The sequence below is a fragment of the Falco rusticolus genome, chromosome 14 (assembly GCF_015220075.1).
Source record: "Falco rusticolus isolate bFalRus1 chromosome 14, bFalRus1.pri, whole genome shotgun sequence".
In the NCBI taxonomy this organism is placed as follows: Eukaryota; Metazoa; Chordata; class Aves; order Falconiformes; family Falconidae; genus Falco; species Falco rusticolus.
Genome location: NC_051200.1, coordinates 23819885 through 24097451, shown reverse-complemented (window position 1 = coordinate 24097451; position 277567 = coordinate 23819885). Strand labels below are relative to the sequence as shown.

Genomic DNA, 277567 nt, shown 5'->3' with positions numbered 1-277567 from the left:
CAGCAGCTCCTCAAAGCAGAGTGAGCCTTAAGAATCGGATTGCCTTTTAACGAAATTCGAAACAAAGCGGCGGGGTGAAGCGGCTGGAAGCGTCCTGCCAGTCTGCCGTGGGTATCGCTGCCGTGCGTGTTACCTGCCTGTCTGCCGATCGCTCCTGCCTCTTGTTGTGCCCCGGTAATTCCTCTGGGGAAGGCGTTGGGCTCTGACCGCAGCGCACCCCGACTGCCTCCTGACCCCGGCGAGACGTGATCGGTGTTTGCCTTCCTCCCCTTTCACAGGGCCTCGGCTGTTGCGTGCAGAGAAGCTGTCAGCCTTGTGAGAGAGCACGCCGCCGGCAAGCGCATCGTGGTGCTTCGGTACCGAGCTGAGGCCGCAGGCGTCCGTCTTTTGTTTGCGAAAAGGGATCGCGAGGAAAGGTGCTGGCCTCGGAGGGGGAGAGGTGGCGGGGGAACAGGTAGGAGGCAGCTCTTTCAACCGGTTTTAGGCTTAACTCCTGGGTGCCTGAGCACGGTTCTGGGCTTCGGGGGGTTGGCTTTCGGCTTTTCGCCTTCAGCGCGTCCTCCGTCACCGCTGTCGGCGCGCGCTGAGCTGCGGCTCAGGGGACTGCGGCGATACAGGCCGTGTGCGTGCCAGCCGTCCTCGAGGCTAGAGCTGTATTCTGCTTGTTACCCTGATGAAAGCGTTTCTTTTTTTCTAGGGGGCGTTCCCACAAGGCAGTGGTGTGGAGCCGAAGGGGACTGCGACGGAACGGTGACGGAGCCGTTTGGACCGAGTCTTGAAGATAGATCGCTCGGGTTTTTGTCCGAGGAAACTTCGTCTCGAGACGGTCCTATCGCTCGCTGGCAACGTGGTAGGAAACTGCTTTGTTGATCTTGACGGCGCAGTGTGTTGGGAGTATTAAGATTCCTCGAGAGATCAGAAGCGAGTAGGTTGTTTCTCTAAGGGAAAGGGGAATAGGCCTGTATCGTTAAAGGAAAGACTCAGAGTGGGTTTTGTTTCTCTCAAGTACAAAGCGCCCCATCTCAAGGGATTGCAAAGTCTGAAACGATGGTTCAAAAGCAGACTTGTGCTGTTTGCAAAGCGTCTGTTGCACTGCTCAAAGACAAAAGACGCTCACCCGAGAAAGTTTTTGGAAACCGATGTCCGATAGGCACGGGGAAAGAGCTGCAGAGGTTTACGTATCGTCTGTCGAATTCTGTTCTCTTTCGTGCCCTTCCATTTTACAATAAAAACTTTCGTGACCCCTTTTCCCGTTCAGGCACTGTTGCTAGTGTTTTTATAAGGGGGGAAAAAAAAGCGTATGCCTGGTCTCTCGAGTGATTATTATTTTTTATTTTTTTTTTCTTTTTCGCTAGACTAGTCGAATCGAGAATGTTCGCTGTAAGAACTTCATCCACCGGGATGGGAAGCCAGGCAACTTCCGAACGGGCCGTGGGCAGAGTTCCCTTCTTGATGCCATGCCTCTAATAAACTGTGCAGTCTCGTTAGCTAGACGGGCTGCAGTACCCAATTTTTTTCGCCAGGTGGCAGCACCGCCTCGCAGGCGGAGTAAGGGCAGCGCATGCGCAGACGCGGCTTGACGCCGAAGGGGCGGGGCTTCCGGCCCCGTGCGTCTGGGCCGATGACGCAATCCCGCTTTGGCGCATGCGCAGAAGGGCTTTCTGGCCAAGGAAGGTCGGCGCATGCGCAGAAGCGGCTTTGACCCTTAGGGGCGGGGCGTCTGGGCCGATGACGCAATCCCGCTTTGGCGCATGCGCAGAAGGGCTTTCTGGCCAAGGAAGGTCGGCGCATGCGCAGAAGCGGCTTTGACCCTTAGGGGCGGGGCTTCCGGCCCCCTGCGTCTGGGCCGATGACGCAATCCGGGTTTGGCGCATGCGCAGAAGCCTTTCTGGCCGACCGAGGGCGGCGCATGCGCAGAAGCGGCTTTGACCCCCTAGGGGCGGGGCTTCCGGCCTCGTGCGTAGGGGCAGATGGCGCATCCGGCCCGGGAAAGGTGGGTTCACTCCCGGCCCGCGCGGCGCGCTGGAGCGGCCGTGGAGGTGCGGAGCCTTCGCCGGGAGCCCGGAAGACTTTCGGGCCGGGACGTGCGGCGGCGCGCTCGGGCTGAAGGGCGGCCGGGGGCCGGCGGGCAGCGGCCCGGTCGGGGGGGGATGTGGCGGCCCGGCGCTCGGCCGCGGCAGGGAGCGCCTGGTGCCGGCGGCGGGCGGGCTGAGGCAGGCGGGCGGCCCGGCCCGGGACCGGCGGGGCTGCCGCCGGTTCTCGTCTCCCCGGCAGGGACGGTGGTCAGCGGGCTCCTCACGGGGCTGCCCTTTTCTGGGTGGGTGGTTTTTTGTTTGTTTGTTTTTGGTTTTTTTTGTTTTGTTTTGTTTTGTTTTTTTTTTTCTCTCGGAGCCGCGCCGCTACCTCGGCGAGGAGCGGCGGCAGGCAGGGCGGCCCCGGTGCTCGCTCGTGGCGGCGGCGCCCGGGAGAGGGGTCGGCCCGCGCCGCCCCGCCGCCCACCCGCCGCCGCCTGCGGGCTGCCCGGGCAGCCGCCGCAGCCCTGCGCGGGGCTTTGTCTTTCCCCCAGCCGCTGGCCTGAGCCGTGGCAGCCGGCTGGGGCTGCCGGCCCCCGCGGGCCGCAGAGAGGCTGCCTCGGGGCCTGCGGTAACGCTGTCGCGGGGTGTGTGTGTGTGTGGTGTGTGTGTGTGTGGCTCAGGAGCCTCTTCCCGCCCCTGCGAGCGGGCCAGAGCAAGAAAAGGCAGCCGGCAGCGGAATCCCCAGCCGTCGCCCCCGACTGCTGCTTTCTCCGCAAGCCTTTTAACTGCCGGGGAGGGCTGGGAGGCAGCGGCAGCTCAGGTGTCTGGCTGATCTTGTGTCGTGACAGTCAGCTCCGGGGCCGGAGCAGCCGAGGGGAAGAGGCCTTTTGGTTTGCTTCCCCGCGAAACGGGGGTCTTTTGTTTTCCCTTTGTCCCTAGGTTCGTCCGGAAGCGTCCGTCGACAAGTCAAGGGGAGCGGAACCGAAGGTCGCTCGAGATGTTACTTCGCCACGCGTGCCTCGTGCTTGCGAGTCGGACTGCTGACTACGGAGGGATCCCTTTTGTAGCCGCCGAGGGCCCGCGAGGCTCCGTGTGCCCGCCGCTGCCGAGTGCTGCGCTGCGGCTCGGGCAACGGCCGGGGAGGAATTGTCGGTCCCTCGTGGTAACGCAGCCGGGCCTGCTAGGCGCTTAAAGCAGCGCGTCCGGCCGGGCAGTATTGTTTTCCGAGGCTGTAAAGGAGCCCGAGGTATAAACCCGCTTTACGTTTCCGTACGGCGGTGCGCTTTGTCGGAGAGCTGGGCCCTACTGACGGAGCTGGCACAGGGTTCCCGCGGGACTCCGGCTTTGCCCGTCTCGTGGAAAGGCTCCAGAGCCTGCTTGGGAAGCCGCTTGACAAGGCACGGCTTTGCCGTGATTTTTACGCCGGAATTCTGACTGTAATGCCAATGCCACGTGTTAGCCTTTCTCCAGAAGCTATTAAAAGCAGAGTGAGTGTTAAGAATCTGATTGCCTTTTAACTAAATTCGAAACAAAGTTGCGGGGTGAAGCAACTGGAAGCGTCCTGCCAGTCTGACGTGGGTATCGCTGCCGTGCCTGTTATCTGCCTGTCTACCGATCGCTCCTGCCTCTTGTTCTGCTGTGGTAATTCCTTTGGGTAATGTGTTGGGCTCTGAATGTAGTGCATCTTGACTTCCTCCCGACCCCCTGAGATGTTATCGGTCTTTGCCTTCCTCATGTTTCACAGGGCGTGGGAAGGCCAGAGAGACTGGAAGCCTCGGCTGTTGTGTGCGGAGAAGCTGTCAGCCTACTAAGAGAGCATGTAGCCAGCAAGTGCATCATGGTGCTTCGATACCAAGCAGGATCCAGACCTCAATATTTTTGTGAAAACAGATCACAAGGAAATGTGCTGATGTTGAAGGGGGAAAGGTGGCAGGGGAAGAGGTAGAGGGCAGCTTTCAACCAATTTTAGGCTTAACTCCTGTGTTCCTGAAAATGGTTCTGGGCTTTGAGGGGTTTGCTTTTGGATTTTTGCCTTAAGCGTGTCTACCTTTCAGGGTAACGCTTTCTTGGAAGTTGGAAACAGTCCTTCTTGGACACCAAACCAGACCCCATACCTGGGAGGGCCATTTAATATGCTGTACCGTGTGTTTTATTCCCTGTTGGTCACTTGACCCTAGCCACGCACGCTCTCCCGGTTTGGCACGTTCTTACCCTGCTGGCTGAAAAATTCTGTCTTTTCACTTCCTCAGCTTGCCACAGGCCATAACAACTGTGTGTTCATAGACAGCTTTGCTTGCTTGCTGCTTTCAAATTTGAGTGTGGATGCCATGGATGTAGCAGGAGAGCAGCAGCTGGACGTAGAGCACAAGCTGTTTAAACAACGCTTGGATAAAGCTGCCAATCATGTGACTCCAGAAGCCGAGAGATACGGTAAGATGCTATTCTGCCTTTCTTGGATGGATGCTCTCGTAGTCTTTCCAACACTGTATGCCTGCTATGAGGTTCATGGGAACAAGGGATGGCTGAATTCAGAGCATTTTAAACACCACAAATTCTTGAAGAGTTCATAGGACACCAGTCTATTACACTCACAGATGCGACCAGCTCCTGTTTGTTATAGTCGGTACTTTTGTGAGGCAAGTCTTTGCCTAGTCCCTCTGAAATTGCAACAAGGACTTATGGCTGCATTTCAGGAGTAAAGCTTCTGAGTGAACAGGCTTTTCCTACTAGAAATCAAGGAGCTGTTCTCGCCAAACTTGACTTTGGTTGCATCTTTAAATCCTGGTAGGCTGACAAATGGGACAAGCTGGTTAGAGGAATGAGCCTCTCTTCAGGGAAGGCTCCACTGTCTTGACCCTTAAGCCTAAACTTGCATCTTACTACATTTATGTTGTGTGTTTTAATGCATACCTCATAAATATATTTCAGTTGATTTATCAGTTAGTTACAAGTTGGAGTAAGGGATCCTTTGCTATACATAAACCTCTCCTGCATTTTTACGTGTTATGCCTTATGACTTACTGTTGTATTTCAATACAAACCAGGAACAATTCTGGTAGTGTTGCAATCTAAGTGTCCTGACTTTTCCTTTCCGAAACGTGAGCTCCTTATTAGTTGTTCTGGGAGATAGTGTAGTTCTGTGTATTGGCATGAACTAAATTTGTTGATTTGTTGTCACTCAGATTTAACTTTTCTATTCTTGAAGCTGAAAGGCTAAACTAAGCCAAGAGCTGAACAGTGGGTAGGTGCAAGAGCTTCTGCTGTTGTCACGGGTGTGGTGATAGCATACTTACTGTTGTGTCATTTAGCAGCCTTTCTGTATTCAGAGGCTGTGGTGTTACGAATGTAATCTCTGGGCACAAACCCCGCTTTTCTGGATCTAATTTTCTGTTAACGCATGTAGGCCTCCTGCCTTACTTGTGTTGCCAGCCTCCACCGGGATTACTCGGTCTGAACTGGTTGCTCTTGCTCTTTATATTATCAATGGAGAGGAAACTTGTAGGGAGCAAACAGTCTCATCTAGAAGAGGCATTTTGACAGCGATCAAGTTGCATTGCATGCAACAAGGAATTTCTTCTGCCATCTGGAAAAAGTACGTGGCTAGTTAGATGATGGTTTTTGTTTGGATCATCTTTGTAGTACAGGAAACAACTGTCCAAATTTTGGTCCTCTGTTAACATGATGATTTTCTTTTTTCCTTTTTTTTTTATTTCTCCTTCTTGTAACTCTTAAGGAATAATGAGCACAAGCTGACCCATTGTCAGCGAACAGAGCTGAAGTAAGTTTTCTTTGGTGCCTGTGTTTAGCTCTTCTAAGAAATCCTGTAGACAGCAGGATGTTGTTTGAGGTTGCAGAGGCCAAGTTAGGTCTTAAAGTTTTTGTGTGCTCTATGGTTTTTTTTCAGCAACACAACTTCTGTGTCACTGGATTCAGAATTCAACAGTCTTAATCTCCACCTTGAAGGGATTTCTGAATGACTTCTCAGTTGGCTTATGGAGGATTTTTTTTTTAGCAAGATGGCATTGTATTCTTTGATCCATTTCTGAAACAGCCTGCACTTTTACCAAAATGCTACAAAGGTGTCCCAAGGTGTTTCTCATGTGCTGCATGTAAGATAAGGCCTTTGCGATATCTAAACTCGATGTTATTCAGCATGTGTGTCGCTCCCTCAGTACTTGCTAGTGTGAATGATGCTTGCCAAGTGGCTATTCCACTGTGCTGGTCTTGGAAAAATTATAGGTGTATTTGTAAGAAACTGCAGATGAAAACTACTAAATCCTGGTATATCTGACTTGGTTTTGTGTGAGGCTAAGTCTGGTGTTACTGCACGAATCATAAAATCATGGAATCTGTGAATCAGCAGACTGCCTACTATTGAGTGAGAAACATTACCCAATGATTGTCTTCTTGCTGCTCATCTCTGAGCCCTGTATCATATATGCACCTTCACCTTTGCATGTCTATGAGCATTTAAAGGAAAACACTGTGGAAATAAATACAGCATAATGCAGGTGATCCATCCAGGTTTCCTGCATCTTGTTAGTCCATGTCTTGCCCATGCCCATGGGTCTGGTCCTGGCGTTGTGTTCAGATCTTGTTTCACAGCCACTAGAAAGTGCTGAACTGTAAGAACAGTTTCAGTGCAGTATGCTTTGCTTCTTGTCCCCAGTGCCACTACACGCACCTGAAAGAAGTGTGATTTCTTGTCTCGTATCCAGAACCCTGGCATACAGGGCTTAGGCTGGCTGGATCAGGCTGTCAGGGCCTGCGTGGTGCTTCCAGGCCACCATGCTGTAGCCAGTGATGCCTGTCAGTGGTGGTGGGGCCAGAGACATGACACATGTCAGCTGGTTGGGCAGGCCATGCACCGTGATTTAGTCTGACCTCTTTACCTCAGCGGTTGAGCAGAGCCGTGGCAGTCCATGTCCTCTACAGCTGTCTGTGTAGATGTTTGAGGAGCCGTGTTTTGGCTTTTGAGCTTCCATTTGGCTTTCAGCTTTACAGGTCACCTGTGGCCCTGGGTGATGGACCTCTTCCTGCCGATTGCTCACGGACTGAGTTTTGTCAAATACCTTCTGTATTTTTGAAGGACCATGTAAATAAAGATCGGTTATATGGTAATAGTAAGGCTCATAGCACCTTTTTTAGTTAAAGAGAAAAGTATACAACAAAGCCATCATCTTTTGAGACCAGCCAGACTTGCAACTGAGAGATTTGCTGTTGTTTTATGATTGTGAAATGTTGTTTTCTAAGCTCTTTGTGCTGATAAAGGGGAGCTTTAATTGTGACCTAACAGTAATACAAATTGTATTGTTACTTTTATATTCATTTAGTTGACTACACCTTTAAGATGCAGCACTTAAACCAGCTTCTAGCTGATATTTTGAAGTTTTCTGAGAAAAGAATCCTGAGGGAAGAAATGCTGAAAGCATATATTAGGAAGTTTTGTTTGAGGACTTGAGGCAGTGAGGGCAAATGAGTGGCTGCCATACTGAATGATTTGTCTTCCCTCTTTCTATAGGAAATTGTACTGGTAGAGTTAAAGAAACTGGACCCAAGACTGTATTGCTACAGTTTGTGGCAGTTTCAGACAAGATTGGTGTTCTGTGGCATTTTCATGTTTATGTGGAGCTAATAAAATGTAGAACGTACTGGTATGCTTATGACTTGGAAATCACTGTTATGACTTTTAATGTGTGTTGTTCTTCTGGAGAAACAGTTTGTCAAATCCCTGCTGTCTGTTCTAGAATTAAGTGGGCTGGTTGGTTTGGTGACAAAGCTTCCACAAGCTTCGTTGCTTCCCCTCCCCCACCCCAAAGAGTATATTGCAGAGTATAAATTGTTCTCTTTGTTTTACCTTTACGGTGTTCATTGCTACAGAGTACAGCAGGAAGTTCTCAGGTACTTTCTGAGATGGAGGGTGGTGCCAAGTCATCTGTGGTGGAAGAGCAGTGTTCTCTTAAAGATCAATTCTTCCACAGCTTTCTTGCATAGTCACTGAGTGTTTTCTACTAGAAAACCACATTTATAAAACAGGCGAGGTGAATGTCTGCCAGTGGCAGTATAATGTCTGTTAGTGACAAGTACTAAAGTTTGGACAGAAAGTTTAGCTTTAACTGGTCTTGTTAAAGCAGCAACAGGGTTTGCCCTGAGTTATTTTCTTTGCTTATTTTTCTAGGCACAGAGTCAAGCCAGGGGATAAGGATTCTGTCTTCACTAGTCCAAATTTCACACCAGAATCATCCAAACAGGTATGTGTCTTTGCGTTACTGTGAAATACTACTGTGCCTTATTACTGGAATGATGCATACTTTCCAATTCATCAGAAGATATTGCAGCTTCTTGCATCTCTCTGTTACTGTAATCGTGGCCTGTTCTCTTTGATCAGCACGTTTTGTGTAAGGACTTACAGCTGCTTCTCATGTCTATGTATTTTATGTTATTATGTCCTTGCAGAAATATTTAGTTGCTTGCTTGTTCACTCTTATCCTTCTCTCCCTTTGCTTTTCTCATCTTTCCCTCTAGGAATTTGTTTTACTTTAACAAGCTCTAATTGTAAGAACTAGCTGAATAAAGCAGTGATTACAAATAAACTCAGTATCTCCTTAGGTGGTGGTAACACTTTGGAGGAGAAACAAGCATCCTGCTGTGGTTGGTAATATTTCTGGCGTAACTCTGGGATAAGCCTCTGTGCAGAGTATTCATTCTAGTTGCGTGCTCTATGGTCCACTCCCTGAATGGTTTTCTCAATGTGTTGGAAGTGTTTCTGGTAAATACTGTAGTTTCCCAAGTTTTTCACCGTATTCTCGCCAGTATGGGATGCCATTGTAGCGGGGAGAGGCAGCCAACTCATGTACAGGCAACTCTGAGCACAGCACAAGTGTGCCTTTGGGGAGGTCCCTCTGCTCTGCAGTTTCTCTGCTGAGGTTAAAGGCCAGGTGTTCAGGTGTCACATGTTCGTTTTCCCATTCTTTTACCAAGGTTATTGGGTGTCCTTCAGTTATTCTCTTTTGGACTGTCCATTTCTCTTGTGTTAAAATGGCATAAGCTTGTAGCCCCACAGGTAATTAAATTCCCTATTTCCTTTGGCACTAGTTAAGAGTAACTACATACCTTTGTGACAGTGTGAGGAAGCCCGTGGCCTCCGCAGACTGGTGTGAAGGCAGTGCTGTGTTCCCCTGCAGAGCAGCAGCAGGTCAGACCCCTTGCTGTGTGCTTCCCCGGAGCTGTGGGAGGTGGCAAGTCCATGCTGGGAAGGCTGGGGGGCAGCTCAGGACCCACAAACTGAGGGCACTCGGGCTGGGGGGTGCAGCTGGGGAGGGCAGGGGGCACTGCCCCACACCCCTGCCAGCCCTGCCCCCTATCCACTGCTAACTTCAGTCCCCCCACCGGCCCCTGCTCCAACCTGCAATGTGGTTACCTGCTGTTAATTATAACAGCCTGGTTTTATTTTTAACAACATTGATTTCTGAAAGGTTTTCTAATGGATATTTTCACAGGACCTCTGTCCCGCCCCCATCCCCACAAAAACTCCTTGGCTTTTCACTATTGGAGAAAAAGGAATTTTCAGCATCTTTTGGTGAGCGAGATGCTGGGTGGATGCATAGATAATGTTTGCTTGTTTCTTTGTTTGGTTTTTCTCTCTTCTTTTCTTCAAAGCCATCTTTCAGAATGCTCTGTCTATATAACTCTCTAAATGTGCCCATTCTGGTATAGCATCACGCTGCAGAATCCTTAAGGGGAACATGAAGGTAAAATTTTAAGCTAAGGAAAAGCCTAAGAAAATCAAAGGGTCAGGAAGAGCCAAAAAGGACACTGAAGGACTATGGAAAATCTCAGCCATTCTGCAAAACACAGCATGGGTTTTAGGCACGTCCTCTGCAAAGGAGAAATCCCTCCAGCTGATGGGATAATAGGCACTATTAATTACCAACTTTATTACAATACCAGAAGTGTTGTAAAAGCAGAAGAAACTATAGATGTCTGGCACTGTGGCCTGGTGGATTATGGAGTAAATGTAAACCTTTAAAAACAAAGCAAACAAAAAAACCCCCAAAAACGACAGAACATGTTAGTTAACCTAAAGCAAACTGTTTAGGCTTCAGTAACAGAACTGCGTAGCTTTGTGTAATGAGAGGTTATTCCATCAATCGCAGTTAAAGCTTTGGAAAAATGCTCAGAAATACGATAGCCTATTTGGTCTCAATGTTCTTTGTTCTGCAGGTTAATCCTCCGAAGGAGGGCACTTGAAGAGGAGCAGCTGGACATAGTAATACAGTAGTAATACATGTCACTCATTTTCTTTGAAGCAAGCATCCAAGTATAGGAGACGTATGAAAAAGGCAATAGGTTTAAACCAGCAGGAACTAGTTAAGTGCTTTCACTCTTCTAGGTAGTTAAGCATTGAAAGAAATGTGAGTTAAGTGTTTCTATATGAAACTTTAAAAGGGAGTACTGAGCAAAAGAACACCAGAAGCTGCTTGGAGCTGTGGCAGAACCAGGTTTGTTCACTGATTCAAACCTTTATTTTTTACTATTCTCTTACAAATATGAATGAAAGCAAAACAAAAATTGTGACATTTGTCTGAAAACCCCAGACTATTTGGGGATCTCTTTATATAAATTAGTGGGGGAAGATGAAAATCAGGAGGCAGGAGGCAGTAGTTTTCCAGGAAAATGGGTACAGAAGTGTGCAGTTTTTATCCGCTGCTCAGAGCTTCAACACGGATGACTGTACTTGTGTTTGGCTGTATTAAATGAGGTCTGTATCACTAACGAGACTTTGTATTTAATGATGTTTATGTCAAGTGGATTTTGTTTTGAAGCTTAAACCGCTGGAACTTCAGTCTGACTGCTTGATCAGAACAGCAAACTAAGAGAATTGAGATGCTGCAGACCTCTTAGAGAAAACCTATGTAGCAAATCATCTGTTCTAACTACATGCATGTAATATCTGTACTGTGATAGAAGCTTGTGTGCATTGGGAACAGAAAAAAAGCCCTTCTAAAATTCTGTTTCCATTCAGTCAGAAAATGAGTCTTTTAAATAGTTGTCTGTACTATTGTACTAGTTTGACTGTAGCTGAAAAAAGGCTGTATTTCAAGTATTCTACTTCCCTACTTATAGTGAGAGCTACTGTGGTCTACTGGATTCAGTTACTGTTACAGAGTCAGGACAATTTTGTTTCTGTGATGGAGATATAAAATTGTGCTAATTAAAGGAGGACAAAGAACAAAGAAGTAGGCAGTGGGACAGAGTAAGCAGAAAAACTCAGGTGCTGCAAGGCACTGAAGATCTTTAGTGGGTCACAGATAAGTAGATATCACTGATCTATTGGGTCTTTACTGGTTTCTGGGAAGAAAGCCAAGTTAGAGTAAGGTTAGTGAGACTAAAGGCTGAAGAGCACAACAGTAGATATTTTTAAGGAGTGGATTTAAGGCGGGGGGCTTCCCCCCCCTCCTCGCAATATATTAGGTGATTTTTAATGCTACACTTAAATAATTGAGTTAGGAAGCTTGGGGCTCTGGGAGATCATTTTACTGCAGAATCTTGCTAAGCTCAGGAAAATATGATAGAAGCTGATGTCAGTTACAGGAATATTTCAGGATTCTTGGCAAGGTATGAGTCAGTGCATTAGCTTTGTGACTAATGTTATAAGTAATGTTACAGCGTGGGTTAGGATTAAGGAACTGGGAAGAGCAGCTGTGGATGAACAGATTAGTGCGGGATGTTTCAAAGTTTGAACAATTCAGATAGGAGTAACTGCACAGAATTCAAAATTATTACTTTTATCTTGCAATAGCTGTCGTGGTACAAAGGAGGATTAGGGCAGTCATTACGTTTTGTGGTTTGAAGACAGTGCCTATGGAAAAATCATGCTGTTTGTACTTAACCAAGCACAAGTTGTGAGGTCTGCGACAGACATTATTGTCTGAATCTAGGCATGCCAATGTAGTTACCTGCAATAGGTTACCTCCTTTGCTGGCACTGTACGTGATATGTGACTTTCTTGACAGCACTGGGTTAGGGAGTGCTTCTGTAAACTCCTCAGTCACCAGTGTTGAGAGAAGTAACTTCCAGCAACCGCTGGTGGAAGATATAATGTCCTAATGGCAAAGCAGGACTCTGGAAGACAGCTATCCCCTACCTTAAATCAGAGAGAGAACTGTGTGTCTCACTGCTTTCAATTTAACTTTAGGGATCGAAACAAAATAGGGTTCCTCAGTGGTCAGGAACTGTGAAGAATATATCTGAGTTTTGGCCTCTTTGCAATCTAGCACCTGACAGAAGGGGTTGGATATAACTCTTTAAACTGAAACTTGTCTGAGTAACACTTGTTCTCACCTAAGAATCTTTTGGTTTGAATTGGTTTAACTTGACTGGGAACTAGTTCAAGCTGAAGCTCTGTGAATTGGTCAAAAACTGAAATAAATGCCCCAGTCAGAGCTTTCAATGGTTGAACTGCAGCACAGGGACATGATTTTCTTGTTACTCTTCTGGGTCTGAGTTTCATAATTGGACACCTGCAAGTGCAAATCAGGCAATTTTATGCACGCAAACTATCCGGTTCCAGTGTTAGTAGCCAGCGGTAGCAGAGGATAGGTTTGTTTCAGAAGTACCTGGTTTGGAGAGTTAGACATGGTTTCTTTGACTCCTACACAGAAATTGCAGAGCTTAGGCACACAGTAGTCTGCATTCCAGAAATGTGACTGAGAAGTTTGGCTAGGTTAAAATGTGCCTTGCTATCTCCTTTTCTTTTCTGTTTTGTAAAGCTCATTAGAGTGGATAGTTATTTCCCCATATATACCCTTATAGAAACTTTGTGGAGATATAATGGAATTGTGGCTAATAACATCCTGTAAAATTAAGAGAGCTGGGTGTTACCTCTCAGGATTTGGCTGCTGCTTAGTAGCATAAGCAAATAACAGATGTGAAAATACTCTGCAGGAAGAAAGCACGACATGAAACAAACATTTATTAAAAAGGACTGTACAGACAAATGAAATGGGTAGCACACTGTTACTCCTACTGGGCACAGGAGTAAAGTATTTAAAACACAGAAGCCAGTGAAAACGCCAGATATTGCTAGAATACCTAAATGCTAAAATGAAAACCTATGTTGGAGGAATTAGAAAACTGTAAAATAAATGAAAGCACTTTTATTTAAAGTGCTCATCTAAGTCTTAATTTCTTGAACAGTCTCCCATTTAGAGTAACACACAAATGGCTATTGTTTCTAAATTAGATTCTGTAACTTGAAGCCACTGGCAGGTTCACTTGGTCAGTGTGCTGTTTAGAAAGCTAAAGTCGAATTCAGGAGGTGCGAGTATTAAATTCTGTCTTACACTTTCTCTATAGTTAATGGGGTCCTTGGCACTAAAGTTTAAACAACTGATCTACCCCAGGTTGGGTACAAAAATTACTACAGCAAAGCCTTTAGACACAGTAGAGGGTTCACATCCTTCTAGTATGAGCTTAAGGTGGGGTGTGGGGCGAGTGATTTTTTTTTTGTTTGTTCGTTTGTTTTGTTTGACTGTTTGGTTGCAGAACAGTGGTGCTATCCTTTGAGGCAAGAAAAAGGCTGGAAACCTTCTGTAACAAAAGAATCTGGTGATGATGTTGTTGCTTGAATACCCGTTGAAAAGGGAATGACAAAGCCAGGGTTAAACCAGATTTTAGTAATACAAGTCTTGTAAACTTTGAGAAGGGTCTCTGTGGCTATTAAGATAATTTAACCCAAATAAGAATTAATTTAAGACAAGTGAAGAAGTATCCTCAAAGAATCCTGCGTACAAAGGAAGAGGCCGTTCTTGTTCCATGGAGCAAAAATGCGGTAGAGTTGTGATAAGAACTGTACTTCAAACAGCTTCCTCCTCTGACTAAAACCCAATAAGTAAGTATTTCACAATTATCCCTCTAGTCTCTTGGGAAAGATGCCTGGGGGAAAAGGGCGTGGGGCTGCTACAAGAAGAGCTCTTCAATTACACTTCCTTAATTAGCCTGTGAGGGAAAAGGGGAGAATACTGGTTCCCTATGAAAGAAGGTGCTTTGCTTGCTCACCACCACCCCCCACCCACCCCCAGGATTCCTTCAATATGTAACACAGATTTTGTCTCCTTGAAATAATTGGAATCATAGAATATCTCAAGTTGGAAGGGACCCATAAGGGCCATCAAGTCCAACTCGCTGCTCCTCACAGGACTACCTAACACTAAGCCATATGACTAAGAGCATAGTCCTGATGCTCTTTGAACTCTGACAGGCTTGGTGCTGTGACTGCTTCCCTGGGAAGCCTGTTCTAGTAACTGACCACCCTCTCATGTGAAAAACCTTTTCCTCGTGTTCAGGCTGAACTTCCCCTGACACAGCTTCATTCCATTCCCTTGTGCCCTGTTGCTGGTCACCAGAGAGAGGAGACCAGCACCTCCCCCTCCGATGTCCCCTGCCCCCAGGAAGGTACGGGCTGCGATAAGGGCACTCCTCAGCCTTCTCCAGGCTGAACAAGCCAAGTGACCTCAGCTGCTCCTCATAAGTCTGGCCCTTGAGATTATTCACCATCTTGGTCACCCTCCTCTGGACACTGTAATAGTTTGATGTCCTTGTTATGTTGAGGCATCCAAAACTGTGCTCAGTGCTTGGGGCTGTGCCAGCACAGTGTAGCATGGGACAGTGACCTCCCTTAGCTAGCTAGTGATGTGTGCGTGATGCACCATCCCAGGACATGGCTGGCCCTTTTGGCTGCCAGGGCACACTGCTGACTCGTATTCAGTTAGACTCATTCTCAGCAGCACATGCTATTCATATGGCAGAACTCTGAAAAGGATGTGAAAACAGATTTGTAAACGCTAGTGTATGATTGATACAAACACAGTATGTCATATTCACATTTTTTCTTTTTTTTTTTTTTTTTAAAAAAAAAACCTTGTTAAACACAAGGGCACAAGAGACTAGTTTAAAAAAGTAAAAATACAAAAACTGCCACACTAAAGTAGTAAACGGTGCATCCTTAAAAACACTTCAGTTTAGAGCTCTAGACATCTCCCAAGAAAGGATCTGGCAAAGTAACAGTGAAGTGAGAGCAGCTATGACTAACCCCATCTATTTCAGAACTGTAAATCGAAGTTTCTACACATCTATCCTCCTATTTGTGCTACTTCATTGCAGACTGTTCTCCATTGTCACTACTGAAATCTACGTACAGTTGTCATTGAAGTATGCTGCTCTCATGCATGCACTTTGGGGGAGTCCATATACTGTCCTTAAACTCTGTGTGCATTTTTCTTTAAACTCAATAGGAGTTGTTCTGAACAGGGCCCGCAGCATGTGCCAGCTCTGACATTTAAAAGTAGAATCCACTATCTGTGCTGGGAAGCATACATAACGATAGACTTTGCGCACTACTGCCGTTTGGAGCGTGGGGTCAGGCTATCCTTTGTTACTGCTATCTCACAGAATCTGAACCCCAGCCATTCAGCTAGCAAGATCTGCTCTTCACCTATTTTCAGGGGCGTGTGATCCATGATCTGTCTCTGCTGCTGACAGATATTTATTTGGCTATGAGACTCTAAGATGGGAGAATTACCAACTGAACTTGGTATACATTATAGGACTATATTCAATAAAATACTCTTAAACTTTTTGGCATAGTTGGGAAATTAATAGCGACATATGTGATTTAGGCAGCAAAACTGGTTAATGTGGCTTTTTACAGTCCCAAGCATTTGGCAGAGTTCTGGCTGGAGACTTGGGGCTTCCCTGCTCTTCCTGTTGAACGAGCAAAGTTCTCAGTATAACCACTCCAGCATAGTAGTAGAGGAAAACCTGGGCTAAAGAGAGAAGAATGTAAGCAGGCAGTCCATGCCTCCTGGAGTTAGCAAAAAGAATATTTAATGCTTGACGTCAATTTAGACAACCAAGGCAGTGACAAAACTGGGATTGGACATGAGTAAATTCTAAGCCCCAGCTCTGCAGTTGGGTTGCTGCCCTCTCCATTGGAGGAACTGTTGTTACGCGAGGTGAAGCAAAGGGGAGACGCTGATACAGGGAGTGGTCTAAAATAGCCTTTAGTCGGGGCTCTATTGCCACACATACAAAGCAAGAAAAAAACCTGCGTTGAAATAGAGCTTGCTTGAAAATGACCTATTAAAAGATAGAAAAACAGGATATTTTGGTTGAGGAGCAATGACTCCAAAGCCAGGTGGTTCTGGTGAAATATGTAATTTTAAGTTGACGCTGTTCCTGGCGCGTGTTACTGACCTTCCCTGTGCTTCAGTGGAGGATATGTCTGCCAAGGGAGATTTTGGCTGTAGAAACCAGGAACAGAAGCTTTGCAGAATGGCTGATGTTGCAGTCTGTGTGCATAGAGACTTGGGATATTTCATGCATGTTTCGTAAAGAAGCACAGTGAGCTGGTTGGCCGTAGGGCCTAGGAGGGCCACTAATACAGTTCATTTGAGCCTTGTACTTAAGTCAATTAGTCATCTGACTGCTGAAAATAATACCATGTTAAGATATTAAAGCATCACAAATTACATTATGTTGAGAAATTCATACACAGCCACCAACTTGATTCCCCTTCCAAATTTTAAGTCAAGTTTGAGGGAGTGATACAATCAAACTCCAGTAAATCAAAACTTGCATGTGTCCTTTAATGCACTGATGTCCTGTATAACCAATTTCTTTTTCGCTCTGAATATTTTCTGTATAAAAAGAGCTCTACTGGATACCCAAACCTAAGCGGTCTTGCTAGCTTGGAAAACAAAATTGTCCTTTAGTGAAACAATCAGACAGTCTGCTATTTCAGCACTTCAAATAGTCTCCTGTTATCAGAAGAAAACAGAATAACCTTTTAGTAACATCTGTTTCTCAAAAGAACATAAAAGCATTTGTGGTAGTCACATTTGGCCAATAGGAATAGCCTGGCATTTAGGATACTTGCATAAGAATTGTACTTTGTTTAGGAGTCCAAAATATGGAATGATTGAAATGTTAAACTGTAGCACCAGTAATACTTACTTTCCTAAAACCAAATCCTAAGGACTGGAAGGAAATTAGGACAGGAACATTGTGCTTACACTGCATTAAATAGAAAAAAATGTGTTGGTCATACTTGAGCCTGCACTTCGGTAAAGTCTGGCCACGTTTGCAGTTCTGCTGGAAGAGTACTGGAATAGGTCACGTGTTTGCTTGTCAGTCATCTGGGTTTCATTCATCCTGTTTCCTCTTGGGCTTTTTGGGATTCCGAGATCGGCTCTTTGCTTTGCAGAGTGGACATATAGGTGCATTCCGATGAATTTGTTGGTGACAGGATAAACATGCCTGAAACACAACATTGCAGCCTCGTTACAAACACTTAAGTGGTGGTGTTATATGGCCTATCAAGTATCATGTTCTAAGTCATAGTACAGAAAAAAATAACTTAAGGCTGCCTGCCTTCAGAGGCAAACCAATGCCACATTGTAATCCATCCAGGTCTCTGGAATCTACAGTAACTTTGGGCCAACCGGAAAACTAGAGTATCTCTCTGAATTGAAACTACAGTTCAGTAGACACGCAGTTAAGGCGCGTATTGATAACTTTAGCATTAAATTCTGTTTTGTGATTAATGTTCTGCTTGCTTTAAAGATGTTTACGTGCATAATAGCTCACTGAGTCAGAGAAATTACAGTGAAGGCCAGCCGCCGCGGTATCACAGAATTCAAGCCAGGAGCAGATGATTAGATGGATTCCATGTATTTAATGCAAGACACAGAACTCTGCCCCTTTTGCTCCATACTAAGCCCTCTAAGTTCCATTTGACTGAAGCGTATTATTTTCAGAAAGGCTTTTCAATGGCCTAACTCCAGATGGTAAGTGCCTGACTATGGAGCGTACCTGTCAGTTTGCCTCCTTAGTGAATCTTTCGACCTTGGGTGGGATGAATACCCCCAATGGAATTACCTAGCTCTTTTTACTGACTACAGAAGGAGCTGAGTAAAACTGTCACTTAAATGCCTGTGGTTAGGTTAAATTAACCCCTATGTTAGTCTTGACTTGAAGAGCCCAAGCAGTGCAGAAACAATCACCTTTCCTGGTAATTTGTACCATCAGTTCCCTCATAAAATATGTGCATTGCTTCTAATACGAATCCATTTGGGATTAACTCCCAGCTATTAGTTTTTCTTTTGGCCGGCATTTTTTTTTTTCTCATGTGCTTTCTCCCACATAAAACACCAGAGTAGGAACTGCCTCCCTCTCTGCTGATGGCGACTCATAAAGGAGTCAGATAATAGCGAGCCTTGTCCTTAACCCTTGATGACTGGCGCTACTACTTTAAGTCTGCTGGGGCTGCTTTTGATTTGAACTACCGCAGGAAAAATCAGAATTGGGACACATAATTTTTCCTTTTTGTAATTCTTGATCAACTTTATAAACATAATACATTCCAATGACAACAGAGAAGACCCAGCACATTCTATCTCCTGACCTTCATTGGAGGTGGCTGTTGTCTGAACGTTGCTGTCTGTCTGGTATCTTGTTTCCTAGCCACTTGCAGCTGTTGGGCAGCCGCTGCAGCTGCAGCCAGAGACTCTGGGATGGGAGGCTCCTGTGGTTCTGTCTGCCATTCCGCTTTCTGCTTTTCAAAGTAGCTAGACAAAATAAGAACAAAGCAAAAAAATATAACCATCTTCTGCAATATTCCATTAGTTTGTAAAGGCTATTTTGTGTTAAAGTATAATGATGGATACATTTTTCTATTGTGTTCCTCCACTAGCATCAAATTGCCTACACTTGGACACCACTTGGACTGGTTCGTAAGTGGAATCGGTGCTATCTTCCTCTGCATTTGTACACTTCAGCCAGATTCCAGATTGTCAGCTTCTGAGGTATCTTGGTGTACAACTAGATATACATCTAATAGGACATAAAATAGACAACATATGTGTTTAACAGCTTTAGATGCACCTCTGTCAAACAATTTTTTTTTGTTTTATTCTGTTAAAATGAGTAACTGTTGTATGCAGTAGGTTAATACATTCTTTGTAGTGTCAAGGTGCCTGGAATAGAAGACAGTATTTCTGAAGAAATGCAAAAGCTGTCTTGAAAATTGTGTGTCTGTGAAAATAATGCCAAATGTGCTGGGCATTTGTAAGTTTCTTAAAACATCACTTGCATTTTAAACCGATCTGTTAAACAAAGGACACTGTTCTTTGAATAGTAGCTAATTCTGTCACCCTCCCCCACCTAGGTTATACGTAAAAATGAAACTGATTTATTATCCAAATCTAGTCCACAGCTAGGGTAGACTTCCTTGATGACAGTCACAGGTGTATGGATAAATGCTGCCACGTGCATGTAGCAAAAAGTAAAATTCTGACTAGCAGCAGCACAAACCAACTGAAGGATACTTGTTTTGTACTGTTTCCTAACTGCTTGCTAACAAGCAAAAAACCCCATTATTTTCAGGAAAAAAAAATGTTGCTAGAAAAAACAGCATACAGTATAAAAATCTAGGGAACCAACAATCCTTGAATTTTTGCATGTCATACATAGAGTTTGCAGCTCGGGATAACCTAAATTTAACTTGCAGCAAATTCAGACTGAATGTTATCAAATAATGTGGTCCCACATCCCTTTTTTGTCAACTTCAGTTTTCATGCTTACCTCCTAAGTTCTTTTTTCCACCTACCAACAAAAGTAAAATGACAAAGTAACTCGTAGCATCAAAAGAAAGTATAAAGCCAGATAATGTTTGCTTTGGAGACTTACTCAAGGGACAGTTTCTCTTCCTCCTCGCATAGATCTGGCAGCCTCTGCAATCCCAGAGTCATCCGCAGAGCATCTACGTGTTCCTTCAGGGGTTTGTACTCCTCGTGCAGGCGACGAGTAGATTCCAAGAGCTTATTGAGGTCATTCTCAGACTGCTTGATAGTATTCTCCATCTGAAACAGGAGGATGGGCATGCTTCTAAAGAACTGTTCCTTGAATAGCTCTCTGATTGAGCAAGAGATCACATCAGAAAGAAGAGATTTTTCTTGCTCAAGTTGGAAGAGATTGGAGATAATGCAATAGTAAAGAGTTAAGATACTGGGAGGATGAAAACAGGGCAAAGAAGAAACACCTCAAAGTGACATACAAGATGCATTTTCATTTTAAAGAGGTGCATTCAACCTATATGATCTTCTGAACAACAGAAAAAGCAGGCAGACAGGCTACAGGTAAGTCAGCAAGTGAGGAGCTATGGAAAACTTTCAAGGGAGATTAAAAAAGAAATCAAAGTTAGAATAATTTGCTGTATTTCTAAGATACCTGAACACTGATGGTTAGAAGTTTTAACAAACAAGCTAAGGAAAGGTTCCTGTGTCTCTTACAAGAAAAAGGAGAGGATAAAACAGAGACTGAGGTTATGCAGCTGGGTAGGGAAAGAGATATTTCAAGTGATCAAGAAATGTAGTCTGCACATCCAGTATGTAGCTTGTACTTGCTTACAGTGTGGGAGATATTTTTCTTCTGGCACAAAGCACAGATACTTTCAGAGCCAGAAAGCACAGTACAGTCAGCACTGGAAGTGCCCTAACATTACATAAAAATTGCAGGTTCAAAAATATATTCCCCATTTAGCCCTTCTAATTTGCTGGTCTTCCTTGTCTATAAACTGGTTTTCTCTTACTTGTATTAATTCCCTTCAGGCTGGTGCTTCTTAATCTTTGGTGGTTCCATGTAGTGATGAAGGTCAGCTCTTACTAAGAACTTAACAAATACCATGTACCAAAATCTCTTTCCTTCCAAAAACCTCCAATCAAAAGTCCCGCCTAGCTGCCAAAGTTTCTCTGTTTCCAGGTGCTAAATGAGAAAAGACTTAACGGGAAGGACAGTTTTCTGTCGGACTGCCAGAGCCATGTTACTGTGCCTACTGCTGAAGCTGCAGCCACAGGGGAGCTTGGTTACCTATCCCCTTGGTGCAAATGATTACCATGCCAACATTACAAAAGACCCTGCCCGACACAGACAGGAAAAAAACAATTATCCTGAGGTAAATTTACTTTTCACTCTTTGTAGGATCCTAGGATGGTGGTGTAAAGTCCAGACCATTGAACTAGTGATAGTTCACTGATACACACAATTCCAAAACCTGTGGAATGATTCATAGAGGGCTGCGTCCTAGTCAGGCTGTCTGCAGCTGAACTGTTGCGTACCACGTTAATGTCAGCATGGATCAGTCGCAGCTCCTCCACGTGGGCCATCTTCTCTTGCAGCAGCAGGTCCATTTCCTGTTTGTATTCTTTCAGGTGCCTCTCCTCTGACTCCAGGGCTTCAAATTCTGCTTTCAGTCGTGCCTTGATTTTTTCCATCTGCAAAGTTTTATTCCTGGATCCCAGTAATAATTAAAAATGTAGAAAGACAACAGTAAGTCACTGTAACATATATTTGCATGGTGTCACTTTATATAGGAAAAGATGGAAGAAGGTAATAACTGTAATAGACAGGGAGACTAATCATGTATCTGAGAAAGGATGAGGTGCAATGGGAGAACTGAATTCCAATCCCAGCTCTTCCGCTGAGCTTTTCAGTGCTATGAGAATTCTTGTACTGAATTATGAAATTAAGAGTCCATTGTCAGACTTCAGCAGTTACTGTAGATTCAGAGAATTTGTACTGATAAGAATTGTACTTCATCAGTTAATTCAGATTAAACCCTAGTTACAAAGTAGAGAAATCCAGAAAATCTGGGAAGTTTAGCACAGGATCCTGAGAAATGTAAAATGAATTGGAAGTGATGATAGCGTCATATACACTGACCACAACTACGTGGACAGTAATCTGAACTGTTAAAATACTAACTTCAATGTCAGGTTAAAGAAAATTCCAGAGCAATGACAAACCAGAATAGTAAAAACTCAAATGACGCTAGCCATCAACGTGCTGCTTGCAAGTACCTCTGCATTCTCTTGGTTCTTTGCTAAGATCTAGTACCTGTCATGTATCTGTAGATGTTTCTGCCCATATCCTGCATTCTGATTTTTTTTTCCTATTTGTGCCAATCTCTGTAGCAAAAATGTTTAGATACTCAGTCCTTATCTCTCTCTTCAAAGCCAAAAATCAAGGAGTGTTTTCATCATCAGTTTTAAGCAGCAGAACAAACTACTGCTGTTGTGATTCAACACTTGTCCAAGATGTAGAGCAGAACAAACAAACTGTTCTTGTTCCTAAGATTTAGTTAATGATGAGGTCTTAAGTTATTTTTCCTGTACTGGAAGTTAAAATATGGTCCTACGTAACCAGTGTAGCAGCAACACTTACACGTTTCTAACAAGAGGCTACAATGTCATGTTTCAGCCGTGTAACCAAAGAGTCTCAGGACTCCTCACTTTACCTCATGTGAAGCAAACAAGCAGGTGGCATTGCTTTTTAGTCACCTAACAGCTAGCACACATAGATCCACATTGGTTTCCAAGTGCACTGCTGAATAATGCAGGGGGCTGCCTACAGGCATGATGTCAGAGGGGGCTGCGGCAGAAGAGGTTTGCATTCATGTATAAATACCCTATTCCTATCCCAGTGCAAAGGGGGCTGAGTGGGATTCAAATTCACTGTCAGACAGCAATGCTGACTGCAGAATGCAGTCTGTAGATTATAGGAAGCTGCCTATCAGATCAGCAATGAGATCCCAGAAGAGGGCTCTCACCTGATCCTAGACCTGGGTGTGTGCCTTCCCTTCCCTCTAGGCTGACTAGCTCCCGCTGACACGTCTGACATTTCTAATGGAAGCAGAAGGCACTGAGCCCCCTGGAAGGGGCTGGTCTGTCACCTGCTTCTAGGAAAGGGGGTTCCTAAACCTCCGTGTGGCTTTTGTTCCCTGTGCAAACTGCTTCCGTACCCAGTCCCCAAGGGCTCCTTCTGAAATGGCTCCCACAGCACTGAGGGATGGATAGTTTATCTCAGTGTTATTCTGTATCATACTTGTAAAAGTAGGAGAATATATATATCCTGAGCTTTAACAGAGTTACTGTTTTCTGTCACTCCAACCAAAATTCCCAAAGAAGTTTTAAAGCTAGACTGAGGACTCTTCTTTAACATGTATAGCAGGTGTCTGTATAGATTTTATTCTTGGTTTCATTTGGCTGAGACCCACCCTCTGTCACTGCCCCTCTTGGGGAGGCTCTGATGTTGTACCTCCTCTCAGTCCCCTCATTCCTGTTTCCAAATTGATCTTTGTGAGTTCAGTATCTGCTTATGCACCTAGCTTTGGTAGCCCTTGCCTCAGAGTGTGAGACATCACGGGCACAATGGACTTCCACCATTTGCCGAAGAGCATAGCAGAAAGCAGTCAGTCCCTGGCACAACTAATTACAGTTATCTGCTCTAAGTATTCTAGCTAGTAATGTGACCAGGGTTCCTCCCTCTCTCACTTCAAGAGTTTGTAAAGCTGGAAGAGATAAAATTGGTATCATAAATGACTTCTTCAATATGTATTCAAAAATGGGCTGCCTGGTAGGGATAATATGAATGAAGGAAGTTTAAAACAGAACGACTGAAAAATTGAAGGTCAGAGGGACTGCTGCTTGTTTCCTTAAAACAAAATAAGACAAAATTCTGCCTTGTGTTAGTACTTCAGAAATAATCTTAACAGTAAAAGCTCTTTCCCCTATATAAATAAGTCGTAGGAGATACAGATTACTATTGGTGATGGCAACCCATGACTGTTAAGAACAGAAATACCAGACCAAAGACAGATACAGAAAAAGCCAATGACAAGTAAGGTTACATCAGAGGTCACTGAGAGACATTTACAGGTATTGTGGAAGACACTTTTAAAACCAAATCTGATAAAAATTCATTTGGTAGGTATGATTATTATGTCTGTACTGTAGCTCACCATAAAGTTCACATTGTTTCATACAGTATGTTTATTATAGAAAATACGAATTGTATACCTGTAAGCATACATTTATTTAAAAAATTATGCAGTTATTCCAGTTCTGAAAAGTCTGTGTCTTACAATTAAAGAACAGCTGATGAAATGATAAGTCAACTAGTAACAGTTTTATGAATGAAGTGCAGAAGCAGCCTTTATGTAGATGGAATTCAGGTACATAGCGACAACATGGTAATCTTTGATGTCATTGGAGGTGTTCTGTTGATTACTGTACAATGGCATATATTAGTCTGAATGTAAGTATTGGACTTATATCAGTAAAAGAGATCCTCTCTGCCTTCCTATTTAAACGTAGCAATATCCCACTGAAAAATACCCATCTAACCATCTACTCCTGTTTTCATCATCTCATTGTTCCTATTTGCTTAAAATATATATTTAGTAATGATAGCTCTGATTACTGAAAGTGGAAGTATTTGTCCCCAGTTTCCTGTTTGCTCTCTTGTATTTATGGCATGCCTTCACCTAGACAATGGAATTAGATGGGGTTACTCACTGTTACTAGTCACTGGCTGACATGCTCTGCCAAACTGCTACAACAAATGAGTTGCAGGGCATCGTTTCAGTCCAAATGATAGGATTTCGGTATTAGGAAAGAGGAAGTGCACGCAAATCAGGACTCTTCCTGTCAGCATCAGGCAACTTGCAGTAACATTTTAAAACAGAAACCGTAAGTGTGATTTTTAGGCTGCCTAATGAATTCTGCCCTCACCTTTTCCCTTGTATTTAAGTTCTCACACTTCATTGATGACAGTAGTCACCAAGTGTCTGCCAATAGGGTATTAAGCAGTGAAACTAGTATCTGCCATCAATAAGTTCACACTCATTCTCTTCCATCTCATCCCAGTCAGAACACTGAGGTCCAGTCTTTAGGTATTTGCTTAGTTTTATGCCTGGGGTTACTTCTGTGGAACTACTTAATGCATCTAAATAAGCATGTGCAGATACGTTTGGATTGTGGGCATATATGCACACATGTACTGACAGCAGTATTCCGTTGACTACAAACTACCGGTATGTATCAATACATATGGATACAGATACAGGTTTTCAGAATCAGATTCCAGAATTCCGTCGAAAATGCGGCCCAGTGGCCTTTAATAAATGATAGAGATCAACTACAGGAAGAGGCAAGTTCTTGGATTTCGATTGTGAGGGCTTTTTGCCTCTCTGCCTGTAGAATAACACATGGAATGCAGGTTAAAATAAAGCCTTGCCAAATTTATCAAAGGTGGGTCTGTAAACATTAGAATTTCTCACGTTTATTTTGAAGGAATTTCTTCAAGAAGAATTCATGCAAGCTCCTTTTAAAAGATTTGGGGATGAAAAAATAGGTTTGTTTGACCAGATTTTGTTAAAGGAAACTCAAAATTGACATCAGTGTTGCAAGCAGAACTGACTTTTTGACTTATTTAAAATATATTCAAGCAACAGTCTTGATACTTCATTGTACACTAAAGCTAGTAACATCGCCCTTACAGTCCCTTATGCGACAAACTAATAGCAGAATGTCTTAATCACAGTTTATGCATCACCCTTGAATGTATTATCAGAAAACCGAATGTACCATAAATTTCGAAATACAGGGTACCTCTCTCTCTGAAAAGATAATTTAATGAGATATTTGAATTAAGTGGTGTAATAATTGAAGCACACAGCGTCGTGGGCCGTGTTTGGATCTAGATGCTAACGCAGCGCTGGCCCGGCAGCCGAGCAGCGCGGCGCCGCCTCCTCGCGGGCCCGGCGGGGTTTGCTGTCGCTCCGTTCGCCTCGGCGGGCCCGCGGGCGACTGCACGCTACTGCCGAGCTCGCCGGTACCCCCCGGTAAGGCCGGCCCCAGCCGCGCCTCCCCCCTGCCCCCCGCCAGCGCCGCCAGCAATGGCCTGTGTTCCCCGCGGCCCCCAGGATCGCCGCCGGCGGCGGTAACGCGTGTCGCTGCGGGAGGCGGGACCCCCGACAGACGGGCAGCGCGGGCTGAGCCCTGCACGTCCGTGCCCGGAGCCAGGCCGGGCGTGCCCCAACCCGAGGCCGATGGAAGGGCCCACTTCCCCCGCCAGTCCCGGTATGGGCATGCGGACATCCCTTGCGGCGGGTCCGGAGGGCGGCAGAAACGCCTCGTGCCGGCGTGGTGGCCGCTCGCCACCCCCCCACACACACCCCCCGCCCGCCCCATCGTTCCCCGTAACTCCCCGCCAATGGCCCCGCTCCCCGCCGCGGGGTCCCCTCGCCCGCCGCGAGCGGGAAGGCGGGCACAGCCGGCCGGGGGGTGGGCCACGCCCCCCAGCACTGAGCTGAGCCTGAGCCCCCCAGCCCGAGCCCCCCGGCATTGACCGCCGGGGTCCGGTCCCCCCGGCAGCTGAGCAGCCCTGCACCCTTCCGGGGGCTGGACCTACGCTCCCTGCCCTGCCGGCCCTGCCCGGATACCCCGGCCCGGCCCCTCTCCGTGCCGTCCAGGCGCAGGGCCGCCCCCGGCTTTCCGCGCCACCCGCCTCGCCAGCCCTTTCTCCTCCCCAGCCCGTCGCGGCCGCGAGTGGGCCACGATAACGGATCTGTGACAGGGAACATCGGGAAGAAGAACTACTAATTCAAAGGGCCTAAGGAAAAATCCACCCGCGGCTCGACTCCACTCCCCCGGATGCGTGGGGGGGCGGCGTCCTTCCCAGCCGCGCACTCCCCCCGGGTTACGGCTCGGGGCTCACGCCCGGGCAATGCGCGGCCAGCGCCGCCCTTGGCTGCGCATTCCCGCGGCGACTCCCCGCCGCAGATGCTCCTTCTTTGCTCAGGAAAACGCATTTTCAGCGCTTACCGTGCGGCCCAGCGGTGGTTTCCTTCCCCGCAGTAGCACAATAGCTACTTTCAGACGGATGCAACTCCTCCGCTTCCCCGAGGAAAAAGCTGCTTCATGGAACTGATGCGGCACAAAGCAAACGTACCTGATCTCCTTGATGCTCTCGAGTTTGCACATGATTTCTTGCTCATCTGCCATGCTTTTCGCTCCCGATTTAAACCTCTCGTGAAATGTACAAAAGGCCGGGGAAAAAAAAAGAAAAAAACATACAATAGACACAATGTAGTCACCCCCTCCCAGCGCACGGCCTCGGAGCCTGTGCGGTAGGCTCCAGTGGGAGCTGTGGGACTTGGAGTCCAGCTGCCGATGGCTGCCCAGGCAGCGAGCAGCCCAAAGACTACAACACCCACAAGGCAGAGCAGAGCTTTGCTGCCCTTCTTCCTGCAACTGTATTTTAAATCAATTTGTCACAGCTCATTATGTCAAAGGTTGTTGGGAGTGCACAAAGATCGGAAGGCCTCCTGAGGCCTGTGCAATGTTTAGCATTTCCTTAAAATTATAGAATATGCACTAAGAGACCGCTGAGTGAGTTCACGATTTTGATTTAAAACTTTTTTGACACAGGCCTGCTGTAGTCATCATTGCTACAATGCTGGTTTCTACTAGATGATACTAGATGATAGTGATGTGACTGTGTCTGGAGTCCAGAAAAGACACATTTTGTTCTTTAGGGTTTTCTTTTTTTATTTCTGCTACTCTATGTAGCACTGGTAAGTATAGAAAAGAAAGACAAAATGCAAATAAAACTGTTGGATTGAGGAAAGCAACCATTTGTCGTTCTATGGATATTCTAGCCAAGGATATCAGAGCACTTTACAGAGCCTGATGAATAGGCTCTCAACCTTTCCTCAGCCAGGTCATTATTTTCCTTCAGCTACTGTAATGTACTAAACACTGTATTTTAAGTTAGGAAGGTAACAGTTATATCTCAACACTTTAAAAGGTCTCTTTCAGGATCTGTCCTAAGGGATCCACAGGGTAAATTCATGACCTATATGCCCAAGCATTTACCCTGAAGGTTACCAGCTCTGATGGTTGTGCTGGGCTGAAAGTTCAGTGCATCAGAGTGAACGTTAACCTGAAGGTCTAGACAGTCAGTAGGAAAACCAAATTCTGCAAACATACGCCTCTGTCTGTTGCAAATGTACAATCAGTGGTACTTTAGTCTTAGTGGGTATAGCAGACCCCTCATCAGTCAGTAGTGTGAGGCTGATGACAACAGGGCAGTTATTCTGGAAGATATTAGAGGAGTGTTATATGGAAAGCACTGGAAGTACTTAACCTCTACTCTGCACTGATCAGACTTGCTGGTGTCTGGTCTGGGACTCTGGAAAGGAGGTGAAAAATAAAGATGGACAGAATTTAGAGGAGAGCAATGAAAAAGGTAAGATGGCTGAATGCAAGATAGTATTTACATGGTGTGTGGTAGATCTGCTCAAGTTACGGCTTATAGTCACAGAACTGAATGTCTTGAGCCAGTTGCATTTACAGTTGCGGACTAAAGGGCAAGTGGTCTCCCTCATGTATGAATACCTGTGCCTAGAAAACTAGCAAACTAGAGTATGAGGTAATAAGCAGATAGGGTGAGCCACTGGGGTGTTGTGCTCTGGCTCCAGCACCCTAGCAAACAGGACAGTATAGCAGCAGCGCATAATAATAGTAATAGTCTTTCTGTGTGGAAAAGGTGTTGGGAAGAGCCACCATCATAGCAAATAATCCACTAGGTCAGCTGTGAGAGGACTCTAAAAAGTAATCTATCAAATGAGCAATACGGAGAGTTTAGGACAGATTCCAGTAGAATGTCTGGCTACAGAGCACTTCACCAGGAAAGGCCGTCTGGGAGGTGAGGAACCTCCATGTTGCTTTTAAAAACTACTCAGACAAAGGTGTCTCCATACCAACCCAAGTGCTGCAGATCCTTGCCTTGAGGTAGGGGTTTTGACCTGATCGGAGTTGAGTTACCCTTGCCAATGTGGCGCATAGCCTGCCCCTACACTGACCTGCTCCTGCTTCTTTTGTGACCTCTCAAGATGGCCAGGGGGCTGGAGGAGCTGTCACACATGAGCATGGATTTAAGTGTCTGCATTAGCTTCTCAAGGCAGAGAGCCTTGAAAAATGAAAGGCTGTGTCCTGGCATAGGAGGACCGCTCGGCAGGAGTCACTGAGAGTGGAAAAGGGTAGGCAGCCAGGAGGGCTTGTCTGCAGAAGGGATGGGGCCTGAGACGAGTGGCAGCTGGGAGGAAGGCAGGCAGGCACATCTGAAAATATAGCTAATTTGGAATTTTTGTCTATCTGAGGCGTCAGGGGGGTAACACCTACTTATCTGTAAATGCTTCTACTCCTGCTCATTTATTTTAAAGAAACTGAAGCATGTTCTCACTCTGTTCATGATGAATTTATATCAAATATTGTCTGGAACTTTCCCCTTTATTCAGTGTCATGATGAAGAATCACACAACCTTCTCATGTGCACTCAGCTGAGGTAAACTAAAAGTAAAATAAAAATATCACTTACTACCTTTGGAAATGGCATGCAGAAACATCTGAAACAAATGCAGAAAACCTACTGAGAAGCCAGACACAAAAATGCAAGCAGTAAAGAAAAATGCAACATGTTCTGTGTAACGAAAGAGATTTATGCCAGTAGAAGGGAATGAGACAGGCTAACATTGCCTCTGCCTCCTCTTGAGTTCTTGTCAAGAAGGAAGGAAAAGGTTTAAATTCCTGAATTCTGATACAAGGCCAGTCTCCAAAGAACTTCTGCTAGCATGTGCCTTCTCTGCCCTGCCCTGCCCTGCCCTGCCTGTGTAATGGTGTTTAAGCAAACCTTTTGTAGCTGAGGCAGCAAATGTTGATCAGTGGATTTTTTCTTCTTGCTGCACAGATTACATTTAGTGATCAGTGTAATGTAATGCAGATCATGCCTGTCCCAGGCTGTGTGAGAAGCTGAAACTCCCCAGAGATATGGTTTGGCCCTTTTTTTCTGCTTTCACTGATCAATCGAAATGAATGATCCAGGAAAGCAGGTCAATCATAAAAACTCTTCAGTTCTCAAGGATGACATCAGAACCGGTGCACTACATACAGCTTTCTGCTCATTTTTTTTCCCTGATAATAATAGCTTTAGTCATCTTTTTAAATGCTTTTAATTCCTAGTGAAGTAAATGGGAGTTTGGAATGGATGCAGACTACAGTATCAGACCCCCATTTATTTTAAAAATTGGGTGTTTTAGTAGCAAAAATTATTAGTTTTCATCAAGCACAGGTAAGCAGGTGGGGTTTTCTCCCCCCTTTAGTTTAGCTGTGTTCTCCAGCCTGCTCTTTGCTATTCTTTTGTTCTCTGTGGCAGTCTGTTTTCTCTAAGTGCCTTTACTGGTGCTTCTATTCACTGCTGTTGTTCCTTGTGCTGCTTTGGAGCAGGGACCCCATTTTTTATATACCTGTAAAGTAATACAAATTTACATGATGTTATGAAGCCAACCAACATAAATCTCAGAAACTAATGCCATGAATTACTGAAATACTTGGTAACTGAACTCACATAGTCTGGGTAAAATAGCTGGTTCTGAGCTAAAAATTGATCTTGCAAGCTCCTCACATGCCACAGTTCCTAGCATTTCACAGGGAAGATTTGTGCAGTATAATGAACTCAAGATGCTGAGAATCACCCTTAGCATTTCTCGGCCCACGGTTGTTTGTTTGTTGTTTCTTTTTCCAGAGATTGTGAACTGAAGCTGTGGAGGGGCTTGGGTGAGAGTGCTGGAGTTAGAAGAAATAAAAAGCCAGAAAACAAGCTTCAGAGCTGAGCTGCTGTGACTGAGGTTTGTTCTGAGTCTGAGACAGGGAAGCTCCTAACAGCTGGAGTAAGCGGCCATACTTAGGGAAAGTACTATCTGCACTGATTTTTGTATGTCCTGCCTTTTACTCTCTTATTACCTTAACCATAATAAAGATAAATCCCTTGATGGATTGCTTCTGATCAGCCACTGAAGCACCTGGGCTGACTCAGGATGTGAAGCAAGCCACATTCTCTCAAGGATTAATAGCTGATAGTTTGATTACTTCTTGACACTTCATGAGTAAATTGGTATTTGCTTTTCGAGAAATGGTTTTCATGAGAGTAGAGGTGTCAGTCCTGAGACCATGCGAGTTTTAAGTAGTTGGTATCTCTGAACAGTGAGATCTTCCCTGTCATGAATTTAATCACATTAGTGTCTACAGTCTTGAGCTATGGAGCAGGATCCCTTCATAATTAGCACTATAGAAATCCAAGGACAAAACTGGTGGTTCCTGTTCCAAATAATTTACTTAAATATAAGGCAAGAAATAAGAAGAGAGAATGAAGAAAAAATAGATGAGAGCACTGGACATCATGAGGAGCAGTGGCTGAGGTTCATCTAATACCTGAGCAAGTGGCAGCAATGATCAAACATTCCCCCTCCGATAAAAGATTATTAGTGTTGATAATCTATTTGTCACAAATTATAATTAATATCAATAAAGAAAGTTAAAAACTCAGATGACTTGCACAAAGCATCTACTTTCTTTTTCTATCAATTCCACTAGACAATAAATTAGGAAATAAGCTGAAGGTTTTAAGCATTATAAAAATTACTTCAGAGTCTCTTACAAATCTTCCAAGTAACGATTTTGAGGCTTTATCTGTATCATACAAATCCAAGTTTTGCAAATGCACTCTTGCTGGCATTGCAGAAGACATATTCCTGGAACAGATAATGAATAAGCAGCAGCTGTGAATGGGGAGATGTTTTAGTCATTTTCTGCATTAAGGACTTTTTCCTATGTTGTTGTGTTCTTTAATTAAAGAGAAAAACAAGATGAAGGAAATCAGTGATCAGCATCAGCATCGTCTTCGTCACCCCACAGCTTTTGTAAAGAAATCAGAACATATAGGATCTGATCCTGATACAATTTGAGTCAATTGCGAACTCTTGCTGCCTTAAAAAAAATCACAGACTGTAGGACTGAGCCCTAAGTAAGCTGTGTGCTCAAAGGGGGCAGGCTTCTTTGATGGATGATTTAACTAGATGAACTAATTGATTTGAGGGGGTAGGAGACAAGTTGGCTACAGCGGGCCAGTGAATCTTTTTGCTAAGACACTGAGGGAGTGAGAGCAGGTGGGGTGAGGATATGAGAGAAGAAGGAAAGTCCCCTCTAAGAGGAGTGATGAGACTCAGCCAACATTAGCAAGGGTTATCCTGTTTTTCATTTCCGGTTTTACGCACTAGACTAAAAGATCGAGAACAGAAAATGAAAATGCAGAAGTTCAGATTTTTACTTTCCTCTGCTTTGAACGACATAAGGAAAAGCAGACTTCACAAAGTGTTACAAAAGCTTTGGAAGTTCTTAGACAGGAAGTGAGCCTACCCACAAGCATTAGCTATTTTTCTCTCCCTGTTCAAAAAAAGGACAGAAAATACTACATCCGCATGTTTCAAAGCACTTCAAAAGTGGTCACAAAGTTTGATAGTTACACTGTGTTATATATGGATTTAGGAATACTTTTAATGATGTAACATAGATATAGAGATGCTTTTAATGTTAAACATTAAAATAAACAATAGCTGAGGAACAATCCTTATTACCTTTCTTCCTTACCTGCAGGATGGAATCCTCCAGTCCACTCCTGCATTGCTAAAATTCAGATCACTGATGTCTAATTCTGCTATTTATACAATTTGATACGTGGGGTCCAAACAACGATCAGTTTTTCTAAGCACACAGATTAGATTCTTCAGAGAGCTAAGGAACTTAAGGACAAAACTGCCACTGAAAAAACTCCCTCGGCTGACCCTGAAAATTTCAACCTTGTCTCTAATTGATCTTTTCTAAACCAAAAATTAATACACAGATACATTTCAAAACAAGTTGCAGTATTATGAAGAATTAAATTTATGCTAAAACACTGCCCTACTCCATTGAGCACAGGACTGAATTTTGTTGCATGAAAAAAAAAAGCCACTTCCATTTAACAGCCTAACGTCAGTCCACACAGCCTTGTTTCTTACCACAAATCTGGTACGGAACAATTCCAACTGCAAGAATGATTTATCTTTCCCCACCCCGCCCCGATCCCACGTAACCACTCTGGCTAGAACAATCAATTCTACAAGACTGGATGTAATGATGGAAATTTTTCTTTCTTTTCTCAGTATATTCTAGATACAACACATTCATGAATATTCTTTTCTTTTTTTAATTTCTTTACTATTTTCTTTAAAAATAAAATTATAGTAGATACAGAAAAATGACTCAAAAGTATACTGATGTTTAATTCAGACATTTCTTCACTGTTTTTTACAGAAAACTCGACACGTGTTATAAAGAGTGCCATCTGACACATTAGTTTATATAAAAAAAATTACATAGGTAGTAACGTTGTGTATTTTGTCAACTTTCGCATTTTTGTCATCACAGTACCCAAAACATCCATCAATGGGTTAAAGCAGTCAACCTGCATCATCTCTTTCTTGCAGGTGATAAAACTCATTCAGTATTTCATAAAGTTGTCCAGCTGGCAGGGGAAACCTGGAGACACGAGAGCAGGTGGAAGTCGGTAAGGACTGACACTGGGGTACCTCTGCACCACGCAGTGCTGGGCCCTGCACCCAAGGGTGTGGAGGTGCTGGAGCGCATCCAGAGGGCTGGAAGGTATGTCCCATGGGAAACAGCTGAGCACGCTGGGTTTGTCTCGTTTGGAGAGGAGGTGGCTGAGGGATGACCTTGTTGCTCTCAGCAGCTTCCTGAGGAGGACACATGGAGTGGGAGGTGCTGAGCTCTTCTCCCTGGGATCCAGGGTCTGGACACCTGGGAATGGTTCAAAGCTGCACAGGGGGAGGCTTAGTCTGGACATGAGGAAGCATTTCCTTAGAGAGAGGGTGGTCAGACATTGGAACAGAGAGCTGGTCAATGCCGCAAGCCTGGCAGTGTTTAGGAGGCATTTGGACAATGCCCTTAATACTACACTTTGACTTTTGGTCAGCCTGAGGGGGTCAGGCAGCTGGACAGGATGGTCATTTTAGGTCCCTTCCAACTGAAACATTCAATTATAAAAAATATGCGTGCAACATGCTTTATGAAACAAATGGCATTAAAAGAAACACTAACGACCAACGGAGGAGAGCTCCAAACAAAACGTGTGAGCGGGTCGCGCCGTGGCCCCGCGCCCCGGGGCGCCCCAAGCCGTGGGACGGGCTGTACACCCCCGGGAGCTGGAATGGGAACGGGCTCGTTCTGCGCTCCGCGGGGCTTCTGGGCCTTCGGAACGGGCTCGGGCCGCGCTTGCATGGCTCTTCCCCGGGCTGTGCCGGCCCCTCACCTGCGCGGTCCGGGCGCCGGTGCGGGCTGTGGGGGGAGCTGGGGGCTGCGGCGGGCCGGCGACAGCCGCACGGCAGCCCCGAGCTCCGGGCGCGCCCAGTCTTTAGCGGTCAAGTTTAGACAGAGCTCAAAGCACTTGCAAAGCGGGTTTGTTACCCCGGCGGCGCCCCGGAAGGCGGCGCCCCAGGCTCCGGCCGCTCATCCCGTCCCGTTCCAGCCAGGGGCCCAACCGCGCCCGGACTCGGTCCCGCTCCACCCCCCTATCCGCTCCTGCACCGGCACCGCCTCCCCCCCCGCCGCCTGGCCGGCCCCACGGCGGGCACGAGCAGGCGCGGCCGCGCCGCCGCCGGGCGCAGGCCGCGCGTGCGCTGCCTCCGGGAGCGCGCGGGGCGCCGCGAGGAGCCGGGCGCCTGCAGCAGCGGGGGCCGGGCGCAGTTGCTAGGCGACGGCGCCCGGGCAGCGGTGTTGGCCCGGCTGAGGCGCAGGCAGGGATGAGGCGGCGGCAGCGGCCCCCGGGCTCCCGCCGGCGCTGAGCCCCACTCCCGCGCTCTCCCCTACCCCGTCCCGCCCTGGCTGCGCTCCTCCGCGCCCGCCCCCTCCCCTCGGCCAGGCCTGCCCTTCCCCCTCCATGCGGCGGGAGCGGCCGGCGTGGGGCCCGTGCCGCGGCCGCGCCGAGCCCCGCCGCCCCGCGCCTCTCCGCCGCCAGGCCCCGCAGGCAGCCGCGCGCGGTTTCTGCAGCGACGACAGCGGGTGAGGCTCCGGCAGGAGGAAAGGGCCCAGGGGCTGGGGTGGGTGGAGGGGCCGGGGGGCGCCAGCGCAGCGCCCGGGCGGTGACGGAGCCCCCTCCTCCCCGGCGGGGGGAGTCGGGGGAGGGGGGCTGCGCGCGGGGGGAGGCCGGCAGGGCGCCCCCTGCCGGCCTGCCGGGCGGCCTCCAGGCCTGGCAGCGGTGGAGGCGCGGCCTCCCGCCGCTCCGCGGGCCCGGCCTCTGCCGTGATCCGCCGCCGCCGCCGCCTCTCCCGTCCCCGCCGCGGCACCCGTCGCCTCTCCTGTCCCCGCCGCGGCACCCGCCGCCCTGTGTGCATGGGGGGAGGGGCGGCCGCCGGGCCCGGCGCCTCCTCCCGCCAGCGCGGCCGCTGCCCCTGGCGCGCCGCGGCCCGGCCCGCCGCAGGTGCTGCCCGGCGGTGGCGAGGGGCCTGCGCGGGGGGTTGCGGCGCGGCCCTGGCGGCTTTGGGCAGCAGCGCTTGGGGCCCCGGGGTCGCTGTAGCGGGCGGCGGAATGGGCTTGGGCGGGGGGCGCGGCAGCGGGGAGCTGGCCTGGTTGCCTTTAGTAACTGGAGTGCCGGGAGGGGCTGCGAAGGCTCCGCTGCCGGGCTGCCTGAGAGCGCCGCCGGCGCCTGAGCCCGAGGGTGGCAGGAAACTTGCGCTGGGGACAGCAGGGTGCTGAGAGAAAGAGATCACTTTGTAGGGGGTGCCTGGCGATCGCCGCTCGCATCCTTCCATTGTGCTTTGTAGTGCAAATGGGAATCAGCAGCTGGATGCTTACCCCAGTATGCGTGAGGTTTAAGATTCTTTTTCTAATCAGTTCATTTTAATGCGTTATTTTTCGTAGCAGCCTGCTTTTCTAATTGTCATTTAGTCATTTACAAATTACATTTGGCAAGGGCTGTGTATTTCCTTTGCAAGTTAGCAAGCAGAAAAATTGAATCAGAAGCTATGTTGTGTCTTATGGAGTTGATAAATGTGGATCAACATTCATTTGTGTTTATTAAGATATATGTGATGATGCTTACTTTTTTAAAAATCCTGCCATGTGTTTCAGTGATTATCATGTATTGTCATAAATGGGAAGGCAGAACAGAAAGAAAATTACAATACTGATCGTTTGTGAGCTTCTGTTATGCATGCCAGTAGTTCTGAGTGCCTGGGATCGTGCAGCATTCCCGATCCATCTGATTTCTTATGCTTGGTATGTTTGTTTATTGGAATGGACATGTCTGTCAAGCAGTCATCTTTGTATAGAGGGTATCCTTTGTTGATGATATGTATCTTTTGCTTGCCAGGCGTTATAAATGAGCTATGCGGTATGTAGAACTGGAAGGTGTATTTCACAAGTGTAGCTGATGTCACTTGTAAAATTATCTTTGCTTCTTGCTGGAAAAATTGGGTTAGTGGGAATGTCAAGGTCATCCTCAAATTTAGAGCAATTTATCTGCTGTTGGAATATGTCTTCTCTTCTTCACTGTCATGTTTTCCGTATATATCGATCCTGACATTTTCTGGACCTATGACCTCTTTGTCTCCTAAAATGATCTAATGCTTGGCACCTTGTAATAGAAGCAATCTATAAAGCTTGATGAGTCAATTTCTTTGAATGACCTCTTTAAGATGTGTTAAACAAAACAACAAAAAAAGAAAATGTAACTGCACCTAAACTCACTGGTCGGAAAGAATGGAAACAAAAGGTGTTAAAGAGGGTGAATGGATACCAATGACACTTTATATGCAGATGAACTAGTCAGAAAGTTAATTCTTACTCTCAGCTGCTGTGAATGAGGTGAGTTCTGGCTTTCTGTTCTTTGATCTTTCTGGATGCCTTTTCCAATGTGAATTATTCTATTGTAGACATTTACTGGGTGTGACTTGCCTAGCTACTTTACAATTTGCAATGGAAATGTAATTTTGTTAAATACTTATAATTCTACTATAGATCTGTGAATAATAGAAATAAAACAAATTACTTCTGTCACTTGCCCTGTGCTACTATTTATATCAAGAGTAGGAAGCACTGGAGCTTTTGGGAATAAGGAAGGCAGCATGTAAGTTCAGTTTTGGAAGCAGGGCATGGAAAGTTGAAGAAATGTAATTTATAAGCTCAGAACTAAGTTTCCAAGTGTTGTCACACTGTAAATTAATTTGATGTATTGATTGGCCCATCTCATAATGTAAAAATAATATAAATGGATGTAATGCTGCCTAGACCTTACACACATCCACGAGAACACTGTCTTCTTTTGATCATGGAATCTGCCAGACATAAAGGTCCTTGAAGAATGTGTATATGGCTGGACAAATACATATTTTTATATCTATAAACTTACATTTTTTGTAAGTTTGCTGTAAAAAGGCTGGGTTTTTTTCTTGGCATTGTAAATTAAAAGCCTGTAATAATTCTGGTATTTAAAAAATTCTTTACATCTGTTAATGTGTGGGTTTTTTATTTCCTGTGAATTGTCCCTTTTTGTTGACAAGCTATATTTGATATGATATATTCATGGTAACACAGATAATTCATCTGGAAGTAAGAATACCATGACCACCGTTACAGATCTAGGCTTTCTGATGCCATGATATGTAGTATTGCATTTGAAATATTTCAGATTTAGGAAATGTTTTGGGAAGTGCAGAGCTAAGCAGTACAGCATTTCCTAAGGTGTACTTTTATTGTTCTGAGGTGAACGATTTGTTAATGAGACTGGCCATAATGAGAAAAACTCTTCATTAGCTGGCAGTTTTGCTTCAAATATATACATTCTTTCTACATATATACAAAAAGTACTTAAGCTAAGTGTCTTTGAGTTTAAAGGTAGCTATTGTATTTAATTTTCTTACATGAATTGTTTTTGACTTTGCTTGCTAGCAAAGCGGGTTAAATCACTCTGTCAAAATAAAACCTAGGCTTTACATGGCCTGTTATGGACCTCTTCCAGAATTTCCTTAGAATCTCATGGTACAGTATAACTAAAGCCTTTTACAAATCCTAGCGTAGGCCAAAGCACTTGTTGGTTACGTAGCTGAAATAGTAGAGTTCCTTTTCCACATTCAGTCCATCTGGAAAGAGTCCCCTCATCAAATAATCTGTTCTGATTATCTGATTTAACTTCTATTTCAGTTGTCTGGAGAGGAATGCTGCAACAGGGACAGAGTATCAACTGTAGGATAAAGCCAAAAGTTTAGACTAATTATTTTTAGTAGGAAAGAAATTTAACATACATGCTCCTTTAATGAGCCCACAGACACCTCAGCTGAATCGCATAAAGTCAAAACTAAGTCTGAGGATTTAGAACTAAAACCCATGTGCAGTTGTCCCCTCTGACCCACCCTGCCGCCTTCTTTTTTTTTTTTTTTAAGATCAGACACTACTTTCAGACTCTGCCAAGTGTTTTCCCTTTTCCGATTTCTAGGTTGTCCTGATTTAAAAAATTAATAAACCCCCACCCCTAAAACAAAATAACCCAACACACCAAAAAAGATCTCCCTCTCTCAGACCTAGTCCTATATATAGATCTCCCTTTAGAAAGGGAGAGGTGAAGTTGCTGGAGCGTAGGGATTTGCTATTTTCATTTTTGAAAGCAAAGCAGTAGGTCTTTTTTCTCATCTTCTTGAAGATGACTTTCCAGCTTCTTCATCTTGGAGATGAGCAGTGTTGTCATGGTAAGAATGAGGGAATCTTAGAATAAAAGAAAAATTAGTTTGGATCAGACTTCAGGAGGTCATCTAGTCCAACACCTTGCTTAAATCAGACCTAATTAGCGATGGATTGGCTTTGTTTTTGCAAAAGCAAGGTAACAGGTGTGAAATACCAAGGTCACAAGATGCCTTTAAAGCTTTTTTTGCAGCTTTCCATAAAGGTACTGTTTCATGCCTACTGAGTGAGGTGTCTCTCTCTGCTTCTGGCATTTTTTTAGTAACTTCTAATGTGGTGGTTCTGGTTAATCAGAAGGCATATGTGCTAAGAGCTGAGTACATCCTGCCTCTTGTTGGATGGCATAGCATGTAAGGGTCCACCCGGTGCACTGAGACATTTAGAAACAGAATACCCTTTGTTTTTCAGGTTTCTGAAAATTGCTTCTGCATGAGATTTTTGGTTAAAGGAACGTTTGGTTTAGTCTGTCAAAGTAGTGTTCTAAATACTCAATTACAAAATTAGAATTAGTGTAAGTTAAGATGATAAGATGCATCACATCCTTGATGTGTCTTTGACTTAGCTGCAATCACATTTTTTTTCCTTCCCAGAGCATTAATGAGTCATGTAGATCTGCAGAGTAGGTAGTACCAAACAGCCTTCTATCAGAACGTGGATTAGGAGAATGAGTGTATTGCTTTGGGTTTAGATCTGAACACATAATCTCACTTTATAAGGAAGTGCTAATAAGTCATCTTTTAAGGGATTACACTCCTGCTCCAGTTTTATGTAATGCTGTTAGCTGAAGTGTAAATGTTGCCTTGCAGGGACAGCAGACTTTTTTGAGTAGCATTAATGCTACCTGTAGCTGCTTAAGTTATTAGAAAGAGAAAGCTGGTGGAAAGAGATACTATATTATTGTTAGAACAGCTTTTTTCCAATGTGTGTTTACTGTCTACTTTTTTTTTTTTTCTGTCTTAGGAAGTATAGTCGAGTACCTAAGGCAATAGAAATATTCCATTTCCTTCCCTTCAGAAGTCTGGCCTGTACTTTATACTTGTCTGTGCTTGGTACTACCTGCTCTTTCTAGGTCAAGAAATCTGTTAACTCCATACGCAAATCAGGTATCTTAGGAAACTGCTAAAATGCCGGTTCCTCTATTTATAATTCGAATTCTGTCCATCCTGTCCCTTTGAATTCGTACTTACGAGTGTGATAAAATAAATGAAGTTTGAGCTCAGATGTTTAAATTCTATACTACCTTTGTGTTTCTCTTCAGTTCACACTTGATTTGTTGACTCTCACAAGCAAATATAAGTCCTCTATTTATGTGACATGCCTGCAACATGCTAGACAGCTTGCTTTTATGTATAGTCTAATACTGGTATCAGTGATCATTTGAAGTAATTACTGAAATAAATTTGAAGTACGTCAAACACTGAGGTGGTACTGTGTTTTCTTAGTACAATTTATCAGTTTAACAAAGCTCCACAGTATGCTAAGAAGGAGGCAAAAATGGATACCTTCTTACCAGGTTTTCTATTCTATTGTATTGTTTCTGTTGTATATTTGAGTTAAATCCTGTAGACATCACCAAAGCAAATGACTTCCTTGCAAATTCAGACTTGGTAAAGGCTGTAGATTTGGGCCTAGGGGTTCACTGCATAGTTGCTCAGCAAAATGTGTTGTTAAATGTTTAATGTTGCAAATCTACCGTGACCTTAGTGTTCAGTAGGTTTTATTTTGGATTTTCAGAAGTGGCTGTGGTTTCTCAAACTTCTAGCTAATGGAAATGTTTTCTCTTGTTTTCATGTGTTTCTTTTCCTGGCATTGTCTGAAATAGTCTCCAGGTTAATTTCTGAATCCTTTGTGAAAGGTTAGCCGTGGAAAAGTGCCACAGGTGTTTAGTCATACTCTTTAAACTTCTCAGACAATCCTGCAGGGCAGATCACTAGTGTTTGTACGGTGCTACAGTTTGAACAGAGTTAGAAAAATTAAGTTGTGGGCACCTTCTCTGAGGTCTTGTTTCTGACACAGCAAAGTGCTACACTTTTCTGTTTAGTGTCTTGCTTGTTAGGGAGAGGTTGAGCATAATAGCACAGTAACTTGGTACCATTTCTGCTGAGCAAGGAAGTTTTCATCAGGGTCAGCCAAAAAAAGATCTGTAACTTTGTAGCCTGCTGAACTCATGGCAGATATGGGGAGTTTATTGTCTTGGGATTTTTAAAGTCTTGATCACTAGAATTGTTGGAGTATTTAGGATAATTTTGCTCATATAAAAAGACCATAAGAAGGCAGAGTTGTGCTCATGAAGCTTCACAGTCTGGGAAGTAAGTGGTGGCATTTGGATGTATTTCAGCTGAATGTCTTGTCATTGCTGAATGACGTTGTTGTTGCTCTGTGATACCTTGTTCAGTAGTCCAGCCAAACACCAGTTGGTTGCATTCAGCAACATTGAAATGGAAAGTGAGAAACTGAGGTCCTTAGGGAGGTAGTTGCATGTGTAAGATGCTTGTATAGGATGTTTTTGTCTACTATGATGGTTCTTTCTTGACTTCCTGTTGCAGGGTGTTGTTCTCCTTTGCACAGGTGCAATTTTATTTTTTTTTTAGATGCCCTATAAACTTGATCTGTGTTTAAAACCAAACATTTCTCCCCTAACTACCCCCTCAAAAAAAAACCCAACCCACCAAATCACTTTTCCAGCTGGCATGCATGACCCCAGTCAACCTCTTCATACTGTAGGGAGAGTCATGGACAAGTACGTCCCTAGCTTAGACATTTTGGTTAAGAGCCTGTTGCAGGATTGCATGAATCTAGGTTTTCATACCCATGGATACTCTCATCAGATTTGAAAATTAACTGATCTGCTTGCACAGTGGCTTACCTTACATCATTGGCGGTGACCCTGAATTTCCGTGGTTCTCGTATAGCATTAATTATTTGTTTTAAACTGAGCCAACTGTAGTAAAAGCAGGGACAGTGGGCTAGAAGTTGGTAAGGAAGAACAGCTGTGTAATGTAAGTTTTTGCAGCATTTGGGAAGGAAGATCTCTATTCCACTTCTCAAAATTGGTCTGTGAAATGTATCAAGTGATACATTGACAGATTCAGAACTTTTGTGTGTGTGTGTATATATATATATATGCATATCTGTCTATGTTTGTGTGTGTGTGTGTATGGTGGGGTTTTTTCCATCACTGTTCCGTGTAGAGAGGACGTGTAGGCACAAAAAGATACAGAAGGTCAGAAAGGTAAAGCTTAGTCGTATTTCTAAAGTCATTGCTAGTTCTATATAATCTGCATGTGGATTCCTCAAATTCAGTCCTCTCTGCACAGCTGAACCCCTTCTGCTGTTAGAACTCAACATTTGTTTAGAAAGAATATCCCCTTCAGGGCTGGGTGGTGATGATGATTGCATCTTCCTCTGCTCTTTGCCTTTGTAACAGAAGTGTGCTAAGTTACATTCCTTACTGTTCTACTCCGAAGGCCGTTAAGGGAAGGAGAGACACATGCAGAAACACAAATAGCAGATTTGCTTTTCTTTTAAAATACAACATCTGAATTGACTCGGAAAGGAGGCAGCTTTTAAATAAAAATCATTATTAACCATAGCCACCAGGCTACTTTTCAATTACACTTTCAATATTCATTTTAAGGACAAGGTGTTCCCTGCTGGTGTTACCTGCTAGTACTTTACTTTAGACTTAATGTATATCAGTGTTTTATTTCAGAGAAGTCATGAGCAGAAAAAAATTAAATGTTTTTCTTGATGTTGTTCTAAGTTTGGCTTGATATACAATTAGGCCTTTGATTTGTGTAAATGTAAAGTTTCTCTGTTCATCAAAATGACAGCGTTGAAACTTCTCATTAATGTGTTGAGACTGACGTTGCATGGTAAGTAGAAAAAATCCATTAAGCTGAATCAAAATGCTGTCATTTATATGGCTCTAATTATCAAGGGACTAAAAACTCTGATCTGCCATTCTAATGCTTCTGTTAAAAATGCTATTTGACTTAGTGCATACTCTGGGAATACTGGTTATACATGTCTCTAAATGGATAAATTAGCTGCAGATCTGTGCTCAGGCCTTTGTTGTAGACCATCTCTTCTAGTATGGAGAAACAAGTTGGTTTAATTTATTAGAATAAAAAGTACAAAAAATATTTGAACATATGTTCATTTTAAATGTCTTAAATAAGAGTATTCCTTTTAAATAAGGAAGACTCCTCACTCCTCGGTGAGCGAAGTACTGTAAGTGATGTTAATGCCAGGTATCTGCACCAAAAGCCAGCTGCTTTTGTCTTGGTTGAAGCCTGACATACTTGTTTTCCTTCACTGAGCGACTAGTATGTATCTTGGATTTTTTATGGAAGCTACGTCACACTATATATGCTATACATCTGTTAATGATGTTTATATGAGTGTTGTTTGCTAAATATAAAAGCTCTTAGAACAGTCTTAATAAAACTCTGTAAGATACAATTTTAAAAGGAATAAAAGGACAGAATTCTTTGTTCCAGATCCTGCTAGGTAAATTCAGAGTGCTTGTTCACATGATCTTGTTTACATTGCTGAGAGATGCATTTGAAACTGACTACTAATTATGAATATTGTATTTTTGCAAAAGTATCACATTTTGGGGTCACTTTAATTTCAAAATGGTCGACTTAAATAGCAAAAATTTCTACAAAGCCTATTTTATCCTGTTTTCCTACAGTCTTGCAACACTTGACACAGTAATTGAAAATTAAATATGCTAAGCTACCATATATGTTACATGTTGAAAATAATTCATTCTAAGTTTCAAACAATTAATTGGTGAAAGTGATTAATTCCTGTTGAATTACAACATATGTATTATTATGGTATGCATGTGTAAATGGTAATGTATTCCTCTTATCTCTGTTTAAAATAATGATAAATATGGAAATCTACTGGTTCAAGGTACAAAAATACACGGGCAAAACACTACAAATCACCAACCCTTTTTATTTTTATTAAGGACAAAGCGTAATTGCATGTAATGTCATGCAGCGCAACTCTTCCATTTTTTAAATCCATTCTGAAATACCCAAACATTAATTTTAGAGTATTTTCTGCTTTTCTTCAGCTGTGAATGTGTCCCAGCAGATATGTACCACCTAAGTGTATAATTGGGATGAGAAAAAGCTACCGTTTTTATTTGTGACTCATATACTTGGTCAGCTGCTTTCTCAGTAGATAAAATAGTTCAGTATCTCAGAAAATATTCACAGCAACAGGCAGTAATGTGTAATATCTCTCCTGCTCCTGAAATCAGATTCCAACAAGAAGGTTGTGTCCTCAGTGCCACGACACCACCAATGTTGAGTTGTGTCACTTTTTTCATGAGCACTGTAGAAACGTGTTTTTCAAAATTAAGGGCTAATCCAGAGTTCAGTGCCATCTGTACATCTTGAGCTGCTCTTTGTCTATGTTTCCTGACAATAATTACTGCCTAATAAATACTGTTCTGTCACATTCTTGAAGACTTGTGCAATGCATTTCGGGTTGTTTGTTTTGGGGGTTTTTTTGTTCCACAGGCCCAAATTTTAATGTCCTTAAAATGACAATTAGTCATGTCTTGGGGAAGTTTTTAAAGATCACAAAAACATGCTCCGAGAACGTGTCTTTAGAGTAACCACTAGTCTGTGCTGCAGCACACGGCGGCGTTGGGAACCTCTTGGATGCAGTGTCTCTGAACACCGAATTGTTTTTGAAAAGATTTTTCTTTGTCTCTACTCATATTGTTTCCATGGATTTAGGCTCTTTAATTTACCATAATCGGTGTGTGTGTGACCAGGAAGTTGTCAGCTTTTGTGTTAATAGGCTTTTACACTGCACTGTAAACACGAGGCCTAATTGTAGGAGGTGTATAGTACACGAGCCCTACCTGTTTGTTTATTTGTGAAGATGGTAGAATGGGTTTCATTCATTCATGCGTTGTAGAACGAGTAACCTGGGATTGTGCTAGGTTTACGCAGTTTGTGTTTCAAGTCCATGTTGTTATGATTTTGTTGCTCTTTGTGCCTGAGCTAGCTACGTGAAAATTAGTTTGGGTGTATGTCTTTGTGTATTTCAGTCAGCTTCTGATGATGTAGAAATAGCCATAGCAATCAAGGACTTGGCTATTGTTTAGGATAGCCTTCTTCCAGAAAGATGCCTCTTCGGATATGCCTGTCTTACTGAGAAAATTCTATACAGAGGAGCATGCTAATTATAGTTTGGTAAATGAAGAGTAAAGAGAGATTGTACAAACAATTCTCCCGCTGCTTAAAATAAATACTATAGGGTCATTGTTATATGTATTTGTTATCCAGGTGAGAGAGACATTTGAAAAAATACTTGGGTTGGGTTTTGTTTTGTGTTAGTATCTGCAATTACAGAAAACAAGTAAAACTGCTTTTAAAGGTGATGCAAAGTTGATGAAAGGAGTTAATAAAATCTTTTTCATTTAAAGGTTGTTCCTCATAATAGACGTGTGCATCTTATAATTGCCCCTTTGAAAGAGCATGGCTCAGAGCACACTGAGATGGTGGAAAGATAGTGTCATAACAGACCAAAAGAAATTGTTCAATCTGTTCATTCACCCTGTCTTCTGATTCTTTGGTCCTGATGAAATGAACAGGCTTTGAATAGAGTATTTCTAGCACCAGCTCTTTGATAGTCATTGTCATTTGTATAGTAATTGATAAGTAATTCCCAAGTGTTTTTCACAAATACTACAGCACTTTATTACTGAGCAGACAATGTCCTTCTGCTTAATACCAGCAAAATTAAATAAGATACTTTCAGTTTGATCCTTTATTAACAAGATACTTATAATCTTGCCTCACTCTCTCCTCTGAATCACATCATCAATTCTACTAGTCAGTCGTGACTGTCCTGTAAGAGGTGTTTAGTAAGAAAACTTGGTTGCTTAGCAGTGAACATAATGAGAATTAAAAATTTAAAGCTGCAGTGTACATATTCCTGAGTAGTTATATCTTCAAATCAGAAATTCGTAATAGCTTTCTTTTCTTTCTTTAGGCATGTGTTCGTATTAATCTGTCTTAGAATGTAACTCATACGAAAGAGACACCAACATTTCAGTGATACAGTGTTACTGTTTGAGATCTGTGAGATGAGCTTTTATTCTGTCTGAGAAAATTTGGAGGCACACTGACTCATTTCTCAATTTTGTAGATATCAGCAGAATCAGCCATTACTCAAATTATTTATTGTTTTCATGTTTGTTCTGATTTTGCTTCTAAATGTTGCATTTTTTAAAAAAAATTACTCCTGTGTGATAATGCCTTAAGCTTCTATACTAACTAAAGCACATAGTATAAGCAATAACACACACAAAAAAAGTGGAAAAGTTCTGTAAGGGTAGTTCTATAAACTGATTATTAATGCTTTTTTCCAGTAGCTGTTTTCTGTGCATGTAAGGGCAAAGTGAACATAAAGGCAATGAAGTAACAGAATTCTCAATGGATCACCTATTGCCTCCAGAAATAGAGCAATCAACTAAGATAACCCTGTCCAAAGACTTTGCTTGAAAGCTGTCATTTTATTCTACATGATGCATGAATTGCTTGTGCTAGATTAAATGTCATCCATACTTCACTCTTGTGCTAATCCGTCAAAAACTACCTTGATGAAGATATGTGTTTGCAGGCTAACTTTATAAGCAGAGTTGAGATTATCACTTTGTCTCTTCACTTTATCCTTCTCCTTCCATCCTTCTTCCTTCTGTAAAGGGTCCCAGAGACTCATCACCGTTTCCTTTCAGTCTTTATTCTATACCATGTTATTGGGGAGTTAATTCAAATGGCTTGAACTGTTTATTTGTTTCACACAGTTCTACATCTATAGATCTTCTCTCCTCTTACTGAAACTTCTGGATTGAATAGAATTTTACATTCCCCCTAAATGTTCAGCTTCTAATTTAAACTGAAAATGGCTGAAATGCTGCTTTTATTTCTCCTGGATATGTGGGCCCGAAATCTAGGAGTCCTTTTAGACTTGGCTACCTTCTTAGACACGTGCAGCCAGACTGGTTCTGAGATTTCTCACTGTTTTATGACCAGAGAGATGGCTGAGACTGAGCCTTTTGTTTCTGTGAATCCACCAAAACATTTACACAGGCTCTCACTTTATTTTGAGATCCTTTTCAAAGCTGCTTATTTGGCTGTGTATGTGTATGTTTTGTACACATGCATATTAAACGCATATCTTCTTTCCCCCTGCCCCTTTAAAACCTCTCCATAAACTCCCTTCATGTGCCCACAAAGTACTACTACCTTGCGAGGGTGTCTGGACAAACAGTGAACTGAAGCAATACGAAAATGTTTCATGTAGTCTTTCTGATATTCCAGGTTTTGCTTGTTTAGTTCATCCATAGCCTGTCATCTTAATTCTAGATCCTGTTTTCTTATGGGCAGGGACTATATAGTTAGAATAGAACAGGAGCTGATTGAGGTCCCTAGATACACAGCTGTACTACCACTGCCAGGTAATGTAAACCAGAAAGAAAAGAAATCCTTCATTTTTGCCAGTACTCTGCAAGATGACGTGTTTGAATTTCTGAGAAGTGCAGTGTGAAAAATCAAAGCGACAAACTATACTATTGCAGCTTTGAGGTTTTTTAGTCTAAACGCCAGTGAGTTAATTTCATACATATGTTGTTGCTGACTGGAAGTTCTTTAAGATGCGTAGCACTGATTGTGGTTGTTTTTACATTTATCAAAGAAATGATGAACTTTGTCACTGGAAATGAGAAACAGGAGGAAGATTAATAACGAAGAGCTGTTCTCATGTGAATGTGGAAAATGTGAACTACCAAGTGATCTTTTCTTAAAAAGAAAAAAAAAAGTTTTATAATTTTGCCCATACTTTCTTGTAGACTGTACATATACAAATTATGCATATTACGTACAGGCTATCACTTTATGGTTCAGGTATTACCTTTACTCCTTATCTTTTGTAGAAAAATTCAGCAGTGACTTGGCCAATTCAAAAAATTAATTATGTGGGACCTGATTCCATTGTTAGAAAAAAAGTTGAATATATATGGCTTCAGCTGTTTCCTTTGTAAAACATGGACGTTTTGAAGGTGTAAGTGCACCATGTGTCTGCTTTATACAGTTAGTAGTAACAAAGATAGGCTTACAACTCACAGTAACAAAAGTACATTAATTCAGATATTAAGTTCTTTGCATTGTTTTTTATTTTTGTACTTTACTGAATCCTTTTTTAAAAGAATTTGAAGACAAAATTACAATTTTTGGACAAAACATATTTAAGTTGAGATAAATGTATGTAATATTCAAGTAATATTTAGCTGACTACCATCTACATTGCACTTCTTAAGTGTATTAAGAGTTTATTACTAGATCTACCTTTTGCTGTTTGAACCTTTTCTAACCTTTTGTTTATTATGATGCTAGACTGTCATTTCATTGTCCCCTCAGTCACATTTCATTCAGCTGCATGGAAAACATTCTAACAGAAATGCTTGTAACAGATTACTTAGGCCAAGTAGCAAAAATGTGGATATTTCTATGCACGTAATAGTAAAAAATCCGTCTTGCCTGAAATGTTTGAAATAAACTGTTACAGTTGTGGTAAAAAGCTTGTCTCCACAACCACAAAGGAGCATGGGGTCACAATGGCGGGCAAGGGAACCCCAGTGACACAGTCAGAGACTTGGTGGCCCAGCACAGGCTTCTCTGGGCACTGTCATCAGAGAGCCATCAGCCCTATGCTCTGGAGGTGACACCCATCACAATGAGTCTACTAATGACAGAGGCTGTCTGGACCGTCTTAGTCTAAAGGGGGTAAGGGACACAGTTGGCGGATGCAAAGAGAGAACATTTTGTGATTGCATATGACTTGGCCAGTCTTGGGGAGGAGCCAAAGGCATTGTAGGGGCCAAGGGAGAGAATGGAGGTTTTGGGATGACTTGTGAAGGAACCACCATGGGAAAATAGAGGGATAAAGGAATGAAAGGGACGGGTTGCCTCTAAAGGGGTTGTTGATCAATATGCTTGTCTGGCCATGTTGTGAGCCTGGTCAGCACACCCTGTCCTGTCCTCACATTAAACTCCATTTCTAGCTTTTTTTGTGGGAGAAGGGCTCTCCAGGGACCTGTGTGTCTGTGGTGCAAGCGAGTGGAGTATATGCATGTTGATGCACGATTACTAGCAAATATCAAGCTGAACTAACTGGCAAGATGTTTAAGTGGCTAGGAAGCCATGTATATGTGTATATCTCTGGGGTGAGGCAGCTGGAAGGGCTGTCTACCAGAGGGACCAGCAGGTTCAGAACGACTGCAGGAGGGACTGTGAGGTCTGGGGGCTGACCGAGAGTGCTGGTTTTGGTGATGGTGTCTGTGGCAGATGTAACAGGAGACTGAGAGAGACAGAGGTGCCACCAGCATTGCTGATGGGCTCAGCCTTGGCCAGCGATGAGTCTTCTTGGAGCCAGCTGAAACTGGCTTTGTCCAACATGGGGGTGGCCCCTGGCCTCTTCTCACAGAAGCCACCTACCTGTGCAGCCCCCATGCTACCCAGATCTTGCCACATAAATCTGATCTATATGTATATATGTATCTCCCACTAACGGACTTTCATCTTTATCAGCCAGAGAAGGAACGAGATGAGGCCCTTGGTATTGCTTGTGTTTGTGCGAGCGCTGAGTGTTTGTGTCTGTACATCTGCGTGTCTGGCCACGTGTGTGTGCTGTATGTGTGCCTGTGTGTGTAACCTGGGATTACATGCTCAGCCTTACTAATGGCTCAGACTGGGGGTGTGCAACTGCTCAGGGTTTCCTGATCAGAAGCCATGGTTGGTTGTTACAGTATACGTATTTGACCAGTGATACTTAAGAATCTGTAAGCAGCATGGGAAGCAGGAAATAATGCTAGGAAACGTGAATGTGTTTTGAAAATCTTTATTAGGTTAGGCTTCAGTTGCAAAGATTAAAACAGTGAAGCAAGGATCTCATTTTAGTTGAAGAGGTAGTGAGGGGAAAGCAGAACAAGCTACTTAGAAAAAGCATAACAGAAAAATGCAGAACTTGCTCAAAAGTATATTGGGAATTTTAAGAGCAGTATAAAACAGAGGACTTAGACTTTACTTCCGATCAAGATAAAATCTTAATCTTGTCTCTGCTTAACACCATTTCACCTTTCCTGTGAGAAGGTGTAAAGAGCAGTGTCCACAACTCTTCCCTGGGTCCTTCCTGTTTGTGAAGCAGCAAGACAGAATCTGGTCAGTATCTCACTCATTGTTTACTTCCTGCCAGCATCAATCTTCTTTTAAAAGAACTTCCTAAGTTCCTACTTACAGTTATTAATTCAGCAACTTCTTTAGTTTTACTGTTCAAAGGAAACAGTTGTACAGTTGAGATAGATGGTGAATTCAAGTCACTGAGCTTAAATGCCTTGAATGTACAGAAAACTCACCTCCTCTATATGCCTACATCATAGACTGTATTTGAAGGAGAACCACGTGGTCCACTGAGAAGGGGTATCATACTGAATGCGTGCCACACTGTAGGTGGAGAGGTAATCATAGCAAGTAGAGTTAAGTAAGAGGTACTTAACTGGAAGTCAGAAATAAACTGAGACCAAGTATGGTTTGAGACATAGAATGGTACAGAGCACTCAGCTTTCCAAGGACAGGGCATCAGAGTCTTTTTCTGAATGGTGATACTGATTACGTCTGGATTGCTGGCCTTGACAAAGGTGGCTTGTTAGATCAAAATACTGACTGACGGAAAAGAGATACTGTCTATACTGTAGTGATCCTGGGCTCCAGAACAGGATTGTGAATTTATTTGAAAAAAACACAGCTGCCATTTGAGGACAAGTAGTAATCAGTTTCTGTAGCTATGCCTTTTCTCACTGTTGAGAGCTGGCTTGCTCAGGGAGAAGGGTCTGTGAACACACATAATAAATCCGTAGTGATAACCTTGGGGCTATAGGTAGTTCCAGGGGTTGCAGTAGGGTATGGATTGAACTGTTCAGGGCTCTGAAGAAATGGGGGAGGGACCTTAGCTGAAGGATGGTATTACAAGTCTGATTTCTAATCTGGAAGGTATCAAGAAGGGTGCCGTGTTAAAGTAGTGGTAGTTTCTGCTGCTGTTTTCTCTCTCAGTTTTTCATTCCGCTACGGTTGCCAGCTTAGGAGCAACACAACCCTTCTTCCTTCCTAGGTGCCCTCTCTCAATGGTCAGTGGGAAAACTTGGTACTGTGTGTAGTATTTTTGTTGTTATTTTTCTGGGTTTTTTTTTTCTATTTGGTTGGTTTGGTTTTGGGTTTTTTTGTTGTTGTTGTTTTTTGTTTTGTTTTTTGATGCTCCTGAACCCAACAATGAGGTGACCTTCATTGTTTGAGAATCCTAACCTTGTGGTTTTGGGAACAAATCCTACAATGTTTCAAGTACAATGTTCCAGTTAAGTTGCACAGGTGGAGCAACTGGCTAAGGGTGGAGAGGCCTCGGTGCAAGCTGGCTTGTTTCCTCCAAGCACTTTGTACAAAAGTGTACGGGGTTGTAGACATGGGCTCTGGAGACTGCCTGCTTCGTTTTCTGTCAACATGGCAGTTGATGCTGAAATAGTTTATCTAAACTATTTGGCAAAAGTTACCTATTCAGAAATCGGTTTTGTGTGCTGGCTATTTAAAGAAAATGGGGGGGAAACTCCTTGTTCTTCCAGAAGTTCCAATGTCTACATATTGTATCATTTCTTGTGGAAGATCTGTGATACGTCTTGGTAGAAATGACTACAGATGGTACAAACAGACCTTTTGACTTCCGGTGCTTCCCTCACAAGATTCTAGATGGATATGAAGAGATTTTTATAAAACACTGTGATTTAGTTGTTAAATAGTTTGAAACTAGAGATTTATTTCTTTTTTAGTAGATTTTTAATTCTCATCTCAAATATTTCAAAGATAACGGTGATCATTACGTCACAGACCAGGTATTTTCCCCTGCTATGCCAGCGAGGGGTGAGACAGCTAAAATTTCCCTAGTTAGTGGCTTTCAACCAAAGGCTGACATGAATGAAAAAAAAAGGCAAGAAACTCTGATGAGTCATAGAAGTGGGTGTTTCCACAGAGTAAGCTTTCATAATAGATCCACCAATCTATCACTCGCCACCAAAGAATAGTAAACCACAGCACAGGACTAGCAGGGAGTGATCCTAGATAGGCAGTACTGCTTTCTAACACTGATTGTGTCTGAGCCACTTTCTTCCTAAGCACAACAGAAGTGAGTACGCCACCAGCAGTGATATAAATTATTCTGAGAATGAAATTTGTTTATATTTTAAATTTTGAATTCAGGATTATTTAGATCTGACTATGATCAAACTATCTTATTGCTAAATAAGATCTTTCAGGGAACGACACATGAAATGTATGAAAAATTGCTTATGTGATGTTAAATAACAGAAAACTAGAGATATTTATGTGGAATTGGGACAATGCAACAAAATGGTGAAATCAGTTTATATACAGGTAAGATATATTCTTTTCCAGCTAAGAAAGAGGGGGAGAAAATTAAGAGCAAAACTTGCATAGTTGTAATTTATAAAACCCAAAACCAATAACAACAACAAACCCCTGAAAACTAACTCAAAAAACCCCCAAAAAAGGATAAAAAAATCTAAATGTGGAAGTAATAGTGGCGGTGTTACCCAGATTATTTTATTACTGTAAAAAAAATGGCCTCTTTGACTGAGTCCAGTTGATTTAATTTCCACTTGGAAAGGGACATATTTTGCTTGTAGTTTAAATTGATAATTAAGTGTTTATAAGAGAATATAAATTTGGTCCTCTAAAAATGGTTTTAAATGAATTACTTCTGGAAAATCATTTGTCGAGGAGAAGTTAACAGTAAACAGCCTCCTTTCTCTTCATCATATTTTCAGGGATATTTCCAGTTTTACGAACCTTTGGCTCATCATTTTTATGAGATTTCCAATAGGAAAGGGATTAGGATTATTTACTAGAGGTAGAAAAAAAGGCATGGTAAGTTTAATATTACACTTAAAGAAATGATGACAACTTGGGAGAAAGAATGGAGATCTATAAACTTGGACTAACAGAATCATGCTGTTCTTTGTCCACTGCCGAAGCAGTGCAGTGTCATAAATTTGAACAAATGAGCCTTACCACAGGCGTTGTAAAGTGTTCCTTAGTTGCAGTATTTTGTAATCTGAGGGTGCAGTGTGTTGATAACCTGTTTTTTGAATCTTCTGTTATAATAACTTTTTATATACTTTGTTTTAGTTTTGGCAAGGTACAGGGTTATACGTGAGACCTAACGAAATCCGTTCCAGATTAAGCTGATTAATACATCTATGTTGGCAAGTGCTTCAGTTGTAAATATACTGCTATTAGTGCTATGCGAGAGAAAATAACCTCAAATGGAATTAGAGAGTACTGTAATGTACCGGTTATGTAATGATGTCTAAGTATTTAGAGGGGTATTCTTTGAATGCCTAATACTAAAGAACAGCAAGTGTCTAAACCTAACCTGATCCAAGTTGAAAGTAAACCTAACTACTCAAATTTGGAATTTCCATGCAAGTGCAATGAATCTGTTTTTATTCCCTGTTGTCTAAAGGACTTAAAATATAGTTGTTCTTTATTAAAAAAATAGTGTTGCTTTTGTCAAAACTTGACCTTTTAGGGTTTTTTTTAGATATAAGTGATTAGTGTTTTCTTTAATTAGCTTGATTTCCTAAGGAAACTAGGCTTTTGAGCAGCCCTCTCTGCTTGTGTGTGTGTGTTTGTGTATGCATGTATGTACATCACAAAAAGAGCATGAACAAGTGAGAATTATTACATTTGCCACTATTTGGACTAATTTTGAGACCATTAATGGTTATCAGTCAAGCTAGCCACCTTTGCTACATGCTTTTCTTGCTTACTTAAGAATCACCCAGTTGTAGCTGAAAATCTTACTGTTCGTATTCATCAAAAGAAATCCTCACTCATTGTTCTTCACATGATATGAGAACTAGGACTATGTTTTAGAATATTCAGGTTTTTTCTCTAAACCTTTTTTTTCCCCGCTGTACAGTTAATGATGGGAGTAAATCCCTCTTAGCCCCTTTAAGAGGTTACAAGTGAATTGAACAGAATAGGAAAGATCTTTATCCCCAGAGCACACAAAGAAATAAAATTTCAGTGTAAAATATTTACCTGAAATTTCTCATTTGTAAACATACATATTTTTATAATGCCTGCCTTTAGGAAGTAGGCACTTTCCAGTGTCACTGGAAACGTGGGTTGATGTTCGTTGTATTCTGGATATATATCTACCATCTCCAACAGTATGCAAAGTTACCACAACCAAGTGAGATGTATAACTAAAGAGCATAAATTTGAGTGCAGTCTTGTAAAATGTTTCTCTTTGGCCTGTTTAAGGTGATTATATATTACTGTGTAAATGTTTTGCAGATCAATAATCTTTGTTTCACTTTGAGACAATTTCAGGGGGTTTTGTTCTTAGGTCAGTAGGGACCTGTCTTAGAGATCCCTTGACATTTTTATGATTTTGATTTATCAGATTTTATCACTCTTCTACACCTGTTCTCTGAAATACTCCCATAGGCAACAGACACCCACCATTTAATGTAGGGAAATAATCAAGGAAGAAAGCTTTCTGAGATGAGTGGTATATCAGGGGCTATGATTTTCAGCATCTTATTACCTAAAAATGAAAGGATATGAAAACTCAGAATGAATAAGCTTTGACTTGTATGCACACTGCTGATTCTTCTAATTTTTCTTTGTGGCTTACAATGCTTTGTAAAATGTCCGTGCTGTTTTTCAGGAAAAAAAACCCAAACAATTTTTCATTTTAAAGATGCTTTTAGTATTTAAGATTTTGGTTTTATGTTTATTATATTTGTTTTACATCACTAAATCAATATAATATATTCATGCATGTCTGCATTTCTGTTGTTCTCTTTATTTCAGTATCTATTGAACTTCATTCTAGGGAGAAAATTAAAGCTGTAGTTTTAGGAAGAAAATCAAATAAATAATAAAATGAACAATGTCAGAGATGCTCTTCTTGCTACCCTAGACAAAACTCGCCCCCCCACCCCCCCCGCCAGATTCCAATACTTATGTTTAGTCCCTAGGTCTGGCATTAATGTACATCAAGGAAGTTACACTGCTGTGCATTAAGGGAGTATTTCTCCTATTATTTGCTGTTTTGATAGACCACAGTAATTAAATAAGAGCCACTGTGGTCTCTTGGGGAAATAGGAAAGAGATTTTTAAAAAGCTTTTGAATATAAATGTATTTGATAACGTCCTGTATATAAATAATGCATGTACTTAGTTGAGTGCTTATACTCTTTTGAGGAAAGTTTTGTGTTCTTCTAATGCTTGCTCATAGCCTTAAGGAATGTAAGAAATGTGAAATGAGACGAAAAAAGTGCATGAAAGATATAAATTTATTCTTAGTTATACTAGTGACTAACAGCCCCCCAAAACCCCATAAGTTATACTTCAAATTTTTTATTATTTTTTTTTTACTTCGTTTTGGGTGCATGAGGAGCTTAATAAGAATGGACGTCTTTGATCAGTCTGTTCCAATGCCAAACTCATGCCTATTTTGTGTCACAAAAATCCTAATAGGAATCCTGGGAAAGAGCTTTTCATGCATGCACAGCTTGTATTACAGCATTTGACAGCACACAAAGGTAACTGGCTATACTGTTAAAAGCAAAGATATATTGGGAAACTGGTGTCACTACTAGTCTTTCTTCTGTGACTGCTGTTTAAATCCATGATCATGCTTCTCACGCCTCTTTGGACTACATCTTTGCTGACAGAAGTCTCTGCAGTAGATGTAGCTTTAAAACTGTGCTCTTTCAGAAGTTTGGTACCTTTTCATTTTTCTGTTTTGGTCTTTCTTCTCTTTGTCTGTAGCTACATCTAAAAGAGGTGACCTTAAGAAAAATGATATCTATTGAAATGAGAAAGTGGAGTTAAAATAAATGGTTTCATCAAGACTATTACATCATTGTTTTTCACTACTCACACTGCATCTTGCATTCTCAAGTCTGCTGTTTTGCAGAGGAGAGGGAAGTGGGACTTGCAGCTTTCTGAAAGTAGGCCTCTAGTTAATTACTTTGCTAATCAATTTTCTCCAGTTACCTGTATTTATATCTAGGTCTTAGTTTACCATTTTATCTAAAACGTGCACTGCTGTAGGTGCAGTTCCTTTTAAAAACTGTTTTTCAAAGGCTCTGTGATGTGTGTTCAGCCCTTTACAAGTCACTTGAATCTTTTCATTTGTCACACCTCTCATTAGAATTCCTTGAACAATTTTGCTTCTGGTATAAGACTAGAAAGTCTATCCTGACTTTCTGATAAAACGTAGTAATATCCATCCTTGATTTTGGAATTTTCAGTTTAGTAGGTACAGTAAACAGGGCACAAGATGATTGTTGTGTAGAACCTTTGTGTGTTTTGTTACTGACCTTTACATGTCTAGCAGCCAGCTTGCAGTAAACTTACCATGTCAGTTCTGATAGTAAACCCTTACTAAAAGAGGCTGAAATGGTTTGTGTTAAATTTTATGCACACTGGAACTCCACACAGTTGTTCCTGATGTAGACAGGCTGTTCCTGCAGTAGAAGGCTGTACAGAGAGGTTTCTAGTGAAAGTGTTGGGTCACCCTTTTCTGTTTTATTATCTTTAAATATTCCTGAGACACTCCATAAATTCCAGCTATAAGTTTATTGTGTGGGAAGTATACTTTTTTTTTTTTTTTTTTGTATGTAGAGTAACTGAGGGAGGGAAAGAGAGAGGGTAATTTGTGATTAAAGAGACAACATAATTATATGCTTCATTGTGATCAACTTTTACACAGAAATGTGAATGACTAGAGACCTCTACTGATTTGTAAACAAAATCATTTTAGTTGAGTATTTAGCAGAATTTGTCAAAAGCTAATTTTTTAAAATTATTTCTTCTTCTTTCTTTTTTTTTTTCTTTTAGGGACTTCATGTTGGTGGCGTTTATGCCAGAACATAGTAAGCAAGGCAAATTAACTCCAGCCTTGTGTAAACTTTTAATTGGCCAACACAATGCAATTGAGTATGAGTTCCAGGTGGCTTTGGAAATGAAGAACTAAGCTCTCTGGCTGGAAGCTGAACGTGATGACGGCCTGGTCTATGATAGGGAAGCTGAAAATGGAGAAGAGGCACTCCAGAGAAGACAGAAATGTGGAACAAGATGCTGGGGAATGCAGTGCTGAATCAGAGGAATGGACGAGCTCAGAAAGCGAACCTGAGCAACCATACTTCAGAAGCAGCTGCAGCAATACTCAGTGGAGAGAAAAGGAGGTTTCCACTAAACCACATCGGCCGCTCTGTCGGTCTCCTTGTTTGGATCGCCCAAGTTTTTCACAGAGCAGTATCACACAAGACTTGAAGCTAGATGAATGCAAAACAAATTTGGACAAGGAATACCAAGCTAAAATGGATTTTGCTTTAAAGCTTGGGTATGCAGGAGATCAGATCCAGGCGGTACTGAATAAACTGGGAGCAGATGCGCTTATCAACGATGTTCTCGCAGAGCTTGTGAGACTTGGCAACAAAAGTGAATCAGAGGGACAAAGCAGTGCCAGCAGTGCCACTAGTACTCTCGTGCCAAGAGGTCCTTGTACAAAGGAAATAGCAAGCCCTGAATTGTCACTTGAAGATGAAGTTGTGGATAACAGTGATAACTTGAGACCAATTGTCATTGATGGAAGCAATGTGGCTATGAGGTAGATCTCCCTGTCACTATTTTTGCAAAGAATAAATCACTAAAATATTTATGAGAAAAATCAATATTGATAGCTGTGTTGCTGATTGACTGGATACAAAGCAAAAATGAATTCTACATAAAATATAAAAATAAATGCAGTTTATTGTATTACAATATAATAAAGGAAAGTAGCATGCAATGTGATAAAAGGAAACAGTACTAGCTATTGTGCACAATATGATAAAAGAACAATAGGAGCAAAGGATTAGATCATTGCTGCAAAGCGTTACAGAGACTAAGAAAAGGAGACATCACCAGTTCACACCTTAACATCACCCAGGCCCACCCTTTAGTTGGGAGCCCTGTTGCAGCTGGTGCCAGGAGTCCCTTGATAACTGGGGAAATTCCTATGTGGTGCATCCACCTGTAGGTGAGGCTTCTGGCTCAGTCCTGGAGCTTGCCCACCTTTATACTCAGTGAAGAACAAAAATAGGTTACACACCCAGTGTATGTAAAATTTAAGTTTAGGCTAAGTGCAGGTGTGCACTATCTCATGATCTGTAAGGTTCACACACGCCAGGGACGTTGGCCAGACTGCCTGGGTGTGGTGGAGCTGCCACTACATCATGACACAACTGCACACAGTATTTATTGTCTGGATGGTCCTGCCCTACCTTGCTTGTTCAGGGGGCTCAGGACAAACATCACCCGCTCATTACAGTTGTCCTTGAGCTCCCTGTCTAAGTTAAACAATTCCTAATTTAAGACAAAAACTTTGTAATAAACATTAATCAGTTTAATAAATTTTCACTACAATGGCAAAGTAATTTTAGTCATGTAGTATATTTACGCTGATAATACATCTTTTTTAATGGACTCTTTAGTCCAGGCTTTTATTTATGCCTATAGCCCTTTATATGTCATTCATATTCCAATTCCCCTCCCCACCTTTTGAAACCAAGTTCTTCCCTCAAACCTTTTGTTTTAGCGATCTAGCTGTAGTGTGCTTTTGTGTGGATGGGTTTGGTTTAATTTGTTGAAGTCTTGGAACAATGTTGAAAATTATTTTTCTTTAATGTCCAGAGGCAGCCAGATAGGCGAGGAAAACTTGGTTCTTTCCAAAATGACATGCAGTGACTTCAGGACTTCAGGGTGTTTGATCTCCTGCGGATCAAGCCTGCTCAGAATTTAGCTGTGTCAGTAGAGGGATACGAACGAGCTAAACTTGCTGACTCACACCGCTATGGTGCTTGTAATTTCAGATGTATGTACACGTGTGCTTGGTTGCTTGCATCAACGCTAACTCAAGGTATCTCCCCATGCTGCTTTCAAGCATGTTTGTAGAGCACACAATTCAGCTAGCCAATGATTTATCATCAAGAAAGTATGATTTTTCTATGAGGGAGTTCTTTAATCAGCCTGTTTAGTGATTGGTGATAACGAGATTTCTTCAGGTATTGTTTGCACAATAGATTTCCTTTTAGTACCAGCTTTCTGCTCTAAGAGAATCTGTCATAAGATTTATGCCCCATCCCTGGAAGTGTTCAAGGCTAGGTTGGATGGAGCTTTGAGCAACTTGCTCTAGTGGCAGGGGGTTGAAACTAGATGATCTTTAAGGTCCATTACAACCCAAACCATTCTGTGATTCTATTAATTTTTTTTCAATGTATTAAGAAAATTCAGACTTTTATAGGTGTGTGGAGCACTCTTGAGTTTTCAAATGCACAGACCCTTCCAAATTCTATAAGAATATTTCATATATAAGAATTTTCACTGCCGTATCGCAACATAACCACATTGCACCAATCCATTTACAGATGTTTCTGTAAAGCAACAACACCAATATTTGATTTAACTTTTTTCTTTCCTTTTTTTCCCTGCTTGTTGAATTTGCAGTCTCTGTACTACTTGAGTTCCTCCTGAGCATAATGTGGCAGGAACTGGAGAAAAGAGTGTGTGTACTCTTACTATTGTGTAGCTTAGAACTGGTGCTGTGTTTAGAATTTTGAAATATAGAATCATAGAGTATCTCAGGTTGGAAGGGGCCCATAAGGGTCATCAAGTCCAACTCTTAACAAAAGGCGTATGCATCTGAAAATTTAAAAGGATATTAAATTCTCTAAAATTTAAAATGTATAAAAATCTAAAGAAAAATGCTTTAGCAATATGTGGCTTCTGTATTAATTATGTAAGTTGCAAGGATTTGGACTATGCTGGTGATCCTTAGTTATGCAGATGTGCAGATGGTATTAGATCTGTGTGCCTTTGGTCTGTTTCAGTTTTACTTTATGTAACATTTTGAGCACAGGAAGAGCATGCATTTTGCTGTGGTCCAGTAATCTGTGATGATGTTTTATAATAATAATAATAACAACATTGAAGTAAAATTTTGAACAATCATCCATAGAATAATGCTAAAGACTATTTTAATAAGATGCAAATATCTTAATTATGCAGCGTCTGCTCTACAAACTGAGAATATCTGGAAAGTACAAGCGTTACAGACTTCTCATGCTTAAAAAATACTGCAATTATTGATGATGCAAATAGAGACTGAATAAGATTCATAATTAAGGTTTACCTTTTTTCCTTTGCAGAAACTTCTTGGGCCATTGGAAAAATTAAACCCCTTTATATGAATTGTGTGCTGTTTCAGAGACTCCTATGTTTCAGAAAAGAAATTTTTGCTGGAGGCAGGGCTTAAACAACTCTGAGTTACTTCTTTCCCTTCAAAAGCCCTAATTAAAAATGCAGAACATTTAATATTAGGGAAACATAATTTCTTAATCTAGATGTTTAAAAGCACCTATCACCCATGACAGCCAGCATTGTTAATTCATTCCTTTTTTGTTACTGATAACTTATTATAGTACTATTTCAGGTAAGCTCAATTTGTTGGGGAAAGTGGTATTTTTCAGTAGCTGAGCTAATAAAATGAAAAAGTGGAAAAATTTCAGATGCATTTGTTTTTGCTTTTGGAATAGTGGCATTTCATTGTTTTCTAGAGATTCAAGTAGCAGTGTTGCTGTAATCTGACAGCTGAATAGCTCTGGACAATTGTTGTTGTCCAGTTACGTAGGCTGGTCTAGTAAAGAGGTTTACTGTCTTTACAGACTTTGTTTCCCTTATATCCTTAGACCATGGCAGCTTTAGAAGAAATAAAAAAAAAACCCCATCCCAAACCACCGCAGCAATAAAACCCAAAACCAAATGTAACTTTTCTCCTTGCTGTTTCTAAAACTTTTTGTTTTCATGTTCTTCAGCCATGGGAATAAAGAAGGATTTTCCTGTCGAGGAATTCAACTAGCTGTTGATTGGTTTCTGGAAAAAGGACATAAAGATATCACTGTGTTTGTACCAGCATGGAGAAAAGAACAGTCTCGACCTGATGCACCAATTACAGGTAACAGATCAAGATTTTCTTTGACTCCTTGGTCAAAAAGAGGGGGGAAGAGAAAACAAAAGTATTGCATTAAGACACAAGCATGTAATCATTCTGATGGGTGCCACATACTGGGCTGTGCATGTGATGTTGCATGATGATGTTACACTCTGTTCATTTGAAAACAGAGCAATTTCACTGGTGAGGAAATCAGCATTTAAGTGTCTGCACCTATAAATGATGCTGGTTTTTTGTAACATCATTGGATCATTTCAATGCTTTTGAGAAATAGTCATAATTTTCCCATTAGCAAACATTGCTAAGCATATAAGAACTGATTCTTAGTTGCCGGGTGAGTATGAAATAGGTAGAATCAGGCCAGGGACTCATTTAGTAGGATTATCTTGAACACTGAAGAGGCAGCATGTGTTTTTACTCATAGAAAGTACTATACGTTTTACTCTGGGCTAACAAGAAAGTTACTGTAATATAGTAACAACTGAGTTCTTGATGTTTTCAAGAAGACCAAGTAAAGGTTCATGGAGCAGAGTGGTTATGAAGCTTAAATATTGGATATTTACCCACTGCTTTGAAAGCTCGGAAATAAAATGGCACTCTGCAACTATGTATTTTTTAATGATAATGGGGGCTGTATATGAACATAATTACAAAATACTGTGTCAAAAAAGAGGGCAAGAAGTTTCATATTTCAAAGGCTGCATTTCTTTCTTTTAAAACTTTTTTAAAAAACTGCTCAAATAAAATTATTTTACAGATCAAGAAATCTTACGTAAATTGGAGAAAGAAAAAATTCTTGTTTTCACTCCATCTCGAAGAGTTCAGGGAAGAAGAGTAGTTTGCTATGATGATCGATTCATAGTAAAACTTGCTTTTGACTCAGATGGCATCATTGTATCAAATGACAACTACCGGGACCTTCAAAATGAAAAACCAGAATGGAAGAAGTTCATTGAGGAGCGGCTGCTAATGTATTCTTTTGTGAATGACAAGTATGATGTTTTCTTAAAAAAAAGTAAGGGAATTTGCTAATTCAGAATCCTCAGTAAAAACTGAAATTCACATTTCATTCTCTTCCCCTTAGATTTATGCCTCCTGATGATCCTTTAGGACGCCATGGGCCGAGCCTTGAAAATTTCTTAAGGAAAAGGCCAGTTATTCCTGAACATAAGAAACAACCGTGTCCTTATGGTAAGTGCCTAAGTCAGATTGATTTGTTGTATTCAAAGGTAGGTGAAGCAAGCAATTAATTAACGTCTTGTCATTACTTGGGGGGGAGGGGGGAGGGGAAAGGCCATTTTTTGTGTTGCCATCCAAGCACTATACCCATTTCTATACTCTTCGTATTAATAAAATATTAATAAAACCAATGTAGCAGAAAATTAAGGGTTACCAGATTATCTTGTGGATAATAACAGCTTTTTGCTATTTTCTTCTGGTTTGTATTCAAGGAAGAAGATTCATAACTATCCAAACAGTGTTAGAGCTGTTTTGTTTTTATAGCATTGAGTATGTTGTCAGTATTGAAATCGTGAGCCAGTAGGAAGAAAAGTGATATGTCTGGCCCCTGATGCAGTGATATATGTGGATACTGGTAGCAGAGTCTGCGACTGCCTGTATATATATCATTATTCTTTAGGGGGTTAATATAGAAATATTATTATTAAGAAGTGGTAAACGATATAAAGAAAAAAGATAGCAACTGGTGCTATTGATTAGTTTTTCGTTTATTTAACCTGAAAACACTTTTCTTCCAGGTAAAAAGTGCACCTATGGGCACAAATGTAAATATTACCACCCAGAACGGGCAAACCAGCCTCAAAGGTCAGTAGCGGATGAGCTTCGAATAAGTGCCAAATTATCTGCTGTGAAAACTATGAGTGAGGGAGCCTTGGCCAAATGTGGCACAGGGCCATCCAGCTCCAAAGGAGAAATCAGTTCTGAAGTGAAACGCATTGCCCCAAAACGTCAGTCAGATCCAAGCATTAGATCAGTAGCTGTGGAGCCTGAGGAAAAGTTATCAGTAGCCCGGAAGTCCGAGGCCAGCTCTGTCCCGTCTCTGGTTTCTGCATTAAGTGTACCAACGCTCCCTCCACCAAAAAGCCATGCAGCTGGTGCATTAAATACTCGTTCTGCAAGCAGTCCGGTGCCAGGTTCCTCACAGTTCATGCATCAGAAATCCTCACTGGAACATATGTCCAGTGTGCAATATCCTCCTATACTAGTCACCAATAGCCATGGCACCTCAGTTAGCTATACTGACCAGTATCCCAAATATGAATCATTGGGGGACCATGGCTATTATTCCTTACTCAGTGATTTCTCCAACTTGAGCATAAGTAGTATCCGTAACACAGATTATTATGGGGCTGATATGGACCAGGGGATGTATTCTAGAAACTCAAGCCCCTGTCCTGACAGTTGCTTAAGCCATACAAGTAATGATTCTTATTCCTCTTACAATGACTTGTATCTGGGTGTAGCAGATGCCAGTCCAGAAGACAATGTGAAGCTCCACAGACTGCCATCGCAAAATCGTCTTCAGCCTTTTTCCCATGGTTACCATGAAGCCTTAAATAGAGTTCAGAGTTATGGAACTGAAGAGCCTAAGCAATCCCTTCGCAAACAGTCAGTTTCCCACTTAGGCCTACATGCCCAGCATCCGGTTGTTGGAGCACGGTCCAGTTGTCCAGGAGAATACCCTGTGCCTCAAAATGTTCATCCATCAACTGCACAACCAAGCCGTGCCTTGGTCATGACAAGAATGGACAGCATTTCTGACTCACGGCTTTATGAAAGTAACCCTACAAGGCAGCGAAGACCACCTCTCTGTCGAGAGCAGCATGCTAGTTGGGATCCGTTACCATGTGCATCAGACTCTTACACTTACCACTCATATCCACTGAGTAACAACCTCATGCAGCCGTGTTACGAACCTGTAATGGTAAGAAGCATGCCTGAGAAGATGGAGCAACTCTGGAGGAATCCCTGGATTGGGATATGTGGTGAGCCACGGGAACCTCATATCATCCCAGAACACCAGTATCAAACGTACAAGAACCTCTGCAATATTTTCCCTCCAAGCATTGTCCTTTCTGTGATGGAAAAGAATCCCCACATGACAGATGCACAACAGCTGGCAGCTATGATTGTTGCCAAATTAAGAACAGGGCGTTAACTCATTACAGCCTCTTTTGGATAAATGAAATTATACAGCATATAGGACCTGGAGGAAAACTTAAATGAAGAAGGAAGGGGCCAATCTATTCTAAATATTTTCTACTAAGATAGTATCAAATTCTGTACACAGTAGCAATCATATATATGCTGAAGCACTATATAAGAGTTGATTGTATTGTAAATTTTAAGATTTTAAATATAGGGATTTTTAATAGTATTTTATAGGAAATGCATACCTTGCTGCATGGATAGCTCATCAAGAACTACAATGTCACGTTCGGTGTCTCAAAGCTGTTACTACAAAATTATTGTTAGCAATTATATTGCATGTATTAGTGTACACTTTCAATTTGCTTATAAATACCTAATCGGCCTTTAAAAGTATGCTCTACACACACCCAGATGACTTTCAGGGTTTCAGCTTTGTTATTTGACACTCCCTACTGGCATACTAAATATTGAAGAAAAAGTAAACTTGACAAAAATTAAAATACTCAATTTGTAAAAGGAAAAACTGATTTCAGCTTTTGAATGTCGATATTGTTGTTGGAATTCAAAACTGTTCCCCAAGAGCTTGAGTATCTTATTACCTTGTCCAGTATGTTGGCTCAATCCAACAGAAGCCAAATACTTTATTAAATTAGGACCAAAACATTAAGGAGTGCGAAGGCATGAGCGCCATTCAATAAACTAAAAGAAGTTTAACTGTAGCTTCTCTCTTCAGAATCGCCTCTCAACTGTGCAGTAAGCAGCTGCTGACCCAGATGACTAGACAAGCTGAGAGTAAATTGTCAGCTTTATGTAAATTGGATTACTCAACCTGAAGCAGCAGAAACTGGATGTTAACATGGAAGTTCATCAGTAACTACAGCCCTTCCTCTGGGGGCAAGGATGGTGCTGGAGTGAGCCTAACATTCATGGTGGCTGTACAAGATCAGCTTAAGAAGGGGGTGGAGGGGCAAGGCTGCTTCTTGAAAAGAGATGCTCTAGTTCGGGTTTGTGGCAAAGCTGGCCTGGTTTTTTGCTCTTCAGCTCCACGCAAAGGTGTGCATTTGCCTCATGAAGGCTTTTAGAGTTCCTGTTTCAACAGGTGAGACAATTTTATGTGGCATTGTTTGTGCAACTGGTATCTTGCTCAGGGTGGGGAACCTTTGTAGCTAAATGTCTCCAAAAGAGACATTTATTGTTTTTTAAGCTGCACTGACTGGACGCCCTTTTTTGAATCCATTGTATATTTCGACATTTCGAACCATTACTAACTCGATACATCTCGAGCTAGGACTTGTTGACTTCTACTGTAGTTTTTTTCATGAAAGTTGAGAAGGCCTGGTTTATGGCCTTTTGTTTCTTCATGAGAAGGTGTGACACTGCCTAAATGTTTCTTACTGTGAAACACACGGAACGTGAGGCTGCAGTCAGGGTTGTTTCTGGTGTTTTGATAATGGCTTGCATGCTGCTTTCTAGATATCTGTTTGTCTGAGGAACAAAGTTATACCATTTCTTCCACTTGTGTTACTGTAATGGTTGATTTGATTCAAAATATCTTGTGGGCTCTTTATCACATGCAAAGTATGTTCCTGTCATACCATCCCCCCCACCCCCCACCCCCTGCCAAACCCCCAAACCAACAACAAATTACAATTACAGGTGCAACTGCTGTTAATTTACTGATATTTGATAACTGTATAATTTCACACAGGATAAATACTCTTGTGTAGGTAGAGGTAACATATATAATGACCATGTCATTATGTATTTAAAATGAGTTAACTTGAAGGTGATTCTGCATTTATACTTGGCATTGAAAAAAACCAAGTTTTAATTAGTTGGTTATTGCCTCTGTTAATAGGAAAAAAATAAAGTCTTCAAACATTTATAATAGTTGGGGAAAACAGATTTGACTCTTGACAGTTTTCAGAAATGTTTCTTACTAACCAGCATTTTATATTTTTAATTTGCAATTAATTCTTATTCTCTTCTCTTGCATGGTATAAGCAGCTGAGAGCAATGCCTCAAATAACCAGAAATGACCTTTTGTTTGTTGATACAAATTGTATCTCTTTTTCTTGATTGTATAAAAACTGTGTATAAAAAAAAAAAATCTCTAGATTAACTTCAGTATTACATTTTCACCACAATATTTGTGACACCATGTGTCACAGGGAAGTAGCCCATGAGTAATTATGGATCTTTTTTATTTAAAATGGGCACTTGTAGTTTATAGACAAACAAGAACAACTTTTCAGAACCAGTTTATTATGTGCACAGATACTGTGTGTACGCCTCAAAGCATTACATAGTTACCTTTAGTCTATTTATTAAGCAGATACATTCTTGCACTAAACATTATGTGAAAATGTTGCTGTTAACTCATCTGCATGTGTTTAAAATGTACCAATATAATTGCTATAGTCCCTGCTTTATTCTTAATGAATTAATTTATAAATTATTTAGGTATAAAATGAAGTTTATTGTGCACTCATGTTTTCCATCTTGCATGGAATTAAATATTTGTATGTAGAAAAGTGTTTGTTCCCTTTTCCCCCCAATTATGATAAGCTATTTTAAGAGAGGTTTAGTAGGTGGTTTTGATGTTTTCTAAAGTGGAGAACTGAGCAGAAATTTCTGTGTGGAGTATTGGCTGGATTATGGAGATACTCATTTTTGTAGGATTTGTCTAGTCATTTTAATTTTCACTAACTTTTGTCTTCCTGATAATTCCTTTTTAAACAATGGGAGTGCTGTGCCAATACAAACCCAACATACTTATTTCCCTAAGGCACTTTGAAGGCAAATTGTCTTTTTTTGCAGAAGCTGTTAGCATCCACCATGCACAGAGTGACAGAATGGGCAGCGTAGCCTTGTGGAAATAATCTGCAAATTTTGTGCTCGTTTAGTCCTCCTTAGAGGTAATGAAACTTTTGTATGTGATGTAGTCTTTCCTAATCAGCTACTTCGAGTGATAATTCAGTCATCTACATCTGTTTTCAGATATGTTTACAAGCCAATTCAAAACACTGACACGTTCACTAATCTTCAGCGCATAAGCTTAGATTTCTTCTTACATGGAAGAGTTGATCTTATTAACACCTGATCATAACTGTCTATATTGTAAATATAAGACTTTGTATAAATGCTCTTTTTGAGAGCATGGTATTTAAATGTTTTTAAAACTGTAAGAGAACAGTTCTAGAAACTATATTTTAATAAAATCCATGAAATTGCAATTCTAGATGAGAAAAGAAAAAAAAAAGCGGGGAGGTAAAATCCTGGCTTACTGCAATCAGCAAGAGTTAGGCAGTAGACTTTAGTGCTTTACTGTGGCCGGAGTGTTCTCCAGGAGTTCCGATTTACTGATCTTTCATCTTTAGCTATATTACTTTCATGTAATTTGTCACTTGAGTGTATAACTTTTAAATTCATGAATCAAAAATCAAATGCTTTATGGGATGTCAGTCTAAGTTATTTAATTTTTTTTGGTAAGAATTACATGTCAGTAATATATTAAATTGTACAAATAGATAGCTTCACTACTGTTAGTCCTGTTGTTGTCGTGTTGAGCTGCAGTAGTTGGCTTTATTCATTTGTAGAATTAAACATTACTGTTTAATTGTTGTAATATTTTATAAATCTCTTTGGGTTTTTTTGGTTGACCCAAATATAATGTAAGTCTTAATGACAAAATGAGTGAAAATGGATGTTAAACCTGTATGTGGTATTCGTAAATCTCTGTAGTAATGTGTGCACTGTTGTAGATGCGGCTGCATGTAATTCATTCACTAGCATGAGTCTGTTTAGCTTTTGTAAAAATGCTGTAACTGTAAACTTGAAAATAGAAGGTGTGGGTATGTTGCTTAGAACAAGGAGAAGGATCCTCATAACAAAACCAAAATATCTGTGTAGGTGAGCTCCCCTCTACGTACTTTTAATGGCCAGTTTGCCTCAAGTTGTGAATTTTGGCTTTTTGAAATTCTTAATGATGAAGTCAGAACACACAAAGAATCTGTCCAGATAATTCAGTTAAAAAATACTTGGTGACATGCCTATAACTGTGACATATGTCAGATCACAGGCAGGAACATTTCAAGGGACATATTTTTACTATAAAAATGCTATGCTAAAGAGAAGGAACATGCGCCATTTCTGTGAGACTTTGCTCCAAAGAGCTGAAATATTATTCACCATCTGTCACTATTATGTCTATGGAGAGCATTCAGCTTTACTGCTCCTCTTGTACCCAGAGCAGAGCTTGTCTGTGTGACAGAGCCCTTACTACCTGTATTTCTTGCAATATTTCAACTTAAATTATTCTCATGCCAGTGTTTGATTAGCCTTGGAAGAGCCATTATACAGTATCTTGTGATTTTGGTCTGTGGTATTTAAAGTTTGTAAACGTATTAAAAGAACTGAGAGAAGAATCTAAAAGAAATATAGGCTATTACCTATAGACCCCCCACCCTGCTGTGTGAAAGGTTTGCACAATTATTTAATAATATGAAAAGTTATACTTTATATATATAAAAATTTTTGCTTATTTAATAAAACTGAAAGCCATTGGATTATTTGTTTCTAGCTTTTTATTTTGTAACCCTCTTTAGGTGAAAGCCCCAAAAAACTGCTTTGTCCAAAACAACTGTTGTAGTCTGTCCAAATTTTTTGTCAGTATTTTTAGCTGATGTACTGAAAAATACCTAGATTCTGAAATCACACATAATGCCCAGATTTTCCACCTGTGCTTAAATCTGTGAAGGAACAGGACAAGAGTTTTGCTTTTCTTTTAAAAAGCAGAGGGAAAAGTACTATTTAGGGCCCGCTGTCTCCTCAGAATTACATGCTTTGTCACTCTCTGTATTACACAGATTTGCTTCTGCTATTTAAACAATCACTTCCCCTGTGATGGGGGAGGCGATATAATGTCATTTATTACCATTGCTTTGACTCAAACTGCTTTAACTTGGGGGGGGGAGGGGGGTGGGAGGGGGGGGTGGGTGTGTAAAGCTAACAAAAGGAAAGAAAATGATACACAAAGATCTTCTCTATCTGTATTTAACTTCTCGCTGTGTTTGCTCTCACAATGGCCAGGAACCAGGTGATTTGGAAGACAGCACAAAACCAATAAAACACCTGTATTACAAAGTTGCATTTTCCTAATCCCAGGCCTTTTGTGCTTAATTTACATCCTCAAGTTTACCATTCCTGAAAACAAGTACTAGATTGTGTAGGGTATTCTTACTGTTCCAGTTGTCTCCCCAAGACTTTAAGGCCTGGGAAGAGCTGAAGTCCTTGTCTGAGTGGGTGCCTTTGGGAATGAGAAAACAGACTTAAAGACTCGATTAGCCAGGATTATCCTAATAATTATCCTAATAAGGTTCCAAGACTCTGTCCAATCACATTGAAAAGAAATTCAAAAAGTTGTAAAGGTCAAAGGGGGTCCTGGGCCACAAAAGCAGTGCACGCGGGCCTTAACTTCCTCAGCAATTCCCATTTGTGTGATTTATTCCATATAGTCGCAGCTTCTGTCTGTAAACCTTTCTATAGCTTCCCTTTGGAGATGCTTTTTCAATCAGCAGCAATCTGTCTGCAGAGATTAATTTACAGGGAGAAAAGACTCTCAAAAAGTTCTGCCCAAGGCAAAGGGAAAAGTAATTTTGGCACACATCAACATTGCCTTCCCTATCCCCACCCTGAATATGCTTCTAGCAAAGAAAGTAATTAGCATGTTGAACCCAAATTTTACAAAGTAAACTACCAAAGAGTGAAAAAAATTGTATGTAGTGCAGTGTTTTGCCAGCATCATCTTTTCCTTTTTGAACTGTTGTGTTTGTGTCGACAGACCTCAGCAGTGGCCAATACGGTAACTTTACTTGATTTTTAAGTTATTTGAACTGGCTGGCTTTAAATGTTACGGTTATCTATGCATTTATTATGTATTATTCATAGTAATGTTGCCATTTCCCAGATATTTGGGAAAGCAGCTACAAAATTGTTCCTCCTGTGAGTTAATCAGATCAAACAAACACCAAGTTTCATAATCTTCAACAAGGCAATACATAATTGTCTGGGATTTACACTTCTGTTGTAGTAGAAGCCCCGACTTCACTTTTTAAAAATCAAACCAGTTATGTTTCTTTTCTCTAGCCATTCCCAACTTCCCCCTCCCTGCCCTGCCTTGTTTCAAGCCTGCTCCCCCCTGCCCCCACCAGTAACACTTTGTTTAAAATTCATGCCATTACTATGGCTTCTCCTTAAGTCTTGGTATTCTTTTTTTAAAGCACCTAGCAGTTTTGTGCTTTTCTACAAGTCATCCACAGCACTGGATTTAACTATTTTATTTAACTGCAATTAGATCAAAGGCCAGTATTTTTATCCTGTAATTCACTAGGTGGGGTGACAGCAGATACACAGGGCAGTAACTACAGCTGACAAAGAAACGATAGTAGCATATTATTTTACCAAGTAACCCTTGACCAAGGAGAAGGTTACATACAGCATGGCATTTGCTAGCCTCACGCTTTCCTTTTTGAAGTTAGGCTTGTTTGCATTGATAGACCTCAGAAGTACCAAACAGTAATTTAAGTAATTTCATACTCTACCAAATACAGTAATAAAAAAACAAATCCCCTTCACTCAAAGTTTCCTAAATAAGCTTGAGGAACTCTAGGGCAAAAGGAGAAATTTCTAAAGATACAAGAAAAGGGGAAGGGCTTACATGAAAAAAATCCCTCCTAACAGAAAGAGAAGTTTGTTTTCTTTTGCATTAGTACTGCTTGTTTTTAGAGAAGGAAATATACAAAGTATCTTCCATTTTAAACACTTTTTGGCTATCTGGTAAAGGGTAACTTCAGTAGAACAGGATGACAAAAAATTAGAACAAAGAAATAATACTCAGATTATGGACCTCTAGCTAAGTCTTTACTTGAGAGCCAGCCCAAAGCATCCATGAAGTTGCTGTTCTGAACTTGTAATTCAATCCTATCCAATGTACAGGTAAAGCTCTAAGTCCCATTTTGTGTCTCTTTCTACAGAACATTAGCACCTAATGTCAGCAGTAACTCTAAAGAACCAAAACCATCCCATTTCACATGCCACATGACATGTTCCTGTTGCAAATTATTAGACTGACTCAGAAGGAGGCTCTGTCTTACCCTCTCACAGATGCACTCCAACAAGTTCTTACTGAGGAGTCCTGCAATAAATGTATGCTTAAACCCCTGATTTTTGACAGGTAATTGCAGAAGCCTCCAAGTTCCAAGAACCTTTGAGACAGGTAAAGAAAAATTAATTTAGGCAAAACCAGCTGGCAGTCCTTTTCCTCAACAACTTTCCAACAAGGCACTCAAGTCCATTTCTGCAGTATTCACACTAGCTCTCAGCAATGACCACCGTATTAGTTAACAGCCTCAGCAAAATCATGAATAGAAACAACATCAAGCAGAAAACTTTAAATAAAAAGAGGCAGCAGTGGTCTCAAGATTATAATTTGAAAAAAATGGTGAAAAAATTTTTTTTCAAAGATATTTATGCACTCGTGTGAAATCCTAGTTAGATGAAAACTGTAGCACAGTATTATCCTGGCAAAATCACGCAAACTCATACAGGACAGTATTAGCGTCAACTGAAATAGGAAGGGCTCAGTGGTCTGGCTAACAGGGGCCAGAGGGCAGTTTCCAGAATACCTGAGTGAAAAGGAAAAACAGATCCAGAAAGGAGGTTTGCCTTCAGTCGTCTGTATTTATTAACAACGGAAGAAATTACAGAACACTGAGGGATTCCAAAGTACTCAACTGGATTTGGTAAACGTCAGCTAGAGCTAAACGTTCAGATGATGGTTAAGCAAGACAATGGTTACTACACATGGAACTTAAAACACACCATCTCTATAAAGTATTGGGTTTATGTGGTAAAAATCAGTAAATCTTTACCAAAAAAAATATATCCTGGAGCAGCTATTTCCTCATTACCATTACCAGTTCTTCCATGCCACTTCTCTTGTGCAAAACTGAACGTTGCAGAGCACTCTGCTGTCTTAGAAAAGCTGAAGGCCACTTTTTATTTTATGGAAGTCATTCTGGGTCCATAACAATCCCCCTGTTGCAGGAATATTCAATTCTGCAGAGCTGTAAGAGGAAGAGAAATAAAGCACATAAGCAGAGAGCTGATTCAGAAGCTTACATCACCAAAGTAACTTTGATAGCACTTTAAACTTGTTAGCAAGTTTTGTTTCCAAAACAAAATGCCATTTCTCATTCTTGGCTCTGAATGTTTAGCTGCTGGAAGGAACGTCCTTAGTTACTTCAAGAAAGGCAACAGCCCCCGAGGTGCCGAAGGTACCAAAGCACAAAGGTTACCAGTAACTAACAATGGTGAAGGAGATGTGACTTCAGAAATAACCAAGGACCAATTTCCAGCTGAAGCTTCATCTGTCCTTTGCAGCCAGCCACACAAGCTGGTCAGGTGAAATGCTAACACAGCCAGTGGTGGACATGGAAACACTCTGTCAGGAGTTACAAATGTTACTTCATCTATACCTTCTGCACATGGAAACCAGCGGCTCCTACAGCTTCAGGAAGGCAGCACAGGAACTAGTGCATTAACAGAGACTTCAAAGGAAGCTGTTGTTTGGTGACATCCCCAGCATGCCAAGTACTTTCTAATTTTAGAAGGTAGCTCACTCAAACAGGCGTAAAATCCCTTTTCATTGCGGAAGTTGCCCAGTTAGGGCTGAGCCCCAGGAGATCCCCCAAACTACAACCCGTTTACTTGGTATGCTGCGTTAGGGAGCCATGGAACAAGTAGGATTTTATATACTGTACCCAGAATAAGGCACTGTCAAAACACAAGGCTCAAAGAACAGTTGGAGAACATACATAAACCTGTCCCTACCCGAAGTTTTACTGCTTGAAGGAACTTGAATCACTACCGTGTTGTTAAGTAGATCATTTTCACTTGTTTTATGAGAATGGTGAAGGTGAAAGCTACATTTTATCAATAAAACAAATCTTTAAAGGATCCACTTGAAACCTGGTATCTGACGTGAAGAAGAAAAAGGGAAAATCTGGTTGTCTTGTGCACTTTTTTCACCTTCTCTATTCCTTATGCCCAAGGAAAGCTCATGTACTCCTAGCTACAATCTAGCATCCTCCAAGACAGGAATATATTTCATGCCTACTCACTGTCTTTACCCTTCAGCATGTATTAACCATCCCTTTCATCTACTTGCTTATGCATCTCATCCTTAGGACAACAAAACCCAGTCATCATCCATGACCATTTAGTGATGAATCCCATTTTGAAATATCAGTGTAAGCACTTGATGCAATCACTACAGCAATTTCATGTCAGTGACTCCACCCTCAGAAAACTCTCCAAGTGGTCATTATTTGCCAAATCTGCTCCTGTTGTCAGGTAAAACTGACACTGGGAGTAAACAAAAAGCACATATGCTTATCACAAAAACCAAACCACCTGCCTGAGGATGACAGCAGCTATTCAAAGCTTCAGAGGTTGCCCCAGCAACGCTAAACAGAAACTTTGTCAATACACACAGCATAGATCAGAAAACCCACCGAAGAACAATCTTTTGGGACTAGGGAGGAAGGAAGGGCAAGCTTTTCCAAAGTATCCAAGCATCACAGAAATTTATGTCTCACACTAAAACAAAGCCAAAAAAACATATGAAGACAGAAAATAATTCCTCCAAACAAGACTGAAATGTTTGGAAAATGTTATTTATACAACTTCAAACTATACACTGAAAAACTAACCAGTTTTTCTAGTTTCTAGAGGAATTCCTTTGTAGAGCACAACTCGGAATCATTAGGTATGAATCATTAGAAACCACTCCAAGAAATATACTGGGATTGTAGAACACCTGAAGCCTACAACACACAAGTCAAAATGGGCACATGCTACAGCTGATTTCAAGTCGCAGCTTATGAACAAGCCAGAACAGTGAATCACACTACTCCGTATGTACTTAATTACAGCCTCCATAATGATGATATCAGCTACCACGCACAGAAAAACCAACCAAGCCAATAAGGATTACATTAAGAAAGCCCCACCCATCTCTTGCCAAAGCCTGCTGACTAGGTGCCAATTGGTATTGATTACTGCAGCCAATTAGAATTCTGCTGCAGCTCCTTATTCTTATCAATGAACCCACCTACCCAAACATCAAGTCAAATGGCTTTAAAGTCTCTGAGATCAAGCATTCTATCGCTTGTGACTACAGCGAGAGAGCTGGGGCTCTCCAGACTAGAAGTAGATATGCAAATTTCAGGAATTTGCCTTATTCCCAACATGGAACGTGTTGCAAGAAACATGATTCATAGCTGGCTGATACCAAAGGTCTCTTCTGCTGAATCAAAAGGGGTTTTTTGCTTCCAGTATATATTTACTCTTCTTTTGGGGATGATAAAACTACCAGAAGACAGAGTTACCTGCTCTCTTCACAGTTTGAGGGGAAACTCACACAGTGCTCAAAAGCACAGGTCTTGTCAGTGACTGACACCATTCAAGAGAACTCCAAAAGGATTTAACCTCTTGCAGAAGTGCTGGAACCAAGGACTTTATCAAGTAATTGGACTGTCAGAAAGAGGAGCAGTAGGAAAGGACAGTTTCTTTTTCATTACCTAGCTATCTCTGAGATGCTAATTTTACATTTCAATTGGATGAATCAGGCAGAAACAATACCTTCTCAGCAGGCCTGAACTGGCAAGAGCAGACTAGTCCCAGGGAAGATGACGAAGAGGGTGGAGAATGGGAACCTTGGTCTTTGGAAGGTTTGGAACTGGAAGCTAATCTGAAGACAACTCTGAGAATATTAAAAGAGAGGAGTATGTGCAAGAGCTCTTCCCAACATAACACCTCAGGCTGCATGACTGTCACTGTTATTCACATTTTTTTTTAGAAGCTACTAGATTGGGCCCATCAACTACAGGTAAAGAATCACTGATTAAGAGAGTTATCCTATCAAGTGTTTAAGCAAGTAACTGCCATTCATTCATATTCTGAAGTGTTCCTTGGATTAAAATACATATAAGCCCATCTCCCATTGTGTATGTGATTAAACTGATTTGATAGCTTACAGCATTCAGGTTCCTTTGCCTTCAAAGGGTGAAATAATGACCCCATTAAAATGCCTTCAGTACGATGGTTTAAATGGGTAAGCTTCATCTAGTAATGGAGGTGAACTGACTAAAGCTTTATAGAATGCTACCATTAGTTCCATGACAACCTGTGTTTCTTTACTGAGGTCAGACCTGCAGCTTAAATTACTAGCTGCAGCTCTGAAAAGGTCACTGGGCAATGCCAAAATGCTGTGGCTCAGGATCAAAGCCCCAGTTAACAGAAACTTGAGTTTTCAAACCTGCTGAGGCTGTGCTAATAACTTGAAACTGCTAAACAGCAGTATCTCACAATCCTTGTGCTGGTTTCTTTTAGAAAGAGCAGGAGTGAAGATGGTAAGGTTATAAACTCGCTTCACCAAAGGACACCACGGAAATCACATTTTTTATTGCCAATTATGCCACTGCATTTAACTTTCAGGCAGTGCAAAAGACCCACGGAGTGCAAAACAGAAGCACCTTCCCAGAAGGAAAGAACAGCAGCAATTACAAGCAGCAACTCCCAGACCGGATGACAGGAAAAGATGGAGACAAATGCAGAAAGCCAAGTGTTGAATATATTCTTTTAACTTCAAAGGATGACTGTTAGGGCTTCATGAAGTATCTTCCAATGATACTGGTGAGCTGTCACAGCAATACAGGTAGCAGTAACTTCTGTGCCCATCAACAATGCAAGCACACGGTCAGATTAACGCAATACAAACAAGCAGGAAGCTTCCCGTTGCAGCCGGGCAGGGTGAAGAGAGTTTGCCTCATGCTGGGTTACCCACAGGATGGAAAACTGGGACTGCAGTGACACAGACCTTGCTCAGGAAGTGTACTGTAGTCTCCCCTTTCAAGCATACAGAACAGAGACACATCTGATGTGAAACTCGCAGCATATTCACCGCCCCAGTTACAAACAGCCAATTCCCTCCTCAGGTGTTACAAAAGCAATCTACAGCCAACCACCTCCTGGGGCTACCTTCTCTCCTCATCTTCAGGCTTTCCCACTAATGCACCTCAAAGTGTCTCAGCAAACCACTGTGCATTTTAGAACGACGACTCCTTAGCCAGTCTGGGAAAACTGACAATGGGGAGGCTAAATGACTTCCAAGGCTTCTAGTCCTGAATGTTTTAATTGCAAGGCCACAGTTCTTCCCATCGAAGTTATTCACCCCAGCGTATCACCAGGCAGTCTGCACCAGCTCTCAGTAGCTTGTTTTAAAAATTTGGCACTTCCAGACTAGTAACTCTAAAGCATCAGCAGACTGCATCTTACCAAACAGCATCAGGCAACACTGAAAGTTGTTGGCCCAGTCTGAAAAGCAGACTGTTATGCTGTTAACACCACCACTGCAGAGGTCCTTCCGAACACACATTACTTGAAAAATCCATGAGAAGTGCAGTTAGTAGAGATTGTAGTAGATACATAGATCAAACAGAAGTAAAAAGGAAATATTATCCTTAATTTTTCACAACATACAGTACAAGGCACAGAGAGAGAGAAATGCATTTCATGGTTCAGGGGCAAAGTCCTGCCCACACCATTACTCACTTTGTACTGGGAGGCTTCCACTCATCTCTCACTGGCTGATCAAGCAGGGACATCATGGAATAATTATCCAACATGAGACCATCAGGGTCATCTGTCTGACCTGGGAGTTTGCCAAGAGGAAAGTCTTTCCACTGTACTTCATCTGGGTAAAAACAGTACATAAAGAAGTCTGAGCTCCCCAGAGAGATTTTCAAAAATACAAGATCCCCTTGAGTCCACAAACACTGTCTCACACAACTCAGCCATTCAGCAAGAGTGAACAATTTCAGTATTCTGCAAAAATAAGCTTGAGTTCTAACTAATTTTATTTCTAACTTTACTATCTCTTCCAAAGAAAGTCACTGTAGTATTTGAGACAACAGGGACACATCTAGAGTCATGTAACATCATACAGCCTACACAGCACAGCTCGTCCAAGCTGCTGTGAGACAATGCCCATTAAAAGAAACCTCACAGTATTCTGGAGCAGCCCTTCAATATTTACCTTCCTCTTCCAAGCATACTTTGGTTTGAAAACGTACACATTGACTTACATACAATAATTTAAAAAACAATTACTCTGCATACTTCTGTAAATGGAAAGAGGTATTTGTACACATAGGAAGATACAAAACAGCACCTTTGCATCCAGTAGCTCATTTCTGCAGTGAGACGAAGCATCAGCTTCTTAACGACTCGCTGACAATAGCAGCTGCACAGCAACAGTGCAACAGTGACTAAAGAAGAACTGAAGCTACAAAAGTAGAAGGGTGCTTCTCTTCTAAAGAGCTTCTAAGAAAGCTAAGAAAGCCTTATTAATCCATAAAGCAATTCTGGACCCACAAGTGGGCTGGGATGAGATGGCAAAGAAAAAGAATATCACAAAGTCTTGGAAATTCTGTTATTTGTTTTTATGAGCACCTATTGCTGTTTCCACTCCATGACTTCATATCCGTTAAATTTGGCTTCCAATGGGGGCCAGAAACGGCACAATGGGAAATCATCACAACCGATAACGTCAGTAAGCCCATTCCTTTATGGCGTGGTGCTAAAAATTCAACGACAGTTAAAAGACAGTTCCCAACTAAAAAGATACTAATTGTTATGTGTCATTGTTTTGACAAAAAGATTTCTTAAACCTATGTGCTCTCTTGATACCAGAACACATTTCTGGAATGCTTACAAGCAGCTCAGCAAAGACCAGCAGACAGAAGCCTTCAGAAGATAAGGCACCCCACTCCACAGAGCATGCAATAATTACAAAAGCTATTTGAGATCCCTGCTAAAATCACCTACAACTTGGCCATTTCCTTCTCTTTGCCTGAAACCGATTTGTTTTGCGTACCTGATATCTGCTCAAAAACCCAAGCATTGCCCTAAAGAACTGGCAGATTTATTTGTTTACTGTTCTTGGGCATTTAATAGAACAAAAAATCTTGACATAGGATAGTGCTTTCTAAGTGTTATAATTTTACAATTAAGAAAGGGGCAAATATAGCATTTGGTAACATCCAACACAGCTATAAGGCCAATTACCATTGTAAATATTTAACAGGCTAAGAATACTCTTTGGGGAACAACATAGTAAGTAGTTGATACACCACATGTTACCATGGGTTTGTACATACCTCCTGGCTATAGTTTCAAATTGTTTCAGGATGGTAACCACACAAATGTTATTCAAACAGAAATTAAGTTTACCCACAAACAACTACAAGAACAGAATCTTCACAGAAATAAGGTGCTTCAGGACACAACGCGTGTTCTTTCGGTGAAAGCTTTGCTTGACCAGAACCGAAGTCACTGAACTGTTCTCAAAACATCCAGCTCTAACAAGCTGTCCACATCTGCACAACTAAGCCAAGCTGCTTAGGCAGATCTCTTTTGGTTTTGGTGTTTGTTTGTTTTGGGGTTTTTTTTTGGGGGGACAGCTGTTTGACTTGAGTAGGGTACAAGACTTCATTGTCTTCTAATCGCTGCTTTTCTTTGTCATCCTTTAAATACCATTTTGCCTCCAACTCCTCTCCACCAACTTCCTCCTCCTGTCTTCAGTCCCTCCATACATCACTTATCCAAAAATCTTGTTAGCTACAGAACCCTCCACCCCAATGAGAAAGTATGGCTACCATAATAAAGCTAAAAAAACACTGGATATGCTGTTTATTCCCTCTAAACACTTGCCTTGCTCCTTTTTTTTGCTTGCCAGCATGTCGTAACAGCAGTTTTCCTGGAGCATGGAAATTACAAGCCTATGAGTGGTGCTTTCCAGCATAGCCAAACTGTGCTTTCAAATATCCCCATGTGTGACAAACAGAAGTCCAAGAAACATGCATGTTTTCTTTGCCATTCACAGCTGGGATATATGTGCCCCATCAATGGGATACACTGAAATTCTAAACAGTTTGCAAAAGCCTGATAAAAAATTTAATGAGGCAGTAACAACATGCTCCTGGAAAAAGCACTCATAGTATTTAAAGAGTTTAAGAGAAATGACCCCTGCACATAAACAGAAGATTGGAGAGAAAACCCCCGAGTTTTCAGTGATTTGGCAGTCAGGTGATTTTGAAGCATGCTTCAATTCTGGTCAGGCCCAGAGAGCTGAGATGCCTTTGCATTTCAATTAACACTTGCCAGTGACAAAGACTAAGTCTTGCAAAGTCATTTTTTACCTGCAGTGATCTGCCAGGCCGACCCTTGCAGTGCTGCCCTTTTCTCAGCAATAGCCGCCAGGTTACCAGAGCGAGCAAGTCCTTCCAAAGGATTTGTTTCAGTTACCATCTCTTCTTCCTCCTCCTCCTCCACCTCCTCTACACCATCATCTCTCTCCAGCACATCATCTTGTTTCTCTACAGTCTGTGCTTGATTTTTAACCTGATTTTCTTGCCTGGCCCTCCACTGTAAGCTCTCTATAGTATAAATTGGCTGTTCACTGCAGTCTGAAGAGACGCCTGGACTGGACAAAGGGCCACCTCCTTCTGTGTAAACTGAAGCGAGATAGAGAAGGTTCTTCCGCGAAGAACGTGGCAAGCGAGGTCTCATGATTGTGAGAATCCTAGAAAGCAAAAGGTCAGCGTAAAAGTCTTAGAAGCAAAAAAGACTCCAGATGAAAGTTTATCAAGCTGAGCAGCCTTTAAGTGTGAGTTTCCTCCAGGACAGCTCATTCATATATCTCCTCTTAACAGGTAAAATCTGATTCTTCCCTGGTGAGTGGATGCTGAAATATTCCTTCTTTGTGATTAAGGACTTGGGATACTTCTAATGGAATTCCTGCTTTGCTGTTCTCATGTGAACAAGTTACCACCTGTGCTAAATTCGTATAGCCTGTATAAGCAGTCACATCTCTGCTACCAAGTCACTTTTTTTCTGATCAGGTTGCTTCTATTCAAGCTTTTACCTCCCCCGATAATCTCCGCTTTCATTTTGAGGGCACAATCCTCTTAAATTCTCCTCCTTCTTCTCTTGGTAAAATCAGTGGGGAGACGAGCAGCAACAAGTAGGGCTTCCTACGTACCTGCCACAATTTCTACTAGATGCAAAGGAAGGGAACACACCTATAACTCAGCATATCACAAGAGAGCCGGCCAAAGCTATTACAAGAGCACTATTTGCTGTCCCTTTTCTAGGTCACCGGATCAAACTTACAGCTGAAGAAGGTGTGGGGTGGCCCAGCAGGGAGCTTCCAAGCAACTATCAGTCAGTCTTATCCACTGCAAAGGAACTTTATGGAGGAACAGCTCCTTCACGGACACCTGTTTGTTACAGTGTTGTTGTCTCTTCTTCCCTTCAAAGAAGACAATGAAAACAACAAGGTGCTCAAAACTCGTTACAAACACGCCCTTTATCCCCTTGCTTTTTTTACCAGAACACTCATTCTCAGACAAGCTGACATCCCAATCCCAGTCCATGACCAGATGTACTGACCAAATACATCAAGGTGCTACAAGGGACTTGCCAATGCACTGACAGCTAGGTTATGTGTGCATATAACACAGATGTGAGCACAGCAAGATGTAGATGTTCCCAAGCTGGTTCTCTGCATGCCATGCCAGACAGAAAAGCCACAAAATGTATTTGTACAGTATTGTCCCAAATATTGTCCCAGTATGCTGCTTCTGGGACCTGAGATCATTCCAGATAGCACTGCAATGAATAGACTTAACAGCTGGGAACTACCACCACTTAGGAATCTTGGTACATAATAGATATGCTCAGTGCTGACTGCAAGCGTCAAACATTAACCCACGACTGCCACAGATACTGGCAAAATCTTGGTGCACACTGAGCCAGACCAGCAGAAGACAGAAGAGGCGGCACAATTAGCCAGCCAGAAACCTCCCCAGGGTTACACTATATTGCACTATAAAAGTCCTGTTATCAGAACTCCCGTGACACTCTTTGAATAATTAAATCTCTTCCCTGCCCTGTCTCTGGAGTGAGACATTCTGTCTGCCTGTTTAAACAGTTCTAAGGAGTTAAGAACAGAAAACAAAATACTATTTATTACTTTTGTGTAAGCCTAGAAGGCATGAAAATCCTGTGATAGGATTAAAAAAAGACAGCAAGACTATGTAAGTATCTTGTAAAGGCAGGCTTCTGTTAAGTGAGGAGAGAACTGGGAACAGGGACAGAACAGGTTGCATACAACATCATCTATTTGTTGTCTGCTACTGTTATTTCCTACAAGTACTAATATCTGGAAAAAAGAGCACTTAAGGGCCCAAACTTTCATGGGGGAGATTGGCTATTCCTATCTTGAGGAGGCTGCAGCATAGCTGCTAATAACAATTTCAACATGCTAAGAAATGCATGACATACATAAGCTGCTGGTTGAAAAGTGTAAGAAATGCAACAATAAAAGCTCTACACACACATGCCAAAATGTAGCAATTAGGTTATTGCAGTTTCCATCTAAAGGTCACACCACTCCCCCAGTTTTCACAGTAGTACAGAACAGACCCTTACACTACTTACACACAGAAATTCCATGCATACTCACCAGCGTTTACTTTGGCAATGCCAGTCAGCATCTCAGAAATCCAGTTGATCAAGAACTGAGGCCGGAGTTCTGAAGAGTCAGAACATTCCTTCAGTTCCACAAACATTTTCTCTATTAGGATCTGTGTAAAACTTCGGGAAAGGAGGCCTGTCAGCAATGGCTGCCAAAAGCAGTAAAAGGTCTGAGGAATTTTGAACTGCCATAACTCTTTATTTGCTGCAGTAAAAAGAAAAAACCAGAGAAGCCAAAATTCACTGGTTTGTAATTTTTTGTGAACCACTGGTGTGACACTTGTTTGAAACTGAAGTAGTTTGTTCTGAGGTATTTCCTGGGATCCTCACTGAACCTGGAACTATTATTTTCTTATGCTAGGGAAGTAAAACAAGCAGCAAATTGATAATTAACAGCTCACTGAAAGCAAAAAATACAATGCCTGATCTAATCACACGGTGAACCATAGGAAAAGCTGTTGAGGTCCCAGGGAAACTGACAAATTCTTAATTTTCAGTGCCCCTAGGTACCCAATTCTCTTGCAGAAAATCTGTGCAACTCCAGGCATACAGGCAGCAGCATGGAACTAAGATGCAACTGGTGCTCAAAAATAACCATTTAGATTTGCTCCAAATCTTCAGTGTAGAAAAGAAACTAGTGGGAGTTCACAAAATCAGTAGCTATTGCAGACATGAGCAGAGATGCAAGCTTTGAAAGATGTTTTGGCCAGCCAGCATTCAGTGCTGAAGAGCTATCTTTCCATGATAAGAGATTTATGCAAAAGCAACAGCTATATATGGCCATAAAGGGGTCTGGAGAACAAGTCAGAAGATGTTTAAGGACCCAGACATATGAAAAATATGCAGAGAATTACAGATTTCAATATAATGAGAACAAAAGAACAGACCTGGACATAACACTAGCTATGCACTTTTTACTTATGTGGTGCCCAAAACACTAACCTTCATACTTGATATTTAACATCTTCAGACAATCCATCTTTGGGATGAGAAAGCCATCACTGAGAAGAGCTTCAGCCACTGCCTCCCTAGAGCAATCACAGAGTCTGATTAATGCCACTTAGTCCTTTACATATTAAACCCCCACTTCTACCAGTTCTGAAACAAGTTTGAGAGCCAAATGCCTGGAACTACGAGGAGGTGATCCAGCTTGTTGTAAAGCACTAAAATCATGTGCCAGTTTGGGGCTGGATATATCCCACTAGACTTGGAGGGAATGTGCAAATTGCAACAGAAGCAGAACCCTGAAGGAAACATTTCTGCTCGAGTTGCAGAGGCAAATATTTCGGTATTTCAAAAGCACAGGAACATTTGTCATAAACATTTCACAAGCACAGAACATTCATCATACTGAAATACCTATGGTTTGCAATATGATCCAAGTCTTCTGCCAGTTGGCCAGCCAAGATTTGAGGATCTCTGGCTCACAGAGCCAGGTTCAGGGGAAAAGCCAACCCTGCTGACCTGCTGGCAAGGCACACTTAAGGCGCAGTTCACACAGCTGTTCGGCAGGTAGGCTGTGGCAGGGTCACAAATGCTCTTCCCTACAGCACCTACAGTTCTTGCTTGGATGTCTTCTGCCCTTATAGCTATCCTGCGAACTTCGGTTAGTCTGACAGCACTGAACGGTCAAGCTAAAGTACCACTTCATCTCCTGTTAGGCTGGCTTAAGTCAAGTGGAAGACTGAGGGGACCCACATAGGCTCAACTGACACTTGAAAGTAAAATACAGCAAAAGGGACCGAAGTAAAATTCCCATAACTACCCCAATATCCAGCCATGGGATACTCTTTGAGTTCTTCTGTTTGTGCTTCTATCCATAAGCTTGTCTATCTGTGCAAAGATACAGCACTAAAATAAACACTTCTCAGAATAAAACCCAAGGTGGCCATCTTTGAACACCGAATAAATTCCAAAGAAATAACTGCTTTTGCTATCAGACCTGTTGGATTTGGAACGGTAGTACCCATGTCAAACACAGCATAGTTTGGTATAGAATGAATCAAAAAATTCACCTTCTCCAGTAGGGGTGACTTCCAAATCTAAACATCCAACCGTGACATAGATCCAATACAGGATTTTTATAAATACGAACAGCAGCTGAAGATCTCGGAGTGCAGAAACAACACACACAAACACTAGACCACTTTGTCATAAGCAGATGATGTGGTGGGAAATCAGAAGGGCAGTGGTAGAATGTAATTTGTTTCTAAAATACAAGCCCACTTTCAATTCCCCTCTTCTCTGGAAACTGCTCCAGCCTAACTACCATGAGTCCTACATGCAATGACTGATCATCACCAACTATTAAGGACAGCTCCATGCAGACGGCAGCTTCAGTTGAGAACTTTTCAAGCAGAAAAACATCTGACTAAAAAAGGTCCACTGGGTCAATTCTCTGAAGCAGACAACAGAGGATCCTTTGCAGTTAGCTCATTCTGCTTTAGGTCTGTAGGAATCTTCTGCCCCCTGCATAACCCAAATTACAGGGTATGTTGGCAGGGGAAATGAAAGGCTTTACTCAGAATTACATTGGCATTCTAAATTACAAATGTACTTTCATAGGTCACTTGACATATTCAAGGGAACTCAAACTCTCATACCTCTGAGTGCACAATCCAAGTTGCCAAACCTAATGAAGTCACAGCCTTGCCAATGCATTCTGCGCCTTCCTCCCCTTCATGTGCTCTATTTTCCATGAGTGAATAATAAAAAAATTATTTTAAATTAAGCACCTTCAGAAATACACAGGAGACTGCAGGAACAACCCTGTCTTCAGCTGAGAAGGACAGTACCATTAGTCGGTCCTTCAGAAAATTCCAGTCTCACAGAGGCCACTGAGGAAGCACTAGCGATACATGACAGACTCCATATGAATGAGAGAGGAAACAGTTGCACCATTTCAGGAGAGATATGAAGCAAAGCAGAAGTGATTACCACAATGGCATTCAAAAACAACTTCTAGGAATCTCTGTGTTCACTAACATAAACATAAAAGCACAACTTAATGTGTAAAGCTTGCAGAGTTTGTTTTTTAAGTAAAAAACTTACTTGATTATAAATTGCTGCCTTAGTAGCATACTATTATTCGTCTTCTCAAACAAATGTCATGGTGGAGAACAGACTGATAGCAAGGGCTAGAGAAAGTAGAGCTTTTATTGAGTTTCTGAAGAAGAGAATCTATGACCATTCACACAAGAACGTTTAATGGAGAATTCCCTCTAAAGATAGATAAATCTGCACTTAAAAGAAACCCCATGCCATGTCACTGTATTTATGTTGCTATTTAAAAACCAATGGAAACCAGAGTGTGATAGGGTCTCATTTTCAATACCGTTAACATGCTATTATTGATAAACAGAAGTAGAATATACATGGATGAATCCTTTCTGGGAACTGTCTTTAATCATTTTGGGCTCTCAAATAAAGTGCATAGGTGGTTCTAAAAAGCTGGATAAAAGCACAGCCTTCCATTAACTGTGAATACAACAACTTGTGTTATTTAAAAAATGCATCTGGATGCTGGAATAAAAATAGCATGAGATGAAGTAGGCGCTCAAGGATGAAATATGGGACCAAGTGCCTAATCCTAGAGTTTGCTCTACCATTCAGAGGCTTCCAACCCACCTCTGTCTCCCCTCTACAGGAAGAATTTGCTTTTGATTTGCCTGACTGTTCATCACGCTCAGCCAGCTAAACTTGGTTCTTAGTGGGATTTAGCATTTGTCCATAAGGCCACTTGTTTGATGTCAGCTCATGTAGCATTTATTCAGATGCAGTGTGGCCTTTGTCCTGTTATTCTCTGAAATGAGCAACACAGTATAAGTGTTCCAACAGAGGAGAGCTTCAGTAGAAAATGCAGATTAATTGGAATCATTTTCTCTCAAGCAAAACCGTATTATTCAAGCAACTTTCCAATGTTAAACAACATACAGACTCTAATAGGATTCTTCATTAAGCCACCTGCCATACTGCAATACAAATAACTGTACGATACTAAGATTCTCCCTTAAGGATCCAGACAGGAGAACAGGTCAAGTTGGGTTTTGAGACAAGGACCTGGCTGCATGAAGCACACTCCAAAACTTCCTGAATAAGACATCATGGTTCTGTCAGCAGGCTGCCAAGGAGATGGCAAGAGGCAAGTGGTTAGCGAGATCTTCTTGCTTCTCCCTTCACCCCCAGCTCAACTTTGACACAGTCAGGTGTTTTTAAAAGCGTAGCGAAGGCAGCAATCTCACTGCAGTGCTAGTTCCAGCCTTTGCTGTTCTGGAAGAAAAGGACCTGGTGGTGCTAGCTGATGGCCAGCTGAACATGAGCCAGTGGTGTGCCCAGCTGGCCAAGGAGGCCAACAGCATCCTGGCTTGTATCAGAAACAGTGTGGCCATCATGACAAGGGCAGTGACTGTCCCCCTATACTTGGTGCTGGTGAGGACACACCTCAAATGCTGGGTTCAGTTTTGGGCTCCTCGCTACAGGACAGACATTGAAGGGCTGAAGTGTGTCCAGGGATGGGCACCGAGCTGGGGAAGGGGCTGGAGCACAAGTCCTATGGGGAGCAGTTGCGGGGGTTTAGCCTGGAGAAAAGGGGCTCAGGGTGGACCTGACTGCTCTCTGCAGCTGCCTGAAGGGGCTGTAGGCAGGTGGGGTTGGTCTCCTCTCCCAGATAACAAGTGACAGGACAAGAGGAAACGGCCCCAAGTTGTGCCAGGGGAGGGCTAGACTGGATATGAGGAAAAATTTCTTCACAGAAAGAATGGTCAAGCACTGGAACAAGCTGCCCAGGGAGGTGGTGGAATCACTGTCCCTGGAGGTGTTTTAAAGAACACATCGATGTGATGCTTAGGGACATGGTTTAGTGATGAACTTGGCAGTGCTGGGTTAACAGTTGGGCTTGATGATCTCAAAGGTCTTTTCCAACCAAAATGATTCTGTGATTCTATGGTTCTGGCTGCAGGGGAAAAAAACCAACTGTGTGCCTGTAGGTTGATTAGTCTGCTTGAAATAGCTGGTCTGCAGAAAGGACACTCCAGCAAGATTCAAGATGTGAATTTTGATAAGGTCTTAAATTGATTTTTCAAGTAAATAATTTTCACCCTGCATGATTAAAACAGAGAAAGTAGGCATAAAGAAGGCTTAAATAAGGGGAAGCATGGCAGCATCTGGCTTACATTGCTTGAACCAAAAACGGAGTTTGAGAATCAATAAAGTAGCTCTTTGATATAAAAACAGTCAGTGGAAAATGAGTACATCTCAACACCCTGCTAAAACCTGGTCCCAATGATTGCTCCAGTGACTGTGGAACTGAGCCTATACTGTCACTGTGGTGAAACATTTCCATTACATCACTATTATTTCAGGTACTTCACAGAGAGCATTGCAGAAGTGCCACAAAACCCATGCAGAGCTACCACGTGATGCATGACTGCATCTTACACAGGGGCTTGGAAACTAACACCACCCTCACAGTGGTACCCAGCACTAGAGCCACGCTCAGCACTTGGTTTCCAGTTGTCCTAGCAAGAATGAAGGCGGCAAAGGTTAAGGGTCATCTATTCAGCTTTGAAGAAAGGCGTCAGTGAAGTAAGTCCCTTGACCCACTTCTCTATCTCCTAATACAGAAGTGAGAAACTCACCAGGAGAAATAATAAGCTGGGTGACCAGACTTCCACATTCTCCTGCAACACAATGCCCCCTCCCTGCTTTGGCTTTGCCAGCTCCCAGGAATAAACACGTGTGTGAACACAGTCAATCCACTATGCAAAAATCAAGGCAAATGCTTTATTAAAGCAGCTGGCCTATTTGACATCTACTGCTGACAAGAGCAGAAAAATACAGAAAAGTACCAAAACTAGGTGTTTGTAACCAGTATGTTATGCAGTTCCTAGGGCTTTCTGGAGCTAATACCGCTTAAAGAAGCAAAAGGAGTCAGAGAGAGCTTGTAAAGTAAAAGGAATAAGGGTTGGAAACTCACTGCCGAAGCTGTTCTGATCCAGTAACATGTATGTTCCCTTTCCACAAGTTTGGCTCAAAGTCTGGAATTGTGGAACCAGTATTTACTGGAAATAATACCCACACATATATACCAAGAAAAACATTCTTGCCGAAACTTCTCTCTGAACACAGGCAGTTAAAGGCAACTGCAAAATCTCTCTGCAGTAGCGTCACCACCAAAGGGTTTGGCTCTTTGCAAGTTTTGCAACCTGTGAGCTGTGAAACAGCACCCCCCACCCCCCCACCCCCACCCCCCCCCACCCCCCCCCCCCCCCCCCCCGTTCTTGGCTGCTGGAAGTGGGAGATTTCCCCACATATCAGAGTAGTTATTTTAATGAAGTTGCCTCATCATTAGGAGTCGATCAGGAAACCATAAAACAGCTAACAGAAACAAAACCCACAAGACAGAAAAGAATACATCTTTATAGCCACAAAACCCAGCTTCCTCCCGTCTGTTTTCTTTGCCTTATTTGAAGCCGGTGCTTAAGGGAAACATCAAAAAAGCCTTATTCAATGTAGCACAATGCAGGGAAGACCAAGTTCTTATGAAAACATTACTGCCAGATTTGACTACTTAAGAAATGACAGATACCCTAGAGATACTATACCATCAGACTTTTTTGTTGGAACAAAGGATCCAGTGATGCTGTTTTTCACAGATTCTTGTCTCGCCTTTGAAGTTTCTTTAGGTTACACCTAGCATCTGAGTTTCATACCCTTATCTATATTATTGGGCTGGAATTCCAAACAAAGCTCTCAGAAAGCTGGAAATGAGATCAGGCTCCTGAGGTGTGCCACCTAGTTCTAGGACTTTCCCAGATAGACATCAATCTTTTTAAACTGCTTTAACTTTGGAAGCAGCATCTCCTAAGCACGCTGGTGCCCTGTAATCCATGCTATCACATACTCTTGGAGAAGGCAGGATGTAAAACCAATTCTATTCTACTGCCAGTTTACCTTCTAAGCAAAGCAGTGAAATTCCCAACACGTTGTGCAGGAATTGTTTCATTTATAATCTACAGCTATCCTAAAATATTTCCACAAGTGGGTCTTTTTGAAAGACAGGAAAAGCCTAACCCTTCCATTTGACTGACCAACACATAAGCAAGCACACAAGCCTACGCATTGCAGTTACAACAGTGAAGCACCCTAACTGCTCATCCACAATAACAGCTTTCCAGAACAGAAGATTCACACACGGGCACTTTTGGACTAAGAGAAACTGTTTAACAGAACATGAAAACAACACAGACTCCTTCCAAGCAGGAGGTGGTGTTGGGGGCGGGATGGTTACTTTTCAAGTCTTCTCTACATCTGCCAGACCAGTTTCCCGTAAAAACAGTAATGCAAAAAAAGCTGTCACATTCTGACGACAGCACCCTGTACAAAACAGCTTTCCACCAAACCAGATTCAAGCAGCTTAAAGCTGCACTTAAATTCAATTCTGTTAAACTGTTTCAGAGGTGTCAGGCTGACTGCAGGAAAGCAAACTCCTGCTTATTTGCCCACTGATCACACACTACAAGCAGGCCTACGCAGGCTCCTTCCACTATGTTGTCCTTAGAATATCTGCTATTTGCTCAGGAGCACCCTTCAGAAGCAAGGGGAAAAAAACGTAACCAAGCTTGTCAGCAGAAAAGCTAGTTATGGCAAGCTGTGATAACTGTTGATAACCATTGATGCTGCGAGCAAGCACCACTTCAAGCCAGACTGCTACCAGTATCCTGGGGTTGGGAAGTGCTCTGGAGACAATCAGTCCTCTGCAAAGCAGAAAACTGGCTATTGACATTAGGGGGTCTGGGGGTTTGTTTGTTAGTTTTAAGGTTACTAATTCCAGAGAGAGACTAGAGATTCCCCATTTTACTGCACACTCCTGGGACAGCAATGGGTCCATATTAGGATTCTATGTTAGAAAACTCATCACATGCTGTGGTCTTTTCACTGAACAGAACTCCAAAGAGACTTCCCTTCCCCACACACCTGCTCTCCAGCCGGAACACAGACAAGCACAGTAGCAAAGGTTTAATTGACAGCCCTGCCTCAGAATCCATCCCACTCACTTGCTGTCTGTTCTAACAGTTTAGGCACTGCCGAAACTGTGAATTCAGCCTAAAGAGCTCCTCTGAGAATTGCCCATGACATAAATATATAGTGTGAAGCGCTTAAGATAGGAACTTGAGACTGTTTAAAGGGAAAAACATTAGCATGGTTTTGTTGTGCTAGTAGTAAAGAACAAGCATTGCTGAGCCCTGGGAACTGGCTGGGTATTCCAAGTGTTGCATCCTCAAATACACCATCAGTTCCAAGGCTTTCAAAAATGAAGCTGCCCCAACTCCTCTCTTCACCCTCCAGCACGTGGTATTTCACAGCTTGACGAGGACCACAACTTTGAAACACTGGTGCCTCAAAGGCCACAAATACAGTCACTAGCATCTAAATTCTGAATATTCTGTCAGAAGACCTAGTTTGATTGATGAAGTAGATTATTTGTTCTTTTGGAAATGTGCACAAGTCGGGTTGAATGTACTTTATGCAGCTTTATGTATGGGACAAATAGCAAGAGCTGACACAACAGGCAGTCCGTATAAAGGTGATGACAGACAACTGCTAGAACATGATTTAACACACTTTCATGGAACATCATAAAAATGTTTTGCAGAATCACTGCACAGCAAGTGAACCAAAAGCACAGTATTTTCAAAAACAACTTGTTTTGATCATGTACTTATAGGACAGTACTGTTATGAAAAGCAACTTTTGCACAAACGTAAACTAATAGGAGAGCATGCGAACAAGGTGTGGCTAACAGGATGCTCAGTGAGAATCAGAATCACAGGTAGGTGTAATGGCTTGCCTTTGGTACACAGGTACCTTCCAAGCATCTAGCAACAGGCAGTTTAAGTGATATAGAAGTCCCATGTTTAGTAAGTTATGCTTCTCATCGCTGAATATTCATGCCTTCTTGCTCATTACTCCATGCTCAGTAACCAATGGGCAACACCAATAAGGTGCAAGTCTCTTCCTCAGGGTTTTCTTTGGCACAGGATCTGATAACCTCTTAATCAGCAGCTTGTATGGCATATATATTTATACTCAAAACATAGAATCATCTAAGTTGGAGAAGATCTTTAAGATCATTGAGTCCAACCATTAACCCAACACTGCCGAGCCTACCATGTACATCCGGAGTTACAGCTCATCCCTGTAACATGCTACTCTCTCCCCTCTACAGAGTTACACTGATCGCATTTCTCAGTGGGACAAGATCTTAATGCAAATTTATACAGTAATGATAAAGTCTCAACTGGGTTCTAGAGACCCTGCAGTAACAGAAAGATAGAAAGTACGGAAAAAGCCAAGTACTGCTCTGCAATTATGAAGAATTCTAAAGGCTACTGTGAAACCAAAGTCTACACAAGGTTGCTAGGAGAGCTTTTGAAGACACTGAAGATCCTGACATGCCTTGGGGTCAGCACAGCTAAGTCAGGGACAACACCCTGGAGACCATCTGGCACAGGAAACATTACTCATTAACACAGATCAACAACTCAGTCCTCAAAGATGTTGAGGAAATCAACCAGGTGCTCTCTCAATGATCAGCTGAACGACACAGTGAAAAGGCAGTGCAATAGCTCCATACGGTACCTTTCACCTCAGTTCCTTATCAGAGACACACCTGTTCTCTTGCATCAGGTCTTTGATCTGAGCCAAAATCCAGTCCACTTCTGAAGAGGAATCAGACCACAGCTCTCGAGATTTTGAAACAGACTGCACTGTCTGCATAACCTGAGTGAAGGAAAAATCCAAACATTAACAGAAAATATTCCTCAATGGTGAACAGAAAGGCATTGCTACTAAGAGAAGATGCACATGGCCATATGCACTTCATTATCAGCGCTTCAAAAAACTCACAAAAGTTTCCCTTCCTAGGAGTATATTAAAAATTAACATAAGCCACATCATACTTGGAAAAGGCCTCAATTAAAAAGGCAGCAGCACCAAGAAGTCAGTCCTGGCATCCTCATTCTGGTTCTAAACCTTGCTCTCCCTGACTTCAGCACAAACCAGGACAGACTCATTTTGAATCATTAACTCAACATCTGGGGTGGGAGTGAGGTTGCCTACTCAGGACAAGGTTTTGCCAGTCATATTATACATACAGTAGATCAAAATGTCGAATCAACGCAGTCATCTAGCAACCTGTAACCAGCTGAGAGCATCTGATGAGTAGGAGCAATACACGAGACTACTAGGCTGTACCAAGAATGGAAAAGAGAATACTGAAAGTTAAGAGTTTTCTTGGTTTGACATACACCTTATCTGAGCCTGTACAGCAAGCTAAGACCTGCCTTCTACGTATGCTCCTTGAGCTACCCAAGTAGCAATTTACCATCACCACTTCCTATAAAACATTGGTATGAAGCATGTTACATCACTGACAAGTATCTGGCAGATTCTTTTTGGAAGATAGTAACTACTGAGAGAAAAGAAAGAATTATTTTTCCTGCCAGGTAGGAATGTAATGTAAAATGAGACTGGAACACCAAGGTGTCATTTTCAGGACTCTGATTAGCTCTCTTAACCTATATATGCAAAGCTACCACTGCAAAAGATACTTTAGATGAAAAATCAAGTGTAAAGACATGACTTAAAGTGACTAAGTACCTCTACCCTATGCACATGAACAATTAGACAACAAAGTACACAGCCCCTATGACAGAGCTTATTTTGGCCTAGTTTACAACTTCAGAGATTTATATAAACTTCTAACTATAATAAGTAGTTAACAAAATAGCCAGAGAAGTATCTGGATCAGAGACTGTACAGTTATACTGTTATAATGGTGACTTAGGTATAGGTGATTCTCCTACTTCATGAAAAAGATTAGAGACAGACTATACATTTACGCAGGGAGACTAGCAAAGACACGTACTACTCTTTCTATGCCAAACCAGGGAAAGCATTTGAATATCAGCCTAAAAAAAGCTTCAAGTAGTATTTATTTGATATTTGGAACATTCAGTTGCTGTCATGGTTAAGAAATTATTTGCATGCACCAAACCATCTGCCCTTAAAGGGTGCAAGAACAAACCCACGTCATTTTTTTCAATCCATTTCTAAGTTTCAGAGATTTTATCAGCTATAATCAGTTTTAGATTACAGGTCTACTGTTCTACAGAACAGAGTTTCAGAGGCCAACAAAGGGCCAATATGCTTGCACCCCTTCAAATTACTGGCAACAGTAATTAATGCATAAAATTAGTATTATGTTTTTCATTAAAGACAAACTCAGTAAGAATTGGCAGGTATCAGCCACAAGGAAAAACATTCCTTGCGCTGACCAATCTTGGCAAGGCCTCTGCTCACTCTTACGCAGTGTACCTTAAAGTGGCAAAAATGATACATTAAAAGAAGCTATATCCACAACACAGGTATATACAGAGCATTCATTTTTCACAGTTCAGCTGTACTTTGTCAGTTGACAGACTTGGAAATGCACCACTTGAAATCAGTCAACAAGAAAGGCAGCTTTACAGAGTGAACGGAGAAATTTCAAAAGCACAGTATGCAGAATTCAATTAAATTGAGGCATGTAATATAGATTACTCTTCAGCATGTATTTACACCGTTTTGACGGGGTAAGAACAGCTTCACATGTGCTTTGAAACAAAGGCTTTGAAATTACTCTTTAGCAACTGCCTGCCTACTCCCTTCCCCATTAAACCCTGGCCAGTTTAAATTTTGAAGTTGCATTTTCCTACTTGGTTTGAAATACTTCCCTCTGTTCTGTTAATATGTTAAGAGTTCACTCACCACACATAATCAACTTGTCTCCTTTATGATGCAACACAAAAAGTACAAAATAAGCCAGTACCAGCTACAGAAAGGGAAGGACAAACAAAGGAGAATCATGTTATATACTCCAAAACCAAGACAATGAAGGAAGTGGGATGTTCATTTTCAATAAAATTCTTGACCCTAGTTCTCATTGCTGATTAAGTCTGCACTTCACTGGAACATTAGCACACTTTCTCCTTTAGGCCCTAGTGATATTAATTGAAACAAAAGTGAGAACAGCTCCCCAGTAACAACAGTATGTTGGTGAGGTCATATCCAAAGACATTCTACAAGGTTTGTAACCCAGCTCTCAACACATTTTAAGAACCATCCCATTATTAAGAAGGGGAAACTGATCAGGGAAAGATTTCTGGGGCAAATTATTCACAAATCTTAACTGCAGCACCTTAGCCACTGGTCCCCTGCAAAAGTATATGATGGATGATAGAACACAGAAGCTAATGACTTCTGAATGACAGGTCTCAATTTCCAGACATGCTAGGATGAAAACAAACCAAGCACTATCCACATCCACAAGGAAGACTTGGGATCTCCAACAAGTACGTATCTCATTTATAAACATGAACAAAGTGTTCTCATCCATCACAGCTCAAACTGCTTGTTCTCTGCAGTGAAGCTTCTCTTTGGCAGCCATGACTGACAACAGCAGGAGAGGTATCTGAAGAAGGAATTAAAAAAAACTCTCTCCACACATGCAGCAGTCATGGGTCTACTGTGGGCTATGCACTAGATGGCAGCTCTACTTTAGGCCAGAGTACATAAACTGGCAAGCGTTAGCAGCCTGTGGCCACTGGCGTACTGTCACCCCTACAGCACCGATACAAATACCACTTCTGTATCACTGACACTTCTGGAGAGATTATAATTGTGGGAGGGTGCTACAGGGGAAAAAAAATAAATCCCTGCTGTTACATGAAACAAACTCCTGGCACAGCAACTTAGTCGTGCTAGCATTCAGGTATTTCAAATGATGCCTGGCCAAGAGCATTAGTTCTTCAGTTTGGGCAAGAATGAAGACTTACCACCCCAAGCAGGAAATGAGAAGAACCAGAAGTGCTGGTGATCAGACCGTACTTACCCTAAACTGCTCATTCTTGTAGGATATCAGCACATCTCTGACTTTTTCTAGAAATAAACATAAATATATAGTTTAAGCAGGGAATGGATCAACTATGTAAAGGAATTTTGCATCTGGGCAAGCTGCTTAGTTCTGCTGAGTATACACTCAAGGAAGACTGCAGTCAAATGAAATCATAAATTCCAATTCAGGCAACACTGTGGAAGACTCCTACAGCTCCCAGACTTTTCCAGTAACATAAAATTTATGAAGTGGGGTTGAACCATGAGTTCAGTATTTTATCACAGCCAAGCTGGATAAATCCAGACAGCTCCAAAAAACCCCCTAAATAGATCAGATTAGGAAGAAATTGTTCCCACAGACAGTTCATGTTCTGCTGCATATTTGCAATCCTCATACTTGCATTTCAAATCTATTTCAACAGCACTGAGGCTACTCACATCCTTACTGGACTTCATTAAAGTTGAATTGACCATCCACATGAGATGTCCTTTCTCTCATCTGTGGACCACTTCTACTGTACCTGAAATAGCACCATCTTTCAAAATACTTCACCATTCAGGTGTGATTGTCACCTGCTATCAGAATGCCCACCACCCAGTATCAGCTAGATTAAACTTCACAGGCATTTGAACTGTAGCACTGATACATCATTGCCATTCCATCACTCTAGACGTATAAATCACAGAATCTACTGTATCGATCTGTGGTTCTCTCTTTTGGTAGCTGGGGGCGGGGTGTTGTTCTTTTTTCTTTTTTTTTTTAATTTTTGTGTGAGGGGCTAACCAGGGAGAAGGAGGAATAGCACATGCTTGGATCTCATCCAACATGAAGTCAGACAGGAGCCCCCACATACACTCTGACAAGAAGTGATAAGTGCTGCTGTGTTCCAAACGTCAGTACTGCCTCTATGTTTGGATTGTTCTGATAAATTATGTATTAAAATCAAAGTGCACAACAAATTAGCTAACGCTTCTGGACTGCAGCTACTGTATCTATGTATGCGTCTGTTACAAAGGAATCTAGAAGACTTGCAACAAATTCATAGATCCTAAAGCCAGAAAGATCATTATAGTCACCCAGTGTAACCTTCCAGGGAGCAGTAAGGGTCACTTCAGCATTTCTGCTGAAACACTCTCTGGACCTTGGATTGGGCTGCTCTAATCTGCTGGGTGAGTTACTCCCCATAAGCATGCCATGTTTTGTCTGAAAAAGTTATGACTAACTCATTTTACTGTTGGAGGTACTGTTTGATACCTCAAACTCACAGACCAGCCACCTAATCTGAACTCCTGCTTCCTCCAGTAAGTCATTCAAACCACAAATCGACTTTGAGTAAAGTTCTTTATTTTGGGTTCAAAAACTCCCGGTGATGGAAAAGCAACCACCAACACAGTTTACCAAAGTTTTCCCATTGTTTTGCACTTTGTATCTTAGATTATGCCCATGTTGAGTTACCTGTGATTACTTTTTATTTTACATACTATTGGCAGCTAGTAATTTTTCTGTCCACATGTGAAGTATTTTGAAACTGGCTGAACTGCCCTTATCCTGTTCTTGCTCAAGTTATGAATCTGCAGAGTTTTGAGGGCTATAAAAGGACCACAGCATTCTTTGCCAGTAATGGCCTCAATACCAAAACTATGGCTGTCAAGACACTACAACTAATTTTTACAACACTTGGTCCTAAACCATCCCAGTATAACTGTTGCTACTGATTAGTATACTGCATATTCAACAGAAGTAAAAGATTTTACGATACAAATTCAGTCAGCTAATACCAAAAAAGTCAGACACCCCAAGAATCCACTCAGGTCCAAAGAGGAATCCCAAAACCTGAGCTGAAGATATATCTTTATGCATTGTCAGGGCTAGAAGATGACACTTTTAAAGTGTTCTCTCTAGCATGGGACATACCTAATCCCTGTATGTGCCATTATTCTAGGGACACCTACCATGGAATTCCTTGTGTTTCTGACAGGCCTCATGCTGTGGGGTTTGAATCTCCCATGCGTCATTGTCTAACTCTGCACTTGCTTCCACCCCTTGCTGCTCCTCGTCCTCGTCCTCACTTTCTTCACACAAGTTATTGCCTAGCTGACGGCTCCAATATGTCTTTCGCAGCCAGTCCAGCACAACATCACAACCTAAGGGAGAGCAGAAAACATTATCATCTCAGTGACATTTTGTTATTGAAAAAAAGTAATATAGGTGGCACATTGCTAAGTTGCATTCTGAAAAGAAATGCTGTTAACAAGTTAGGAACCTTGAAATCACATACAAGTCCGTTAATGAAAAAACAACGGAAACCCACACCCCAGTATCACAGGACTGGTAATACCCACCCACTGTCTTTTTGGCCACAGAAAGGACTGGACACTGCTATAGCACTGCACCTTGCTCAAGCCACACCAAATTTAAGCAGAAACTAAGTCCCAGCAGTGGTCCCTTAATGAGAAAATGAGTCAATTCTTTCATATCACCACAATCAACACAGTGTCTGTAACAATAACATAATTTTTTGTTCAGAGACTACATTCTATAGAATGAAAAGAAAACCCCTTTTCTCCCATCACTATTTCACTACCCAATTCAACCTAAGGGTCCTGCCGAAGGTTATTTAACTGGTTCCTCAGTGCTTAACCCAAAATTCCCAGGAATCCCTTCAGATGCCACGGGCTGGTCATTCACTCAGGCTTGCAGTACCTACTGCATTTCTCCCTGAATGGGATTTTTAAAGGTCTCAGGTATCTCAGAGCCACCAGGAGCAGCACTTACCTCTTTCCCTGAGAAGACCTTCCTGTGCCGTAAAGAAGCAAGAGGGCCGAATATTGTTTCCATTATTTTTTTCAGGGGAGGGAGAAAGTCTGTAAACACCTACCCTGTGATGCATCACAATTTGGAGCCACTGGACACAGTTCAGCTATCCACAGCGAGCAGTGGCAAACCCTCCCGATATCTCACACCACAGCTCTTCCTGCCCACTGCCTGCCCTGTAGTGTCCCAAAATGGAGAGAGGGGTGCTCGCTCAGGGCCTGTGGCACTGGCACTGCCACCCCAAGCCCACCTCAGGCTAGGCCCTCATAATGGCACCTGCCAGCAGCACTCACCCTTGCGGCACAGGGCCAGCCGTGGCAACTTTCCGTGGGTCAGCTCATGACGGAGATCCACAACCCAGATGGGGATATCCACCTGGAAGAACAGGTACAGGTGTTACACCACATCTCCTGCTGCATCATGCCACAACTCTATGCAGCCCTGCAAGGCTGCAGAGAACCTCTACCTGAGTGGGAACAGCCTCTTCCAGGCCACTCCCGCACCCCAGTCCTCCCCCCCCCAAGGGTGGGCTGAGATCTCCTCCTCTCTGATCTCACTTCTCTGGTGGCCTAGTATCCGTACAAACTTGGGATTTTACAATTTACGGTCTTCAATGTTACTTGCAAAACAGATGCCTTTTTAGACAAGATACTGAAAAGCAGTTAGATTAAACTGACAAATCATATGATAAATAATACTCAAAGCACACATACTCGAAGTTGCATGCAGTTTTCTGCCACTTTCCTACAGACAGCTAACTTTAACTACGCAAGACCTCTATTTTTAAGCTTGATCAGTTTTAAAAGGTGAGAAGCAGCACCACCTTTCTTAGAAACACAGAAAAAAAAAATCAATTCATCAGTCTCCCACTGGGGCCCCAGACAAGGCTGCATATACAGGTGAGTCTCAAATACTGTCTCTTCTTTCCTTTCAAAACCTGCTCTTCAGACCCAGATACAATGTTCAGTGCAGCTCGCAATAAAAGGACTCAAGTTGATCCTGCTACTACAACTACACCTTGAACCTCCCCTCCTCCACACAGAAGTGGGCAAACGTACCTCAAGCAAGAGATACAAGATGAAAATGCCTGCAAATGTGATCAAGTGCTTTTTATGTATAACCTTGCTTGTCAGAGACTAGAATTTAAAAACCACAGATTAAGCTTTTTTCCCCCCCATACCTCAGTAGCTTAGAAGCAAAAATGCGCGGTGTATGTCAAGTAAGACTATCTACATGTAAATCAAGACTTCTGATCACACACGATTCAGAACACTTTAATGATCATCACCCTTTATTACTCTTAATCTGACTTCAAAGAAGAAAGTTTTAGGCATAGTTACATCAAGCCTCTTTAAAACTCTGCAGCTGGAAAGAACCGGCATTTATAGCCATTGTTTTGGTTACAAAAGAGTGATCCCAACTCCCTCTGCCCAGTGTTGCTAACAGACAACGCACATGCTCTCTGTATAGAAATAAGTTATCAAGTAACTATTATTAAGTATTTACCTCTTTAGCTAATTGTCTCAGAGGAATGCTGACCATTTTCTGTTTCCTTTCTGTGATCAAGTTGACAAACCTGCATGCAGGTTACAGAAAAGATAAATGACTATCAAGAGCTGCTGAGCAACTTGGGACCCCAGAGACAAATTCCCCACACGCTGTACAAGACTGGTCCCAGAGATGCAAAGTGAAATCAGACAGCTGAATAACGCCATCTGTCTGGGTCTCTCTGTCTCACAGCACACAGGCCTTCAGAGCCCTACCTTACAAGAGCCAGCCCGTATGAGAGGATGAGCTCATGAGACTTCAATCTGCCAGATGAATCCAGGACCTTGCAACGAATCAGTTCAGCAGTGCAATCCACTGCAAGAGGCATTTTGGGACCATACCTAGAGATAAAGGACAAAAAAGGGAGCAGTCTCGCAAGAATACACTCCCCCTGCAAAAAGAGTAACTTTCTGGCTACTTTTTCTGCTCTGTGGTACATAACAGCCTGAAAAATGGTATGTAGAAAGATGGCGTCAAAGGCTCTTACCAGAGTTTTATTTGGAACAGTGATTACACAGCGGCTCCTTAGCACATGTTAAACGAATACTTACCGACATGGCAAGCACATACACAATACAAGATGCCATACCTAGACTCGTCTTGTGTGCTGCTGCAGCAGTGGCAACACAGAGTAAAGTGATTTGGGGGCCCTGGATATGCTCACTGCAGCACCCTGCCTTCAAAAACCACCCTGCGAAGCTGTGGCCACACAGGGCTTCTGCCTGCCCCACTACCCTCGGTCCTGCCTGCTTCGGGCCTGAGCTGCGCGCCCCAAATCTGCTGCGCCAAGGCGCCAGCCAGAGGGAGCCCGGCCCCGGCCGTCTGCTCGCACAGCACCCAGGGGGCTGCGGCTGCGTCCCGGGCGCCCAGCGGGCCCAAGCCACGGAGCGCCGGGAGCAGCGTGGGGCAGAGAGGCGGCGGCCCCCCGCCCGCGGTGCGCGGCCCGTACCGACTCTTCCAGGCCGAGACCCGGTCCAACGCTTCCTGCTGCAGCCGGCTGTCTCCGCAGTACAGCCCCACCATCACCTGGTCCCACTCCGCCCTGCCCCTCCACGCCACCACCGTGCGCAACGGCTTGAGCCGCTTGCGGGCCGGGGACGAGCCCGGCCGCCCGCGGCGGCAGGCCAGCCCTGCGCGGCCCGCCATGCCGCCGCGGCTACGCCCGCTCGCACCCAGCTTCCGCTTCCGCTCCTCGATTCCGCTCCCCCTCCCCGCGCCGCGATCGCTTCCGGGGCGGAGGGAGGGGTGGGGAGGGCGGCATTTGGCGACGGGGCCCGCAGCGGGCTTGGGCCCCGCGGGAACGCTAGGCTCGTCGGAGCGATGTAGGACTCGCTCCCAAGTGTAGGGGGGCCTCCTGCAGCGGCTCCCTGCAGGGCCTGCGGCCCGTGGGCTGCTGAGGCCGGCGCCGAACGGGCGCGTTCTTCCCCTGCGTGGCTGTGGGGAGCGGAGGGACGGTGAGGGGTGTCGGGCTGGCCTCAGGGGAGCGGTGTGAGGAGGGGCGGCCGGAGGATTTCGGGGCAGGCAGCGCTGCGCCCGGTGGGACGTGGAACACGGTCCCGGTGGCAGCGGACAGCGCCGGGCTTCGCGCTGTGTCTGCCGGAGCTGACTGGGGTGGGGGCCGCCGCGGCCTGAAGGGAGGCGGCAGCTGGCCCGGCTAAAGCAGCGCGGAGCTTTCAGTGTCCCCGAGCTTCCAGCCTGGCTGCACGTACCCGCGCTTGCAGGAGACTTTACCTGCCCTTTTGTACAGTTGCATCATTTTACAGGTTTTTGCAGCAGGCTGAATCGAGGACTGATCCAGGTGATAAACCGCTTATCTTTTGAAGTGGTTTTTTTATACATTTTTTTCACTATCTGTTTGCATAATCCCAGGAATACACTTGTGTTAGACATCAGCAGAGGTAGAACTGAAATATGGGATGGGAAAAAAGCACTGGAGGTGGAAGTCCACAGAAGCTGCTTGCACCGGTTTTGCTAGTAGCCAAGCCTGTCGGTTCTGGTGCTATCTCCAGCACTGAAAGAGTAGCTTCTTTCCCCAAGGATAGCTCACGCTTTTTTGTTCAGTATGTCCAATGTTCTGAAGCAAGATTTTGTTTGCAAAACTGTTAATAATCCTCACCAGTTTTTTTATGAGTGTTCTCTAAAGAAATGCTTACACTGGGAAGTTTAAACTCCTACTAGTGTATTCTAGCACAAATGCAGTTAATGAAGCACACACACGCACACACCCCCCAATGTAGACTAACGTGAGTATGCCCAAGTACATATGCATGTGTACCTGAGTATGCGCAAACAGGAGAAAATTACAGAACTTCTGCCCTGTACAGAACATTTATTAAATACCAAATACTATGGGAAAGAAACACCGAATGAGGTCTGTTAAAATACTATCTTCGAAAAATGCCTCAGTTTATTACAGCTCCAATCTCCTCCCCACTCCCCCCCCCCCCCCCCCCCCCCCGAAAAGTCCACTTTGTTCTTTGGTGTGAATAAATGTAGGCCAAATCGAAACAAGAGTTTCGTTACTCAAAAGAAGTGTGAGGTTGAGGGAACAGATTTGACATTCCTTGCCAAACTCCTGCAGTGCCTCATGCTGTGAAAGTGAATTCTCAGAAGATATGAGGCAGGGAGAAAACTTGGAATAGAGCCCTGTTCTCTGGAAATTGAGTTGCACTTTTCATCTGCTTAAAAAATGTTCTGAAAGGACAAGCTGTTTAATGCAATCAAAAGGTCTTATTCAGAGCATAGGAACACCATGTGTCATTTTGCTTGCCAGATTATTTCTGGGTTTCAGAAATCAACTGCAGTGCAAAGGTTGTAAAAGACAAATACTGCAGTGCTGTGGAACAGATAGGATACATCAAGCTTGATCAGATCACCTGCTTCCAGAACCTCAGAGACATCAGAAATTAAAAGTATTTTTCATTTGTACTCTCTGAGGGAGAAAGATGTGAACCATTTGATGTCTGTTCCGGAGATGGAAAGGCGCAAGGACTGAAACAGCAGAGATTTCACATGCTTCTTGTCCTTTTCGAGTCTGGGTGTAAGGGGAATTATGCTTGCGCTGTTGCTCTGCTTGTGATGTCTGGCTACGAGGTTGCTCAGTACAGAATCAGGAGGTGATAGGCAAAGATGGCCCATTGCCCAGAATGTCCCGCACAAGATTGGCAGTGATTTGCCAGGATTGTCTGTGGTGTCCCTGTAATACTTGGGAATCTGGATGGTTAGGGTGAGTGGGGTTACTTGCACCTGCAGGTTAAGTGCCAATGAGGAGCGAAGAAACAGACTGTTAGCTAGGTAAAAGGTCTAAATGGAAAACCTATTCTTTGAAAGAAAAGAAATTTCAGTGTGTCAGGGTAATGTAGGCAGTGGATTAAAATGGAAAATCCAGCAAGTGAACTGTGATGATACTTCCTCTAAAGAAACGTGAATCTGCTTTTTATTTGTCTAACTGAAAAGGGAGCCCCCAGAGCCTTCCTGAACAGTCTTGCTCTTGCTGGGAATAAGGAAATTCCTTTTCCTGCTTTCTTTCCAGAGAGTTTGAAGTAAGCAGAGGTGATACCTAGGAACAGCCTCGGAACATCAGCTGAAAGGGAATTTCACAGGCAGCATTCCCTTCTTGACTGGGATTAGCATCTATGTGCCAACCTTCTTCCTGGAGTAATCAATGACAAAAAAAGCATTTAAAATCAGTGGGTGCAAAGGGTTAAGTTTTGGGTCATTCAGAAATTAAGAAAAAGTCCTTTAAACTGAAAAGGGAGAGAGCATGACAAGAAGATGGGAGGTCACGTGGGTTTTTTTGTTTGTTTGCTCCTGTTTTTTATATATTATTTTCTAACTCAAACTTGAATAAGGCACAGCCAAGAAAGAATGATGCTTTGTCTGCCTTTCTGTGGCTTGATAGTTTAATCTGTAATTGGTCCCAAGACATTTGAGCTCCACTCATTTCCCAAACACCATGTCCCTTTGAGCTTGTTAGCAGAGCAGCGGGTGGCGGAGTAGCCAAAACGTTGTTGCCTTCTTGTTTGACTGTTATCCCCTGGAGTAGGGAGAGGGACTGCTGATAGGGCAGAGAACAAGGCAGAGGGGCCTCTGCGTCTTTTCAGTGCTGTTTGCTGGTTTTGTTTTCTGGCATCTCTGAGGCTTAAGCTTTGGAGACCAGCCATCGAACATCCTGTTTTCACTGAATTTTCCCCTGTTCTTCCCAGTCTCTTCTCCTTTCTTCTGGTTGCAGAGTTGCTGCAATAGCACCAAGGTAAGAATATGAAACGACACTTCTCGGCTCATTTCTCACATGGTGATTGTTATCTTTGAGTAAGAGGTATCTGGTGTTCTAAGCAGATAAAGGCAAGTTTAGCTGGGATCTCAAAAATCAGCGTGCTCTTCAGAGAGCTTGGCAAAAGAGGCCAGTAATGTAACTCCAGATTTACTAAGTGCTGAATTAATCTAACCTGCTTAGAATTGTGCTGTGTGGATTCCAGTGCAGCAAGTACTGAGCAATGCCTGCACACTTTAAGTCCTTATGCTCAATCCTGCTCTCTTTGGTCAGTGGAAGTTTTAGGGCGAAGCTGCATCAAGCCTCACTTATGCTGGGATTGGCAAGAACAGCAGACAGGCAGTAATTCTCTTGTGCCACGGTTGTGTGACCAAGCTGCAGCTTCCAGCCTCTCCTGATAAAGCTGAATGGGGTGCTCTATGTAGTTCTTTACTTCTGGGAGTCTCCTCTTGTGCAGGGCTTGTTTCCCTGCTGGTCCTGGATAGCAAGGTTTGTTGCAGAAGTGTGACCTGTGGCCCATGCTCAGAACTTTCTGCAAAAAAGAGCGGAGGGACAGCTGGAGTTTCTGTGTGCATGGTCCTGGCACACTGAGCAGCCATCCCTGGGTAAGAGAGTCCAAACAGGAAAAGTAGACAGTCTTGCTCTGTTACAAGAAGAGAAAAGCCAGAACTAGAAATGCAGGGCATAAGAGACAGTTGGATGGAAATGTGTAGGAAAGGAGGAGGGGAAACAGAAGGATACAGACAGAAGTGGATATGTGGGTGAAAGACAGCCCTAGTCACTGTCTCAAGAATATCCTACCCCTATTCTGCACCTCTCCTGTGTGCTCCTGAGGCTACAGAGATCATTGGTTTCCCTCCTTAGAATGAGGTTCATAAAGCAGGGCTCCAGTTTCTCCCAGGTATGTTGGATTTTGAGGAGCAAGCCAGAGGATGTATTACAGGAAATAAGCAACTGAGCATGCCAGAGACCTTGGCAGCAGGTTCTGGTGCTATTCTGAGATGTCAGCCAGCCCTAAAGGAAATGCAGGAATGTTCTATGTTTCTATCTAGCCCAGGAATCCTGCCTATGGATTCCAGGTAAGGAGCAGCTTCCTGCAGAGGGAAAGGTGCTTTGGCTCAGTGGGACTCTGTACAGGGAAGACTCAAGGAAAAAGCATAATTCAGACAGCCTAAATGTTCCCACCAGGCAGCAGGGTCTCTCGTGAAACTTGTTATGCTAGGCTAGACATGGGAGATTATGTTCAAAAACTTGCTTGGAGGATAAGCTGTTGATGACCTCTTTGGCACTTGAAGGTCTCTGCAAGAAACTGTGGAGAAAGAAATTGGGGGTGGAGATGAAAGAAATAGACAAGGGGAGGGATAGTGGAAGAAATGTCTTGGGAATGAGAACTTTACCTCAAATGAGTTTATTGCAATGATTATCTACAGTGTATGAACAAATGTGGTGGAACAGATGCTGAACTGTGTTCACTGTCTCCATGGGGAGAAGCTGAGAGGGATCGCAGTGCAAACCAGATGTTTGTCATTTTGTTTGATGCATCTCCTGAAAAGTGCTGAGACAATATGGCCGTGGAGCAGAGTCTAGGAACAGGTGCTGGACATGATGGGGAATGGCAGAAGTGCCTTCCTGCTTACAGGAAATGCAGGTTTCAGGTATAAAATGTGCTTTAAAAGCACTGGAATGAGGTACCCTGGAAAACCTTCCTGCTCTGAAACTTGCTTTGCTTTACTTCCTTTAATTTGTGTTCTTCTCTTTTTTACTGAAGATAAACAAGAGCCTATGAGAACTTGCACCTCCCTTCTCCCTCACAGATGGAAGGCTCCAAGGAAAAAATCATCCTGAATATTGGGGGAGTGAGATATGAGACATACAGCAGCACCCTCCAGACCTTCCCAGGAACCAAGCTGTGCAGCCTAACAGAGCCCCATGCCCCAAGCATCTACGACTATGATCCCGCCACCAAAGAGTTCTTTTTTGATAGGAGTGCTGAAATCTTCAGCTACGTGTTGAACTATTATAGGACCAAACATTTCCACTGTCCCATTGATATCTGTAGGTCAGTCTTAGAAGAAGAGCTGGCTTTCTGGGAAATAAATGAGACACAGCTAGCATCCTGCTGCTGGTTGAAGCTGAATAACAAAGAGGTGCAGCCAGAGGAATTTAACATTTGGGATGAAAATGAACAGACTGATGACCAGTGCCTCATAGTCCAGACAGAAAGAAGGGATTTCAGCTGGCGAACCAGGTGGCAGCCAAAGATTTGGTCTGTTTTTGAAAAACCCTTTTCCTCTTTCAGTGCTAAGGTAATACTATGTGTGGAGATGGACATAGCCTGTGTCCTTTGGGATTACTGGAATGAATCCATGAAAAATGATAATGGGTTCATAGCTTTGATAAGTACACTTTGAATCCCAGATTAAAAAAGAAATTTAAATGCTGTCTTCTCATTAACAAATATCTCCTCCTTCTCTCCTGCTCTTGTTCTATGTACAAAATGCATGCTCTGTGCCTCTTTAAAATGTCAGGTGTGCAGAGCAACAAACAAGTTAGAGACAGCAGAGGACGTTTTCTGTGCTGCTGGTATTTCTGGAGCCAACATTTGGTGCCAAAGTGGCTCTCAGTGTGAGTCTGTCTGTGTTACTCCAGCTGTCAGACATTTCCCCTTCCTTACAAACTCCAATATGGGAGTTCAGGTGTTGTTTATTTTATTCCAATCTTCTCTATTATTTTGCAAACCTGGAAGGAGAAAATGCACCCCATGTAAACAAAATGATGGTGATTTGAGAAAATTAGTCTGGGACTGTACCGTGCCCGTGGAGGTGATCCTGGGCTTGTTTTGGGGCAATGAGGTTATGTGATACATGTTTGTTGAACTAATTGCATTTGTGCCCTTTCCTCCCTCTGCAGTGCTTGGCTTTTGTTTCCCTGCTGTTCATCGTTGGAATTGTCATCATATTCTGTGAGGAGACCAAGGCACAATTTGAGTTTTTTACTGCTAACTTCACCTCTGTTGGCTATTCTGAGGTCTCCCACAATGACCGTGAACCCTATTACCACCAGCCTGCCTACTTGCTTCATCTGGAGCTTTTCTGTGTCCTCTGGTTTACTTTTGAGTTCTCTGTGCGATTTTGTTTCTGCCCAGACAAGAAATTGTTCTTCCAAAATCCCCTGAACATGGTTGACTTCCTCTCTCTCTTCCCGGTTTATATTGAACTCTTTGTGGCTGGGCAGATTCAGAGAATGCCAAGCCTGGGGCTTTGGTTGGGCTTTGTTCGCGTTGTCTATCTCCTCAAGCTCCTGAAGATATCCAAGCTGATAGAAACGCCATTGATCCTCAGGGTTCTGTGCTACACCCTCAAGTCTATCCTCAGAGAGATATTTATCCTGCTGATGCTTCTGGCCTTTGAGACCCTCTTCTTTGGCTCTCTCTTTTTCTATGGGGAGTTGCTGGGTAGCCACCCCTCCTACACAGGGGAGCTGCACTTCACTGACATTCTTGTTTGCTTCTGGTGGGCTTTGATCACGCTCACTACAGTGGGCTACGGAGATATTATCCCTCTCACCACAGCTGGCCAAGTGACAGCAGCCTTAGCCGCGGTGTTCGGCATGTTAACTATTATCATCCCAATACCCATTTTCCTGGTGAAATTTAAAAGCTATTATGACATTGCTATCTTCAAACAGAAGCTGAAAAGGAGCAAGAAACTTTAACACTTCAGAACCTGCGTTCCCCTTTGCTTTTAGCAATAAACCTTCCCTTTTGTGGGAAGGGAGTGCAAGTAGTTCTTACTGCATTTACTTGCTGCCTTAGCACATTTCAAACCATTGGTGAGGCCTCAGGTTGCAGTACTTGATCAGACCTGTCAAATCCCATGGGTCTTTCTCACATTGTACTTCATTCCATGCTCTTTTACATGCCACAGTTTCTCTCTCTCATCTAGCTCTTCGGAGACAGGCTGTGATGCTGCATTATAGCCTGAATGTGCACCACATAGCTCAGTTCCATGACCTGGGGCCGCAGCATATTCCCTCAGCTGGCATACAACCCATGATGCTAGCTATGCATTCCATCACCTGACAGACCATAATAACACTTTGCATGCTGGGAAAGAAGATTTGTGCACGGTCCTGCTCTGACAGTGGCGAGGAAGCATGGGTGGTTTGTTTTTGTTTTTTTTTTAACAGTGTTCTGTTTCCTCATTTTACCTTAACAAGCCAGTGCATCTGATTTGCCTGCCCTCACACAGATGTAAGGAAGGCAGCAGGCTGAACTGGGTATCTGCAGTCCTGAGAGCCAGCACTGTTTGATAACCTGCTTTGCAGGCTCACAGGAATTGCTGTGGCATTCGGGTAGCAGCAAGGAAGCCCTCTGACGGCAAACCCTTTTTGGTTCCGCTGAAGTTAATGGCAATTTTTCCTTGACCTCAGGGAGATCAGCATTGCATTGGACACTTCCAGTGGATCAACATATTTCAACAGTTCTGGATTTTTCTGTAATGAAGTCACTGAGCTGTTAGCTAAAATACCTGTGTGGGTTTTGCTGTTCAAAAGGAAGAACATAATCTACAGTACTCAATATAATTTTAATGTCATTTACTTCCTTAAGGCAGAGATATAAACTAGGAGTATTTATCTCTTAACTGGGTAGTCTTAATTGTTACCTATGTTGAATTTTGAAATAACAAGTATTGTTGAGGTATGAAAAAAACCCATATCCCATTTTTTACATAGCAAGACGATGTGCTAAAATTATTTTGTTTACTAAGTAAAAAAGTTCTGTATACAATAACATTTATGTATTTAAATTTCATTAAGCCTGCATTTTAATTGTGATTTTGATTAAGTTTTGCCTGTCACTATAATTTTGCTGTTCAGGATAGCATTTTAAGGCTGCTTTAGTTTTATTGGAACAACAGGTAGTTTTACTCTATTCTAGTACAATTACAATGAATTAGTTTCTGTAAAGAGAGAGAGAGAAAAGCACTGCAGACATTTCAGGCACAAAGCACACAAGAGGTTGAAGACACCCTGGCAGTGTAAGGAAGGTGTGGGTGTTCTCCTGCACCCACTTTTGCTATCCACAGAGTGGAGGAGTGCGCAGGATAAAGCCATGCGTGCTGGTGCATAGTGATTTGTCTTAATTAGATCAAAGTAGTGATATGTTTTCTGTGGATCTGTATAGTCTTCTTGGAAATTCTTGGAAAGTAATTGCAGCAGTTTAACAGAGATTTATCAGGCCTGTTCTCAAGTTTTCGGCAGTCTGGGAAAGGGTCCATGATATAATCATAGGCCATGACCCCATTTAAGAATCCAAGCCAAATCCACTGGAACAGTTACATCTTACTGGCTGTGAAGTTAGGAGGTGGTTCAGAATGCTGCAATGGTTATTTTTGTGTTCAGCCAGCTCTGCTGGTGTACATCCTTTTTTTCAGCAGATGCTTCACAGGAGACAGATTTTCTGCAGTTGAGGAGAACAACTTCGCTGCTGCCCCCAGAAGAGGATGCTCTCTAAGGGCGTGTGGCAGCCCTGTTTCTGCACAGGAAGTATGATGTGAACATCAGAACAGGGTGTTGCACTGCTCTCTGTAACATGGCTCCATTCAGATCCAAATGTACATTCCTGTCACATCTGTTAGTGTCCACTCCCGTTTGTCATAAAACCAGCAGTTACAGCAGCAACATTAAGTTGACATTGATATGATGGAGGAACAGTAGTTCCTCTGGATCAAAGGATCTAACCCTGCTGAGAACTCAGCACTGGATTTATCAGAGGAAGAATACATACTCCAAGCTCAAAAAACCTGCATGGAGTTTGTGGCAACCAGAATTGGTTAGATCAATAGCTGTTGTTCAGTGAAAGAGCGGTATATGGAAAATCATCATCTGTGAAGTGTTGCCAGGCTCTAGCTGAATTTAAATTCCTTAAACATAGTAAAGTAGATGTTACGGTGTCCTTGGGGATTTTCTGAGAGTCAAATTGCTATATATATATTAGGAAAACAATGACTTAAAAAATACACTTAACTTAGAGAACAGTGCAATGAATGATATATTTCACTCCAGAGAATAATCATCCAGCTGAGTTTCAAAGTGCCAAAGACAGAAATCTATTATCCTGGCTACATGCCGGAATTGCCTCTGAGGTTTGTCCAGTCACCAGAAGATACTGTGGAAAAATAGCTTTCTGTATAGTAATAACATACAAATCATAAAACTATCTCTGCACTAGGGTTAGGGATTTGAAAGCTTGGAGAACTGATGTCTTGGGGCTGAAAATAAAATCAGTGGTATTCAAAAACCCATTTAAGTTCTAGCTGTCATTTGTTAAAAAAACCAGAAGGTAACTGTTGAAATGGAAGGATGTAGGTGACAGAAGGACCTACACGAGACTCTGAAGTACCTGTGACTTCCCTAATCCTTAGGGTGTGTTTCACATATGCCTCAAAGCAAAGAGAAGGTGCCCCAAGACAGAGGTGTTGCCAAGATAGATGCTCCTGTCATTTGCCCAGCCCACTGCCACAAGGCCAGCTGGATCACTTCAACGCGATCAGAAAGTGGTTTCTTACGTTACTGTTTTCAAAGTTCAGCACCTCCTATTGTCTGCTTTCATCCCAAACTAGACACATGTCCAAGCTGTGGCATTCATGAGCATATGTACAGATGCAGGACTAATTCCATTCCAGCAGTGAGGAGTGGCTGCACTACCCTCGTTTTGCTGTCATCTGTGTGATGTTAAAACTAGGGCACCTGCTCTTGAATCGAGGCTCCTTTGGGCCTTCAGGCATCCTCAGTCTGGGACCCTGGGGGTATCCAGATCTATGTGGTCAGTGAATCAAGGATCCAGCTTACTCTCAAGACCATTTTGTGGTTTGTGCATGAAAAGCCACCTCACCCCATGCCCTAGAGTGGCATAAACAGGGACAGCCTGAGAAGTCACATGATCCTGGCCAAGTTCTTCTGCTTGTGTAGAGCAGGCAGGCAGGGCACATTTCTTCCATGTTACTAATTGCTAACAGCACACAGCTAAGCACACTGCAGGCAATTTCACCACGTGCTGTATAGCCCGTGTGAGACTGGTGCATGATGCACATTACTGCGGTGACGGAACCCTGACCAGTAGCCAGTGCCCACACAGCTGGTTCCTTACTCTCCTCAGTGGGATGGGGAGAGAAAATAAGATGGAGAAGCTTATTGGTAGAGATAAAGACAGGGAGATCACTTACCTATTACTGTTACTGGCAAAACAGATTCAACCTGGGGAAAGTAAATTACTGCCAATTAAAATAGATTCAGATAGTGAGAAATAAAACCCAAAATTAAGCCAATAAATCAATAAAGGTGGAAGGATTTTGATGAGCCTTTATAATGCCTCATTACATCTTTCTTACTTTTTGGACATTACATCTGTATTAACACCTTATTATTGTGTTTGCATGATAAAGACATATAGGTGTTTTCTCTTGCTTTGCCCTTTATTGCAATCAAGTATTGCATCACCAACACTTTCCTGTGGCATATGAAGGCACAGACTCCATGTGAGATCCTTCATTACATACATAAGTGCTGGTTATATACAGTCACTTATCAACCCAAGTTCTGACCCTGGAATGTGCCTATGTGCAGCAAAGCACCTTTGCAGCCAGTTCACACCCCACCAAGCTGCTTGCCCAGCCCAGCCCAGCCCAGCCCAGCCCAGCCCAGCCCAGCCCAGCCCCGCCCAGCCCCGCCCCGCCCAGCCCCGCCCCCTTAACAGATCTCTTCTTCCCCCATACTTAAACTGTGGGAGGCTTTGGGCACGTTCCTTATTGCAGGCAGGTGTGCACAGTAACTGATTTGCAGATGAGCTCAGAGAGCCAGATTTAGTGTTAGTGATTTCCTCGCTACATTTTAAGACACAATCACTCTGCAACCTGGCACCCAGACAATGCACAAAGCCCTTTCTTTATCTCCACATCCGGGGCTCGGGAGCAAGCAGGAAAAGCCTGCACAGATTTCAGAAAGAGCCCTTACGCTTTCCCCTCCCCATTTTTTCTGGGCTTAACGCCACCCCTTCACTCCTGACTCTTCTGCCTATTACACCACCCACCCAGCTGACAGCCTAGCTGCCCTGCTGGGGCCTGCCCGGGCCAGCTGTGCCTAGCCCAGGGTGCCCTGGTCCCCTGCAGCCACCTGCACCCAGCGCTGCTGGCATGATGCGCATCCTGTCCCAAGAGCACCGGGCTGCAGTGTGGCACTGGAGCCCCGCTGTGCTGCGGCAGCCCGGTGAGACAGGGGGAAAAGGTCATGCTCCCAGGTGAAGGTAAGCACAGGGATGAAACAATCCCTAATGCACAAGCTCATCTGCCACCAGCTCACCTCAGCAAACTTTGCCTCCGGTGATGAGTCCTGGAGCTAGAAACCAGGGTGGGGGTGTGTTGCCAGTACAGGCTGTTCCTGTCAGCCCAACTGCTGTGCCATTGCTGTTTTCATAGCTCGACCATGGACACACGGCCCTTGGAGAGGGCATGGTAGGCTCTTTGTGAAAAAAGGGGAGAGGATATGAGCTTTGGCAACAGACTATGAAAAAGCCTGCAGCAGATTTCAGCACTGAGAAGGCTGGGATTCATGGCAGAAAGCCAGAGAAATGGCTGGCATTTTACATCAGTGCATTGCCCTGACCCAAAAACCTTCAGCTTCCTGGTCACCAGAGTGCGGGGCGTTGCAAGGCGTTCTTTGCTATGGCATCACCTACCCTGTGGGATTCAGGTAAGAGTCTTTCATGTACAGCGAAAGTGGAATTTGTGAGGATTCCCACCCCAGAGGGGTCTCAGCAGTTGGTAATGTGCTTTTATTTTGAATCAGAATAAAAAGTCAAAAATGGCTATCAGGGAGGCAGAAGCCAAGCACAAAACCACAACAGCCAGAGCAGGGTCTTTGTCAGCCAGGACCCAGCTACATAGTACCAAGTGAGGTCAGCACCTTGCAAGTCCGTGGTGATAAGAAGTGAGTCTGCAAATCAGGACCATGTCCAGTGACAGTTACCAGGACCACGCAGTCCGGTGATCACCAGGTAGATCCAGAGTGAAACAGACTCTTTGAGAATACCGAACTGCCTCATTTTGATTCAGTAAAACCACTTGATTGCAATAAAGGCAAAACAAGAGAAAATGTCTGTATGTTTAACATGCAAACACAATAATAAGGTATTAATACAGATGTCCAAAATAAGGAAGTGTCGTGAGGCATTTCTAGCTCATCAAAATCCTTCTACCTTTATCGATCAGAAAGGAAAAAAAAAACCCACTTTTCACAGAACCATAGAATATCTCCAGTGGGAAGGGACCCACAAGCATCATTGAGTGCAACTCCCTGCTCCTCAGAGGACTTCCTTAAACTAAGTCATATGACAAAGAGCACTTTTGACTTCTTTCATGAAAATATCAGCAGAAAGAACACAGTCCTGCAAAACAGCTTAGGATTTCTCAGCAGAAAATTTCCTTGCACATGCTGACCATTGCTGCTGACTTGTGCTGACCTCTGAATCAGGACCGAAGAGATACAGCTTCCCCTCCTTTCATGTTCCCAGTGCTCCCCAGTGTGGAAGGATGAGGAGTTGCTTGTCACTGGGAAATGCCGGCACTGCTTCACACAGTACAAAAGTGATGGGGAAAAGGGGCCTGTTCCTGGCAATGCGGCTTTGCCAAAGCATGTGAGAGTTCCTTCCCCTCTCTAGACCATGCTTCTCTCCCTCTTGTGGAGCCTCTTACCTGCAGATTTCCCAAGCAAAAGGAGCACCACAAGGAGTTGTGCTTTAGTGGGTAGCAAGGGGGAAACATAGCTGCCTGCTGGCTTTACCCGCCATAAGAGCAGCTTGTGGGACAGTTCCCTGATGGCTCCAGCACAGACCAACAAAGGCTTATCCGTGCCTGTGGCCAGCTCCTTTGGCCCTGCGTAGGAGTTGGAAACTGCAGCCCTGATCAGCTTTCAATCTCTTTTGCAGTGCTTGGATGCGAGCAGGGAGTCAGGTCTCAGGCCACAGGTGATCTAGGAGCCGATAAGAGCAACGGCATGGAGATGGATTGTACTGGACTCCCAGACATGATTTTTAGGTAGGTGGTTTTCTTAACCAGCCATGCTGTGCACTTTGTGCTTAGAAGCCACTGTCTCCCTAGGTTGCCGTATTCACCTGCAAGGCTTGTTTTCTTACCGTATTCCAAAACTTTCTTCTTTCACATAAAAATTAAATGTTTAACACAAATTTTCTCACAATGGGTTAAGGACCAAGCTGTTTCTGATGCCCTGCATGATAAATAAATTCATGGCCATGAGGGCTCTGCTAGACCCCCACACCCTTTGCCACTTCCACATGAGCTTGGTTTCCAAGCTAGGTTTCTGAAGAAGTGTGTTTTGTGGCTGCTCCCCATCCCAGCCAAGCAGTTTCAGACTAGTGTAGTCCACTCATCAGGAGCAGCAGAGAGAGGAAGAATAAAACCTTCTGCAGCAAGACAAAATGAGCCATCCAGGTTATCCGTTTTCTTGCTTGAATGAGATTTTGAGGCATAACTGCACAAAGCGATGTTCTTTGCTGCCACTGCAAGTGGGAGCCTGACCAAAGTAGCCAAGTGTGCTGTGTCCCACACCCTTTTCTTGCATTGATTTGCAGCCGGCTTCATGCTCCATCTCCCTACTCCTTTTGCCACAGAGTGGCAGCAAATTAACAGGTGCAGTTTGATCTTGTGTCTTCTGACACAGTTGCAGAGCTTGTGAGGTGAGCAGGACTCAAACTGAGGTAGAGGACTGCTCACAGTGGCCATTGGTCACTGCTAGATGATACTAACTCCTACTTGCTTCCCAGCTGGTGATAGCCTGGAAGCAGTTAAAAATTCAGTACTCCAGTCCTTCTCTTCTGAGTCTGTTCTATTAATATTGTCTGCACTCGATGCACTGAATTTCCAGTGATTTTAGCCATGCTAACTCCATAGAGTCTCCAAATACTCCAAAGCATGTGCTTGCTGCTGTGCTCCTTGGGCTTGTGGCAGCTCTGTGCTCCCTGTGCTTTGGACCTTGTGTGGTTATTGGACCCAACCTGCCCAAGGCTGGGATGAACAAGCCGTAAGCCCCATGCAAGAAATCTCTTTGTTAAGTGTTTCATTACGGGAACGGCCAAACCCTGTCCACTGCTTCTCTCTTCCCCTACTACAGAGGCGGATACTGGTCGTAGAAGGGACAGGCTGTCAGGCTTACTGCACCCATGTGTCCTGGTTTCAGCTGGGATATTGTTAGTTTTCTTCTCAGTAGATGATGCAGTGCTGTGTTTTAGCTCTGGTGTGAGAACAGTGTTGAATAACACACTGGCGTTTTGGTTGTTGCTGGGTAATGTTTATACTAAGTCAAGGTCTTTTCAGTTTCTCAAGGCCCTGCCAGCGAGCAGGCCAGGGAGTACAAGAAATTGAGAGGGGACCCAGCCAGGACAGCTGACCTGAACTGGTGAGGGAGGTATTCCATACCATGGGATGTCATGCTCAGTATATAAACCAGAGTGGTTTGCTGGGGGCGCCAATTGTTGTTCGGGGACTGGCTGGGCATTGCTCAGCAGGGGGTGAGGCTTGTTGTACTGTCCATCACTTGTTTTCTTTCCTCCTTTCCCTTTGGATTTCATTCCTCTCTCCTCTCCCTCCTTTTCACTAAAATGTTATTGTTATTATTATTGTTATTGTACTTTTGGTTTTATTTTATTTCAATTATTAAATTGTTTTATCGCAACCCATGAGTTTTACATTTCTTTCCAGATCTCCTCCCCATTTCTCTGGGTGAGGGAGGAGTGAGTGAGTGGCTGCATGGTACTTGGTTACCAGTTGGGGTTAAACCGTGACACCATGAGATGGATGAGAGGGGCCACTGATGCAGCTCAGGACACTTTACAGAGAGGAACACGCCATGTTCTCAGGTACCCTGAATGCTGCCAGCACCGGTAGCATGGTGAGAGCTTGTTTGCCAGTGAGGGCAGTGACTTTCCTGGGCCCTTGGGATGTGGAAACTTTAGGGTCTGGTGCAGCACACTCCCACAGTCATTCAGCCTGCATCTGCACAGGGCATCTGTGCAGCTGGTCTGTGGGCAGAATGACTCAGGAGCAGAGGGAAATTCAATTGCGGATGGTGAAGTCAGAGCCTGGTGAAGCCCCAGGCTCTGACTCACAGAAAGCAAAATGCATTGGACGTGTGTGGGAAGTGAATGAAAGTGCCCAAATCTGGATGTTTCTCAGGATGCAAGAAAAGTACCTTCAAGAGATACCCTGACTCTCAGATGGCCATACTATTAAACTTTTGCTCACTGAAGTGCAAGTAGTGCTCTTTCCAGGTATTTCTGCCTTTGTTTCTGTGCAGTTGTAGCACTGTTCTCCTGGACATATTTTGATTTGATGTCGTTGTGCTTGTCTGAAATGCTTTTAATTCAGATCCCACAAAGTTTGCAAAGAAGTGGTGGAAAATCCTTGGTGACTGAACGATGGGAGAGTGTGTGTGTGTGTGTGTATGTGTGCGAGTGTGTATGGGGGCCTCTCCACTCACTGTGGCCAGGCAGCTTGTAACCACTCTGATGCTACCACATGTTGAACAAACCTGTTTTCAGCCTAAAGGTTGTGCCTGGAAAAACAACTGCTTGTGGTAAGGCTAAATTCTTCCTACCTAACACTTTGAGTATCCTTCTTTCAGCCTAGTCCTACCTTCAGAAGGAGCATTGGAGAAAAACTGGTGAGGAGTGGACTCTCTCTCACAATTCCCCACCAAAGGCATTAATTGCAGCCACCCTGTCTCCTGGCTGCCAAACTGCAGAAGTCATTCTCCAGTGAGGCCACATTTGTGACTATTTAAGAAGGAGGCATGGATCATCTAGTGAGGTCGACTTTAATCTACTGCTTGCTTGGGTTTCTCTGAAACAAATCTCCATCCCACCGTTTATTAGGGAGCGAAATATGAAGCGAATACCCTTCCTTCATTCCAGCCTCACACAAAGCTGACCCTCTGTGCCCTCTGTGTTAGCAGTGTTAAGAATCATATACGTATCTATTCACATGGTTCCTGGCAGCCAGCGTGGTTTGATAGTGTAGATCAGGTTGTAGTTTTAGGCTATGGATTTTTGTCTGTTAAAAACCTTGTGACAGAGTGCACAGTTCTCTCTTTCACATTGCTGCCTCAGAGGTATATTTAATAATAGTAATTAGAGTGCGCAGGACTCTCCATCCTTAAAGGGCTTCCTAAAGATGAGCTAATTAGTCCACACAACTTACCAGTGGGTAAACCCCTACAATTTTTCTTTGAGATTATTAAAGAGTGGAAAGCCTATGCCCATCATTCAGCAACACATTTGACATTGTGCTTGATTTTAAGCATGTCTGGGAGTGAAGTACCTGTTTAAGTGGGCTTAAGAGCCCAGCTACCTGTTTGGGGGAAAAGCTTCCAATTGATTCTGGACTAGGATAGACCCATGCTGGAGGATAACGAATGTGTGAGCATAGCTGGGATGGTCTTTCCCTCACAGCCCTGATTAGCTGCCTCAGGTAATAACATCCTTGGTAATAACATTGAGGACATAGTACCAGCGGCTTTAACGCAGTTTGTGTCAGCTTGTCACTGACTACTGGGAAGTATTTAAGTAACTTAAATAGGTGAACTCACATCTTCGTGGTTCCTGTTCCTTCCGCTAACTGCTGCAACTTGCACTTTACACTTGCAGCACAGATGCAAGGTATAAGTGTCTCTGTATTTTCTGCTAAAATTTTTTCCTGCCTTTCCGCTCTTGAACTTTATGAAGTGGAGATCCGCAGTTTCTACATGCGCTGAACAGAGCCATTGTGCTCTGAGAAAGGCTTCCTGCATCTAGGAGTTTTGCAGAGTGACTGTCTCAGGCTTTTTGCTTGCCATTTAGGAGATTTCTTGGCATGATTCAAAGCTGTCAGTGTGGCTGGTGTTGCATGAATGGAGAGAAATAGGCAATAGAAATAAAATCATTTTTTTTGCTCCTGTCTCCCTTCCTACCCTATTCATGTCTAGACTTAGCAGGATAAGATAAGAAAGGAGCAGGGAGATGCAGCAGAAAAGTTGCACAGTTGCATCAGCCAAGCCTCCATTTACCTCCATCTGCTGGGACAAGCGTGACCTCATTCTCTGCCTTGGTTTCTATCACTTCTGCCTGAGACTTCGTTGACAACTTAGAGTTTCAAGAAGGATAAACAAATATACCACTTTGTTATCCAGCATTTTTTCAGCTCCAAAGAAGTATCATTTGGGCTGAGGATGATTCATGGCCCAGGTCAAGATGGTGAACCCTCTGACTGGACAGGGGAAGGCAGGTGGATGTCTCCTGTATTGGAGTCATGTGTTCCTCAGTCAGAATGCAATGTCTTTCCTATCTGCAAGAGAAAGCAAATGTCCCACTGAGTGAGCTTACCAGGGCCTGTTTCTGGGAGGCACTCAGTTACGCCCTACCAGAGGGTTGCAGGGAGAGGATGCTCGTATGGTTTCAGGAGATGCCCTTTCCACTATTTTGCGGCTGTAGTCAGAGGACCTCATGGCCAACACACACTGAAAAAACATACACAGAAAATAAGGATTTTAGAGCAGAAAGCCCACTCCTTGCAAATCTATCACAGTTGCCAAAGGTGTCAGAAAAGACCTTTCTCCACAAGGATGGCTAAACACACACCAGGATCTTTATATGGTTGCAAGCCATGAAATTCCTGTGTCATGGAAAACCAAGGGTCAGGAGAGCTCAAGGAACAGAGACAGGGCTCCTGTGGGTCTCTACCATTTCCTTGCAGCAGGATAAGTTTGCATACAGTCTAGCAAGGTACAGGTTAGAAATCAGCCTGATTGTATACCCTGCTGCTCCAGTCTTTGTTTCTGTATGTTATACACCAGGGACCTTTTTACCTGTAAAAAGTCCAATTGTCTCCTGAACAGGGAGAAATTATGTGGTCTCAGTGATATCCTGTTATCACATTAATTGCATACTGTGCTAAGAAAAAAATAATCTTTAAAAGTGAATTGCCCTTTCAGTTTCATTGGATACCTTGTCTTGTGACAGAGTGTAAATAAGAGACCCTGGCTTACCTTGAAGTATGCTTCTTTTACACACCTTCATTTACAGAAAACTCCTCTAATATTTGCCATCTTTCTCATCTCAGACTTTCTTCCACATTGCAGTAAATGACCTGTGTCTTCAGGCATCCTCCTTCAGCTCCAGCAATACTGATGTCTGCTCTAGAGTTAGCCACCTCAGCCCAGAGTTAGCTGCTCCTTAGCGTCCCCCAGGTCTGAACTGCTCGTGTGAGCTCTGCTGGCCCTGCACAGCAGCAATGAGTTGGGAGGATAAAGTCCTGCTGTATTCTCCAGGAAACATGAACTGCCCCAGAGCGAAATAGTCCAGCAGTGCTCCTGTTTTTCCTCATTGGAGTCCCTTGTCTTCTGGATACTTCCTTACATCTTCCTCCTTCTTCCTTCCATGTTAGCAAGCTGGAAAAGATAGAACATCTAACATACATGCTGTGCATCCCTTATCCAAGCAGTGCCTGAAGCCCAGCCTGACCCCAGCACTCTGACTGAAAGCTCATGTTGGCCTCAAACTGTGGCACAGACTTAGGTAAAGTTCACTTGCACCCTTCCTCTGCCCCAAGCCCTGAAAGTGTGGCTTCCTCCTCCTAGGAGGCCCTCAGCTGACGCCATATATTTTCAGATGTGCCTGTGTGGCAGGGAAATTCAGAAGGAAAACTGTGCCAGGGAGATGTCTCCTGTGACTCATCTGTGCTAGGGAGGGGAGGGTTTTGCTTTCATGCCTGCAGCTCGGAGAGGCCCATCCTCTAGTACTGCAGCACGCCAAGTCTCTGACTCGCGTCTGGGCCGCTGTGCTAATCCTGTGCCGTGCCAGCGATACAAGGGGAATCATCCTTTGAGAATATGCCTTTCTGTCTCCTGCCCCCACTTTCCTTTTGCCTCCTTCAGTGTAGTCACCTTGTAGTATTTTAATTGGAGGAAGCAGACATATCAAGGAAGTCAATGGCAGGGGTGAGGTGGGTGGGTGGGGCGAAGAGGAAGAGGAGGAAAATCACATCACAACCCAGTCTGCCAGTGTAAACATTTGATGATTTCCTGTTATTGTAGCCTAAAATGTACCATGACATCATTTGCAGGCCTCCCAGAATCACCCAGAAGGAGGAAAAGCCAGCATTCCCAGCCCGCCCCCAGTGTGAATCCAGGGGATTCAGACCCTATAAGGCAGTGAAGCTCTACAAACAGCAAAGACAGAGTTTCGAAAGCTTTTTTGTTCTTGGCAACGTGGAAATTTCACAAACAGGAAAAACTGCTTTTACTTTTCCTAAAGGGGAACTGTTTATGCCTCATGAAATATTGATGCATTGAACCGTGGTAACTTTAGAAGCAGAGCGGAAATATAAGAAAACCTCAGAGCTGAGGACAAGCACAGGGGAGCCCCTCACCAAAATCATGTCAGGTCATCATTCCCAGCCATCCACTCTTTTATAGTACCGACTTTTATTCCAAATCACGCTACAAATGAAGTAGTTAAGTCTTAGATGTGGATTATAAAAGCTATGGATTATATAAAACAGTCCAATATGGAAATAATTTGATAGTTTTTGAAAGGTGAAGCTAGCCCTCAGTATTGCAGAGATTGCCAGTGCGATATTCTTCCTCCTTTCCTGAGCATTAAATCAATAGAGGCATTTACCCGGAAAGCAAAGAGCCAAGCTCTTCTGAGCCTGGATACACAAAATGTCCTGGAATTTGACCCAATGGGCCAGGTCTGTGTCTCATTTACAGTCAGATCTGAATCACTGCACGCAGTCTGCACTGCCGTAAGGAAGAACAGAATTGGGTTTGCAGAGATGGGCTCTCATAGCTTTTCTGAGGGGGATAATAACTAGGCTGGTTCCACACCACACCCTTCTGCTATGATCTCCTTGGACAGCCTCTCAGATAGACCACAGTGGGACATCTGCAAAATTTGTTTCTTCTTAACCAAGGTAACAAACTTTATAAATATAGTGCTGTATTCATAATCATTTGGACTCACACCCTCCCTTGCCAACTGCTTGCCAAACATCAGTAATTATAGTGTAACTTTTTGTTCTTGAAACGGGAGAGATTAGCGTTTTCACATTATATGTAAGAAAACTGAGCCACTGAGATTAAATGAACGACTAGTTTACAGAATAGAATGTATTCTCTTAATGTGGGCTTAAGCCAATCCTATACTTCCAAATAATATCAGAAAATTAGATTTGTCTTACCATAAAGTAGACTAGGAAAGTCTGAAGGAGTCAGCCTAGAGACGAATGATACAAACAAGCCTAGTATATAAAGCACGCTTGGGACTGACATTAAAAAGAAACACAATGGTCTTGCAATTTACTGGACAAAAAATAACGATGTATAAGTTTTGCTGTTACCACTCTTACTTGGACTTACTGGAATACAAAAGTGGATTGCTCCCCATGAGCTATTTTTGGATAGGAGAACCAAGCCATTCAATTCTTCACCAGGCTGAGCTCTTTTCAAAGCTGTGTATACAAGATGACCACCACTCATTAAGTAGTTCGCTCTTCATTCCCAACACTCCAGCGTGCAGCACTGGGAACAGAAGTGAACTCAAATTTGGGCACAGCTATGTCAGGACCCTGCATCCAGTGAAACCATGGGCTAGGTTCTGATGACAGCATCAGGAGCCTGTGTGTTTATGCCCATCTCTGCTGTAAGCAAGGCACCGGGAAAGCAAATTGCTCAGATACCACTGCGAAATTGTGGTGGTCAAGGCCTTGAATTAACCTCTGTTATTCCCAACCTCGTCAGAGTGCTGAGGTTATCAGGTGGGCTTGGCAATGGTGCAGAGGAGAGGAGTTCCTTCCTTTAAGCACTGGACTTGCTGGATCCAGCATGCAGTTGTTCCGTCTCTGGGGTTTTTGCTGAGGCTTATGAAATGTGGTCCCGCTAAAAGACGGGGGAGGCAGCAGTGGGGCTGAGTACCTGGCAGTCAATGGGAGATTGCAGTTCTGTTGGCCAGGGTAACTGCGGAGTTTTGTGTGGTGTGAATGTTCATCAAAGAATCTGGCCTATGCGCTTCTAGGATACTGGTCCTTGTTTGTGCAGGCAAAAGTTTGGGTGACATGCAGAGCTGCTCTCGTTGCATTCCTGCAGCGCAGGAGTGACCTGCCAGCATGAGACTGCTCTTTGCTTTGCACTTGTATGCTGCAGGCTGCTTCAGCTCTCTGCAGGGCAGTTAGTGTGATATGATTTTTGACATAGCTAGCCTTTGGTGCTAAATATTTCCCATTTGGGTTTTATGGCATGATGCGATGCCATCTTTCCTGGTTATGATGAAGATAAAAATGGCAGAGTACTGTGATGTAGTATGATTTGGGCTTATAAGAATACTTCATCCCTTATGACAAATAGGAAGTGGTGTAGAGAGAGGATTAGTAAAGATGACAAAGCAGAAATGATAGCAGTTTAGGTTATGACGAGTTTGGGAGAGCAGCAAAATGTGCTTGATTCCCACTGATTTGTACATGATTATCTCTGCTTATAGCCAGGGTCAATCACCCTGGGAAGTTTGACTCCATCTATTATGGAAAGCCATGCAAAAGCAAAGTGGAGGAGAATCTGGAAGAGCAGTCATTCACCAGGGCAGGAAATAGAGGATTAAGACTCTTAAGTATCAGACCAGAAACACATTGGCCTGGTGATACAACAGACCAGCCCAGAGGCGGCTCTTTCTTCTGGTTCAAATTTGTTAAAAAAAACATCGCTGAACTTGTTTGTCCCAGGAAGATGGATCAAACATCACCTGTCCTTGCCCCTGTAGATTTATGCCAGATCAAATCTCATCTCTGCTGAAGTGTGCTAGCATTAAAGCCTGAGGTCAGCAAAACTCAAAATGACCTAGCTAATCAGGCAGAAATGTCCTTGCCTGCTCCAGATGAAGTTTACTGTCAGCGATATGGATCCGTGTGGATCCAGTTCACAGAAACAGTCTATGTGAAAGGAAATCTTCTAAAAAGAAATACATACTTTATTTATATTTTGTTGGTCTACTTTGAATATTGTAAAACAGAAACTGCAAGAAAATGCAACTGGAGGGAAAGTGACACACTTTACACGCATGGTGTGGCAAACCTAAAGGTACTAGGTAGTATTTAACATCCCTTTTTTTCCTGAAGGTTTCAGGCTCCTGGTGAAAGACATTGCCCCAGTGCTGCAGATGTTGTTACTGAGACATGGAAAGGACAGATGGCTTCTTCAGATTGGGGCAGAGTTTGGATCAATACCCAGAGAAATGCTCAGCACCTGGAATGTACAACCATTCAGGGAGGACCATGTAGCTAAGAATGAAGAAAAGGAATGTGACTCTGAAAATGATGACTAAAAATCCATTTGACTGTGTGTCACACAAACCAGAGGACTTAGAAGATTGTGTTTAAGAAGCTAGCCAAGACTACTCAGGTTGAACTTCTTCAGGCAACGTCTTCAGTGCTAATTTTTCCTTATTAAAGGCTGCAATAGGGAACTACAAAACATTCCCAAGCTGTTTCATCATCTATCTGCTAACTTAGAAGGAGAAAAAAAATTGCAAAGGAGCATCCTGCCTAAGCCTGTTCTATAATTTTATACCTCTTTATTGTATATACACTAAAAGAGTCCACTAAGCTGGGTTCTTGAGTCTCTGTTTTTCACATTTGTTAGCAGGAACTAGATAACCTTCTCTGTATTTTGTTCTTAGTGAATGCCATTGGATGGTATCAGAGACAGTGAAAAAAAGGGTCCCTTGATACCTGTGTAGGAGGAGAGCCTTTGGATGCTGCCTGTGCAGGGTGGCTGTACACATCAGCAGCTTTCTCTGGGTGAGAACATTCATCTAACTGGGACTAGCCCCTGGGCACCCAGATCTGGGCATGTGAATGCAAGTGGGTAACCAGATTCCAGCGCCAAGCTAACCATAAGATCAATATGCCTGACCAAGGCCCTTTTCAGGAGAGAATGGAAAAAGATTCAGGGAATTTGAATGTATATTCTATCCTACACATGGCCTTTTAGGCACCCTGAAGTCAATAGGCAAGATTCACATGACAAGTGGACAGATACAAACTTAATGTCAGTGCCCAAGAAATGGACCTTGTGAAGTCACCTGAGAGACACCCAGGGAACATGTCGGCTCTTTGAGCTTTGTAGTTTATTGGTGTATTTGTGTTTTGTGCAGAGGTCTGGGGCGGGCACTGAACAGGTATGGCAGGGTGTGGTTGTAGGACTAATGGAGTAGGTTAGTCCATGCAGGTTTGGAGAGGGGTGGGAAGGGGGTGTCTGCTCCATTTTAATGTTAACAGGCCAGGATATGTGGTGTATCATGTGGTACAAGAAGGTCTGTGTGCTCCCTCCGACATGCACCATTTCAATTAATTCAAAATCACCTGCATCTTCATGCAGAAGAGGAAAAAGCCTGAGGAAAAAAGTTTTCTGTGGTTGGTTGTGGTGGATGAAGCAGTTTCCTTAATTCCATTCTGTTTGAAGTAGGTGTCAGCAGCCTGCACATCTGCAAGTCAGATGTCTGCACCCACGGGAGAGATAGGCCAGGTCATCCAAGACCAAGGGATGTTTTGGGAGATCAGCTGCTTGGCAACCCAGAAAAGTAGGTGGTCACTGGTTTTTGACATGTTTTATATGTATGTAAAGAACAGGTCTTCTGGCCAGAAGTCGAAGGTCCCAAAGGTCAGGCTTCAAGCCTCCGCCCAAGGACTCCAGTTTGTACACGTTGCATTATTTTGACATCTCCTTGTCCTGTTGCACAATATTGATACCAGCCATCAGGCCTAGGTAGACGGAGCATCATCTGTGCAGAAACGAACACCATGTTGCCATCTCTATTCTGAAATACAAAGAGCTACTCGACACTTGTCAGCCAACCCCCATGAATCAGTATCTGTTTTCTTCTTGTTCTCTTGTTTCTTTTTATTTGTCCAGAGAAACAGGGCTTTACATTCCTGGGTTATTTACCGACAGCAGCAGTGCTGGGGCAAAGGGAGTGGATCAGCTTCCTGCATCCAAAAGCTTGGGAAAAGATCTAGTGTATGAAACCTCTTCTTGTGATTACTGCAAGTCCTCAGCAGTGTTTCCAACAGTACTTTTAACACCTTCCCACCATAAGATCCCCACATGCTCAGAGGGTTCCCCAGGGACCAGTGATTTGACTAGTAAGATATAAACTAGTCCTGAACAAGGCAGATTCCCTGTCGATCCCCCAGAATACTCATAATACCAAATGAATCCTGGGAAGCTGAGTAATGCCATAATCTTTTTTCATCTTCTGCCCTCAGAGTGCATTGCAACTGTTAATCAAGACCACCAACATCCCAGTAATTAAGCATTAACTGGGGAAACTGAGTCAAGACAGAACTTGCGGTAGTTCTTCTTGAGGTAAATAAGACACTCTTTCAAAGCAATTTGAAATATATACAATAGAGAGGTATAAATTTCAAAGCTCCATTTTCTCAAAAAGAAGGCATCAGCCCAGGGGATGGGTTAATGAAATACAGTGTGGTGCAGTGATGTATTTCACCATTTTTGTGTGTTGTAGTGGGGCAATACAGTGTTTATGTTCTGCTCCAACAAAGTTCAAGTTTCCTAGGCAGGCTATGCAGGCGGTGTCTGACCCTGTGCTGGTTATTGTGTGAGTGGATCCAGTTGTATGTTTGTGCTGCTGAAAATATTTACTGAATTGGCATTGCCTGAAGTCTTTACTATATTGACATTGTAAATATGAACATGAGGACATCACGATGACTGATAAGAATGGGTTTGCTTCTATGCTATGCAGAATTATGCTGTCCTGTCCTACCTTACACCATCCTATTCCTATGCTTCTTGCACTTCTGAAAGCATTCAGCTCCTACAAGTCAATGCGTCAAGTAATAGGAGTAACAGAAAAGAGAAAGGGACGGACTCTCAGGAAGTACGTGTTCCTGTCTTTAAGACAAAGTTAACTATCCAACCTCATCCTTTCTGACAGGGCTGACCAAGCAGCAGGAAATGAAACATGAAGGTCAGCCAGCACGAGGGAAGTCCTGGAGCTCCACGGCAAGGTGAGCTCAGTTTCTAACACTGCCCTCCACCACCTTTGAGGGTAGTGACAGGACCTGCACGCCACCTCCAGGACAGGGGCATGCCCCAGTTTCAGGAGCTGGAAACCTCTCTGGAGCAAATCGGCTGTGTTCACACCTTGCACTGAGGCCTTTGCCTTCAGGGAAGCGCAAGGTGTCCCTCCTCCTGCCACATAGTTTCCTCCACTAAACCAAACGGTGTGTCCGGAGATACACCAACAGCTTGACAGTGCACACATGCGTGTGTGTGAAAGAGAGACCGACCGACTCTGAGGTCAAACTTTGAGCACTCTAGCACTCCTCACTGACCAGCCTACCTTTGACTGTAGAATGGACCTTCTCATTATGCTTCACTTTTCTTTCCTTGAACTGAAAATATTCAAACCTAAATTCCTTTATAGCCTTCCTGCACCTCAGAGCCTTCTGCAAGGTGTAGATCCTATGCAGAACTGGCTCTATTACCTGTGTGCCAAGCAATGCGTGCATGTGTGATGTTCTGCAGCCCACCAATAGTCATAACCACCAAACGGGGGTTAGATAATGCTGGATGACATTTTGAAGCCCCTCATAAACCTACTTTCTCTATTCCCATGACTGCAAGAGGAAACAAGAAATCTGCTTCCTGCAGGTATGGCAAGGGAAGGTTATTTACTTCTGTAATATACAGCTCTTCTGTGCATCAAAGCAGGTAAATTTATGAGTGTCTTCTGGGAACACCAGCAACCCTCTGGTGTTCTTACCTCTGAAGTGCTGTGGGGCAGCCCGCTGTGCACCCACTTGTACTGCCAGCAGTTTCCATCGCAGAATAATCTATGACAAACACAACCATGTGGGTGAACGCCAGTAAACAAAGAAAGATCTAATGGGCTGGGGGTTCTGCTCACCTTACTATTGATGTTTTTTTTCTAACTACAGCCAAGTACAAGGGAAAAAAATGGTTCTTGTATGGTTCAGCTCTGCAGTTTGAACCTTGCCAGTGTAAATCCCCTGAGGAAACAGGCAGGATGGGTGTGACTTGAGGGAAACCCTATAATTACAGCTGCATTAGGATTTTGCTGTGGCCAAAAGCAAATAAGGCTTAGGAAAGTTTCTTAGCTCTTCATGTACCAACTCAAGCAGAAGATGGAAATTTGTCACAGTGGAGGAGGCTCAACCCAACAGGCTTCTATTGTTCACTGTTCAACTCCTAGAGAACACAATGGAAAACTTCCCATTAACGATATGGAGAGTTGAAGATAAATTGTCCACTTTCCTGCTCTTATTATCAGAAATAAAAACCTTAAACACTCACCTGATGAGCTTCCATTACCAGATCAGAATCTCAGCTTCAGTTTTGAAAAACAGCTTTTTGTCTTCGTAATACTGATACACATCTCATACTAAGGTGAAAAAGCCAGCTAGCAAATGACACGATGATTAAAAAAGCCAAACCTCATGATTTATGAAATGTATTACAGTTTACTGGAGGCTGGCTTGCAGTTTTAGAGTACTAAATACAGCCAACACCGTGGACCAGTGTTCAGGGAGAATAGCTAATATAGCATAAAGCTCAAAACTAGATCTTCCAAAGGAGTGGTAGTTTAATCGCTTTCAGAGATAGGGAGCCAAATTTCTCTTATTGTAACTACGGAGCTGTATCAATAGAGGGTCTGGCATCCATCAGGTTAAAGTGAAGCAATATTGCCAACTTTCATTGTTTAATCTTGAGGTTTTAATATCCTCAGCATTTTTCATGAACCTGAGCTCCTGGAATTGGATGTGTGTGGGTATCTTATATTCTCATCTTCTCTTTTCTTTTTTAAAGTGAATTTTCTAATAAAAATAACCATGAGAACATTTTCATTAATCATGAAAATAGTGGTTTGGATGCAGCTATGAGGCAAAGAAGCTCAAAATGCTTCGCTAGTTCTCGGTGCTTTTCAAAACATATAGGTCTGTTCCCTGGCCTTGGAGGTCCTGTAATAAAGCAACAGGATGAGAAAGAAGGGAATACAAGCAAGAAGCAGATTCAGCTTCTCCCAGGGAAGCAAGTGTCTGCTGACTGACTCAGTTTAGGTGTTCATCTCCTTCCTGGCACCTGGCAGCAAGACAGTGTCTGGTAGCTCTCCTCAGAGCTCTGCGAGAGGCAGGCTACTTCTCCTTGCAGAGGGACAGAGACTCCTGTGCTCTTGAGGAGCCGTCCTTTTTCTTCAATGATTATTTTTAGCTGTACACTGGCCTTTCGCTGCTGAGAGGGACTTCGGTATCTGGATGGCTGTGTGCTTTCTAACAGAGAATTAACCCAGAGAGCTTTTGTGTTTCCAAAGCACTGTACAAACATCAGTAAACTAACCCTCTCTGCCCCAGGACTGCTGAGGCTGGAGACTTCTGATGGGAAAGGGGGAAGGTTCCTGGGCTCAGTGATCTTCACAAAATATGTGTTTGGGTTTGAAAAACTAGTTTTGACATTGGGAGCTTTTTTCACTGTCATTTTAACTCAAGCAATTTTCTTTTCTTAAAAACAAAGAGACAGAAATGGCTAAGTGAGAGAAAAAATGGTAAGACAAAGAAGAAAAAGTTATGGCTGAGTTTTAAAAGTAGAAGTTGTGTTTCCTATGGAGACAGAAAAATTCTCACACAATTGAACAGGCATAGCTGGAACTGAGTGACTGCTTCTCTGTGCCTGAACAGCTAAGAACGCAGTCTGTATGTTTATATCTACAGATCTACCAATCCATCTATCTGTTATCTTAAATCTATCTACCCACCTAGCCATTCCTCTTTCTTTTATAACCCACTCACTCTGCCAGTACAAATACCCTAAATGCCTTAATTTTCTGCTTTTTAGGATCAGACGTGCCACGTGTTTAGTAAAAAACTAAGATAAATAAATGATGCCATCCATCATGCCTGTGTCTAGCTGGGCGGGGTGGTGTGTGCTGTGTGCTGCACCATTGTGTTTTGCTGCATGGAAAAGAACTGGATGCAGAGCGTGTGGGAGCTGGAGTTGCCCGGGAGTGCATGTGTCTCACAGTCACACAAGCCTGACTGCAGATCACACTGCGTAGTGTTAACAGGGTGGGAGGGAATTCCCTTCACTTGTGAGTGAATCAGCTAGGTGGGAGAGGTAGCATGAACATTCCCAGATTAGGCTTCTGCTCTAGGCATCTCCTGCACAATAACGTTCTGTATTTTTTTGAGTCTCCTTCATGTTCTAGCCCAGAGACAGCTGCAATACTTACCTAGACAGTGTTGTCATGGGTCAGGGCTTGGTGTTCACCTGGAAAAAAACTGCCATCTGAGCAGGAGTCAAGAGTAATGTCTTTGGTATATAATGTTCCTGCACTGGAATAAAAATGGCTGGCAACTGCCTGTATATTTTTAAAGTTTCCAAAAATAGATCTAAGTCTCAGGCAAAATGAATGGAACCAAGACTTAGATGGAAAGAACTGGTAAAGGGCCATTCGTCTGAAATGGTTAGTGCTGAGATCATCTTCCACGTTATACACCACTACCTAGAAATACAGGCCAGTTTTCTCTTCCCTCTTTATGGTTGTCTGAGCCCTGTGTTCCAGTGCACTGATTCACTTGACCAAGTTTGAGTATAGTGGGGAGAACTGACTTAACGTTAGTGGTCAGATGGAGAGCTCCCCTTCCTGCTCCGGTTCTGCCCTGTCGGAGCTGGAATGTCTGGAGCACTGAGTCAGTCTTGGAGCCTTGGAGAAGCAGAGGGAGGTTAGATTATAAGCAGCTGCTCTCTGTGTGAGGGAGAGAAGGTTTTTGAATCACAATGGCAGGTGAGAGAGGTCAGGGAGAGATGGGTGGGAGTTAGGGGCAGGCAAAACCCCTGGGAAGGTGCACACTTATATTCCAGGAGGAATGTGATGTCAGTTAGTGGAGCCTGAGCCCGTGGGTGAGCCTATGGCCTTTTGCAGCAGGGAGAGGGAGAATTTAGGAGCCAACTTCAGAACGGCAGTTTAGTGCTTAGTGTATCCATGGGCTAGCCTGGCTCCCAGCAATGGCTCAGCTGGCTTGAGGCTGAAGGTGCTATTCTGGCTGCATTTGGGACTGTCTTCCATGGGGGTTACGGTCCTTACATAGGTGCCAGTAAATCTGCATGTCTCCTTGCTCCCTAACTCAGTTCTGCCACCTGATCCAGGTTAAAATCCATCTTGCTAAAAATATTTGAACAGGTTCAATAGACACACAAGCAAACCTGGGTCATTTTGATACATAACTGTGTCTACATTAATGAGTTGTGTGGTCCAGTAGGAGCAGATCTGGACAACCAAAGAGCTGATGTTGAATATTTAACATTCACCCTAAATGTGTTTCAGAGGGAGCTTATTTTGGGCTTGCTCTGTTCTGGTCCAATTAACTGGATGCTTGCCGATAGCTGGAGCACCTGGCAGCGCATCTTCTGGTTTATTTTCACCCAAAAAGAATTCAGTTCACCAGGTATGCGACTGCACTGTGATGGGAAACAAAATGCAGTAAATATGAAATTAACTTCAAAACCAAACTCCTGATCAGAACTAAAAAGCTAATGTAGATGTGGCTTGCTTACATAGATTGGTGGCTGAGGAGCTGGTAATCTCCAGGGGAGTCAGAGGTAGTGGCGATGGGTATGTGTGAAAGCTTCTTACTCCAGCCCAGTTAAAGCCTGAACACCACATCTGTCTGCAGCTGGAAACACTGCAGCCCAAAGCACCCACCCCATCAGGGGCAGGGCTGCGGGGGGGTGAGCACGCAGCTGCTTCCAGAGAGATAACTGTTAGTTATGGTAGGTGATTCTGGGAGGAATAACTCTGTTCCCTCTCCCACAGTGGCCTTGCTATGCTGTTTATGAGCACAAAGGGGAGACAGATTGAGACTGGGAATGTTGAAGTGATGGGACATCTGTGCGGGCCTCCGTGCGCGTGCGAGAGGGCGGTGAGCGGTGTTATGCAGGCATAAAGCAAGGTCTCAGAGCAGATTGTGCATGCCTGTGCACTGCTGCCCCAAGGCACTAAATGTTCTGGACCTAAAGAAAAAAGAGGGCAGATAAACGGGGTCACACATGCATTGGCTCCATCAGCTTCTGCCCATCCCAGCAGCTGAGTGGGAATGGGATTATTCTCAGCCTTTTCAAATCCTGCCTCCCTAGACGTGGACTGCTCTCCCTTTGCTTTGCCCCTCCCATCCTCCCAGCTTGAGAATCACAGCAAAAGATTACCCTGATGCTCAAGGCATAGAGGCGTTAAAGAAGCAAGGGTGTTTGTAAATAGGGATTGTGTTTGTTTGGGAGAGAAAATGCTTTTCACCTCTAAACACAATCAAACACTGAAATGATACAAGATCATCGTTGAAGGCATCATACTGTCAGCTGGTAGGCATTAAAGTCTGAGCAGCAGGAAACCGTAAGAGCAAGAGAAAGAAGCTTACCTGCTATTCAGAGAATACCTCGTAACCATGCTGGTTAATTTTAAATAGAGGACAACCCAGGACTACTGTGTGATGAAGGCATAGTTCTCATACTATGGTAACAATTTCATTTTGTGCCCCCCTTTGCTATGTGAATGAAACTAAATTTATTTCAGCTCTCTGAAATACACTTTCCAGTATTGGAACACCTTTGCTTTGAGGGTTTTTTTTGTGTTTGCTTGTTTATTTTAATTACATTGCAGCAAGCTGGATGGAACAAGGCCTCTGTCTTCTGTCAAAGCAATGCAAAGGGCAGTTCAAGTTACCCAGCATTAGTGCAAAACAGCTATATGCTGACAAAATGGCCCCTTGTTTAAGTGCTCATGCTAAATAATTCTAGTATTTCAGACCAAATAATTTACATGGTTTTTTCTGTTTAAAAGAAGGTACTACTACAAAAGGTTTGAGGTAAATGAAACCAAGACAATAAATCCTCAGTGAAATACCAGACCTCCTCCCAGGAGAATGCTTAATGTCATCCTGGCCTAATCTAATTCCAAAATACTTTAATGTTACTTGAGCTCTGAGCAGTCTGGAAATAACAGCATTTTTGAGGTCCTGAGTAACGTTACTCCTCTCTACAGACTCCTGCAGGGAAGATCTTTAGTCAGCTGACACTTTTACACCTTGGAATCTCATCCTGCAGTCCGAGAGGAGAGATAACCCCTGCCTGTGGCTCTCAAGGAATCCACAGATGTGCTTGTTTTCACACAAGCCCAGGCAGGGGGGGCTCCGCAAACCGCAAACCGGCTGCTTGATAGCACCAGTCCTCCTCAGCAGCTGGCAAAGGAGAGGTCCGTGGGGGAGGCGAGATCTTGGTGCAGCACCTCTGCAGCAGGAATTCCTCGGGACACTGTAGCTGGAGCAATGTGCCTTTCAAATGCTGCAGATGTCTTGTCCTCTCCTGCAATGGGGATGGGGAAGAGGAAAGGAAGAAACAGGAGAGTAAGTAAAGCATAGAGACTAGTGCGCCTGTTGCGGGGAACCCTTGTCATTCAAAGTGGCATGGATGGTGTATGTTGTTTGGCTACTGCTACAAGTGATAGAGAGGAAGGACAAGAGAAGTGGCTGGTGTGAGAAAGAAGTGGCTGTCATGCTGTAGAAGTCACCTTGCTTTGTCTCACCCCTTCAGACTGTTTGGAGACTGTTTGACATACAGTTTGTGACTTCCTGTACACACAGGCAATGCCTGGCACACTATGAGTGGGAATGCAGTTGCTTTGGATCTGATTGTTTCACTGGCATGGGGCTTTGTTTGCATCACGGCTCCTGTCATTAGAACTATGAAGAAAACATTAGGTCCCTGGATGCTAAACTACGGCTCCATGTATTTGGCAAGGGAATAGCTAGACTTTTATCATCTGAAGTTTTATCATCTTCGTGATAAAGAATGATTAAATCCTCCAAACAGTTACCTCAGTCTTATCAAGAAATGTTGGAATAAAAGTCCCAACAGAAGCAGAATTGAGCTCTCCCCATCAACATCAGTTTCTGTAGGAAACAAGTGGAATCCTTTCACGGAGCAGTCTTGTTTGACTGAGTCTAAGACAGTCTCTATGTAAAAACAAGTCAGAAAATGAAGACAAGTTTTTAGAACAGGCATTTAGGGACCCTGTGACTTTTTGTGTAGAAAAGTTACACCAATTTACACCAATCCAACTATACTGATGCTTTTTCCTATGTAGACACAGCACAGAGATTCTAGTTTAGGTGAAACCTGCATATTCGGATGAAGCAAACAAAGCTCATGGACCCCATTTCCATCTCCTACCAGGTGGGTACAGGAATAGTTTTATTATTCTCTTTAGAATTAGTCCTAGTTTATTCTGTGGTGAGGCAAGGCCGCGTCCCTTACAAACTTATTTTTTCTTTTTTGTAGGGTGAGAACTATTCTGGATTTTCTCTTTCTCACATAATGCTGCATGGTGAGGAAACCTTACATTGAAAAAGAAAATCAACACATTTCAGAAGCCTCTCGTTTAAAAATTCTTTGTGTTATATTACATATACATTTATAACAATATTATTCCTTGGGGGAAAAATTCCTTTCTGCAGACCCCAAGGATTTAATTATGGGTATTTAAAAGGCACTTTGAGATCTTTTGAATGAACTGCGATTTTTAAAGATGTACAAAGTGTTATTATGAATCTGATGTAATTCCCCAACAGACCTCAGTTTAATGTTAATCCCAGCAGAATTCTGTAATAAGATTAAAGAAGAGTTTACTCAGCAGGAGTCTGTACTAGTAGAGTTTGGCTTGCTCTCTTCCTATTTTACATCTGAATTTATGTGTTCTCATATTAAAACAATCTTCATTTACTCAACATGCTGGGAAAAAAAGTAGGAATGAAGTACAGCTAGTCTGCGTGGTCTTTCTGTCAATTGAGATGGCTTAAAGATTGAAAATGTTTAGCACCTTTGGCAAGAAGACACAAATTCAAGAGAATCAGGAAGGTAGGTTTCCACTGTCCTTAAAAAATAAGACGTTGAACTTGTTGAGAACGTTTCATCTCCTTCTTCTGGACACAAGTTGTTAACTTTAAAATGAATGACTTTTTTGTTTTTTTTCTGGGAGAAAATAGGACTTGGGTCGCTGTTTGACAGTTATGTTCAAAGTCCCAAATGAGATGAGGCGGCTTCCTGAAATCCCTACGGACATGCTGGACCTTGATTCCCGGTCAGTGGTTCCAAGGCACTGATGGCGCTGGCAGCTCTGGCACGTGCCTGAGCGATTCGCTCCCGTGACTGTGGACCGTGACCCCCGCGGCGGGGTCGCCCCCCGGACACAACAGGGGCTCTGAGGCAGGTGGTGAGGCGCGGCGGTTTGCCCGCCAGGCTCCGGGAGCCGCATCCCCTCATGTTTTTGCAGCACCTGGAGTTGGATGTTGCTCTGCAGCAGAACGCAGGGCTACGAGAACCACAGAACCTCGCTGCCCCCTGAATGTGCTGAGGACCGAGGGGCCTCCGACTGCGCCCCCCCAGCCGCGCCCCGAGCGCGCCCGGCTGTGGCCGACCGGGGGGCGAAAGGATCCACCGCCCCTTGGTGCTCTGGCCTGCAGGCAGCGCAGCCGCCCCCAGAAGAGCGTTATTATTTTCAATAACGCTTTTAGCAAGGCCTAGCAGTCCCAGGAGCACCTGACAGGCAAATAAACGTCGGCGCTCACGGCTGTCCCAGCACCCAGCTCTGGGGCGCTGGAAGCCCCCCGGCTTTCGCCCCGGCGGGGCTCTGCTGCCGGTTTGCCGGGCGCCGCTGCGTCGCGGACGGCCGCAAACGCTTCGCCCCCCGCCGCGGCGAGGCCTCCGCCGGCTCGGCGGCGACGCCCGCCCAGTCCCGCAGGCCGGCGCTGGAGGCTGGGCCGGGCGGTGCAGGGGGCCGGGCCGGTGTCTCCGCGTGCAGCCCCGCAGGCCGGCGGGCCAGCAGGGCGGCCCGGGCCGGGCCGGGTCGGGAGGCGGGGCCGGGCGGGGCTTGCGGCAGGGCGGGGCTTGCGGCAGGGCGGGCGGGCGGGCGAGCCGGGAAAGGCGCGGCGCGGAGTCCCGTTAGAAGTAGTGCGGAGCCCGCGGAGAGCACCACCGGCGTCGGAGGAGCGACCTGCCGTGCCCAGTCCGCCGGGAAGATGCCGAAAACGGTGGGTGTGGGGGGCTCGGCTGCGTTGGCGGCTCTCGGCGGCGGCCGAGCGGGGCCGGCGCCCGGGGCTGGTGTGGCGGCGGCCGGGCCTGGCGGCGGGAGAGGACGGTGGCGGCCTCGGGCGGGCCCCTCCCGCCTGCGGCCCGCCCGGCGGCGAGGCGCGGGAGGCGCCGGCGGCTCGGCCCGGCGGCAGAGAGGAGAGGGGGAAGGAGGGCAGCGGTCGGGCGGGGAGCGGAGCCGCCAGCCCCTCCATCTTGTGCTTCCCCTCCCCGGCCGCTCCCCGCCCGCCGCCCGAGGGGCCGGGCCGGGGCCCGCCTGGGCTGTGTAACGGCGTGGCGGGCAGCGCCCTGCGGGGCCGGGCCGGGGCCCGCCTGGGCTGTGTAACGGCGTGGCGGGCAGCGCCCTGCGGGGCCGGGCCGGGGCCCGCCTGGGCTGTGTAACGGCGTGGCGGGCAGCGCCCTGCGGGGCCGGGCCGGGGCCCGCCTGGGCTGTGTAACGGCGTGGCGGGCAGCGCCCTGCGGGGCCGGGGCCGTGCGGCCGCCTCGGAGCGCGGGAGCTCCGCGGGGCCCGGAGGGCGGTGAGTGAAGGCCATGGCTGCCGCCTCTGTGCTGCGCCCGGGAGAAGATCGGGCTTTCACAACTCGTAATTAGTCAGCTTGAGTTGCTAGGGAGCCTTGTCCCAGCTTGACTCAAGGTATTTCTTGGCTGGAGAGATCTTGGTGCTTCAGAGAAGTCTGGTCAAGCCCGTACTTGACTCTCCCTTCTCGCAGCAGGAGATCGGTGACTAATGAGGAGCATGGGGTTTTTCCATTTAATTTCTCCTCAAAGAATTGGTCCTAGCCTGTCATTGATAAAACAGGAAGGAGCAGGCTGGAAGGCTCTGGATGTTACCTCACTGGGAGTGATCTGGAACGCCTGAGAATATCTAATGTTTAAGCTAAGAGTCTGTGGTTTATGTAAAGGGGAGAAAAAGAAAAAAACACCGGAAACAAAACCCCACCCCTATGCCAGTGGAAGTCGAAATGGAATCCACCCCGGTTATATTTTTTTTAACAGCTAGTTTAATTTTATTACTTTGAAATAGATACTAAACGCCTGTCTGACTGACTTCTGCCTTTCCTGTTGTCTTAAACGCCAGCTCTCTGCGACAGTAGCTGGATTATTTTTTTAAACATCAACATCTAAATTATATCAGCCTTAAGCCAAGGAAAAGGTAAGATGCCATTTTCTGAAACTTTAGAAAGGCCTTTCTTCAAATATCAGCACTGATGTAAATCTTCACTCCCTAAAAATAAATACAAATACAGGCAACAAGTTCAGCAAGAATAACAGAAGTAGCTCAGGTTGTGGGACTTCCATGTAACGTGCAGTTGAGGCCTTTTAGCTAGAGAGTTTGGTGTTGTGAGGAGCAGCTCCTTTTAGTGTGTATCAGCCCAGAAGTCCGGCATATCATGCTTGTGAGGCAGAACTTCCGCTAACAGCCTGAGCCCGATTGCTGGGACTCTGCGCTTGCTACAAGGTGCTGGTGGCAGCCTTTCCATCTGCAGACACACCCTGGGCTGGGTTTGCCTTCTCAGCCTGCTGCTTTCTGGATCTGACAGAGCAGTTCTGCTTTCAGAACCTTTTAAAACATCTCTAATGCAAGTGGTTTGCTGTGGTGCTGTGTGTTGCACACCACAGGCACTGCGGAACACGCTTCAGTTGTGTGCACGCATGCTGAGGTGCAGAGCTGCAGGCTTCCTGCTATATCAGCCTTTGGTTTCCTGCCCCATCTGCCCTAGTTGTGGACCCAACTGAAATAATATTTTAAACATTATTTCTCAAGCTGTGGTTTGCAGGAACAGGATATGCTGGCATAACTGTGAAATCAGTTCTTCATGTGAAAGAAACATGACTGCTGGTGTGTTAGCTTAAGATTTGTTAATAGCTACTTAATTAACAAAACAGTAAACTGCAAGTGAGACTCCTCCATCAAGGTCAAATGTAGGTGGAACTTGAGCAGTTAGATGTAGCTATATGTGGGCTTCATCACAAAAATAAATCCATTGTGAAGAAGACAGATGGAGGAAGTGTTCCAGGGAACAGTTCTGGCTGGGCAGGAAAAACATTTGTGTCTAAAGTGTTTGGTAGCTCTTATCATTCATCTTGCCAAGCTTACAGAACACGCTGCTGCGTGGCTTGTGCAGCAAAACCTGTTGAGTTCTGAGTCCCTACTCCTCACTAAGCTAGGCTAAACGTTAACACATCTAGATAGAGATTGCCATTTTGCTGCATGAGATTTGCTACAAGTGGCAGTATGCTTTGGTGCGCTATTAATAGGAATCCAAGATTCACTCTGGTAACCTTTGAACCAGTGGCACATGATTTGCTATTGTGAAGCATACCGACTGTGTTTGGGGGGTTTGGTTGCTGGAGGCCTTGCAGACTACCTAGGAAGTCCATCAGAGATCAGCCTACTGATCCCACCATGCTCTCAGCAGGAAAGCTTCACTGTTTTGTCTGGAGTGATCTTACAGGTATGCAGCCACTTCTGGTTTATAGGGTTTTTTTGTTCTGAAAAGTTTGCAAGATCTAAACAGTTAAAGCACACACCAAAGAGGGCATATAATTCTCCCCACGCTTTGTATTGCGGAGGGGTGGAAACAGTGGTGTGCTAAGATGCCTCTTGGAAGCCATCGTCAAGCTCTGAAAAGTCTCTCCTCCAGCTGTGAGAAGTCTGTTCGTTGGGTGTGAGTAGGTTCTGATCTCATGCTTACTGACTAGAGTCCTGGTCTCACTGATTCATTTCAGCCTGTACAGAGTTGGAAGTCATGCTCGGTTCCAGATCTTGATGGAAGTGAATGAGCTGTCATGTTGATGGCTAGTCCAAACCCAACTTGAACTTCAGTATTACAAAAACCATCTTAATGGGAGGAGTGGGAGGGAAAGTGACCTTTTTTTGTACCGGTCATGCCCATTTCATGGGCTGATGCTTTACTGTGGTTTCAGCTGTTAGGAAAAAGCAGCACTTCTCTTATCGGGATTCATTAACTATTTTGCCTATGAATGAATGTACTTACTTTGTGGCTATATGAATGGATAGGCTGCTGGACTTGAAACGTGAGCAGCTGTCATGTATGAGGTGTGCATTCAGCTGTCCTATCACTAGGACTTGAGCATTCCTATGTAATGTAGTCTCTAGTTAGTCATTGTAGAGAAATGGGTTTAATGAGAGCTGATCTCACGAACACAGAAACCTTCAAACTAAGGTATAATGAAATTTGGACTCCTCTTATTGTATTAGCAGAACTAAGTGTTTCTGTTCAGAACATAAATCTCCAGGTTTCTAGGACAAAGTTACTGCAGAGAAAATCAGCTTGGACAAGCATGAAATCTTCAGCACAAAAGAACAGTAAGATTCATAGGTCTCAGTTCTATGATGCCAGTTAGGAATTTTTTGAACAAGTCTTCTGCTGTTGCCTTTTCCCTTAATACTTCTAAAACTTGGTGTAGCAATAGCCATCAGGGCCCTCAGGGACCCTGTCTGTAGCTTAAACTGATGGTCCTGATTCCCAGTTGGGCTCCAGAGGTCCTTGAAGCATATCTCACTCTGTTCTTTGGAACTGAGTAGGTTGGGTTAGGAGAAAGGTAAGTGAGAGACTGAGGTAGGTATCAGTCTTCTGATTGATTTCTGTATGTGTAGCTACTTGCTACCAAATGCTGCAATAAGATGGCACCTATGAGCAGAGTGCTACACTTGTTTGGGTGATTTTATTTAGTTATTTTTGTGTGTGTGTGTAATTTGCCAAGAAGTCTTGAAAGCTGAGGGGGAAGGGTGTACAGTGACAGAAACCATGACTTGTGATGGATGGACACTTTTCTTTTGATGCTCAGGGTTTGGATCCTGCTGTGCCATGAGCATTCCGTATGCCTTCTGTCTTACCTGAGGACCAATCCTTTGGTGTTTTATCTCCCCCTCTGCCTTACTCAGTACAACTTGGGAAGCTTGGCAGTGCTGATCAAAGTTAAGACAGACTTTGTTGTGACACTGGTGCTAGCTTCTTAGCATTAGAAGAAAGGTACAATGAATTGAGCTTGCCTATCAGATACATGGAGTTGCTGTAAAAAGGTGTGTTTGGGAACTCACAAAGACATTGCTTTATATAGAAATCTGTGTTGCCGCTGTTGGTGAATTTCAGATGACTTTGTACTTCAGAAGCAACATCAGCTAAAACATGCTGAGTGTACAGTGGAACCAGGTAAACTACTGGACCGGTATACAATGAACTATCTGAATTATATGTAGCTTTACACCTACCATGGGATTTTACAAAACAGAAAAGGCCTTTACTCCCAGGCTTGTATTGTGTTCATCAGCTTGGTGCCTAGATCCTGCAAGAATAGTAAGGTCTTACCCCTTGTGCTGATAAAGCAGTTAAGCCTGATAGTGAGCAGAAGCTTCTGTTTGGTACGTACTTCTGGGCCCTCTCTGTTAAAGTTAGATGAGGAGTTTAAAGAACACCATTGATAAACTAGCATTAACTTTGTTTTTATATATTGATAAAATCTTGCTTCCCCTTGTTACGGCAAGCCTTGGGCCTAACTGGTAGCATTGCGCAGAAAACATCAGTTACAGCGGCTTCAGACTGTAGTGAGCAGGAACTGTTCTGAGTCCCTGGTCTGAATTGTTCATCATGATCCAGTTCTTAAAACTTTAATGTGACAGTGTTAGGCATAAGAGTGCCTACCAGAGATTCTAGAGAATTAGCTGAGTCCTTTCTCTTGCTTTTGACCTCTTGATTTGTTGCTTGAGGCAGGTGAGCAAGAAGTAGGTTGGTGGGGTGCACAGAATAAAAGGAGGCCAGGGAAAGCTTTAGGTCTGCTGCTTCTGCTGTAAGAATCCTGTAAGGAAAAGAGTGCCTAGTGTCAGGGGTTGGTTGTCACTCACTTCTTGCAGATACCCTGTCCCCTTAGCACTTACAGGTGGTACCTTCTTTGGACCTGTGAGGGGTTGCCGTGCTTTCCTTGGGGTGATCTGCCTCGTCTGATTAATCGCCCCTGAAGGTTAATTACAGTTGCTGTTCTCGTGAGGGTAGTTCATAAGATTTCTTAATATGGACTCCTTTTTTTGACAGGAAATGGCATCACTGCCTCTAGAGGAAACTTGTTTCAGTTTTTTTATGTATAATGTCTGGTCTGAAGCGCAATCCTCCTGCGCAGAGCTCGCTGCGCTCCCAAGGTAGCAACGTGAAAGCCAGCTGGAGAACCGAAACGGCACTATTCAAGCACCTTCTGCTTTTGCTTCTCGGGAAGCTGGGCGTGCAGGGGGAACAGGGCCCTGGCTGAGCGGCTGGGCTCTGCTTGGCCTTGCTGATCAACTGAGGCTTTCACAGAAAACCCCTCTGGAAGAGGTAGCTCTGGCCCTGCGCCAGTTTATAAGGGAAACTGACTAAAAGCTTCCTCTGGCGACGTCATCTCCTGGACTCTTTCCTGGCTTGCTGCAGCTCAGCCTTATTTGGCTGATTTTTTTTTTATTTTTTTTTTTCCTTCTTCACCCCCAGCGCCCGCCCGCACCCCCCCCCCCCCCCCCCCCCCGCCTTCTGTGCAGGGAGAGGGCCTCTCTGAATTTGCACAATAAAGCTGTTATCTGTGCTTAATCGCTGTTCCTAGGACTACAGTGGGCTCTGCCTGAGAAAGTGATTCAAAATCTCAACACTTAACTCCTCGGGTGTGTCGGTCGTCGTCGTCGTCCCCGTATTTCCCCGCCCGCCCCCCCCCCCCCCCCCCCCCCGGTGACTTGTTTGTCTGTCGAATGATTATCCTAGAAATCAGCATCGCCCTGCGAGAAGTCTCTGCTGTTGCAGACACACTATTGGAAAAGAGGAAATCTCTCCCTGCCCAGGAATAATCCAGGGCAATTAACTGATGTAAATTAGGAGCACTAGTAAGCAGCCAGTTAATTGCTTGCTTTTCCCTAGGGGTGTTTGGGAACAGCAGGGATTTGCATGGTGCAGCCAATCATACTGCATCAAAGGAGTTTGTTTTTCTCCCATCTGAAACTTCTAAAGCAGGCTGAAGTCTCTAGATTCGAGGAAGGCTACTCTTCTGGGCAAACCTCTCTGTAACGCTTCTGTGGTTGTTTCTAGGTGGAGCTTTCAAGTGTTTTGGAACCTGCAGGCATAAAACCCACCCTTCTAACTCCAGTAGCTAGTGTTGACTCTTGATGTAAAGTTTAAAAGATTGTGCAGCAAATACTTGGCAGGGATGTAGGAAGAGACAGTCACTGACAGGCTTGGTGGTTATAAAACCACAGGATCAGCTGTAACTGGAGGTTTAAAACCTGAAATTGCAGAGGTTTGGGCCTTATATTGACAAGAGACAATTGTGGCTACAGCCACTGTGAATACAGAGGTGTAGGTGATCTAGTGCTGCTTCCTTCCTGTGCAGCTGTGAAAGGAGCTCTTCACTTGTATGAATGTGTGATCCTGTGATGGAGCACTGGGGCAGTCATAAATGGCTGGCCCTTGTATAGCAGCTTGTTGAACTTAATATTAAATGGGGAGAAAACACTATTTTAAGAGATTTTTAATGGTATGATGCCTGCAAAATGCTTTTTCCTAGCTGTTACAACATCTCTGAAGCTGTAGTTGTTCTGAGGAACCTATTAAAAAATACGAAGTTCGGGTGAGGGAATGATGTTTGGTTCTTATCCCATTCCCAGGCGAAGAAAGAGGAGCATTTGGCCACGCTAGGTTTCCCTTGGCCATTGCTGGTTGATGAATAGCTACAGACAAAAGCACAGGGGTGCCCCTAATGGAGGAATGAATGAAAAAGCTCTGAATCTGATCTGCTCCCTAGAGAAACGTGCAATTTGGCAAGAATGAGATGACTGACTAGGAGGGGGAAGAGACAAACTCCTCTCTCTGCCAGCAGTGATTCTGTGTAGAGGAAAACGAAATCTCAGGAGAGATCAGAAAGGGTAACTGAAGTAGTGAATAAGAATGGCGTGGTATGTGTGGGTGCAGGCAGATCTATGCTCTCTTGCAAGTTTCTAGTTCTGTTGGTCAGCTTGTTTCTTAGAGGAAGGCTCCTCAGGAGAGCAGACTTCACTGTACTGGAGGGTGAATACTGTAAAGTCTTGTGGGTTTTTTTGTTTTGTTTTTCTTTAGGGGACAGCAGGTTAAGTCAATGTTAGAGAATCTTGTGTGCAGCATATTGAAGAACTGCTATTCTGCAGTTTTATGCCTTTAGATGCTTTAAAAAGAAAATACCTGGAAAACAAAACTGATAATTTCCTGTAGCCAGGAGCCATTCTTGTCCATCTGTATATCACTGATTTGTCCTCTTCTCTGTAATAAGCCCTTCTGACTTAAAACCTTTTTTCCCCTCTGGATTGGGAGACCTGGTTATGGTGGGAAAGTGACTAAGTACAGGAAAAAAATTGCCATTGCAGTCTGATCAATCACATAGTCACAGCATTTAATGTATTTGGTTTTATGCAACACAGGCTAGTAAGGCATGAAGTTCTAGGCTAAATCTTTACTTGCCATAGCTTTTAAACTGTACTGAACTTTATTAATTCTGTGTTTGGTTACAGAGCAAAAAATTAGCTGCCAGACAAGTTATTAGAGTGCCAAGGCTTTTTCAACATCCCCTGAGGTGTGGCTTTTTGTTCATAATGTCTCTAAGAATACTAAGGTATAACTTTTTTCACCCTTTAAATATGCTATTCTGGAAGAGTGAATTAAAAAGTCTGTTTCCTTAAAAAACAACATTTTTATTCAGGCTGGCTGCTGGATGAACAGGAGTGTTCTGGTTGCATGTTTTTGTCTCTACTAAAATCCAGAACTTTATATCATCCTAAAATGATTGTAATCCCCAGGACTTGCAGAATGGCAGCAAATGGTTCTGAAAGCACTCTGTAAGGAAGTAAGGCAGTTCCACTGCTGACAAATTCTAGCAATATCAAGTTGCCCAATAAAAAAGTGATGATACAAAACCCACACCGTACTTGGTGGTCCAATACATCCTCTTACGTGAAAACAATCCTGTTAGTATGACATCTCACTGGCATCCTTGGAATTCTAGTTAGAAATGATAAAGAAGGAGCGATTTGTACATGTACAATAAAAGAAAGGCTTTACTTACTGATAAATTAAGCAGACACTTTGTGAATGTTTGACCTGTTAATATGTAAGTTAGCAAGAGGCATTTGGCATAGAAGTCTTTGTACAGACCTATTTAGAAATGCTTTCTTCCTCCATGTGTGGAAGAGGTGGTTCTTGCAGTTGTTGACCAATGGTGTATCTGTGAGGAAAACTGAGTAAGAACTGGTGCTCCAGATACATTTTTTTTTTTTTCTTTCTCCTTTTTTTTTTTTTTTTTAGTGTTAGAAAAGTAATGCTGATAATTGGTCAAGAAAGGGTCAGGAGATAAAATTTTTTCATTTTTGTAATAGTAAGTATGCTTAACATTTGTTTCAGTTGTATGGAGATGGTAGACATTGAATTTAAACTAAAAGAAAACTTCCACTCTTGTCCTTCCTTTCCCCTTATTTTAAACAAGAATTTTCATCTGCTAACATGTTGGATATTGAAGGCATGGATATAGTTTCAGATATGCTCATTTACTTTCATGGTGAGTTTCTTCTTGCTTTCATATTTTATCTTGAATATACAGCTTCAAGATTGTTAGAGTAGCTTTCTAAAGGTGGAAACTGGAAAGTTAAAGGTTCCCAGTGAACTTGGTTTCTGTAGCTTCCTTCAAAGGAGATGAAGTTTTTCTGTGTTAGGTTGGGTAAGAGCTTTTAACTTGTGAGGGATTTCGTCCTGTAATGAAACTATTTTTCTGTTCAGTGTGCCTGCAATATACAAAATGGTTTTTTACCTTTTTGTTGGGCTCTAAAAGAAATAGATAGGACTGTCCATCACAAAAATAAAAAGAATGTTTCAATTGGAAGGGACCTAAAATGACCATCCTGTCCAGCTGCCTGACCCCCTCAGGCTGACCAAAAGTCAAAGTGTAGTATTAAGGGCATTGTCCAAATGCCTCCTAAACACTGCCAGGCTTGCGGCATTGACCAGCTCTCTGGGAAGCCTGTTCCAATGTCTGACCACCCTCTCTCTAAGGAAATGCTTCCTCATGTCCAGACTAAGCCTCCCCCTGTGCAGCTTTGAACCATTCCCAGGTGTCCAGACCCTGGATCCCAGGGAGAAGAGCTCAGCACCTCCCACTCCATGTGTCCTCCTCAGGAAGCTGCGGAGAGCAACAAGGTCATCCCTCAGCCACCTCCTCTCCAAACGAGACAAACCCAGCGTGCTCAGCTGTTTCCCATGGGACATACCTTCCAGCCCTCTGGATGCGCTCCAGCACCTCCACATACTTAAATGGTGGGGCCCAGCATCGTGTGCAGTGCTGAAGATGAGGCTGCCCAATGCTGAGTGCTTAGGGACAGTCCCCTTTCTTGACTGGCTTGCTCTGCAGTGTCTGATGCCCCACAGGGTGCAGTTTGCACTCCTAGTGCTAGGGCTTGCTGCTGGCCCCTTATGAGCTGCTGCTGACCAGCACCCCCATGTCCCTTTTTGTAGGGCTGATCTCTGGCTGCTCCTCTCCCATTTTAGACTTGTGCCCCATGCTCCTCCATCCCAGGTGCAGAATCTGGCATTTGTTCTTGTTAAATTTCATGCCATTGATGACTGCCCAATGCTCTAATCTACCTAGGTCCCTCTGCAAGGCCTTCTGGCCCTTGAAAGACCCAGTAGCATCTTCTGGTTTGATATCATCAGCAAACTTGCTAATGGTGCATTCAACTCCAGCAGCCAGATCATTGATAAGAATATTGAACAGCACTGGCTCTAGGATTGAGCTCTGAGGAGCACCACTGGTGACCAGCTGCCAGCCAGGTGTAGCCCCATTCACTGAAGCCCTTTAAGCCGTGCTTTCCAGCCATTTCTTCACCCAGTGCACTGTAAACCTCTGCTCATCGCACAGTTGGACAGCTGGTCCAGAAGGATGCTGTGAGGGACAGTGTCAAAAGCCTTGCCAAAATCCAAAAAACCCTGCATCCACTACCTTCCCTTTGTCCTTTAGGTGGTTGATGTTATCATAGAAGGATATAAAATTAGTTAGGACTTTCCCTTTGTGAACTCATGTTGACTGTGCCTGATGATTGCCTTGTCCTTTAAATGCCTTTCAATAGCACCCAACTAATTAGTTGGTATCTGACCACTAAACCAGATCTTCTAGTAACTATATGCCAGGAAAGCAAAATTACCTGGAAAGCTAGATGGGGTGAAAGAAACTTGCTTGTATTGTAGCTTATGATGCAGCTGAGATAATAGAATACTCTGTGTCTAAGTAATAACAGCGTGCAACATCATGACGCAGGTTGGCTTGATGTGTGGTTTGTGTGTGTGTGTTTTTGTTGGGGACAACGGGTATACCAACCCCCAAGTTGTCCTTTCAGGATGACACTAGGTTATGTTACTCATGATATTCATGTATTCCACTAAGTTTTGTTTGACAGCATTCATTAATGGAGACACTGCGCAGCGTGTCTAAGAAAGCTGTTGCCTTTCCAGTTTACTGTTTGTATCTACTATATGTTACATACCAAATGTTAAGATAACGCCATGCTCGGAGATGAGGTCAAAAGCTTGAACATCAATAACTATTTTGCCAACATCTGGTTATTTCATTTGCCCCTACATATATCTTTATATGTAGGAAACTTAAAATCACTTTTTCAAAAGTGGACTAGTTCATTTGTTTTATTGGGGTAGATAATAAGAACTCTAGCAGAGATGTATTGAATCCAGTGTCTGGCTGTATTCAGCGCTCTGTGGCTACAGTTAATCCTCAGTGAAGAATCAGAACTCAAGCTGAGAAACCATTTTATTTCTGAAAATGTGCTGTGTGAACAACTGGATTTTTTGTTGCAATATCTGTATTTTTCACCAAGGAGCACTTAATGTGTGAATTTGTTTGCATTGGTGAAATACAGGAAGCGAAGAGCAGTAAAATGATTATATTCTAGGCAATATTCACAATCTCCTAGAGAACCAGAAGCTGCTGTATGAATGAACTGTGACAAGACTGCTCATTTTGTGAGCAGCCTCAAAAACTGTAAGGTTATTAGTAGCTTGAATAATGGGGTCAGAAAAGGCTAGTATTACTTAGAATACAGGAGAGCTCTGAATCTGTGGTTGGGAAGGTATTAGGCTTTGAGAACGTTCTTACTCAGCACCATAAAACACTTTATCACTAAACCAGGAAAACACTTGGAATAAGCTATGTGTCTCAGTCCTCCAGCCTGCAGCTCTGTTGTGCTGCCTTTGTTACAGAAGCTGGACTGTAACTTACTGTTTCCTGGAATACTGAGATAACAAGCTTTCCTTGCTGCTAGAAGGTTAGTCCTTTGCTCCAAAAGCAAGGATCCTCTGTTACCTGAACCTGGTGTTAAAAAAATAAAATAAAAAAAAAATCAAAAAGTGTTTACTACCAACTTGATGTAATTTTTTTTTTTTAAAGCACTAAATTGCACCTCATACTGATGGTATTCTGACCCAGCTGTGACAAACTGGGAAGCGGTAAGGTCTAGCAGTATGCTCCCAAAGACTCAGAATTTTTTTGCTTTCCTTTTAATGACTTGCTACTGTAACTGCTTCAGGTTACGTGAAATTTGTAGACATTGGTGTCTTCAGTGCTGATGGGCACAATGTATACCTAGAGTGTTGTGTTGACAGCCATAAATGTGGAAGCTAGTTCAAGCTCAAAAACCTTCGTTGTCTTTGTTTTTGTTTTTGTTTTTTTTTTTCCTTGCTCTCTGGTTTGTTACTAACATCTCAAGTTGAAGGTTGACTGCAGTCTGCAATGTAACATATTATGCTCAGTTTGAATATCCCTCTGTACACCCAACAGATTAGGGTAGAGAACTTTTTTGCATGAGGATATGTCAGCATTTTCAGCTGTAAGAGCATATCACTCTAGTGTCTGTCTTGAATCTCTCTATCAAAAGATAGAGCAAGTAGAAGGACTAACTTCAAAGTCACTGCAAGATCAGAGCAATCAACTGGAGATGTCCTGAACAATACTTGCTTCGGCATCATGCACAGGAAATGTGATGCTATCTTAGTTTTGTTCTGACAAATGCTAAATCAACTAGAAATCTGACAAACTGTTGCCCTGCTCCTTTGCTGTTTCAGTTCTGACAAATTTAATACATCAGCTTTGTAGCTTGCTCTGTACTTGATTCACCTCTGTGCACCAATTACCTCTCTTCTGCCACTAATCACCAAGTGCTTAGTCAGAGGAGGTGACCAGCCGCATCTCTTTCATGCTGCAATAAAAGCTGGTTGGTGGGTGTCCTGTTCTTTTTATGCAGAACCCCTCAAATTAGTATAATGTATTTCAAATTTAAGATTCGCTGCATCATGGCTTGCTTCTCAGTAAGCTGGTTCCCTCAGTTTGGAGGAGGGGTGCATGTTATGTGGCTTCCTTTGTGTCTTGGGACTGTGCTGCATTACTTTGTCCTTTCAGGTTTTTCCTCATCTCTTTGCAAATGGTATGGTCTCAGAAATGTTTGTCATAGAGGACTTCCCAGTGAAATGCTTTTACAGTCTTCTAATGACAGGTGTGATTTGGCGGCGTTCGGAAGGATTTGAAAATCATTTGGATCTGAGGGGATTCAGACAGTCTGGTAAACAAAGTGATTTCATTGGTCTGCCATTCCCTTAGAGAAAGGTGGGTTATTAGATTCATTGATGTGGACTTACCCATTTTCATGACAAGCCTGAGCAAGAGTAGTTAGCTGCTCTTACTGCTCCTAGTCTTCTGGGGATGTGCTGCAGGGGGTGAGGTATCTGTGTGCAGGAACATACAAGGAGCCCCAAGTTTTGATCAAAGTTGAATTAATGCATGCAAATCCTATGCTGCTGTTCCTTAGCATATGGAAAAAACCTGAAAACATACCCAAAAGCAACCCTATGCAGCAGATATGAGTAAGAGCTAAGCTCTCAAGCTGACTTATGAATGCTCTTTGCAAAAGATTGCTTTGCAGACTCCCTACCTCCGGTTACTGTAGTAAGTTTTATTGTTTGTTTTGTAAGTTATATTTGCATGTATGTTGCCTTACACAGGAGATATACTCATCATCTGGCTATCTCTTTTCCTACTATATGGTTGTGTTTCTTGGTTTTGACCTCCAGCTTCAGGAAGAGCACTAATAGAACTGCTTATCTGTATGTTTGGCTGCATAAAGGTAGTCTGTAACATCTGTTTGTGGAGGAGATTTAAAGGATCTAAATATCGAAACTGAAATCATGTAAGGAAACTGCTCCTGCCTGCTTGACAGAAGTCAGTTTCTGTCATGAGCGTTATAAATGTTTATGTTAATGCAAGGTAGCTCCACAACAGTCTCTGCAGTCTTGCAGAACTACTGAAAAAGTGAAGCTGAGAGAGAAGAACCCAGGAAGTAATCTGGTCCAACCCCATGCTCAGAGCGAGGTCATTTCAAAGTTAGAACGTTTTCTAAGTTAGATTGGATTGTTCAGGGTCTTGTTTTTGTACAGTGGAACAAAAGTTCTTGACAAAGACAACTTGGAAAGTACTGGAACTTGTGAAGTGTTGCATAGGTGCCTGGAAGTTCTTAACCTTGTCTTCTAGGGTGCAGAGGCATGGAGAAAATAAAAGAGCTAGTTAAGTATGGTGATTAAAAACTATCAAAAGCAAACCCTGTTTTAAGGAACACCTAACAGAAACCCATTCACCTGTGAGTGCAGCTATCTGTTGTGTTTGCTGGTACAGTTGATCTATGCAGGGTGTCTCTAGTTATGTACAGGCAATATTATAAAAACACCTTCCTACATGAAGCTAGCATAGACCAGAAGATGTTAAGCCGCAAGGGTCCTGCAGCAGTATGTTAGTGATGCTTTTGATGGCTGCTGCTTAGCAATGCTTATAGCACTGATTCAGAACATGCAGCCCTGTAGCAAAGTGGGAATAGGCTGTCTCTGTAGCAGCCACTGGAACTCGTAAGGCTTTATTCTGTTCTTTAAATTCTTACCGTCTCTAAAACACTAGAGACAGCTACAGCGTTTCATTTGGGTCCAACAGATATCAAATAATGTTCAGGTAGCTGTAACTTCTTGTTTTAACAGACTTTGTGATAGCACTCTGAAAGATTACAGAAGAAATACTCTGGAGTGGAAGGGTAATTAAATGGGTTTTTATTAAAAAAAAAAGGTCTGTTTTTTACTTTTTCCCCTCAGTTTAACCAGGCTTTCTTTGAAAGGCTACATGATACACAGTGTTACTTTTGCATCTGAAATGGTCTAAATGATACCTTCTGTTGTAGCAGTTTTTTGACTGCTTGGTCTCATGGTGTCTGCCTGATCTATAGAATGCCCACTATCATCTTCTCTAAATTCCCTGTGTTGTAAGGGTAGTATGTGATGGACTTGTATTTAAAAGGAAGATATGATGATAGATCTTATTTGACCATTGGGATATCTGGACATTTAACAATGTCTTCATGCATGTATCTCTGTCTGGAGTGAAGTTTATATGAAGTTTATGTCAACTGAAGTTTATCAGGCATTCTTTTCCAATAGCCTCCTTTCAAACAATGTATTTCAAGAGGTGTATGAGTGTGAACTTGAGAGTGTGCATTTAATTGCAGCCTTTAATGAACTAGATAAACTTGGTTGCATGTTCGAGGGCTTTGATGGTTTGCTGTCACTGTAAAGTTTTGGTCCCATCTGTGTGTTTCTGCCTTGCACTGCCTTTGACAGTCCAACTCTATGGTGCATCAGTTCTGTTCTGCTAGCTTGGTCAGATTTATCCCTCACCAAGCCACATGTGCACATGCCGTTAACACAGTTTTCTGCCAAAGGGTTGGGCATTGGAGTTGCTGCAGAGGATAAAGCAGGAGTGCCTGGGAGCGAAGAGCAAGAAATGGTTCAATAGCCTGGCCCATCTTGTCCCATTGTACCCAAAAAGCCATCTTACCCTTCCCTGTTCCTGTCATCTGCGCCAGTAGCAGTACTCTGGTGTAAATGTAGTGAATGGGACCAATGAGATGGTTCTGCTGGGGAAAAAATAACAGATGAGTTATTCTCAGCCTGATTCATTCTTTGGTCCTGCTTGCAGCATAGTCATGGAGTGCTAATGGGAACCGAAGAAGGCCATTTGGGACAGTGCAGGCCACGTGGGATGGTGTGCCTTGGTGGTTGGACCGCACTCTGTGTGGGCTGATAATGCTCTCGGCAGCTCCCCACATCTCTGCATCCCTTTGGGAGCCCCTTGAGACACAGGGTTCTGTGTGTTCTGGTGTGGTAGCTACGCTCTATATTAGGAAAGCTCAAGTGCTTGAACTAGATGGAGCTTAAAATAACAAAAGGTACTTAAGCAATGACAGGCTGGTCTTTTATGAACTCTGTACAGTTCCAACAGAACTATTTAAAACCTAAAATAGGTTGGTGGTGAGGGAAGCAAGTGTGGGTGGGGAGACTGAGTATTAACTGAGCTGTTTCAGGGAAATCCTGTGTCTTAGGGAAGCATGACCTAAATGGATAGGAGAAGGCAGCCAGCCTAAATGAGACCCTGTACCAAAAGGAAGTTGCAGGATTTGTCTAGCACACTGGAAATGATAAAACTGCAAAGCAAGGATGATGAAACAGCTTTACCTCACACTTCACTATGCCTGCAGTTAAATCTGGAGGGATGGCTCATAGTCTGGGCAGTCAGATCCCACAGTAAGGCTGTGTTCTAGCTCCTAGAAGTCTGGCTATTGTTCAGTTATTCAGTGAGGGCTGTGCGCTGGCCAAGAACTCGATGTGCCACACCCAGGCAGTGCCTGGGATGTCTGAAACAGGCAGCCCTGTGTTCAGCCACCCCTCTCATTACCAGTGAGCTGAAATGCTAGGTGTCTCTCAGTTGAGGAACAGAGAAACAAGTCAAACCAATAAGCACGCTTCTGACTTGCTCATTCAAACGTGAGAATCCTTTGGAAGGAACAGCTCAGTCACAGCAGTTATCTTCATGTTGTCTGTGGAAAGTCTCTTGAATGGTAAACATAGTGTCTGAGCATAGCTGCTTTTTTTAAAATTTGCCCTCAATTCTCAGTCACCTCTAAACCAATTCTTAACTGCAGGTGAATTTAGAGACCTTTACATGGGGAATGAGTAATTAGTCTATTGGCTCACGAACCTCAAGTACTTACTGTACACGTGATGCCTCTGTGCAGTTCGCACTTGTCCTGTTAGCATCCTGTCTGGATCTTGTTCTTGTTTTGAGCCCCTTCCAGCAAAATAGCTGCTTGTAACTTTGGCAGACATCCACTGGATGCTGGGTTTGGAAAGCTTATTGGCTGTCTGGAAATGGGTCTTGGCTACCAGGCTTGTCTGCTTAACCCCTTGAACTGGGTCTTTGCAGCTGTTAAATGGTACCGGGGAATCCCCTGCCTTTGGAGTGAAGCTCGGGAGGGAAAAACTGGGCTAAATCAAGTTTAGGGGTGGGGGGAAAAGCTGCTGTCCAAGAGTCTTTTCTGAAAATCTGAAATGCTTCCAGTGGTGGTGGGGAGTGCTGGAACAGTTTTGCTGGTTAAATAGCTGCAGTAGCGGGCAGGGTCATTAACGCTAGTGTGTGGTGTGCAGCTGAAGGGGTGGGGGGCACAGCGTACTTGTTTCTAAGCTGTGGACAGGATTGCCTAGGAGGAGCACACAATAGCTGTGAGGAATGCCACCCTTACCACTGCTGGCATTTCAGAAATGCCCACTGCCTTTAAGTTGAAGAGCTTTAGCTGGGGATGTGGTTAAGCTCAGACATGTGAAGTACAACTGCCAACCCTACTATTAGTGTGCAGAGGACGTAATAGGCATATACTGTTTCTCCAGAGAATAGCACTTTCTAACAGGCATAAAACAAAGGAGTATTTACAAAAAAACACACAAAGCTATCTGGAGTGTGGAAGCTGAATGATGGCAACTGCATTGCTAGATTTTTATTTGAGCTTTACCTCCTGATCCAGATGATGGGGAAAAGGCGTCAGGGTTTTCCCCCATGATTCTTCTTCAGTCTCCTGTTTTTTGCCTACAAAGGATGTTCTCTCTGGTACAAAAATAGTTATTCTAAGGGCCTCTTCAAACTAGTTCTAAAGAAATAGCAAACAGCAACGTTAATGGCTTGGAACAGCTAAAGGAAAGCAAAGGGAGGTGCGTGAGGAATCTATTTATGAGAAAGGAAATGGCAAAAATAGAGGAATTAATCCATTGCACGAGGTTGTAAGTTGTGTAATAAGAGGCATACAAGTGTCTGGATGTGACTGTAAATGTGGGGGACTCACCCACAGCTTCTTTTACTGGCTTAGTACACTCATCTTGCAACTCCTTTTGTCAAACTCTTTGCCCTGTGGACAGCGTGGCAAGCTGCTAGCAGCTATGGTGTTGAAACACCACTGGTAGGATATGACAACTTGCTGTCTGCTCGCTTGAAAAGGAAGGAATTCTATTCAAGTAGCTTTAACTTGGAAACATGTCATTAATGATTTTAGAAGCCATGCTGTGCAGGGGTAGGGGAATTCCCTGTCTTTCTTTTTTTGTTGTTACTGTTTTGAGTGAATAACTTTATAGTAATACTCTTATAAAGTAGAACTTTTATTCCTGTAAAAGTTGCCTGCCCAAATCAAATCACTACTGAAATTGGGTAAATGATTCCTCCAGAGTTCTAAAATGCTGAGTTCTCCAGCCTATTAAGAAACATTGGCATAGCCCTGGCTTTGTGTGTCTCTGTGTTCTTGTATTACTAGCATGTGCTCTCTAGTACTAATTGAAGATGACAGCTCTGGACCTTTGAAACATTGATTATGAGAAAACTGAAAAGTTGGGGCAGGGTGGGTGAATGAAGGGCTCTAAAGTAAGGCAGTTGCAAATGTCAGTCCCTTTGCATAAGGAATAGGCTTTTTTTTTTTTTCTTTTAAGCCCTTTAATGAGCTCTGAATGTGGTTTGAAGGAGACCTCATTCTTTACAGAGAGTGTCCTTGGAGGTAATAAATCTGATTCTCCACCGCCTGAGGGGAAAAAAAGAAGCCCTAGTTCATGTAAGGATGCCTGAAGTAGACTCCCTGTCTAGATATGAGTAATTGATCTCTGGCCTGATGGACATGTCCTGCAAGGAAGATAAGATCCCCTTAGACCCCTCTGAATACTAGGTGTTGATCAGCTGCAAAGGGGGGCTTCAATGGAAGGTAGTTGTGGCTTCTCACACCTAGTCTTGAGAACCAGAAAACCAACACAACGATGCTGTGTTGCCCTGCTCTGCAGGCATTACCTTTTCAATGGCAGCAAGTGTCTTCAAGGAAACTGATTATTTTTTTCTTGTAGGAACTTTCCTGTTTACCACTGACTATATGGAAGAAATTTATTTTTTTATCACTGGGAGATGAGCAGTCAAAATTTATCTCGAAATAGTTTCTTTTGTTAACAGCCAAACAAATACATATCTGGGGCTCTGATACTACCGTATGACAGGGTTTATGTTAGGATAAATCACTTGGTTTCCTTTTTTGAAGCTGACTGCTTTAGCATTAGGTTTTGTTCCAGATTTTTAGAGCAACCTCAGTCAGTCTCTTCTCCTTACCCTTTCCAAGAGTAGGGATTGGTTCTTTCAGCCACTGGATGCAATGCCTGGTAGAAACCCTGTCAGAAAACTTGTATAGAAAATGCTGTTGGGAATGGACACAGAACCAACTTACTTTGAACTCTTTTGTTAGATAAAGCAGAAATTCTCTGCTTTTCCAAGCTCTGCATGGGACTGAGGTACTTCTAGCACTTGGTGACTAATGTGGAAGTTTTTAGAGCGGCTGACCTGCAGGGTAGCTTTTTAATGGCCAGTGTGCTGTAACCAGCTTCCCCCTTGCCCTGTGTGAATACATCAGTGCTATAAAGGTGAATTTTGCTGGAAGTTACAGGCAGAGTGCTTTCTGCATTGGCAGCACCCCCTCGGTGCCTCTGCCGAAGCAAGACATGTGTCAGATGTGCATGTATGTCACAGGGCATGTCTGGCTTCCTGCAGCCCGGGCTCTCCTTCCTCCACCCTTTCTCAGCTCACTTTCTGCAAGCAGGCTCTTCAAAGCTGTGAACTTTCTCAGTCTTGCCTGCTGTTGCTGTGGCTTGCTTCCTGTGGCAGCTTTTTCCTCTTGCTGTCCTCAACGTCTTGGTTTGCGAAGCTATGTGAAAGCTGTGGCTTGCTCACTGCATTGCCTTGCTGGGGACTGAGAGCAAGTGGTGGAGGTTGCTGGGGGACAGCTGTAATGTGACTTTATTAAGGTGTGGCTCCACAGCAGTTTCTGCATCTTAACTGGCTTGCTCCTGTGTTGCTTCACAGGGAAGGAATAAGACCATGTGAGTGCAAATCTAGTTAGATTTAGCCTGACTGGTGCTTTGCTGGCCGGGCTGGGCGCTCGTGCATTAACAGCCTGGGAGCTGGGCACAGCTCAGCACCTCTGCAGTGTCGGAGGACACCAGAGCCGGCAGAACTGTCTGTCTGCCTGGGATGTCGGCTAGTGGTGCCGTCTCCCAGCTTTTCTTTAGTTTATCATTTGGCCAGCTTGCTTGTATATGATAATCATGCTGCAATTAATGTGATTTGCTCTTTTAACCATTTTGAGTTCAAATACTGACCCAAGTATGAGATTTTATTGAGGATGCTCAGGCCTATCTGTCATTTGATTTTTAATGAAGGCAGTTTGTTGGTGTTTTGTGTTTTTTTTAAATGAACTGATTAATATAGGTGGTTTGCTTGGGATAGAGCAGTATATTGCGTGTGTGGCCACAGGGCTCTGCACGTTAATCCAGTGGCTGTGGACTCTGCTTGAAGACTAGGATCGCATTGGTGAACTATCTCTAGATCAGTCAGCAGCAATACGCACTTCCCAGTGGAATCTGGAGGATGCTGCCAGTTCTTCATGTTTTGGTCTAGAGCCCAGTGATGTGTGTTTCATAGCATGCTGGGTGTACGATCTCCTCCATCCTTCTGCAGGGGTGGTGGGGGTAAGGGAACAGGCCAGAAAAAAAATTGTTACTGGGGCTTCTTTCTGTGTTTCCAGGCTACCGTTCTTGATGTCTCTGCCAAGCTGAACTCAAAAAGTGGTTGAGCCCATTAATTGAGATTGCACTACCCAGTCTCTTGTTTCTATTGTCATTGGCAGCCCACAGAGAAGCCCGCCCTTCCTCTGTAGGTGGCTTTTAATTTAGTTTTATTATAGATACAAACTGGAATTTCCCTCAGTAGATGACACTGAGCTGTGGAATTCAGCATAACAATGGATGAAATTTGACGGAAGCTTCATGTAAACCTGTCATTTCTGGCAGAGTCTGACTGCTACAGTTGGCATTTTTTTTTGCTTTAATGACAGCCATGTGTCTTGTTCATGTAAAGTCATCTGAAGCTTATAGTATTGAGCTGGTTTTAAATGGTGGTTGGGTGCATATTGTAACAACACAAGAAATGCAGTAAGCTGCAACATCCCTAGGCATCTTGGTACCTTCAGATATTTGTTCCACGATCTATAGCTGACCATCCTGTGTAATGTCTCAACATACAGCAGGTACAGACAGCTGGGGTTTGTTTATGACTAGCATATGGCTGAAAGGTACAGTCAAGTCCATATCTATCTGATTTTGTCGGAAATGACATTAAAAATAGCCCCAACTGAATAACTGACAACTACTTCTGCAAAATGAGCTTAGATGCTGTGCTGCCAAATGTTCAGAAAGAACAGGGGATGGGTGGGGAAAGTGTATTTTTGGGTGGGGTTTTTTCCCTTTTTTTTCCCCCCCTTCTTTTTACAACAATCATGGGGGTGTCGTCTTTATCTGGTAAAATGTTTTCAGCTAATGACCTTTGCTTGTGTCCATTTTTAATCTTACTATAAGATGACTAAAAGATGTATCATCAGCTCTTTGTCTTCAGGCTTTGCACTAAAATCATTAGGGATTCTTTAAAAGGTGAATTCCTGCTACAGGCTGTAGTTAGGTACCAAAACAAAGCCAAGACACAGTCAGTGACTGTAAGGGTGATGTTACAATGTGTACGCTATAGCACAAGTTGTACTTGGGGCTCACTGGTACAGAGTGGATCAAAGGAGGGCAGGCATCTTCATCCACTATATTACGGTGACTTTATCCAAATTATCATCATGGGGTGGAATGGGATGCCTCTTTAGCTGTATTGCCCCTCCTGTGGCTCCCCTGAAATGAGTTATGTCCCCAGCTGAGCCGGGAGGAGGGTGGTGGAGAGGGCTGGCATGCTCCTGGGAGCCCTTGGGAGGGTTAAGGCTGTCTCCAGGGCTGCAGTGCTGGGGCTGGTACCTGGGGTGTGCCTGCTGCTGTTCCATTCCCTGATGAGCTTAGGGGTATGAAAAGGCTCTCTAAGACTGCTGGAAGGGGGCTTGGTTTAATTAAGTGTAATCCCTTTAGAAATTGCAAGCACTTTCACATGACCCGATTCCATCCTCACCCTGACACAGAGGACCCAGGGCTGTTACAGCAGAGCGCTGGCACTCGGGAAGAAGCCAGATGTCTGTGAGTATTGGTGGTGCTGCAGGTGGGGGGCATTACCTCTGACACTCTTCTGAGGCCAAGCAGAGCACAATGCCCTGTCTCGCTCTGTAGGTTGGCATGTGATTCCTGTCCTTGTAGCAGGCCTGCGTTGGCTGCTGGTGTGGTGGGAAGTGCAGCCCTGGGGAGCATTTGTCCCACAGAAAACACTTCCGTGTTTTAAGGGACAGGAGAGCAATTCTCACTGTAACAACTATACTGTTGCTAGTTTTGCTGAAAGCCAAAACTGGGAAGGCTTTTAGATTATTAGAGTGCCTTATGTGGTGTTGAGTTCAGAGTTTGTGCAGCTCCAGCTGGATTTGATGTGCTTCTCTGGTCAGAGCTGTTGAAACTGATGCATGCTGTTGGTCTAGTATCTTTACCTGCAGCAACTGCTGCTGGGTGAACTGGTGCCCTATAGCATAGAGGGGTCTATAAATGATGGCCTGGAATTTCTTTTTGACTGGATTACTTATGTTCCATAACAGTCAAGTATAACTCTTCCCTATGCCATTTTCTCCCAGAAAATAGTCTACTTTATGGCTTGAAGCTGGGAAACATGAGTATCTGAAGCTTGAAGCCCTCAGACCAGCAGGGTATAAACAGCTTCCTTTCATTTAGGAAATCCAGGGAGGAAAGAAGCTTTAGCTCAGGGTCAGGGTTTTGCAGAGGTTGATGCTCTGTTGTGCTGACTCTACCTATTATTCTGACATGAATTTCCTAGTACCCTGTTCCTGTCTCAGCTTACGACAAACAGAACTGTCTGTTCTACCTCTTGCACCACTCGGTGCGCTGGGACATTAGTACAAATAATACATCCATTCCTTGGTGTGGCGGTATCAGTCTTTCCTGTTTGTCGTGCCATATGCAGCTACAGATTTTTGTCTTGGGAAGTAGTTAAAGCAGGTTATTAGTAGGGCTCGCTCAGAGACCTGGAAGGTAACTGATAGCCACTGCTGCTAGTAAAACTTGCTGGGAATCTCAGTTGGGCAGAAAGTGAGACTTGAAGGTATATGGGCAATGTTAAAACACCTGAAAAGATGGTGCAAATAGGTGCCTGGTACCACTGTCTATTAAGTGTGTTTCCTGTAGCCTGCTAAACACCATGGGAGGAGGGTGGTGGTGTCCTGTAGCTTGTGAAAGCTCTTAGTTGTCAAAAGGAGCTTTCTTGGCTGCAGCAGCTCTGTGGCTGTAACAGTGTCTCTTCCATGCAAGGGGTTCTGCCTGTGACAGGAGTCCTGCCCTGGCCACTGTGCTGTCCTTGGCAGCAGGAAGCTCTTTAGTATGCTTTGGTAGTGGCAATCTTTAGCTGTGCTTAGACTGGTAGAACAATGGTAATTCCTCAAATAGAGAAGAGGAAGAGTTGCTAGGTTTCTAGCTCTTTCCTGTAGCTATTATGAAATGAATCGGTTAAATGTGGGCTTTTTTTCTTGAGTGTTTTTTAGCTTGGTGAGTGTAAATTTGCCTGTTGAAATATGATACTCGAATTTTCTTGTAATGTGCAGGATGGCCACCTCAGGAAGCTTTTCATATAATGTTGCTAGCTCTTTGTATGTAAAATACTATATTAAATGATGATGGAAAACCAAAAGAAGGCTATTTTGAGGCCACATACTAGGATAAAACCTCTGGTTTAAGATCTGAGCAGAATGCAGAGAGTTGCAGACACTTGGGTGCAGCAGTGAGTGCATTGTAAATGCTGTGATGAAAAAACTCAATGAGTTGCTTTAAATAGAATTTGAGTGTAATTTACTGTGTTAAGATAGGGGTTTTTGGGTAAATTTGTTGATGATGAAATCCAGTAAGTCTTCTAACAACATCTCCTGAGTGTTGAAATTTTAAGACAAAAGTTTACTAACAAATTTTGGAAAAGGGGTGTATACCTGGTGTGAATGCTGCCATTGTGAACCTTGTGATCTGATCATTAGTGGGCAATGTCTCCTCGCTGTATTTACTCCTCCTCCTTACATTTCAGCAGTGTGCACCTTGCCTGCCTGGGCTGACAGAGCTAGATTTGTATATGCCTAGCAGATGAAGTTGCTTATCTTATTGAGGAACATTTTATTCTGTTTGCAACCCAAATGGTAAGCATGCTGATGGTTATGCCAGCCCTCAAACCTGGAAAAATCTCATTAGATGGTTTAGAAATATGCCATACTAAAGCTTAATGCAAGTGAATCTTGAGTATTTTCTTAGAATAAGTGTTAATGCTAAACACTTGTGCTTTGGCAGGGTAATTCTCAAGGGACAAGGCAAACAAGAGTCTGAATCATGCTGAAACTGGATCATGTTGGCTTTCTTTCAGTATAGCACTTTTGTTGTGTAACCCTTGTGTAAAGTGGTTTTAGTAAAAGTGAGACCTCAAATGAGGAGGATGAAAGTGAACATGCAGTGCCTGGTACTTGCTTGTCGGACATGATGGTGGTCTGTAGGTCTCTTCGTAGCTTGGCTGAGCTGCAGGCAGAGCACATGAAGATGGGTGGGACTGACTTGCTGTTAGTGAGGTGGCCCCTGGGTATCTTTCAGAATGAAGTTCCCTTGGTGCTTGCTTTTTTAGCCTTTTTACGTGCTAGAACAGATTTGTATTTCTGTGCCAGTACGCAGGCTCTTGAAATGAAACAAAGCACTTGTTAAAGCTGCATCTGCTCTGCAGTATTTGTTAGGTCTCTTATCTGCTAACTGGGAATGGAGAGCCATGCCTCCCACCACCTGAAATGGTAGAAACCTCACTTTGTTTTTCCAGTTCACAACAACTGGCTCAGGAGAAAAGCCTCACCACCTGGCTTGGTAGCATATAGGAAAAAAATCCATTGTACGTTGCTTGCACACCAGTGAGGCTTAACAAAGCTCAGTTTTACAGCAAACTAACTTATCCACCAAGTATTAAATTACTGCAAAACTAGCAGTTAAAATGTCATCGGTGCAGCCTGGGACGTGCTCGGCCCCCCGCCCGTTAACAGCAGTGTGCTGTTGACTGTATTACTGCTCCGATGGGATGGGGGAAGCTGGCATTGCCTGGGTGTGGCTGGCCAAAGCATAGGCCTGTTTCCTGCAGTGTCTCAGCTCTTGCTGTCTTTTAAAATAGAACAGACTGTAGTTGCAAGTGTGGACGCCATTTGAGGCTGCTGCTCATCTTGAGCACAGGGAGCTTCTGCAAAGGGGAAAAGGTGTGTGTCTTCCTGTTGAATGTGCTGATGGAAGGATGATAACTGGCTGCATAGCTTGAGTGCATTTGAGTGATGGTGAAAGAATTTTGCTGGTTCCAGCGTGGGAACTTATTTTAGTGTGTTAACAAAGATGTGAGTCTTACAGATAAGTATTCTGCATGAATTATGAGGATAATTACTGAAGCAGCTTTGTTTCAAATTTTAAGGTCTATTTTGCTCTGAATAGCTTAAAAGCTATTTGGTCACAGGTTCAAAGAGCTGCCACAACTGTTTCAGTTCTGTTTTCTGGTGCTTCCTCTGTGCTCAGATAGTTCAGCGTTCAATTGCTCATGCTGATGATACCTGATAAGAGTAGCTACAGTGTTTTATCCTTAAACAGTAGAAGCAAACCCACTATTTTTCTTTCGTGATAGCTGGTACATTAGTGTTTTAGGTGAACAGGAAATACTTTACAACAAGGAAAAAGCAACCTGTTGCTTAATGCTCGTTTAATGTAACCCCTCTTATACTTAAATGTGGCTTACAGACATCTTTGCTCTCACTGGTAGGTGTGCTGAGCAAGTCAGGCTTAGAAGCCAGCGCTCTTTCTGATAGAAGAGACTGCTTCCAAGTATTAAGTAGCAAGGCTGTTTTGGGGAGTGTTCAGTCCTTGTGGCAAGCAACTGGATTCCTGGTTCACCAAAGCACTGTGAAATTAGCCAATTGTCAACAACCTAGGATCTGAGGAAAATAATTTTGGGAAGGCATAGCAAGATAACTTTACAGTACTTCATGTCATTGAAAGTAGCTAATTTTAAACAAAGGGTGATTGCTTATGAGATTAGGTCATCTGCTCTTTCCTTGCTGCTTCCTTGGGATGGTTTTTTCCTCAGTACGAATTCATGATGTCAGAGGGTTTCAAAACCAACTTATTCCTGGTCTGCTTGTTCATGATAACCTTTGCTTCAATGATGTCTAAATAGCATTGCTTATGCATGCAGCAGTTAGAACTGCAGCTCTTCTTGATTTCAGCTTTGCTGTGCTAAACCTACCTTTAAGCTGTTATAGATATGCTTGAATTTTTAGCTGAACTTGAAACAAGGAAACCTTTAGGTTCATCACAAGGGGATATAAAGTACAAAATAGTGGTGTGCCTAGGCTCAAGTAGGCTTGTTGGGAAACTTGAAAATGTATTTGTAGGTAGTGGTCTCTTTTGGCACTTGACTTGGTCTTAAATAGCAGAATGCTTCTTGCCTATGGGGGAAAAAAAATCCTGGCTGTAGCTCTACAGCAGTCTGCTGCTGCTTTCTTAGTAAACAAGGTGTGAAATCTGTCCATGTAGTCAGTAGGCATACAGGGATCAGAAGTGGCTGTGATCGTATCAGTATTGGGTGGTTCCTTGAATATTTCTCTGCTTACTCTGTCTAGCTTTTTTGGTTGACTTATAGTCTAAATGCAAGTTTCGAGTTATTCTTGCTAAAACTGTTCTCAGCATAATTTCCCCCACCTTCACCTCTGGAAGGCTGGTGTGGTGTTCTGAGAGGTTTGATGCAGGGTAAATGGCTGTTGACAGGAAGGAGAACTGTGAAGGCAAGGTCAGTGTGCTAGGTCTGTACAACTTCAAGTTTTGAATCTTTGTGATGGAAAAGCATTAAAACAGTTTGATCTAAAATATCTGCAGCTTGTGTTCATAAATCGTGAGATATACCTACCTTTTTCAGTTGATAGGTATGCAAATAGAAATGAATTCTCAGACAGCTTGGTGTACTTGCAGGCCTTGCTTTGCCTGGTCAGAAGTTACATCATCTGTGTTCATGCAGGAGTATTCCTATCTACCCCGAAGAATCTATATGATGTTTTCCCGTGGATGATCAGGAGTTGTGCATGGAATAAGCTGTTTTACACTAATCTTTGAGGTGAAGTGCCTCTGCTGTTTAACTAGCTTCATGAGAGCTATTGCTGAGAGATGTACAGGTGTCCTGCTTCTGTGGGATGAAATTGGGAACTCCCTTGCTGCTTTCATTTCACATGTGAAAACGTGATGCTGAGGCTTTCCTGTCAAGACAGAGTGCATTATATAATGCTCCTTTTGAAAGACCATTGATGATCTTACTTCTCATGTCTAAGGCTGACATTGTCATGAAATCTTGACTGTGGTATTAAATTACACCTGAACCTATTTCTGCAATGTTTAAAGATCTTTTACCTTCCTGAAAGAATAGGAAAGCAGTAGGCAACTATATAGAGATACTTCTATGGGTTTGTGAAGCACCTGCACATGCTAGTGCATATATTAGTTCAGCATGCATACTTTTGGCCTTAGCACGCAAGATCATCCTTGTGTCCTGTCTGCTTCGTACCCAAAGCCCTGAGAGCTTATCGGGGATTGTGAGCTATTTTTCTGCAGATACCCATGGAGAGTGGAACAGTATTGTTAGTATTGACCAGTCTTCTGTAGCACGCAGAGTTGTTAATGCTTCCAGGGACTTTCTTGACATTGATCCTTCAAATGGAAGGATTGGATGTCTGGGTGTGTGGCTTGAAACATCTGTGCTCTTGTGAAAGACACCAGAGTGTTCTATACTAGAAAGTAAGCTTTATAAGCTGTAAATGGCTCTTGTGTCCATACATAGATGGGAATATTAGTAGAAACAGAGTGGATATACTCTTACGCTGTGGAACAGGAATGTTGTATCATACAGGGGGAACTGGGAACACTGTGCTGGCAAGGCAGATGACTTTGTAACTGCTGACAGTTAAATTCCTGGAGGCTTGGCGGCTGGTCCCTGGCTGTAGGCAGATGTTGGTTTTCATTATTGGTCAGTGTCACATAGAGAATGTGTTGTAACGATGTGTTTTCTGTCTTTCAGATCAGCGTGCGTGTTACCACCATGGATGCTGAGCTGGAGTTTGCCATCCAGCCCAACACTACAGGGAAGCAACTGTTTGATCAGGTAAGTGATAGAGGTGCAGAAGATCTAAAGTTGATAAAGATGTTGTGATTCTATTGAGGCGAAAGAAAACAGTTTGAGGTTAAGTGACAAGTGTGTATAATAACTTCAAGACAACTCAGTATAATAAGAAATTGTACATTTTTTCAAAACTACTACACTTTTTTAATCTCCAAGAATGCTTTCATAGCTATTCTTACCTCCAATGAACTGAATTGTCGTTATAGCTCATAATAATAATAATAATTGGATGTCTTCAGTCATAATTCATAAGATAAGTCTTATGAAGGAGCCAGTAAGCTCTCTCTGGTTGGCTTACTTGTGAGCATAATGTAATTTATTTCAAAGAGTACTTGGTCTCTAAAACAGGAGAGGCTTAGCTGGGCTTCAGATGTTGCCACAGCCCTTAAGTGCAGGTGAAGTGATGTTCTACAGTTGCTTCAGGCCCTGGTGGAAATCTTAAGAGAAGCTATGTACTGGAAAGGGCTGTTTTCGTCTGGGTGTTTTAGCCTTCCTCTTCAGCATCCACTGGCTAGGCAAATTTCCTCCTGCTTTGGCCCAGACAGAAGCAGGGATGTATGTGCAGCCCAAGGCTGGAGCAGCTGCAGACAGACATTGTCAGTTACAGCAGCTGAAACTTCGACAGGCTCCACTATGTTTCTCTGCTGTAGTCCTGAAGGCCATGGATTTGCTCCTTGAAGGAAAATCTGAACAGTAAATTCACAGCTTAAAATGAGTATTGGATTAATGACAAGATGAAGGAACTGCCAGCCAGATAGCAAAGTGTTCTGGGGCTAGTTGTACATAGTACCTATCTTAATTAAGAGAGAAACTTACGGGCTGACTCACCCGTGGAAGTCAGCTATCTCATTTGGGGCCACTAAACCGAATTTAAATTTTTTCTTAGATGTTTAACCACAGACTACTACTTTCTCTTACATTTGGCTGGATGATTCAACACTAGATGTTATATTGCTCTTTGCAGCCCAGCCCTGTGAGATGGAGGGAGTGAGATCTTAGGCTTTACTGAAAGAGCATCCTTTCATAATGGGAAAAGCAGAAAGGTTTTCAGGAAAGTTCTGAGCTGTAGTGTAGTTTCAGTTGTCTCTGTGTTACTACGTAGTAGCTCCTATGTATTTTAGCCCTTTGTGGTCTCTGCCAGGCTTTGGTTGATAGAAATGTGAGCTGGATTCTGTCCAGAATCCATCTGTGCAATGTGGAACTCCACCAGAGTTAGCTCATGGGAGCATATGCCAGTGAAGCTGAGGTGACATGCCCTCAAGTTCATCAAGAAGTGAATCGTGGGTTGTGTTTTTTCTGGAGGGGGTGTTCTTCATGTGGATGCTATCCATGATTATTTTTCAATACCTGGTTTCTGACATTATCCAAGCAAATCACCCAAGTGCTAAGAAGTGATACTACTGAAGTCAGTAGTGTTTCTAATCTGCACATTGCTTTTTCAGTCAGCTCTAGAGCATCTGCACCTTTTGCTTCAAACTGACATTGTGGTGGCAGACTGGGGCTTCAGCAGCTTGTCTCTGAGAAGCATCTGATTGTGTTTCTACTATGGGAACTCTTCATGTCTTAATAATTGATTTCACTCCTTTGTGTCCTGTTCTTGAACAGCTGCATGTTCTCCTCATTGCAGTGTATTTCACACAGCATCTGTCTGAACAGAAGTTCTGTTTTTTCCATAGTAAACTCTTTGGGAAGGGAGGAAACAAATGCTGTTGCAGAGCTTTAAGTTGCTAATGTAAGTAAGACAGTATGTACTTCAGCTAAATTGGATTGTAGGTAGAGCTGGAAGAGCAGAAAGTGTCTGAAGCTAGCTGTTAAACATTTGCTACTTATAAGAGGTCTGGTGGACACAATCTTTTTATACTGTCTATATATCATGCTCACTGGAATAAGAATTAAACTTTTCTACTGCCTAACACACAAGATTTCCTTGTGGAGGTATTGATGTTGGTTCCTGATAAGGCTGATACCGAAATGAATAGTCTAGAGCCTTGTTAGTGACGGATGTCCAGGCTTTGACTAAATGATGAGTAAAAGACCTATCACAGTATGGTAGAAAGAGTAACCCTCTGCCAGGGTTTGAATGTTGTGAGCAGTAGGGTAGGGAATTGGCAGTAGATGTGGGGATTTCAAAAGTCTCCCAGCTCTAGCATGAATAAGGAGTTTTGAAGGCTACTCATATGTGAGTGGTTGAGTCGTCTGATCCCAGCTGCTGTTGCTGCCCTGCAATCTAATCATTGGCCCTTTGCAATTAAGGAAACTAATTGCAAAGGAGGTAGCTATTCGGCTTCTGCCACAATGGGAGACATTTCATCTTGGTCTCTGAATGCAGATACACAGCAGACTGTCCTTTTTTTTTTTTTTTTTTTAAATAGAAAATTCAAGGCTCTTTTCTGTTGCAAAAAAAGACCTTATAGTCAGACTTGCACATAAAGGAAAGCAAGTACTTCTTGTATGTGGACATGCTCAAACAGATTATTGATCTTTGCATTAAGAACTAACTGAATACCAAATCAAAACATGAGAGCCTCTAGTGAGCTGACAGTACATACTAAACTTGTTCCCTTTAGTACGGGGATGGGGCTTCAAATATATCGTCAGTTGGCATATATCCAGTATGATTCAAATGGCTGATCTGTTTGTGTGGATTAGTTTCTGTAAAGGGATAGTCCAGAGCTGTTCTCCCTACCGATACTGCTAATGGGGAGTAAGCAGTGACTGCTGTTTGATAATCTGTTCACTCCATGTCACTTTCTGTCCTGAGGTGGTCTTGGGTTAGATGATGCTGTGTGTAAGAACAAAGTTGTGGCTGTTCGTTTGCTAGCTTCCTTAAACTATGTTGTGCTGCTGGAATTACTAATCTAGTGGTTTCTGCATGGTGCTGGTTCTGAAACAGGAGCTGCTTTCATCAATGCTTTTTTGAGGGAAGGGATACTTCCTCTACAAAGCAAAGTTAAGGTTTTGCTGTTGCAGCACATGGACCTTCTGGTGTGAAACCTGACTTTTTGACTCTTTCACAGAAAAATTTTAAGAGATCCTGCATGTTTTTGCCCTAGAGTACCCTTTCATTTTGAGCTGTCACTTCCGAGTTAAGCAAAAAGGAAGCTGCTAAGCATTGCCAAGGTTTCTAGCTGCACAGCTACCTTGGTGCATGCCACTGGCTTTGGTCAGTAACATTTAGGCAATATCTCTTTTCACCTGTTGTGTATAAAGGTAGCTAAATACATTCATTATGCCACACATAATTCTGACACCTACTCTGAATAGGATTCAGAAGACTTTAGGAAAGCTTGTGTCTAGGTAGTAGCTTCATGAGGAGGATCAATTTGAGTCTGAGTTCCACAGCAGGTAAGTAAGCTTGAGATAGAAGTGTTCCTGTCTCCTCTCCTGCTCGGTAAATTCCAAAGTGAATTTTTGTAGTGATAGAGCAATGCAGATGCCTCACAGCTTTGGAAGTTGTCAAGTAGCTGGCTGTAGAAATATCATTGAGTTGATATATGGTGCAGTAACATAATGATTTTATATTACAGAGCTTCCGGTAACACCCTGTCCCCTAGGCTTGTAATAATACAGCTTTAAGTTAAATAGCTTAAGCTTGTGTGCATGGACAAAAGCTGGATTAATTGAGATAGGAGGAGTGTACTGTCTGTCTGCTGCAGCTTTGCTTATGTACCTCTTAGCATCATCTGCTGAACTCCAGCACTTATCAACTCACTAGGAAAACCAGTAACTCTTCTTTTAATTTATCACTAGCAGCTGAGGAGTGGGAGCAGAGCTTGAGGATGGACTGTGCCTGTCAGGGTTGCTGCTTATCCTGCAGGCCTGATTATTTCACAGGTACCTAGAAATACTGCTTTCTTGGGGATGCAGGGCACAGACACTGCAATGATAGCTGCTTGTTTTCTTTTTTTGACCCATGTCTGTATCAGACTGAGGTGCAGTTGGGTGGGAGACTAGTGTGTAAACTGCAGCATTTCTTTGCTTTATAGGTCTCCTACACTTGAAAGATTAACTGTTTCTCTGGTAAAAATGCTTAGCTACTTATTGCTGGTGACAGCTTTGAAGTTGTGTCCGTCCAATCTTTTTTCCTCTCAAACTTTTTTTTTTGGGGGGGTAAATTGATTCTAACTTGAATCAGTGAGATTTTGGCCTGTTGGGGTGTGAGAGGTCTAGCCTATTCCTTGGACAGGGAGAGGGGTAACTAACTTGCTTGCCAAAGTGCCCCATAGCTGGCTAGCAGGCTTGCACAGAAATGCCCTGTTTTAGTGGATGCTGCGTCTTCCATGCTCCTCAGGCAGCTTGCTTACAGGCTAGGCACAAAATCCTCAACTGCTTTGACTTCTGTGGTATGAAAACATACTCCCTTCTTCCATGCACATGCTGTATGCAGCAGCTTCTCAAATGCTTTCTTTCTGATCACTTCTGACCCTGGATCCTGCCTGGTGCCTTGTTGTTTCGTTTCCCTTCAGAGCCTCTTATTTTCGCTAGCCTCTGGTGGAGGACTCTTAGCTGTCTGCTATCCTAGGTCTGTTGGGTGGTGAATGCAGCTGATGGGTGGCAATCTCCACCCATTTGATAGGCCTTACAGCAGGATCCCTTTAACAATGAGTTGTGGTTACTAAACTGTTCAGTCAGCACTTCCTTCCCCAACCTAAAATGAACTCTCCTTCTCCAACTTTAGAACAGATTTGCTTCTCAGTGATGTGCTTAGTGCTTTCAGAGCCTATAGCTGATCATGCAAACTTCAGTTCTTCTGATGCTAACTTTTGCACATTGCAAAGTCCAGGAGATGGTGGCTTCAGCATGCCACTCCAGAAAAAGCCTTTAGGGTAACCAGGAGCTCCCAGTCTCTGTCCAGTTAAAAGCAGTGAAGCCAAGTCACAGGTTAAAGAGAAATGTGAGGTTAGAAAAACTGTACCATCTGTCACTTTGGACTTTGAAAGCATGTGGTTAACCTTCCTAGGAGGCTTTTCCTCAGTTTTGTGAGCTTTTGGAGTCAAAACTGAGCTGGTGATAGAAAAGCCCACTTGGCTATAGGTTAAAATTGTAATAATAAGCATCTCTCTGCTCACTCTAAACCTAGTCACTGATGCTGTATTTTATGTTCAGCATCGAGACTAATATGTAGTAGAGTGTGGGGTTATTTTTTTTCCTTACAAATTCTTAAGGATCTTACAGATTTCATTAAGCACTAGGATTCCTAAGATTCTGAGTTCATGTGCCCTGCCCTAGCTTGCTTATCTGATGCAGTGATTTTAATGATTCTGTAGAGTACCAGTTTACGCTAAAGCTTACAGTGCAGGTGGGTGAAAATTGCTCTTGACTCTTGAGTAACTGCAGCTGAGTTGAGCTGTGTTTGGAGTAAAAGCAGATGGTCTCTCATGGCCTGTATGTTAAGCTTTGTGAGGGGCGAGACTGTAGAGAAGCCTTTAGGACCTCAGTAAAGCCCTCCCTAGTAGTGTTTAAATGCATAGGAAACTGGTCTGGAGCACTTGATCCAGTAGATGAAAGCACTGAACAGAAAACTCAGTGTCATTTTAATGGGGGAAAGCAGCAAGTCTCAGGACAGTGACTGGTTCTTCCAGCAAACCCCAGAACTCATTTGTGTAATGAAAGCTTGTGGTTGTGTGGTATGGAAATGTCTCAAATTTCACAAGAACATGTGGAAACTTACTGGCTTTTATAAAAGCAGTAGCCAACCCAAAATGGACTGTTTGTTACTAAGGGGTTCAGTGGCAAACTGTAATAAGCTTAAAAACTCAAAAGAACATCCTGTCATTTAGCACTCTGGCATTTTAGCCCTTGGAAAGGGAAAGTTAGAAATATATCTATCTGCCACATGGAAGGGGAACAGTTGAATATGGCTGTAGATGGAGCCCATCTTGGGTGTTGCGTTAGGGTACTTGGAAGACAATGTTTTAAGTACGTTTTGACTATGGCTTACGGAACTGCAGGTGTGGCACCAGTTCAGAGCTCCTCCAGCAATGAAGCTTGCTAGCAGGTTTCTCTCAGAAGTACTTGACATGCCGGTCACAAAGGGAGAGAGGCCTGCTTCATCTTTAACTAGCACAGCAGGTGAGATTCAAGACAGATTTGTGCTGTGGTATAGCCTGGGTTGCTTTGGCCTTTGGCCCAGAAACTTGGTCCAAGTGGAATGTAGTCTTCTCTGCTGGCATGCTTTGGTCTTGCCCACGTGTAGATGGTGCTTTTGGGCAGGACCCATGCTTGTTTGCCATTGTGGTAGTGTATTTCCTGGGCTGAGAATGAGGGCAACCTTCAGTCATCGTCTTGATGCTAAAATCTACATTTAAGAGGCTGCTTATGGCCCCTTCAGCTGTGGGACAGCATTCAATGGCAAGAACATAGTTCAGAGAGAGATGGGTGAGAGCTGAGGGGAAGGACAGGAGGAGTTATGCAGACCTGGAAAATGTGGAGTAAGGAGAAGTGAGAGAAAAGATTACTTGGAAGGCGTTGTGTTTCTTTGAACTTAAGTAAAAAAAAAATAATAATAATAATACTGTGTGCTTAGACTGTCTGAAGAAGGGGCATTTCTGGTGACTCTCACTGCACCTTTTCCCCTGCGGCAGTATTGCTCACAAAGTGGAATTTTAGGCTAGTGGCCCTTGATGGCGAGCTTTGTCATGGCTGGTCAAGGTACTGTGGGGCAGCTGGATATTAGGGCTGCCTGTAATCTGTTGCCAGTTGTAGGCTAAGCCTTGTACTGGAGGCTAAACAAGACCCAGGGACTGACAGAATGTTCTCCCTGGCATGAAGAAAAGATGTCACTCTCCAGCTAAGAGTGTAAAGTTTAGGTATTGAAGTGCAGTGGTCTGTGTGAAACAGTGCTCTCTATTGTCCTGTGCTGTGTGTCAGCCCTTCTTCATCCTCAGCTGCTGCCAGTTACTGTCTGCTTTTTGGAACATCTCGCAGTTCTTCAGGGCTCTGAATGCTGTACACGCCCAAACATAATCGAGCTGCTAGCTGCCAGCCAGACTCCTTGCAGCTGTAGAAAGCTGTTTCTTCATGCTTTTTCCCTTGCTAAACGGAACTAAATAACCTGCTAGAGCTGAGGTAGGGAGGAGGGCTGTGTCGTGTGCCCCCCTCCCTGATACAGTAGCAGCGTGGGGGTGTGATGATGTGCTGTACTGGCTCCCCCGCTCCTCTGTCCAGTTTGTTGTTGTCACTGCTATTGCAGTGCAGACTTCTGTTGTGGAATAAAAGTCCTTTTGTGCAGGGCCTCGGTTGATTCCTTTCAGTTCCTTGCAGGCAGTCCAGCTTGTTGAATTCCCAGGCATAAGCTGCTGACAAATGGAAGTGAGGCAAGCAGCTACATGCAACGGAGGGGGAGCTTACATCCCATTCAGATATTAATGGTGCTCAGAACAGAGCTTTCCTTAGGCTTTGGGACAGCCTTTCTTCCTCTCCTTGTACCACACGCTTTCAAAGCATACAGCAAACTCTTGATTCTTCTCTGAAATTCTCCTTAGCTGTGTGCATCCTGCTATGTGATGTGCACAAGCAAGGGTTTATCTGCCTCAGGTCCCACTGTGTTTGCAGGGGCTTTAGGCCAGCTCTCCAGCTCGTACTCAAACAGGGACAGGCTGAATAATTTCATGGACTCTAGTGGAATAGTGTTTGTAGGCTGTATGACCTTGCGTAGGTTTTGTCTCTGTATGTTCTGCTAATAGCATGCCTCTGCTGAAAGCTGCCTTTGCTTTCTGGGCCTGAAAGGAACTGACACTGGTGTTGTAAGGCCAGAAGAAATGTCTGATCTGAGCGCTAAAGAATCTCACTAGTAATGTGTTTGTGGGAACCTGTGTCCTTAGTGTTGCATCTTGCCAAAGCTAGAGACCACATCAGAAGGGAGCAGAGTGCATCCTTAGGATTTAACAAGGAAGTAACTTCAAAGGAAGTGTTTAGGGAGAAATCGTAAAAGGTGGGACAAGGCAGTACAAAATTATGTCAGCTTACCTGGCAGGGGGGCAGGGTGTTCAGGCAGCTGGCTCTCCCAGGGCAAGGCTTGTTCCCTGCTCTCCAGTTGTTGAGTCCCTCTGAAGGAGGGAAGCTGTGAGCCAGCCCCAGGGGTGGCTGGGGTGTAAAAGCAGCTTAGTGTCACGCTTTAAGTACGGTGTTGACCTAAAGACAAATGTCTTCACTCTTTTCCTCCCTTGTCTAGTAATGGAGATGACACGTAGGTGCCTTGTTTGCTGGTGTGAGAACAGCTCCCGGGGGTTCAGGAGAGGTGTGGGGGAGCTTAGCTTCTAGACTTGCAGCACCCTGTGGCACGGCCGCCTGCTAATGAACAGGCGTTATTGAGAAACTTCCCTCTCCTTCTTACCAACAGTGGCATTGTACTGCTGTAGTCTTCCCCCCCCCCCTCCCCCAGAGGCTCTTGTCTCTTGTTACAGTATGTCTGTAAAGCTGCCTTAACTCTTATTTACATAGCACCCATGGTGTGCTAGGGACGTGACTACGGAGAGAGTTTAGTAGTGGTGTAGGTAATATCTGTGGTGGCTTTGTCCTGGCACAAGGAATAGCATATTGACTTACCCACTGCAGCACCCCTTAATGGTGCTGCTCATTAAAGAGCTGTGTGAAAGGCTATCCACAGGTATCACTACAGTAGAATACAAATCTTAAAATAGCACAACCTAGTAGGACACAACCTGGCAGGGTGATTCATGGCTTTCCCAGGAGTAGTACATTTGCATGATAAGTGAGGGGTGTACCTCAAAATGGAGCTGTGATGTTGATTGCTGGCAGCTATTACACCTGTCTGAGCTGTTGCATTGTGGTTTGGCTATATGTGTTGGCTTATAAGTAGCTGAAGAAAATGGTGTCCCAGCTGTTGTTTATAAATAGCAGCAACCCTTAAATAGAAGAGGGGGAGGGAAGAATACACTAGAACTCCCACTTAACACCTCTCGGATGCCCTATCATCTTTATTTGTGCACTGGGGAGGCAGGAGGCTGGGGTGCTGGTCGTCTTTGTGTTCATCTGAACTTACCCCCATAACACGTTCCTAGCCGCTAGTGAGATCAGCCCATCTGGCTGGGGCTTTTGCTAATCATCTTTCTTTCAGGTCGTCAAGACTATTGGTCTAAGAGAGGTCTGGTTTTTTGGACTTCAGTATCAGGACACCAAGGGCTTCTCAACATGGCTGAAATTGAACAAAAAGGTATGTTTGCTCCATGCTTTCACTTGTCCTGGGTTCCCTCCTCTTGGAGAGCAAGGGCAAATTCAACCTCCTTACTTCCTTCAGGGATCTGTTCTTGCCTTTCTGCACACCTGATGTTCTACAAAATTAGCAAGTTGGTGTAGCCTTCCTTCAGTATACAGACCCCCTCCCCAAGGTGCAAAGAATCATGACCTGGTCCTCCTATATCTAGTTCTGTTTGTTTTCCAGGCAGTTCTGTTATCCTTCCTGGTAACATGCTAATGTGGTGCTCATGTGAGCATCTTGGTTGCAAAGAAACATGGAAAGTAACTCACCTAGTGCTGATCATAACTAGTGGCTTGTCATAAGTCCTGTGGAGAGAGGCGATGAGGTATTTAGCAGTTAAGGAATTGAAAGTCCTTGCTTTTCTGTCCACTCACTTCTACATTGCAAATGAGAAATTTTTTTTTTCTAATGTATGCTTGTCTTCACTTGGTACATTGACTATAAAATCTGCTAACTCTGTTCCAGGTAACAGCACAGGATGTACGCAAAGAAAGCCCCCTGCTTTTCAAATTCCGTGCCAAGTTCTACCCAGAGGATGTGGCAGAAGAGCTGATTCAGGACATCACACAGCGCCTTTTCTTCCTCCAAGTGAAGGAGGCAATTCTGAACGATGACATTTATTGCCCTCCTGAAACAGCTGTCCTCCTGGCTTCTTATGCTGTCCAGTCAAAATATGGAGACTTCAGCAAAGAGGTGCACAAGTCTGGCTACCTTGCTAGTGACAAACTGCTCCCACAGAGGTAAGTGAACCAGGGTGGTCTTAGACCTTCTTTGCCTTAAAGGGTTTGGGACTTGGTTGTTGTTTTGGTTTTTTTTTTTAGGGGAGGTGGTGTGTCTTGTTTGGAATTTTCAGAATAAAATATAACCTCGTATTTCTCTGAGGGTTGTGGTTAGTATTCACTTGATTAAAAGTGTTAATCTTAAGCATCTTGTTGCTACTGAAGAAACTAATCAGAAGTAGTGAGAGAAGCTCCAAAACAAGAAATGTAATGCTACAAGGAGAAGCACAGCTGAATGCACCTTGTCATTTTTCAGAAGTCTGAATACTGATTGGTGTGTGTCTGGCAAGTCTTAAAATAAAACTGTATTTCCTGGAATATTTCTGTGGGATGCCAGTGGAGTATTTAATGAAGCATTATTTGAGAGTGATGTTAAATGCAGTGGCTGATCTCAAACATCCCGTGTACTCCTCTTAGAGTTCTGGAGCAGCACAAGCTTAACAAGGACCAATGGGAGGAGAGGATCCAGGTGTGGCATGAGGAACATCGAGGAATGATTAGGTAACTGATGCAATGTGAAACTGCTGTATTTGAAGAAGTGTGATATATGAGTGTGTAATGTATGAACGCATGCAAAAATCTGTGGCTTGCTTTGTGATGAGTTAAGCATTCTTCAGGTTATTTTGCTCAGAGTAGCTACGTTCACATGCCTCAGCCCTTGGTAATCCACTTCAGATGGGTGTTCTTTAGTAAAACAAAACTGAGTCTGAAGGGTTTGATATTGTCCACTTGGGTGATGCCTGGAACCTTTACCAACTTGTTGCTGCCCTGCCCGTGTAGGAAGACAGCAACTTCTTGCTGCAATGGCTTATAGACTCAAAAAGGAGTATCTGCTTTCTTTTTGCATGCTGCAGAGAAGATGCTGTTTTGGAGTACCTGAAAATTGCACAGGATCTGGAAATGTATGGGGTGAACTACTTCAGCATTAAGAACAAGAAGGGCTCTGAACTCTGGCTAGGCGTAGATGCTCTTGGACTCAACATTTATGAGCAGAATGACAGGTAATAAACCGCCTCTCCTTGTCATTGCCTTCAGCTCCTTTCCAGTATAAAGGCATTCTTATCAAGACAGTTGTGTCCCTAGTCTCCCTGCCACAGGTGCATTCTCCGGTTCTGTTCTTCATTTAAAAAAAAAAAAACAAAACCAAACAAAAAAAAAAAAAAAACCAAAAACGGGATTGAAAAACTACTTATGTTCATAATTAATTTCCATGACTGATTTTTGTTTGCTGATTCCAGGTAATACAAGAGTACTGAAGTACAAGGGCAGATTTGGTAGAATTTTGAACTTTATATTGTAAGTCAAGAATTTGGAATTACTTGGGGCTCTTTTATTTCCTTTTGCTTTCAATTTCTGCAGGCTAACACCAAAAATTGGATTCCCTTGGAGCGAGATCAGAAATATCTCATTCAATGACAAGAAGTTTGTTATCAAACCTATTGACAAGAAAGCACCAGTAAGAAATTAAACTTTTGGCTTCTTAGCTGAATGTTTTGGGGTTTTTTTGCACACTATCTTTTAATTAATAAAGTTAATGCTGACTGGAGGAGTGCTGTGCTACGTGATCTGTTCAGGGCAGTATGCACAGAATGGGTCTAATGGCAGTAAGGTGACAGCTGGGTTTTGTTTCTGGCTAGGAGGGTAGAAATTTATTGAGTATAACTTTAAACTGTTCAAAGTCAGTGGCAGGGAGAAGCTGTTTGCTTAGGGCAGGGGTCCTCAAACTATGGCCCGCGGGCCAGATATGGCCCCCCAGGATCCTCAATCCGGCCCCCAGTATTTACAGAACACCCCCCACTGGGGGTTGGGGGGGGGGGGAAACCAAGCAGCCACAGATGACTGCCTGCCACTTCATCCGTGCGCCGGCCCCCTGGTTAAAAAGTTTGAGGACCCCTGGCTTAGGGTTTCTGATTCTCCTAAGACTGTTCAGATTCTCTGATAATACAGTTAGAGAACTGAGGAACCTGTGTTAGCTGTGAGTGCTTCCTTTGCAGGCTTTTTGTAGTTTTTCACCTTCCTTGAAGCTGAAGCTTCAGCTTATTTTGTAGGGTATGCTGGGAGGGTTGGGTTTTTTTCTTGCAAACTTATAATTTTTGTAACTGGTTTCATCTTCAAGGCTTATTAATTTCCTGTGTCAGCTGATACCTTCTGGTCATTCTTGTTACGTTGCTGCTTGGAAGAATTCCCCTGCTGCTGTTGCTCCTTTTTGACAGATCAAAGTTACTTATCTACTGGACATAATGTTTAACACCCTTTCCGGCATAAAATATTATGCTTGATGTGGTTGGCCAGGCTACTGCATTAAGTAACAAAGTGGGAGGAGAGATGGGAAAAGTCATAGTCTTGGTGTGCCAAGTAAACCAGCCCCTGATGGTGTTTGTAACAAAACAGTGAAGCTGAGTTGCTGTGTACTCTGTATGCTAGGGATGCTTTACAGTGAAACACAGCACACTGTAACAAGTTGGGCACTTCTGCCCTGTTGGTATCTTTCAGGTTGAAATTCATTCCTGAAAGATCGGTGTCTTAACTACTACCACCAGTGAACTAAACACCATTAAGAAAAGTTGACCAGCAATTCTAGAAAACTTAGGGTCTTAGAGCATATTTCATACAGAGGGGGATTCTTATGCTGAAAGAACAGGTGTAATTCTGCCTTTTTCTTGTCCCAAGGACTTTGTATTCTATGCCCCTCGGTTACGGATTAACAAACGAATCTTGGCACTCTGCATGGGGAACCATGAGCTCTACATGCGCAGACGTAAACCAGATACCATTGAGGTGCAGCAGATGAAAGCACAGGCTCGGGAAGAGAAGCATCAGAAACAGATGGAGAGGTTGGTAGGGTTCTGAGTAACCTGGATTCGGTCGTTCACCGCACCATAGCGCTGTGTTCTAGATAAATTGCTGGCAGCACCTTAATCTCCTTGATGCAAAAATAGACCAGATTGCTTTCTGCTTCAGTAGATCTAATGGGATGATGGAAACTGCACTTACCATAAATGTGATGCGCCATTACTTTCTTAAAGATTTGTCTATTTGATGGGACTAATATGGATCTTGATACAAGGAGATTTCTCTTACAACGTTGCTATTATGAACTTGCCATTGAGATGAATGCCAGCAGAGTTTTTTTCTTTTTGCACTTCTGTAAAGGGGCTTGTCTGGAGTGAAATTCATCACCTGAGTGCTGTAGTGCATGTCTTGTGTGCTCATGGCTTTACTAGGAAGCACTCCAATCCAAGTAGCTGTTAATTTGAAATTGCATTATGATTTCTCCCTCATCAGAGCCCTGCTGGAGAATGAGAAGAAGAAGAGGGAGCTGGCAGAAAAGGAGAAGGAGAAGATTGAACGTGAAAAGGAGGAGCTAATGGAAAGACTCAAACAAATTGAGGAGCAAACCAAGAAAGCTCAGCAAGGTAATACAACATGTTCCTTTATTTCCTTAGATGCATTGAGCGAGAAGGGTTCAAGCAGTAAAGTTATGAGCATCTCTGAGCTGTTTGGCTCTCCAGTGTGGTGTGCTAAATGGTGTTAAGGCCCTGGTTTAATCTTCTGAAGCTGAATGTAAGCCTTCCACATGCAGCTGGTGGAAGACCACTTGCATTAAAGAGATGGGTGACAGCCAAGATGCCTCTCTGGGAGCAAGAGTACCTTGCAGTTGTTCACATGCTGGCTAGAAGCTTTATCCCAGTACATCTGTAGAGGAAGGAGTCAAAAGTGTAGCAGGGGTTACACCAGCCACTACTCTGAGGTGAATGCTATCTAATTGCTTGGCCAGCGTTACAGTGTGGTGTTGCCCAAGCAAAATGCTGTATCCTTCTTTGCCTTTAAGGATGTTATTTTGGGATGGGTACTTCCCCACAAATTGAACAGGCAAATAAATAATCTGTTGGCTTGGAATAGGCCTGGCTCTCAGTCTTCCAGCTCAGTTACAATGTGAAAGAGAGGAAAGGGGACATCTGCTTGCGTCTTTACTTACTTTACTTGTCCCTCTGAAGGAAAACTGATCCAGAGCATAGGTGTAAGGGCACATTCCTCTTCTACTGCCATTCTTAATCTCTCTTCAAATGCACTCCCCTGTTCTTTCAGAACTGGAAGAGCAGACCCGCAGAGCTATGGAGCTGGAACAGGAGCGAAAACGAGCTCAGGAGGAAGCAGAGAAACTGGCTAAAGAACGTAGAGAAGCAGAAGAGGCAAAGGAGGCCCTATTGAAGGCATCCCATGATCAGCAAAAGACGCAGGAACAGCTGGTAAGTGGATGAGTTGAAAATCAGATAGGGAAAAGAGTAACAGGGTAGGCACTTAAGTTCTTGAAGCTATGAATATGATGAGGAAGCATAGTTTCGTTCTTTTTTTTAGCCTAAACCAGATGAACTTACACCTAAATACAAGTGTATTTGTACAGTGGCTCTGGACTGTTGTGTGTTTTGCCTTTTTTTTTTTTGTATGTGATGCTGAGAACATAGTGTAGATGTCACTGATCATTTTCCCTCGTTTGGATTCACAGAATTGAGTTCTGTAGCTCTGTTTAGAGAAGAAGGGAAAACCCCTAAAAACCCTTAGAAACCAAACAAACAAAACAAAAAAAACCCAAAACCCAAAACTTCTTTGGCTTTCTTTTTGCTTGCATCATAGATGTGATTCGGACTGAAGTTTACAGGAAGGCACTCTCCTTAACAAAAAGATAGTTAGAGATACTGGTTTTATTCAGGATGTAGACTAAATGCTTCATTTAATAGATACTTTGGGTTTGTTCTCATTAAAAGCCTTTCTTTTGCAGGCTGCTGAGATGGCAGAACTCACAGCTAGGATCACGCAGCTGGAGCTTGCCAGGCAGAAGAAAGAGAGTGAGGCCCAGGAATGGCAGCAGAAGGTGAAGCAGAATCTGAGCAGAGATCTTTGTGTGGAATTACTTTTCATTCTGTGTTGTGACCTAAACTACTGCAGTACATGCCACACTAAGCTGAGTGTCTGCAAGCTTGAGGGCGTTGTAAATACCCAGCTTTGCTTTTCTTAGTGGAGTGAGTGCCTTATTCTAACTCTATGTAGAAATATTTTGACTAATTAGGCCTATGGCCGATTTTCCATGAATTATAACCATACTTCAAATCTCTGAACTGTTTGCAGAAAGTTTTCCAGATAATTGTGGTGGAGTAGCTTTGGAATGTACCACTTCAGGTACAAGGTTTTCTGCAATAAGCACAGAGTAGTACTTCTGTGAGAAGTCTCACACATTCAGGATTATATTGACTGACTTATTGTGGCATGCCTTGCTGCAGGCACAGATGGTGCAGGAGGACTTAGAAAAGACCAAAGAGGAGTTGAAGACTGCCATGAGCACCCCTCATGTCACTGAGCCCATGCACTCTGAGAATGAGCATGACGATGAGCAGGATGAGAATGCAGCGGAAGCCAGCGCTGAGCTGCGATCGGAGGCCACCATCAAGGACCGCAGTGAGGAGCAGCGCACCACTGAAGCAGAGAAGAACGAACGGGTCCAGAAACACTTGAAGGTAAGAAGTTGGCATCAGAGAGAGTGTGTGCCTGCATGCTACTTCTAGTCTTCTCACTGTTAATTGCAGCTAGGAGGTATTACTAGTGTTTAAAAAACCAAACTAAAAACAACAAAACAGCTGGGGGAAGGGGTGATCACGATCTTGTCAGGTAGCTGCTTAACCATTGAGCAGAGGCAGATCTTGTCTCTTGGCACCTGACTTCCATTTCACTGGAAGTAGTGAAGTATTTTCAAGCAGTGCCAAAAGGCAGCATCTGTCAGATGTCAGACATAGCGTGCTCGTGTGAGTCTTGCCAGCTGTCTAACAGCTGTTCATAGCCCTGGCTGCTGTGAATCTGAGAACCTGGTCCAGTTCCTGTCAAGCAGCTGTCGGTAGCTGCTGTGTCTGACCGGGTTGCATTACAAAACCTTGAGAGCAGCCCGCTAGGGCTTGGCATGGAGGCAGCGGTGCTGTACCACCTTCTGATAAAGAACTCCAGTGTTCTGACGTTGAGTCTTTCCAAGCATTTTGTTACTCTGCCTGCTAGCTGCCTGACTTGCATCAAGCTTTGCTTGTTCTGCGTTCTGCTGTGGTGGTTATGCACAGGCAGAGAGACAGAGGTGCGCTTTACCTTCTGCAGCAAGTTTTTTTTTTTGTGGTAAAACACTAGTAATTACTCAAATTAGCAAGATGCTCCTGTTGTCTTTAGGGATTCATGCACCTGACTCTTCTTCTGAAGTATACGGGAGAGAGTCTTTCTTCCTGTGCATAGATAAACAGGGTGACAGACTGCCTGATGTTTTCTGTCATCAAACATTAGGGAAAAATACTAAGTATTTCCACAGAATCACATAATTGCTTAGTGTGGAAGGGACGACTTAAGATCATCTAGTCCCACTTACTCAAGGAGGTTGCCCAGAATTATAAGCATTTGGGCTTATCTGTTTCTTGTCTCCATAGATACTGAATCTTTAGGAGGATCAGCAAGGAACCTCGTCCAGCTTTGAGTCTTTGGCACATGCTAACCCATTGTTATCTGTTTCTCCTTCTCCAAAGGCTCTTTCCTCAGAGCTGGCAAATGCTCGGGATGAAACCAAGAAGACGGCCAATGATATGATCCATGCTGAGAATATGCGTCTAGGCCGAGACAAGTACAAGACCCTCCGTCAGATTCGGCAGGGCAACACCAAGCAGCGCATTGATGAGTTTGAGTCCATGTAAACTCTCCCCTGCACCTGCTGGCCTGCACTCTCTTCTCCCCTCTTTTCCATCCTCTCCTGTCATTCACTCGTAATTGTGCTATGCTGGAACCACTACAGAAGAGTGACCAAGGTCTTACTTATCAAGTTTTGGGCAAATGCTGGAGTTAAGCAACAGAAGAATGAGTAGTATTTACATCTTCCTGGGGTGGCTTGGGAAAGCAAATGTGTATCGGGGCAAATCTGAAATTGCTTGGCTTTGGGAAAAGTCTCACTGCGTTTAGTTTTGTATTGCTTACTGAAGTGGCTGTGTGCCGTCCTCTCCTGTTGGGTGGGGAGGCCAGCAGATGCTTTTGCTGAATTTTGTACAGTAAAGTGTTAAGTTTGACACCGTGCCTTCTTACTAACTTGCACAAGCTTCAGTATTAAACTTAGTAGCCAGGGTCTAAATTTCTGAGTTAATACAGGGTCTGAATCATGTAGTTGAGAAAGGGAGGCTGGAGCTTAGAAAGAAGGGTTGGACGTAGGATGTGGGCTTCCTTTCTAAAAGACCAAAGCTTTTGTCCTTCAAACATAAGCAGACCAAACATTCTGTGGCATTCCTGCTGGTGTTACCTTTTGTTATTTAATGATGGAACTTTGAATCACCTAATCATGAGGAGGCCTTTGGAATATTTCCAATGATGTAGTGTGGTTTGGACCTCCACTTCCATGTTTTCCAGAAGTTTGGTCTCTGGTAAATGGCTTTGTTTGTTGTCATTTGTCTGACTTCAGTGTAACCAGTGAGGCAGAGATAGCTGAAGAATGCTGCCTTCCTTTTTGGGTTTGCTAATGGAAACCTGAAGAGGTAGGTAGAAACATAGAAGACTAAAAATTCTTTTAGCTGTGTTTTCCCTTGCTGAACCAGTACATTTCTAGTCATGTGAATAGAATTTCAGGTTTTTCCATAAGAGGCCTTTTTAGCACATAGTCATTGGTGCCTTATGACTGTATAGACCTTCTGTAGCTCAGATGTCTTTAGTTTAAACTAGATGCAATCATAAAAAGTGATCAGCAGCTGGGGACCAAAAACTACTTTTATATCAGAGTCGTGTACAAGACTGCATCTGTCTTCCTGGCTTCAAGCAGCATTTGAGGGGAGAGGATCCTGAGATACTTGTCCAATTGCTGCCTTAATCCTCACTAGCATTCTGCCAGATCCCTGGCTCAAGTGCTTTTCCTTCCCCAGAAGGATGCTTTGCCCCTTTGTAGCTTTGGGAACAGACAGCTCTGTCTCTTAGAAATGGGACATAGTGGTTGTGAGACTGGTCCTGAGAGCCTTTTGTACCAGTTGTCGTAATACCCATCACCTGTCTTCCAAGCTATCCATGCTGTAGCTACCCAGAATCCTTCCTGCCATTTCTGGGGAGGAAACAGCGGCGTATGCTCAGGGTTGAATTGGGTTTTGCCTTGATCCTTCACAGAAGGAAATGTTAACCTTCAGAAGAGGCTTCTTAAAAATGGATTCCACTGACATTGTGAGTCCTCCTTGACTTTGCCCTCCGTGAATTAGCCTGTCCTACAGGAAGTCATCATGCTAGCCAGTGATTTATTTTCTTGCGCAGGGCATGATCCTAAATCTTGTGACTTTCTCAGGTTTGTGGATTCCCCCTTTGTATAGTATCACTGCTACTGGTGATAGAAGAAAAATATCTGAATGCTAGAGTATTTTCAGCTCCCTGCTCTATAGGAAAGGTAAAGGGGGGACTGTGCCAAAAAGAATTGTTTGTGATAGTGTTAATAAACTGCAGTATTTCCCCAAGAATTCATTAGGCTGCTGGAATCAACCTTACCAGTGCTGTATTATTTCTGTTGTGGTTTATAGCAACAAAAGTCTGTGGACATCCATACAAATACCAACCAACCTCTGTTAGGGAACATACCTTGGCATGTTGCTGTTTAACATCCAGGTAAGTCCTGCGGGAGCCCCCTTCTCTCCCCTGGACACTGCATGCTTTTGCAGGGAACACGACATGGTAAGTTTTGGTTGGCCAAAACCACACACCTCAGTACTTTCAAAGTCACAAATGGAAGATTGCAGTTAAACTTGTAGGAATTGATTTGCCTGTTTCTATACTGAAGTGTTATTGGCACTGGCTGTACATGAGTCTCATTACTGGGGAAACAGAGTAACTGGGAAAAAGGTTTTTACACTTCTGTTTTGGTGCTTTAAAGCTGGCTCTCAGCACTCGTGCTCTGTCCATGGCAATTATTGATGCTTTTGCAGGGAGAAAAGCCTTTATTACATTTTAAAGATTTCCTAACAAGCTGGTATATGGTGCCTGGAATATGTGTTCAAATAATAAACCAGTAAACCTTTTCTGCTTTGATGGGTCACACAACACTGCTGAGCTCATGTATTATGATGCTGGTATGACTTCTGTTTATAGGGGTTTTTTTAATTGTTCTAATTCCAAATGGTCCAATATAGGAATAGAACAGCTTGTGCCAGTGAGTCCACCTAACTCTTTGTAGTTGTTTCAGCCCTACCTTCTTCTTAACCAGTATTATATTCCAGTGCTATCTAATGATATTTGATTTCAATATTTCTAGCTATGCACAATTAGAAAATACTAGTCATGGGGTGGAGGATATTTTTATGGTCCTCCTTCCTTTGAAAGTGTATACTGTATGTAAAGAAATTATATTTTGCAAGAAAACTAATGTAAGAAGCTTTCAGTATTACGGTGAGATTTGTAGACACTTTTTTTTTATTTGTTAGATACAGTGAATTGTTCTTCCTCTCCATGTTCCAGTTTAATTGGATAACTACTCCTCTTGGGGGTGGGGGGAGGGAAGTACTTTGTCAAACGTTTGCCTGGCTTGTTTTTTCTTGTTTTATTTTTTGTTGCTGTAAATTATGTTGAGGATTTTTGACCAGTCTTTTTACTGGATTATAATAAAACATCAATTCCTTAAGGTTGTGGAGTAATTCATGGATCCATGTGCTTATCTGCAGAGAGAACTTTAATAATAAGGCAGTTTTTTTCCTGTTTAGAGGAGTTTTAAAATCCATACCCTGTTCTTCCTGAAGTGCCAATAAAGTTCACAGAAGTTCAGCAGATGGTGTCTGGCTGGTTACTTAAGGTTTACTGTGAGTCTGCTGCTGTGTCTCCAGTCTAAACAGGTCTGCGCTGTGGTTCCCAAGAGGTCTGCCTTGTGGTGCGCTCACAAATCGGGGATCTTGCTTGCATCCTGAAAAGTAGCTGCTGGAATAACATCCCTTTCCCCCTCCCCAGACCGCCAGGCTGTCTGACTGGAGCCAGTACTGGAATTCACATTTCTTTGTGGAGACAATGCGTATAAATTTGTGTCATGGTTAACCTGCAAAAGGACGGGTCAAATGAAGGAGGAGGAGCTGCTGTTGGAACTTGCTGCCGGCGAGCACTGGCTGTGCCATGCCCAGGCATGTGTGACCAGGTTAGCGTGCAGAGGGTGGCTGGGCCTCAGTGCTGCTGCTTGTCCCCAGTGTCCTGCTGGGTCTGTCCTGCCCTGACCTTGTACCAGGGGTTTCAGCCCAGTTTGTTGTTCATCTACCTTGCTGTGGCTATCTGTCTCTGCCTGTGTTTCCTGAGGTCTCGGGACTGGGTCCAGTGATGGAAGGTAGCAAGCATGACTACTGGCCACCTTTCTGCTAACTGTGTGCTCTTTCTTTGTAGCTGCTTTCTGTGTGGTTGTGAAGAGGGGCATTGCAGAATGTCTGCCTTTTGCTGCATTGCAGAATAAGACAGAGATTTAGTTCATCAGAACATGTTAGTGCATAGAGATCTGGTGCTAGGGGAGAAACCTGAACTTGTCTATCCAGAAAATGTGAAGTGAGGAGCAGTGGTGACCTGCAATCCACACTGGGCCTGGCATGGATCCAGTTTCCATAGGTGAGTCTCATTTCTTCCAGGATTCCAAAAGCCTGAACACCACTGGAGGAACTGCATGTCTGCTTCAATGCTACTGCAGCCTTCAGGTGAAGGTTGCGCTGGCCTGGGAGGGTGCCTCCCGCCAGTGGGGTTCTTGCTGCTGTTGTTGCCCTGGCTCCTTGATGGACACCACCTTTCAGCTTGTGCTTCTGTTCTGGGAGTCCTCTGAGCTACTCTTCTGCACAAGTGGCCTAGCTTTCTTGGCATTCCCTTACCTGTATCTGTGGAGACTTTAGAGGCTGAGTAATTCTCCAGTTAGGTATATTTATATTCAGTTTGCCTTTGGAGAAATATGCAAAGCCCTAATGGCTGAAGGCTGCTTTTGTGCAGGACCATGTAGTGTAAAAAAAAGAAACAAAACCCAAACCAAAACCTGGAAACACTTGATTCTTCTAACCTGTTAGAAAGCATTTTGTAGTTTAGAGTCAGAGACTTGTATTCAATGTCTAGTTTGTGTGGACGTTTTCTGTAGATAGCTTCTGCTGGATTTGCTGTTCTGTCTGGGATGCAGATCAGATCCAGTTTAGGCTATACCTACAAGTGTTGGGGGTCCAGATGCCTTTGTCTGGGACATACTGGTGTATAAAAGGCTCTCAGAAGAGCTGGGGACCAGAAACACTGTCTTTTTGCAGGTTTTGGAATGTGGCTTTATTAGTGGGCTGCACTGCTTCAGAACTCTAAAGAAAAGCCAAGTAACTGTAGAGTCAGGTTTTCATTGAGATAAATCTGTTCAGTGAACTGAGGCATTTGGCCTGGAATACTTTGTTCTCCTGCTCAGTGTCAGTGCAACTGTAGAAATAAGACTGTGATTGATTTTTTTCTTGTGTTCACTTTCTAAGGGAAGGAATTGCAAGTGGTTGGTCTCCATCAAAACAAATGAGAATTTGGAGACAACTCCTGTAAGGACTTCTCTAGGTAGATGACAAGCATATCGCTTGCTTGCTCAGGCTAACGCATTTAGAGGGAAGCACAGGCATTTTAAGTTACCTGCTGTGAGATAGTGAACAGATAAGCAGGCTCAGGAGCCTTCTGGCTACTTCCTTTTTTGTGTGTGATAAACCATTATAAAATGTGAACACCCCCTGATGCCACACTTATCAGTTCAGGTTAACTTGTGTAGGATACTGTTAGTGACTATGGCAACTTAGTAAGGGAGCTAGACTGGATTTTACTCTCTGCTTATCAGGGTAGGACTCTGCCTTTTGAGAGCACTATCCTCTTGAAATCTGTTTTGGGTTGTGGAACCAGTAGGTAAGTCTGAGATACTAAACAAGATTTGTTCCCCCTTTTGCCATGTTAGCTGGTCCTAGAAGTGGCTACTCCCATCTGTAACGTGCCTTCAGACTTGGTTCATCATGCTACAGTAGCTCTCCTTTAAGTAGATGCCTCTAATAGCAGTTTTCCAACATCTTGCAAAGCATGATAATGTGATATGCAGGGTAAGGCATGATAACTGTAGACAGCTGTATGGCAGCTGCTTGAACACCTACGAAGGCAGATTATCTCCCAGTGACAAAGAGGGAATAACTGAGGTATGGCTAGTTTCTCCTGTACGGTCAATGTTGAGTGCCAGCCTCAGTTATACATACCTCAGTCTTGGGCACACAGCTTAATTATCTTACACCAGTGTATAATCAGAGCATGTGACAACTGGCAGAGAACAGTGTAATTCATCTGTGACTGATGTTAACCCATAACTGCTGCATACCCTTATGCAAGATGACTCCATGTGTGAGATTAATGTCTCCCTTGCAGAAAAAATTAACTTATCTGTAAGAAAAAGGATTTGGGCCTCAATGTATCAAATGTGGGGCTGAGGCTGGCTTTTGTCTGTCAGGTCTGTAGGTCTAATTTTGCATGCAGTATGTGGACAAGGGTGCAGGTCCTTATGACTGAACAATGCCTAAATGAACATCTAGTGCCAAATGATGGGTCTCTGAAAGTTACTAGTAATTTTAAGATGGATTTTCTCAGGATAGATGGCAGGATGAAGTGGGTATAGGGAAAAGCAGAGGAAAGAATGAGGAGGAGATCTTAAGGAAAGAATAGAGTGAGACCCCAGAAAGGAATATTGGGAGCTCCTGGAAGGGACTGTACCTCCAACTTCTGTTGAGAATGCACTTGCTCTGAGCAGGTGTTAATACTATCGATCTAGCTCTGCTCACCAGAGCTCCATGGAAAATTACAAGCACCCATGATTGCTATTTCTTCTGGCTGTGCATAATCTTTTAAAGAAATACAAGCTAAGGCTGATCTTCAATCATCAAGATTGAAGGGTCAAGGGGATGTGAAATATACTGCTCTTGAGCTGTGAGGTCACAATGAAGGCTGTCTATACTCCACATGCAGCAGTAGTACCCTCCCATCCATCTCTGAAGCATCCTTGACTGACTGAAGGAGAGGCATCTGCAAGTGAAGGTCTTGGCTGGGGCACTCTTAACTTCTCAGCAGTCTTCACCCAGCCAGGCAGCAGCTGCATTGCCAGAGGTGGCTGCTGTCAAGAAGCCCTGTCATGAATTTGTTTGTGTGTTGTGCTGTTAGCCCATCTCTGATTGCGTTACTGCCCACTTGCTTCCAGCCGTGAAAATTTGCCCCTTGCTCCTTTTGTTTGTAGTGATTCTCAAAAGGTTGCTGAATGTCTAGAAAAGGGTTGGAGTGGGCAAACTGGTTGCCGTCTGAGAGACGTGGAAACTGAGGTATGTTTACAATCAACCCCCTCAAGCCTCCAGCCTCCTCGAGGCAGTATCTGGGACTTGAGCATGCTTGATTTAAGCACTTTGCAGGTTTGTGTTCAGTGTGTTGGGGCAGTGCTCTGTATCTGGTGTCCTGTGGGCTTAGGCGAAGCAGAACAAACACAAGTTGTCCTATCTGATTTTATTAGCAGCTTGCTCTAGGACAGCAAAGGTGGTTGGTGAGTTTTTGTACGGACAGCAGGGAAGGGATTTTTAGTTTTGCTCAGTGGCTTTTGTTCTGTCTATGTAAGCAGCCTGTACCTGCTTCCTTACAGGAGTATGTGTGGTGGTGCGCTCAGCAGGAGGTGAGGGGTAGGCTGTTCTTGCTGTTCAAGTTCAGAACAAAGGCTGTGTTCTGGATGCCTTCGTTATCGCTGGCTCTGTGTGCCTGCTGCTCTGACCACAGTCCCTGAGACTTCACCCATGGGAACAGCATGGGCTTGCCTCTTGCTATGTCTAGGCAGCAACTGAGCTCTGGTGAGAGCACTTCTCTCACGTGTGTGTTTTATCCATCATTCACGCTCCTCAGGGACCAACCAAAAAATCCTTTCCTCCATTTCTTTGAGAGGTAAAACAAGGCACAGAGGACAATGTGCTTCTCCCAAGGCAGAAGTCATGGCTGGACCTGGTGGTCCATTTAGCAGGACTCTGCTCATACTTCCAGCTCTGCACCTTTGCGTGCCCAGGCTGCCTGCCTTCCCATGAACTGGAGGGGAGCATGGGCCAGTCCTGCTCCCTCCAGAAAATAAAGGAGCAATGATTTCTGTACCGGGGCACAGTGCTGGCCTTCAGCTTTGTCGTGACTTGTTGAGCTACTTGCTCAGTTCCTCCCTCCCCTCTGGACACTTTTCCCATGGGGGTTCCACTATTGAGCACCTGGGATTTTGTCAAATACCAATGTGATAAAATGCTCCAGTATTGGAGCAAACAGGTGCTAATTTTCTTGCCTGGATAACACCTGTGATCTTTCTCTGTGTGTTGCAGCTTGCTTGTGGGCAGGGGCCAAGTGGCTTCTAACTTGGGTGTCATTTCTGTCTCCCCTCTCCTGCTCTTGCAGCTGCTCTGCTGCAGGACAGGCTGCCTCTCCTGACTCCTCCTGCTCCTTGTGGTGGTGGTTCTGCTCTTTCGCAGAGGAAGTTCTTCCTCCCTTAATTTACCAAACTTATCAAATCTTGATTCAAATGGTAGTGGAGTTACCCTCACAACACCAGAGCTGCAGCAGCATTAAAATTATATTAATGCATATATTAATAACGCACAATGATTTTAATCTGCTTTCAGAGAGGCAGCAGATGAATACAGTAAATTTAAATCTTCCATCCAGAGTATCTTGGAAGCCACAAAGTTTAGAGAGGAGCTCTTGTGGTCAGAGCTGTTTGCACAGGTTGTCTTCTGCCCAAAGGAACTGATGCAAGTCTGCCGTGTGCTGACTATGCCTGCAGGAGTACCGAGACCCTAACGGTGTCAGAGGAGCTGGGTCTGGTATCTCAGGACTCCGAGTGTGCTTCTGGCTGTGAAGGACTGCAGTGGCACTGTATAACTCCTGGCTGGATCAGCGCGGTGCTGATTTCAATCAAGTTTACTTGGCATCTCATAGCTGTTTTGTACATTTGCATGGGATTCCCTAGGCTGGGGGCAAATTGTGTCCTTTGTGTGGTGCAGAAGGAATTGGACAGTGTATCTCAAGCTAGAAAACCTTTTCCTTCCCAGCATGTGCTAACACATTGCTGCATGTGTAGGCAGAGCTGCGGCACTGGCAGCAGCGTGACCTGCTGGTGAGAGGTGGGGGTGGGGGTGTGTGTGCCTGTGTGCACACTGGTAGACCCTTGGCTTCTGACAAACTTCTGTGAAACAGAGCTAAAGATCCACTTCAGCTGTGTCTGTCCTCCCTATGAAGCATGTGCTGACCTCCAAAGCAACATTTTGAGTTGTGGTGTTTTGGTTTTTTTTTTAATTTCAAAGCAAGAATATTTTTTCTTACGGATGAGGTTTTTTTTTGGTTGGCTTGTGTTTTGTGGGAGGGTTGGTTAGTTGCAAAGCTTTTGGGTTTTGTATCCTGGGGTAAATAAACATAGGCTTACTCTGGGAAGGCTGTGTTTACTTCTAGGCTTGCTGCTAGATAGACTAGGGGAGAGGAGGGAAAAGGAGATCTTATTCCTGCCCTCTTCCCCCTGTTCAGAAGACCTTAGAACAGGCTGTCCAGACTCAGCATGGGGCGTGATTCTCTCCCACCCTAGCAGGGTTGCTCCTGCTTTCACCAGAGGACAGCTGTTCCCCCTCACTTCTTGTCACATCCCTGCGGGGCCCAGTTCCCCTCTCTGTGCTGGCCCCTCTCCCCCCGGGCGGCATTGACCTGCCCTTCACTGTGCCCCAAGCTCTGGCAAGGGGAGAGGTCTGTGCCAGGCAAACACGCAGATGTGTCCTTGCTATGAAAAGTGCTGCGCAGATAGCTAGCATGTGTCTCAGTTCAAGGTTTGCTGGAGAGATAAGATGCTTTGTGGTTTGTTTGGATGTGCTGTGGCCCCTTGCACCTCGCGTGGCAAGCCTTGCCTTCTCTCTATGGAAATGACTGAGAGGCAGAACTGGGCTGCCGGCTGCTCCTCCAGTGCCTGAAAAGTGAAGACAGGACTGGGCAGTCTCTCAGCTGCAGTGGCTGCACAGAGGGATTTTAAATCCAGAGGTGGGCTGCAGCCCAAGAATTTGGGTTTGAAGGCTGAAGTATTCAGGACAGCTTGCAGAAGAGTGCAAGCCACTTGGAAAAGCTGACCTGGGAGTGAGGGGCCACAGAGCAGGGATGCTGTCTGGAGCTGTGTTCGGCTTGAATCGCTCACCTCGCTGCTGGTTCTCCTCTGTGACACGACGGTGGGGAGGGAAGGCTTTGAAGGGAATTCTGCACATGGCTTGAAATGAATTTTTAAATTAACTGGGGTCAAGAAGTGGGACTACAGGGAAGTCCTAGTGATCCTGAGCGTGGCGGAGCAGTCTTGGCATGCAGTCACGCCTGCCACGTGGCACCCTTGCTTCGGCACTGCACCCCTGCCTTACTGCTCCCCGGGATGTGCCACGGGCGCCCTTGGCAGGTGGCAGCTCCCTCGCTGGCTTGGGGGCAGTGCTTGCTCTGGATTGAAATCCTGGTGATGCTCAGTGGTTTGTCCTGTGTCCCTGTGCTCATAGAGCTGTTGCCTGAACAAAACCTGAGGGGCAAATCCTGCAGCAGAAAAAAATGGATTTGTGGGACGAGCAGGGGCTGGCACAAGGGTGCTACAAGGCTGTGACTGCCGGTTGCCAAGCCCATCGCCTACTGAGCCGGGAGATGTCACCCACATTCAGCAAAAGAAGCAAGGAGACTGGTCAGTGATGCCCTGCAAATATGACTCCAGGTTCTCTTAGATTGCATCTCCTTCTAGCAGAGCACCGTGTGTTCCTCTGGTGTGTGTCCTGTCATGGGAGCAGCAATGCCCAGCCTGCGCTTGGCCAACAGGAGTGAGGCAGAATGAAACACTCCTCTGTGCTTCTCTGCCAGGTGCAAGGTGAAGAGAGGGAAGTAGAGAGGTGATTTTAGAAACTGGAGTTCCCCCTAAGAAAAAAAAAAAAACCAACACTTTTTTTTTTTCCTTTCTTTTATTCCTTTATGCCTTGCCCATGAGTTTCTCTCCACTGAAGCTATCTTGGTGGTGTGCTTGAATGCTTGGACACTTGCCTTTAAAACTTCGTTGGACTGAAGAACAGGATTCCCCTCCCTGCTTATGGAAAATACTTGAGCTCCTTAATGTCTTCAATGCTTTTCTCGGAGAGCTTAAGCATTCCCTTCCAACCTGAAAGCTTTGGGTGGAAAATTTTCATTTAAGGGTGAACAGTCAAACCTTTCCAGTTATCTTCAAAATTATGAATCATGCGCGTGTGTTTTTGGAGGTAACTTTTTCCAGCCAGTTCTCATAAAAAACTTGATTAAAGCAAACATCTTACCAAATGGTGAACTGCTAATTTAGTATTAGGGACAAATCAGGCTCCTGAGATGAGAGCTGTTCTCAAAATCCACAAAAACCAGGCGCTGAAACTGTCTCTGCTGTTGTGTTTTGGTCCTTAGGGGCAAATTGATTTACCCTGGAGAAGAATCACTAAACTAGTGTCAGTGTTTCTGGGAATAAGAATGTTTTCTTCTACAGAAGTCTCACTAGCATGGAGTACCAGTTGGTATGAAATGAATTTGTACTTATCTGTGCCTTTATAGCACTTTTCAGCAGAGAATTTAGCAAATGAGCAAAGTGTGGCTGCTTCTTACCACCATCCTGCAAAGTTAAGTGAATATTCACATTTTAGAGCTGGGACACTGGAGTACTGGGGAAGGCAACAATGTAGCTGGACAACATCCACCTCAAGAGCAGAATCTGTATGTCTTGCTCTCATCCAGTTGCTCTAAGAGCCATGGCATGCCCCTGTCTCCCTGAGCAAGAGGCTGTCAGTGCTTCTGCCAGCCTGCTCTTCCAGCCCTCAGCCTGCAGCCCCTTGTGTGGTTAGAGATCACTGTGGGTGCTGCTCCTGAAGCTGGATTTAGGTCTGGGTCTTAAAAGGGAAGTCTGTAAGGCAAAACAAAGTGAATGTTGCTTGGGGACCGGTATATAGAGGTGGTACTGGTGCTACCATGCTTCACCCAGTTCCCATGCCATGATGGGTTGGGCTGTGGCAAGATCCAAGCGGTCCCTCTGTCCGTCCTTTCCTCCTCCTCCTCCTCCTCCTTCCCCTCCCTCTTCCCTCCCTCCGCCCCCAGGGAGGCCGTCCTAGCTTTTTCTTTTTTAATTCTTTATCTTTTCCACCCTCTCAGCTGTACTCATAACTCTTAATCTAGCTGGCCTTGCAACAAACAGCAGCCCAAGAGACACAGAGCAGGAACCGAAGCAGCATGATAGCTCAAGGCATCTCTGGGCTCATGCGACCCTTGAGAAGTAGACTGAACGTGAGCAAAATCCGCTTGATTTATCTCTGTGGGATGACTGAGCAGCATCGCACACCCACCAGGCAGGGGTCAGAGAGACGCTTCAGCTCCACGAACAAGCTCCGGGATGCTCCTGGGGAATTGAGGCGAGTAAAATGCTGAGCCATACCTTGCTGCACCTGGAAAGGCCTTTTCAGGAGGGGCACACACTTGCTGCTGCCTCGCTCCACAGAAGGGAGGAGAGGCCAGTGCAAAGCGTGACCACCTGCCCCTCTGCGAGAGGTGGTGGGTGAGGAAGTGTAGGCTCAGTAGATGCTGACAGCAGGAAGGAGGTGGAGGGAGCTGGTCTGAGAGGTGCTGCTTCCTGCTTCTAGAGCTGTGGAGCCCACAGATAGCAGCCTGGAGCTAGAGCATGAGGATGATGATGTGGCACAGGAGTCCATTGACCACCAGGACCCAGTCACTGGCCTTTGAGGAACGGGGATGGTGGGCAAGGTGTGTTGGGCAGCTGGGCCATGAGCCTGCTGTATTCCTGCTGTGGGGAAGCTGGGGTGACCTTGGGGTTGCTCTGGAAATTGCAGATTCTCTTGGGTTTCTTGTCCCTGCTGAGCTGCAGCTCCAGGGAGCAAAATGCTCTCTTCAGGTTGTGGGAAGGCACACTGCAAGCTCTTGCTCCTCGCTGGTGAGCTGCCCTGGCTGGGGAGATGGAGGAGAGGGCTCAGGCTCTGGGGTGCTGGTGGTCGGTGCGAGGGGCCGTGGGGAGCCTGCAGCACGGCTGTCTTGCCAGCTCTGGAGGCTGGTGCCTTGCGCTGGCTTTGCTGGGGCTGCTTGCTCAGGGCAGGATGTGCAGCTCGGTGTGGTGGCCGAGTTTGTCAGTTGAACTCTGTGGCGGAAGCAGGTCAGAAGCTTGTGTTTAGAAATGCCTCTAAACGCGTTTGGTCCCTGCCAGGGTGGAGGACTCCCGGAAGGGCAGGCTTTTGCCTCTTTAGGGCCCTGGCTGACAGTCCTTTGGGAGGCAGCCCTGAAGGGCAAAGTGCTCCTGGAAGGCTGGGCAACCTTCGAGAAAATAGTGAAGGCGCAGGAATGGGCTGGTCCTTGTGTGCCAGAAGGATGGGGCTGACCAGAGACTGCCTGGCACAGGGTACTCATCCCTATTTCTACAGCAGGAGCTGCTGCAGACTCCCTGCCAGTCTTTCCTCTGTTCCTTAGGGATAATTCAGAAGGAGATTACGTTTCTCTGAGCAAAATAAAGGGCATTTGTAGATCTGCTAGACCAGTATGATCTGGGTCAGACTGTAATCTGCTAGACACTGAGAAAAAGACCCAAGCAACATCACAGAAAATATAATAAACCATTTTGCTATCTGACCTTAGAGAAAAGTTACGCTGATAACCTTGCTTAATGGGAGTTATGAAGACTCCTTACCAATGGGTTTTCTTTCAGATTGGTTTGTTGCTTATGAAGGTATCTCTGGCAGTACTTTAGGCATCTTGCTGTTCCATATGACATTGGAGAGTATCTCTTGGAGAGAAACACCAACAGGGAGAAAAATAACCTTCTTGAAACCCCTTCACTAGTTCCTTGTATCACAGAAAGTTTGAGATTTGTTTCTTTTTAAGGTGGATTATCAGTTGGCATGTGCTGAACTTGCACTGTCGAGTTTGTGACATCCTGATGTGATCTTTCCAGAGATCTGATTGTGTGTCCTGTACCAGAACTGCCATTGTAGAATAGTTCAGCCTAAATTAGGCAAAATTTAGTCTAACCAGTTCTGAGTCGTTCTTAAAATCCTGGCTCAAAATTATTTTCTTAACAAAATGTGAAAAGAATTTCTTCACATTTTCAAAAGTGCCAACGCACAAATCCAAAAGTAAAGAGAAAAGCTGCAGTCTTCCTTTCCAGGCTCTCCTGAAGCCTTAGGTACCCAAAGCAGGTGGCCTCCAGAGGAGACTCGAGCCTGGGACTGATCTGGGGGACAACTAGGCCAGTACATGAGTGGGTTTGGGGGAGATGACTGGACTGAACAGTGAAAAAAGCTAGTAATTGGGCTGTGTTTATGCCCCCAGCAGAGGCACTTGTACTAAGAACACAGACAAACAGCTTTATTTTCCTCTACAAGCAGCAATGAGAGAGAAGCTGCTTGCGGGTGCTGTGTCATGGTCTGGAATGCTTGGCATCATCCCTGCTCTCTCAAAGGGTGAACTGCTGCACCCAGGCTTGTTCTACTTCATGCAGGGGGTCTGGGCAATGGCACCTGTGCTTCTTACATCTAACTGGATACTCCATGTGCCACCCTGGCTGCAGCTCGGCTGTCTCGGGGTCACTTAACTCACAGCAATGTTCAAAGCAGGGCTGTGTCCAGGGGCAACTGCAGGGACTGTGTACCCCTGGCATTTGTGGGACACCGGTGTGGACATCCTCCTGGGACTGATGTCAGCTGAAGCTCTAGGTGCCTCAAAGGTAACGCAAATGAAGTTTCTGTCGATCAGTGTGTGTGCAGCTTTGGGGGTTGCTGGCTCCAGCACTGTGCTTGCAGGCAGGCAGCTTGTATTACCCTGTGGAAGAACGCATTGAGTTGCAGCACTAAGTGAAGTCCTATGGCTTTACCATTTCTATTGTGAAACAAATTATTTCACTCATAACAAAACCAAACCAAACCAAAAAACCCCCACAGTGTTCCCAGGAAACCTTCCTCTTTTGACATTAAAATGAAATAAATAGGTCTAATCCATCAAAACATCAGGATGGTTGTTTTGTTTTGGCATTTGAGAACTAGTCTTTAAATTGCTCATTTACACAGAAACATCTCTGGTGTCTCTGTGAAGGAGGCTGAAATGTCAAAGATGTTCTTTGGCTGTTGCTTTGTGAAATAGGGTGGTCCTGCTTGCCGGCGCACGACTGGGGAAACTCTTCCCTCTGCAGCACGGTCTCGGTGCTGGCTTCGCAGCTGTTCTCATAACCAGGGACCTGTTGTAGATGAATGACCCAGGCATTGTTTTCTGCTGGAGCTTTCTGAAAAACAGGAAGCAGGGCTCCTGAGATGAAGGCACAGCGGCCCCTGTGCTCTGCTCTGGCTAGCTGAATCGGGATGTAAATAGAAACTGAAAGGCAGAGAAAGCAAAAAATAATGTATCATCTCTTTTCTCTGCTTCCAAAATCTGATGGAATATGAGGATTGGTTTTCCAAAGAGATAGTTGTTTGGAATTTTCTGCACCTGAATTTTTGATGATGAAGACCATGTGACAACATTTTAAGAACCAGCATCCTTAATCACTTAAAGACATACTGCAGTGACTTGTCAGCAGGTAGGTGGGGTTAGATAGTGATTGTGACATATGTGAAGCAGAACGAACAAGACCTGCAAACTTGGAGGAGACTGTTTCTCCCCCCATTTTCCATTACATTTTTATAGGAATTCTTTCCTGTCTCATATTCAGCTGGATATTCTTTTACTGGAAGAAGCTGGATGCTGCTTCACTCAGTCTTGTGTAAATGGGAAAAACAAGGGGACTTTAAGCGTGGCCAGTTCTCACTGCAAAATTTAGACTCTCTTCAAGGCTGTGGTTGGTTCTTCCTACACCAGAAGCGACAGCAGTGAGGCCATGGGGCAGCACGGGCACTGCTAGTGCTCAGTGTTTATCAGGGCCGTGGGAGACAGAGGTGGGTCTCTGTAGAGCCACAGAGGAGCGGGGTGTGTGGTCAGCTTGATGGAAGAGAAAAGGGTGGACCCAGCTCCTGCCACCGGACAGTGTAATGTCCTGGGCTTGGAGATGATGGGCACTGGGGCAGTGCCACACAGAATGGTACTGGGCAAATACTCACTGCCTCCAGGGCACTGCCCTGCTTCAGCACAGGAGGTGGGACCTTTGGGCAGGTGGGACCTCCTGCTTCTGAGTGACCATTTGGACATGTACACCAAGAAAAAACACACGGCTCATCTGCTTCCCCTGGCAAAGATAACAGATGGTTTCAGAAAGTACTGTTGTGGTGAGAAATCCCTGATGTGGCTGTTCAGGGTGGCAGCCTTCTCCGTGCTGATGGGGAGAGCCTTGTCTGGAGGAGATGAAGTGGATGCTGTTTCCCTCTTACCTGTCAATGGGGTTTCCACAAGTCAGCACTAATTGATGCTGATGGCCTTGTTCTTAACTCTCTACCAGATTAAATCTTGCAGGCTGTCAAAATGACCAGCAATCCCTCCTGAGGAGGGATCACAGCAGCTGTGGAGGGGTGACTTGGCACGGTTGCTCTGTAAGCTGGGGCTGAGCATGTCCCATCACAAGGCTCCCTGTGACCGAGTGGGCGCTGCGTGGAAGAGCAAGCAGCAGAAAAGGAGCAGTCATCAAGTAATCCCCTTGGGAAGGAGAAACGAGATGTGAATGACAACAGCCCTTATTGCATGATTAGTATCTGATTGTGAGCACTTTTCTTGTTATTACCTTGCTCCATCCAGACTAACACCCAGGCCCAGGACTTGCAAATGCTCCCTCTGCCAGCCAGCACCAGCAGAGGCAACAGGTGCAGGGCACCTGCACTTGTTCGTGAGCAGTTAAATGTTTATTCTGAGGGACATTTGATAAAGTAGAAAATATTTTGGGTCAACTCAGATTTGCCTGCCACTGAGGATTGATAATCTGAATCTTTTCTGACATGCGTGGTGTAATCCTTCTAGGAAGTGTTTGTGGGCACATTTGCCCCCAAGTGCCATGTCTGTAGCGCTCAGCCAAAAGACCTCAGCAGTGGATGTGCAGGGAAGGGTGGGCTCCTGATTTTTGCAAACCTGTCTTGCAGCTCTGCGGACCAGGTGATGGTGCATTTTATAAATCGTGATGGAGAACGACTTACGGCCACAGCCAAAGAAGGGGAGAGTTTGCTGGAAGTCGTAGTCAATCAAAACTTGGCCATCGATGGATTTGGTAGGTGTTGGACAAAGGTATGTGTTCTTAGGATTTATGTGTCTGTGCTGTGACCAGTGGGTACCTGGGAATAGTGCAGCTGGATGTGGGCCACTGTGTTCTGGTGAGTCCATGAAGCAAGCTTCTCCCCACTGACAGCTGCTCGCTGGGCTGGCTTACCACGCTGAGCTGGCAGCGTGACTTCCACGCTCTCACTGCTGGGATTCCAGCAGCCTGCGTAAATGCGTTTGGCTGGTTAGAGTTGGCTTACAAATTTGAAAATGGATTGTGATCCTTCCAGAGAAGAGGCAGGCTGAAATCTGCATCCACCTATTGTGTTCTCCAGCATCTCTTTTGACGTGCTGCAGGTCTGTTAAAGGACCTTTTCTTGCACTGTTCCTGAAGATGCTCTCTCTCACCCCCTTGTTTTTTCTGATTTGCTGTCACTCCCTCATTTCTCCACCAGGTGCATGTGAAGGGACACTAGCCTGCTCTACCTGTCACCTCATCTTTGAGAAGGACACCTTCCAAAAGCTGGATGCCGCCTCAGATGAAGAGCTGGACATGCTGGACTTGGCGTATGGACTCACAGAGACGTAAGCCTCCCCACTGACTGCAGCAGATTATCAGGTCCCTGAGGCAGGCTCTCAGCACATGGCACCTGTTTCCAAGGGGACAGGACATATTCTGTGTTATGGTTGTGCCTCTAGAGCTGCTTTTTCTTGGGGGACAGGCAACCTCTAACAGGAGGTTTAGTGAAATCCCAGCCTGGGCCAGACATCCCAATGTGGGTAGGGGTTTCTTCTTTCACTGTGGGAACAGATGATCCTCACGTAATGTTTTTTCCTCAGATCTCGCCTTGGCTGCCAGGTGTGCATTAAGAAGTCGATGGATGGTCTGACAGTGAGGGTCCCCATGGATGTAGCAGACATCAGGAGGCAGCAGGAGGTTGGAAAGCGAAGCAAACAGTAGCTGGGAACAGCTCCTGCACAGCTGTGTTCTCATTCGAGGTGTGGCATGGTACTTTGCTTTTGATTAGCACTATTGCTTTTTGTGCCTGGCTTGCAGTAGACTGTAGAGGTCTGATTTGGTGTAAATGCCTGTTCAGAAAACGTCTTATTTAAACAAAGCTTAATGCTAGAGTCTTTGGTATGTGTTTTAAGTTAAGTGCTTAAGTGCTGTGCTGAATACAACTGGACTAAAGCTTACACTGGCTTTACATTTCCCTGGGTGGGTGACAGTAAACATCTGTGCTGTATGTTACTCATCCTCTCCTTTGAAATTTAAGGAATTCTGCTATTCTAAGTAGCTGTCTGGATTTTTGAAAGGCTTGCGCCTTTAACTGTAGAGCAGACTTCTCCCAGTTTGGGAAGCTTAAGACAAGGGAGCTGTTCCAAATACAAGATGGTGTGCTGACTGGCTTGGTGATGTAGGCTTGACTGTAGCAAGAATGTCGTGATGATCATTTGAATGCTGACATTTCCTATGAGAGGGAAACGCTTCCTATGATTTTGAGTGTCATGTTACTGAATTGTTATCTGTTATGACCTGCTACTTTCTCCAAATATTAAATTTTCCCACTGCTATACTACCACATACATAAAATAAAATTCTAATAATCAGGCTTTCAGACCTATGAGATACACTTTTCTGGTAACAAGAGCCTGGCTGGAACAGAATGCGTTAGATGGAAATTTAGGTATAATATCCTGTTGTCCCAGTTTACTTGACTGGATTTTTCCGCTCGTGTTTGAGTGAATATGTCAAACTTGCCATCTAAATGCTGTAGAGAGCCCATGAGCTGTAACAGTTTTCCAAGCAGAATTCTGCACAGAAACATTTCCTGTGGATTTAGTTAAAACCTAGGCTATACTTAGCAACCAATTTAAACCAACAAGTTACTGTTCTTATGCAGGGTATCAACCCCATAAAAGACGTACACATTTTAAAAATGCTTATCTTATGCTAAAGCATTCACAGTTTTATCTGGTGTAAATTGCAGAGTTTTGTTTGGGGGGGCGTACATGATGACTGCTCCGCGTGGGAGACCAGGAGCTGCCCTGTGCCTGTCGCAGCCTCTTCCAGCTGGCTCTGACACCAGTGAAAACCCCCCTTTGCACAGCAAAATTTCAGTTGGTCAGAGGGGCACGTGTCACTTGTGCTCAGATATACTTAAGAAAGAATGATGGCTGCTAGGAGTGGGGGACACAAGGGACATGCACTAGAGGAGGCACAGGAGCGGTGTGGGAGGCAGGGGAAGAGGATAGTGTTGGTGACCCAGCCATGGAAGGAGGTGCTCTGTCCCAGGGGAGGCACACCTCTGGAGGGTCTGCCACCCATCAACAATCCACACTAGGGCAGGGGCACCCCTGGGGGACTTGAGGCCCCAGGAGGACCAGTGCTTGATCAGAGGTAGCAATTAAGAAATGAGAAGCACTGGAAATAAATAAGTAAGAAGCCAGGACTAGCAGAAGGAAATGTTATGCACGTATCTTGACCTCCTGTGCCACCTCTTCCCTCATGGGAGGGAGTGGGAGGGACTGGGGAAAAGAAGGGGCGTTGAGACGACGAACCGGGTTGGGGGAGAGTTGGGTTTGACTAAGGCTGAGCTTGTGGAAGGGTGAGGAAAAGTGTGTCCATGTTCAACTGCTTGTCATCTCCTCCTCTGCCCAATACCTGAATCAGTAATTAAAAGTTTATGCTAACTGGCAATAAATTAAACTAAGTAAAATTCCAGAAGTTGAGGTGTTTCAGCCTGTGATGATAGTACCCAATTGGATGGGTGAAAACCAAACTTTGTTATGGAGAGAGAGAGAGGTGTAACATCTTTGATTAGATCAAATGCTGTAGCTGGAGGGAGAGGAGGGCAAACACTTTCAGACAGGCAAGTCCTTCTTTAAATTTGATCAGGACCTCTGTGAGTGTGTGAAACGATTTTGTTTGGGACCTCGCTGTGGCTCTGCTGCCTCCTGGAGTTAGTTTTCCCCCATTTACCCACTGGGTTCGACCTGCGTTTGTGTTGGGTTTGCAAGCCAGGACCCAACCTGGCAAAGCCGAGCAGAAGGTGAGGGTTACCTCCCAGCATGGAGGCTGCCGGTGGCCCTGGGCCAGCGCAGGTCTTGGGAACATGAGGTGACACTCGTGGGGCAGCCCCCGCACCTTCCACTCAGCAGCAAGCACAGTGGGGCAGCTGCAGCTTCTTCGTGTTCCCATCCCTCCTGCCTGCTGACCTTCTGGCTGCTGGCTGGCTCTGCCTCGGGGCACCAGGAGCTGCTGCCCATGTTCGGTGGCCCCGGTGCTACTGCTGTGCCTGCCCTTAAGGCAGCAGCAATGCTGGCCCGAGCCGTGCCCCTCTCAGCGTGGGCCCAAGTCCACATGGAGCTCTTGGGCATGGGTGAAGTGACACCCTGTACATCCCCGCTATAGGGTTTGGCTTCCTCTCTGGTCCATCGCGCAAAAATTGGTACAAAATTTTATCCAGGCAAACCAACCAAACTCTGCTGGGGGAGTTTTCCAGGGTGGGCCAGAGCCACCTGCTGCAGGAGGTGAATGCAGCAGGGTGGATTTTTTTGCAGGGTCCCAGCGCTGTTTTGGGACCGTGGATGTGGTGACATACTTGGGCTGCAAAGGCTCTAGATTGGTGTTTCACGTAAGCGAGTGCACAGCCAAACCTCCTCAGGGCAGCCCTTCGCTTTGGAATAGCTCAGAAAATGCCTCCAGGCTGCGTGCCCCTCTCTCCCAAACCTCTTCTTCTCCAGCTTGCCCTAGGTTTGCTGTAATAAAGCAAAGAATAAAAGGGATTAAATGAAAGCTGTAAAGGTACCACCACCAGTACCGCTTTGTGTCCCTCCCTGCTCCTGCCGCTGCTGCTACCCCTTGGCTGAGCAGGGAGGACCCTGAGCCCTGCAGCCCTCTCGCGCCCAGGGCCAGGGACCGCAGGTCACTGCTGGCAGATGGCAGCTTTGTACCCCCGGGCACGATGCCGTGTCCTGGTGGGGTGGCACAGGAGGGGATTCCTCTTCAGACCGCGGGTGTCTTTGGAAGAAAATTTTTCTAGGGCACGGTGTTTGCTTTGATGTGCAGGTAGCCACAATTGCCCGCACAGGTCTTTGGCAAGGCTACCTGTCCTTTGGGGGTGCTGTGGCAGAGGGCTCTGCACAAAGGAGCTACCTGCAAAGGGAGGGGGAGAACTGGCCTGCCTGATGCTGGGATGTCAGAAAAGGGCCGAGAGGGCTGAAATAAACTGCAGCTGCCCCAGGTGTTTCCATCACATTTCTGCCAGCCTGCAGGGTAAGGGAACGAATCATGCTGAGCAGGAATGAGAAGAGGCTGAAGTGCATGAGTCATTGTCTTTCCAAGGCACGTGGGCTGGACCTGTCTGGCCTTGATCTATCCTGGGAGCAGGTCATGAAGGCTCCTGGCTTCTTGCGTGGCCACTGCACAGCACGTCTTCCCAGCTGGCTGCTGGCAGTGCAGCGCTGGGGGGCTCTCAGCGTGCTTCAGGCCAGCCTAGGCTAAATCTCTCCATTTGACCTGAAAAAGGGCAGAGAGAGGAGGGAAACCTGTTTGTGCCCAAGGGCTGTACATTAGGGGAAAACATGGTCTTTCTGAGGCAGAAAGCCAACTGTGTATTTGGTATTTCTTGTTATGAGCAAGCCAGGCACTGTGGAACTCTTTCAAGACTGCTTGGTGACTTCCAAACACCTCTGCATGCCGCAGGGAGGGGCGCACCCCACTTGGGAGTTTTGAGAAAGGAGTTTTGGTAGCAGTTGGAGATAATATGTGACAGGAAAATGACATCAAGCAGCACCCTAAGGCATTGCCAATCACGCTCCCAGCCGGTGTAAACCGCTGTCGGAGGTGATGCCTGGAAGGATGGGGTACTGTCCTGTTGAGGAACGTGGCCTGTATTTGATGGTTTTGTAATTGTCTTCCTCAGACTTTCCAGGAGCACTGGTCCAGAGACTCCCCCACATGACAGGAGGTGAATGAAACATGTTTAGGAGGAAGGCAAAGCCAGACTGGTTGCACCTCCCATCTTTGCAGGAGGGCAGAGCATTCCTCTTTGTCCTTATCGTGACTTGTCCGCTGCTGTGCAGCTGTCTGTGGTGCGCTGCCCGCGCAGGGGGGTACTGGCAGCATGCCTGCAGGCTGCTGGGGGAACTGGCAGCCCCCATGGCACAGAGACCCGCTGCTGGATGCCTCCTGCAGTGACTGACAGGAAGGCTGGGTGCTCTCACAAGAATCAAGTCAGAATTTGTATTTTGGGCAATTTATAGCTGTGGCCTTGAAGTTTCCGGGGGTTAACAGCAGCAGTTTAGCATTGCTGCTCTGCCATGAGACTTTTTTGTCTCTATGGGGCCTTATGTCTGCATCGGGACAGTGGGCAGGGTTTGGAGATGGGGCTGAGTGTTAAGGCACTTACCTGTTCCTCAGCTACAGTGTGAGCGTGTGGGACAGTGGCACAGCTCACAGGTTTCCTGGTCTGCTACTCCTAGGAAATCTAAGACTAATTTGCTACGTGTATTTTGATGGCCTGGAAGGAAGTGGAATGCTTGTGCTAACTTAGTGAATGTAGGGTTGGATACCAAAATGTGGGGAGCATCTTGGTCTCCAGCAGGCTGGACTCTCGGAATTGCATTATTGCCAGGGCTGATGGAAAAGGAGTGCTGCAGATCTGCACGCCCAGGCCTAGAGGTAGCAGGTAAGCAAGGTTGGTAGCAGGTAAGCAAGGGTGCCGTGCTCTTGCAGAGGCCAGTCTCCCTCCATCTTGTGCAGGACCCTGCCTCTGTTGGGCAGCCACATGCTCCCAAAGGGGCCAGCGGTTTGTGCTACCACATTTCGTTTTGTTTTAAACGAAGAAAAATTATCAATAGAAAGCTGGGTTAGAGCAACTATTCAGGGAAATGCACCCATATTAGGCAGCCTAAGATGAGATGAGGAAAAATGTGTTTTGCCCTGCCCCTGCTAATGTTTCTATAAACCAATCTCTTTCTAACTCGTAATTCTTTTAGGTGACTCAAGTCACAAGCTCTTACTCTGCATTTGGTCCAGGTCCCCTTCGTTTGAACTGAGACCAGTCCAGCCACCAAGCCAGTTTAGAATCCATTAGTATGTTCAGAATTCAGAATAATCTCTCTTCCAAGTACAGACCAACTTTTCCCATAATATTTAGTGCTGTTTCACCTTCCTGAAAATACACAAATAAGAGCAATGCTGGAGTGGATTTGCTGGGTGCAGGCTCCTGGGCAGCATGGCCAACCTGGCAGAGTGGCCTGGAAGCACATGTGTTTCACGGCACGGTTTGTGTCTTGCCACCACCTGAGCACAGAGGGGAGGGAAGGAAGAGCAAGGGAACGAACTAGGATCACTACACCACAATGACAAACTCGCGTGTCTTTTATTGAAATAGTTACAACTGTAGCCCTGGAAAAAAGGTGGTGAATGCCTCGTCAGTGTTCACGTGTGAGGGAAATGGTGGTGGGGGTTGTGTTACAAGTATATACAACTTTCATCATACAAAGGCCACATCTGAGAGTTAAACACCCTGCACGTAACAAATCAAACTCTCTATACCTTGGGAAGTGGGCTCTGGGCTTCCCCCCTCTCCCCTGCTCTGGTGTTTGATGGGTGAATTGGGAGTGCTGGGCCAGCTGCCTGGCATGGTCACAGGCACCAAGCAGGTGAGCGGAGGCAGCTGATACCTGCTGGATCATTCTGCAGCGGGCCCGCGCCGCCCCGCCCCCCCCGGCCCGTGCAAGGGCTGAGCTGTGGCAGGTGTCAAGCAACTCAAGACAGAGCTATTTGCAGACACTTAGCAACTTGCAGAAGGCACTTACTCCACAAGCCCATTGTGATTCATGTATTTCTCATCCTTCACCTGCTCCCTGTTAATCTAGTAAAAGAAGCATCTCTCTGAGAAAAACGACCTTAGAAAACTTTCACATAACTTTCGAATGAAACATCCTGAACTTTTAAACTTTTGATACTTTTTCCCATCAATTTCATAATGCCTGTCAAACTACTATGGTGCTTCTGAGCATTGCTTTGAGTGGAATCACAGGGATGCTCTGAGGGTCCACTGGCTGCACCACTTTACTGGTGCAACACAAGAAGTCTGCTTAGCACATCCCTGCCTGGCACTTCTCCAAAATTAATTCTGCTGGAGCACACTGGGCCATGTACTATGCTGAACGGGAACCTGCTTCTCTGAAACAGCATCAGTGCTGTTGAAGCCTGGACAGTCTCAGCTTACGGACTGTCTGAAAACTTTCTGGCCAGATGGTGCTTTGCCTCAGCAACCACTCAACAATGTTCTTGTCAACTTCCACAAATCCTTGTCCTCATGCTAAAGCCAAATCTTGCTTAAGTCATTCTCAGCATGACTCGGAATTTGATTACTTGCCCCATCTACACTGCCTCTGGAAAGGGCCTTCTGAAATGTCACCATCCCTTACACAAATCTGATGTCACCTTTTACTAGGACTAAAATGACCAGCTACTCCCAGAGGACAGTGAAGAAGACAAATGTTCCTAGCCCTGCCAAAGCAACACTCCAAAAATCCTATATAGTAACTGTGGCTCTGTCAAACGCTAGCTTTAAGGGAGGTATGAGAAGAGAGAGTCAATGCACTATTAATTGGAAAAAATAAAAGCAATCTTGGGGTTAAAATGATATATATGCTATCTGTCAGTGAAAGCTGGGCTTTGGGCTCCGGGCTCTGTTTGGTATTTCTGGAACCCAGCCTCAGTGATGAATTCAGACTGTGAGCCAGACCACCAGGGGACAAAGGATGAGCAGAGAGAAGCAGTGGTGATTCTAGGATGGAGGTGAAGGGTCTTCCTTTGGATGAATGGTGGCAATGAACAGTGAATAATGGAGTATTTTGTGCAAGCGTAAAGGTTTTTAACTGATTCTGATGGAGTGTTTGCTGTCCCAACTCTCTGGTCATCCATATACAGCAGCAGCTGGCTGGAGAAAATAAAGCAGTTTTTCCTTTCCTGCTTTAAAAAGAAATTATTTGAGTCAGACCCTGCACAGGTCAGCTAATTCATGGACAGGGAGGGGCATTCTGGTGGCATTCAGACCACTAGACACCCAGGCAGTGAAGTCTCTTCTGTAGAAAAAGGGTATAAAGAAAAAAACACACGCACGCACGCGCACACTCACCCACCCACCCCGCCTCAGCCAAAATTAATGTTAAACCCCAACTTTACATACACATTAGTGCCACTTTACACTTATTGCCCCATGCAGCCTGCTAGATTCTTCACACCCTGATCATATCTTACAGAATATTTTTATGCTGCACATAAAAAAAATATTCAGTTCTTCCACATCCATCTCCCTAGACAAATGTCTCTTCTGCAAACGCCTCTGCATCATGCTCCTCGTTGGCTCCCTCTGCCCGTTGCTGGCTCCTGAGCCACTCCACCCTGCTCCGCAGGAGTTCGTTCTCCACTGCTTCTGCCTCGGCCACAGGACAGGTCTTGGTTTCATCGTGCTTGAAATACTCCCTGACGGTGTTTCGAATGGAGGTGGGGAGGATGATGCGGATGGTGTGCCTGAATGTGTTGAAGCCCTTGCTCTGGGCTGGCGCCTGCGCCATTTCCACTGGCTTGCTCTCCAGCTCCTGGGGAGCAGAGGCACTTGGGGGGGGCTCTCTGGGCTCTGCCTGTGGGGATGGGCTCATTTGTTCGTGGTGGTAGCGCCTGGAGACAGACTGCAGGACGAGAGGGGTATTCTGCCCATAGAAAACTGTCTGGGGGATATGGACTCTTGCAGTCTGCAAGCCTTTGGAGAAGCTTTGCTCACTGCTGCTGCTGGGTGAGTCACTGCTGCTGGTGTTCACCATGTCATTCTTCTCTTCCTCTTCCACTGGAGAACCCCAACAGCTTTCTTTATTTGGGGCCACATAAAATGTTATCTTGGTGCGCTTCAGGCTTTCCTGGCTTGGAGGGCAGGAATCAACACTTTTGATTTCTACGTTCTTCACCGCCTTCTCCCTGTGCTGCTGGTGGCTGCTCTGTGGGGATCTCTTGCTGGCTGGGCTGGCAGCTGGGAGCTCAGGTTTTCTTTCCAGCTCTTCAGTATAATCTTGGCTCCTGAGCCCCGGGCCAGGGCCCCCACCATAGCCCAAGTGTCTCTCCTCTTCCTCCCAGTCAATGTCAGTTCGTGGGCTTCCCACAGCAACTGTGCTGACAGATGGAGAACTTTCCCTCTCTTCAACGGAGTGACTGCTTTCTACAGCCTGGGGTTCATCCTCAGGGGAACTGTCCAGGTCACACAGATGTAAAGGCACAGGAGATGTGAAGGACTTGTGCCACCCTTTTGGGGACCTCTTGGTGATCTTGGGAGACACAGCATGAAGTCTGGCAGACGTGCCAAACATGAATGGCAGGGATGAGACGTCTGTGGGACTAATGGCCGATGACTCTGAGCAGTAGGAGAAAGCACTGTCTAAGGAGCTGAGCGAGGAGGCAGATGGGGAGGTGGTGGCAGAGGACAGGCTAGAGAAGCTGGACCTGTTGGACAGGCTGGATTTCTGAAGGCTGAGCTGCTTCACCCTAGAGCTGGTCTGAGGTGACTGCCACAAGTTCTGCCTGGCCTTATTAACCCCAGGGCTTAGGCCTTCGTCAATCAACTTCTGGCTCTCCACCTGCAGCTGCTTGAGCCGGTGGATGTAGTCTGTATGGCTGTGCATAATGGTGGCATCGCAGCTGGATTGACGGGCCACCGGCTCGTGGCTCTGTGCGGGTAGCTGGGAGCTGAGGCAGACGCTGGGCTCTGACAAGCACCGGTCCCTGGCCAGGCTGAGTGTGCGTATTGAGCCAATGGAGCAGAAGGAGCCCTCCTCTTCCAGGAGGTCATAGCTGTCTGCGCTGGTGTTCTTCCGGGCTTTGCTCTGGTAGCAGGCTGTGATCTCACTGAAGAGGTCCCAGTCTTCCTGATCCTCACTGAGTAACAAGCTGCTGGATGGTTCAAAAAAGGCATCTGTTTCAGGGACCAGGTGGTGCTTTTGTCCTTCTGGGTCACAAGCAGAAAATTCCAGCTCATCAGAGGAATCATCATGCTGAACCAAGCCTATGCCTGGGGCAGAGAACACAAATTAATTTGCTGGAGTGGTTTGCTTCCTCAGCCTGTACAGTACCTTACAGCCAAGGCAGGGAAATACTATCAAGTCCATGGAAAAGCAAAGATGATCCACGATTTATACAGGGCTCAGAGCAGGACTGGGACCAATATAAAAAAATCTGGCTTGATGACCTGAGCTTTCACCACTGGCCTATATTCATAGGATGGTTAACAGAGACAACCCAGTCTCTTTCTGTTCAACTATTTGGTTTAGCTTTACAGAATTAAGCTGGAAGAAAAGACTGATGGGATGTGGCATTGCTAAAGGCTACACTAAATTCTTGTGATGGCTGGAATAAGTTGAGCAGCAGCCACAAAGACAGCCATCCTCAGGGACACACTGGAAGAATGCACCTCAGCCCTCTGCTTTGCCTGTGCCTGGCAGGCAAAGGGAAAGCCAACACCAACTGGTTTTCAGTGTTTTTTCTTGGAAAAGACACGAAGAGGAAACAAACTCTTTTGCATGAGGAGTTTACCTATAAAAAGATTTTAAACACTTCCGGAAGATACAGTACCACCAGCTTACCCAGAGATTCCTCTGAGTTTTTGGGCTTCTTGTCTGGCCTTTGGAACAAGGAAGCAATGTCACCTCCAAAAATCTCTCCCGAGTTTTCAATCAGGAACTGCACTAACAAAGCCACCTGGCAAAGACATGAATTTACAGAGTCAGTTTCAGGAAAACACAGCCAGCTATATAAAGCAAGTCCAATCGGTCCCAGAACATTCCCTTTCCTTTGATAAAGGTGTAAATTCCTGCAGAACCTTTTGCCCAAGAAGCTGTTAAGAACGTGGCAAGGCATCTGTATGAGCTACACCTGGGGCGAGAATATGAGCTACATGAACTGTTACAGTTTGCTAAGCACAGCACGTTCTACAATTTTCCTTATTGTTGGTAACACCTCATAAGCGACAAGCAAGGATTCCTCCCCTCTGATGCACTGCCATGTTCATTACTTACTTTGTCCTGGCAAGATGGCTTTAGACCCAGCAGAAGTGGCAGCTGCTCCATCTTTCTTGTGCTTGCTTGACCATATGTGGGAAAGCAACCACAGCTTCCCTTTCCACCCTGGAGAAACTGAGTGGCTAAATTCCCCTACCAGCATGGGCACAGCCGCACAGGGAAAGGACCCAGCCCGGATGCCACCTGGCTTAGCACTGTCACTGATCCTGTGCCTTCCTCTAGTCAACAAAATACAGTGTCCATAAAAAGCAGTAAAAGGGGAAGGCACGCACGAGGCCAAACCCGTGAAAAATTACCTTTTTTGTAGACCTGCTTTCCTCTTCAGGCCCCATGGGACTGGGTAGCCACAGCATATTGGGTGCTATGCAAAGAGCCAGGTTAAAGGCATTCATCTGATTCACGCCAGAGTTCTGCTCAATATGATGGAGGACTCCAAAGAGGTGTCTGAGTAAGATGAGGTTGGCTTCTGGAAGCTGGTTGACCAGACTGTTCAGGGAGTGGGAACAATGGAAAATCTTGCCATTCACAAAAATCTGCTCTTCAGATGTAACAATTTGCCTCCCAAAGCTTTTGCCCCCTTCTGCCCTTTTGTAACCAGTCTGAGACATTCACATTTGATAATGAAGTAAGGCTGCATTGCTCCCCTCCACCGACTTAGGTGAGAGCCACAGCTCTACATCCCCATTGCCCACCCGCCCTCACCGCCTGCTCCCAGACCTGGAGGCACCAAGGGACTTGAGTCAAGAATGTGTGGGTAGAAGTCCACAATGCCCTAACAAAACAATGACTGCCCAGCGGAGATGCACACAGCTGCAGGCCAGCAGCACACGAGGTGATGCCACTGCCTGTGCCCCATGCGATAGAGCCCATGGAGGGAGGAGACCCAGGCCAAATGGTAAGGTGCAAACCCATTTTTCTTATCAAACAAGAAGAGGTTTGATACACTGCATATCCCACGGGATGCTGATGACAGACTATTTGTGCTAAGGGCAGCAGCCTCAAGGCAGTGAAGCTGATTTCAAGGTCCCAGCCCCCACCTTGGCATCAGGGCTATTTCTTTTAACTGCCAATATGATGATCAGCTTCATTTTGTGCACATAAGAAAAAAAGTGACCGCTGTTAAGGATCTAAGGCCACTAACATTTGATGTACTCCTGCTGGCTGAACTATTGCGCTTTTTCAGTTTGGTGGTTCTGGTAATTCGAACTGGTCATCAGAAAAGAATTTTCTAATGACATTTTTTGGGGTCAGAAACGTTAACAATGTTCATAAAAGACCACTGAAAGGAACATGTTCTGACCAGTGACACTGGCAATCAGCAGTAGCTCTAACTGTGGCCTGGAGCATTGCCAGGAGTCTCCCAGAAGATGAAGTTTACGTTTAGGGCTATATGCTCCCCTCTTCTTCCACCAAAAGAAGCTTTTACAAAGGCTTTTACGAACCTTTTGATGGCTTCAATCTTATGTGCCCGATTTTCCGTGTCCACAGCTTCCATCCACAGTCCGTGCATGTCTGAGGATAGAACACTGTCAGGTATATTTCGGAGAAAATCCTGAATTAAATATATATATGCAGAGCAGTCTGGTCAGTTTTGAATTCTTTGTTTTGGTTTCACCATGCATATAGTCATTGTTTATTCATATTAAGCACATGATAAAACAAGACCTGACACAAATGCATTTCTCTTGCCCCCCGTCCCCTGCCCCCCCCTGCCACCCACAACTGTTCTGCTCCTGCAAGGCAGCCACCAGCCCTTGTGCCCTGCCCCTTCTCCAGAGCAGGACTCAGCTCTGCTGCTGCAGACAAAAGACTCAAACCTACGGCTGCGCATAATTCTGTTTGAAACATTTCTCAGCTATGAGGGTTGCTGTTGTTTTTTTTCTCAGGGGTCTATTTAACCACTTAATATATATCTTGTGTTGGAAAGTGACTGAATATCCTCCTGGTCCACAGCTTTTTGTATTAGGTCAACAAGAGCAAGAGACAGGGACGTTTTTTGATACTTCAGGTGCCTGAATTATTCTGACCAGATTTAACTGCCAGTGCAAAAGATAGGCTTTTTCTTACTAAAACTTGGGTCTGACCCTAAGCTTCATGCCCCATGCACCACAACCCCTCTGCTTGGATGCGGCAGCTATTTTCCGTCTTGCTTACTGGCTGATGAGAGGGTGAAGGCTTAGGATCTAGATAGCAGAGGCCAGCTCCTTTGAGTATGGCCTCTCTGTTTGAGGGGGATGCAGATCAGTTGCAGTTAAATAGCACAAGTCCTCCTGTATCTCCCTGCAGTCTCTTCTGTGTGTCCAGGAAGGACAAAGCATCTGTGCTACTGCCACCAAAGGGCTTCATGCCTACGTCAACGCAGCATCTGAACTGCTGAGTCCAGACTCTGGCATGTTATTTGGCACTGTACAGATACCATGGTTATTTTGGAGGTAGACCTTGCTGTATCTCCTGCTGGAGGCTGTTTTATACGGGAAGGTGCAAAATGGAAAACTGGCCTGAGTGCCACTGCGTGAAAACAAGCACCTCTGTGCACATAAATGGACTAAGCCATCAGGTGAGAATGTGCCTTGCTGGCAAATGCCTTCTGTTCCCACCCAAACCTTTCCTACCAGTTAAGAGTCAAGTTGCCTCCTTAAAGAAGGAAGGTACCATTAGCCCAGACAGCTGAGTTACTTGGCCAAACATACCGTGATGACAGCTGCAGCCACAAAGACTGACTCTCCATCCACTTGGACATCATCTCCAGAATTCAGCTTCTCTTTCAGTTCCTTGCAAGTCTTGGCATTGGCAGAACGTCTGAAAATGCCTCTGGTAGAGGGACCCTCGTGGTACAGAAGGAGCAGCATATCCTAAGAGAAATCCCAGTTGTACTTAAGAGCCTAACACTTTATCCTGTTGTTTGGTATATCATACCTCACATATTATAACATAATTAGCATAAGACCTAGTCAGTACTGGGAAGAGGACAGACATAGGAGAGCTTTATCATGATTTAACCAGGGACGAGAGCCCACCAGCTAAATCGCAGGTACAGTTCATATGGGTATGCTTATCCTGTGGCAAGTGTGAGCCTGTGGGCTCTTGCAGTGAACGAGGTCTAGGCTATGTAGCATGGCATAGTCCACTGACATTGCTCCTTGTCAGCTTCTGATTACCTGGTTGGAGACACACACTGGAACGGGACAGACATCTGTGCATGAAGTGATTTGGATTACACAGGAGAGGGATGCTCTCACTCTTGTTACTGAACTAGATGTGAATCACCAGCAAATGATGGTCTTTTTCCCCATTCAATCCTCATAAATACTACAAGTGACTTTAAATTCTGGGCTAAACACATCAAGTTTATGTCAGGACGAACAGTACAGGCTGCTCCTTACCATGATTGGCTTGGGAAGGATCCCGTCAGGACAGACAGAGGACAGAGACAGACCGAAGAGCTTCCGTGGGGTGGTAGGGGACTGCGATGGAGGGCTGTTTGTGGGGGTGTTGGTGCTGCGGCGCAGGGCCCAGTCAATCAGGGACTTCTTCCTCTTGGTGTGCTTCTGCAGTGACTCTGAAAGAAAACACAGACCTCTGTTACACACCCATCTGTCCTTCCTACTGGCCAGAGAATGACCTACAGAGCTCCCAGCAGAGCAAGGACTTTCAACCATCATGTCTTTAATAACCACACTCTTAATGGGGATGGCCAGATAACATACAGCCATGAAACCACTTGTTCATCTCTCAACCATCAGCAAAACTCTTCCTCAATCACTGTTCTTCAGGGAACCCTCCTGTTTGTGCAATGTAAGAATGGCTTGCAATTGAAAGGCAGTTGAAGACTGAAAGCTAATTCTGAACATTGCACAGACAAATTAGCCCCTCTGCAATCTCTTCCTCTTTGCATGCAATCAGCTACAAGAGCAACTCTGGGATATGTGTACGATGCTAGGAATAGTTTGGCACTGCCACGGAAAGTGGCAAAGTCTCTGCCTGGTTGCAATGCACTCCTGCTGCCCCTACCTCTCCTCAGCTGCACTGGAGCTTGGAGCCGAGGTTTCAGGACAAATTGACGCTGTTTTTCCTTTGGCAGCTGATCAAAGAAGGAAGCCTTTGTCCCATCAGCCAGGAGGGTGTTATTGTTGCTTCCTTGTTGCTGGTCAGCAGAGTCCCGGATATAGTTCAATGCGATGCTGAAAGGATGCTCGTGCCCTGTTGAGCAAAGAGTTGTATTAAGAGCACGCAAAGATGCAGAGCTATGTGAAAACAGCTCCAGATCTGGACAGAGGAAGAAGCAGCCACATCCAATGGCTCCCACTGCAGCTGGGCCTCTAAGTGATGCTGCTCAAAACCTCCACCTGCGGTCTAAAGAGGCCAGGGCACATCTATGCATATATATAACCACTGCTTTACAGATAAGTTCCTCCAGTTAAACATGGACAGCCACTCTTCATTAGGTCTCCAGAACATTATGTATTAACATTATTAACCTTAGCTCTCCAGAACATCACGCAGCAAAGCACTATTAACTGGGTTTTAGCCCTTGTTAATAGGCTTATGGGCCCCACTGCACTAACAAAATACTGCAAGCATTGCTCTGTGTAGGACCTAGCTTGCTATGACAGTTCAGTATGCATTGGACGAATACAAAAAGCATGTGCCACAACAACTTGGAAAGCACCCACAAATAAACATGTGCAGTCTAAAGAGCCCCAGAATAATAGTCTTACTATGACAACACATGGTCTTTAGAGCAAGACCTCTTTAATAAAACAACATGCATAAACTTCCTTGGAGAGCCTGGGGATGTATTTATTGGGTTATTACTGAAAACACAGTGCAGAGTTAATGCAGAGATTACTCACTTGACATAACTAAGCAGTATCCTACAGGGCAAAACAGTATGAGCAATGGCTGCACCACTGGCTGACCACATCTGTCAGAGAAGCAAGGAGCAGTTTAGATGCATCTGCCAGCTTTGGTTTAGATGCTGCATAAATCAGCGCATTTCCTTGCTTCCTCTCTGGCAGATTGTACAGTTAATCTTACATTTTGCTGTCTTGTTCTTGCCAATAATCCACAAATAAAAACTATTATTATTGTTAGTGTTATTGGAAAACTCCAGCTTTGGTGATCTCCATGATGAACAGTTAGGACTTAACAGACAAAATTCAGTGGTTTATTTTAAAATGTTTCTTGTATTTCTGAAATCATCTCCTACGGATCTCCATCACTGTCCTCTGTTGTGACTGTCCTCAAATCCCTCTACATACACACCTACTTTCCAAGCCTCAGTAGTTTCTAAAGCCTAAACACAAACTGTTAAAAAAGAAAGTTTTCAAATAAAGAGCCTGCAGAGGGCATTGCCTCAAGCAGCCCACATGGGCTTGTGCGATCAGATCAGTACTGGCTTAAGGTGGCAATTCAGAGCACAATGTTAAGAAGCCACATGCAACAAATTGGGTTTTTAATGACATGACACCTTCCGTGGAAAACAGTTCCCTTATTTGTGAACTGAAACACAATGAAAGCTAAATAAATACCAAAAAAGTAGGATAAACCTGTTAGCTTCTGAACTAGAGGCAAAAAGGTCACCAATGGATCCATCTAAAAATTCTGCTTCATTCAGCTGCCAAAGTATTTTCCTCTGGACTGAGCACGTTCTTGCTGCAGTCAGAACTTTCAGGTTCTGACAGAACCTGAAGGCAAAGTGCTCAAGAGGTGTCAGGAGCTGTGCTGCCTGAAGGACATCAGTGGATGTTTCTGTCACAGGTAGCGAAGGTGGGCTGAGGCTGCCCCAGACCACATGCATTGCCTGTGAGAAGACTGCAAAGCTGAGCAGGAGAGGATGACCAGCCTCCAAGCATGTAGCTCTGCAAGCTCATACCAGCAGCCACCGGGCTGGGACTGGGCTTTGAGGCATGTCTACCCTGACGTTACATCTGCTGCATAGGAAGAACTTCTCAGGCTGGCCTAAAAAATCTCCCATATATTTGAAGCATCTGCTGAAAAGTGTCATGGGCTCCCATCCAGAAATTCACAGATTTGCTTGGAAAAGGGAGGTATGTGTGAAGGTCTTCAAAGGCGTCACCTTGTGTTGATTAAATGTGGATCCTGAGACGATAAAAACCAAGTGACACCTTGCATCAGCTTGATGTCACATCTCACATCAGCAGCGGTTCCCTTACCATTTGCTTTTTTAAGCGAAGAGTGCAACATTTGAGATGTGCCTCTGTCACACACCCCTGTATCATTTATCACTTGTTCCTGTGGTGCTAGAATTGAGGGAGAATGGGAAAGCTCTTACCAATGAGAGGGTAAGCCGTGTCGTCTTTTCCTGAGATCACCCAGAGGTGGTGCTCACTTGTTCTGCCCTGGCGGTTAGGGAACACAGGAGAGAAAAATATTAGGTGAAGGGGGCCAGGGTGAGGGTCCATGAGGTTCACTCTACTCAAAAAGCAACAGACAGCAGCAGAGGGCTGAACAGACCAAGGGGTCAGACATGCACTGAGTGCTATGGACTGGAAGGGGAAAGCTTCAGGAGAAGGCTAAGAGCCAGCAGGATGCAAACCCACATGATGGTTTCCTGGCCTATTTCAGCAGTATGTTCCACAACCTTCCGCAGTATTAGACTACTGGAAGATTGTCAAAACTACCTGTTGAACACTGCAACGGGTAAGGCTGCACCACTGCAACGGGTAAGGCTGCACCACTGCAATGGGTAAGGCTCATCTGATAACATCACGGATTTGTTCAGTATTTCATGGCTGTATTAACAATGCTTTGACAAGCTTGCCTCAATCCTAGTGCAGGATTGCAAGCATCGAAGTCTTTAGGACTTTATTATACAAGGTTTGGACTTAATGCAGGCATGTAACCATGTCTGTGTTTCTAATACTTGGCACCCACACATGTTGCTTCACCTTGTAGTCCAGAGAGTACTAACAACTTACTACTTAGCTACAGCAAATCTAGACTTCTCCACATCTGCACTGCCCTGCAAACCAGATACTGCCAGCCTCCTTAGCTAAGATCCTTCAGATACGCAACGGCCACTTACAGGGAGTCCAAGCTGTAGAAGGGTCTTCTTAATCACACTCTCTGCACTTTCCACATTGGACACATTGACTGCAGTAGTCTAGAAAAGAAAAGAGAGAAAACAGAGGAAGCTAATTTGGTTGCAGTTTCTTGTGGCTTGAAAATCTGAGGAATACATCACTCATCTGTCTATCAACTGACTTTAATAAATGTCCATGGTTAGAAGAGTTGTACTAATTTGAACTACACTGAATCACTGTTAAAGGTGATGGCTATACATTGTGAAAATGGTTCTGTGCTACTTCTTCTACTGTGGGTTTTATTATACCATCCAAAGATTCTGTCCAATATTTCTACTGGTAGGAGGTGTTCAGATGCTGTATTTGATCATGTCAGTATCTGACTGATGGTAGTGCCACTGTCAGTCTGAAGGGTGAACACGGCACAACACTAATAAAGCATGAGTGTCTGGGGTCACGCTCTGAGGGAGAAGTCCCCAGAAGGTAAATGTGAGCCACCAAGCTTGGCATGAAGACTAGAAATGTATTCTATTAATATGAAGAGGCTAGGACACATCCCAGTAAATTAATTCAAGAGAACACACCAGTGACTACTTAATGATCAATATCCTCAACTTACTGCACTAAAAATAGAAATGACTGGGCACCCAAGCACAAGCCATCGCTAATTATGAAGTGAAGTAGAAGGAAAAGAGAAAAGAAGCCAGAGGCCAAGAATAATCTTAAGAATGAACCGCTCTTTGGTAAGGGTCTGGCTACCTTCTGATTTCCCAAACTAAAACCTTCTGAGTGGGCTTCCAGTGGGAAGGATAAGAATACCATCTAAAACCTTTTCAAATATGACTTGAATTTTAAACAGGAATAGCAGCAGTAGCACCACAGCCCTGCCTTCCCACCCCTACCCCACAGACCTCCATGTAGCCTTGGTCTGATAAGCAGGTTCTTGGCTTTACTTACAGAAGAACAGTTGTCAGCATCCAGCACATAGATCTGAAGGTTTAGATTCTTTGGATATTCGTTCTGTTTTACCTCACTGATGTGCCTGAAAGTAAAAGAAAAGGGGAGGGAACATCATTTCCCAACCAAACTTGCGAAGGACTGTAAGATCTGGATCCAAGAGGTCCAAGAGACTTGCTCCTTAGGGACTACAATAAATACAGATTAATTATGACAGTAACAATAACATGCAATGTTCACAGTGTGGTCACATGCCCTTCTTTATCTTTCTTGAGGCCCCAGACTAGCAAAACTCCACATGGCAGTACTTTAATGCAGATATATGTGCCTAGCATAACACCTTCCAGCATCCTTACCATCATTACTGTTCTCCAGAAATGAAATTCTCTTCTCCTCCCTGTACCTATATAAGCACTTCTGCCCTGATGTTAGTGGAAACAACATATAAAAACATAACGTGAAAAAGAAACAACTGTAGCCTCTAGATGCCATGAAATACAAACGTTTGTTCAAATCAAAAAATATCTGAATCAGTAACACTTGTGACGTTTCCACAGCGATTAGCAAAGTCAACCTCCAGCTCCAAAGGAAAAAAGGTGCTCCAGTGTTATCTTCTAGTGGACTTAGTCTTTTCTGGACTTTTAACACCAGTTGTGCTTTCACCCAGAGGCTTCTACATTCAGGTTTCAAAAGTGGATTTTTCACACAGTAGCTAGACACTTAATGTGCTGAAAACCAGAGAGCAGTCTGACACCTAGCACGACAAATTTCTCTGAGGACTGTCGAGGAACCACCTAGGAGGAGGATGGAAGGAGGGTTACTTACCACAGTAATGCTGACAACCATCGTTCCTTCACGTCAGCTGAGCTGAAGATAAAAAGGGAGGCAGATCATCAAACAAGTGCTGAGTGGATAACAGCCTTTGGAAACTCTACCCAATTTCATTTATATATAGCTGTAAGTCAAAGTTCCTTCCTGCAAAGCCCTGGAACAAAAGCACTCCTTTCCTGCTTCTGTCCTATTTTAACAAATAACAAAAACAATAATAACAAAAAAATCCCAACAACAAACTGGACTACATTTCCTGCCCAGGCTGGTGAGTGCTCAGGTAAGGGACAAGTATCTTTCTGTGATGCTGGAGTGAACTCATCTTGTGGGCCCTTATTATTTCTGCAGTGATCTTTAATTGCTATTTTCTTTCTCCTGTTATTTCCTTCCCAGTGTCTGCTTTCCTACAAGCTTCTGCTGCCAACATGGGTTATGCTGTTGAGTTTGGACTAAGACATAAACAGCAGCTTGTGTGTCAGAACATGAATCCCAATCAGGAACGCATCACCCGGGAGACACATCCAGACCCTTGGAAATGATGAGACAGCATGTAAGAAACCATGGTACAGTTCCCATTTCTATTTCCACCAAGGTAGCTGTCCTACAGACGGAAAACCATCAGCACAGATTAGCACGTCCGAGCTGGGCCAACAGAACCCCTGAGGACAGAGCGACCCTTGAAGTCTGCTGGCCTCTCTACTTTGCAAAGGAGAGTACAAAGCAGAGATGCCTGAGCCAGCAGTGACCTGAGCTCCCTGTGGATATACCAGCTCTAGATTCAATTTAGCCGGGCTAGACTGATCTCCAGGTAATAAAAAGCTCACCGGCTTTTTGGTGAGCCTTATTAACTTAGGCACAACATTGGGACAACCTTTGAGATGGCATCTGGGCGTGAACAGGCTACTCTCTAGGGTGCTCCATGCTTCCCTGCATTTCTATTTTTGGGGTTAGCAAGGGCTAAGCAAGCTCTGGCCTATGCTGCTGGCACAGACCCATCTTGAAGAACCCTTCCATTTCTGTAGTCTGTTGCCGTGGGCTTGGGACATCCTGGCAGACAGCTGCAGGAGGAAGGTTTGCCCAGGAGCTGCCCATGCTACCCTCAGGGTGGATAAAGGACTTAATCCTGTCGCAAGGCCATCTGGCATTTTTCATTGAAATAACTAACATGTCCTTCGAAATGAAAAATTCTCAAACTAGGGCTAATCTACAGAAATGGCTGTTGGCAGGTGCTGAAACAACACTCTTGTAGGTTACGTGATGACACATTTGCTATGGCAGGTGTGGCTGTGATGTTCCCAGATGCTCTGCAGCAGGGTTAGCCCTTGCTATAAACAACACTTGCGAGCGCTGGTCCTCTAAAAGGCTCTTGGGGACCAACCTGCAGATATCTAAGATGACTGTCTCCCAACATTTAAGTTTTTAGCACACTGTTTAACATGAGTGGAACTCCCCTCTCTGCTCAATGGGGAGAAGGGCTGCAGCAGAGTTCAGGGCCCTACAGCCTCGGTCATTGCTCCGCTTGACATGTGGGAGACTTGGGCAGCTGCCAGGCTGCTGGGGGAGGGAGGTCTGGTGCCTGGTGACATACCTGAAGGTGACAACATAGTTGGTGGTAGGCCAGCCAATGACAAACGAATTCTCCAGATCCATCTTTTTCTCTGTCACTTCGCTGAGACTGGTGCCAGTCCACACTTCACTCAGAGGCACCTGCTTTTTCAGCTTCAGGCTGGAGGAGGACCTGCAATTCAAATTACAGATTTCTCAGGCCAGAACTCAACATCTAGACCTTCAGAATCTGGTCATGTCACCTTCCAGTCATGCAGATCCAGTGACAGCAACAAGCCCCACCCTGTCCCCCGAACTAAATGTCTGGACATGGGGAGGTACTACAAGAAAGTTTTGCAAGTAGATTTTGGGGTTGGTGGCAGCAGTGGGACAGCTGTGGCTTAGGGCAATGTGAGTGGCCAGAGCCATCATGCAGGTAAATGGTGATTTAGGCTAATTACTGTCTATGCTAATAACTGAAGTCACCTAAGCTCTTAATTTAGGTGTGGCAGAAGTAGCCACGCCAGAAGGCAGTTTTCTGTCCTTACTGCCTCTTGCCCTCATGCTGTTTCTTCAAGAAGCCACATAAAGGAAAAGGCAAAACCAATCAGACAATGTTTCCTTCTGGAAAATGGAGCAACATTAATATGAAGAGGAATTTCTGGAGGTAAAAGTCTTCATAAAGAAGACTTGTTTTGATGCTTGCTCCACAAATAGCTCTGAGCCTAGCTTCAACAGCACATACTGGGGAGATGGAGCGACTGTGAATTCCTCTTACTTCGACTTGGCGATGACCAGCACATCACTGAACAAGATCAAATGTCTTTCCTGTGTCTGCAGGCCCACGGTTAGCTGTACTCGCTCGTCCAGGATGAAAGTGGAGCCTGGGCTGCTGAACACCCCACTTGGCAGCCCATTGTCTGAATGGGAAGAGGAAAGGGTGGTTTCCCTGGAGGAGGAAGATAAATCATAAGACATCAGAAGCTTTTCTAACAAGGGTTTGTGGTTTGACACAGGTGACTGCTTTGGAACAGCCCGACAGCCCCATGCCTCCCCCAGCACTGCCCCTATTACTCTCAATTATGAACTGCATTTGCCTGCCTTTTCCTAGTCAATTCTACCAGCCTCAGGCAGATGGAGAACTGCCTAAATGCTCACACCAAATCTGAGGGGGTTAAGCTGCTGAAACATTCATTTTTGAGTCATTTCTCACTCAGGTCGAATACTTATTTCCTGCACGTGTGTGTGAGCTATGACTCAAAAAGAACATGGAAAAAACATGTCTCATGGCACTGCTCAGCCTACACGGGCAAGGACTGCCATTTCTGCATGTTTGCCATCTGCACTGAACAGCTTGTCAATGCACGGTTTGCAACACAAAGGAAATGAACTGCATGTACTCATTAATTCCAGCCATCTGATTCTGGCTTGCCTGGCTGCAATCCAGCACCTTCTTTCTAGATGCGAGATAGATGTAGCTGCTGGCCATTTCCCAAAAACTCCGACGGTTTTTGCCATCGTTGGGATTGAACCAGATCCTTTACGCTATCCCCAGCTGGAAGTGCCCTGCCAAGTGCTCATTTCCCCTCTTGCCTCTCTGCACCCTCTGAGCACCCTCCCAGCGCTGCTCCTGGCTTGGGCTGGCAGTGCTGGCAGCACAACAGCTCCCACCGGCTTTTCCTGGGTCTGTGCAGGTAGGATTGTGCTGAATGAACAAGCAATAGTTCTTTGCTGAGCCTTGCTCAAAGACCATGTTCATGTGCCTGACCCTGACTGAATTAGCTAACCTCTGAGACATGGCCCCAGATTTATGTAGATAGAAAAACCCCCAGAAATCCTCCTGTCTCTACACGTAGGCAAAAATGTGTGTCCTGCCTGCAGGCAAGGACACATGCAGAAGAGATACCTTCCCTCCACCCTCAGCACTACGAATCTAGTCTCAGGGCAGACTCTACACAAACCAATGAAAAAAACACATGAGCTTTAAGGGTAATATTTTTGACATTGTTAGTCTTAACTTAGTTTCCACTGGCTTTGTAATTGGGCCTCTTTGATTTCACGGGAGTGAGTTTAGAGCCAGCCAGTAGCCGCTTTTCTAAAATCGTCCACCAGTCACAGAACACCCGCACTCCTGCAAGCAGAAATTCCCTCTCCCCTCCTCACCACTCCACAGCCACTGACAAGCGCATTCTAGGCTTCTCCACCTGTTGCATCTATGAGTGAGAAGCTAAAATCACCTTTAAACTTGATACTGAAAGCTTTCCACGTGTGTCAATTGAGCAGTGGAAGCCACACCACCTCACAACCTCGGCAGTGGATTTCCTAAAGCTGGAGGAGTTACACAGCTTTGTAAACACCACAGCAGGAGAGCAAAAAAATCTCACCAATACTCTGGTGGCCTAAGCAAGGATGGCATTGTACCAGCTCCCCTCTATAGCAATCCATCATGAGAAATGTTTAAAGCCTCCCTCCCTCATGAGGATATTCTCCAGTCCAAGTCAAGAATTTGTTTCTCTCTACTTTTTTTAGTGCAGTTTAGGGAGGGAGGGATGACAAAGAAGCCACATAACTTGGTCAGAAGACAACCAAACAAAAATCAGTTCTGCCCTTTCTATTAAATGATTCTCCACGACTTGACCCCACACACTTGTTTCAGAAAAGCAGGATGCACTGTGCATCAGTTACCAATGCTGTGATAGAAAAGGGGTATTCTTCAGGAGGGCTGGTCCAGAACAAAATGTCAATCAGTTTAGTTTTTCTTACAAAGAAAGAAAAAAATACCAAATTAAACAAATCCCTGAGGAAATGTTTTTTGTAAGATTGCCACCAAAGCAAGGCAGCAAAGAGCATGTCATCCCCTTATCTGTGTCTGGTAGTTACAGGGTGCTGCAGGAGGAAGAGGGCTCAGCTCCCACTGAAGGACCAAGGGAGATGGGCTCATGGCCAGCACTTGGTATTTCGGCAGAAGACCTGTGTGTCCATGTTTGTGCATGACTGTCTGCTGACACTCCTGGTGCTTTACACCTGCAGGAGCACAGCGCCAGCAGAGCACTGGCTGCCTCAGGAGCTGCAGGCAAAAGACAGAGCTTCTCTCCACCCAAGCTGGTGGCGAAGGAAAGCTGCTGTCAGCCTGACTGCTCCGCAGGATGGCCCGATCCAGTGGCTCTCCCGCCAGACATCCCAAGCTGATGTCCCCCTGCCCAGTGCCGGCAGGGTGCGGGCAGACTTCCCTGTGCCCCCGCTGTCCCCAAATGCCACTCCCAGATCCCTCTCACACCCAGATGAGTGTGCTGGGGCCAAAGCCCAAGGCCAGCCCTCCCACCCGTGGGCCAGCCGACAGAGCAGGGGCCAGTGAGGTCCCTGGCAGCCAGTCCCCGGGTGCTAGCCAGGCAGCAACACGCTAGGGTTGGGCTAGGGGTGGGACACCAGGCTGCTCCTCAGGGGCAATGTTGCTGCAGTCCCAGCACAAATGCCGCACCGGCCCGTGTCCGGCATCCGATGTGCCTTCCCAGTGTGCCTCATGTCCCCTCTGCCTGCTGCTGCGAGTTCTCGTGGCAGGACCTGCGGCCAGCCATGCTTCCCCTGCCTGTGACAGCTCTGTCCAGGCTGGTGACAGCTTATGGCCTCCTCGTTAATTAAAGTAAACCACAGCCCTCGAGCGCAGTCAGAGCGGAGGGGACAGGGACAACTGTGCTCTCTGGTGGGCTTTGCAAAACACGTGCAGGTCCATACGGGATCTCTCTGCACCCCAGTCCTCTGACAGCTTCCAGTTGTGCTCCTTACCCACAGCCACATGCCACTGGGAGAGGAGTCCCCACGTACTGGTCTGCACTGGGCAGTTCTCTCCCACAGCTGCTTCTGTCTGTCCTTCCCATGGCACTGCCTCTTCCGTTCCTTAGGGCATCTCTGTTTCTGCCTCTCATACCACTGCCTGTGGTGGGTGCCAGAGCAGACTGGACAGCAACAAATTTGTCAGCCAAACACCCACTGACTGTTTGGCAGAACCGCACAAGGAAGCTTGTCCTGCAGTTCAGGAAGCATGGGAGGACAGAGATATTTTTTTGCTGTCTACAAGCATAGGGGACATATATATAGACATATATATATATTATGTATATATAAAAAATACATGCACACACATATATATATGTACACATATGTACACACATAAATATACATATTCAAGGAAAACCTCTCACTCCTTCAGGAGGTATGGCCTCCCAGCATCAAGACAGCATGTGCGTGGTGATGAGTGACCCGGTCACTGCACCTTGGGAAAAAGGTCCCCCGGACTTTGTGTCTCTGAGCTGGGACCCACCACTCCCTCCTGGCAGCAGCACACTGCCCCCCCTGCACTGCCTCACTACTGGGCATAAGGAAGACAGTGGGGGCTTCCAGCTGAAGGCGAATTTCTGGAGAAAATCCAGGCTGACAAGTCGGGGAAGCAGGTCCTCTCTTTACCTAGAGACGATGTGACACAGCACAGTCACCATATGCCCCATGCAAGCTCTGAACAGGCCCCTGCCATCAAGCCAGTACTGAGGACGCCATGCCCCAATGGCAGGGAATGGCTCTGCGGGGATGGAGCAGGGGCACTGCCCCAGCCCCACGCTCTGCACAGTGAGGCTGCGCTGCTGGCACTGTGCGTTCCCTGTCCAGCCCAGTGGCACAAGTGTTGGAGCTCACCGGCAGCCAGGTCCGCAGGGAAACCACACTACAGGAACATACGCACAGTTTCTTGTACCTGATTTTACTTGGGTGTCTCTGCACTGTGCAAAATATTGTCCAGGTGTTTTTACACTTGGATACAACAGGCATCAAATACCTAGACCTAGTATTACTTGCATTGAAAACAACTGGCTAGTGCTGTGTGGTGGGCTGACCTGAGCTGGCTGCCAGATCCCCACTCAGCTGCTCCATCCTTCCCTCCCTCCCAACAGGACAGGGAGAGAAAATAAAATGGGAAAAAAGAGGAATTCCCATTGGGGAAGCAGGGCGTCAGCACACGTAGCAGTTACTTGGGAAGACAAATGCCGTAACGTTAATGTCCCCCCATCCTCCTTTCCTTCAGCTTTTATTGCTGAGCATGATGTTGTTCCAGCAAAACCAAAACTCTTCCATATCTGTCCATAAACAAACTGCTCTCCGCACTGTTAAATGAATTTGAAACCCAGTTTGATTTCAGACCGTATAGGCAGAAAGGTGGAAAAGGAGTGAGAAAGGTGTTTCCTCTACCTGGAATGGTACTTTGACTTGCTGAGAGCTTTAGTAATGGCAGAAGGGGCAGATCGTCTTCTTTGGGCTATGGGCTTCATCTTCTGCAAGACAAAAAGACATTCCAGTTAGCCTGGTCACCTTGGAAGCAGATCTGCTCATCGCACTCCACAAGTCCTCTTTTTATCTAGTTAACCCTCACGAAACCTCAGCACTGAAAGCCGTGATCTGTGCTTTCAGGCACCTCCCTCCCTTCCTTATTACTAAAGCACTTGTCAGCTCTCACATTTATGTGGGATACTTAAAACTTTCCTCACTTAAAATGTTTCCAGTTTTCACAGCCAAAATTCAAATGACGTGAAATTAAGCAGAGAAAAACCCCACAGGCTGAAGGTCAGGAAAAACTTCCTAACACTCATGGCATGGAACGGTTTCTTAAGGAAAGGTATAGAAATCCAATTTAAAACTGGACTGGACAAAGCTGTGAACAAGCATGTAATACCATGGGCAGCCATGTTTTATAGGCTGAAGGTAAGGATGAGGTTACTCAGTAGATTTTTCTCTAGCTTCATCTCCCATGATGTATAGGTTCCACAAATAGACTGTTATTAGGCCCCTCTCCTGGTAGTGTAATCTCAAGGCACTTTTATAACAGCCACAGCCACCAAGTCTTGTGTAACACAGAAATGAGGTGACAGTAAGAGAGGGATTTGTGAGTTAGACATGGTAACCATCCCAGCCAACATGTACACACAAAGGTCACAGGTCTCCTTTTATCTGCTAAATGAATTTTGTGCTGGAAGAAGGTTGACAGATTTTAGCCTGGGAAAGAAATCCTTACATCAGTGGCTCTCGCTTAGTAAACATGGGAAAATCTGTCCCATGGCTCATTTCTAATTTCAGCATTTCCCTGTGTTACAGCTTTAAGTACCAGGAGGTTTAGAGTACATTGAGAACGACTGATCTTTTATTTCTGGACGTATCAAAATATGGAATATTCTAAGAATAAAAGAAACCTGGACTGCTGGTTCAGGAGAGGTCCTGCAGAGAAAGCATGTTCCTTTTATTAACCATATACTTTTCAAACTCTGTGCTGAACACAGAAGTATTTGTTGCATGTGAGCTCAGTAGTCCCTTCTCTGACTACACAACGCTATTACAGCTCAGCACCTTAAACCCACATTAACACACCGTTCTTATGATGTTAGAGGAAGGTATTATCCTCTTTTCACTGACAGAAAGGCCAAGAACAAAGCAATTACAGTCACTCTGGGTGCCTGGTGTTCAACACATTGAACTTGATTTTTCTGAGCAGTCACCAAAGCTGGCTGGGGGCTGGTTTGAAACCCTGCTGTTGCTCACCCTTGCTGCAGCTACAGGGGCTCAGCACAGCTCCAAGTCTGTCTCTAGGGACGGATGTGAGGAATCCCAGAGATGAAGAACAGGGCATTAGTGACCACTTCAGAAGTTGGTGGAAGTAATTTACCACACTTCAGAAAGGAAACCTGTGGTGGAGGCTGGTGTGGAGTCCAGCTGCTAGGGAAGGCGCACCCCTTCTCACACACCATTTCATTTACAATATACCTTTTGACTTCTGTGACAAAAGACTAGGGAATTCTCTACAGGCCTGTTACACAGCTCCTGATTCATTGCCTGATCAGGTTTGGCACAAACCTCCAAAGCACAGATGACCTTGGGAAAAAGAGTGTATGATCATGCAACTCAAAGCTGGAGTGTAATTTCCTAATGTACGAATATTCAGCTTTGCAACATCAGTAGTGCTCTCTAAGTAGATTCCTTGTGTATGTGCATATATGTAGATGGAGACAGACGACAACTACTCCGTCATTCCCTGATATGATATTGCCAAGCAAAGATCTGTCTTCGGAAGTTTCACAGAGAGAACTAAATAAAAATAACATAAACTCAACAATGTTTGTTTTTTAAAAAAGGAAGTCCCTACTAAAACAGAACATCTGGCTTTCAGAGGTGCCTTAATAGAATAAAATGTTCCTACAAAACATAGTAGGGCAAAGCATTGGTCGTGTGGTATCTTAGGTAGGGAGAAAGGCCAGGTGTGGTTGCCTGGTGGAAAGCCCCATCAAGCTGTCAGCAGCAAGCAGCAGGCACAAAGGGCAATCAGATGCATCTTTGTGCCAGGGGCACATTCCTGAAGAATCCTATGGCATGTAATAACCTTACTGTAGGTAAAGCAAGCATTTTGGCCACCTCAAAACTAGCTGGCTTTGTGGTACAACATGGTAAGGAACACCAATGACATACACTATGTCAGTGTAGTGTTGGAGGACATTTTACTCAGAATAAATTTCAGGGGAGATACCAGAGAGTCAGTGCTGGTAGATCACTTCTGACCATTAGGAAAGGTTTCAGACTGTGTTTGAAGGGCAGCAGCAATGCCTTCCAAGAAGCCTTGTCTTTGCCCACCCATTGTACGTCTCCAGAGAAGCCTGAGGACCTGTTCACTAGCACCAGTTCCAGTGGGTGCTGGACTGCCCGTGGAAGTCTCACAAAGACAGAACTTTGGCTTTGCAGTGAAATGCTGTGACTACAGGAGGCAGGGTATCCTGCCTACGCGCTAAGACCACCAGCTGCCCAGAGGTCCAGTTGCCTGATCCCTAACAGACTCTAGGCCAGGGGTCCTCAAACTACGGCCCGCGGGCCAGATATGGCCCCCCAGGGTCCTCAATCCGGCCCCCAGTATTTACAGAACACCCCCCACCCCACCCCCGACGGGGGTTGGGGGGGGAAACCAAGCAGCCGCAGATGACTGCCTGCCACCTCATCCACGTGCCGGCCCCCTGGTCTAGGCAAAGGAGGAAACCGCCTTCCAAGCCCTCAGTCGAGTGTTCTTGGCAGGACAACACTGAGGCGATGGCCACAAGGTCACACAAGTGGTATCTTACTGAAGGAACTGGACACAATTAATTGGCGTAATTTCACAGTTAACATACTTAATTTGCATATTTAACAGATAGCATTATTATAGATATTACAGATATCTATATATAATATAGATATTACAGATAATAAATTGTTCTGCCTTTGGTTTCAGTAGCCACACAAGGTAAAAGCTGCTCATGCCCTCCTTCCCTGCTTGGCAGGATGCATCTGTGCACCCCATTTTAAACAGTTCTGGTTTGCATGGGCTAGCCTACATAAATGCTGTTTCCTTAAGAGGCTGCTGGAGAAGGACAATCTCCTAACACCTTGCGTGTTCTTCCAGTGCCATGTAAAATGAGCTCTGAATCCTGCATGTTTTGAAGTTTTATGGTTTTTTTGCAAAAACCACCCCTCCCATCTCACTACGCAGTAGAGACACTGCAAGGCCTCTGTCTCTCGCAGGAGCTCTCCAGCAGCCAGAGCCCCTGCAGCTCCAGCCCAGCGGCTGCACACCAGCAGAGCTGGCAGCGTGAGGGGGGTGGCTGGTGGTCCACAGCCTGTGGCTCGCCTGGGCACTGGCAGTGTTACACAGCATCGTTCGGCACGAATCATGCCGGCAGCTGCATTCCCCACGAGCACCACTTTCGGGTGACAGGGGGACTTCGCTGCGCTCCTCAATGTTAGAGCTCTGGAGTGCTCTTGTTGGAAGTCAGCTCTGCTCACACTAACCAGGCACTGGAACCAGAGAACCGCCGAAGGCACACAGCATAATGTCTGGGCTGTTTTGATGCCATGGAAACAGATACTCGTTTATCCAACATACTCTGAAAGTGCGTGAACACTTGCAACAGTTTGGACCATGTTTGCACATTACTCATCTCTAAGCTGCCAATTTTAGCTGTGTGTTTCTTGGCACTGAGGACTTTGTGAGTCTAATGCCCCTCATTCCAAACCCATGTATGGCCCACACCCTTGGCTCAGCTGGCCAGCATCAGTGGGGTTTTTTTGCCCCACTGACCTCTGCACTTGAGTGTTATTCTTCACATAAAGTGGGATAGAGATGAAAAGTAACAACACCTGTATAGAACAGGCTGGATTTTCCTTCTGTCAATAGCTGGTCAGAGATTGCAAACAGCTGGCCAAAGTTTGCAACATCTGTGGCACTCCAAAGCTGCTATTTGGTTTAGTTCACATTCAGAAATGAAAATAAGATTTTTTTAACAGTGCAGTTTTTCTGCAAAACATAAATTGAAATATTTGTTTCAGAAACACTGACACACTGTGCCTTCAAAAGCACTAAGTTTTCTTTGACCTGAGCACCTGCTGCAAGCTGACCAGGCTGGTGCACTCTGATAGCAGCATCGGGAAGCTGCCCAGTCAGACCCATCTCTGTCAGTCAGTGCACAGCACCAGGGAAACACGTCTCTGTCACCCAGGAGCTGCTGATGCTATGAAAGACAGTAGGTTATGCTGCCATGGGCCTGAGACCCTAATGCTTCCAGACCAAATGTGGGAGGTAAACACAGCCAAGGAGCTGGTCGGCTTGCCACCTGCAAGGTCAGGACCGCCTGGATGCAGGACCATGCACACAGCAAGATGTGACAGATCCACAGGACTTTGGATTTCTGGGTTAATCCATATGATAGGGCTGCTGCAAAGCTGCAGACCATGGGGCTAGGTGGGTGAGCTGGCATGAAGCGAGGACATTTTCCAATGGAAACTTGCCTGGCAGGAAGCTTTAAGATCCTGCGTGGCAGGAAGAATTCCTTTGGAGCCCTCCCTTCATTTTACTGGAAAGCTCTTCCAAAGCAGTGTGTTTCGATAAAATGTTTTTGGTTTTTTTTTTCAATTAATCTGCATTTTCCAGGGAAAAAAATACACTACATGAAGGCTCCTGGGTAGCTCTGCTTTGGCCATAAGGTATGTCACCACTGAAAGATTGAAACGCCAGTCTGAAAGCGGTGTAGAAATAGGAGGATGATGCTCTGCAGAGCATCTGCCAAGAAATGGGGCTAGCCGGCACATTCAAAACTAGCCTGATAGGCCCATACCGCCCTGCAGTCTTGTAGTGGAAATGTCCTTTGTGGGGATGGAACACACAGCGAGGAAGATCAGTCAGTGAGCCTGTGCCCACCCCATATGCTCTCTGCTGAGGCAACAATGATCGCCATCCCCTCCCTTCTCTTTTGACAAGGGGAGAATTGCGCACTGCTTTTACTGATGTTGTCCTTTGCTAGATAGAGATGGACATAGTCTAAAAATTAAGATGTGACTTCAGATGTGGGACATTCACCCATCAGTGTCTAAGGTGTTGTGAAGGAAAAGTCCAGCTGCCCCAGCGAACTCTGGAGCTTGAGTGTTTCCCCTCCTGTTCCCTCCGACGTGGTTGTTTAACAAGACCCTGCACGGGATCTGGTGCCATCACAAGCAGGATTTAAGAGGTTCAAAGCTGCATTTTATTACAAACCATCATATGGAAATGAGATCAACTCCACACTTCAGACCTGACACTGGACTGGCTTCCCTGTACCCAGGGGGTTTAAAAGCAGTAAGATCAAACATAGGGAGAGGGTTAATTTAGGTCTACCCCTATCCTCAGCATACTGATGTTTCACCATGAATTCTTTGCATGCTGCTGAATGGAGAGACCCTACCACCACTTCACTAGTATGACTCAGGCACCCAGCTCACACCTCCAAGGGAAATTTGTTCTCCCAACGCTCTTAGCTGCCATGTTCTGTTACTCTTATGTGGAATATTCGGCTGTCAGTGTCATTCTGCCCACGTCAGACAAACAGCCTACTTTCTAGCTGTGAAGACAGTGAAAGGGTATCATATACTCTTTAAAAAGAAAAAAAAATTACAAACGCAAACTCTGAGTCAATTCCATATTGACATTCAGATCAGTTAGGGAGGCTTATGTTGCTAAAGTAACAGAAAGAGTAAAACATGGGCCACAATGTCTTTGATTATTTGGAGCATCACAGATTGTTCAGAGCCAGTAACACTGAAACTATTCTCATTCTTGGATGGATCTTGTGAAACACTCTTTTCCTACAAATAACTCTCATCACAGTATTGGTATGTTGCGTCAGAGCAGATAGCTGACCTGCTATTAATCAATGGAACCCAGTAAAGTCGTATTTCTCAGTGGCCTACTGGAACAGAGCAAAAGTTACTGTATACATGTAGATATGTTATTCAGCACTCCGGCCACATTCAAAAAAAGTACTGAAGAGTCCAGCTAAGAGCACAGAAACAATTAACTGATCTCTTGGGCTTGGATCCATCCACATGTAAACAACCGCTGCTGCTTTTCCATCCAATAAGTTTATGTTAGCAGCAGCATTCCTACAGAAGCATCTTAACGAGAGCGCGAGATGCTTCTGCCTGCTGCTCTGTTACGTCTTGTTTATGTGAGTGCAGGATGCTCTTACAAAGTGCCTGTATAAGACTGCAGTTGCATTTCAAGTTAGAAAACCCAAATAGAGAGATTCAAAGAAAGAGAAGGGGAAATTGTTCATTGCATAGAAGGAAATCAGGCATTAGGATACATGAACTGAAAACAACTGGGCTTGCCATTTTATGCTGATTTGCACTTAAAATGAATTTTAGGGAAAAGCATGCTTGCACAGCTGCTGTCTCCTTCTGCCCTTGTTACCAGATTTCATCTGCCACTTGGGAACCCACACAAACTTGAATGCAAGCCCATGACCAGGAGTAATTTTAGCAGGGGCTCCAAACGCTGCTGTCTTGCAGTTGTTCCCCCTTGCCCCTGAAGAGGGAAATCCACTGCAGGGCACTCAGCATCACCTTACTGGGATGCAGCTTCAGTCGTGCCTACCTGTTGCATCTTATCCAGATGTGCTGTGCCACTCTGACAGACTATCTTGGGTGATACTGGCTTGAAAACCTGGGCTCCTTCCTATGTCATGCCACCAGCTCCTTGGAAGACCACTTGCCGCCTTCTCAGCCTTGATTCCCTCCCCAGCTTGCCACCCAGAATAAGACAAAAACCTCGCCAGTTCTCCTCCAAGTGCCCCTCAAAAGGTGAGTGTTTGGAGTTCAAGGACCAAGACACAAGCCCGGGCTGTGACTTGGCTCCCGCGCTGGTCTCCTGCTCTTTGCCCAGCTCCCAGTCAGGGGTAGGTGCTATGCACAGCAGGGATCTGCTGTTGCAATGGTGCTCACGGTTAGGCACTGCTAACCAGCTTCCTCTCAGCCCACTGCCAGATGGGCAGGCCAGCAGACCTGACAGGGAGAAGGCTCCAAAACGGAGCAGTCCCTCCAAAAAACATGCTCTATATCAGGGGTCCTCAAACTACGGCCCGCAGGCCGGATACGGCCCCCCAGGGTCCTTAATCCAGCCCCCGGTATTTACAGAACCCCTCTGCCCCCGCCCCCCCCGGGGGTTGGGGGGAGAAACCAAGCAGCCGCAGATGACTGCCTGCCCCTTCATCCGCGCGCCGGCCCCCTGTTTAAAAAGTTTGAGGACCCCTGGTCTATATAAACCAGCTTCCAAAAGGAGCAGCTGCTTCCCACAGGACCCCCAGCCCAAAACCTCCCCTGCCCCCTGCTGCCCAGCACCAGGGTAACCCCACCGACAGCTCTGGGGAAGCTGGCCTCGAGTGGTGAGCTGCAAACAGCCTCTGTTGTGATGCTCGCAGCGAGGAAGGTCCCAAGGGCATGCTTGGAGGGGAGATGGGAGGTCAGGTGGCTGCCACAAACCTTGCCGAGTACCTCTAGGATGGAGCAGAGTCCAGCAAAGACCATTTAGAACCCTCAGCTATGGTAAATCACTGCAATCTACCATAGTCAGTAGCTTTACACTCCTGTAATATAGGGAAAGAGCCAGGCCAAGGTCACTGAACTCTCAAGTTTTATGTACTGCTTGTATGGCAACATAATGAATCTAGCTAGGGCTGTAGCACGAAATACGCATATGATGAAGTAATTTGGTGGTATTATTATTGTGTCTCTGCTACTAGAGTAACAGGAATAATCAACCGGGTGGAGCACTAATCTGAAAGGTTTGCTAAGTAATGGAGCTATTCAATCATGAGATGTCTTTAGAAGACATCCAGAAATCGTTCTGTGCCTAAAACCTGAATCTTTAGAAGTGCAGTGCCCACTGGCTTCAGCAAACAGGGACGATGTGAGCAGACGCAGCAGCAGTGCCCGTGCTGTGTGCTGTAAGGCATGTAAACCAGGGGGTGAGTCCCCAGATAGGCAGGACAAGACACTCAGGAGATGAAAACGTTCTCGAAAGAATTGATTAGAGGAAGGGGGAGCAGCCTGTCCTGCACTTAGTTGCCCCCAAGTCAGAGTGTGTAAGACGACTGTAAGTGCTGCAGGGGCTGGCTTTGCCAGAAGGCACACGAAATCTCAGGGTAGAGGGCTGAACCTGTTGCTTTTCCTGTGCAATCTGGAATATTTCCTGTAACAACTTCACCACTAGTTAACTGTTTGAGGTGGAACTGTGCTAAATTGGGTCATTACCTGGCCAGCTGGAGCCTCTGCTTTGGTCTGCACAGCAGCAGACCCAAGCCTTCCCCCTCAGCTCAAGTCTGGACTTGGGCTGCCCAAGGAGCTGGATCCACCTTTTGAAGCTACCCCTCGCAGTGCTGACCTGGGACTGAGCAGCTGGCAAGACTGCGAGGGCTGGCTGACCCTCTCCATCACCCCAGCCTCAAGAAGCACGAGCAAGTGCCTGCACACCGGTTCCTCCTGGCTGGTGGAGCTCCAGCAGCATTCAGCAGGCATCTGGGCTGCTGCCTGCAGCTCCCAGCGATTCTGCCCCGGGTCCCCTTGCCTCAGCTTGAGCAGAAACAGGGGCAGCAGGGCTGGAGCAGCCCTGAGAGGACAACAGAGCCCCCCAACTCGAGGGGCTGCAATCCTGTCCCCAGCAGACAGAGCCCCCTCCATGGGGCCATCTGCTCCTTTCCCCCAAAAGCTGGCCTGTCCCTCTGCTTCTCACCCTGCTTTTTTCCCAGCAGGGATGGTCTGGGGTCAGCTCAGACAGTGCTGCAGCACAGTGGGTTTGCACTGTTTTAAGCCTGGAATGACACCCTTCCCAGGCTGGGCTGTGAGCTCCGTTACCGGATTATCTGCTGCTGAGGAGGGTGTCAGGATTACCCTTCCCCGCGGTGGGGCTGAGAGGTATCAGTGCTGGCTGCTGTTACAGAACCTACAGGAAGAGCCCCAGCCTCCCTCTCTGCCACATCTGGGTGCAATCCATCACTAAGCTCAGATGTTACCGGTGGTGGCAGGCTACAGCCACCTCCCTCCCAGCCCTTACAGTGACAACGAGTACCTCATTTTGAGAGGAAGCTGGACCAAAACCGTACTTTGCCTCTTCTGGTGCCTGGGCTGCTGCACCTCTGGGAGCGTTCCCCACACCTGCTCCACACTCCCTGCCTCTGAGCAGTCAGGCTCTGCAGGCAAACTTCACACCTCTACGAGATATTCCACCCCAACGCATCAGACGGGCCCTTATCCACTACACATAAGAGCCAGGAGACGATGAGGCAGGCTACAGCGTCCAGCTGACAGTGCTCATCCACCAGCTGCACCACCAGGTTTCTCATCCCAGGAACAGGAATGTTTTCAGTAGACATCAGAGCAGCTCCACACGTTATGCTGCCACAACACCCCGTTCCCAGCTGCCACACGAGCACCCCTGCAGTACACTGGGCCTTCGTGGCTGCTCTACAGGCATTTCAGGGCAGGCGAATAAGGGAAGAGAAGCAAACCCTACATGTCTAGAGGAATGCCCACCGCTGGACATGCCCAGGAGCCGGTGACCAACGGAGGAGCTCTGTTGAGAAAACGATTAGCTGCCAGAGGACTAACACAGCCTTTTTCTGAGACAGCGGTGGCCTTACCAAAAGTGACTTTCTGCTTTTCCCTTTACATAACTACTGCGCTTCACCATGACATCTTCCAGCTGACAGGCTCTAAACACATTACAGTTGTTATTCAACCAAGCCCTTCCTTACTCTTATCCCATACGTCTCCACTCCAGCTTCAAAGGGACTGCTTGGAAAATGGAGAAACTGAGGCTCAGAGTGAAGATTTAAGTAACATGCCTGCAGTGATGCAGAAAAGTAGTGGCAGAGCTAGGCTTGGGAGCTAGGTCTTCCTTCTGGGAGAAGTCTAAGCTAGGGGTCCTTTCTCCTCAAATCATAAGGTATATTATTCCCCTGGAGTCACCGTTGCAACATTTTCACTGCGAAAACAAGACAGAGTTCTTTCCCCATGAGCTTCTCCAAAACCACAGACCCACAGCATTTGTGAGCAGACAGAATCAGAGCAGAGCAAATCTCAGGCAGTATTACCAGGAATTCCTGATACCTAAACATTTGCCATCATCTACCTGTCCGTAGAAACAGGTCCCTTTGCCACCACTGGGGCTATAGAAGCTTTTCCACAACATAGATGACTCACCCCACCTAATAAGAAACAGTATTAACTGCTCATGCAGCCCAATTAACACTGCTAACTGCGCTGTGCCTCCTACCACCCTGAAACTCTGGCAGCCCATTCCATTTTCTGGCTAATGCGATCCTGCTCCAATCCATCCAGCCTCATTTTTCCATATTTCTTCATGTTAGCTAAGGACATGCATGTCTGCCCATTTATATTTTAATAGTTTGCACTACTTCACTTTGCATAGGGTGCAAATTCAGTGCCCAGAAGAGGGGGAAAAAAAGTGCAGCAGTTTTACAAGCTCTTAGGGGTGAATTTTGCCAGCACAGGCATATGGTAAAGCATTAACTCTTCCTTGCAAACACTAGGGAGAATCTTTAACTCTACTGCCACCACTTTAACTCTTTGAATTCCTTAAGATCCATAATTAGCCTAATTAATCAGAGGAGGCATCGTAAAATAATGTTGGGTGGCCACAGCCTAGTATTTTATTTGTGGATGCAAGTCTCTTCAGGGAGAAAGGGCAGGGTCTAATGTGAACTCAGAGCTAAGAAACTTCGGTGTAAATATTTATCTGAGCCTTTTTACAGAAGTTTATCTTCCTGTATTGTTTCACTAATTGCTTTCCTCTCCCTTACTGCTAAAATGCAGCTCCAACCAAGCTCAAACATTTCTTAAAACATGCAGAGCCTGATGGCAGTAAATCAGTTTGCAAGGACACACACTGAAACATTTCCTTTTCCTTCCAAGAAATGGAGCCCTGCTAGTTTATTTTAAAATGTCCCATATAAGGGGGACTGGGAGAAACAATTCTTGGCTGCCAACACCCGAGTGGGTTTTCCACTTGGAGGTGGCTGGAGATTCGTTTGACTCACACTAATCTGTTCCAATGCCACTTTTTTTCCTTGCTCCCATGGATACTTATACCTGCAGGGCTTGCCTTCCTCAGGAGGCTGGAACAATGCTGAAGCGAGTGCAGGAGGATGTCCTGCAAAGCACAGAGGGGACTGCTGCCGCGTGGAGCACCATGGTCTTCCCGGCTGAAACAGGTCTTTCTGAACAGCTAATGTAATGGTCCACACTCTTAAAATGACACTGGGCTGGACCTCAAATCAGGACACATGGAATTTGTCAAGGCTTGTCTCTATGCTTCTGGCTACTGAACACACCCGTGGCCCGCATGGCAGTGCCCTCCGCCTGCACCCATGCCTGGGGAATGAGCACAGGGGCTTGGTCCTGCAATACAGCACTGCCCAGGATCCTAAACCAAAGTGAAACTCTCAACTGTCACCTAAACAGCAGGACAGTACCTAAAAGGGGCTTTTAAGAAGCTTTAAGCAGGAAGACAAGGCCACAGCTCCCATCCATCAGCAGTGCCACTCCCTCAGATGCCCACCTGGAGCTCTGCGCTTCCTCACTGTGGCGTCCAGTACCAGAGAGAGGTGAAAAGTGATGGATACAAGAATAAAACATTAAAAAGTTCCTGCTATGTACAAGCCTCAGCCTACTGATACAGTGTTGATAGACAGAATCTGTGAAAATTATGGGCAACTGCTGCTGAAAACATCCATGGGTGGTCTTTTCCCTGCAAATCTGAAGGGTCAGCAGGAGCATGCCTGTGTATTCTGGGACAGCAAAAAAAGCACTGCAAGAAAAACACTGCTAGTGAGGATGAATATTAGCCATCACCTTCAACAGGCTCAGGCGCTGAACATCTGAAGAATGCACTTGGACAAAGTCTTTTTGGCATTGATAACAGTTTGAAAAACTATGGCTCACACAAATGCAAGTCTCTTCTCTGTAGCCAGCACAGCACAGCAAATTGCTAATTGATCAATAAATATTGATGTTGATTTAGAAATACTTACGTACTTTGTGCTTCTGGCCTGGCAAGAAACTAACAGTTGCCAAAGGAAGGACACCCCCCTTTAGTACTAGCACAGGAGGCCAAAAGTAAAACCTTGTTTTGTAACATTTCTTCACCTTTCTTTCTGACAGTTTGGCTGCAATTCTGGTGTCCATGGCTGACTAAATTTGAAATATTTACTGACAGTGGATTAGAACAAAGAGCTGCCACCTGTTGGGATTTTCCTGCAGTGCTTATTGCCACGGGGAAAACCCACTGCAACAGATTCCCCCTATATGTTCTGATAGAATTCTATAGTGGGACTGTTTCCTCATCCCTTTCCTTCCTTTGAACCAATGCTGAAAGCCAGGAACCTCTCGCGAGGACTTCTTGCCTCTATAGCTCCAAAGGAAACCCCTGCATAGCTCTACACACACGTATGGTCTCTAGCATCAAGCTGTGGCATGCTCTGATTATGAGCATAGCATCAAACAATTACGGGATGACTCATGACAAGACTCGTGGGAAAACAGTGGGGGCATCACTTAGATAAAGCCCTTTAAACCATTTAATTCAGGCTTGTACTTTGGGGTAGAAGTTTCTGATATAAAGCTGGATGCATGTATATAATTGGAAGGGAACTTGTGGAGTTTTACAGTATAAATATTCATCACTGAGGCCAAAGTAAATGAAGAACCATGCTCTTTCTTTAAAAATGCAAGTAAATAGTTCACTGAATGGAGCCCTGGCAAAAGGAAAAACTTGCAGAGGAGCCAAACCTGAGGAACAGAAAAATGTAACACATTCCTTCCTGTCTTTAAAATAACCCCCTTCCCTTCTCCTGGTTCAAAACTCCTCCTCCTGCCATATTAAAAATTAAAAAGCCATAGACAGCTGGGTCTGCCCAGCTACAGAATTACTTCAGCCTTTCCAGAGCAGGGACTCTGAGCTCGAATGTGTGGGCCAGCCCCCACTAGGGACCCCAGTAACTACCGGTGCATGAAATGCACAGCACCCATGCTCAGTGTGTGATACAGGAAGATATAAACTGCACCAGGAAGAGAAAGTGTAAACCACAAAGAGTTTATGAGGCAAGAACACCTCAGGTCCATGAGGCAGGCAGCACAGATCCACCTGAACGCCATGGTATGAATCCTATCCTCTCCCTGGACCCATAGTCAATGCAAGTCGCCAAGCTGCTGGTGGTCCACCAACACCGCCCCGGCAGGGACCAGCCAGGCGCTCCCCCCTCTCTACCTGCCTCGGCTTTCCTTCAGGGACAGCAGCAGGCTTGTTTTCAAGCCAGCTTCCCCCCGCCCCAATGCAAACGTGCACAAACTGTGCTCCCCAAGAAAGGTCCCACATTCCACCTTACAAATGATGTTACAGGCAGAGGATCAGTGGGTGACCCCATCCTCTCCCCCAGGCAGCTGCCAGCAGCCTTCGCTACCTGTCAATTAAATACCTGGTGCACATTGCAAGTCTGGTGTTTCTTATTATCTATTTACAATGACAAAATAATTTTATTTGCAGCTTGGCCATGGAAAAGACCTTGAAAAGAAGCAAGCTCTGTGCATCTGGATTTCATTAGAGCTTAACATTAATCCCTTTATGCCTTAGAAGCATCCTGTTAGCATTATACAGACTCTGGTCTGTTAAATGGCATTCTCAGAGCTGGCTGGCTGAAAAATGGGTTAATCAACAGCACCTCCGCCAGCACACATGCCATGAAAGGCATCTTCCTCTTTCTGTTGCTTGCTCATCTGTCTGTTAGCATCAGGAGGGGTAACACACTCATTAAGTAACATTCACCGCCAAACTCGTCCTCAAGCTCACGATAGCTTTGTGCTAAATTGTAGGATTAAATCCCACAGAATTTTACAGTTGATGGAAATGAAAAATAGGCATCCCAGCCTCAAGTGAGGATCCAAACATTGTGAATTTCATTGGAGCTGCAAGTCTAAAGTTACACAAGTTGGGCAAGTAAAAGTAGACTTTGGCTTAAACAATTGCACTTTTTTGCCAGTTTTTGGAGTTGCAGCAAAGCATTAAGGGTTGAACAGTGACAGAGGCCAAGAGAGAAACTGCTGAGCAGCTGGGCAAAAGTTGAGAATGGAAAGGCTGGCAGAAGCAGCATTCTGTAAGCTGAGCCATGCAAAAAAAGAAGGTGTGAAGGAGGGGTCTGAAAACACAGCCTGAGGAGCTGCCAGCAGACTGCAAAGGGAAGGAGAGGAGCTAATCATGGAGGATGAATGCTCAGAGATCGAATAACCCAGAGGCCAGATTGCCAAGCGAGCCTAACAAAGAAATATGCACATTCTTACAGCAAAAATGTTCTTGCCAATGACCCAATGCAAGTCAAGTCATGTGGCCTTAAAGAACATGTCCCTGTTCTTTGATGCCACAAGAGGTGGAAAAAGATAAGCAGTGGAATCAAACTATTCACATTAATTTCCTTATATAAGGCTGTTCTAATTATTCCCAGGAACGACTGCCACAAGCTACCACAGAAACTCACAGATGAGCCAAGGAGAAGCAGCGATGGGAACAAGGCAGAAGCTGTTGTGTGCCACCGCGGTCAATAACAACATGCCAGTGCTTTGCGGAGGCTAGGCTTTGTGAGAGCGGGCACAGCATCTCCAAAGAACCAAAGGCTAGAGAGCAAGACTCTTCCTAGCCAGTGCAAGGGCACAGTCTGGGACAGAGAGGGGACAGAAAGGAGCCACCTCAACATAGGTAGCACCTCCTCCTGGAGCACCAGCCTGCGCCGGCCGTGGGGACAGCAGGTGGCCCTGGGGTTTTTCGGAGATGTCACTCTCTGCCTCTATTTCTGGTGCAGCCTGAAGGGGCAGGCAGTGGAAAACTCCAAGAAACATCATATTTAAAGATACTTATTCTGATTCATACATTATTCCCCACCTTCATTTCTCCCAGTATTTCTTTCTCACTTTTGCCTTAACCTATACAGGAACCAGTGTGAAAACTGTATTGGCAGAAACTAGGCCAAATACAAGACACATTATGGGGTACAGATGACCCCAAAAGCTTCCTCATCTGCCTCTTCCACCTCTTTTCCCATTACTGGGGTTTAACACATGTTTATGTGCAAACTAATACCTCCAGTCATGAGTGTTTTTGCGGGTCTTTGATAAATATTTGATAAATACTTTACGATTTGACAGAATTTTTCCAATTTTGAGGTGTTCAGAGCAGAAAACAATTGTCCAGCAAGATTTACAGAAGAGCTACATAGATGGAATTTGTATTTTCCATCACTTAGCTGTTAATTCCTATTGGTTTTACTACTTTTCAGGTAGAAAACTGTCCTGAGGCTGAACACTAGCCTCTTCATTTGCTCTCCCTATGCAAGCACATGTACACATACACATCTGCATACACACACATATACGCACAAAGCTCCTTGGCTGATAAATTTCCCAATAAATGCGGCAGACAACTTCAAAACCAAACCAAGCCTTTCAATTGGAATTATGAAAAATAAGTTTTAAATCACAAAAAAACATCCTGTTTTGCCTCAGTTTCTCTCTCGCATGCCACAAGCCGAACTCCACCCTACCTGTTTTCAGAGGGGCTAACTATGGGTGTCAGGTTTTGGAAACTTCCATGTCCTCATCTGTTCTGCTATTTGCTCTCAGGGGAACACAAGGCAGGCAGGACTGTGGTGACAGGAGAGGGGTTGGTCCCCTGTGCACCCAGCCCTGCACCAGTCCTTTTTCCCCCAGCTCTAAGATCCCTCAGGAGAAAATGCAGAGAAATGGAAGAGGAGCAGAAGTGGGGTTTATTGGTTTTTGTTTTGGTTTTGGTTTCTTTGGTTAGTTTTTTTAATGACAGTGACACCACAGTCTCAGACTCGCTGAAACAGAGAAGGTGCTGTTAAGCAGACTTGCTATTCGCTCTACTAGGCCTAAGTCCTCACATCGATGACAGTTTCACAGACAAGTCAAAGAGAATCTCCCAAGGAGATGCCAGGTCCCTAACCAGGAGCACATGGAGAGGTTGGGAGCTAGCAAGGCAGGTTTCCTGTCTTAAGAGAGAAACCAGCCATACAGATCAGATACATACCATACTTTAGAACCCCCTCTAGATGACCTCTGCATGCCAGCACCCAGCCGGAGGATACAGGCTGCCTCCTGAGCAGAGCTGCGAAGTGGGTGATGTGCTGCCGGTGCTCCGGAGGCTGCTGGGGTGTTCGTTTGAGACGGGTGCCACCCGATGTAGCTCTGACTGTACACTGTAGGCAGAACACCGGCGCATAACAGCCTGAGTGGCTGAGTGCTGCTGTGGGTGTTTTTGGAGGGGTGTGTATTTGGATCTGCTGGGGTGCTACTTGCTGTGATGGCAGCACTGGCAAGGGTGGTAGAGTAATATGTGGATGAAGGTGAACAGAACAAATAGAGGAGCCTGAGGTGTTTGTGAGGGTGTTGGCGTGACAGAGGGTGGAACAGCAGCAGGTGGTGAACCTATGGCAGGCAGGAAGGTGGAATATGGTGTGCTGGTGAAACGCTGCACATGGGGGACGAGGGAAGGATCCACAAGAAGGATCCCTGCATCAGAGCCACAAATCAGGATCTTCCATATCACAAGCAGGAGAGGATCTGAGATCCCCCATGGCTAGTCAGGAAGAACAAACATCCACTACACCTTCAGGCTAATTAAGAGAAATGGTATCAATGGTACACTCCTTGACATCTCCCATACCTATGAAGTAAAACCAGTCCAACTATGCTGATGCTCGATTCACATCCCCTGGTTACAATCTAGAAGAGTTCCAGCACCCAGAGCTAGCTCCTCTGCAAAGACAAGGGCACACACTTCCCACTTTTGGGGCCAGCCTAGCTGAGTTACAACGAACAAAGGTGAAGCACCAAGAAGCATAAACGGTCTCTTCTGCGAATGCCAATCTCACCTAGACCAGAGCCACATTAAGCGATCTACATGTGCATTCAGCCAAAACCTAAAGTGCAGCAGCACTTAAAGACAGGTCAAGAGAAAGGAACTGTGTCCAGTGCTGTTGACAGAAGGACCTTCACCGAGCAGCTCTGAGGGTCTGCAGGGGAGGCAGAGACCATCATTATGGCCGCATGGCTAGAGACACCTATCCAAAATCAGGTTATGCACCCATCCAAAGTGTGGTATTGTGTTTGGCAGGGATTCCCTGAAGCAGCTGACTCTCAGAAAATTTAAATCTTTTTAAGCCAACAAACTTCAATATTTGCTTTCTTTGGAATCTACGTTAATTTTTAAAACATCACTAGAGGGCGTTAAATAAATAGGCTTCCCAACCAAGCTAGAGGCAGTGAGATTTTTGAGAAAACTATTTAGTTGCAGACCTCTGGGAGAAGGTTTAAAAGGCCCATGCGTATCAAAACGTCCACCTGACCACTTTCTCTCTGGCTCACAAACTAAATGCTTTACTTCTCTTTACGTGTGCCCTGGAGAGCACCAGCCCAGGGGCCCAGGAAATGTACCCAGGAACTTCCCTGCAGCTGGGCATGAGCTGTGCCAGGTCTCAGCAAGTCACCGGGCAGCTGTCCCATGATGAGGAACGCTGCCATGTATACATATGCTATCAACTACCAGTGGCTTAATTAGCTTAAAGTCATGCTGGACAAACTAATGACCAGGTCCTTGATGAAATCACTGGGAAGGCTAAGGTGCAGTGCCTGGTGCCTCTGTGCATCCCAAGGAATACACTCCATGTAGGAGCTCCATGCTCCTGCAGAAGCTGTGCAGCTCCTGCGCAAGCCCGCGACCGGCTGTAACATTGAGGCAACAAACATACTGTTAAAGGCTCTCATTTTCCATCTCTGCAGGTACCATAGAGTTGGCACATCACAGCAACGCTGTGTCTATGTTGCATAAAGGCATCAGCAGACAGAGGTCTGGTTAGGAAAAAGAATGTTAGGGAATGTTCTAAATGCAGAAGATGGGAAGGTAAAGGGAAAACCAGACACCTCTTTCTTAGGTAGGGCCCATAGGTAAAAACGGCAAGCATCTCTAAATAACTGGCAGCAAAAGCTGCAATACAACACCAATCTGGATCAGAAGGATGTCTCTGGTTGTGGGCATCCTCCAGCCCTGGCAAGCACTATAAGTATTTACAACTAGTCGCAGATTTTTTTTATATATTTTTTTTTAACAGGACTTGCTATTTATTCCAGTGGAAACTCCCTGCAAAGAAAATAGCTCTGCTCAGCTACTGTTTGTTTTGGATGATTTGTCTGAGAATTTCAAACTAGTGTTTTGAATAATGCTTACAGCTTTCCCTCTTTATTTTCCATTCTTTCAGGCTAACCCCATGCTAATACGATATTCTATTGTTTGTTCTGTTGAATTTAAAAAAATTACCCAGGGCAGCTGCCATTCGGCAGACTGAGCATCCCTTCCCCAGCAGCGCGCTCCCTGCCCTGCCACATGCTTCACCTCCTCCAGAGACTGCAGCCTCTCCTGGCCATCTAAAACCACGAGGCGGTAGGAGAGGAGCTGAGGACTGCTTTGCCTGTCGCCGTGTCCCGACACGAATGCAGTGACATGCATTTGGCAGGTTTCCTAGCACTGCAGCGGGATGCGAAAGCGCCGCGATGCTGCCGCCCCTCTGGGAAAGCGACCGAGGGGTCGCGCTCGAGGCTGGGCAGCCCCCGGGCCCCCTGCGGCACGCCCCCCCCCCCCCGGGTCACTCCCCCCGACCTGGCCCGACACCGCGACGCCCCCAGCCCACTGCCCTTTCGCAGGGAGGAAACCGGGCCCCTCCGTCGGCCGCCGGGCTGCAGCCGATGCTCCCCAGCACCTGCCCCGCGGCCCCGGCTCCGCACAGCCCCCGCTCCGCCGCGCCAGCGCCTGAGCCGCGCGGCACCGGCACATGCACCCAGCCGCCGGGCCGCGGGGGGGACACGCGGGCACACCGGAGGAAGGGGGCGGAGAGACACCCCTCCCCGGAACGCAGCCCCCGGGGGCCCAGCGGCAGAGCCCCCCCGCAGCGCAGCCCCGGGAGGAAGCGGGGCGGCCCCGCCGCGGTACTTGCCTGGCTCCGCGCGGAGCCCGCGGCGCAGCTGGGGGCGCGGGCGCGCTGTCATGCCCGCAGCCCGGGCGCGGCCCGGCGCATGGCTGTCGGCGGCCGACGAGTGGTCTCGGCGCTGGGCGCGGGGCCGGCGGCCCGGCCGGCCGGGAGGGGAGGGGCGGGCCGCTGCGAGCGGGGCGGCTCTGCCCCGCCGGCCATTGGCTGGGCGCGGGTCAGGGGCGGGGCCGCGCGGCGGCGCCCCCTACCGGCGCAGGGCGGCAGTGGCTCTGCTCCGGCGCCGTCGGGAGCGGGGGGGCCGGACCGAGTGCCCCGTCGGCGCCAGCCCGCCCCTGCTGGGCGGGGGGCACGGCCCAGTGTGCGGCGGGGCAGCGGCAGCCCCAGGCCGCCAGCTCAGCCGGCGCTTTCCGCCTGGGCCTCCCCCGGGAGGCGCCGCATGGGGAGGGGGGGGATAAATGCTGGGAGAGCGCAAAGCAAAGCGGCCGGGGCGCGGGAGCGGGGGTGGGAGGGGACTGGGTGTCTCTGCTCGCTGCCCTCGGTGGCGCGGAGCCTCGCTTTCCGCGGCGGCATTGCCCAGGAGCAGGCTGAGGGGCTCTGCACGGGGACGCGCGGCCCCGGAGGTCCTGCCGGAAGGCGGCTTCTCCGGGCGGACGCGGCCAAGAGCTGGCAGGACCCAGACGGTCCCGCTCTTGCTGCGGAGGGCGGCTGTTCTGCACGTCAGTGCACCTGAGCAAGGGGGCATGAAAGCAACTTGTGAAGTCACATTCCCACCACTTCCTACCTACCCCAGCTATCAGCAATGTATGTGCCCACACAGGTTTCCAACTTCTCCTAAAAGCAACGAGCTTCCCACTTTGCTTATGCCTATGTCTGTGTCATTCTTTACATCCAGTTCCGTAGAAAACCCCCCAAAATCTAGTCCAGTTTAGCAGTCCGTCTGCTCCTTTGGGAGGAAGAGCCTGGTTCCAGCTGGGCAGTACGCGCCAGAGTATTTGGGACCATCTAACTGCAGCCATTGTCTCTGCACGTTGTGATCTTTCCCTGATCCTCGCTCGCTCTCTAGGAGGAGAGTCGCTATCCCATTTTGGGAAAACCTGGCTTGCCACCCTTACTGTATTTGTTTGACCTCTTCCTTGAGCTTTCTGCAAGGAAGCCAGTTAATGCAATTGTGCTAATAGATGTTATCATGAAGTTATTTGTTAGTGTTGCTGTAATGTACAGGGCTGAAATTTTTTGAAAGAGCCCCCTGAGTAGGGACTTGAGTCCTATTGAAAGTTAAGAGTGACTGTGCAGCAAAAGCCAGCAGGCACTGTGTTCTTACTCCAAGGTTTTTAAAGCTCCTGTTGTGGGAATGTTTTGCCATCATAAACAGAATAGAGAGGTATGTAAAAGCCCTCAGAAAACAGCGCAAACTCCTTGCTGTCCTGCATTACTGGCGCTGCTTAAAGTGGGATCTGCCCGGGTGGCTGTCTCACAGGCTGAAATAATCTGGGACTGTTTATCACTGAGAAGGCAGGAGAAGCAACAGAGGCCAAGTGTATTCCCTCCCTGCCTCCTCTCCCTTTTTAAAAATGTTTTTTGTTGTTGTTGTTCTGTAGGAACTTTCCTTTAGAAAGATTTCTACTTGCACAGCAGGTATTTTTGTCTATGTGGGGAAGTCTATTTGTGTTGAGAAAGAAGCCGCTTGAGAGACTATTTCAAGGTAAACACATACCAAGGGTGGATACTTTCACAGTTGTGTCACTCTGAGAAGTGCTATCAGATCCTCTCTGGTGAGGTGCTGAAAAGAATACATTACATGAGGAGAATGTACTCTAATCTATGCTAAGATATTTTTATGTCTTTCACATTATAGGTTCAGTCCTGCAAACAAGTAATTAAAGCGTCAAATAAACTGAAGCATTTAAAAAACAAAAGTGCACCACATCTCAGTCGCACAGACTGTCTTGGAAAGTCAAGTGATTTTTAAAACCTATAAAGAAATATGAGGGATGCTTTATTTGCCACCTGGTACACTGTGGTATAAGCTTTGTTTTCTCTATGCATATAAGATTTGAAAAGTGGTGATTTTTTGATAATGATATCTCCTCTGTCTCTAAAGAACCCTTACAAATATTTCTGAACATAAGATACATGAGATACCTTTGGAAAATGAAATTATAGCCCCCACCCCCACCCCCCACCCCAAGTGTATGTGGTTTGTCTTTAAAAAGACAAAATAAAGCAGCCAGCCTCCCCCCAGCACACATTCATGGAGCATTATGAACCATGCACCCCTTCCCCATCCGCTCTCCTTCTCCTGGGAAATAACTCAGGAGGCATTTCCTGTAAGCAAAAAGGTGCAAGTGGGCTAGAGAAACCTAAGACTGCTCACAGTGCTAGTGCTTATTAGTACTTTTCTTCCATATTTTTCCATGAAAATGGACCCACAGTCCTGATATGGCTCTCTGCCCACTGACTTGTTATAGGAATGATACTATAAGTAAAATGGGACAGCCTTTTCCAAAGGAGCTCTCCAGATGAAATTTCTTGAGCTTTCCTTTCCAAAGTACCTCTTTCCTAACCTATCAAGCAGAAAAAGTTCCCTTTGCAGTTGCAAGTTCCTGTGAATTCTGAGTCTAACAACACTCATTATACTAATTAAAAATGCTTTAGATCTCTAAGCTTATTACACTCCCACCAGTAGCTTGATGGAATTCAGGTATGTTTCTTTATCTCCATTGCATGGGCATAGGGTTTCAGGATATCAGCAAAATGTGTCAGTAACCAAAAGAACATTTCTCCTAAATTTTCAAGCAAATTTAGACAGAGGATCCTCTTCCCTCCCCTTTGCCCCCTGCCCAAAAAACATCCATGAATGATCATTTTCTGAAGAGCGGTAAATCTTCCTAAGAAAGGGCTCAGAAATAGCCTGCTGTTTTCTCAGACTAGTTTGTTTTATGATATCACAGCAGCCATGTAGAGGATCAGATATGGAGAAAGGAAATAGTTGCATCATGCTAGGGTACAAATGCTGAAGCACTCTCTCCAAGGAGCAGAATTAGTGATATGGAATTTAGGAAGGTCATTTCTGCTTGAATTGCCTTTGCTTATGACTTTGTTGCTCCACTCCGTTGTATGCCTATCATTCTGAATCACTCTGCAATGTTGGCTTTTCCCCTTTTTGAAATGTGAATACACATCAAGCATTTTTTAAAGATACAACTGCTCCAAGCCAGCCGAATTGGCTGCAAGCCTTGATATTATAGGGAGGAATTCAATCTTGGAAATCTGACAGCATCAATGGTCTTTAGGTCCCTGGTGTCTTTCAAAGGGGCGCTGAATGTCAGTGCTCCACTGAAACAGCCTTTTCTAGCAGGGAAGCCTGTCTGCAAACACATCAAACCCAACTTGTTCCAACTGTAGCCCTCAGAGTAAGTTTTTAAAGAGTCCTTAAAAAAAAAAAAAAGAACTCAACACTCCCCAAGAAATAAAACCCCAACAGTTTGGCATTTGTTTTCAAAAGGGCATTCAGGATAAATTCCTTGACAACTGTTATTCCCAATCATTGTGCTTTGGAAAGATGCGAACAACACAGTATCAGGCATTTTCTGAGGCACCTCCGCCGGACCCAATTCCACACCTCTAGCCCCATCTACATTAGAAAATAAAGAATCAGCCAAGGGATTCTGCTCCACTGCAGTTGTTTCCTTTGCTGGTTATGGATTTGTTTCAAAACATAGTGCAGTCCAGTCCTCATCCTCCTGTGCAGGCAGGGAAGGTCTTGGAATACTTCCCTTGTTTATGGGACATGGCTTGAAAACTTTGCTCTGCTGCTGTCAGATCTCCTTGACCCTGTTGCCTGAGCATCAGTGAGGAGATCTCTGTCTGACAGGAGCAACTCAAACAGAGACAGGCCAGTGCTGAACAGAAGTAAATTTCTCAACAGATAGGAATATTTTGTTTTAATTTTTGGAGTTGTTATTTCATAGTGCAGAGAAACTATTTGAAAGAGTGTGCCAGCACACAGGATCAACAAATAAGTTCACTGTGCTCCCGGGTTTGCTTTCCATACTACAGCGCTGCAGAAATACTACATGACTCATGATTTGCTGTTCTGCTGACACTGTTACCTACATTTCTACTGCACTGATGTCCAGTGGTCCTAATCAGTTATTTGCTAAACAAATGTAGGAATCAGCTAAGAAACTTTTCCACACCTAGCACTACACTGTCACTGAGCTGAAACCCAGGGAAGTTCCTCCTTCCCTTCAAGCATTAAGTCATAGGCTGTGGCTGAGAGCAGGAAGTTGGGTTAGCCGGGGTATGGATCAGATCTGTACAAAAATCTGTGTTCCTTTGCTGTGAATTTTGATGATAGCCTTTGATGTGTGAAGGCTAGCCCATCACATCCTCCCTACACAATGTCATTTAACGTGATTGCCCAGGCTGGATCTTGTTCTCAAGCCAAAGGTTGACCTGGCCCCTGCTATAGAAAGAATACATCCTATAAGCATTGTGTACTCCTCTCCCTGATTTACATCATGTTTCCTTTACCAAGGCTTGCTGGCATCCTGTTTTCCTGGTTCCTTTGTCTGCTGTAGCTTCATTCTGGGCTGAAAATACCATAAGGATGTCTGTACAATGGTTTGGTATGTCTGAAGAGCACGAAGGCCACTAAAAGGAATATGTTTCCAAATGGCAGGTACTCCTTTTTCTTTCCTTCCTCAGGGCAAAAAGTCAGTTTTATAACAGCCCTTCTTGCCACAGTCCTCTTAACTACTTCAGGTATGCATTTCCCATGCAGTTTCTAGCCATTGCTCTTTCCTGCCCTCAGCCTGATGTGCCTCACCTCTCATGTCTGACTTGCTGCTTTGTAAAAGGCTTTTTGCCCAGTTAGCAACAGGCTTTTTCACTGCTTGGCTAGTATTCATTCAAGTAGGGTGTCACATAGTTTTGCTGCTAGGCTAGGAGAAAAATGTGTTTCTAACATACGTAATGTTCTCCCACAGGTACCCCACCCCTACCCCTTCCCAGTGTGAACACAATCTGACAATATAAAGATCTTTTAAAACCACCTCTAACTTGGAGTTGTGCCCTTGTTTGCAATATAAACAGTCAGTGTGTCTTGCCATGCCGTTAATCAAGCAAACAGGATTAGAAAACACCTCACATGCTATTTGGCCAAGGTGTTGTTGCTTTTGGAATCTCAGATTTTGCATTTCCATGCACACTAGACTAGTCAGTTGCAGTGTGGTTAAACCTTCATTTAGCTGCTGGAAATACCCATGCAAAAATCCACAACCCGCTGAAACCAGTGGGATAACTCATCGGTTGCTCCCCGTTCCTCTGTTTCAATGAAACATTAATCACATGAGTAAACCCACTGAGATTTGGGCCATAATTTTAAGCAATGCAATTAGTTAGGTTTTGCTCTGCTTCTGTTTCATACTTAGGGTCCTGCATACTCAGGGGATAAAGCTGTCAGATTAGAAAAGCTGTATTTTCTAAAGAGTTTTGCAGAGATGTGGAAGAGACTGGAGAGGGAAAGAACTGGAGAACAGGTCTTTAGATCTTTAATAGCAGTGGCATGAGGAAGGCTCTCCTCCCTCTTCTTGTTATTGCCTGTCTGGAAACAGCTTGGCACAAAGCTGGTTTGAAAGGGCAGGAATATGTCTGTTTACGTTGTCACTGCTTTATCTCAGGTAGAATAAAAGATGAAAACTCAGGGCTTGATTCCCAACTGAAATGAGCATCTCTCCGACACTGTGTTCTCACACGCCATTTCTTGTTGAGTGCAGCTGAAATTCAGGAGCTCCCTAGATGCTGGGAGACCTGTGACTTTCTTTGATTCCTGAATAAAGGACAGGTCTTCTGAGGATTCTGCTTTGTGAAGCTGATGTTGAAGTCTTCTTCATGCAAACTATCCCAGCAGAAGCCCTGAAGCAGCAATGACTTGGTCCATAAGACGGAAGAGAGTAAGCTTTGTTAGGGTCCATTACATGTCTCTAACAGATGCCCCAAAGCACATGGGGGGAATTTTCAAGCACTGGTAATAATTTCTTCAGGACTTCAGGTCCCACCCTCCTCCCATCTCAGTGTAATGTAACATACGTCACAGCCAGAGATTTAGTGGCCTTGGATTAAGTCCTGTTTTCAGACCTGGTCCTCAGCACTGCGTTTCATCTCTCCTTGCTGGAGGCCTGTTAAAAAAAGTACAGCATCTATATTTTTACATAGGGGAAGATTCCACACTGGGGGTTCGAGTTTGTTTCTTTTAACGTTCCCTGAACTTGAAAATACCTACTGGGATTTTGTTCCCAGTTTCAAAAGAAACCAGCCTCTCTTAAAAGAGACCAAGCATGGGAAATGTATAGTCAAATACTCAATGGAAATGTCCTAAGCAAATTTAGGATGGCAGTGGATGCTGTTGTGCAACCTTACACCTCGGCAGTGGCTGAACTTTGGGAGACAATATGCTGAGTGCTGGAAGGCTACAGGAGCCTCCTCAGCACACACTATGCACCAGAGCTTTTGAAAAGTAGTTTAAACAGGTCATTAAAGCTATGCATTTTCTAATACAGTTTAGAAAGGTGTTGCTATGGTGGTTAGAGTATGCTGGTACATTCTGTCTGCTGCAAGGTGGCTTGTTGAGCTGGAGGGTACCGTCACGCTGCCAGTGCCTGGGAGAGGCTGGAGTCAGAGCTGCATGCTGCTTTGCTCCGGGCATTCAGGGAGCCACTGCAACTCTGCATGTGCTAAAAAGGGTCTCCAAACTGACCACTTGTGACCTCCTCCTCAATACTTTCCCAGGCCATTGTCACCCCTCAGTGAGCCCGCTGCCGTCTGTGCCTGCCAAGGGTGGCTAGCCTACCGCCTTTCTCCCTGGGTGAAAGCGTACTGCCAGGGCTTCTGAGGCACTGACCAGCCATGACATCCCCCAGCAGCCCACCTCTTCCCTGCTTGCATGCCTGGCCGGGGCTCTGGGCTGGGCCTGGCTGCCCTCCTGGCCCGCTGGATGGTGGGCAGGCCTGGCATGCTAGGACCTGCCCCACCTGGCATGGTGCCGCTCAGCTCCCAGCACAGCACCTTGTGCTCTGGAATCCTCTAGAGACCTAGAGCCTGCAGGGCCAAGCTGTCCTGGCTGCTCTGTGCTCCCCACTCGGGGGAGAAGCACGGTGGTGCCCAGGGGCTCCTGCTCCCACAGAGGCTGGTGAGACCCAAATTCATTTGCCCTGCCTCCACGCATGTAGGTTCAGTGAGCATGGCCGGCGCGCAGTGGGGACAGTGATGGCAGCAGTGGTGGCTCTGGTTTGGTTACCCCATGTCCTTTGAGGGATGCACGGTGTGTGGCAGTTTCAAGCCCTGTGTGTGAGCTGCAGTGCCCGGTCACCATCTGCGTGCCTTTCAGCGTCTGCGAAGCCACCTGCGAATCTATCCTGTGGTCCAAATGTGTCACAGAGCCGGTCCCTCATCATTAATGGACATTAGAACTCCTCCTTATGCCCGTATCAGTGCATGGTGACTGGTTGCTAGTGTCTGGCCATTTATGGGAAAATATGTGCTTTTGAGAGTATGAGCTTTTGCCATGGTAGCATTCTACCCACGCAGACAGGGCTGTCCCTCTTTCCAGCTTCCAGCCTTGGTCCTGTGTACATGATTTAGCCTTTGGAAAAGAAGAGGCGATCGGCACGTCCTGTGTGTGTTTGGAGAGGAATGCACAGCAGCTTATGAAAATTATTTATTGCATGTGTTGAGCACCAAGAATGTCAGACAGGCACAGCACTGAGGGCTCTCTATGGGATCAACCTGTGCTTTCCTTGCAGTCATTGCTGGGAGCAGTTCTGAGCAACTACCATCAGTCATGGCTGTGAGGAGCACAATGTTCAGAAACCCCCCTGGGATTTCCATTCTTTTCCTTCCATTCTTTGTCAGCTTCTAGGATAAGATTCTTCTGAGGCTCTGATTACCTTCCTTCCAGATCCTCTCTTTTCTGTTTTCACACTGCTGCAGTTTCAGTTCCATATTTTGTCACCTGTAGGGCAGAACTGCCTCAATATTATGATAAGGAGAGGGTATAAAGAAGGCAGCCAGTCTGTTCTCCAAGATGCAGGGTGGTAGGATGCCAGGCAACAGAATCCAGCTGCCAAACACGAAACACTGATTAGATACAAAGAAATTTTTTTTTCATTGTGAGGGGAAGTCAAACACAGACAAGGTTACCCAGGAGAGATTGTGGAGTCTCCATCCATGGAGATATTCAAAGTTTGACTGAACAAGGCTCTCAGCGACCTGATCTAGCTGCATCTACTTTGAGGGGCAGACTGGACTAGGTGACCCCCAGAGGTCCCTAACAACCTAAATTACCCCATGGTTCTGAGACACTGTGCCACTATTTCACACTGAATCTACAGGATCAACTCTCAGTGTTCATCCGGAGATTTAGCTTCTGTTGAGTACTGCATTTTCTGAGCCTCAGCATTTGTCCTGTTTCTCCCATTGGTACTAGATGACAGTCTGGGCTTCTGTAGGATTGTTTGCTCTTAATTGTGTGTCCATTTCAAATAAGTTTGCTGAGCTACAAATGCAGAAGTCAGATGGGGAATACAGATCTGGATTTCTGCATTCCTCACAATCTGGGGATGCACAAAGCAAGCATTTCGGTTCATGTTCATGCTTAGATGTATGTCAATGTGACCCTGGAAACATGTGAACATGGCTGCTACTAGTCCCTGTGTCTGCCATGCCTGGCACAACGGGGACAAAACAGTGAATGGAGTCAGCAATCCTGAGTGCAGCATGAATACTAAATACTAAGACTGGCTGCTGGAGCACCATTTTGTTTGAAGAAGCCTAGGATTTTAATTTCAGGTTCAGTTTGCCTTCTGCTCAACTAACAAAAACCACCTGTAAGTACAGACATGTAGCATTCAGCCTGTATTTCTCTTCCCTATATTGTCTGAGGATAGGTGGGAGCAGACGAGGTGGGCAGGGCCTGTGGACCTCAGAATCTATGGTCAACCTGGAAAACTGGACCCCCAGGAACACCTTCCTTCTTGTAAGTGGATTAATTGTGGGAGCACAGCAAAGTTCAGATGGCCTATCCAGGACTGATTTGAACCTGAAATAAGAGAAATAAAACCTGAGAATAGTCCCCCACCTGGGATCCAGGACCATGAACTACACAGGAGACAGCTGTACTGCACAGCACGGGTTACAAGCTGATGAGCTTGTACACCCTGAGGTCATTCACGTATCAGCTGTCTGTTGGGGCACCTGAGCTGTATGATAAATAGCAACCACAGGTTGACAATGACTGCAGACCCCATATTTTCGACGAGGAGCATATGTGAGCTTATGTGAGACACATGGCGTGTGTTTGTGACTGTATGCAGCATGTGGTTTTGGTTGAGTGTGTTTACAGATGTTTTTGAACCACTTAAAATATCTTTGGCAAGAGGCAGTTCAGAATTTGAACCAAGCCAAACACACCTCTGAGGTCACTGCAGCCATGAGATCACCACCTAGGCATAATGTTCAGGACCTTTGAAAACTCCTTTTGTGTTTTTTGTAATATTTTCCCTCCCATTTGAAGCTGATCCAGGGCAATTACAGTCCACCAAGGGAACAAACAGAAAACTTTCGCAAACCAGAGCCATAACAGCTAGGCATGGAGATCACATGCAGGGGCTAAGACAAAGTGTGTGTTTCTGTAGTCTGAGTTTTCAGGAGGACTGCAAACTCATGAAGTCATTGTAAATATCAGATTACCATGATCTTCTGGAATTTTGAGTACAGCCTCCTACCAGGTCACTATTTCTATGTTTTCGGTCTCTGCAGAATGTTTATGAACAAACTTGACTGTGGCTTCAAATGAATTAATTTTATTTACCAATCAAGTTGGAAAATGCCAACTGTTGTTCAGGAACCTGTCTTAGAGATGGTTCCAATCTTAAACATCACATGTTAGCACCCCAGGGTGTTGGGAGTCAGCTGCATCCTGCCCATGTGGGCCAGGGCAGTCTCTCCAAACTGAGCCCCCCTTTTTTTTTTTTTTTTTTTTTTGAACCAGAAGAAACAAAGCCTTGAACTACAGCATGTCAAGGTCGTATGGAAAAGCATGGTTGGAAAGCTACTACAATGAAGGAGGAAGCTTTTGGTTTCCCTCTCGTAACACTGATGCATGTGAATATATTTGATAAGAAGAAGATGGCTCATTGACTCAAAAATCACGAGAAACATTTCTGGAGAGGTTGTTTCATGATGATCCTCAAACCAACAGCACTACAGGGACTCTGAAGTCTCTCTGTTCACTCAAGGGAGCTTTGAAAAGATGCAGTGTTTATTTGTTTGAAGAGATGTACAGCTCTTGCTGAACCTCAGCCCCTTCCCCAGGCTGCAACACCACAATTTTTCTGCTTCAGAAGTGGACACTGCATATCGAGTGTTAACAGGGTAAAATAACGGTGTAGTCCATAAAATAACGGGATTAGAAAAGGCAGTCAGAGCATCTGGGATGGGGTGTTCTTTTTGGCAGAATGATGCAGGCGCTGCATCCATCTCTGTGCCACCCACAGACATCCTGCCTCACATCTCCTCTTTGCAATCCTCTCGCACACACCCTCTGTTCCTAGTCCTTTTCAAGCAGCCTCTCTTTTTAGAGCCATACACAGCCTCTTTCGTCCTGTTCCCACTCCCTTGCCACCACCCACGCACCCACTCTTTCTCAAATACTTTCTTCTCTGGATTTCATGCAGATGCCTCCCCCTCTGTACCCTGTCTCACACAACATCCCCTCTTGCCCGACACACAGACACCCTCCCTCTCCAGAGCATATGCAGAGCAGCGGCATTTCCTCTTATTGTCCATACAGCCCCTGCAACCCCACCCATCTCCCATTTGTTCACTGTAATAACACATTTGGAGTGGAAGTAGTCCTGCTGAGAGCAGCCACACAGACAACGCAGGAGAGCCAAGTCTTTGCCCAAATCTGCTCCTACTTGTAGACTACTGCTTCCTGCCTGTGCACCCAGAGGAAGAGGCACATTCAAGCTTGGGAGGTGTGGTGGTGAGATGTCCTTTGCTGCTCAAGGACTGTGAAAATGTTCACAAAGCCCAAGGACTGTGAAAATGTTCACAAAGCCCCCCTCTTCTTTGCCAGGACAAATCTGGCACCGGCAGCTTCAACGATGAGATTTCCAGCCCACGCTTTCCTGTGACATTCACCTTGTCTGCAAAAATGCGTGAGCATGGAGGGGAACAGAACAACATGGGAGCATCTTCATGGGTGGTAGAATACTTGTTCTCCATGTTAAGGGTGGTGGCAAAAGGGCTGGAGAGGACCAGTGGTGAGGGAGACCATCTGAGACCACCAGCTTGTGTTACACAGGTCACAGGCAGAACAGCTTCAGTGCAGTCAAAGATACAACACCAGCTTGTGTAAGCCAAGGAACTGACCCCCAAAAGCAAATCCTAGGGGGTGCTAGATGACAAAAAAAAACCCTCAGAAATAAGATCATAAGCAGGATGCTGCCTGTATATACCATCTCTTCCTTAGAAAAGCAGATCTGGGGGCACAGAGCATTTCTGTATCATGATAAGGTGCATCTTACAGGACTGTACTGGACTAACAGGGAGATCCAGCAGTGTCTCTGAGCTCTTTCCTCAGGAGTCTCCCATGAAGAGCTCCTGTGCCAGCTATCAGATGGGAACACTTTTGGCTCTCCACCACTGTCCACTCATGAACAGCCAAACACAAATTGGGGACCACAATTTATAACAAAGCTCATCAGCCCTCTCACAGCAAAGCCGTGTTTTCCCTTACTCCTCCTCATCCCTAGTGACCTCAGACCTCACCTCTGCAGTGCCAGCTCCACATAGAGTCCAAGTGAACATGTTACAAAGCACTTAAGATCTTATGGTCCTTGCTTTACCTTTAGTGTTGATGTATGTTATTATCAAGGTGCACCTTACCACTGAAGGGTGAGTGATGCTGTACAGGGTCCAAGGACGTGTAGAAATCAGTGCTTCATCGTGTCAGGGGCTATATACACAGTTAGTGAGACACTCCCTAGCCCAAAGTGTTCAGACTCTAGCGTGGTAAGACCAAGAGGTGCCCTGGTAGCACAGTCACTGTGAGCCGGCTTACACAGCCATTTACAGGCCTGATCTCAGGGTAAAATATGTATGCTTTTTTGCTGGGTTGTGTTGGAGTAAGATCCCCCAGTGGCAGCACCATGGAAACTTGTGTCAAGACTGCCACTTCTGGCAGTGAAGTCAGCTTATGCCAATTTAAAGAGACTATGAAAACACAGGCAAAGGGTAGCGCGGGAGCCAAAACCCTCTGGCAGTTAGTGCCAAGGCTGGGAGTGTAACAGCCCATGCTGCTAACTCCTCATCCAGGGACATAGTCACTCACTCAAGCTTGCTATAGAAATACAGAAGATAAATAAATGCAGCAGGGAAGCCGCAGAATTTGAAGACACCACATGTCTGTCTCATCAGCCTCTTCCCCTCATTTGGCTTGGTACATTTGGCAAGGGACTAACTGCCAGATGAGATAAAAAAGATGCACCCCCCACCCCTTCATCTTCCCTTCATTGTTTACAGCCCTTCCTGAACTTGGGGACAGCAGCAGCGGGAGCAAAAGGCGTGGAATAAAACCAGCCCCGATCCTTGATATGCTGTGACTGCCTGAGAATGATGAGGACAACAGGCATGTGGCAAACCTGATTGTTGCCTGGAGATGGTTTTAATAGAGAAACTTGGCTCCAGGATCAGTTCTGGGACATTAACATCTCTTTGAGCTGCCTACAGCAATGAAAGATGAAAAGGGGCTGGTTGATGGTGGGGAGGGCAGAAGGAGCAGGAGCAGTGGTCATGAACTTTGAGAGGTGCTTGATGCTGTTTTCTGGAAGTGCCTGACACCCCCAGTCCAGTTAGGACTGCCAACTCTCTTTGCCAGGGACTGTCATTGCCAGAACTTTGTTCAAAGTTCAGTTAATTACGAACTTAATTACTTTTGGGTTACATGTTAAAAGAAACCTTGCAAGCAAGGACTTTTCCCACACAGACAGATGAGAGGCCAACATTTGTCCACCCAAAACTAATGAATCTGATAAAAAATTGATGAAAATCAAGTATTCTGATGTAAAACCTCCCAGTGCCTAGATCTCATTTCAACTTTTGCCTCACCAGACTTGGTCCACAACACTTTCCTTCCCACTCCATTATTTGAGGGGTGAATAAATGTAGCCCTGAACAAAGAATGTTAAGAAAAGTTGCTCTTGCAGCATTTCTGACCATAGTAACAGCAGGAAAATTTCAAGAACCCACAGCAGAGCTTTTAACTCTTATGAGCTTTTTTGCCCAATTCTTCACAGTCACATCTTTGTGAAGGTCTGGAGTTGGTCATGGAGTAGCTCCATCTTCAGATAAAGCTCCCTCTGGCTCTGGGTTTCAACTCAGTCTTCAAAAACACCTCCCTGGGGCTATCGGTTTATCCCTTACCCAAGAGGACCTCTCAGCTTTGCTTTTGAAACACCTTTGAAAGGTGTTCCGCTTTGAAATAAAAAATGAAATGCTTAATAAAGTGGGGACTCCTGTATCCATTTTTTTATATCTTCTTTAGTATCAAAATGTAACTACAGAGGGTCACAGGAACTCTCTTTTTAAGTGTGAAGACATGCAAGTCCACTGGCCTTGGAGTCTGACCGGGTATAATTCCATTAAAATTCATTAAAAGCACTATTTCCAGGTGAATTAGAGCCTTCTCTGTTGGAATGGAATAATGTGTTTTTCATACTCAAAATAAGCAAAACTATCTCTTTACAGCCCTTCCCACCTCACATAAAGATATATTTAGTCTTTGTTGTAAAGTGCTTTGCAACTCTTGGGTGAATAGTTCTACATATGAAGTGCCACACTGGTCCTATTGTCAGTTTGGTCCCCTAACAAGGATGTTGTGATGTGCATATTTGTGGGTAATCTTATCATAAGGATGAACTGGTCTCAATCTTTTCTTTCGGCATGTTCAACTTCAGACTTCCCTTCAACATCTGACATACGGGTTTTATTGTTCAACTGACTTTCTTCTTGTACAAACATCCTGACTGAAGCATATGCAAAGGGAGGAGGGGAGACATATAAGTTTGAGTTTCTCTGTCTTCTTGCTATGTGGTCCCAGGAACACATGGAGGCCCCTGCGTATTTATAAGCTCTCTGTTTCCCAGTTTCCAAAGCCAGATGGCACATTCTGATGTTTTGCGGCACTTTTACCTCCAGGCCCTGAACTTGTAAGAAACTGGGATGAGATGTCCTCACCATAGCAGTGGAATAGCAAAGGAATGTCTTACAAGTTCCTGCTTTGGTAATAAAACAAGTTGCACCACAAACAAAGGAAGAACAGATTCTGGCAAAGCACTTTTCTTGCACTCATCTGTCACAGAGTGCTCTTCTAGTCATCTGTGCACTAGATCTGGTCTTGTGCATCTTGGTTACAGTTAAGGCAAAGCTAATGGGTTCGCTGGCTAAGGTCAAGTTCATTGGGCTGCATATAAGTTCACAGCTGCCATCCACTAGACATTGGACTTGGTCCTTTGTGCCCTTGTTAGCTAAACAAATTGTCAGCTGATCCCATCTGGTTTTGACATCAGCTTTATTATTAATCTGTTTATTACTGATTGGATTCTTATAATACCACAGTATTAAATTTCACATATGCACAAAGCAAGACATTGTCCCTCATAATCTCACACAAGAGAAAGAGGAGGAGGAGAAGAGGCAGAGTTCATTCAGCTCACAGAAAATCCTTTTCTTATTCTTTTTGGAAAAATTGCTGTGAACTGTATATGATCAAGAACATGAGTTTGGCTAGAGTATATGAAGCGGATTACGTTTCTGCTAAAGTGAAGGAAGCAGAAGAAGGTATCTGCTTGTCAGCACAAGGTCTTGTCTGAGATTGTAACGTATTGTCATAAATACTTTTTTTTTTTTTTTAAGAGGACAGTAAGATCCATAACCCACAGGGCAAGAATTCTTGTTTCTCTTTCAGTCACAATCTGCTATGTTTTCTATTATGTCAAATAAGGGATGAACTAGATTATATTCTTTTCTGAAATGAAAACAGCATTAAGATCTCCCTGTTCAACCCAGGGCCTCATGTTTTTTAAAATCTGTAGAAACTTCATTACCTTAAAATGACAAAACTTCAGAAAAGGTTGGCTGAAACTTTTCCAAAGCTTAAGAAAAAAATAACATATCCTTGGGTTTATAGTAAAAGCTTTGTTTTACCACAAAACAAAGCTAAGAATACATTTGAGGTCTCTAAGGAACAATGGACTAGATCCCCTTTGCCACTCAAAAAAGACCCTCTGTGGGATGCCTGGTAGGTGTCTCTGCATGAAATAGTTCTCTGCTGTTTTTTTTCATCTAGGTCTTACTGAACTTCCCCTGGGAGTAAGGCCCATGAAGAAAGAATATTCAGTTTATAGCTTTTGGCCATGTTTTATGATGTACTACAATTTCAGAGCATTTAATCTCCATGAGAAGCCTGATCATCTTTACTAAGTGCTCCAAGAGTAGCCTGTACTACAGTATATTGCTGGCGTGGTGAAACTGATGCATCTTTGCAAGTGCAATTGGTTCCACAGTTATTGCCGATGTGGCTTTGTCAGTCAAGGTCTGTATTCGTGCCCATCACAGCTGGATGTCACAAAAAGCCCAGGCACAAGAACTGGAAACCATGCAGACCCTGGAGGGAAGATAGCATATGCAGACTTAAGCCACCTTCCTCCTAGAACCTAGTTCTTGCTGCTACCATGAGACACAGGTCCACATTAACTGATGCGGTACAGGGGTTGGGTGGGAAGGCCATTGCTGGTCAGTCACCTAAGAAAAAGCCATATGGTCCTCAAATCTGAACCAGATATGGACACGTCACCATAGATAAGCAAACCATTTGGAAATGGCAAACAGCTAGTGAAGCTTATTTATGCAGTGAATGGCACTTTTCCATATTTAAATTCAGGGACAGATAAAGATCACAAAGCAAGCACATATAAAGGCAAAACTTTCTAGAGAGTCTTACTTGGCCTGTACCCATAATACAGGTAGTGTGACATTTGATATGATGTGGGTTATCATTACAATTTTACAAAGGGAATTTGTTACTTGTAATGTATTACTATATAAGCTCTGAAGATGCTAATGCTCTTCCTGGAACTGCTAATGCTCTTCCTGGAACTCGTGAAGCAATTACAGTGGAAGAATATGTCAGAACATGTCTTCTCATGTGTTGAAGACTGAAAATGTGGACTATGGAACAAACCTTAATGATCATGTCCATATATAGCACAGGGCTAAGATCTTGGGATATGTTTATTTCCTTTTGAGTTCTTCTGTCCTCCATGAAAGGCCACAGTGAGATTCAATGCTACTGGTTTAGAAGCTAAAGAAACAACACTAAAAGAAGACAGCGCTGAGAAAAATTAATCCTTAAAAATGTTCAAAGTCCAAATGTTTTGGCAAAAGCCTTTCTTACCACTCATTTGCCATTCAAGATGTTGAAAAAGTTCTCCTGGGAATGAACACGTTTAGCATTAGCAGCAATAGCTGCTTAACAGGCATCCTTCATCTCTTCCAAGAGCCAGTGTTTTTTTTCCAACTGGGAAAGTTTGCACTGCTGGTGAATGATTCTCAGAATACAGGTGCAATGGTCAGTGTACTCTTGGGGTGACACCATTGATGCTCTCTGCCTTTCTTGTGGTCCAGATGTTTTGCGGTGTCAGACTACTCCCAGTAGTCATTAGGGTACTGCAGGAGTTTTTGCAGGAAGCATTGTAAGAGCTAGTGCCTAATGAGTTGTAACATGCATGCTGCAATGCCTCTAACAGCTCACATACGTGATTACCTAAGGATGGTCTCTGAAGCCCCACTCCACCACCAGATGTTTTCCAATGTCAACTGGCCTGCTACATTCTGCTCTTGCATGTGCAGATTCACTGCATGAACCTGCTGACGGAGCCATCTCTGCCCAGCACACTCATCACAAATTCATTAAGCCTGAACTTCAGTCAGTAACAACCACCGTTATGGAGCATCAGGTGAGTGGTAATAGGGCTGCTGGTTTGCAAGCTATGTACAAGCCTACAACAGATTTTCTAATCAAGTGTAGTCCGCAAGACAGAAAGAGACATACGTGTCCCTCTGGGTCACTAAATGACTTGGGTGATTCCTTATTGCAAGGGCCTTCTTGCACGTCCAAAGCCTTCCACATGCTAAAAGCCTTGATCATTCCTTGCTCAACAGCCAAAATCTCATCCTTTTTTGGATAACTTCTGAGATGGCACTGAGATGGCCAATTTCTGTTCTGCACCTGCAGAACAAGATGTGCAACCCCATGAACAGTCAGGGAGGCTGCGAGAAGTGCATGGACGCGAGAGGTATGTGGTGTGATGGCTGCTGGTGGTGGTTTCTGTTGTTTTTCTTGCTCAGAACTGGGCTGTGTGTCCTTATCCTCTTGCTCTAAACAGTCAGCAATTTATTTCCAAGCTGTCATTGATTCCAGCTGGAAAACTGCTGGCATGGTGGCCCATGAAAAAGTAATTTCACAGCTGTCCAGCAGCCTATTTCAGGAGAGAGAGGTAAGTGGTGGCTGGGATAAAAAGCATCCTTTATTTCCCTTAACTCTGTGAATTCAGCCAGCTTACATTCTAGAGGGTTAATGAGTTGAAAGGCTAAAATGATCTTTTTATGGGCATGTGAAATGGCTGGAATGTGACAACATTCTAGTGGAAAATATCATCATTGGAGCAAAAAGTATAAACACAGCAAGTCAGAATGAAGTCAATCATTTGACTGACATTTGTGACGCAGGCCTTTGGTTCATCCCAACCACATGATACCTTTGCAAGTCCTAAGGCAGCAACATCAGCACCTTTGATGACAGCTTATTGGTACAGACTTTGGCCCCAGAGTCCTTGCCTGGGAATTCAGCCCAGTACAGAACAGGTCTCCCTTCCGGAGCTGAGCTGGGGTGTGCAGTCAATGCGCACTTACCCACGCTGTTCCTCCCAGCTCAATGCCTTTTACTGGTGGGTAAAAGGGTCCTGAACAGGATTTTTTTCCCAGCTGTTGGAAGAATTGCTGATCTGGCACTGCAAAGACTTGCCAGGATCAAACTGGGAGGCCTGAGCAGTCCCACACTGTGTGTTTTTGGACAGTTTGAGTCTTAAGATAGATTCATATTTCTAAGAATTTCCAAGTGTTTTTGAGATGACAAGGATGCAACATTAAAAAAAGCATCAGGAAGGCTTAAAGGCAGAGAATGGAAATATTTTGGTCCTGTGCTGGTTCAATATGATTAATGGATTCTTCTAGAATGGCTTTCCAAGATCTGTTTTGCTACAGAAGCAGCAGGGATGGATTCTTACAGAAATAAATGCTAAATAATTATCAAAATATTGCTTATTGTCAGTTTTAGGCACTGCTTGTCACACCTAGTCCCCAAGGAACACCTTTTAGCAAACATTGGAGAAGGAGGCAAGGACTGTCACCCCCACTTCACAGAGCAGGGTGGCTAGAGCCCAGGGAGCTGGGGTGCCGGGGGTGGCTGCGAAGGAAGCTGGGGGCACAGCCCAGGGAAGAGCTGCTTTCCGTGGGCTGGGGGAAGGCACTCCTGCCACGCACACAGCTGTGGTCCTCAGCACAGAGACACACACGTGTGCCCATGCACACTGCGTGCTGCCCTGCCTGCAAGCAGCTACCTACCAGTGACCCAGGTGCCTGCTCCTCCCTAAAAGAGCTTATTTAATATCCCAGCAGGAGAGTACAGAGAAGGCATGGAAGCGAATGCAGCGAAGCCAGGCTTTCAGCTTTCCACCCTTTAAAGGATGAAAGCATAAGGGAAGGTGTCAGAAGTCGATTTGCTTTGGCAGAGAGAACCGCGGGGGGGAGGGGGAAAACCCCATGGTCTGGCCGGGAGCCAGAGGATTTGTACTGGCTACAGCCTGGATGATGTTGTGGACCGCGGAACAGAAAAACATTTGCGCATGGAGCCAGTGACCTGGCTCTCAGTGCGACTGGGGAGGGCTGAAGGTGGTACTGGCGCAGCAGCATGACAGGAGAAGGACGCACCAGCTTGTGGTGTCACCAGAGGTCCTGGCCCATGTCCTGCTGTCTGGCTGCACAGGGAATTCCTTTCCTCTTGCTTCAGGATGTGTGTGTGTGCCAGACTCTGTGTGTGTGAGTGGGGGGGGGTGGGCGGGTGGGGGTGGGGGTGGAACCGCGGTGGAGGAGAAAGAAAAGACACCTTTCAGCTAAATAACCTCGTTGGCATTAACCCTCACCTCCCTGGCTTTTTCTGCCCAGCTGGACAAAGGAGATCTCTGAGGGATGGGTAAGGGAAAATCCCATTCCTCTGTGCAGGGAAGCACACAGGCCTCTTTGGAGGGAAGTTCTTAGTCAGCCCTCAGTCCCACTTTCTTAGTTTGTGTCCGTCCACCCGGTTTCACTCTGTTTATGAATTTCCACATTCTGGACAGTCCTGAAAAAGCCTGAACATGAAACTCACCATCCTGGAGGAGACAGTCAAGGTTTTCATCTAAACTGGAAGTGAAAGGTGCATCTGTCTGGGCTTCTTAATCAGTAAAATATGATCACGGTGTTGAGAGTTTTGTCCATGCCAACTCCTCCCCGCCTCAAACCTCTAGTGAAAATTCCAGCTCTGCTCACTGACATATCTGTCTTCAGCTGATTTTATTTTGGTGGGGTGGTGGAGATCAGAATAGAAAACTGGATAGATCTTATTTTAGGGGAGATGGAAATCCAGCTCTCATCTAACAAGCTCGAGAAGGCATCTCCTGACCTGTAGTTCTTGTTTTTGGGTCCTACATATGGAAATTGTTACTCTGAGTTATTACAAATAATTACTTAGTAACACTGGAATTCCTCGGCAGGGTATCACACCCATGTTAACGCTGCCTCTGCCATGCTGCAGGGAGCCAGTTGTGTTGAGGACATCACCCGGGCATGGCCAGTCTCCTGTGGGAAGTTTTTGCCTGCTGTCTGCAGCCTGTGATTGCTGTTTGAGGAAATGGGCTGTATGCAGGAGAGTTAGTCACAGTGGTTTGAACTGGGTGGAGGAGCTTTGCAGAGATGTCTAAACCTTTGAGGCATCACTGGGGCCCGGATTGCCCAAAGCAGGATCAAAGTGTTTCCCTCAAGAGGCTCCTGCTTTGGATGGTCGCTTACTGGGGTGGTAAAAACCCCTTGAAGGACCATGATAGATGTTTAGAAACAGTCCCGATCTCATTCCAACAACTTGCTAACTTGCCTGTGACCTCGCTCGCCCTGTAAAACAGCCTGGAAGAGTTCCACAATTTTAATCTCATCCTCTAACACCGTTGTCCTGCATGCTTCCAAAGGTGGACCAGCCTTGAGAGCTCTCCAGGAAGCTAGAAATCCCCAGAAGATTTCTACAAAGATGCAGAAATGCCCACATATAAATGATTGCCATCGTCCCTCCTTGAACAGTGAGGCCCATTGCACTATCAGGAAATATGAGTCCATCCCTCTGCAAGTCTTGGGACACATGGGGCACGGAGTATGCTTATCAGGCAGGCTGGAGCATTGGGGCTAGTGAGCAATGTGACCGAGTTTGGGGCAGGGTGGTCATGTTGCCACCCTTCCTCACCACTTTGGTGTTTGCATAGAACGAGCAGCTCTTCTGCTGTCCATATTCCCAGGGATTTTATGGAGTCATTGTGGGACACCATACAGTTAACAGATATTAGTTAGGAATAAAACAATCTTTGCAATGGATTTTTGTAGCTCCCATGACAAATTACCAAAATCAATAACACTTGTTTCTGTTTTCTTACTTTTTTGCAGCAAGGCCAAATCACTTCAGAAGTGAAATGAAACCAAGCCAAACAAAATTTCTTTTTCTTCTGGTTTGTTTACCATTAAAAACAAACAAAAACCCCACTGTATGCTTTTGTTTTTTCAAATTAACCTTAGGTAGCTTGAAATCAAACTATTAAAGAATAAAAAATTACCATATTTTGTCTTCTCTCAGTTTTTCAGTTTTTCTGGATAAATACATTGGATACAGATGGCTTTTGTTGCTGGAAATACTGGGGACATTTGGTCTGAACAAGCATTCCTAGTTCGCTCAGGATTGTTGATTCCTTCTGCCTGTCTTCACTGGCAAACAGGTTCGCTGATAAAGGAGGAAAACAGAGGAGAAAAGAGGAATAAACTCTAAGGACTTTGGCTTCCATTTGGCCTTTAAGACTTTGGCTGGAGGTGCTCAGCACCTTGGCAAACACAGCTCACACCTAATGCTTGGAAGGAAATGGTGAGGAGAGGGGTAGCAGAGCCCAGGAGCTCAGCACTGAGCTGGGCTGCACTGGTGGCTCTAGCAGGACAGAAACTTGTTCATGGGACAAGACAAGACAAGAATCTCTCTGAAACCCTCCCACTCTCCATCCCTGAGTCGATGGGCGGGAGAGGACATCTTACTGCAGTGTGTGCATGGGTGTGGGGGCTCTGGAAAGGGGGAAGCTTCTGAAGAGAAGCAAATATTTATTCTGTTCTGTTGTTTAAATCCCAACCCTTGGTTCACGCTGGATGGCTGAGACTGCATATGAGGCCGGGAAAGGAGATGGTATTGCCCAAGGAGTTGCAGGGGAACAATGGAAGGAAACAGGGACTTGGAGAACGACATGGAGCAGGGGCTGCAGCAAGAGGATGTGAGCCGGATGGTGCTAGGGGAGCAGAAGTGGGAAACAGCAAACTGCTGCTGGACCCAGCTTTTGTCTCCTGGTTTTGCTCTCTCAACAACTCCAGAAAGATTGTGAAGGCCATATCCAGGCTCTCTCCCAGCAGAGGGTGCCCAGAGTGGCTTATTCACCGTAGGATCCCATTCTTGCTGAACCACCCTGCAGTTACGCTGTCAGCACTGATATGCTTCTGAGGACAAGGTACCCACTCTCTGATCCGGTTTCTTATGTGCTCCAAAATATGCATGAGAAACGTGTTTTACTGGAGCCAGTTCTGCAAATCCCTCCTGAAGAAATTGTCCATTTCCAGGCTGCCTGGGGCTGCTGACAATGTGTTGATGTTAACAATGGCACGCAGCGTGAGAGGGCAAGGCTTCAGGCAGCAAAGGCATGAGGTGCACATTGCACTGCCTTATCTTCACCGGTTACCTGACAGAGAGAGGGGCCCTGGGTTCTTCTCTAGCTCCTGCCAGTGGTTGGCACCTGACCTTGGAGAATTTACTACTCTGCCCATTTCCTCACCTGCCACTTGGAGGAAATAGCACCTGTCTTCTCAAAGGATGATTCATATCACTATCAGTCTCAAAAAATGAGCTAGGAGGTTATTCACTGCTTCATCTGGAAGAAGGAACTATGGCCACCAGTCTGTGGGCAGCTGGCACATCTATTCTCAACCGTTTGCCCTGCATACCTTGCTGCTGGGAAGTGCCCAGTGCTGATCTTTCTGGTGAATGCCCCAGCAAGGTTTCCTGAGCTTGGAGCATGGTGGGAGCATTTCTAGGAGTGATAGGAAATTATGCAGTCTGCAGAGGCTACAGTTACTTCTCTGGTTGAATTAATCATTTTTCACTATGATTTCATTCATCAAAACCATAAATAAACAGAAAAGTATAATAAAAACCCCTCAGAAATGAGAGAATGCAATAGCAGCTATGATTTTGGACTGTTTTCCTGATGGAAAGACTTATGTTAACAGATCAAGGTAGAAGTTGAGCATGTGATTTTCTAGCTTAGGGTTGATCCAGTTTTAATATCTCTGTCACAGAAAAACACTTTGTTCTAGAGCAAAATCCAAAATTCAAAGCAATCTGGTCAGATTAGGAATTGCTACTATATTTCTAGGAAATGCAAAGGAAAATTAATAAATCTTTAGCACTTGAAAGTACATATAAGTGTTTTTCACTTTATGAATATAAAACCAACCTTAATTGTATAAGAACTGTCAAAATGTTTATAAACTTCTAGTGAAGTGACATGAGCCCTACTGGAGAAGACTCAGACTCTCCTGTACACATAATAAAGCTAAACAAATCAGGAAAGAAGGCACGGAAAATGTTAAGCAGACTCAATATATACATTCTTGGCTGCAGTCAGTCTTGGGCTTGTCACTTCTCACGCACCTGAATATTTGGGTGTTAGGGCTGCACTGAACTGCAGTCCCATGAGTCCTGCTTTATTCCTGTTTGTTCCTTCTTTCAAACTGTCCATGGAAAGGGGATGCCAGTCATGAAGAATTTGGGAGAGCACAAAGTTTATTCTCAGAAGATGTAGAAACTGCCCCCATCAGGCAAATTCATCTAAATTCACTGTACAGTATTTTAGCACTCATCGTCAGACAGCAGCACCAGACTGGAGTGGAACAGAATAATCACTTTCACTGTTCCACTCATGTTTGGTGAGGGAACAAAAGGCAACAGACTTCCTTTAGTGGTGTTTTTAATATTAAAATTATTTTCTCAAAAATTGCATTTTTGCATTCTATTTAAATACATGCAAATAGGATTTGATTTACCAAATTAAATAGCACCTTTCATTTGCAGATCATAGCACCTAGCAAAGAATGGAGTACATCTCAGGCTTCATTGTACAAGTGAGAAGCTGGACCAGTGCTCTGTCTCCAAAAAATAGATGAATCAGAATGTCTTTGAGGTCTCAGAAAGTCTTCCACTGAAAGGTAAAAATTTCCAAGTGCTCTCCACCAAAGCCATTCTTAACCCATTCCTGTTCTGACTGCAGTCCTAACTGCTCACACAGCTGTGTTTACACGGTGCCACGCTATCTTGCCTGTAAGCCCCACTGATGAACTTGGTCCTGGTCAATGGTATTGTAATCTCAGGTCCTGGCTCACCTGCTCTCTTCAACTGTGGCACTTAACTATGGCTCCATTTCTAGCCCCAGACCTAGCACCTCTGCCAACACACCTCGTTCCAGAGCTATGGTGCTAACTTTTTTCCACCATGCCAAATTAAAGAAAGGCCAAGTGCTGTGAGCAAGCTTTCCACAAACAGCAAGATGAGACCTACATTATGCATTGAACTTGAACAAAACAAGTACTGAAGAGGAGCTTGTGCTCTGGTTGCTAAAGCCTTGGCATACTTTCCAATACTAAAAACTGCACTTGTGGTCAAAGATAAAATAAATGCCAAAATTATTGACAGCTCAGAAACATATAGGGTATTACATCCCATGAAAAACTCCTACAGCACACCCACCCTAAGGAAGGCAAATGCTGAACAGCATATGCTGTGTCCTGTGCTCGTAAGACTTTCATCCATCCGTGTTACCATTTTGCTGAAAAAGCAGTGATCTAACCAGGGAGGATCTAGAAAAGAAAAAATTACTGATTAGGTTTTTTTAAAGGAAAAACTTATGTGAAGGTATAAAAAAGGATTGAACTGGGAGATCATGATATGTATAGCTCAGTCGTCTGCCTAGTTCATGCAGCACACCAGGAAAATTTGAAAGTATAGGCACTCAGGTGGAAAGGAAATTATAACAGTCTAGTAGGACATATCTAAGAGCTGTATGTTGCAAAAATGAAAAAATGTAGGAAGAATCTCAGAAAAAATTTCTTGACACTGAGGTGTGTTAGGCTGTTGTTTCTTGAAAAGAACTGGTAGAAGCATCATCACCTAGGAAATTTTAAACTTTTCTCAAGCAAACAATGCAAGCTGTCCCCTTAGGAACCAATTCTGTACTATCCAAGCAAAATGGATTAGACCTATCAGCAGGTCTTTTCTATATTTAATTTTTGTGATACATTTATGGAATGCTGCCCGTGTGCCAAACCACAGGGAAGTCTTTACACATTCCTATTTTAAAGAGTCCTTGCTGCAAAGCCCCAAAGCCTCCAGCTGTCCAATTTAGTTTCCAGCAGCAGCAGCAGCTTTGCTCAGTGTTGAAAACTGTTGGCTCCATGATTATTTTCCGTTCATCTGCATCATTGCTTGAGTAAAAAAATCCCATGTAGAGGTACAGTTTCAAGAGAAAACGGGTGTCGGCCTTGTTGGATGGACTTTCATGGGGGCAGATAAAAGCTGGTTAAAGGCTGAAAGAACCAAATTGACAGGTACCTCATGCACACATAGAAAATAAGTAGCTCAGTTTCCCTTCTGGGACTGCCTTCCTTTATTGCTCTAGGACTGCAGTTATTCATGAAAGTGCCTGTGAATGAGCCAGAACCTGAAAATTACACAGGACTAAGGCATTCCAAGAAAATCAAAGTCTCATCATGGACAATTAACTCATCACTAAAGTAGGCTGAAAGAAGGTGATGATTAGAGTGGTCTGATTTCGTCAAGCTCCCTGAGCATATTAAAGTTGATAAGCTGCTTCAACAATTTGCATACAAGCTCAAGAGAAGGTGGCATGGAGCCGTGTGGCCACCCCAAACCAATCTAAAGCACTATTTTTGTCTTTTTATGTGTTTTTCCTTCATGCTGTGCACTTGTGTGGATAAGCGCAAGCACACATCACTTCTCTGAGGCCACTGTTTTCAACCCTGAAAAAAACTGTACACAACACTTAGATTTTCAGCCTTTTGCCTCCACTGGTGTTTTAATTAGTTTTAGTACAAGTACAGTATCCTCTAAAAATATGCTCCAGGGACTTCTCTAGTATAGGATAGAAGGGCCTGAGAGATGGATTTAAAATTGATTAGGGGTTGCAACAGTGTAAAAAATGCACAAGCAAAATACAAAGGCTTTTGCCATTTCTCTTGGGAGCTTATATCTCACTATAAGGATGTTTTACTTGTCAGGTTACTAATTAGCTTAATGTCCCCTTGGCACAGCTTTCATGTTCCTCTCAGCTGTAGACTTCCAACCAAAATATGTAATTTCTCCCTGGTATTCATGTCTCCAAGTGTGTGCCTTTGCTGCCTCTGTGCCTCTTTGGTTATTCTTTCCCTAGTGTGCAAGGGCTGCATGGCATGTGTATCACAGTGTAGAAGTCAGCCACATCATTTTATTTCCTGAATTAGGATCTATAAAAAGTCACATTCCTGGAATCAGAAACCTCCCAAGCCCGTCCTGTGCCCAGTGCAACACAGATGCCTCGCTGCAAGGAAACCCCTCCACCCTCCTTTTGTAAGATCAGTAACAACAGCATGTGAGTCCAAGAGCCCATGTTAAAAATAAATGACAGGTCCTAAATGGAACAATTTCCCTGTCTCAGAGCAGGGGAATTCGCTGCTGTGAATATTTCCTGTTTCCACTGCTCATCTCCGTCCCCTCACAGGACCCTGGCAGGGAGCCTGTGCGCAGCCCAGCAGCAGGGCAGCCTGAGCCTCGTGGGGCTGCCGGGGCCGTGCACTGTCCCAGCCTCTCCCTCCTCTTCCCTTTCCCCTCTCCATCCAGGCAGAGATGTCTGCTCAGGGGCCCCCTGACAGACAAACCTCTCCCTGGGGTTTGCTGCAAGGGCAGCAGGGAGCCTGGGACTCTGGCTGCCCAGCACCCCGGCAGGAGGAAGGGGTGGCCTCTGTCTCTGTCACTCTCTCCGTTGGTTCGAATTGCCACGCTCACCTTGGGAACAGCAGCAAAACCTTAACACTTCTGGCCATTTGTGTGAGGGGCTACAGTTTTACTGTCTCAACGAAGATGTGCTGTTTGCATTGGTGCCTGCCTGTCACAGCCTGCTGGGGAGGCTCCTTGGGGACCAGCAGGGAGAGGGGACCTCGCTGGGTCACTGGCATCGCACTGCAGGTGTAGACATCTCTTTTCCTTCTTTTCTCACGCTTTTATTTAGACCATTAAGCCTTTTCAAAAGAGTAAAGATGCCCCTCTCATATCTTGCCTGTTTTTTGCAGTGGGCGCATTACATGGAGCTGGATGGTGGCTCACACATCCAAAGACATAGTGTTAGGTTAAGCTAAAATGTAGTGTGAGCTCTGCTGGGTTTTGGCTCTCTTGCCCCAGACTTGCTAGCATTAGCTTCTGTGGCAGCTCCACAGTGGCTCTGTAGATCCACACAGTGGAAACCGCTTCAGGCTCTTGGGTGGCTGACGCATGTACACCACTTGCTGGCATAGGTTTCTTCTCCTTAAAAGGCATTGTTTTGAAACACCATTGAAAATTATCTTGATTCTTGCAGAAGCTGGAGGACCCCCATCCTGTGCCACTGGTTGTTTGGGGAGGTAGGAAGAAAAACAACAGCTCAAAGTATTCACTTTCTCTTGAGAAGCCCTACATATCCCAGTGCCCTTTGCAGACCTTGGGGCCTTGGTACGTGTCAGAGCTGGAGGGGGGGGGACAGGGGGGACAGGGCATGAGATCTGGAGGAGGTCCTCAGGGCCTAGAAACACAGCCTGACAAACTAAACCCCAACGCCTTCATTTTCATGCCCTGCTCCATCCCTGGTCAAGACTCAGCCTCATGTCTCATGTAGAGAAGCCAGTCATACACAAAAAAGTAAACCATCTTTCACAGAAGGCAGAGCTGTAACACAGCTTTTCATGAATTATCATTTATTCTAAACAGCAAAGGAGTTTCCACTTTTTGGTGTGATGAGCAATTGCTTACCTAACCTGCTCCTGAATTTACTCAATATCAAAGGCTCAGAGGACCTGCTTATCTTCCAAGCTTTCAGTAGTCCTTGGTGAAGGTGACTCTGTATCCTAAACCACTCTCTCTTGCTTTACTACCCATCCCAGTAAATGGTAGCAGCAAGTTTTGAAGTACAGCTACATCCTGACGTTGTGGTTTCATGTTGATGGGGACGACTGAATAAGTCACAGTCCAGCTCCAGTGGGTGTGGTTTCTGCACCAAACTGCAGGTAATGGTTTCTGCTTAGCTGTGGTATAGGTACATGATTATACCTGTGCAGCAGAGCAGGACCTGACAAACACTCATCTATTTCATAAAAAATTCATATAATCAGCCAAGCAGATACTGGCTGGTTATGCTGATTTTGGCTTTACTTGAGCAGGTGATGGGCTGCAGCAAAGCTGTAGCTACAGTCAAAAGTCTTGCAGAGAAAGTAAGATATCACTTACTTTCATATCACTTATATGCTCATCCCAGCACGGGACTGCAGGGGCTACACCTTTGCTATCAACACACCACCTTTGTTCCTTAACTGCTTTATAAGCACAGCTTCAGGAGTTATTGCACATCTCTTGCGAGCAGCTCCCTTTATCTCAGCAGTGATATGGCCAGTCTTTCCTCCAGGAGGGTGCACTTGGTTAGAGGCAGGGAGAAGCAGCGGAGGATAGGGCACATGGGCAGTCAAAGAGCTGTCAGGGTGTAAGGTGGTTTTGTGAAGGGATGTGTGAAGGCAGTTTCAAAAGACAAAACATACTGAGCTTTGTCCTCTGTTTTTGTGGGATAGTTTAATCCATCAGGGACTCACTGAAGGGCAAAACTAAGATCCTCTCAAGGAATTAAGAAAGCAGAATTCCTCCTGAGTTTTACCCAATACTTCACCGACCTCCTGCTTGAACACATCCCTTGTTAAGATCGCTGTCTGAAGTCAAAGGCCTTGACACTGGCAACAAGCTCTGCATGGGCAGAGGTGTCCCTACTCATTGCAGCTCAACTTTGCAGATTTTCTAAGATGACATTTCTGTGAACCGTTGGACTGCTGACGCTCCCTGTTCTGTGAAACGGGAGTTGGGAGGCATTGTGTAACATCTGCACTTTGATTTGCATTAAAAATTCATTGCAGGCAGACTCCAATCCAGACCCAGAGGTATAGGCGCATCCCTCCAGGCGCAAATGGACCTACAGTGTTTGATGAAGAATTCATGTCCCAATGCTTTTAAAATGTCTTTTTTTTGTGGGTTTTCCCCCTCCCATCTTTGCACTAGTGCCACGCACTTCCAAGGATAGGAATTAGTAGGAGAAAAAAATGATGATGGAGACAGATGAGCAGAAACATCTGTCAGCCAAATGGTCTCTCAAGACTGAAGTTCCAATTTTCAGTCTACGAACGGCACTTTTTGTCTCCTGCCAGAGGGTGAATCTGGATGGGTGCCCAGGAGTAAAACAAGAGCTGAGCAGAGAGAGCATCAGCACAGCCAGTAATACAGGAAAAGGCAGAATTTTTGTGGAATCTTCACTCTTTCCTGCTGGGTTCCTGCTTACTACATGTGAGCAACAGAGACAGCTTTTGTGTTGGAAACTGAAGCACAGCAGCTATTCTGGGATGACCAGACTGAGAAAAATAGCCCGTGGATAACCCACTGCCACTAACCTGACTTCGACCTTCATTGTGATGCATGTTTCAACTAACAACTGCTTTGATATCCCGGAGCTTGGTCCAAGTTCTCATTCTCTTTATTTCTCTTGTTCCTTTGGTAAAAGCCCGTCAGACACCCAGCAGCAGGGAGGGTAGGCATGCTGGAGGTCAGCTCCGTTACCAGACCCACCCATCTCACACACAAAGCCATGCAAGCAGAGCAGATCTGCCTGTGTGGGTTTTCCCTCTCATGGTCATAAGAGTTTCTGTTTATTGATAAATGCTCATCTATGTTGACCATTAATGAAGGAAAATCTTTATCTGGAGATCTCACAAACTTCTTTTGGTGCAAGGACAAATAAAAACCTTTCACTTGGGTTTCCAGCTGTTGAAGAACAAAAATTAAGATGGGTGTTCACCAAGATGCTTCTTTCATTGTGTTTTAGCCTTGGTATGGCAGTGAAGTGGTGTCATTTACAGCAAACACCACATCCAGCACCAGGCTGATGTAAGCTATTAAGTGTGTGTTTTTACAAAGAGATTACATTTATCTCAAAGCCAGAAGGTTGGTGGGGGAACTTTCCTATGGTCCTGACAGTATTTTGCATGGAAGGGAGGGGAAACCACTACAAAACACTACCTCAAATAAACCTGAATCGGACTAAATAAGTCTGCTTCTTTCGAAAGAAAAGCTTGCTTTCTTTTGAAAGAAAATAGTCCCTGCCCCACCCCAAGAAACTGGCCTATGAGCTGGAAGGCTTGAGAGATAATTCACTAACCACCACTCTGTTATCATTATGGCTCAAATGTGATTAATTCCTGTGGAATTTGTTGTAATAATATTAGTTCTGGTGACCTCATTCATTATACATGTTGCTGCCATTAGGACTCCAATGTGTTACCTAAAAGTATAAAAGTTTAAAACTCTCTTTTGTTCGCCAAATATATGTGGAATGATCAAAGCTACTGTCAGAGGTTGCTGGACTCAGATCTTCTACACAGCGTTGAGAACAGTAATCCGTTTTCAAATAAGTGACCAATACAATGCCCTCCATACTGTTTAAAGCTCATACAATTAAACAAGGTTTGTCAGATTAACGCACTTTTCTTGAGTTTGAGCCCCACTCCTAAGAGTTACCCACTTGCTGTGTGTATCCAGCAAGGCAGCAGATCCAGAAGCTTCCTGTGTGGGTGCCTGGCACTGGAGATGACCTTCTGAGTATACGGTTGCAGGACTCAGGGCTGCTTGGTGTGTCACAGTATCTAGACACACACCCTGTAATCTCGTACCTTGAGCTGCCTTGATCCCTGCGCTCACTTTGCAGATCTGCACTGGAAGGTGAATACACATCAACTTCACAGCAGTTGTAAAACTTCTTTGGTGTCTACACAGTGAGATGTGTTATTAATGATCAATTTTTTTGTCCTCCCAAGGACATTTTGTCCTGTTCTCTCAATGTGCTCTGCAAACATGACTTAATGCATTTCCCTTGGCTTTATTTCATGTCATTCCTTTTAATTTTAGCTTGTATTTGAAACCAATGGGATGAAACTGTGTAAAGGACATTTACAATTGCAACCCAGTTAAAAAATGTCCTAGTAGCAAGATCTGTAGAACCCTGGCAGCATTTCCCAAGGTGGGGGGATGGAAGCCCTGCCACTTAAATCACGTTAATCTGGGCTTGGTATGCAGTTTGGGAATGTGCTGCAGAGAACCAACTTATGCTGGGCCAAAATGCCTTTTCCCTAGTATGAATCTTCCCACCTGAGACGTAAGGTTTGAAACAGATGCCAGGGAGGGCAGGCAGCTCTTTGTACTCTCCCTTTTTGAAAATGAAGCAGTTTGACTTTCTTCTGCCCTCACTTTCCACTACTGACTGGTAGAAATATATTAGAAAATGTGAACTAATGTCAAGGCTGGCTGAGAACAAATAATAAATTAGGAAACAGCAGCAGAAAGGGCAGTCCCTTGGTAATGGCCATCTCACTGGGAACAGACTCACCCCCTATGAGCACCCCCTATGAGCCAGGTGTAGCCACCAGGAAGGTCAAGTGCTGACCAGTGCATCTCAGCTGGGACCTGCCTGCGAAATGACTGCACACGGTGGGCGTGCTCTAACCTGGAACAATCCAATAGTTTTAAATATCGAGTCAAACAGAAAAAAAAGGGGGGGGGGGTCGTGGGGAGCAGAACAGGGATCTTGCAGAGGTTGAACTGTATTGCATAAATTACTGACTGTGAGTAATTCCTGCTGCACTCAGGAGATGAAAATTAGCTGTTTAAAAGATTCTAATAACACATTAAAAGTCTTTGTTCTTAAATGCTTTTTCTTTTAGCTTAACAACCATGAAATGTTTTTAACTACTTTTGCACCAGGTATGGACCACCCTCGATTTTAGGAACAATCAGCAATGATTTCTTCCCAATCCCAATGCTTTACCCATGGTATTTGTGTTCCCTACTAATAGTGGGAGCAAAGTATCTTGCTGTGCATTTGAAGAATAACCAAGGCAGCCCTTCAAAACCATATAATCATTGCATGCAGCCCTGATCCCTGTTGCTTTAGTATCCACAGTACCTCAGCATGGCACCACTGATGCCACCTGTGATGCTCAAATGCTGTCACTCTCCTTGGAGAAAAGCCTCCTCCTGCTCTCCAGGTGGCAATCCTCTGCTTGCTGCACAGACCTAGTGTGTCCACCGCATCCCACTGCTGCATCACACAGTGTGCAATACTTCATCACTCATGTTCTTGCTCTTTTGTTTCAAAACAACAGTCGCAGTAGAACTGATTTTGTGATGATTTAGACAAGGATATAAATATTACAGTGCTTCAGTCATGGTATAGCAGCTGATGGTCACTGAAAAAGAAGAAACAAAGAACAGTGTAGGAAGGCCCCAGGTTGTCCCAGCTGGCAGAGCAGTGTATAAACTACATACTTCCCAGATCATGTCCCTCCAGCTTCAGTTGATTCCCAGGCTAAGCCTGTGCTGCTGAACAAAACATTGCCAGCTTGACAGCTTAAGTACTGGACAGTGATTGACTGTACTGCTTAATTATTAGCTCACACCCTGGCACTATTTTAGCTTTTGCTAATAATACTCTCCAAAACGATGCCTGAACATTGTTTGGATGATATCATAAATCAGGAACCACCGCCAATAGGCAGCATGGTCAAGCGTACAGTGTCATGCTATGAAAACACTGCTCTGATGGATTGCAGCACAGGATGGGTGCTCTTTTGTGTGCTCTGAACTAGAAAAAACCTGCATGAAAAATTAAGGCTTATGCCTTAGGATCATAAGACCTCCACATGTTGGAGACCAAGGACCAAGAGCTTCACAACGTGGGCACAAGCAAAGCCATGCTGCCTGACCCTGGTGCTCAGGGAATGGCCTGTTCTCTTCAGTGCCGAGGTGCTCCTCACAGGAACCAAGTCTGGTCCCGGTGGGAAGGATGCGATGGGGAAGGGCTGTGCCCTGCTCTGTGCCAGCAGCCCTGTGCTGCAGGCATGCGTGGTTGCTGCATGGGGAGGTGCTGCCTTCCCCCACTCTGAGCTGCCGGGGTACGGCTGGCACATGGCCAGTGCTGGCCCACATCCCACGGCGGGCACCCGGTCTGTCTGCTCGGGTCTGGGCAGCCGGGGCACCCCGGGGCAGCACTGCACTGCAGGCCGTGGGTTAGGAGGGAGGGGGCTTTTCTTCTGGCAGAAAAACTCTCCTTTAAAGCCTGACGAGGGCCAGCCAGGAATGAAAGAAAATGGGAAGTGGTCCCATTGTGCCACTGCAGCCTTGGCCGCACCTTGGGAGACTTTATTGCTAATACATTGAAAACAGGCCCAGTTGAAATGCAGAAGGTTTTAGGGGCACTTGTCTTTCATGTTCACCCTGATAGAAAGAGTTTGCACCGCTGTGTTCCCTGGGACCTCTTTTCTAACTGGATGGGCGGGAGAACAGTTTGCCGGCAGTGGCAGCAGGCTGGGCTCTGGGCAGTGGTGGTGAGGCTGTCCCAGCAGCATCCTCCGTGGCTGCCACAGCTCCCAGCCTCTCTGGCCTCCTGGGCCCTGGTGGACTAAAGCCCTCTTGGGACATGGCATCTGCCTCAGCCCCTGTGTGTGTCTCTGCTGCGCGTTAGCACCGAGCCTGATAGCCAGTTCTGCCTGGCAGGAGCACACTGAAAGTAGCAGGTACGATCCAACCTGTCAAACCTTTTCAGCGTGTGGCAAGCTGAAGAGACACTAAAGCCAGGATTTTGTCAGAAGTAAAATGCTTCTGATCTTTCTTTATGTGAGCTGAAAAATTAGGAGAAGACAAGCTTGCTTTTAAGCTATGGCCACACTCTGTGTGTGTGTGTGTGAGTCTGTGTATCTGTATAAAGGTTTAAAAGGTTTAAAAGACAAAGAACCCCAGACTCTCAGGTCATATGCAGTAAGTCCTTGTTTTTTATTTTTCTCATGGGAACCTGATGCAACAGGCTAAGAACCAACAGCTGAAAGAAAAAAAGATTCTGAAATATGCATTTATTTTATTCTTCCCATGTTTTTGCCAGTCAGAAATGTTACATATGGAAAGAAACGGAGGAACCCTTTCACTTTATCTGATAAATGAAAGGAAATACGAGGAGGACCATGCCCCACTCAGTATGCATAGATATTTTTATTAATCTCCAAAAGATTGATTAAAGTGAAAGAAGGTGGCCCTAAACAGAGAAACAAAATGTTTCAGTCCCTGAGAAAATGATATTGTGAAACACATTTTCACAGACAAATTGCACCAGTGACAGTGTGATGTGGGAGCTACTAAAAGGGGATAAATGACCTCTGTGTAGCTGTGAGCAGGAAACCTCATGGGACCCCAGGAATGGGAGCCAGAGCCCTGCACAGATCGGCAGGGGAGTTCTAGCTCTGCTGCAGGAGTGAGGCACATCGGCACAGCCAGCAGCTTACAGAACAAGCACTGCCATTTTGTCCGCATTACCCTGTGCTCTCCCTCCCCACACGCTCATGGGAACTCTGATCTCTGCTGTGAAGTGCAGACACTCCTGATGATTCAGCGCAGATGCCCTTGCAGATTAATAATGTCTCCTTTTTTTTGCCCCTGCTCCACTGTGATTTGCGGTTGCCATCACTCTCTGCAGTCCAGCCAAACCCAACCTGCTTGCACTTCTAGAGCCAAATGCTGGCACTGCTCTCCCTGGGGCTGGCTCCGCTTCCTCAGGATGTGAGCGGCCTGTGGGTCAGCTCGGTTCCCCACCTCGCTTTGCATACTCTCAGCCCCAGCACAGCCACCAGCCCCTTTCCTGCGGGACATTCCAGCGGCGAGTACTCACTCACACCACAGCTGAAGCCGCATCCACACGCCCAAGTGCTGGCTGTGTGGCACGGTCTTTCACCCACCTATCCCTTTTGTTCCTCAAGTTTTCCCTATCTTGAGGCATTAGTAGCATGAAACTTCTTACAGTGCTCATGCCAGCTGGAAACACCTGCAAAACTTGTGGGACTGTAACTGCCAGATAGGGAGAAAGAACCTTGCGAGGGTCAGGCTGAAGGACGCAAAGCTATGCCAGTGGAGGAAAGGTGGTAGAGCTGATGTCTGTGCCTTGACAGTCAAAGCTGCTCTGCCTCTGTGTGCTGGAGGGCTACTTTGCCACTGCAGAATGGCTTCTGAACCTGGTCTCATGCAGGCTGTCTATTTGCTGTCTTGCTTCTGACCCCTAATATAAGTTGGGAAGGCCAAGAGTGCATCTCCAGGTCTTGGGGTGTAAAAATCATACGGGGATTCCTGCACATGTCTTCCATTAAGGCAATGACAGATGGGGGGTATAGACCACCTTTGGAGTCATGCAAAGCGTATTTCTAGAGATGTTTTGCACAAGCTCTCAAAGGGGCCCAAGAAAGAGCCACCCAAACATGATCTGGACAGTTCAGAATCTTTTAAAGAGGAATCAGAAGGAGACTAGTTATGCTGCTTAATGCAGGCATCTCTAATGGAGCTGAAGTTGGAAGGCTTGGTGGTCTCTGGCCCATGCAGGGGGGGAGCTCTTTCCAGAGGCCAGCTCAGAGTAAACAGCAGTTATAGTGTATCTTCTGGAGGCACTTCTAGGCAAAATGGGATCTACATTTCTACATCAGTGATGTGCCTAGCAAGGGAGCTAGGCTTTTAGCTTGGGAAGTGAAATTAGGTGCCTGGCATCAGACGGGGGCAACAGTAGGAGTAATACCTGTTAATTAGGAACTAAGCAATTTCAAATCATCACTATATTTAAGATGCACTTTACCGTGGAAGCCTGAAGCTGTCATCAACAGTTCAGGGGTTCAGCCCGAGGACCACTCATGTGATCCTGCAGCTGGTAATTCAATCATGTTGATTGCCACCTTCTCAGTTCTGTCTGTGCTTCGTAGTCTGCAGGTCCTCCGAGGCAGACATTGCCTTCCCCCCTCCCTGTTTATAGGCCCTGATCTCTCATACAAATACATATATAAATACATTGTATCGCATTACAGTTCAGCAGAGTGATTGTAACAAGTACCACCCCTGCCTTGAAGAGTGTGAAACACAGGGTGGATGAATTGCTAAGAGAAAGGGGAAGGCATTCCTTTCAAGGTATAAAGTCTAATGTGACATGAATCTATATTGTGGGTCTGTCCCGTGATAGTATTAAAGTCAATTAAAAATGCCTGCCTCCACCCAGGTAGTATAAAAGATGGAGGTTTGGAGGAGGGATGTACAGGAGAGGGTGCTGCAGTCCTGTTCAGGGCAAGTATTCTAATATCTGGGGTATGACAGGCAGCAGTAGGCTTCAGAGAAAAATTTTGACTTACAATTAAAAAGACATGGCTGAAAACAGGGCTGGAGAATGACTCACAGAAAGCCCCGACCTCTCACTGTCCTTATTCTGCCTCGCACGCTCCCTGCTGGCCCCCTGCGAGAATCTCCCACTGGCCTCATGCCGCAAGGGACAGCGAAGGTGGCAGCACGGAGGCTAAGCACGAAGCTGGTAACGCAAGACCACCTCCGGTGACCTTCCCTGGATGCAGTGCTTGCATTTACCTGTCTGCTAGAAGAAGCAGAAATGTTTCTGTTTCCTCCCCTACTGTCCTCTCAATTTCTCCGTCTCCAGACTATAAGGCATGCGATCCATTGCTCCTGCCAGCGTGAGCCAGAGGCAGTGCTTGCTAAAACGAGCAGGCAGCTCACCCCACTCTTCTGCTGGGGGAGCCCCCAGCTGCCGGCCTCCG

General features: G+C 44.8%; 7 protein-coding genes and 3 long non-coding RNA genes across 18 annotated transcripts; 6 read left to right on the top strand and 4 right to left on the bottom strand.

Annotated features, from left to right (window-relative positions):
- The first annotated feature begins 6 nt into the window (after window positions 1-6).
- On the top strand, window positions 7-1336 carry LOC119157413. The gene is made up of 4 exons (XR_005107531.1): window positions 7-174; window positions 279-454; window positions 698-850; window positions 950-1336. It is a non-coding gene; the product is annotated as an uncharacterized LOC119157413 (long non-coding RNA).
- Window positions 1337-4198: 2862 nt separating this feature from the next.
- LOC119157414 lies at window positions 4199-21191 on the top strand. Its single transcript, XR_005107532.1, has 3 exons — window positions 4199-4209; window positions 6963-6964; window positions 21101-21191. It is a non-coding gene; the product is annotated as an uncharacterized LOC119157414 (long non-coding RNA).
- ZC4H2 (zinc finger C4H2-type containing) lies at window positions 12967-27133 on the bottom strand. 2 transcript variants are annotated; one of them, XM_037408329.1, is made up of 5 exons: window positions 26865-27133; window positions 21191-21362; window positions 19764-19936; window positions 18481-18643; window positions 12967-17333 (listed from the first exon to the last, which is right to left on the bottom strand). In XM_037408329.1, exons 1-5 carry the CDS (start codon window positions 26915-26917, stop codon window positions 17220-17222), a joined length of 675 nt encoding a protein of 224 aa, XP_037264226.1. In that variant the 5' UTR covers window positions 26918-27133; the 3' UTR covers window positions 12967-17219. The 2 variants fall into 2 exon arrangements, with proteins under 2 accessions (XP_037264226.1, XP_037264225.1); XM_037408328.1 differs by lacking the exon at window positions 26865-27133 and adding an exon at window positions 26738-26852.
- A 7291-nt stretch (window positions 27134-34424) lies between these two features.
- On the top strand, window positions 34425-68873 carry ZC3H12B (zinc finger CCCH-type containing 12B). Its single transcript, XM_037408327.1, has 6 exons — window positions 34425-34867; window positions 56557-57328; window positions 60573-60712; window positions 61467-61701; window positions 61794-61900; window positions 62467-68873. The coding sequence occupies exons 2-6, from the start codon at window positions 56718-56720 to the stop codon at window positions 63885-63887; spliced, it is 2514 nt and encodes an 837-aa protein (XP_037264224.1). The 5' UTR covers window positions 34425-34867; window positions 56557-56717; the 3' UTR covers window positions 63888-68873.
- Window positions 68874-71596: 2723 nt separating this feature from the next.
- LAS1L (LAS1 like ribosome biogenesis factor) lies at window positions 71597-99998 on the bottom strand. The gene is made up of 13 exons (XM_037407992.1): window positions 99787-99998; window positions 99053-99178; window positions 98796-98865; window positions 97583-97664; window positions 96428-96619; window positions 94473-94519; window positions 91212-91321; window positions 82484-82569; window positions 81531-81746; window positions 80177-80315; window positions 79204-79586; window positions 76556-76697; window positions 71597-72006 (listed from the first exon to the last, which is right to left on the bottom strand). Exons 1-13 carry the CDS (start codon window positions 99981-99983, stop codon window positions 71916-71918), a joined length of 1881 nt encoding a protein of 626 aa, XP_037263889.1. The 5' UTR covers window positions 99984-99998; the 3' UTR covers window positions 71597-71915.
- A 109-nt stretch (window positions 99999-100107) lies between these two features.
- Window positions 100108-107934, top strand: LOC119157422 (potassium voltage-gated channel subfamily C member 3-like). Of its 6 annotated transcripts, XM_037408341.1 has the most exons (5): window positions 100109-100635; window positions 103043-103089; window positions 104541-104765; window positions 104879-105416; window positions 106021-107934. In XM_037408341.1, exons 4-5 carry the CDS (start codon window positions 104925-104927, stop codon window positions 106822-106824), a joined length of 1296 nt encoding a protein of 431 aa, XP_037264238.1. In that variant the 5' UTR covers window positions 100109-100635; window positions 103043-103089; window positions 104541-104765; window positions 104879-104924; the 3' UTR covers window positions 106825-107934. The 6 variants fall into 6 exon arrangements, with proteins under 6 accessions (XP_037264244.1, XP_037264242.1, XP_037264238.1 ...); XM_037408347.1 differs by lacking the exon at window positions 104541-104765 and having other exon boundaries at window positions 100108-100635; window positions 104925-105416; XM_037408344.1 differs by lacking the exon at window positions 104541-104765.
- Window positions 107935-112341: 4407 nt separating this feature from the next.
- Window positions 112342-118616, bottom strand: LOC119157568. 2 transcript variants are annotated; one of them, XR_005107570.1, is made up of 3 exons: window positions 118201-118616; window positions 117577-117672; window positions 112342-117500 (listed from the first exon to the last, which is right to left on the bottom strand). It is a non-coding gene; the product is annotated as an uncharacterized LOC119157568 (long non-coding RNA). The 2 variants fall into 2 exon arrangements; XR_005107571.1 differs by lacking the exon at window positions 117577-117672.
- A 15569-nt stretch (window positions 118617-134185) lies between these two features.
- On the top strand, window positions 134186-181803 carry MSN (moesin). The gene is made up of 13 exons (XM_037408064.1): window positions 134186-134321; window positions 161908-161991; window positions 171089-171184; window positions 171695-171969; window positions 172426-172509; window positions 172863-173009; window positions 173368-173464; window positions 174679-174842; window positions 175294-175424; window positions 176098-176258; window positions 176789-176881; window positions 177288-177521; window positions 178560-181803. Exons 1-13 carry the CDS (start codon window positions 134310-134312, stop codon window positions 178722-178724), a joined length of 1743 nt encoding a protein of 580 aa, XP_037263961.1. The 5' UTR covers window positions 134186-134309; the 3' UTR covers window positions 178725-181803.
- An 8427-nt stretch (window positions 181804-190230) lies between these two features.
- On the top strand, window positions 190231-196833 carry LOC119157372 (adrenodoxin, mitochondrial-like). The gene is made up of 4 exons (XM_037408262.1): window positions 190231-190466; window positions 195111-195235; window positions 195681-195810; window positions 196066-196833. The coding sequence occupies exons 1-4, from the start codon at window positions 190288-190290 to the stop codon at window positions 196184-196186; spliced, it is 555 nt and encodes a 184-aa protein (XP_037264159.1). The 5' UTR covers window positions 190231-190287; the 3' UTR covers window positions 196187-196833.
- A 4761-nt stretch (window positions 196834-201594) lies between these two features.
- Window positions 201595-241259, bottom strand: LOC119157402 (rho GTPase-activating protein 20-like). 2 transcript variants are annotated; one of them, XM_037408308.1, is made up of 15 exons: window positions 241118-241259; window positions 221922-222004; window positions 217465-217635; window positions 216730-216879; window positions 215139-215180; window positions 214314-214398; window positions 213359-213436; window positions 212606-212672; window positions 210322-210510; window positions 209694-209869; window positions 209001-209162; window positions 207753-207862; window positions 206607-206796; window positions 205876-205990; window positions 201595-205304 (listed from the first exon to the last, which is right to left on the bottom strand). In XM_037408308.1, the coding sequence occupies exons 2-15, from the start codon at window positions 221999-222001 to the stop codon at window positions 203563-203565; spliced, it is 3357 nt and encodes a 1118-aa protein (XP_037264205.1). In that variant the 5' UTR covers window positions 222002-222004; window positions 241118-241259; the 3' UTR covers window positions 201595-203562. The 2 variants fall into 2 exon arrangements, with proteins under 2 accessions (XP_037264205.1, XP_037264207.1); XM_037408310.1 differs by lacking the exon at window positions 217465-217635.
- Between the last annotated feature and the right edge of the window lie 36308 nt (window positions 241260-277567).

What these genes read in the sequence shown, in the direction of transcription:
- LOC119157402 (XM_037408308.1), bottom strand. Translation starts at nt 222,001, where the DNA reads ATGAAGCCCATAGCCCAAAGAAGACGATCTGCCCCTTCTGCCATTACT. An exon ending in CTGGTCATCGCCAAGTCGAA is followed by an intron (nt 216,880 to 217,464) that starts GTAAGAGGAATT and finishes TTTGAATTGCAG; the next exon opens with GTCCTCCTCCAGCCTGAAGC. An exon ending in TGGCTGCAGCTGTCATCACG is followed by an intron (nt 207,863 to 209,000) that starts GTATGTTTGGCC and finishes TATTTAATTCAG; the next exon opens with GATTTTCTCCGAAATATACC.
- LAS1L (XM_037407992.1), bottom strand. Translation starts at nt 99,983, where the DNA reads ATGGCGGGCCGCGCAGGGCTGGCCTGCCGCCGCGGGCGGCCGGGCTCG. An exon ending in GTTAAATATCAAGTATGAAG is followed by an intron (nt 81,747 to 82,483) that starts GTTAGTGTTTTG and finishes TTTTTACTGCAG; the next exon opens with CAAATAAAGAGTTATGGCAG. An exon ending in GGCCTGGCAGATCACTGCAG is followed by an intron (nt 76,698 to 79,203) that starts GTAAAAAATGAC and finishes GTTTTTACCCAG; the next exon opens with ATGAAGTACAGTGGAAAGAC.
- ZC3H12B (XM_037408327.1), top strand. Translation starts at nt 56,718, where the DNA reads ATGACGGCCTGGTCTATGATAGGGAAGCTGAAAATGGAGAAGAGGCAC. An exon ending in ACCTGATGCACCAATTACAG is followed by an intron (nt 60,713 to 61,466) that starts GTAACAGATCAA and finishes ATTATTTTACAG; the next exon opens with ATCAAGAAATCTTACGTAAA. An exon ending in GAAACAACCGTGTCCTTATG is followed by an intron (nt 61,901 to 62,466) that starts GTAAGTGCCTAA and finishes CTTTTCTTCCAG; the next exon opens with GTAAAAAGTGCACCTATGGG.
- LOC119157422 (XM_037408347.1), top strand. Translation starts at nt 104,925, where the DNA reads ATGGAAGGCTCCAAGGAAAAAATCATCCTGAATATTGGGGGAGTGAGA. An exon ending in TTTCCTCTTTCAGTGCTAAG is followed by an intron (nt 105,417 to 106,020) that starts GTAATACTATGT and finishes CTCCCTCTGCAG; the next exon opens with TGCTTGGCTTTTGTTTCCCT.
- LOC119157372 (XM_037408262.1), top strand. Translation starts at nt 190,288, where the DNA reads ATGATAGCTCAAGGCATCTCTGGGCTCATGCGACCCTTGAGAAGTAGA. An exon ending in GATGCTCCTGGGGAATTGAG is followed by an intron (nt 190,467 to 195,110) that starts GCGAGTAAAATG and finishes CCTGTCTTGCAG; the next exon opens with CTCTGCGGACCAGGTGATGG. An exon ending in GCGTATGGACTCACAGAGAC is followed by an intron (nt 195,811 to 196,065) that starts GTAAGCCTCCCC and finishes TTTTTTCCTCAG; the next exon opens with ATCTCGCCTTGGCTGCCAGG.
- MSN (XM_037408064.1), top strand. An exon ending in GGAAGCAACTGTTTGATCAG is followed by an intron (nt 161,992 to 171,088) that starts GTAAGTGATAGA and finishes TCTTTCTTTCAG; the next exon opens with GTCGTCAAGACTATTGGTCT. An exon ending in AAAAGACGCAGGAACAGCTG is followed by an intron (nt 176,259 to 176,788) that starts GTAAGTGGATGA and finishes TTTCTTTTGCAG; the next exon opens with GCTGCTGAGATGGCAGAACT.
- ZC4H2 (XM_037408329.1), bottom strand. Translation starts at nt 26,917, where the DNA reads ATGGCAGATGAGCAAGAAATCATGTGCAAACTCGAGAGCATCAAGGAG. An exon ending in GAGAGCATCAAGGAGATCAG is followed by an intron (nt 21,363 to 26,864) that starts GTACGTTTGCTT and finishes ACTGGGATCCAG; the next exon opens with GAATAAAACTTTGCAGATGG. An exon ending in GAAGAGAAACTGTCCCTTGA is followed by an intron (nt 18,644 to 19,763) that starts GTAAGTCTCCAA and finishes TATTTTGTCTAG; the next exon opens with CTACTTTGAAAAGCAGAAAG.